This window comes from Odocoileus virginianus, chromosome 3, assembly GCF_023699985.2.
Source record: "Odocoileus virginianus isolate 20LAN1187 ecotype Illinois chromosome 3, Ovbor_1.2, whole genome shotgun sequence".
NCBI classification, from domain to species: Eukaryota; Metazoa; Chordata; class Mammalia; order Artiodactyla; family Cervidae; genus Odocoileus; species Odocoileus virginianus.
In genome coordinates this window covers 57,473,251-57,740,468 of record NC_069676.1, presented here as the reverse complement: position 1 = coordinate 57,740,468, position 267,218 = coordinate 57,473,251, and the positions used below count along the sequence as shown (strand labels likewise).

General features: G+C 43.6%; 4 protein-coding genes, 2 long non-coding RNA genes, 1 other non-coding gene and 3 pseudogenes across 11 annotated transcripts; 6 read left to right on the top strand and 4 right to left on the bottom strand.

Annotated features, from left to right (window-relative positions):
• Positions 1–42,855: 42,855 nt before the first annotated feature.
• Positions 42,856–75,869, top strand: CSF1R (colony stimulating factor 1 receptor). Its single transcript, XM_070465635.1, has 21 exons — positions 42,856–43,063; positions 47,915–48,172; positions 48,605–48,889; positions 50,889–51,025; positions 51,659–51,818; positions 57,386–57,572; positions 60,313–60,428; positions 60,561–60,681; positions 60,757–60,944; positions 62,540–62,655; positions 68,058–68,184; positions 68,315–68,419; positions 68,868–68,978; positions 69,666–69,828; positions 71,990–72,081; positions 72,197–72,294; positions 72,924–73,046; positions 73,125–73,236; positions 73,811–73,910; positions 74,754–74,862; positions 74,953–75,869. The coding sequence occupies exons 1-21, from the start codon at positions 43,015–43,017 to the stop codon at positions 75,088–75,090; spliced, it is 2,895 nt and encodes a 964-aa protein (XP_070321736.1). The 5' UTR covers positions 42,856–43,014; the 3' UTR covers positions 75,091–75,869.
• A 129-nt stretch (positions 75,870–75,998) lies between these two features.
• HMGXB3 (HMG-box containing 3) lies at positions 75,999–139,777 on the bottom strand. Of its 3 annotated transcripts, XM_070465634.1 has the most exons (21): positions 139,354–139,437; positions 135,894–136,032; positions 134,864–135,038; positions 130,073–130,570; positions 128,652–128,750; positions 123,327–123,458; positions 119,332–119,478; positions 119,072–119,235; positions 116,777–116,952; positions 116,542–116,639; positions 112,340–112,438; positions 110,643–110,792; positions 105,268–105,569; positions 104,378–104,505; positions 87,681–87,812; positions 86,588–86,772; positions 82,229–82,448; positions 80,894–81,027; positions 80,027–80,143; positions 78,212–78,421; positions 75,999–77,256 (listed from the first exon to the last, which is right to left on the bottom strand). In XM_070465634.1, the coding sequence occupies exons 2-21, from the start codon at positions 136,028–136,030 to the stop codon at positions 76,789–76,791; spliced, it is 3,771 nt and encodes a 1,256-aa protein (XP_070321735.1). In that variant the 5' UTR covers positions 136,031–136,032; positions 139,354–139,437; the 3' UTR covers positions 75,999–76,788. The 3 variants fall into 3 exon arrangements, with proteins under 3 accessions (XP_070321735.1, XP_020741025.2, XP_070321734.1); XM_020885366.2 differs by having other exon boundaries at positions 119,072–119,478; positions 139,354–139,777; XM_070465633.1 differs by having other exon boundaries at positions 110,649–110,792; positions 119,072–119,478.
• On the top strand, positions 113,156–114,221 carry LOC110132194 (mortality factor 4-like protein 1 pseudogene; annotated as a pseudogene).
• On the bottom strand, positions 133,060–134,675 carry LOC139034422 (NADH dehydrogenase [ubiquinone] flavoprotein 2, mitochondrial pseudogene; annotated as a pseudogene).
• LOC139034423 (uncharacterized) lies at positions 139,745–143,063 on the top strand. The gene is made up of 2 exons (XR_011486922.1): positions 139,745–140,066; positions 142,624–143,063. It is a non-coding gene; the product is annotated as an uncharacterized lncRNA (long non-coding RNA).
• LOC139034424 (uncharacterized) lies at positions 142,518–148,693 on the bottom strand. The gene is made up of 2 exons (XR_011486923.1): positions 148,059–148,693; positions 142,518–147,447 (listed from the first exon to the last, which is right to left on the bottom strand). It is a non-coding gene; the product is annotated as an uncharacterized lncRNA (long non-coding RNA).
• A 2,369-nt stretch (positions 148,694–151,062) lies between these two features.
• SLC26A2 (solute carrier family 26 member 2) lies at positions 151,063–172,901 on the bottom strand. 3 transcript variants are annotated; one of them, XR_011486921.1, is made up of 5 exons: positions 172,639–172,901; positions 161,939–162,118; positions 159,517–160,225; positions 152,738–158,039; positions 151,063–151,956 (listed from the first exon to the last, which is right to left on the bottom strand). XR_011486921.1 is itself a non-coding variant. In XM_020885375.2 (4 exons), the coding sequence occupies exons 3-4, from the start codon at positions 160,198–160,200 to the stop codon at positions 156,519–156,521; spliced, it is 2,205 nt and encodes a 734-aa protein (XP_020741034.2). In that variant the 5' UTR covers positions 160,201–160,225; positions 161,939–162,118; positions 172,639–172,901; the 3' UTR covers positions 151,063–156,518. The 3 variants fall into 3 exon arrangements, 1 of the variants encoding a protein (XP_020741034.2); XR_011486920.1 differs by having other exon boundaries at positions 151,063–152,998; positions 156,468–158,039; XM_020885375.2 differs by having other exon boundaries at positions 151,063–158,039.
• A 12,735-nt stretch (positions 172,902–185,636) lies between these two features.
• PDE6A (phosphodiesterase 6A) lies at positions 185,637–262,147 on the top strand. Its single transcript, XM_020885379.2, has 22 exons — positions 185,637–186,110; positions 197,880–198,032; positions 198,648–198,737; positions 199,291–199,431; positions 209,371–209,445; positions 217,692–217,756; positions 224,286–224,352; positions 228,227–228,274; positions 230,795–230,944; positions 231,498–231,641; positions 233,339–233,404; positions 233,627–233,773; positions 234,689–234,796; positions 236,457–236,566; positions 238,100–238,187; positions 238,392–238,492; positions 239,017–239,124; positions 256,955–257,018; positions 257,282–257,356; positions 258,036–258,119; positions 260,434–260,581; positions 260,980–262,147. The coding sequence occupies exons 1-22, from the start codon at positions 185,637–185,639 to the stop codon at positions 261,051–261,053; spliced, it is 2,580 nt and encodes an 859-aa protein (XP_020741038.2). The 3' UTR covers positions 261,054–262,147.
• On the top strand, positions 193,879–197,117 carry LOC139032585 (pre-mRNA-splicing factor SPF27 pseudogene; annotated as a pseudogene).
• On the top strand, positions 197,182–197,288 carry LOC139034500 (U6 spliceosomal RNA). The gene has a single exon (XR_011487046.1). It is a non-coding gene; the product is annotated as a U6 spliceosomal RNA (small nuclear RNA).
• Positions 262,148–267,218: the final 5,071 nt, after the last annotated feature.

Here is a 267,218-nt window from a genome sequence, read left to right as displayed (position 1 = left end):
TATAGAAGCAATTATATAATACATGCCTGCATTAAAAAGTATCCATTAGCAGATGTATAACACAGAAAGAGACCCAGGGGACCCTGGTTCTGTCTCGGTCCCTCATCATTTAGAGCTGGTTCTGCTCCGTAAGCCAATGTGATGTTCACAGTAAAGCTAGGCAACAAGCCAAGGGAAGACCCAGATGGAAAGCTAAGGCTCAGAGCCATGAAGTGCTGGTCTAAGCTCACATTGGGAGGCTCATTCCTGCCAGTCTGGTGTCTTTGCTACTGCCTTCCTCAGGGAGATTTGGAGTCCAGTTTCTGGATCCAGAGGGGATAGCAGGCTGAGAAGCCATTGAATCAGGTTGCCAGCCACCCCCTCAGGGTGAGGGTCTTGGAATTCCCTGAGTAGGCTCCTCCTTGGAGGGAGCTTCTGGGGCTTCTTCTGGGCTGTGATCAGTTCTCACAGCTCAGAATACCATTAGCCATGACTGCTTCGGAGCCTGATAAAGGGGCCTCAGCCTGGGGCAGGGGGCTGGGCCTTCTCAGGATCCAGCAGGGACTCGGGGACATCATAGAAACCAGACTATCTCCTTGTGGTCCCCTCCAACTGGCTCCGCCCCTGCCCTTCTCTGGACACCTGTGGCCTGTGTGTCGGCTCTTTCCAATGGCTTCTTTCCACCTGACAGGATTGGGGCAGTTCCAGTCTCTTTCTGGTTTAGGGTTTTGTGGGTAATCACTGCAAGGAACTAGAAAGTCACAAACACGGGGAAGTAACAAAGCTTCTGGAAAATCACAGAATTCTCAAGTGTGGTTGTTCCCCTTCTGAAGGGACAAGATGGCTACTTCCATGTCTGAAAATTTTTCTTCTCCGTTACCGATCTTCTTGAAGCATACAATGATCTTGTCTCTATTTGCTCAGATACCTCTGATGGCTCCCCATGGCCCAACAAAGTCCAGACATCCTTATGTGGTCATGAAGGTCCCTCCTGACCTGGCTTCAGCGTCTTTCGCCTCTCCCATGTCTGCGCTCCAAGGCCTGTCTACTACTGTGTGGACCACAAGCTGTCCAACCTTCCAACAGTGCACAAGGGTTCCCTTCTCTCCACATCCCACCAACACTTGCTATTGCTTGTCTTTCTGATAGTAGCCATTCTAACAGCTGAGAGGTGATTTCTCATTGTGGTTTTGATTTGATTTCCCTGATGATTAGTGAGGTTGTGCATCTTTTCATGGGCCTGTTGGTAATTTGCAAAAATATCCATTCACCTGTCTGTGTTTTAATTTGATTATTTTGCTGTTGAGTTGAATGAGTTCCTTATATTTTGATATTAACTCCTTAGCAGATACATATAATTTGCAGATTTTCTCCCACTTAATAGGTTGCCTATTCATCATGTTGGCTGTTTCTTGTGCTGTGCAGAAGCCCTGCCCCTGCACCTCTCTGGGTGCTGCCCTTACCACCTGGGACACTCAGCCCTCTATGACTGAAAGAATTCTTGCTCTAACTTCCAGCCCAGCTCAAAGCTGCCTCCTCCAAGAAGACTTCTTAAAACCCAGCTGGAAGTGGTTTCTTTGCCCGGTCCTTTGCTTGTGCCCCTGATGGGCCCTCATCAGTCCACTAATGTCCTATGTGCTCTCTCACCTCCAGGCCTTTATCATGCTATCTCTCCTCCTGGGAAATTCCCACTCCTCTCTGCATCTCTCCCCAGCTCCTTCTCAGTTCAGGCAGACTCTTTCTTGTCTCTCCTGCAGTGCTCCCAGGATGTCTTGCAATGCCACTGCTGTCCTGATTGGTCTTCACCAGCTGGCCATGAGCTCCAAAGAGGAGTGATGCCTGCCATGTTCAGCACTATTGCTAGGGCCAAGCAGAGAGTCGGTGCTTGATAAATATTTGTTGGATGCACTTCACCTGCCATTATTGTCTCACTGAATCTGAGTTAGTAACCCTTCCCCTGTTTTACAGACAAAAAAACAAAAACAAAACAAAACCTTAGAGGCCAGGACCTAGCTGTGATCACACAGCTATGAGTGGGGAATATGATTCCCAGTCTGTCTGGCTCCAAAAACCAGGACAGTCCCCCTCTACCCTTGACCTTTCTAAGAGCCCCAGCCATTACTGAAGCAGGTAGTTAAGCACATGGGCCCTGGGGCTGAGTTCCTCAGTTCAAATCCAACTCTGCCGTGTGTCAGCTGTGTGACGCTGAGCAGAACACTTGACATCTCTGAGCCTGTTTTTCCTTATCCATACCTATCCTCTAAAGCTGTCCCCTTAGACAATTATGAGAATCAGATGAGATGACTTGTACAGAGAGTTTAGTCTGAAGATTCTCACAGAGGAAGTGTCTAATGAAAAGGGGACTCAAGACAGCTCCTCTTTGTGTAATTGTTTTACTGCAATTGTCAATGGCACCCCTTTTGGTCTCAAAGGTTCACATTTGGATGACAAATCGAGCAAGAAAGATTGATGTCAGTGTTATCACTGCATTATAGTACCACTGCTAAGGACAAGGAGGGACCTGCAGGTAGGAAACAGCCCTGAGTCTCTCCTTCCTGGGCCCAGAACAGGGCATGGCTGGTTTCTGAGAGTGGAGGACTCCTTTCACTCTCTTTTCGTTTGTTTATGGGCTTCCCTGATAGCTTCCGCAGCTGGTAAAGAATCTGCTTGCAATTTGGGAGACCTGTGTTCGATCCCTAGGTTGGGAAGATCCCCTAGAGAAGGGAAAGGCTACCCACTCCAGTATTCTGGCCTGGAGAATTCTGTGGACTGTTATAGTCCATGGGGTCACAAAGAGTCAAACATGACTTAGTGACTTTCACTTCACTGCCTGCAGTGCAGGAGACCCCGGTTCAATTCCTGGGTTGGGAGGATCCCCTGGAGAAGGGAAAGGCTACACACTCCAGTATTCTGGCCTAGAGAATTCCATGGACTGTATAGGCCCAGACTGCTGGTTTCTGAGAGTGGAGGACTCCTTTCACTCTCTGTTCATTTGTTTATGTGTTTACTCACTTATTTGTGCATCCAGCACTGACTGAGCTGCCACCACCTGCCAGGCATGGGCCAAGAACAGAGGGTGTGGGGAAACCAGGAGAGGTGCAGGGCTGGCTGGGAAGCTGTGCTGGGGGTGCAGGGGGTCAGTCAGCAGGATGTTACATCAATAACGTTCCCCACTAAGAACAGCCCTTCACTGAGAAGTGCTGTGACCTCAGCGGGCCAGTGTACGGCAGACACTGGAGAAGGGGTGAGTACAGACCAGACAGAAGAAGGACCACACTGAGCAGTAAGAGAGCAGGGTGAGTTCAGGAGCTGGGAACTTGGGCTTCAATCCTGCAGGGAGAGCAGGTGGAAAGAGCAGAGGAGCTAAGGCCTGGTGTGGGCAGGTAGCAAAGGCCACTGTAAGCCCTGCTAGAGCATGGACCTGACCTACACCTCTGGGCTGGAAGAGTAGATGGGAACAAATACCCTTGTTAGCCTAAGGCAGACACTAGAACTCTTTCTAACCTCAGTCCTGATGGGAGTCAAGTGTCCTGATGATAGTCCCTGTGTCCTGGCTTGGGCCCCTCCTCTCCCTGGTGGGGAAACTGCCTGCATGGGCTGGGGATGGGGTTGAGTGGTTAGGAACATGGGGGCTGAGCTTTCCCTGCCATGGAGTCTAGAGGTGCCAGGACCCCAGAGCCAGGCAGGGAGATGAGGAGACACTCAGCATGTGCAGGAGTGTGACAGGCCCACACAGTTGCTTCAGGATTTCCTAACATTTGGGCTGACATGCAAATCCTTTGCAAAATTCCTCTGCCACAGGAAGCAGTGATGTCAGTCTAGAATCCCTGTTCATCACCCTCCTAGCAGCATCACTGCAGCTTCCCCAGCCAGGGGTCACCCCTACATCACCCCCACTGTGCCCTACAGTGAGCCCAGGGCACTTGCACCCACATTCATGGGTGGTCAGCACCCTCACAGTCGAGAAAGACCCAGGGTCACATTGTGCTTTGTGGGGGTCAATAGCAATGTCTCTTCAGCCAGCTTGGTCACTGCTGGCTCTGAGACCTGGGGCAAGTGCCAATCTTTCTAAGCTTTGCCCTCCTCATCTGCAAAATAGGGATAATTAATAGAACCAGCCTCCTGGTTGAGAGGATTAAATGGGATAAATATGCAAAAAGCCTGGCATGGCATGATACCTGGCATGTAAACAACACGTGAACAATGTTAGGCCTCCAAATGCCACATTTCTAGGAGGGCAGAGTGCCTTCTTACTCGTAGAGCTTTGGAACACAGCATTCATTCACAGATTCATACATCCCTCAAACATCTAAAGTCAGTGGATCAGAATGTTCAGGTATACCACAGGCTCAGGAGGCAGAAATACCCTAACCAGCTGTGTGATCTCAAGAAAGTGACTCAACTACTCTGAGTCTTGGGGTAAAAGCCACACCTACCTGTAAGTGTGGCCTGCAAGTGAGGCAAGAACTGAGACGGGGGTGAACCCAGAAGGCTTGGGATGCATAGGAAGGACAGGGAGGTCCCTTCAAGATAGTCCAAGCTGTTGGATTTTCCGGGTGGACAGAAGTAATAGGACAAGCAGCTGAGCAGCTTCCTCTGATCTCTGGGACAGAGACTCTCTGCTGAGGCCACCCCTCAGGTCCACTGTTGACTTCCACTACCCACCCGGGCTAGACCCATCTCTCCTCCACCGCTCCACCCTCCGCCAGGAACAGGTCTCTGCCAGCCCCATCCAGGGACTCTGAGAATCCCATGGAAGCTGAGCACCCTACCCCAAGACCAGAGACAAACTTCTCCTACATCTTAGAGATTCTCAGGTTTCCACAATGCCATTTGTGAGCTTTCAAGGGCAGTGGCCTCAGACATTAGTAAGCATCAGAATTCCTTAGAGAGTCTGTCTCCTGTGCAGGTTCCTCTCACTTCTAATTCTGCAGGCTTGGGATGGCTCTGGAATCTGCTTTTTAACAGGCCCCCTTGTGATTCTGAGGCTGGGGTTCCTGGACTGTAGTTGGAGGTGCTCTGTCTGCCGGCTCCCAGGAAGAACCGTGGCCTTTAGGATAAAGGCTAAGCTCCTGGCCATGTGGTCAGTGACTCTTTGCACTTGGATGTCACCCCTTCACCCCTTCCTACCTCTACCTCTGCACCCTTCCTCTGGCCTGCCTCTACCTCTGCACCCTTCCTCTGGGGAACTCTGACTTTTTGTCCCCTCCATCCTCATGCCAGTGAGTCTCCTGAATTTCCTTTCGACCTGGAATGACTCCTCTGAGGACCACCTCCAAAGCCACTGCTCATGAAGCCCTCAAATACTCTCCATCCTGTGCCCTCATGAAATCTGACTGCTCCTGTCACCATACAAAGGGGCTCCCTCCAACTGGGTGGAACGTGAAAAAGTTAATGTCACATTGGTGACCCTGCATATTGTTGAAGATCTGATGAGGGTGAGGCTGACCAGATGTGCTGGGAGACCAGGTCCCAGGAGGACCTCTAAGGGACCAAAGTGTTTGACTTGGAGACATGGTGCGTCCAGGGGCTCAGGGGAGGTCCCACATTCCTGGAGGCCTGTCAGGGGACAGGGAACAGAGGTACCTGGGGATCCTGAGTGCAGAACCAGGAGCAACAGGGGGTGCCCCAAGGAGACAGTTCTGTTTCCCGATAGGAAGCACATGCTGCAGCTTTCTAACTACTAGATGCTCGCAGGTGACCTGCCAGGAATGCTATGAGTGTATGGGGAGTGGTATGAGTGGATTAACTTGATAGCAGGGAGCCCAAGTCTGGGCCTGAGACTCTGAGAATCCCAATTCCCGCTCCAACTCTTTCCTAAAGTCCGTGTATCCTGAGATAAGTCACTTACCCTCTCTGACCCTTCTTCTTCTTATCTGGTGGAGATACTATGCAACACACTGAGTCCCTGTGGCCCAGGCGTGTATGAGAAAATGGAAATGAAAGTGCGCTGTAGACAATTAGTGGCTCAGCCTTCCTCAGCAAGGTACAAAACCCAGAAACCAGAAATGAAAACACCAACAAATTTGACAACATACGAAGCTTCTGTTGTAAACTTCTGTGTAAATAGAGAGCAACATAGAAAGCTGAAAGAGATGTGGTGGACTGGTAGAGAATATTTTCAACATATCTGATAATAGGGTTGATAGACATAATACAGAATATAAATAGTGGCAACAAATCAATAAATGATAAGAAACAGGAAATGGATCAAGGATATATGCAGAAGAAATCCCAAAAGCCAAAATACATGTCAAAAAAGTTCATTTCACAATCAATCATGGAAATGCATATTAAAATCTCAATGAAATACCGTTTTATTTTTCCGTTCATGTTGGGAACATTTTTAAAGATCAGTAATAGCCAACGTCAGCAAGAATGTAATGAAGCTGGGTTTCCCCACACACTTTTGGTGGGAATAAACATTTATACAGCCTTTTTTGGAGGGCAAGTGAACAGTAACTGCACATTTTACTGTACCTACTTTCAGACCCAACAATCCTTCCTCTAGGAATGGATTTCACTAAAGTGATGTCACACACACACAATGATTCACATGCTCAGATGATCACTGTGATGGAGAAAAATCAAGTAACTAAAGTGTCCATTCAGTAGAGGAATGGTAAAAAATTATGGGATATTCACATCATCAATACAAGAAAGCAATTTAAAAACCAAGGAGGTAGTTGTCTATGTACCCTGCATATAAGTTAAATAAGCAGGGTGACAATATACAGCCTTGACGTACTCCTTTCCCAATTTGGAACTAGTCTGTTGTTCCATGTCCAATTCTAACTGTTGCTTCTTGACCTGCATACAGATTTCTCAGGAGGCAGGTCAGGTGGTCTGGTATTCCCATCTCTTGAAGAATTTTCCATAATTTGTTGTGATCCACTCTGTCAAAGGCTTTGGCATAGTCAATAAAGCAGAAATAGATGTTTTTCTGGAATTCTCTTAATTTTTCTACGATCCAGCAGATGTTGGCAATTTGATCTCTGGTTCCTCTGCCTTTTCTAAAACCAGCTTGAACATCTGGAAGTTCACAGTTCACATATTGCTAAAGCCTGGCTTGGAGAATTTTGAGCATTACTTTACTAGCGTGTGAGATGAGTACAATTGTGTGGTAGTTTGAGCATTCTTTGGCATTGCCTTTCTTTGGGATTGGAATGAAAACTGACCTTTTCCAGTCCTGTGGCCACTGCTGAGTTTTCCAAGTTTGCTGGCATATTGAGTGCAGCACTTTCACAGCATCATCTTTTAGGGTTTGAAATAGCTCAATGGTGATGGAATTCCATCACCTCCACTACTTTTGTTCATAGTGATACTTCCTAAGGCCCACTTGACTTCACATTCCAGGCAGTCCGGCTCTAGGTGAGTGATCACACCATTGTGATTATCTGGGTCATGAAGATCTTTTTTGTACAGTTCTTCTGTGTATTCTTGCCACCTCTTAATATCTTCTGCTTCTGTTAGGTCCATACTATTTCTGTCCTTTATTGAGCCCATCTTTGCATGAAATGTTCCCTTGGTATCTCTAATTTTCTTGAAGAGACTCTTGTTTTTCCCATTCTATTGTTTTCCTCTATTTCTTTGCATTGATCACTGAGGAAGGCTTTCTATCTCTCTTTGCTATTCTTTGGAACTCTGCATTCAAATGGGTATATCTTTCCTTTTCTCCTTTGCCTTTAGCTTCTCTTCTTTTCTCAGCTATTTGTAAGGCCTCCTCAGACAGCCATTTTACTTTTATACATTTCTCTTTGGGGGGATGGTCTTGATCCCTGTCTCCTGTACAGTGTCATGAACCTCTATCCATAGTTCATCAGGCACTCTGTCTATCAGATCTAGTCCCTTAAATCTATTTTTCACTTCCACTGTATAAGGAACTTAATTTAGGCCATACCTGAATGGTCTAGTGGTTTTCCCTACTTTCTTCAATTTAAGTCTGAATTTGGCAATAAGGAGTTCATGATCTGAGCCACAGTCAGCTCCCGGTCTTGTGGTCTTGTTTTTGCTGACTGTATAGAGCTTCTCCATCTTTGGCTGCAAAGAATTAATCAATCTGAGTTCGGTGTTGACCATCTGGCGATGGTCATGTGTGGAGTCTTCTCTTGTATTGTTGGAAGAGGGTGTTTGCTATGACCAGTGTGTTCTCTTGGCAAAACTCTATTAGCCTTTGCCCTGCTTCATTCTGTATTCCAAGGCCAAATTTGCCTGTTTCTCCAGGTGTTTCTTGACTTCTTACTTTTGCATTCCAGTCCCCTATAATGAAAAGGACATCTTTTTTGGGTGTTAGTTCTAAAAGGTCTTGCAAGTCTTCATAGAACTGTTCACCTTCAGCTTCTTCAGCATTGCTAGTCAGGGCATAAACTTGGATTACTGTGATATTGAATGGTTTGCCTTGGAAACAACAGAGATCATTCTGTCGTTTTTGAGATGGCATCCAAGTATTGCATTTCGGACTCTTTTGTTGACTATGATGGCTACTCCATTTCTTCTAAGGGATTCTTGCCCACAATGGTAGATATAATGGTCATCTAAATTAAATTCACCCATTCCAGTCCATTTTAGTTTGCTGATTCCTAAAATGTCAATGCTCACTTTTGCCATGTCCTGTTTGACCACTTCCAATTTACCTTGATTCAAGGACCTAACATTCCAGATTCCTATGCAATATTGCTCTCTACAGCATCGAACCTTGCTTCCATCACCAGTCACATCCACAAATGAATGCTGTTTTTGCTTTGGCTCCATCTCTTCAGTCTTTCTGGAGTTATTTCTCCAATGATCTCCAGTAGCATATTGGGCACCTACTGACCTGGGGAGTTCATCTTTCAGTGTCCTATCTTTTTGCCTTTTCATACTCTTCATGGGGTTGTCAAGGCAAGAAAACTGAAGTGGTTTGCCATTCCCTTCTCCAGTTGACCTCATTTTGTCAGACCTGTCCACCATGACCAGTCCGTGTTGGGTGGCCCTACACGGCATGGCTCAGAGTTTCATTGAGTGAGACAAGGCTGTGGTCCATGTGATCAGATTGGTTGCTTTTGTGTGATTGTGGTTTCAGTCTGTCTGCCCTCTGATGCCCTCTCCCAGCACCTACTGTCTTGCTGTGGTTTCTCTGAGCTTGGACGTGGGGTATCTCCTCTCGGCCACTCTAGCACCACGCAGCCACCACTCGCCGCTACAGCCTTGTAATTCTTTAAGTGTCTGTAGGATTGGTGGTGATGTCCAGTCTTTGATTTTTGACATTTGTAGTTTATGTCTTTTTTTCTTGGATATTTTATCCTTTTTTTTTTTTTTTCCAAAGAAATAGCTTTTGGCTTTACTGGATTTTCTTTAACATTTTCTGGATTTCATTCATTTCTGTTGTTACCTTCCCTTCCTTATAGTTACTATGAATAAGTGCTCTTTCTCTAGTTTCCTATATAGAAACTCAGATCATTGATTATTTCTTCATTCCATTAAAACAGTTTTCTAATTTCCCATGTGATTTCTTCTTTGACTCAAGGGTTGCTTGTGTGTTGTTCAATTTCCACATATTTGAATTTTCCAGTTATCTTCCTGTTAATGATTTAAAGATTAAATTATTAAACCTGCACAAGAATTGTGTAAGTTATTGTGCAATATTTGTATGATTTAGATATTTAAACTTTGTATGCTTTTTAAATTTTTAATGGTTTTTCATATAGATAAGGTATGGTACATCTAGGTGAATGTTCCATGTGTCTGTAAGAATGTGTATTCTGCTGTTAAGTGGAGAATTCTATTAATATCAATTAGGTCAAGTTGGTGTATAGTTTGGGTCAGGTTTTCTGTATTCTTACTGACTTCCTATTAATACTTGTATGGTCTATTAGTGACAAAGAAATGTCACTACAGATTTTCTGTCTCTTCCAGTTCTATCAGTTTTGTTTCCTGTATTTTGAATATCTGTTCTAAGGTACCTATACCTTTAGAATTATTGTCTGCTTGAATAATTGACTCTTCATTTGTGATATTCTTCAGTATTCCTGGAAATATAACTTGTTCTGATGTCTATTTGTCTGATGTAATACAGCACTCCAGCTTTTTTTTTTTGACTACTGCTTACATGGAATATCTTTTTGCATTCTTTTACTTTTATCCTACCCTTGTCTTTCTATTTAAAGTGGTTTTCTTTTTTTAAATATTATTGATGTATAGTGGATTTACAGTGTTGTCTTAGTTTCAGGTGTTCAGCAAAGTGATTCAGATATATGTGTGTATGTATGCATATATATATTCTTTTTCAGATCCTTTTCATTATAGGTTATTATAAGATATTAAGTATAGTTCCCTGTGCTATACAGTAGGTCCTTTTTATTTGAATATTTTGTATATAGTAGTGGGTTTATGTTAATCCAAAATTCCTAATTTATCTCCCCCTTTCCCCTTTGGTAACCATAAATTTGCTTTCTGTGTCTATGAGTCTGTTTACTTTTATAATTAAGTTCATTTATATAGCTTTCCTAGATTTTATATATAAGTGATATCATGTGGTATTTGTCTTTCTCTTTCTGACGTCACATAGAATGATAATCCCTAGGGCCATTCATGTTGCTGCCAATGACATTATTTCATTCTTTTTTATGGCTGAGTTACATATATACATATACAGATAGATAGATAGATAGGTGTGTATTCTTAATGAAACCAGCCTTGATCACCTTGTTGGAACAGGTGGGTAAAGGAGAGACAAGGAAGTAGGAAACAGGAAACTTCACCCCAGAAGAACATCCCTGTGTCTGGCCTATAGGAAGTTTATACAGCTGGGCACATTTTGATTCTTCCTCACTGAGAATTTTAATCCTTTTTTGCAAGAGCCAAACAAGCAGGGTTTTACCATCAAATGGTTTTTAAGTGTGCCTGTGTCCAGAAAGGAAAGTTTGCCTTGAGGAACAAAGATTGTGGTGGTGCTAAGGCCACATGCCATGTGAGGTCTTGGACTGAATGTTTTCTACTTGGAAATTTCCCAGATGCCAGGATGAGCTTGTTTTTGATGTCTGCTGGGGAGGTAAAATGTTGTGGTCATCTACCAGTAAGATTAAGACCCTACATGCTCAGAAAGTGAGGGAGGTCTTGGGTATTTCAGCCTGTATGCTCCTGAAATCCCCTCTCAGAGTCAGCCTCACTGAATCTCAGACAGCCCCCTCCTCACTTTGGTTTCTTCAATGGCATAGAGCCAGCTCCTTCACCTGCCTCCTCATCGGACAAGTTTTCCAGATAGTGAGACAGAGTCTGGCCTCTCCTAGGCTCCCCTGCAGTGGGAAGCCTGCCCTCAGCACTCAGGGAAACTCTTAGGAGCCTCTGACCACACTGGCTACAGTCTCAGGACTGCCAGGACGGATTCCTGGGCAGCTGAGCAGCACCCATGACCTGTAGGTAAGTGGTCCCAGGTGCTGCCTATAAAGAAGCAAGTATGCTCAGAGCCTCAGTTGGCAAGTCCTGGGGCTTCCCTTCCCCTCCCATGAATGCTGGGGTTTCCTAGGTGCAGCCAACTTTGCAGGGTCTCGCAGCATCACGATGGGCCCGGTGAATAAACGCTGGGGAGAAGCAGCAGGCATTTGGTGAAGATAGTTGTTACAGGCTTTTCTGGGGTTTTGCTGGCCAAGAAGTAAATTATCTTGAGCACCACAGTGGAGGAAACCCAGTCAGCCAACTGCAGAGCCCAGTCTCTCTAAGGGTTTGGTTTTCTTCCGTGGATAAACTCCTGGCTGTTCCGTATCAGCTCAAGCATAGGTAGGTAAGTACAGGACTCTGCTTGGAGCTGAGGTGCTGACAGCGCGGGAGGTGGGGTTCTGGGGGGGCAGCGGGAGCGGTTGAGGGGAGGGAGATAAGCCCACAGTGCAGCCCTGGCTGGCAGTCGGAGAGCGGCTGAGGCCAGGCCAGGGCAGCACCAGGCGGCAGTCACGGAGTCCCCAGTGGCTGTGCCAAGTGCTTGGAGTGACTGGCAGAGCAAGGGAGTAGGCAGAAGGGAGGAAACTTTGCAAGTGTGACCCAACTGAATACTCAGAGTGGGAAAAAGAAATGGAGGAAGTAGGATGAAGGGCAGAGGGAAGGCTCCTGCCTACAAAGGGGATGACTCTTCGCCCTCTACCCCTTACCCTCCCTTTGGTTGTCTGATTTTCTTCTTTTGTTAAAGCAGTGCCTCCTTCAGGGCTGGCTGGGGGCTCGGCCCATACACTTCCTGGGGTGCATGCCTCTCCCTCTCCCTGGCGTCCCTTCCCCTCCCAGGTGCCTGCTGTTCAGTGGTGTAGATTTCTTCTCCCAGATGCAGGGCACATGCCCCAAGGGACAGGACCCTCTCCTTAGTCTTGGCTCCTGGAGCTCTTCATAAGCAGCTGGGGGAGGGGGAGGCACAGGAAATGGGAACTGAGCTGAAGCAGGGGCTGAAACTGGGCTGGGTGAGGGTGCTCCTGGCTCCCCAGCCTTCCTGTGGTTCTAGCTGCTGCTCCCAGGCAAAAGTATGGTCTCCCCTGCCCTGCTTGTGGGCCCCACGGTGTGATGCTCTATCTGTGTGTTCTACACAAAGGTACTTGCCCTTTCCCCTCGTAAACTATATTTGATGTGGATTAAACTAGTATAGGAGAAGAAAATGGCAACCCACTCCAGTGTTCTTGCCTGGAGAATCCCAGGGATGGGGGAGCATGGTGGGCTGCCGTCTATTGGGTCGCACAGAGTTGGACATAACTGAAGCGATTTAGCAGCAGCAGCAAACCAGTATAAGGGCTTCCCCCGTGGCTTCCTGCAATGCAGGACCTGTAGGAGACTTGTGTTCAATCCCTGTGTCAGGAAGATACCCTGGAGGAGGTCATGACAACCCACTCCAGTATTCTTGCCTGGAGAATCCCATTGGAAGAGGAGTCTGGAGGGCTACAGTCCATGGGCTCAAAAGAGTCAGACGTGATTGAAGCAACTTAGCACACACCCAGTTTGTCCCAGGGCCTACTGTGCCTCAGGCAAGGCAACATCCATTAAGACAAATTCCCTCAGGTCTAGAAGATCATGATCCACCCAGGGTGTTTGTGTGCCCTCCCTACGTTTCTACCTCTGATCTATATAACTGTAGGAAAAAACTCACACCTAAAGGGCAGCTCTCTCTGTATGCCTGTATATTCCCTTTTGGGGAAGAGATCTACTAAGAGAATTAAATGATCTTCTACTTTTCAGGAGAAAGTAGGCATTAAAAAACTTCCAGGTCCATGCTATATCCTGTACACCGTGCTGTTAGAATCAGGAGACAAGCCTCAACCAGAAGTCCCTGAACAAACTCTACAAAAGGTTAAGAGTGGATGAGGCTGACGGGAGGCCAGGATGGGCCAAGAGGCTGACCCAGGAGAAGTTAAACTCTGCAGATGCCAAGGCTCCAAATGTAAAGCAATACCTTTTGAACTGGCATGGGCAGGAAGATACAAAGCCTCTGATAACCACCTTTCTTAAATGCCTGTTAATATGACTCTGTGAATTCCCATAGAACACTCTAATTCAACTGATACAAAAACCTGGAGCCAGAAATTATTGTTTAGTACAGGATTGGAAACCGTAGAGGATGTGTATCTGGTTTGGTCAAATCCTTACACTTGCTTACAACTTTTGCTGGTTTATATTTCTGTCCTTGTTGAATTATAGGAGATATATCCACATAGATAGATATATTCTAGATGCTTAACACTCATATATATTTTGCAAATGATTTCTGCCATGTTATGTTTTCATTCTCTTGATGGTATTCTTTGTACCAAAATGTTTAATTTTTTATGAAGTCTAATTCATTTTTTGGTTGCTTGTGGTTTTGATTGCATAGCTATGAAATCACTTAAGTCATATGCTTTCTTCTAAGAGTTTTATAATTTTGCCTCTTATAGTTAGGCCTTCGATCCATTTTGAATTAATTTTTGTATATGGTATGACATAAGGATCTGACTGCATTCTTTTGTATGTGGATATCCAGTTCTCTTAACACCGTTTGTTGAAAAGACTGTTTTTCCCCATTGAATGGTCTTGACATCCTTGTTGATAATCAATTGGCTATAGATGTGAAGGTTTTTTTTTCTGAATTATAAAGTTTATTCTATTGATCTCTGAATCTGTTCTTATGCCATTCCACACTGTTTTCATTTCATTAGCTTTGTAGTAAGTTGTAAAATTTAAAATTGTGACTCCAATTTCATTTTTATTATTTTTTTCAAGATTGATTTGGCTATTCAGCATCCCTTGAGATTCCATATGAATTTGAGAATCTTTTCCACTTCTGTAATAAAGGACACCGGGGTTTTGATACTGAATTTATTTATCACTTGGAGGTATTGTTGTCTTAACAATATTAAATCTTCCATTATGTGAACCAGATGTCTTTAAATTCATTTAGTGTTCTTAATTTTTTTCATTAGTGTTATGTGGTTTTCAGTGTTTATGTCTTGCATCTCTTTGGTTAAATTAGTTCCCAAATATGTTACTCATTTTGATGTTATTGAAAAACAATTATTCTTAAAGTTTTCTTTTCAGGTTGTTCATTGCTTGTGTATAGAAATACACTTGAGTTTTGTATGTTGATATTGTATCCTGTGACTTTGCTGAATATATTTATTAGCTCTAATATATTTTGTGGGATAGTAGATTCTTTAGGGTTTTTCTACATATAGGATTATGTCATCTGTGAATAGAGAAAGTTTTCCTTCTTCCTTTTAATTTGGGCACCTTTTATTTCTTTTTCATGATCGCTCGACCCCTAATACAATGTTGAATAGAAGAGGTATGAGCCAGTGTCCTTGCCTTATTCCTGATGTAAGGCTGTGGTGGGGGAGGGAGGTTTTTTGTTTTTTTTTAATGCCCTAATTATGTATAGGATGTTCATTTTAATTTCCAGACTTTTGGATGTTTTATTATGAAAGCATGCTAGATTTGTTAAGGTCTTTTTTTCTGCATCATTTGAGTTAATCATGTGAGATTCTGTTGTTCTGTTGATGTGGCGTGATCAGTTGATTTTCATGTGTTAATCCATCTTTGAATTTCCGAGATAAAACCCACTTGGTCATAGTGTGGCTCTTTATTTTAATATGCTGTCAGATTTGGTTTGCTAGTGTTTTGTTGAGTATGTTTGCATCTCTTTTCTAAGGTATATTGGTCTGTAGTTTTCCTGTGATGTCCTTCTCTAATGTTGGTATCGAGTTAATGCTGGCCTCCTAGAATGAGTTAAGAAGTATTCCCTCATCTTTTTTTTTTTTAATGAGTTCAAGAAGGATCCAGGTTAATTCCTTAAATGTTTGATAGAACTCACCAGTGAAACCATCTGGTCCTGGCCTTGTCCTTGTTGGTAGGTTTTTGATGATTGATTCAATCTCTTTGCTAGTATGGTTCTGGTCAGAATTTCTAGTTCTTAATCAGTTTCAGTTGGTATCCATGATTGTGAAAGGTACAAAGCACTTTGCTAAAACATTAAGATTGGGTGAGTGAGTGATTGTCACTTAGTCATGTCCAACTTTTTGCAACCCCATAGACTGTAGCCTGCCAGGCTCCTTTGTCCATGGAATTGTCCAGGGAAGAATACTGGAGTGCCATTTCCTTCTCCAGGGGATCTTCCTGACCCAGGGATTGAACACAGGTCTCCTGCATTGCAGCCAGGTTATAAAATTTGTATATCTAGGTGGATGGAAAGAATGTCTGGGTAGACAGAAATAACAGGGCAAACAGCTTCCTCTGATCTCTGGGACAGGGACACATTCAGCTGAGGTGGCCTAAGCCACCCCTCAGGGCCACTGTGACCTCCAACTCCCTGACCAGCCACATCCCTTCTCTACCTCAACACCCTGGTGGGTGTTCAAAGTCAGGGACTTTGAATTACATGGAGCTGAGCACCCTGTCCTGAGACCAGACACAAACTTCTCCTACATCTTAGAGATTCTCAGGTTTCCTCAAGACCATCTGTAAGCCTTGGAGGGCAGTGGCCTCAGACATAAGTAAGCATCAGAATCTCCTAGAAAGCCTATTTCCTGTGCAAGCTTGTACTTTGGGTCTGGAATGGCCCTAATTTGCATTTCAACAAGGCGCCCTGTGATTCAGAGGCTGGGGTTCCTGGATCGTATGTAGTTGGAGGTACCCTGTTTGTTGGCTCCCAGGAAGAACTGTGGCCTGTAGGATAAAGCCTAAGCTCCTGGCCACCTGGTCAGGGACTCTTTGCTTTTGGACGTCATCCCTTCCTACCTCTACTTCTGCACCCCTCCTCTGGCCTGCCATGAGGAACTCTGACTTTTTGTCCCCTCTGTTCTCAAGCCAGTCAGTCTTCTGGATTTTCTTTCTTCCTGAATGACTCATCCAAGGACCACCTCCAAAGTCACTGCTCATGAAGCCCTCCAAGACTCTCCATCCTGCCCCCTCATGACATCTGACTGTGCCCCTGTCATCACATGAAGGGGCTCCCTCCAACTGGGTGGGATGTGAAAATATTAATGTCACACTGGTGACACTGCATATTATTGAAGATCTGATGAGGGTGAGGATGACCAGATGTGCCGGGAGACCAGGTCCCAGGAGAACCGCTAAGGGACTGAAGAGCCTGACCTGGAGACACTGTGCCTCTGGGGGCCCATGGGCGGTCCCACATCCCTGGAGGCCTGTCAGAGCACAGGGAACAGAGGTATCTGGGGGTTGTGACAGATGCTTGTCACGACTGATGGGTGCCCTGAGGGAAGCACGTGCTATAACTTTCCAACAATAGACATGCAGGTTACCTACCAAGAATGCTGGTCGTGTGGGGATGAGTGGGAATGAGTGTGTGGGGAGTGGTATTAGCCCATTGACCCCAGCTGTCAGGGATGGTAGCCTGGCCCTGACTGTGAGAATCCTAATTCCAGCTCTAAGTTTTCTCCAAAGTAGCTGTGTGACCTGAGATAAGTCACTTACCCTCTATGACCCTTCTTCTTCTTATCTCTGGTGGAGATACTAAGTATCACACTGAGTCCCTGTGGCCCAGGGCTGCATGAGAAAATAGAAATGAAAGTGCCCTGTACACAGCTAGTGGCTCAGCCTTCCTCAGCAAGATACAAAACCCAGAAACCAGAAATGAAAACACCAACACACTTGACAACATAAAGAGTAAAACATTGGTGTAAATAGAGATAGCAAAAAAGAAAGTTGAAAGAGACTTGGTGGACTGGTAGAGAATATTCAACATATCTGATAATAGGGTTAATATACATAATATAGAATATAAATAGTGTCAACAAGTCAATGAAAGACAAGTAACAAATGGGAAAATTGGCCAAGAATATCTATAGAAGAAATCCAAACAACCTATATACATGTAAAAAATTTTTTTTCTTGCTTCTCCATCAACCAAGAAACATATTAAAATCTCAATGAAATAACATTTTTCTGTTGGATTGGGAACATTTCTAAAGATCAGTAATAGCCAACGTCAGCAAGAAAGTAGTGAAGCTGGGTTTCCCCACACACTGTTGGCGGGAATGCACATTTACACAGCCTTTTCTGGAGGGCAGTTGAACACCATCTTCCCATTGTACTGTACTTAACCCTAGGACCCATCAATCCCACCTCTAGGAATGAATCCTGCTCAGATGATGTCACACGTGTATAGTGATTCAGGTACTCTGATGTTCACTGCAGCATTGTTTGGAGAAAAATCAGTTAACTAAAGTGTCCGTCCAGTAGAGGAATGGTGAGAAAAAGGAATATTCACACTGTGAATATGATAAGGTAATTAAAAAAACGAGATAGTTCTCTAGGTACTGACATGGAAAGACTTCTGAGATGTGTAAATAAGTGGTAAAACCCAAGCACCTAGCCTAATAAATAGCATATGAGGCTGTTTTTTTTAAAGCCACAAACTCTGGTTGAATGGATGGATGAATGGATACATGGATGAGCATGCAGACACACAGACCAACATCAGGAAGGGTGTATTGTGTGCATGATTCAAACAAGTGGCTGTTGCTGGGAAAGAGGCTTGGTTGGGAGAAGGGTGTGGAGGGACTTCCATTCTGGGGAGAGTAGATCCCTCTTTATGTGAGGCCATGTTACAGTGAGCGCTGTGGGAGCAGAGAGGACTATAGCACAGTGGTGGGAAGCGATTCCTGGCCCTGCTGCCCTCTGCCTGCTCCTGTAACTGCTGGTGGTTGACTAGCAGTTCTGCTAATTGCCTTTGCTGTTCATTTTCTAAATGCCCTTTTTTTTTCTTCCCTGCCTCTGCATGGCAAAACACAACCCTCCCCAGCTTTGGTACTTATCCCAGCTCAATACATTATTAGTTAGCTTTTCTTGTATCACAATCAAGCAAACAAACCCCCACATCTCACAATAAAAATTAAAAAAGAAAAAAAAAACATGTCCTTCTCTCTCATCTACACCTTGTGCAGCTGATCTCATGGCCTTAGTAGATTAGTAGGGAATCACTCAAGGATCTACAGGACAACTGGGGGTTCTGCTCCAGGCTGGGTTTAGAAGAGATACCTTAGGTGGTGCAGCCTTGCTTTACATGTTTTCCTTCCTCCTCTCAGGAGCAACAGGCCTGCTCAGTAATATTAGAAGCATCTTCTTATCTTTCCAGAGATTTGTCCATTTTATCTAGCTTGTTGAAGTTATGTGCCTAAAGTGTTTCATAGCATTCCCTTATTATTCTTTTACTGTCTAGTGACACTGTGGTACTCTGTTTAGAGGCACTGTAACCTCTGGCATAGTGTATCTAAAGGCACTGTAGCCCCTGGCATGGTGTAGGCCCTCCCCTCAGCTCCTGAGAAGCCACCCAAAGCATATTTGTGTAGACAGTCAGCTGTTGGGTTCCTATTCCCTGCTCTGGCCCTCCAGGCTCCTCAGTGCTCATTTTAATTTTGAGAGAAGAAATGGCTCCTACATCAGATGTCTTTGCAGTGAGTAACCTTGCTAAAATGTATCTGTGCCTACATTGCCTAATAACCCCACATTGTTGGTTAGAGTTCCACCCCAAGGGAGACAATATAGAAGGTTAAAGCCACTGACTTATGCAAAGTATCCATCAGTTTTGAGTTCCAGACCCTGGGTTGGATCCCCGCCTTTGCATTCGCCCCATCTGACTGTTTTCTTTGTTAGGACTGGCTAATTCAGATTGGTGTGTGAATGACTGTAGCAAATGGCAACCCACTCCAGTATTCTTGCCTAGAGAATCCTGTGGATGGAGGAGCGTGGTGGGCTGCTGTCCATAGCGTCACACAGAGTTGACACAACTGAAGTGACTTAGCATGCATGCATGCATGCATTGGAGAAGGAAATGGCAACCCACTCCAGTATTCTTGCCTGGAGAACCCCAGGAGCAGAGGAGCCTGGTGGGCTGCCTTTATGGGATCGCACAGAGTCGGACACGACTGAATTAACTTAGCAGCAGCAGCAAACTTTCTTAAACCTGATTTTAATGGGGGTCCTCTGATTTCAGGGGATAAACCTGTTGCTCTCTGGCTAAGCTTGCCTTACAGAGGTGTCGGGAGTTTTCACCTGTGTTTAATGTGATTGCTGGGAGGTATTGATATAGGTGTGTATTCTTAATGAAACCAGCCCTGATCACCTTATTCGGACAAGCGGGTAAAGTAGAAATGAGGGAGTAAAAACCAGGAAAATTCACCCCAGAAGAACATCCCTGTGTCTGGCCTATAGGAAATTTATACAGCTGGGCACATTTTGATTCTTCCTCACTGAGAATTTTAATCCTCTTTTGCATGAGCCAAACAAGCAGGGTTTTACCATCAAATGGTTTTTAAGTGTGCCAGTGTCCATAAAGGAAAGTTTGCCTTGAGGAACAAAGATTGTGGTGGTGCTAAGGCCACGTGCCATGTGAGGTCTTGGACTGAGTGTTTTCTACTTGGAAATTTCCCAGATGCCAGGATGAGCTTGTTTTTGATGTCTGCTGGGGAGGTAAAATGTTGTGGTCATCTACCAGGAAGATTAAGCCCCTATATGCTCAGAAAGTGAGGGAGGTCTTGGGTATTTCAGCCTGTATGCTCCTGAAATCCCCTCTCAGAGTCAGCCTCACTGAGTCTCAGCAAACCGCTTCCTCACTTTGGTTTCTTCAAGGGGATACAGCCACCTCCTTCACCTGCCTCCTCATGGGGGGAGTTTTCCAGGTAGTGAGACAGAGTCTGGCCTCTCCTAAGCTCCTCTGCGATGGGAAGCCTGCCCTCAGCACTCAGGGAAACTCTTAGGAGCCTCTGACCACACTGGCTACAGTCTCAGAACTGTTAGGACAGATTCCTTGGTGGCCAGGCAGCACCTATGATTTGAGACTACAGTTCTGACAGCCCTCCTCCTTAAGAGAACCTTCAAATGCAATCTGGTCATCTTTGAGACTGCCCATTCTCCCCTGTGGCTTCTCCAGGGAATTCTTACAGTCAAGTTGGACTTCCCTGGTGGCTTAGATGGTAAAGCGTCTGCCTACAGTGCAGGAGACCGGGGTTGAATCCCTGGGTCGGGAAGATCTCCTGGAGGAGATGGCAACCCACTCCAGTATTCTTGCCTGGAAAATCCCATGGATGGAGGAGCCTGGTAGGCTAGTTGATGGGGTCACAAAGAGTCGGACACGACTGAGTGACTTCACTTTCACTTTCTTTTCACTAGTACATTTGTTTGCTGCTTTCCAGAAAGCATGCTAGGAGATGAAACTGGATCTAAAATCCTCAAGTTCTTGCTTTCTCTCACACACTTCTTAAAGCTGTCCGAGTTCCCTCTGCTTTTATAAGGGAGTGAGGGAAGGCCATTTCCTAGAGACTTGAAACCCACAGACCGTTCTCAGCTCTCAGATTTGAAACCTGGGATATTGACTAAGCCTTTGACTTAGGGGTTGCTTGTTCTCACGCTGTCTGTAAACGTGCATTCTCAGGGGCCAGCTAACCCCTCAGAAGCAGCACTAAGGTGGAGAGCAGTTGAGGGGCAAGTGGCAAGCATGCCCAGGTGCTGCCTATAAAGGAACAGAGTGCTCAGAGCCACAGATGTGTCAAATCCTGGGGCTTCCCTTTCCCTCCCATGAACGCACAGGTTTCCCAGGTGTAGCCAACTTTGCAGAGTCTTGCAGACCTGCCTGCAGTCTCTGAGAACACCGCTGGTTGAGATAAGGTCTAATCAGTAAAGACTGGAGAGAAGCGGTAAGCATTTGATGAAGGTAGCTGTTCCAGGCTCTTCTAGGGTTTTGCTGGCCAAGGAGTAAACTCTCTCGAGCACTACAGCGGAGGAAACCCAGTCAGCCAACTGCAGAGCCCAGCCTCTGTAAGGGTTCAATTTTCTTCTGTGGATAAACTTCTGTCCTTCCTTTATCAGCTCAATAGTAGGTAGGTACAGGCCTATCCTTGGAGCTGAAGCGCTGATGCCAAGAGGGTGGGGTGGGGGTGGGGGTGGGGGTGGGGAGTGAGAAGGAGGTGAGCTTGGGGGAGGGGATCAGCCCACCACAGCCCTGGCTGGCAGCCAGAGCACCAGAGGCTAGGGCTGAGGCAGCACCAGGTAGGACCCCAGGGTCCCTCTAGAGCAGCTCCGAGTGGATGTGCCGAGAGCTTGCGGGGAGTGTCAGAGCAGGGGAGTAGGTGGAAGGGAGGAAACTGAATACTGAGACTGGGAAAAAGAAGTGGAGGAAGCAAGATGAAGGGCAGAGGGAAGGCTCCTGCCTACAAAGGGGATGACTCTTCGCCCTCTACCCCTTACCCTCCCTTTGGTTGTCTGATTTTCTTCTTTTGTTAAAGCAGTGCCTCCTTCAGGGCTGGCTGGGGGCTCGGCCCATCCACTTCCTGGGGTGCATGCTTCTCCCTCTCCCTGGCGTCCCTTCCCCTCCCAGGTGCCTGCTGTTCAGTGGTGTAGATTTCTTCTCCCAGATGCAGGGCACATGCCCCAAGGGACAGGACCCTCTCCTTAGTCTTGGCTCCTGGAGCTCTTCATAAGCAGCTGGGGGAGGGGGAGGCACAGGAAATGGGAACTGAGCTGAAGCAGCGGCTGAAACTGGGCTGGGTGAGGGTGCTCCAGGCTCCCCAGCCTTCCTGGGGTTCTAGCTGCTGCTCCCAGGCAAAAGTATGGTCTCCCCTGCCCTGCTTGTGAGCCCCACAGTGTGATGCTGTGTCTGTGTTCTACACAAAGGTACTGTCCTTTCCCTTTGTAAACTATATTTGATGTGGATTAAACTGGTGGCTCAGACGGTAAAGCGGGAGACCTAGGTTCGATCCCTGGGTCAGGAAGATCCCCTGGAGAAGGAAACTGCAACCTACTCCAGTACTCTTGCCTGGAAAATCCCATGGATGGAGGAGCCTGGTAGGCTACAGTCTATGGGGTCGCAAAGAGTCGGACACGACTGAGTGACTTCACTTCACTAAACCAGTATAAACAGAGTAGATAGGTACAATGTTTGAACAAGACTGGTTTTTCTAAGTTATTTTGCAAAATAAATTTGAAGAAGCGATGTAAAACTATACCCTATACCCAATTTGCCCCAGGGACTACTGTGCCTCAGGCAAGGCAACATCCACTGAGACAAGTTCCCGCAGGTCTAGAAGATCAAGACCCACCCAAGGTGTGTGTTTGTGTGCTCTTCCCACTTTCTACCTCTGATCTACATAATTGAGGGAAAAAATCCACACTTAAAGGGCAGGTCTCTCTATATGCCTGTATATGCCTGACTATTCCCTTTTGAGGAAGAGATCTATTAAGAGAATTAAATGAGTTTCTAACAGGAGAAAGTAGGCATTAGAGAACGCCCAGACCCGTGCTATGCCCTGTACTCTGTGCTATTAGAAACAGGAGACAAGCCACAACCAGAAGTCCATGAACAAATGCTACAAAAGGTAAGAGTGGATGTATGGGCTGATGGGAGGCCAGCAAGAGCCAAGAGGGCTGACCCAGGAGAAGTTAAACTCTGCAGATGCCAAGGCTCCAAATGTAAAGCAATACCTTTTGAACTGGCCTGGGCAGGAAGATACAAAGCCTCTGATAACCACCTTTCTTAAATGCCTGTTATATGACCCTGTGAATCCCCATATAACACTCCAATTCTACTGATACAAAAACCTGGAGCCAGAAATTATTGTTTTGTACAGTATTTGAGAGTCATTAACACAATCATAGAGGAAATGTATCTGGTCCTGCCAAATCCTTACACTTTGCTTTTAACTGGAGACTTCTGTGGGTTTATAGTTCTGTTCTTTTGTAATTAATGGAAAGAGAGAGAGAGAGAGATTCTAAATATTTAGCCCTTGTGTATATGGTTTGCAGATGTTTACTGCCATGTTGTGTTTTTAGTTTCTTGATGGGATTCTTCATACCAAAGTGTTTAATTTTGATGAAATCCAATTCATTTTTTAGTTGCTTGTGTTTTTGATGACATAGCTATGAAATCATTTACAAGTCCAGGTCATATGCTTTCTTCCAGGAGTTTTATAGTTTTACCCTTTATATTTAGGTCTTTGATCAGTTTGAGTCCATTTTTATTTATGTTATGAAGTATAGGTCTGACTTCATTCTTTTATATGTGGATATTTAGTTGTCTTAACAGCATTTGATGAAAAGGCCTTTTTTCTTTTTCTAAGTCTTGGCATTTTGTTGAAAATCACTTGACTGTTGAAGTGAAGGTTTCTTTGTAAACTCTCAAGTTAATTCCGTTGACCTCTGAATCTATTAGGCCGATACCACACTGTTTTCATTTCTTTAGCTCTGTAGTAAGTTGTGAAATTGAGAAGTGTGACTCCAGTTTCCTTTTTCTGTTTAGCTTTTTTTTCAAGATAGATTTGGATGTTCAGCATCTCTTGAAATTCCGTATGAATTTGAAAGTCATCTTTTCTATCATAAAGGCCATTGGGTTTTAATAGAGACTGAATTTATTGTTCACCTTGGGGTATTGTCATCTTAACAATATTAAATCTTCCAATCTGTGAACACAATGTCTTTAAATGTATTTAGTCTTCTCAAATACTTTCAGCAGTGTGTTGTGGTTTTCAGTGTTTACATCAGAATCTCCTTAAACTGGTTCTGAAATATTTTATTCATTTTAATGTTATGATAAATACAAAATTATTTTAACAATTTTCTTTTTAGGTTGTTCACTGCTCGTGTATAAAAATACACTTGAGTTTTGTATATTGCTCTTGTATCCTATGACTTTGCTGAATATATTTATTAGCTCTAATATATTGTGGGGGGTTATAGTCTTTTAGGAGTTTTTTGTATATTGGATTATGTCATTTGTGAATAGAGAAAGTTTTATTTCTTCCTTGCAGTTTGGGTGCTTTTTATTCCTTTTTCTTCATGATTGCTCTGACTGGAACCTCCAGTACAATATTGTAGAAGCTGTGAGAGCAGACATTATTGCCTTGTTCCTGATGTAAGGGTATAGTAAGGGAAGGAGTTTTCATTTTATCATTGAGTTAGCTGCGAGCTTTTTTATATATGCCCTTACTTATGTGGAGGATATTCATTTTAATTCCTAGTCTTTTGGATGTTTTATTACAAAAGGATGCTAGTTTGTTTTTTTTTTAATAAGTTTTATTCATTTACTTATTTTCATTTTCGGATGCACCCTGCAGTATGTGGGATCTTAGTTCCCTGACCAGGGATCAAACCCACACTCCCTGCATTGGAAGGCAGAGTCTTAACCACTAGACCACCAGGGAAGTCCCGGATGCTAGATTTTTTAAGGGCTTTTTTGGCATCAATTGAGTTAATCGTGTGAGATTCTATTGTTTTCTTGATGTGGTGTGGTCAGTTGATTTTCATGGGTTGAACCATCTTTGCATTTCTGACATAAAGCTCACTTGTTCATGGTGTATAATCATTTCAATGTGCTCTCAGATTTGGTTTGTTAGTGTTTTGTTGGGTATGTTTGTATCTCTGTTTCTAAGAGATATTGTTCTATAGTTTTCTTTTCTTGTGATGTCCTTATTTGATGTTGGTATTGAGATAATTGTGGCCTCTGAGAATGAGTTGAGAAATACCCCCTCATCTATTTTTTGAATGAATTCGAGATGGATCTGGGTTAATTCCTTAAATGTTTGATGGAACTCACCAGTGAAACTATCTGTTCCTGGGCTTTTCTTTGTTGGGAACTTCTTTATGATTGATTTTATCTCTGTTAGTTATGGCTCTGGTCAGTTTTTAATTCTTGATCAATTTTGGTTGGTATTCATGATTAGAAATGTTCAAAACACTTTGCTGAAACAAAGATTAAGGTTATAAAATTTGTATATCTAAGGAGATGGAAAGAATGTCCAGATAGACAGAAAATATCAGGGCAAACAGCTTCCTCTGATCTCTGGGACAGGGACAAGTTCTACTGAGGTGGCCGAGGCTACCCCATGGGACCACTGTGACCTCCACCTCCCTGACCAGCCACATCCCTTCTCCACCTCAACACCCTTCAGCAGGGAGGAGTCCCTGCCAACACAGGTCAGGGACTTTGAATTACATGGACCTGAGAACTCTGTCCTGAGACCAGACACAAATCTCTCCTACATCTTAAGAGAGTCTCAGGTTTCCTCAAGACTGTCTGAAAGCTTTAGAGGGCAGTGGCCTCAGACATAAGTAAGTGTTGAAATCCCCTAGAGACCCTGCTTCTTGTGTAGGCTCCAACTTTGAGCCTGGGATGGCCCTGATCTGCATTTCAACAGGTCCCCCTGTGATTCAGAGGCTGGGGCTCCTGGATTGTACTTGGAGGTCCCTGCCTCTGCCAGCTCCACGAGGAACTCTGACTGGTAGTATAAAGCATTAGCTTCCAGCCATGTGGTCAGAAACCTTTTGCAGTTGGATATTGCCGATTCCTCCCTCTGCCTCTACCCCTTTGCTCTGGCCAGCCACAGAGAACTCTGACTTTTCACCCTAGAAGGCATCTGATTGTGCCCCTGTCACCACATGAAGGGGCTCCCTCCAACTGGGTGGACTTGAGGAACGGTTAATGTCACATTGCTGACCCTGCATGTTGTTGAAGATCTGGTTGTATTGAGGGTGACCAGATGTGCTGGGAGACCAGGTCCCAGGAGGACTGCTAAGAGGCTATTTCACAGCACTGGAGGCCTGTCAGGGGACAGGGAACAAAGGTTCCTGAGGGTCCTGAGTGCAGTGACTGGTGTGTGCCCCAGGGAGGCAAATCTGTTCCCTGATAGTGAAGCATGGGCTACAACTTTCTAACAAAAGGCACACAGGTGAACTCCTAGGAAAACTCTGAGTGTGTGGAGAGTGATATTGGCAATTGAGCTGGGCAGCTGGTAGAGATAATCTGGGCCAGACCCCTGAAAACCCCAATTTTGGTTTCAAGTCTTCCCAAAGTTGCTGTGTGACCTGAGATAAGTCACTTACCCTCTCTGACCCTTCTTTTTCTTATCTCTGGTGGAGATCCTATGCACTTAACTGAGTCCCTGTGGCCCAGGCCTGCATGAGAAAACAGAAATGAAAGTGCCCTGTAGACAATACTGGCTCAGTCTTTCTCAGCAAGATATAAAACCCAGAAACCAGAAATGAAAGGACCAACAAATTTGACAACATATAAAGTAAAACTTTTGTGTAAATAGAGATAGCAAAAAAAAAGTTCAATGAGATGTCTTATAGGTTGGTCAATAATTTTTTCTTTTTTTTAATATTTATTTTTAATTGATTAATGATTGCTTTACAATACTGGTTTGATTTCATCATACATCAACATGAATTAACCATAAGTGTACATATATCCCCTCCCTCTTGAATCTCCCTCACACCTTTAGCCCATTCCCACCCCTCTAGGTTATTACAGAACCCCAGTTTGAGTTCCCTGAGTCATACAGTAAATTCCCATTGGCTATATATTTATGTATGTTAGTGTATATGCATCCATAATACTCTCTCCATTCATCTCACCCTCTCCCTCTTCTCCCCCACCCTTGTCCATAAATCTGTTCTCTATGTCAGCGTCTCCACTGCTGCTCTATGAAAGATTCATCGGTACCATTCCTTTAGACTTATATATATGTGCTAATGTACGATACTTGTTTTTCTCTTTCTGACTTCACTCTGAGGAATAGGCTCTAGGTTCATCCACCTCATTAGAACTGACTCAAACGTGTTCTTTTTTATGATTGAGTAGTATTCCATTGTATCCATGTACCACAGCTTCTTTATTCATTCATCTGTTGATGGACATCTAGGATGCTTCCATGTCTTGGCTATTGTAAATAGTGCTGCAGTGAACATTGGGGTACATGTATCTTTTTCAGTTCATGTCTGATACAGTTAACAGACATAATTCAGAATATAAATAGTACTGACAAATCAGTAAAAGACAAGCAACAGATGGGAAAATGGACAAATATAGAAGAAATCCATATAGCCAATTACATGTCAAAAATTTTTTTTTTACTCTTTTCACCATCAACCTCAGAAATGCACATTAAAACATCAATGAAATAACATTTTTCTTTCAGACTGGGAACATTTTTTAAAGATCAGTAATAGCCAACGTCAGCAAGAAAGTAATGAAGCTGGGTTTCCCCACACACTGTTGGCAGGAATGCACATTTACACCGCCTTTTTTGGAGGGCAGTTGAACACCACCTCCACATTTTACTGTACTTTACCCTAGGACCCAGCAATCCTGCCTCTAGGAAGGGATCCCGCTCAGATGATGTCACACAGGCACAGTGATTCAGGCACTCTGATATTCACCACAGCATTGTTTGGAGAAAAATCAGGTAACTAAAGTGTACATTCAGTAGAGGAATGGTGAAAAAAAAATAGAAAATATTCATCCCATGAGTATAATACAGCAATTTAAAAATTAAGGAAGTATAGATCTCTATGTACTGACATGGAAAGACTTCTGAGATGTGTGAATAAGTGGTAAAACCCAAGCCCCCAGCCTAATAAATAGCATATGAGACTATTTTTTTAAAACCACAAACTGGTTGAATGGATGGATGAATGGATACATGGATGAGCATGCAGACACACAGACCAACATCAGGAAGGGTGTATTGTGTGCATGATTCAAACAAGTGGCTGCTGCTGGGAAAGAGGCTTGGTTGGGAGAAGGGTGTGGAGGGACTTCCATTCTGGGGAGAGTAGATCCCTCTTTATGTGAGACCATGTTACAGTGAGCGCTGTGGGAGCAGAGAGGACTATAGCACAGTGGTGGGAAGCGATTCCTGGCTCTGCTGCCCTCTGCCTGCTCCTGTAACTGCTGGTGGTTGACTAGCAGGTCTGCTAATTGCCTTTGCTGTTCATTTCTTTCTAAAGGCCCTTTTTTTCTTCCCTGCCTCTGCCTGGCAAAACCCAACTCTCTCCAGCCTTGGCATTTATTCCAGCTCAGTAGGATATTAGCTTTTCTTACTTAGCATTCAAACAAACAATATCCCACCAATCCATAATAATAATAATACAGTTATTTCTCTCTCATCTACACCTTGTGCAGCTGATCTGGTGGTCTCAGTAGGGATCACTCATGCATCTACAGGACAACTGGGGGTTCTGCTCCAGGCTGGGCTTAGCAGAGATAGCTTAGGTGGTACAGCCCTGCTTTACATGTTTTATTCCTCCCCTAAGGAGCAACCAGTCAGCTCAGTGATGCTAGAAGCATCTTGTCTTGCCAGAGATTTGTCCATTTTATCTAGCTTGTTGAAATTACATGCCTAGAGTGCATTATAGTATTCCCTTATTATTCCTTTAGTGTTGATAGGGTTGATGGTGATGACCACTCTTTGATTCTTGACATTTTTAATTTGTATCTTTCTTGTTTTTTTTTTTTCTTGGATACTTTATCAATTTTTTTCAATGAAATAGCTTTGACTTTTACTGATCTTTAACATTTTCTGAATTTCATTCATTTCTGTTGTTATCCTCTTTCCTTCCTTATAGTTACTATGAATTTAATGTGTTCTTTCTTTAGTTTCTAGTTTCTTAAACTATAAGCTCAAATCATGATTATTTTTTCATTTCATTAAAAATAATTTCTAATTTCCCATGTGGTGATTTCTTCTTTGACTCATAGGTTGCTTATAAGTATGTTGTTCAATTTCCATATATTTCAATTTTCCAGTTGTCTTCCTGTTAATGATTTCAAGTTTAATTCTGTTATTGTGCAATAAATACTTTGTATGGTTTAAATATTTAAACTTTGTATGCTTTAAAAATTTTTTTAATGGTTTTTCATATAGATAAGGTATGATACATCTAGGTGAATGTTCCACGTGTCTCAAAAATGTGTATTCTGCTATTAAGTGGAGAATTCCATTAATATCAATTAGATCAAGTTGGTGTATAGTTTGGGTCTGATTTTCTGTATTCTTATTGACTTTCTACTTGTACTGCCAGTTACTGGGAGAGAATTGTCACCACAGATTTTTTTTTTTGTCTCTTCTTTCAGTTCTATCAGTTTTGTTTCATGTATTTTGAATGTTCTAAAGTGTGTATACATTTAGACTTATTGTCTGCTTGGATAATTGACTTTTTTGTCGGTATGTGATATCCTTCAGTATCCCCAGAAATATTCTTTGTTCTGATGTCTTTTTCTTATATTAATTCAGTACTCTAGCTTTTTTTTTAATTACTGTTTACATGAAATATGTTTTTCCATTTTTTTTACTTTTATCCTGGTGGTGGTATAGTCACTAAGTCTTGTCCAACTCTTGTGACCCCATGGAATGTAGCCTGCCAAGCTTTTCTGATCATGGGATTCTCCAGGCAAGAATACTGGAGTGGATTGCCATTTCATTCTCCAGGGCATCTTTCTGACCCAGGAATTGAACCTGGGTCTCCTGCATTGCAGGCAGATTCTATAAAGATAATGACTGAGCTATGAGGGAAGCCCCAAAATGGAAGTTTTAGGTGTTGGCTATTAATTCAGCCTTCTCCTAACACTTTTATCCTACCTATGTCTTTACATTTAAAGTGGATTTCTTTTTTAAATTATTATCTATTTTAAATTACTGATGTGTAGTTGATTTAAAATGTGTTAGTTTCCAGTGTACAGCAAAGTGAGTCAGATATGTGTATGTGTGTGTATATATATATATTTTTCATACTCTTTTCTATTATAGGTTATATAAGATATTAAATATAATTCCTGTGCTATAAAGTAGATCCTTTTTGTTTATATATTTTGTGTAGTGTGTTTGTTAATCCCAAGCTCATAATTTATGTCCCCCCTTCCCCCTTTGGTAACCATAAGTTTGTTATCTATGACTCTGATTCTGTTTATCTTTTGTAAATAAGTTCATTTATTTAATTTTTATATCTTTCACATAAAAGTGATATCATGTGGTATTTTTCTCTGTCTGACTAGACTTACTATGATAATCTGTAGGTCCATCCAGGTTGCTGCCAACGGGATTATTTTATTCTTTTTTATGGCTGAGTTATATATTCAAACACACACACATACATATACAGGTGTATTTAATGAAACCAACCCTGATTACCTTGTTGGGACAAGCAGGTAAAGGAGAAACGAGGGTGCATGAAGCAGGAAAACTCTCTACCCTAGAAGAACAGGCCTAAAGGAAGTTTATACAACTGGACACATTTTAGTTTTTCCTTACTGAGAATTTTAACCCTCTTTGGCATGTTTAGAGAAAAGGGGGGAATTGAAATATCACATTGATAAGCTGGTTTTGCCTCCTTAAATATGTTGTTGATGAATCAAACCTTTATTTTACGGAGACAACAGAGCTCTGCATGTGTGCAAGATGGGAACCCGTGCCTTCAGGGTAACCCCAGAACAAAGAGTATTTAGTCTGTTAAACTCAAAGAATAGAAATGTTGCCACCAACATGCTTTACAAAGTGAGAGTCCTTCATAAGTAAAATCTGGTTTCCAACAGCGTTGCAAGTAGCTTATATGGACTGATTTGAGACTAGCCAATCAGCTTCCAAGCTTGAAATTTCCCCGAACCCCTTAAGTGGAAGTGAGTGAAAGTTGCTCAGTCCTGTTGGACTCTTTGTGACCCCATGGACTATACAGTCCATGGAATTCTTCAGGGCAGAATACCAGAGTGAGTAGCCTTTTCCTTCTGTAGGGGATCTTCACAACTCAGGGATCAAACCCAGGTCTCCCGCATTGCAGGCAGATTCTTTACCAGCTGAGCCACAAGGGAAGCCCAAAAATACTGGAGTGGGTAGCCTATCCCTTCTCCAGAGCTGATCCAGGAGTTGAACTGGGGTCTCCTGCATTGCAAGTGAATTCTTTACCAACTGAGCTGTCAGAGAACCCCTTAAATTTCGCCCTAAATCCTGATGAAAAGAGATTTGAGAGCCTTACCTCTTCTCTCCTTGCCAGTTGACCTCACAATAAAACTTTGTTTTCTCAAAAGCTAATGCCATAATATTGGCTTCTCTGCATGTCTGGTGCTGAGTCCTTGCTGGGTAACACCCAGGAGTAAATTGCTGGGTCATGTGGTAATTCTCTGTGTAACTTTTTGAAGAACTCACAAATTGATGACTGCACCACTTTAAACTCTCTTGAGGGTTGTATAAGGGTTCCAATTTTTCCACATCCTTGCCAACACTTATTATTTTCTGATTTTTTTTTTAAATTGTGGGCAACCTAGTTGGTGTGAGGCAGTATCTCACTGTAGTGTTGATTTGAATTTTCCTAATGACTAATGATAGTAAGCATCATTTCATGTACTTGTTGGTCATTTGTATATCTTCTTTGGAGAAATATCTATTCAACTATTTTGATCACTTTTAAATTGAGTTGTCTTTGTTGAATTACAGATGATATATCTAGAGGAAAATATACATGATTCCTAACTCTTGAATAAGCAGTGTGCAAATATTTTCTGCCATTCTGTGTTGTGTTTTACTCTCTTGATATTCTTTTCACCAAAATGTTTAATTTTGATGAAGTCCAATTTATCTTTTTTTTTTTTTTTTTGTCTCTTACGGTTTTAGGAACATAGCAATGAAAACATTTTCAGGCCCAGGTAATGGATATTTACCCCCATGCTTTCTTCTAAGAGTTTAATAGTTTTAGCCACGTATTTACACTTTTGATTCAGTCTGAGTTAATTTTTGTATATGGTATGAAGTAAGGGTCTGACTTCATTCTTTTGAATGTGGATGTCCAGTTCAACAAAACACCATTTGTTGAAAAGGCTGTATTTTTCCCAATGATTGGTCTCGGCATCCTTGTTGATTATCAATTGGCCGTACATGTGAGGACTTCTTTCTGAACTCTCAAGTTTATTCTCTTGGTTTCTGAATCTATTCTTATGCCAGTACCACACTGTTTTGATTTCTCTAGCTTTGTAGTAAGTTGTAATATTGGGAAGTGTGAATCCAGCTTTGTTATTTTCAAGGTTTATTTGCTATTTGGCATCTCTTGAAATTTCATATGAATTTGAGAATCAGATTTTTCCATTTACGCATTAAAGGCTATGGGATTTTGACAGGGACAGTGTGGAATCTATGGATCACCTCAGGGAGTATTGTCATTTTCATTTTGTGTGTGATTGCTCAGTTGCTAAGTTTTGTTCTACTCTGCGACCTCATGGACTATAGCCTGCCAGGTTCCTCTGTCCATGGGATTTCCCAGAAAAGAATACTGGAGTGGGTTACCATGATCCAGGGACTGAACCCGCATTTCTTGCATTGACAGGTGGATTCTTTACTACCGAGACACCTGGGAAGTCCGTGTTAACAACGCTAAATCTTCCAATGTATGAATACAAATATCTCCCCATTTACTGAGCCTTCTCAGTTTCTTTCAGAGTGTGTTGTGTTTTTCAGTGTTTATGTCTTATATCTCTTTGGCTGCCAAGTATTTTATTCATTTTGATGCTATTGCAAATACAGTTGTTTTACTGGATTCAATGCTAGTGTATATAAATGTGCTTGAGTTTTGTTGATCTTGTATCCTGCAACTATGCTGAATACATTTATGAGCCCTAATAGATTGGGGAGGATTATAGATTCTTTAGAATTTTTCTGTGCATGGGTTTATGCCATCTGTGAATGAGATGGTTTTATTTCTTTTTATTTGGATGCTTATTCTTTTTCTTCATGATTGCTCTGACTAGAACCTCTAGTACAATGTTCAATAAAAGTGATAAGAGCCAGTGTCCTTGCCTTGCTCCTGATGTAAAGAGGTGGGGGAGGGACCTTTCAGCCTTTTATCATTGAGTAAGCTGTGACGTTTTTGTATATGCTCTTAACTGTGTTAAGGATTTTTTTTTTTAAAGCCATTCCTAGTGAAACATTTATTTTTTTCAAATAATTGTATTTGGATTTAGTTGATTTACAATGCTGTATTAGTTCTGCTATATAGCAAAATGAATCAGTTATACATATACATAAACCCACTCTTTTTTAGATTCTTTTCCCATATAGGTCATTACAGAGTATTGAGTAGAGTTCCCTGTGCTACACAGTAGCTTCTTATTAATTATCTATTTTACGTATAGTAATATATATACATAAATCTCAAACTCCCAATTAATCCCTACCTTCCCTTTCCCCCTTAGTAGCCATAGGTTTTTTTTTAATATAAATTTATTTATTTTAATTGGAGACTAATTACTTTACAACATTGTATTGGTTTTGCCATACATTGACATGAATCCACCACAGGTGTGCATGTGTTCCCCATCCTGAACACACCTCCCTCCCCATTCCCATCCCTCTGGGTCATCCCAGTGCACCAGCCCCGAGCACCCTGTATCATGCATTGAACCTGGACTGGTGACTCATTTCACATATGACAATATACATGTTTCAACGCCATTCTCCCAAGTCATCCCACCCTCGCCCTCTACCACAGAGTCCAAAAGACTGTTCTATACATCTATGTCTCTTTTGCTGTCTTGCATATGAGGTTATCATTACCATCTTTCTAACCTCCATATATATGTGTTAGTATACTGTATTGGTGTTTTTCTTTCTGGCCTACTTCACTCTGTATAATGGGCTCCAGTTTCATCCACCTCATTAGAACTGATTCAAATGTATTCTTTTTAATCACTCAGTAATATTCCATTGTGTATATGTACCACAGCTTTCTCATCCATTCGTCTGCTGATGGACATCTAGGTTGCTTCCATGTCCTGGCTATTATAAACAGTGCTGCGATGAACATTGGGGTACAAGTGTCTCTTTCAATTCTGGTTTCCTTGGTGTGTATGCCAAGTAGTGGGATTCCTGGGTCCTATGGCAGTTCTATTTCCAGTTTTTTAAGGAATCTCCACACTGTTCTCCATAGTGGCTGTACTAGTTTGCATTCCCACCAATAGTGTAAGAAGGTTCCCTTTTCTCCACACCCTCTCCAGCATTTATTGCTTGTAGACTTTTGGATAGCAGCCATTCTGACTGGTGTGAAGTGGTACCTTATTGTGGTTTTGATTTGCATTTCTCTGATAATGAGTAATGTTGAGCATCTTTTCATGTGTGTGTTGGCCATCTGTATGTCTTCTTTGGAGAAATATCTGTTTAATTCTTTGGCCCACTTTTTGATTGGGTCTTTTATTTTTCTGGAGTTGAGCTGCAGGAGTTGCTTGTATATTTTTGAGATTAATTCTTTGTCAGTTGCTTTGTTTGCTATTATTTTCTTCCATTCTGAAGGCTGTCTTTTCACCTTGCTTATTGTTTCCTTTGTTGTACAAAAGCTTTTAAGTTTAATTAGGTCCCATTTGCTTATTTTTGCTTTTATTTCCAATATTCTGGGAGGTGGGTCATAGAGGATCCTGCTGTGATTTATGTCGGAGAGTGTTTTGCCTATGTTCTCCCCTAGGAGTTTTATAGTTTCTGGTCTTACATTTAGGTCTTTAATCCATTTTGAGTTTATTTTTGTGTATGGTGTTATAAAGTGTTCTAGTTTCATTCTTTTCCAAGTGGTTGACCAGTTTTCCCAGCACCACTTGTTAAAGAGATTGTCTTTTCTCCATTTTATATTCTTGCCTCCTTTGTTGAAGATAAGGTGTCCATAGGTGCATGGATTTGTCTCTGAGCTTTCTATTTTGTTCCATTGATCTATATCTCTGTCTCTGTTGCAGTACCATACTGTCTTGATGACTGTGGCTATGTAGTAGAGCCTGAAGTCAGGCAGGTTGATTCCTCCAGTTCCATTCTTCTTTCTCAAGATTGCTTTGGCTATTTGAGGTTTTTTTTGTATTTCCATACAAATTGTGAAATTATTTGTTCTAGTTCTGTGAAAAATACCGTTGGTAACTTGATAGGGATTGCGTTCAATCTATATATTGCTTTGGGAAGTATACTCATTTTCACTATATTGATTCTTCCAATCCATGAACACGGTATATTTCTCCATCTATTTGTGTCCTCTTTGATTTCTTTCACCAGTGTTTTATAGTTTTCTATATATAGGTCTTTTGTTTCTTTAGGTAGATATATTCCTAAGTATTTTATTCTTTTCATTGCAATGGTGAATGGAACTGATTCCTTAATTTCTCTTTCTGTTTTCTCATTGTTAGTGTATAGGAATGCAAGGAATTTCTGTGTGTTCCCTTTCCCCCTTGGTAACCACAGGTTTGTTTTCTACATCTCTGACTCTATTTCTGTTTTGTAAATTAGTTCATTTGTACCATTTTTTTTTTAAGATTCCACGTATAAAAGATATCATATGATATTTGTCTTTCTCTGTCCTACCTCACTCAGTATGACAATCTCTAGGACCACTCATGTTGCTGCAAATGGCATTATTTCATTCTTTGTTTATGACAAGTAATATTCCATTGTATATATGTACCATAACTTCTTTATCTATTCATCCATCAGTGGACATTTAGGTTCCTTCCATGTCTTGGCTATTGTAAAAAAAAAAAAAAAAAAAAAAAACACTGCAATGACATTAGGGTGCATGCATCTTTTAGCATTGTGATTTTCTCTAAATAAATTCCCAGGATTGTGATTGCTGGATCATATGGTAGCTTCATCTTTAGTTTTTTAAGGAACCTCCATACTGTTCTCCATGGGGCTTCTGCGATAGCTCAGATAGTGAAGAAATCTGCCTGCAATGCAGGAGACCCAGGTTTGATCCCTGGATCAGGAGATACCCTGGAGATAGCTACCCACTCCAGTATTCTTGCCTGGAGAATTCCATGAACAGAGGAGCCTGGCGTGTTACATGTAGTCCATGGGTTCACAGAGAGGCAGACACGACTGAGCAAAGAACACTTTCACTTTGATTCTGACTGATGTGAGGTGATACCTCATTGTAGTTTTGATCTGCATTTCTCTAATAATTAGTGATGTTGAGCATCTTTTTAATATGCTTTTTGGCCATTTCTATGTCTTCTTTGGAGAAACAACTGTATTTAGATCTTCCACCCATTTTTTCATTGGGCTGTTTTTTGATATTGACCTTCATGAGCTGTTTGTACATTTTTAAAAGTAATCCCTTCTTGGTCACTTTGTTTGCAAATATTTTCTCCCATTCTGAGGGTGGTGTTTTCATGTTCTATATGGTTTCCTTTGCTGTGCAAAAGCTTTTGAGTTTAATTAGGTGTCATTTGTTTATCTTTGGTTTTATTTTCATTACTTATTTCATTTTCATACTTTATTTCATTACTTTCAGTAAGTGAACCAAAAAAGATCTTGCTGCAATTTATGTCAGCGAGTGTCCTGCCTGTGTTCTTCTATAAGAGTTTTATAGTGGGTAGTCTTAAATTTAGGTGTTTAACCCATTTTGAGTTTATTTTTGTGTATGGTATTAGAGAGTGTTCTAATTTCATTCTTTTACATGTAACTGTCAAGTTTTCTCAGCATCATTTATTGAAAAGACTGTTTTTTCTCTGTTGTATGTTCTTGCCTCCTTTGTCATAGATTAGGTGACCATTGGCATGTGGGTTTATCTCTGGATTTTCTATCCTGTTCATTGATCTATATTTCTGTTTTTGTTTCAGTACCCTACTATTAAGATGACTGTGTCTTTATAATGTAGTCTGAAGCCAGGGAACTGGATTTCTCCAGCTCTGTTTTTCTTTCTCAAGATTACTTTGGCCATTTAGGATCATTTCTGTTTCCATACAAATTGTAAAATTATTTATTCTAATTCTGTGAAAAATACTATTGGTAATTTTATAGGGATTGCATTGAATTTATAGATTATTTTGGGTAGTAGTGTCATTTTGACAATATTAATTCTTCCAATCTAAGAACATGGTATGTGTCTCCATCCATTTGTGTAATCTTTGATTTCTTTCACCAGTATCTTACAGTTTTCTGTGTTCAAGTCTTTTGCCTCCTTTGGTAGGTTTATTCCTAGGTATTTTATACTTTTTGAGGAGATGGTAGATGGGCTTCTTTCCTTAATTTCTCCTTTTTACCTTTCATTGTTAGTGTATAGGAATCCAAGAGATATCTGTGTATTAATTTTGTATCCTAGAATTTTTGTTTTAATTCATAGTTTTTTAGATGTGTTACCATGAAAGCATGTTAGATTTTGTTAAAGACTTTCATTCAATTGGTTCCCAAGTATTTTATTCATTTTGATACTATTGTAAATATTATTATTTTTAAATTTCCTTTTTGATTTTTCACTGGTAGTGTCTAGAAATACACTTGTGTTTTGTTTGTTGATCCTGTATCCTGTAACTTAGCTGAATACATTTATCATCTCTAATATTTTAGAGTGTTTTGTAGACTCTTTAGAGTTTTTCTGTATATAGAATTCTATTCTCTGTGAATAGAGAAAGGTTTTCTTCTTTTCATTTGGATGCATTTTATTTCTTTTTCTTTGTGATTGCACTGACTAGAGCCTCCAGTACAATGCTGAATAGAAATAGTGAGAGCTGGTATCTTTGCTTTGTTCCTGATATAAGGTGTGGGGTAGGAAGCTTTCAATCTTTTATCATTGAGTTAGCTGTGAGTTTTTTATACATGCTTTTGAGAATTTTTGAGGATTTTTAAAAAAAATTCCTAGTCTTTTTTGTGTGTTTCTCATGAAAGTACATTAGATTTTGTGAAAGACTTTTTTCTGTGTCATTTGAGATAACCATGTGAAATTCTGTTGTTCTATTAATGTAATGTTGATTCTCTTTTGTTTACCCACCTTTGTTTTTCTGCAAAGTGGGCTAAATCTCACTGGTAATGGTGTTATTTATTTTAACAGGCTGTCAGTCTTGGTTTGCTAGTATCTGGTTGAGTATGTTTGCACTTATGTTTATAAGGGATATAGGTCTGTAGTTTTCCCATGAAGTCCTTGTCTATTGATGGTGTCAAGGTAATGCTGTCCTCATAGAATGACTTGAGACGTGCTCAGTCATCTTGTAATTTTTAAATGAGTTTGAGACAAATCAGGGTTAATTCTTTAAATGTTTGGTAGAATTCAGCAGTGAAACTATTAGTATCTGGTCCTGGGTTTTTCCTTGTTGTGAGGTATTTGATGATTGATTCAATGTCTTTGTCATTTATAGGTCTGGTCAGAATTTCTAGTTCTTGACTGTTTTTGTTGGTATATATCATTAGTAAAGGTTTGAAACACTTCACTAAAACACAGATGTATCTATAAACTTTATATATCTAAGGAGATGGAAAGAATGGGCAGATAAACTAAATAACAGGGCAAACAGCTTCCTCTAATCGCCTGGACAGGGACAGGTTCTGCTGAGGTGGCCTAGGCCGCCCCTCAGGGCCACTGTGGCCTCCATCCCCCTGATTAGCCATCTTTTCCACCTCTATATCCTCCACCAAAAGGGTCCCCACCAGCCCGGGTGAGGGACTTTGTAACAGCTGTATCCCATCCTGAGACCAGACACAAACTTCTCCTGTATCTTAGAGATTCTCAGGTTTCCTCTATCTCCATCCATTGGCTTTTGAGGGCAGTGGGGCCAACATAAGTAAGCATCCAAATTCCCAAGACAGCCTGTTTCCTGTGCAATCCCCACCCCTAATTCAGCAGGCCCTGGCCCTGGAATCTACAGTTTCACAGGTCCCCCTGTGATTCTGAGGCTGGGGTTCCTGAATTGTACTTGGATGTACCCACCTTTGCCCACTCAGTGACCTTATAGAGTACACTCTAAGCTCCAGCCACCAAAATGCTTATTTTTTATGAAGTTCAGTTTATCTATTTTTCCCCCCTTTGGTTGCTTATGGCTTTGGTGGCGTAGCTATGAAAACATTTTCAATTCCAGGTTATGAATAATTACCCTGATGCTTTCTTCTAAGAGTTTTATACTTTAGGTCTTTATATTTTTTCTTTGATTAATATTGAGTTAATTTTTGTATGTAATATGAAGTCAGAGTCTGACTACATACAGAAGAATGTAGTCTTCTATATTGTGGATATCCAGTTCTCTTAACACCAGTTGTTGAAAAGACTTTTTCAACATTGAATGGTTTTGGCATCCTTGTTGAAAATCAGTTGACTGTGGAAGTGAAGGTTTCTTTCTGAACTCTCAAGTTTATTCTATAGATATCTACATCTATTCTATGTATTTCACCATGCTGTATCACTAAGAGAAACTGGAAATGTCCTTTGCCTTTTAGGTTAGGGTGTATGTTTAAGACTTATAGCCTAGAAATTCATTACACACTCCTCATAAAACCACCACTCTGGAATTCAATTTATTAAAAAACATACTCCAAAAATAAGAAATATCCACACTCCCAATTTTAAAATATTTACCCTCCTGATTGAAATATTTACTTAACCTGGAAAACCTTAACCATCAGAGGGCAGACAGAATGGAAACTACAATTACAGAAAAACTAACCAAACTGATCACATAGACCACAGCCTTTTCTAACTCAATGAAACTATGAGCCTTGCTGTGTAGGGCCACCCAAGATGGACGGGTCATGGTGGAGAGTTCTGACAAAACATAGTTCACTGGTGAAGGAAATGGCAAAACACTTCAGTATTCTTGCCTTGAGAACCACATTAACAGTCTGAAAAAACAAAAAGATATAACACTGAGAAATGAACTCCCCAGGTCGGTAGGTGCTCAATATGCTACCGGAGATCAATGGGAAAAATAGCTCCAGAAAGAATGAAGAGGCTGAGCCAAAGCAAAAACAATGCCCAGTTGTGGATGTGACTGGTGATGGAAGTAAAGTCCGATGCTGTAAAGAACAATATTGCATAGGAACCTGGAATGTTAGGTCCATGAATCAAGGTAAATTGGAAGTGGTCAAACAGGAGATGGCAAGAGCGAACATGGACATTTTAGGAGTCAGTCAACTAAAATGGACCCGAATGGGCAAATTTAATTCAGATGACCATTTTATCTACTACTGTGGGCAAGAATCCCTTAGAAGAAATGGAGTAGTCATCATAGTCAACAAAAGAGTCTGAAATGCAGTACTTGGATGCAATCTCAAAAACAACAGAATGATCTCTGTTTGTTTCCAAGGCAAACCATTCAATATCACAGTAATCCAAGTTTATGCCCTGACCAGTAATGCTGAAGAAGCTGAAGTTGAACAGTTCTATGAGGACCTACAACACCTTCTAGAACTAACACCCAAAAAAGATGTCCTTTTCATTATAGGGGACTAGAATGCAAAAGTAGGAAGTCAAGAGATACATGGAATAATAGGCAAGTTTGGCCTTAGAATACAAAATGAAGCAGGGCAAAGGTTAACAGTTTTGCCAAGAGAATGCACTGGTCATAGCACCCTCTTTCAACAACCCAAGAGAAGACTATGCATGTACATCACCAGATGGGCAATATCAAAATCAGATTGACTACATTCTTTGCAGCCAAAGATGGAGAAGCTCTATACAGTCAGCAAAACAAGACTGGGAGCTGACTGTGGCTCAGATCATGAACTCCTTATTCCAAAATTCAGACTTAAATTGAAGAAAGTAGGGAAAACAACTAGACCATTCAGGTATGGCCTAAATCAAATCCCTTACGGTTATACGGTAGAAGTGACAAATAGACTCAAAAATTAGATCTGTTAGAGTGCCTGAAGAACTATGGATTTATCACTTTATCACTTTAAATTAGTCATATCCATTCTTTACTGAACATCAATAAGGACATGGAATTTTTTTTTTAACTAGATGAAAGCAAAAGCACATTTTGTAGTGGTGTAATCAAAGTCAAAACTTCCCTGGTGGCTCAGTGGTCAAGAATCCGCCTGCAATACAGGAGACACAGGAGATGCAGGTTCCATCCCTGGGTCAGGAAGATCCTCTGGAGGAGGAAATGGCAACCCACTCCAGTATTCTTGCCTGGAAAATCCAAAGGCCAGAGGAGGATTTTCTGTATATAGGCTTATGTCATCTGTGAAGAGAGAAAGTTTTACTTCTTTTAATTTGGATGCATTTTATTTTTCTTTGTGATTGTTCTAACTCAGACCTCCAGTATAATGTTGAATAGAAATAGTGAGGGATGTTGTCTTTGCCTTGTTGCTGATGTAAAGTTGTGGTGGGAGGTGTGGGGGCAGGGAAGCTTTCAATCTTTTATCTTTGAGTTAGCTGTGGGTTTTTTAATATATGTTTTTAATAATTTTTAGGATGTTTGTTCTCATTTCTAGTCTTTGGGGGTTTTATCATGAAAGCATGTTAGATTTTGTTAAAGGCTTTTTTATGTGTCAGTTGAGATAATCATGTGAAACCCTCTCATTCTATCATTGTGATGTCAATTTTCTTGTACCGAGCCACCTCTTCATTTGTTGGATAAATCCCAGTTGATCATGGTGTATAATCATTTTAATATGCTGTCAGGTTTGGTTTGCTGAAATTTGGTTGAGTATGTTTGCAGTTAGGTTCATAAGAGAAATTCATCTATAGTTTTCTTATGATATCCTTCTTTGTTGATGGAATCAGTTGCTGCAGCCCTCATAGAATGAGTTGTGAATTGCCCAGTCATCTTCTATTGTTTTGAATGAGTTTGAGACAAATCAGGGTTAATTCTTTAAGTGCTTTTCTTTGTTGGGTGGTTTTTATTGATTGATTGAATCTCTTTGATATTTATAGGTCTGGTCAGAGTTTCTACATCTTTTAGTTTGTTTTCATGATTTGTAAAGGTTCAAAACACTTCGCTAAGACAGAAATGTATTTGTAATACTTATATTTCTAAGTCTATGGAAAGATTAATCATTTTCCTGGATCAATGTTTATTGAGTAGCTCTTTTTTCTTTTTTTTAGATTCTAGAATTAATTTTATAGCCATTTAAATAGAAATAAAAACACTGAAAAAATCAACTAAAAGTGGTAAATGCAATTGCATCCAGGAAAGGGGGCAGAGGAATGCTAATTTTCTTAGAAGTACAGCAGCACAGTTTAACCTTTTGTAAAAATTAGTCCAGAAGAAGGCAGTTCTATAGTCAGGTTGTTGTTGTTGAGTTGCTAAGTCATGTCCAGCTCTTTGGGACCTCATGGACTGCAGCACGCCAGGCTTTCCTGTCCTTTACTATCTCCCGAAGTTTGCTCGAATTTATATCCATCGAGTCAATGATGCTATTCAATCTTATCCTCTTCAGATTGTCTAGATCCAAATTCCACCTCCATTTGGTAGCTGTGTGACCTTGGGCAAGTTTACAGTGTTTGGTCTCTCTGAACCTCAATTTTCCTATTGTAAAATGGGAATGATAACAGTACCTACTGTATAAAATTTTTGTGGGAACAAAAGGTGACAGTGGTATGTAAAGGTTTGGCTGGTGAGTGTCCTGTAAATGGAAGCTTCTTGATACTATCTGTTATCAGGCTTGTCCAGACCAACCTAACTTCCTTTTCCACTTAGCAAGAGCCCCCTGCTGCTCTGGAGACCCCCGTGTGTACAATCAACTGCCTGTCTAACATTGGGCGTGTCTCTTCTCTCAGGGCCCCTTAGAGGTGGTTTCGGAAGGGCCCCAAACTTAGCCAGTCCTACCCTGACTCCAACCCCGCCCCCTGGGGGTCATGTCTTTATTTTGGTTTTTTTTTTTCTTTAACCAAGATTTCCAAACTCTGTGGTTGCCTTGCCTAGCTAAAAGAGGAAGAGGGGGATCAGCCCAAGGAGAAGAAGGAAGAGGAAAACAAGACAAACAGCCAGTGCCAGTGGAGAAGAACACATGTCTAGCGGGTCTGGTCCCGTCAGAGCTAGTGTCTGAGAATCCTGTTCTCTGCCCATCCGCAAGCCCTACATCAGACTGCCGCTTTCCTGCTGAGGCCATGGGCCCACGGACCCTGCTGATCCTGATGGTGGCCACTGCTTGGCATGGTAAGAGCAGAATCAGAGCCTTGGGGGGTAGTGGGGGTGAGAGGGTTGTGACAGGGTTCCTAGGGAAGGACTCTGTAAACCTCTGCCCCTCACTAGGGGTCCCCACTCTGTGTTTTCATCTCCCAGCCCTGGACTGCGGGTGTGTGGGTGTCTGCTTCGGAAAGGCAGTGGAGGGGAAAGAGGGTATGAATGGGGTGGAACCAGCCTGGCTAGGGCTGTGGATCTCACCCAGCTCAGATGGGTGACTGTCCATGTGTCCTGAACACATCCCTATGCCCTCAGGGCTCTTTAGTGCCTACTGAATGATCAGTGGCATGTTGTTGGGGGTGATGGACCAGTCAAAATGCTCCTCAAACCCCACTGTGCACACAGATCCCCCAGGGATCTTGTTACAGTGCAGACTCTGACTCGGTCGGTCTCAGGTGTGACCTGAGATTCTTCATGACCAGTGAGTTCCTAGGAGATGCCAGTGCCGCTGGTCCAGACCTACACTGAGCAGAGAGGCCCAGAAAGCCCCTCATGGCTCCACTGGCACTGCCAGCCTGGGACTCACGAGGCGAACTAGGCAGGATATGACTTGGAGGGATCTGAAGAAGCAATGGTCCTTCCTTGGGCAGCTTGGGCAAGAGGTCAGAAGGAGAGGTAAGAGGTTAGCCTCTGTGGCCCAGGGCTCAGGAGAGGTAAATTTTGGATGAGAGAGTACAGGACTAGCAGCTTGTCTCGGAGGAGGACAGTTGAGGGTCTGCTAGGCTGAAATCCTCCCAATCACAGGCTGCGGGGCCTCAGGACAGAGAGCTATGGAGCAGACCCCACCTGAATCCCATCCCTCCAACAGCATCAGTGATGCAGGATCTCCTGCTAGGAGGGTCCCTAACTGAAGCTGGGGGCTGTGTGCTGGACTCGTATCTACAGTAGGCCCAACAAACACATGTTAAGTTCTTTTGGCCACTCCGTGCAGCATATGGGATCAAACCCATGCCCCCTGCACTGGGAGTGTGGAGTCTTCACCATTGGATCACCAGTGAAGTCCCTAAATTTTATTGCATATCTGGAGGAACTCTAGGGAAGGATGGGGACTGTGGGTGGGGTAGGAAGGCAGCAGCATCTCCGGCCTTCCCACAGTCCTGTGGCTGCAAGACTCTGAGGAATAGGTGTGTCTGGTCCCTGAGGAGGAGCTGGCCCACTGAAGGGCTTTTTTGGGCCCAATCAGTTCCACTGGGCTTGCAAGTCTGTCCTCTTTTGTTGAGATGTAATTTACATGTAGTAGAAAGCACAGATTCTTAAGTGTCCCTGTGATGAGATTTGACAAGTATATAAGCTTGTGTCCCCACCATCTCAATTAAGATAGAGACTATTCCCCTCATCCTAGAAAGCTTTGTGGGTTTTATTTCACTCTTTTGTCCTATCTTCCTGCCCAGAAAATGCCTGTGGGAGACTGATGGGGGATGGAGGGGCTGTCCAGCATCTCGCCTGCAAGGAAAGAAGAAATGGGGACTGCAAGCTGGAAGCCTACGTTTTCAGTAGACCAGTGATGAGTGAGGGGCAGTGAAGACAAAGTTAAGGGACAGAATTAGTGTATCCTAGAGACCAAAAGAAACTTGCTAAGACTCTGGGCCAAGGAGTAGGCTGTGCCCCAAACCTTGGCATGCTGTGTGTGTGTATGTTTGTGTGTGTGTGTGTGTGTGTGTGTGTATTTTTTGTATGTGTATGTGTGTATATGTTTGTGTATGTATGTGTGTGTGTGTGTGTGGGGGAAAGGTGGGGGGTGTGGGGGCACACCCTGGCAGCTGATGATGAGGGGGGTCTCCCAAGCAAGTGGGAGGGGGTGAGAAGGTTTGGGGAGAGAGATGGCGGGGTGAAGGGGCAGAAGGGGTCCGGCCCCTACCCAGGGAGTAAAGGCCTGAGCAAGCTTTTTCCTTCCCTCCAGTCAAGCCAGCAGTGGGCAGCTGGAGCGGAAGCTGAGGGTGTCAGCCCTGTCCTGCATGAATGCTAGAGACAACAGGACAAAATAAGATAATGCCTCTCTGACTACACTTCCAGGAGGCCGAGGCTGGAGTTAGAGGACAGGGGAAGGGCGGGGGAGGGAGAAGGCACCTGTGAGACCCAGCAGGGGCAGAAGCGGAATATAAGTCACAGAATCTGAGACCGGGGGATATGACAGGCGTAGGCTGTGACCTTTGAAAGTTAGCACTTCAGCTGTGAGAGTGTCAGGATCTGAGAGGAGGTAAGGAGGGTAGTAGTTGAAGCAGTTATACAGGACAGGAGAGCTGACTCAGGCAGAGGTTGTTTATCACCTCCTTGAATCCTCCCAGGACCTTTCAGAGGTGGAAATTCAGATCAAAGGTTAAGGGTCAAAGGTTAAGCAGTCTACTTAGTTAGCAAGGGAAGAGCCAAGTTTTAGACCCAGGTTGGCATAGCCCAATGGTAAAGAATCCTCCTGCCAATGCAGGAGATGCAAGAGACTCAGGCTCCATCTCTGGGTCAGGAAGATCCCCTGGAGGAGGAAGTGGCAACCAACTCCAGTGTTCTTGCCTGGAAAATTCCATGGACAGGGGAGCCTGGCGGGCTACAGTCCATGGGATTGCAAAATGTCAAACATGACTGAGTGACAACTGGCTGACATGAGCCCACAGTCAAGCTCTTCCCTCCAGTACCCCACCCCCACCCCATGCCCTGCATGGCTGCAGCAGTAATAAGCCAGCACCTGCTCTGTTGGGACTTGCCAGCAGCCTGCCCAAAATGATGTTTGCCCCTCTCCCTGGTGGTCAGCAGCACAGGGAAGCCTGGCTACAACCCCCAGGTGTTGGTTTCCGCAGTATTTCTCTGGTCACTCCATCCTTTATGCGAATCAGAAGCTTGGGAAGAGAGCCTGCACATCTCTGATGTGTACAAAATCAAAACATAAATTAAGTCATCCTGAAATAATTTGACAGAGAGGATCTTTCTGATTCTGGGGTTTGTGGTGAGGGCAGGGTGCAGTGGGATGGAAAGGCCCATTTAAGAAGCTTTTGTGCAGTACTTACCTGGTGGTCCAGTGGTTAAGAATCCACCCTCCAATGCAGGGGATGTGGGTTCAATACCTGGTTGGGGACCTAAGATCCCACATGCCACATGGCAACTAAGCCCACACATCGCAACTTTAGAGCACTTATGCTGCAACAAAAGATCTCACGTGCTGAAACTAAGACCTGATGCAGCCAAATAAAAGATCTCACATGCTGAAACTAAGACCAGATGCAGCCAAATAAATAAATATACTTTTTTTTTTTTTTTTTTTTTAAGAAAAAGCTTTTGTGCAAGATGATGAAGAGTCCCTGAATTTCCCTAGTTCCCTCAGGGTTGGGATGTCTGTGACCCCATCACTGGGACAGATAGATTGGACTCAGTAGGGGGGTACCTCGTAGGTCAGTGGCAGATTTGGGTCCCACAGCCTGGGACATGCCTGTGCCCAGCAGGTGGTACTGCCTGTTTCAGGGGGTGAGGGGGTCTTTCCCCTAAAGGGGACAGTGGCCAGGAAGCAGAAGTGAGAGCCTCTCTGGGAGAAGGACTGCAGGCTGAGCGGAAACGGGGGCTAGGCCGGGTGCCAGCAATGTGTTTCCTCCTGCACAGGCTGGAGGGCGCCTGGCAGCCCCTCCAAGTCCTTGAATCGGCTCTCACTTCCCTCCTTTACCCCTATTTTAGGCCCTGGAAAAGTGCTGACACTGCAGAGACAACGGGCCTTCTTCCCGGAGGGCCTGAGATGAGTTTCAAGTTCTCTTTTCTCCTTCAAGAAAATTTTCCTTAAAAGAGACTGTCTCCCTAGTAAACACAGCAGGGCTGGGATGTTATGGTGGGCTTCTGGTGGTAGACTAGATAGTAAATAGAATGGCTAACCTTTGCTGAGTTATTTATATTTGGTGACAGGTGATGTTCTAAAGCTTTCTGTGCATTTAAATCTCCCAACATCCCAATAAATGGGAACAAATTTGGTCCCCATTTTTTAAGTGGGGAAACTGAGGCACAGAGCCTCTGAACCTCTCCACTGTGCTACAGACCAGATGTCCAGTGATGAGAGAAGGCACACCAGAAGACTCTGAACTCTGCTATGCTAAGATCCCGCACCCCTTTTCTTCTTCTTTTATTTCTTTAAAATATTTTTTTAAAGGTATATGCATTTTTATGTTTTTGGCCATATCATGTGGCATGTGGATCTTCCCCCACCAGGAGTCAAACCCATGCCCTCTGCAGTGGAAGCTCGGAGTCTTAATCACTGGACCATCAGGGAAGCCCCTTTTTCTTCTTCCTCATGTGAATCAATTCAGAGCACTTTGCCACAAACATTCTATTCATTTGTTTCTTCCTTGCCTGGAGAATCCCAAGGACAGAGGAGCCTGGTGGGCTATAGTCTACGGGGTTGCAGAGAGTCAGACACGCCTGAGTGACTTTCACTTTTGCTTGTTTGAAGCCCCTTCTTTGAGCTAGGTGCTGGACTTCGTAGCAGGAATGTAGGCCATTTATTACATCAGGCCGAAGGAGCCCACTCCTGGGGAGAATGACGCAGTCATGGCCAGGAAGGCCAAGGCCAGAGGCTGGGATAGCCCTCATGGGACAGTGGCTGGGTGGGAGGCCGAGAAAGCCCCTAGTCCCCTTCTCTCAGAGATATCAGAGACGTCAGTCCATCACAGAAGGTTTGGGGTAGGGCCTGAGTGAGTGACCGGGGAAGGGCAGGGACATGTTCGAGGTGATCCTGCAGGTCATAGCTGAACCCCAGAACCAGCAGCACCCTCCAGAGCAGCACCCATCTCAGAGGCAGGGTACAGCCCACGGGTGTCACCTCAGCCCTCATTTCTGTTTGCCACTTCCCATCACCAGGTCAGGGGGTCCCGGTGATAGAGCCCAGTGGCCCTGAGCTGGTGGTGGAGCCAGGCACAGCGGTGACCTTGCAATGTATGGGCAATGGCAGCGTAAAGTGGGATGGCCCCATTTCCCCCTACTGGACTCTGGACTCTGATGCCCCCAGAAGCATCCTCACCACGAAAAATGCCACCTTCATACACACGGGAACGTACCGCTGCACGGAGCCTGGAGACCCCTCGGCGGGCACTGCTACTATCCACCTCTACGTCAAAGGTGAGGACTATGAGTCCCCTCCTAAGAGGACGAGCCCAGCACAGCCCACCAGGAATGCCCAAGAGGGCTGGGCCCTGACGTGAACCATCATAAGCCAGCTCCAGGTTTTCTGAGAACCTGCCACAAACAAGGACCTGTGGCAGTGCTTCTAATTTCATTCCTCACAGCAACCCTGTGAGAAGGTTCTTGTTCCTCCCCATTTTCCAGACGCTCAGAGAGGTTGAGTCATTTGCCCAAGATCACACAGCATTAAATAGTGGGGCTGGACCTGGCCTCAGAGCCCCCAAGCATCAGCTGAGCTTCCTTGGTATTATGTGACCTCAGGCAAATGAAAAACATCTCTGAGCTTCACTGGCACCAATGTCCAGGGACCGGTTAGCCTGGCAGAGGTGGGGGGGGGCAGTTGTAACGCTGTATCTCCATGCTCCCCAGACCCTGCTCGGCCCTGGAGGGTCCTGGCCGAGGAAGTGACGGTGTTGGAGGGTAGGGACGCGCTGCTGCCCTGTCTGCTCACTGACCCGGCCCTGGAGGCGGGCGTCTCGCTGGTGCGGGTGCGCGGCCGGCCTGTCTTGCGCCAAACCAACTACTCCTTCTCGCCCTGGTACGGCTTCACCATCCACAAGGCCAAGTTCATTGAGAGCCAGGACTATGAGTGCAGCGTTCGGGTGGCTGGCAGGATGGTGAAGGCCCTCAGCATCCGGCTTAAAGTTCAGAAAGGTGCGTGGACAGGGTGGACCCAAGAGCTGGTGTCTGGCCGGAGGGGAAGTAAGGGTGGGTGCTTCGTTTCACCTCTTCTTTCCAGTCATGCCTGTGTCGTCCACGGGGCACCTGCTGGAGCGAGACTGAGAGGTGTCAGGTGCTGGGAAGCAGACCGCACGTACGCTGATAACTCAGCTGGCAAGGTAGTCTCAGGTCATGAAATAGGCTATGAAAAGCACTGAACAGGGTGGTGGAATAGAGTGTGTGGGGGGGCTCGTGGAGAGAGTGACATTTTATTTGAGCGGAAATGTGAATTATGAGAAGGGGGAAACAGCAGGTACACAGTCATGAGCTGGGAACAGGCTTCGGATGTTCCAGGAATGGAAGGCGGTCCTGAAGCTCTCCCACCCCTTCAGACTTGGATTCCTACCCAGGGCCCACCAGGTGCTGGGTGCTGAGCACAGGAGAGAGGGGCACCGTGAGCAACGCCATGGAGTGTCATGATGGCAGACGCATGGGATGCCTCTGACTGGGAGGCATCAAGGGTGGTGAAGTCTCTCTCCTGTCTGCTCCCACCTCATTTCTGCTGGGCTGGTAGATGGGATTCTGGCTTCTGGGAGGACTGGTGAGAGTCAGCAGGACCCCAGAGTCAGAATCTGAGCCTGAGACAGGAAGCAAGCACCTGTAATGAGGCCAGGGTCAGAGTGGCAGGGCTGGCCCAAGGCCCTGTGCCCTGAGCCCACGAAACCTGTCCAGGAAGCCAAGGGAACCCATTCTGTGTGCAGAGGAGCCAGGCAGGCCCTTTTCCTACAGCCCAGCTTGCAGAGGGATTCTAGGGCCCTCGTTTCGCCTTGACTCTGTGACATGAGTGAGCTCCTTAACTTCTGACCCTGAGAAACTGAGTCAGGTTATCTTTCAACAACAGCCACAGATGTTAATTCATCAGCTAGGGCTTCCCTCATAGTTCAGTCGGTTAAGAATCCGCCTGCAATGCTGGAGACCTGCGTTTGATTCCTTGGTCAAGAAGATCCCCTGAAGAAGTAAATGGCCCCTCACTCCAGTATTCTTGCCTGGAGAGTCCCATGGACAGAGGAGCCTGGTAGGCTACAGTCCACGGGGTCGCAAGAGTTGGACACAACTGAGCAATTAAACCACTACCAGTATGTTTTAGGCACTGGGTTAGCTGCTAGGGATACCACCTTCATTTACTGGGGATGATGGATGAGAGAGAAAGTAAGTAAATGTGGTGAACAAGAAACCAAGCTGAAGAGATTTGGTCAGGGGAATCCGTGGGATTCTCCAGGCAAGAATACTAGAGCAGGTTGCCATGCCCTCCTCCAGGGGATCTTCCCGACCCCAGGGGTCGAACCCAAGTCTCTTACGTCTCCTGTATTGGCAGGTGGGTTCTTTACCACTAGTGCCACCTGGGAAGTCCAAAGCTAATTCAGCTAACCTGTGACAGGAGGCCCCTCTGAGGAATGTTTGAGCTGAAGATGTGAAGATGAGGACAACCAGTCAAAGTGTGGTTGTTGCATGGATCCTGCATTCCCACAGGGAAGAGGAAGGGCACGTCTTAGGTGGGAGGGGCCGTGGCGGCTGCGGAGCAGTGAGGGGTGGCAAGTGCATACAGGTCGGGAGCAGGGTCTGGGGAGGCATGAGGGGCTGCAGCTTTTAGTCTGAGAGTGATGAGAAGCCGCTGAACATCATTAGCACAAGAGAGGAGCGTGATCCAATCTTCCTTGTAAGGAGCTCACGTTGGCTGCTATGAGGAAGCAGGGAGGCCTTCCAGGTGGCTGCGGGAGTCCAGAGCAGAGGGGAAGGATGTGATTGGGGAGAGGCACTGGTGATGGAGCCAAGGGGACTCTTCCAGGTCCATTTAGAAGATGGGACTTGTTGCAGGGAAAACTGAGGTGTCATGGCTGCCTCCCAGGATTTGGGAAGGGAGCTTGGGCCCATGTCAGGAAACAGAGTGACAGCTCTGGCCTGGGTGCTCATGGGTGCCTTCTCCTGACCTCAGTCATCCCAGGACCTCCGACCTTGACACTGGAGCCTGCAGAGCTGGTGCGGATTCAAGGAGAGACTGCCAAGATCATGTGCTCAGCCAGCGATGTTGATGTCAACTTTGACGTCTTCCTTCAACGTGGAGACACAAAAGTCAGTCCCTGGGGGCGGGCGTGGGGCAGGTGGGTCTGCCTGTCCTCCTGGCACTTGGAGCTGAGGGCATAGCTCAGGACCAGAGAGGGGAGTAACTCACCCAAGGTCTCATTGCTGGTCAGTAGATGATGCAGAAGCAAGTCTCAGGCTCCTGCATCTACACTTTGTGATGGGAGACGGAGGAGGCAGTATTCCACCCTCTTGACGCAAGTCCTTTGTCCTAGCCTGTAGACAAGAGGCATGTGTCAGCTCACTTCTGACTTTGCAAGGGGTTCCAAGGCCACCTCTGAGGCCCAGGAATGTAAAGATTACTTCAGAACAACTCTAGAGAGAGGAAGAGGGGGGTTTTCTCAGGAGGAAATGGCATTAGGCTGCTTCTAAGAACACAGTTCCTCCCCATACCTTCCACAGGCCAGGCCTAGTCCTATGCCATTTGCATGTTCCATCTCACTTACTTTTCACTACAACCCTAGGAGCATGGGCCAGTGTCAGTTTCAATTTGCAGTTGAAGAAACTAAGGCTCACAGCTCAGCCCAAAGAAAAGCAGATAGTAATCCTTAAAGACTGAGAATTAGAACCCAGCTCTTTGTAATTCCTAAACAACCTCAGCGTTTCTGTTCCTTCTGGCTGCAGCTCGCAATCTCTCAACAATCCGACTTCCGTGACAACCGTTACCAAAAAGTTCTGACCCTCGAACTCGATCATGTAGTCTTCCAAGATGCTGGCAACTACACCTGCGTGGCCACCAATGCCCGGGGCGTCCACTCCACCTCCATGGTCTTCCGGGTGGTAGGTGAGCATCGGAGTGGTGGGGGAGGGTCAGCATGGATCCTGGAGCAAGAGGGGGTGCATATGGGGATTGAGAAAGAAGGAGCTGATGTTTAAAAAAATGGAGCAGACACTGTTAGACTAGCTCACTAGAATCCCCCTTTTCTCAGCCTGGCTAAGAAGCCATGTCTGTGTCAGCCCTCTGATTCTTCCTCTCTCAGAATTCTCCCTTTCTCCCACCTTGGAGATCCCACAGTACACGGCTGCATCTCATTCCAGCATCATTTTGTTGTGTTTTGGGATTTATGTCCAGTAGCTCCCTCCTGAACTTTGCTCCCTTATGGACTTTGCTCCCTCCTGGACTCATTCATTCATTCCTTCATCCCTGGAACTCACATCACATGGGCATGTGAACAGACAGCAGTCACCCTGGGTGGGCATGGGAGAAGCCTGAAGTGTCCTGGGAACTCCAAGGGGGACTCCCCAACAAAGGCTTGGACTAAATGGAATCTAAGCTGGGACCAGAAGAATGGAGGTGGGTTAGCCAGGAAGAAGGAAGGGGAAGAAAAGGGAACAGCACTTTTGGCAGAGGGAACAGCATATGCAAGCCTCAAAGGCAAAGAGAACAAGAGCAACAGAGACATCCAGAGAAACCTACAACAGCAGGGACGTAAAGGAGTGGGGGTGGGGGGGGTGGTCACAAGAAAGCGGGGCTGAGGGTAGTATCTGAGAGCAAGTTGAACAGGTAGCTTGCATCATTTCTGGTGGGCGGGCGTCAAAGGTTTTAAGAGGAGAGTGATGAGATCAGATGGCACAGAAGCAGGAGTGGTAGTCAGGAGCCCGCAGTCCTGAGCCATATTCCAGCCTGCCTCCACCAGTGACTTAGGTAGGTTGCTTAAACTGTTTCCCCATCTGCAAAATGGGGATCCTAACAGTAACTGTCTCATAGGTTTGCTCTGAGAATTCACTGACTGTATCTGAACTAACTAGGGCAGGGCCTGGCACAGAGTAAATGCTCAGTGTGCCTGAGGAGATGTCATTTGAGAAAGCTCAGCCCTGTGTCATGTGGATTGCACAGGAAACTCGAGGCTGGAGACCCATCAGGGCAGTTAACACGGTGCTCCAGGCCAGAGATGGCGAAGGGTGCTGGATTATGGTGGCGACCCCGGAGAGTCTGTTATCCAAAACAATCTAGGAGGGGCAATGGCTGCTGGGACAAAGCAGAAAGGAGCCAAGGTGACCAGAGTGATTGGGGAGGAGGCAGTGACAGTCACTGGGCTGAGACTCCAGAGCAGAGGGCAGCTTCTTCAGGGTGGACAGGTTCAGAGTGCTTTCAGTTTGGCCATACCTCATGTATCAAGCTGGGAGCCCGAGGGGAGGTGGGAGGGCGAGCCTAAGAATCATTACCCTCACAGAATAAGTAATACATCAGGCTTGCAGGAGCACCTAAGCTCTGTTGTGGGCCCATCCTGGGCCGGCAGCTCTGAGGGCGAAGGCAGGAGAGGAGAACAGTGAACTGTCTCCCAGTTACGGAGTCTAATCCTACCCATTTTGTAGTGCAGACCTACAGTAATCACTTAGCAGATGTGTTTTCCTCCACTCTTCCCTCCAGATTGTTTTCAATGCTGGGGATCCAGTTACAAATGAGAGGGAAAATGCCCTGCCCACATGGAGTTTGTATTCTAGTTGGGAGAAGACAAGCCATAAACAAAGTAAATTATGAAAAAGATAATTTGATAGGGTTTTCAGTTTAAAATTGGGTGATCATCAAGGAAGACTTACTGGGAAACTGACATTTGAGCAAAGACTAGAAGTTGGTGGAGGACCAAGCCATGTAGAATCTTGGGGAAGAGACCCTCAGCCAGAGGGCAAGCAGTGTTCTTAAAGCAGGTCCGAGCTCACCACATGCAAGGAGTAAGTCAGCCAGTGTGGCTGGGTGGAGCTTGAGAGGAAGTGTAGTACATGATGATGTCAGAGGTGAAGGGGAAGGTCTGGGAGGCCAACATAAAGACCTGGGCTTTTCCTCTTGAGAAAGAGGGGATACCGTTGGAGGGTTTGAGCAAAGGAGTGACATGATCTGACTTGAGGGTATAAGACGTAATATGGCTTTCTGGTGCTTTGTTGAGGATTGTCTATTGGGAGATGAGGGTAGAAGCCAGGAAACTGTTAGGAAACTACTGCTAGTTTGAACCAGAAGTGATGGTGGCTTGATATAGGGAGGGATATGGTGGAGGTGATAGGAAGTGGTTGGAGTTTGGATGAATGAATGGCTGACTGGCTGACTAAGGGAGAAAGAGAGAAGAAAACAGCCTTGCCCTCAAAGCTCACAAGCTTGGAGAGAGAAGACAGCTACCAAGGGAGGCCCAGATGCATGAAGTAGTGTGGTGGTGGTGGTGGTTTAGTCACTAAGCCGTGTCCGACTCTTGCCATCCCATGGGCTGTAGCCCGCCAGGCTCCTCTGTCCATGGGATTCTCCAGGCAAGAATACTAGAGTGGGTTGCCATTTCCTGCTCCAGGGGATCTTCCCAACCCAGGAATTGAACCCAGGTTTCCTGCACTGCCGGCAGATTCTTTACCAACTGAACTACGAGGGAAGCCCGAAGTAGGTGTGGTGCCTAATGACTGTACAATCTCAAAGGGCCACAGTGGGTATCCTGCTAAGTGAAATAAGTCAGACAGAGAATGACAAGTACAGTATGATATTGCTTATATGTGGAATCTTAAAAATACCACAAAGGGACTTCCCTTCTGGTCCAGTGGTTAAGAGTCCACCTTCCAATGCAGGGGCTGTGGGTTCAATCCTTGGTTGGGGAACTAAGATCCCACACGCTGCAGGATGCGGCCAAAAAATTAAAATAAGTAAAACTTGGGGGAAAAGATCCTTTAAATATAAATAAATTTAAAAATTTAAAATACCACAAACTAATGAATATAACAAAAAAGGGGCTGACTCACAGAGAACAAACTAGCAGTTACCAGTGGGGAGGGGGAAGGTGGGAGGGGCCACATAGCAGTAGGGGATTAAGAGGTAGAAACTTTTATGTATAAAATAAATAAGCTACAAGGATGTGTTATACAACACAGGGAACATAGTTAATCATTTATAATAACTTTAAATGGAAAATAACTTTTAAAAATTGTGAATCACTTTGTTGGATAGCTGAAACTTATCAAATATTATGCATCAATTATACCTCAGTTTTTAAAAAAGCAAAACAAACCAAGAGGAGGGATTTAGCCTTTACTCCTTTAGCCTGGAGTGATGGGTGGAGTCTCCCTGATGGGGGAGTCTTAGAGAATGAGAAAGATCTAAATAGAAGAAAGGAAGAATATGGAGTTCCTGGTAGAGGAAAGGATTGAGCAAAGAGCCCAGGTTGGAACTACTGTGAGGTGTTCTGGGGCTATGAGGACACCAAGATGGGTGGAGAATTGTGTGTGTGTCTGTGTGTGCACATCTGTATAGGAAGAGCGGCCATGGCTAGATGGGCTTCAGTTCAGTCGCTCAGTTGTGTCCGACTCTTTGCAACCCCATGAACCGCAGCACGCCAGGCCTCCCTGTCCATCACCAACTCCTGGAGTTCACCCAAACCCATGTCCATTGAGTTGGTGATGCCATCCAACCATCTCATCCTCTGTCATCCCCTTCTCCTCCCACCCTCAATCTTTCCCAGCATCAGGGTATTTTCAAATGAGTCAGCTCTTCGCATCAGGTGGCCAAAGTATTGGAGTTTCAGCTACAATATCAGTCCTTCCAGTGAACACCCAGGACTGATCTCCCTTAGGATGGACTGGTTGGATCTCCTTGCAGCCCAAGGGTCTCTCAAGAGTCTTCTCCAACACCACAGTTCAAAAGAATCAATTCTTCAGTGCTCAGCTTTCTTTATAGGCCAACTCTCACATCCACACATGATGACTGGAAAAACAGTAGCCTGGACTAGGCGGACATTTGTTGACAAAGTAATGTCTCTGCTTTTTAATATGCTGTCTAGATTGGTCACAACTTTCCTTCCAAGGAGTAAGCATCTTTTAATTTCATGGCTGCAATCACCATCTGCAGTGATTTTGGAGCCCCAAAAAATAAAGTCAGCCATTGTTTCTACTGCTTCCCCATCTATTTGCCATGAAGTGATGGGACTGGATGCCATGATCTTAGTTTTCTGAATGTTGAGTTTTAAGCCAACTTTTTCACTCTCCTCTTTCACTTACATCATAGGGAGATCTCATTGAGAAGAGCCTTGAATGCCAGGCTGAATAGTGGAGGTAATGGGGAATCAGAGTTGGCTTTTTGAGCAGGAACGTCACAGAGTAGAAGAGTGAATTTTAGATTTCATAGACTTGAGTAAGAAAAGGAGTCCTGTGAGATGATCTAGTCCAGGGATTTTTACAAAGCCTTGGGATTTTAAGAAAGCATTTCAGAAGCATCCATGAGTGGCATGGAGAGTCTGTGGATGGGGGTACCTCTCTTTTGCCTGCAATTCAATCAGCGTAGCTTGATTTTAATTCATGCAACATTTAATTAGAAGGAACCAGTCAAGAATCTTTCAGGTATAGGTAGCAGAAATCAACTCAAACTGACCTCACCAAAAGAGGATCTTATTGGCCTTATAGCTAAAGCAAAACAAAACAAAACATGGGTATGAGCTTCTGGGACAGTTGGATTTTGATGTTCAGATGTGGACAAGGGTCTATTGCTTCCCAACCCTCGGCTCTATATTTTTCTTGTGGGGCAGCACCAAGCTTGGAAACCCCAGTGGAATGGAAGCTTCTCTTTTCCTCCAGTCCCAACAGGAATAATAGGAATGAGTGTCATGGACTCACTCATTCCTACCCCCAAACCAACCACAGTCCAAAGGGCACAGATTACCCTGATTGGCTGGCCTGGGTCACATGCCCACTTTAGTTATTTATTTTTTTAATCACCTTATTTCAAGTTTTTATTTTGAATTTTTTCAATTTACTTTTTTTGTTTTTAATTGGAGGCCAACCACTCCACAACACTGTAGTGGCTTCTGTCATACATTGACATGAATCAGCCATGGATATACATGTATTCCCCATCCCGATCCCCCCTCCCACCTCCCTCTCCACCCAATCCCTCTGGGTCTTCCCAGTGCACCAGGTCCGAGCACTTGTCTCATGACATGCCCACTTTAGAACTGGATATGGAAGTTGCATTGATTAAACTTCTACCAGAAAAAGGGGAACTATAAACTACTGCCAGAAAAGGGGACATTTTTAGCTGCTAGAAAACACTTTATACAGTTATAATGCGATAGATATATTCTATTAATCTCTTTATTATGTAAACAAAGAGGTAGAGGTGACAAGGAGGATAGAAATTTGCCCAGGTTCTTTCAGGAACTTGGAGAGAAGAAGAGTTTAAAGCCCTGGGCTTTTGAAAGGGGCAGGAGTGGCGGGAAAAATATGAGAGAGGGCAAGTTTTGGTTATAGGTCAGGTCTGTGTGACTGGCACATGCTAGGTACTCAGGGAGAGTCCAGCTGAAAGACTGGATCCACAGGCAGATCACCAAATGAACACACAGGCGGACATTTTCCCACTCATGCCAGATTTCTGTGCATTCTGCTTTCCAGACAGTGCCTACTTGAACTTAACCTCTGAGCAGAACCTCCTCCAAGAGGTGGCCGTTGGTGAGAAGCTCGAACTCAGAGTCAATGTGGAGGCCTACCCAAGCCTGCAAAGCTTCAACTGGACCTATGAGGGTCCCTTCTTTGGCTCCCAGCCCAAGCTCAACTTTGTAATCACCAAAGACACATACAGGTACCACCCACTAGCTCCCATCTGCAAGGCCCACAGCCAGACAGAGAACACTTTAACCGAGAGTCAGCACATTTGGGTCCTGTCAACCTTGACCAGTGGGTGGGTCCTTTCCCGTTTCTAGGTCTCAGTTTTCTTGACTATGTAGAGCCTCAACGTCAGTCATCTGTGTTTGAGATGTAGATGACACTAGTGTAGCCTCTGTGCTGTATCCTTGGGAAATTAAATGTCCTCCTCAAGAATTCTACCATTTTTTGGGTGTGTGCATTCTGACAGTCACCCAGGTTCTCCCGAGCTTATGCATTCTCCTCTTTTGTGACTAATCCAAATGCAGAAGACCATCCCCATGATTTCCACTTAGAGTCACACTCCTGATGGCAATTGCATGAGGTATCTGCCTCACACACAGGTTTGGGGGACTAGAGGGAATTAATATCTCAGTCACAGATACATCGAAAGTTCTTTAAAAGTCTGTGGCCATCCACCCTTGAGAATTTCTCACCAGCTACTCTTCTCCACTGGATCAAAACTCTCCTTATAAAGGTCTGTCTGCCTGTGCACGCCCCCACCCTCAACTCCCAGAGTCCTGCTTACTCTACATGCACAGCATCCTACTTAGAAATGTCTTTTTGTCTCCTGTGGACTCTCTCCTCAGGGTCTTTCTTTCCTGTCCAAAGTGACCTAACCAGGTGCTTTCTAAACAAGAGAGTTTCTTCCCTAGGGAGGAACACTGATAACAAGTGTGAAAATAATAATTTCTCTGCCCGGTTCTATTTCTAAAACTTTTCCTGGAGTAAGGAAACAGCAACCCACTCCAGTATTCTTGCCTGGAAAATCCTATGGGCAGAGGAGCCTGGCAGGCTCCAGTCCCTGGGGTCACAGAGCTGGACACAACTGAGCAGGTACACACTCCCATCTGTAGCTGCTTCACAGTGTTGCGTTAGTTTCTCCTGCACAACAAAGAGAATCATCTATTTGTATACACACATCCCCTCTTTCCTGTACTTCTTTCCCATTCATGTCAGGAGCACAGAGCATTGAGTAGCGTTCCGGGTGCTATACAGTCACTGTCATTAATTACCTATTTTATACATAGTATCAATAGTGCATATATGTCAATCCCAATCTCCCAGTTCATCCCATCTCCCTCTTCCCTCATTGATATCCATGTTTGTTCTCTATGTCTGTCGCTACTTCTGTTTTATAAATAAGGTCATCTATACCAATTTTTTCAGATCCCACATGTATGTGTTAATATACGATACTTATTTTTCTCTTTCTGACTAACTTCACTCTCTATGACAGTCTCTAAAAATGACCCAATTTCATTCCCTTTTATGGCTGAGTAATATTCCTTTGTATATACATACCACATTCTCTTTATCTATTCCTCTACCATTTGAATGAGGACAGCTCCCTTAAGGACAGCAAATATGTGGTGTACACGCAATCACGTCTCCTCCCACAGCTGTGATGAACAGCCCTAATTCAGTTTTGAACCATTTCCTGCAGTGTCTAAATGCAGCCTCAGAGTCCTCAATACAGTCTTCAGGCTATATTTCCATCATAACTGGCTCACTTAAGGAGACCTGCTTGCCACCTAGGGTAGATAATCCCTGGGCATCTTCCAACTCCCAAACTCTCTGGAGTTCTCTTTCTAGTTCTGGAAGCCCAAACCTCTTTGATTCCTGGACTCTTGTTTGTTGATCATCAGAATCAACAAAGATGTTCCCTTGTCCTCATTTTCCTCTTCCCAGTTCCTTTCTTGTCCTTTCCAGCCAGGATTTCTAGCTTCCTCTCTGCTAAAGCAGAAGTTCTGAACTGGAGTCTGCAGACCCCTGGAAGGAGGCTGATCCATGGATAGGTCTCAGGGGTCTGTAAGCAATAGGGACACTGTGGAAAGGAACCAGAGAGGTGTCCTTGAACTCGGTAATCTGGGGCCTTTCAGCACAGGGCACCAAACTGAGGCCATGTGATAGGTGTGTTCATCATGGTGATTTTGACTCATGCAGAAAGTTAAATTCTTTCAGTTTAAGAAGTAGGTATTAGTTATCTCAAGAATTGACACCTGTTAGAGGGGTTCTATATGCCAACGAACTGGCTGAGTAAATACCATGGGTTTTAATATAGTAATGGCTGCAGATATTTTCCAATAAAGGGGCAAATGTCTGCAATGAGTCAGGCTCTTAGAATACAGATCCCTCTAACCCTTAGGCTGAGTTGGTGAATTAATTACTGTAAGTGTCACGCTCACAGAAAAAGAAACAAAGGAACAGAAAGGTTAAGTATCCTTGCCTAAGGTCACACAGCTGGGAAATGCAATACTAGGACTTGAGCCCTGGTCTCTGGAGCCCCAGGGCTGCATCCTGCCTCCCTTCCCTCTCAAAGCCCCCTCCTGGCAGGGCTGGTGATTTGGGAATAGACGCTGACCAGGTACTGGCGTTTTCAGCAAGGACTGTTTAGCCCAGTGATGGTGGTGAAAGGAGATATATTCAGCGAGGCTAGAGAGGTGCCTCCCAGCATCGGCACTTTACAGACACCGCCTCTACTAAATCTCAGAACTGAAGTGCTTTGCGGATGAGAGAGGCAATTAAGAAAATCAGATTGGTGGTTTTTCCATGTCTCAGTGGACCCAGCCTGGGTACCTGGCTCAGCCAAGGCCTTCGTGCCCCAGACCCTTGACCAAAGATAAAGCCACCCCCTCTAAGGTGGTTGTTGGAACCCTCTGTCCTCACCCACACAGATACACCTCCAAGCTCACCCTGCCTCGCCTGAAGCCCTCCGAGGCTGGCCTCTACTCCTTCCAGGCTAGAAATGCCGGAGGCGAGGATAACCTGACCTTTGAACTCACCCTTCTATGTGAGTAGAAGGGCTTGGGGATACAGGGTTCCTGGGGTGGCCCAGATAGACGAGCTGGGGGAGGTTGGGCTGGGGCAGAGAAGGCTCAGGGTGGGCGGTCAGACGAGGAGACTCAGGCCCTCTCTACCTCAGACCCCCCAGAGGTAGAAGTCATGTGGACCTTTACCAATGGCTCTAAAGCCCTGCTCTGTGAAGCCTCGGGGTATCCCCGGCCCAATGTGACGTGGGTGCAGTGCAGCAGCCACACCAACAGGTAAGTGACCTCCCTCCTCACCTGGGCTCGGGGGCTGGGCACCCCAAAGCTCTGACCACATTCTGCGCTTCCCAGATGTGATAAGACCCACGTGCTGGTCCTGGAGGACCCGAACCCTGACGTCCTGCGCCAGGAGCCCTTCCACAAGGTGACCGTCCAGAGCCTGCTGACCCCGGGGACCTTGGAACACAACAGGACGTACGAGTGCAGGGCCCAGAACAGCATGGGGAACACCTTCGGGGCCTTGGGGCCCATCTCCATAGGTGAGCCTTGGACCCCTGCTCCAGGCTGCGACAGGAGGGGGGCGCCCAGGGAACTACCCCCACCCACTCATGGGAGCGAAGGGCCAGAGTTCCAGCACCTAGCGGATCCCAGCCATACCAAGTTCTAGCTCTCCGTGGGCGACTCTAGGTCCCTCGTGACCAAAGGCTGCAAGACAGGCAGTCTAGAACCCAGAGGGCTGGAGTAGTAGGGGGGAGAAGGGCAGAGGGGAAGCAGAGATCTCGAGAGAAAGCAGCGGCAGCCTAATTTGCTCCCTCCGCTCTTACTCCTGCACTTGAGCTGACTTGTTAGTTCACAGGTGTGCATTTGAGACTCACAGGGGAGCAGGGCCTCCCCTGGGCTTAGAGTCTGGAGACGGGGACAGGCGACTAACCCAGGGCCAGCCTCGCCCCCAACCCAGGGCCAGCCTCGCCGGCCTTTCCCATCCTTCCCGGACTCCCTTCCATCAGAGACACAAACGTATCCACCCGGGGCCACTGTGCGGTGGGGGTGGGGGGCAAATGCCGCAGCAGCATCGTCTGGAGGAAGACACATCCCTCTCTGCATTGCACAAAGGCTGCATGTGGGTGAGTTCTCTGATTCTGAAAGGCCCGAGACTGTACAGGGCCACAGCACCCTCAGGCCTCTGAAAAGCATGTTCGGCACCCACTGTGTGCCAGGCCCAGAGAGGACAGACTGGGCCTCTGCTTGGCTCCAAGGGGGCTCCTGGTGCACTAGCCTTGGAGTCCCAATTCCACATGCCCTGGTGGCTATGTCTCAAGCTGGTGGTCCTATATTACAAATAAGAAAGCCAACATTTTGCTGAAGGCTTACACTGTGCCAGGCATCGTGCTAAGCCCTTTGCAAACATTATTTTAGTGCCCTCGCCTAATCCTGGGAAGTTGCTTTAGTACAGTCTGCCTTCCCTCTTGGGGTATGATGAACCTGAGGCTTTGGGAGAAGTCACAGGTTTGCTCTCGCACCTCCTAAGGGGTAGAAGTGAGGCTGAGTCTCAGATTCATGCTGCTGATCTGGTCAGGAGGTGAAAATTAGGTCCTTCCCAACACATCAAGGGAACTGGGGCTACTGATGTGGGAAGAGAAGACCTGGGTCCATGAGTCTGGCTTTCAGACTCTCAGAGGGGTGTGTGGTCCCAGAGGGCACTCGGGGATGCCGCAGGGACCTCCTGGAGAGGCGGATTTCAGTCCAACCTCTAGAAGGTCTCTCCGTCCAAGCTGGCCAGAGGTGTAGGTAATGAGCCTCCACATTGGGGGGGGCACAAGTCACAGCTGAGCCCCAGAGGCTTCTTGCACAGGCGGGGGGTGGGTTGCATGACCTGAGGGGCTCCCCCGGCTGCAGAGGCTGTGAGTCTGGGCAGGGTTTAGAGCTGGGCTTGAGCAGGGCTGGAGGTGGGGGGTTCTCCCTGCCCCTGGCTGTGGGAGGTCTGCAGGCTTCCTGCTGAGAGGACACCTCGTTCAATCAACAAGAATTTGGGGGGCACCTACTGTGTTCCAGGCCAGTGGCCTGTTTCAGTGGGGCAGGCGGTCTCAAAGGCCCCTTTGGCCGGCTCACCCCCCTGCCCCGCCCCTTCATGCAGGAGCCTCCACGCAGCCCCGCGATGAGCCCCTCTTCACACCGGTGCTGGCGGCCTGCATGTCTATCATGGCCTTGCTGCTGCTGCTGCTGCTGCTGCTTTTCTACAAGTACAAGCAGGTGAGCCTGGGCGGGGCGGGGGACAGCCAGACCCTGGGGTAGCACCGCCAGGCTGTGCGGATCCGCCCGGCATGACCTCTCATCCGTCAGCCAGTCGTTCACCGACAAGAGCTCTCCAGTGGATGTTAGTGTGAGTGGCTGCGTGAGTCCAGACTTAAGCCTCTGGGGTTCTGCCCTCGTAGGCTTCACCGTCTAGCGCAGGAGGCGGCTGCTACCGTGAAAGTTGAGGGCGTGGATCACAGAGGAAAGATGCCGTGGGAGTCGGGGAGAGGGTGAAGGTGGGATCCTCTCCCAGCTGGGGCTTCCAGGGGCACAAGAGGGGCCCCAGGGGCCAGGCCTGTGTCTCTGTCAGGTGGCAGGTGAGTTAGTGGAGGGAAGGCCTGACCATCATCATCCTCTTCATTATTTTTTAAAAAAGTTTATTTGGCTGTTTCAGGCCTTAGTCATGGCACACCAGCTCTTGGTGGATACCCATAGGCTCTTCTAGTTGAGGTGCATGGGCTTATTAGTTTCATATGCACACTTAGCTGCTACGCAGCATGTGGGATCTTAGTTCCCCGTCTAGGGATCGAACCCATGTCCCCTGCATTGGAAAGTGCATCCTTATCCACTGGACCACCAGGGAAGTCCCTATCCTCTTCCTATCCACAAGCATGCCTTGTGCGTGCTAAGTTGCTTCAGTTGTATCTGACTCTGCGACCCTGTGGTCTATAGCTCGCCAGGCTCCTCTGTCCTTGGGATTCTCTAGGCAAGAATACTGGAGTGGGTTGCTATGCCCTCCTCCAGGGGATCTTCCCAACCTAGGGACCTGACCCAGGTCTCTTACGTCTCCTCCATTGGCAGGGTGGGAGTTGCTTATGTGCTTATGTCAGCACCCAGCATGAGGAGGCAGCTCTGAGTGCAGCCTCCAGAATCCAGGGCCCTAGGTCAAGTCTTCAGGGATCTTTACCACTAGCACCACCTGGGAAACCCCTCCCCTTCATTATTTAACATTATTGTGAATCAAGTCTGCTATTAATTGCACTTTGACATTTAGTACCCTGCCTGTCACTTTGAGTGCTCAATCAGTGATTGATTGAGCAATGATTTTAAGTGCATTTTTATGACATGTGTTACCTACATCCTCTCATTTACTGCCCTCAGCAACCATGGCATGTGGATAGTATCACTAACCCCATTTTACAGAGTTGGAAATTGAGGTTCCAAGAGATTGAGACAGATGACCTAGTCTACAGCTGGCCAATGGCAGAGGCTGGTTTTGAAAGAGTCATTTTCTAAACCATTTTGCAAAATATGAAGTCATCTTATTTTACCCTCACGGCAATCTGGAGGCAGGGACAAGAGCAGTCAGCATTCTACAATAAGGAAATGGGCTCAGCAAGGTTGAAGGACCTGCTCAAGAATCCCAGTTGCTTCCTACCCCAGAGCCCACGGTCTCCACCATTTAGCCTCACTGCCAGTCTATGTGAAAGACCATTTCTGGTGCGGTTGGGCACTGACAGGGCCAGGCCAGAATGCTGTGGGAGGCCAGAAGTGGAGGGACGGTTTCTGGCTGGCAGGGAAAGGAGTCTGCTTGGAGGAGGTAGCCTGGCGTGGGTGAGTCGGGCCATGGAGGATGGGGCAGGCAGCCAAGGGAAGAGGAGATTCAGGGCAAGGGTGGCTCTGGGGAGAGGGCAGTGTGCACAGAGTGGGGAAGACCATGGGGAGCACTGGAAATACTGATGCCTGGGAGAGGATGCAGGCGGGGGCACATTGGAGGTCTGGACCCCATCCTGAAGGTTCAGGAGATGTGAACAACAGGATGAAGGGAGTTACAAGTGAATAGCCCACCTCTGGGCCCCTTTGCTGCCTTTTCTTCCCCGCACCTGCCTTGAGGGTTTTAGTGTAAGTAGAGGACTTGGAGTAGACAGGTAGATACTGTGTCGGGGGGGTGCCCCAGAGGTGCACAGGGTGCTTGGGGCTTACTCAGCACCCAGCACGAGGCAGCTCTGAGTGCAGCCTCCAGAATCTAGGGCCCCAGGTCAAGTCTTCAGGGATCTGGGTCCACCTCTGACACTGGCCGTGTGACCTTGACTGGCAGACTGCAGACTACTCAGCAAGGTCCTGGGCTTGGACAGCGCTCAGACTGGACACTGAATATGCCAGGCCCAGGAGGAAGCTGACTGGGGAACCTGAGTTTGCTCACGCATTTTGGGATTGGAGGGCTGTCTGAGGTTGGGCATCTCCTTGACTACACGCCCAAAGTGGTTGTTGGGCACTGCTCGCCCACCTCCAGGGGGACAGGACTTCACTCTCGTGGCCTCCCGTTCCTTCTCTGAGCAGCTCTGTTGCAAAGTTCTTCCTTATATGGAACTGAAAGCTGCCTCCCTAGCCCAGCAGAAATTCCAAAGAAGGGCCCAGTTCCCCCTCCAGCCCTTTCTGCCTTGAACTGCCCGGACCCCTTGGTCAGTTGTTGTTTGGGAACACTCTACCTTCTCTTCAAGGGACCATTTTTGGAACGTGTATGCCCAGGCACCTCTTATCCTATTTAGGAAATTGAACTGGCCCCAGAGCCCACCCAAGGCCAAGAGGAGGAGGGTATCCCAGGAGTCAAGATGGCCATGCCCTAACATGATGGCCATGCCCGAGGGCTTACCGTCCAAGTATCCTTTGCTTTGCCCCTTGGGGTTCTGAGCCTCGCCCCTTCCCTGGGGAGCCAGCCTGGCTTGTCCTCACTACCCAGGCCTGAGGGGAGGGTGGCCCCAATTGGGGGAAGGGTTGCTTCTGTCCCGGGGCTGAGTCATCACCTTTCTGGCCCCCAGAAAGACAAGGGGGGCTGAGGGGGAAGAGAAAAGGGCAGGAGTCAGCAGGCTAGAAGCAGGAGGGACATGCAGAAGAAAGGATGACAGTGACGGGAAGGAGCAAAGGGGATGGTGGGAGGGGCAGTGGAGAGGCTAGCATTGTCGGGAATGGGGGGCATAGAGGGGATGCACAGGAGGGTCCCTAAGATTTCTGGTGAGAACTGTTCAGATCTTCCCCTTCCCAAGACAGAAAGCATCCTCCCACCCAGACAGCAGGCATACACAGGGAGTTGTGGGGACTTTGATTCCATGCCCACCTCGGTCAGCAAGGGGAAGTGGCCTGGGCCCGTTACAAGGAATAAGTGAGATGACGCACGTTGAGTGTGGAGCCCAGCGCCCACTCACAGGAAGTGCTCTGCCAGCACGCACTGACAGCATTCTATTCCAAGGCCACCCAGAGGAGAGGCCCCTCTGGGCAGGAGCTCCCAGGAAGAGCCACGTGTAGGCGTAGCGGAGGCTGGGCAGAACTGGAGGCCGCCTCCCAAGAAGAGGGGTGGGGGCGGCTGAGACAGGCGGGAGAGAGTGGTGTCTTCCTCCGGTGATCAGGTCTGGGATTCAGAGGCTGAAATTCCAGCCGGGCAACCTCGCTTGCCTTGATCACTCTCCCCTGCCCGGCTGGCTCGGGGTGAAGTGGGGAGGGGGCTGACTCAGGCCCAGCTGCAGGGCCAGAGGAAGGAGAAGTGGCAAGGAGGAAAAGATAGCCTTCACCGCAGTGGCTCCTGGAAATAGAAGTGGCCAGGAGAGGAAAAGGAATCCTTCCTGGTACTGTCTCTGTCCTTTGGGTTGGAAAGGCGGCCACAGGCAGGGTTTGAATCCTCTGACACTCAGGAAATCTTCCTGTCCCATTTCAGACTGTCTGTTATAACTCTAACATGGCTGTCCTGACATTTACCCATAGTCTCTTGTTATGAATCAGAACCTGGAAGTTCTTCCTTTTATGTCTAACTAGTCTTTCCCTCCAAACTACCATCTGGATATTCTTCCTGATGGCTACCTGGAGTCTTTTCTCTTAACCTGGGAGACTTCAGTCACAGGCCACGCTCCTCCCAGCACCCACTTGAGCTCCCCCCACCTCGAGGGGGGTGCCCCATGGAGGATCCCAGCTGCTAAACAACACAGCCCAGCTGGCCTCCAAGCCCCACGAGTGACCGGAAAGAGAGTTGGACTGCTGATCCGAGGCCTCGGTGTTCACCACCACCCCACCCCAGCTTCCACTTTCCACCTAAACTCTGTCTTCCATCAGCACTTCTCGTGGGCACCCTCTGGCATCATGCCCCCATGCAGCTGCCACCCTGGGCAGGAAAGAGCGGCAGCCACTTCCCGCTGTTCAGGCTCTGCCACCGGCCGGCTGGTTGGAGCTGCATGGAAAGCCTGAGTGGGTGCGCCAGCTGCTCACTGCTGTGTGCATGGGGTCTCTCTCCATCTGTCCTTTAACTTTGTCCGACGCATCACTCACCTGCATCAAGCCTAGGAGGTTTCTCCTGGCACTGAGAGAATTCACTCAGTGACTGGCAGCCCTCAAGACTTTCCTGCCTTCAGAACTGTGCCTGCTCGCCTCCAGCCACATGGCACCTCCAGGCCCTCGGCCTCTCCAGGACCTTTGCCACATCCACACCTCTGTTCCCCTGATGCTCCCCTGGCCAGCACCCTCTCACCTCCCGGGGACCCTTCCTAACCTGTCTTCCATTGTATTTGTAGTCCTTTATATGTTTTTATTTGAGTGGAATGCCTATCTTAACTACTAGAATGCAAACTCCAGGGGACAGGAACCTTGTTCTGTTCAACTCTCAGTCATTGATGCCTGAAACAAATAGGTGCTCAGTGGGATATTTAGATGGGAGTAATACTCAGCCTTAAAAGGGGAGGCAATATTGATATAGGCAACCACATAGGTGAACCTTGAAGACATCATGCTGAGACGAGACGGTCATACAAGGACAGATTCTGCATGATTCCAATTAAATCAGGTCCCTGGGATGGTCAAATGCATGAGATAAGTGGGAGATGGGAACAGGGAGCTGTTGTTTAGTGAGCACAGAATTTCAGTTTTTCAAGATGGAAAGAGTTCTGGAGATTGGTTGCACAACAGTGTGAATGTACGTACCACCACCAAGCAGTATACTGAGAAATGGTTGATTTGGGGAGTTTTGTTATATGTTTCTCACCACAAGTGAAAGTAAAACAGGTGATACTTGGATGGGAGGATGGACATGTGAATGCACCTATAGTTTCACTCTCCTTCCTAGCTCAGGAATTACCAAATTGTCAGAGTTGTCAAGACCCTCAGACATGGTCCTAAGGCTTTCAATATACAGTTAAGGAAACCGAGGCTTGGAGAATGGATGGTCCCTTGGTAAGGCCAAGCTGACAGGGACTGGGCTCTCGGTGCCATGGGCATGGGGTGACACGGCCCCTCTCACCAAATCGCAGGCCACACCCACCTCCTCCTGCTGTGCAGTGGGACTGCCCAGCCCTTGTCCTCCTGGGTCGGGATGATGTCCCAGACCCACCTGGCAGACCTGGCTGACCCTTCCCCGCCTTCCCCAACCCTCCCCCCAACAGAAGCCCAAGTACCAGGTGCGCTGGAAGATCATCGAGAGCTATGAAGGCAACAGCTACACCTTCATCGACCCCACCCAGCTGCCCTACAATGAGAAGTGGGAGTTCCCCCGGAACAACCTGCAGTTTGGTGAGCCGGGGTCTCTGCACCCACCATGCCCTCCTGTCACAGGGCCGGCGTGGGTGGCGGGGAGCCTGTGGGCACTTAGAGGCCCCTCTGGCACCCCAGGACCTGAGGAGGCTGTGTGTGTGTGTGGCAGGTAAGACCCTTGGAGCTGGCGCCTTTGGGAAGGTGGTAGAGGCCACGGCTTTTGGTCTGGGCAAGGAAGATGCCGTCCTGAAGGTGGCTGTGAAGATGCTGAAGTGTGAGTGCAGGAGGGGCTCGGGGGTGGGGGAGCGGGTAGAAGGTAGTAGATACCACCAGGATGGTCTGTCCTGTGGTCACGGGGCATTGCCCGCATTTTCAGCCTGTCAGAACCTGAGATCAGGGGTGAAGCCGCTGTTTCCTTTGTGAGTGCCAGGTTCCCTCTTACTCCTGGGTGTGGAAGGGCTTCTGACTGAATCCCAAAGGGGCTGGGACGAGAGGCCACCCTGGGGTCTGGCTTGGCCACAGCTTGGCCTGCCACCCAAACCAGTTCAGTGACGGACCACCTCTCCTCTCTCTCCCAACTCCCATCTGTATGTCCTCATCTATTCTGCCTCTCTTGGCTTCTGATGATCTTGGGCGCTCTGGGTGCCCCCTGCTTTGCTCCCCGGTGTCTCCTGTGTGTGGCTCTCCATGTCCTGTCCTTTCTCTGTGGCCCCACCTCCCAGCCACGGCGCACGCTGACGAGAAGGAAGCCCTCATGTCAGAGCTGAAGATCATGAGCCACCTGGGCCAGCATGAGAACATAGTCAACCTCCTGGGAGCCTGTACCCATGGAGGTGAGGGGCCCTGGCAGGCATGCGGGGCCATGGTCTTGGGCATCTGAGGGCCCCGGGGTGGCCTCACTCCATCCATCTTCCCCTTCCCATTCCCACAAAGTAAAGGTAGGATCCCTGTCTGGGCACCCCTTGAATTCCTAAGGCCAGACGCCTGGACTGGTCAGAAGCTGCTTGGGGATGACAGGCAGTTCTGGGAGCTCTGACCGGTGGCTCTCAGACATGCGTGGACATCAGAGTCACCTGGAAAAGGAGCAAAGAATGCAGATCTTCGGACCCTGCTCCAGGGAGTCTGATGCTGTGGGTCTAGTGAAGCCCTCCAAATCTAACTTTAAGCCCCCACTCAAAGAGGCTGGGCACTCACCACAGGGCCCATAGAAGTGTCCCAGGAACCAATGGGATTCAGTCTGCCCCATCCTATTCTCCTATAGCAGCTATGACTTATACGGAACTGCCTTAGTTTTCCTTGGAAGAAAGAATTCTTCAGCTAGTTTTTTGGGGGTCCCTCTGCTCTAGACAGATGTGGTCACCAAGGCCCAGAAAGCATGGAGGGCTGCTTACAGTCAGGCAGGATTAGAATCCGGGGCTTCAGAGTCACAGTCCAGGTTCTTATCGCCCTTTCCCCACATCCTTGTCCAGGTGGGGTGGTGGATTGAGGGCGCACTGACCCCACTCTCTTGGCTGCTCTAGGCCCTGTCCTGGTCATCACTGAGTACTGTTGCTATGGTGACCTGCTCAACTTTCTGCGAAGGAAGGCTGAGGCCATGCTGGGACCCAGCCTGAGTCCAGGCCAGGACCCCGAGGCAGGCACTGGCTACAAGAACATCCACTTGGAAAAGAAATACATCCGCAGGTAGTATCCTGGCAAAGGCCAGGACTGGGAGGTGGGGCCCCGTGTCTGTTCCCAAAGTCAGCTCAGGGTTTGGGTGGCTGTGTGGTCTTCACCTTCCCATTCGTGCTGTGGGGAGTAGCTACCCGTATTATATGGGCACTTTTGTTTGTTTCCTACTTATTCCCATCACCCAAGGAATATTTGAGCCCCTACTCAAATATTCTGGGAGTATAACGAGCAGAGATAGGCAGCTCACAGTCTGGTGGAGTCAGGCGTTAATGGATGATTTTATTGTGTGTATAAGATCCATTCGGGGCCCTAGCTAGACACAGGCAAGTCTTGGGGATAATGGCCCTATTTCTCCCATAGCATGTGCTATGAGGCCTGGAGGGCACCCATCCCAATTTTGAGCAGCCATGGGAAAGTGGGATGGAACCTGTTCCTTGTTGGATGACGGGGCAAAATAGCATAGCTGTGGCCAGGTCCTTGGTCCATTTGGGCCTCAGTTTCCCCAACAAGCCATCCAGGCAGAACCTCTCAGTCTTTCTGCTCTCACTGTAATGCTGTGATTCCTGGAAGCCACACAGAGGCAGATGGACAGGGCCACATGGGGAACCACAGAGAGGAAGTGGCCGGCTTCGTGTCATACACGAGGCAGAGGCAGAGGCGGGGCCTGGTTAGACCCTGCTGCTGCCTCCTTGCCCAGTGCTCACCTAAGCCATGCCGCTCTCCTCAAAGTGTTGGACTCAGGGCCTGTGAGGCCTCGGGGCCAGGCTACTGCGAGCTGCAGCAGGATCAGAAGGGTATACACTGGGCTCCTATCCTACCACTGTCAGCTACCCGGTCTGGAAGGCAGAAGGGGAAGGAGACCATGTCACTCTATCCAGTGACCTCAAGCAAGGGGGCTGGCAGGATATGCTTCCTCTTCGGAGTCTCTGACACCCTTTGGAGAGGGTGGCTCATACTGGGCCTCATGCTGGGAACTCAGGGCAGATCAACTCAAAATGAGAACAGAAATCAAGTGTTAGCTTCCATATTCACGATTTCAAGGGCAAATGGCATGTGACCCAATCTTGCTAATAGTATAGTTTCCAGACCAAGAGAGAGGATGGTTTTTCGATGGTCAGACTACAAATAAAACACTGGATTGTTTTCCTAGGAACACTAGAGTAAGGACATCATCACGGTATACACCTCTGTCACAGAAGGGGGCAGGAGGTGAGAGGTCCAGGCTCCTATCTGGTTGGAATATTAGAAGCAGTGGTGTTTCACAATCTTAGAAAGTGGAAAAAGTGTCACTCAGTCATGTCCGACTCTGCGACCCCATGGACCATAACCTACCAGGCTCCTCTGTCCATGGGATTTTCCAGGCAAGAGTACTGGGTTGCCATTTCCTTCTCCAGGGGATCTTCCCGACCCAGGGACTGAACCCAGGTCTTCTGCATTACAGGCAGACGCTTTACCGTCTGAGCCACCAGGGAAGCCTATCTCAACATTAACAGCTACCCAAAGCACAAGCTCATAGTCTTCTGAGAGCTGTTAGGAATGTACCAACTCAGGCACCTCCAGACTTGCAGAGTCAGAATCTGCATTCAAATAAGATTCTCCAGGTGATTCACATGCACATGAATTAGTTTAAGCAGCTCTAGATCAGGCCTCCACTCTGGCTGCACACCAGAATTGCCTAGAGAAACTGGTGAGTGGGAATGACTAAGTTTTGTCCCTAGTTTCCAAAGTCTTTAGTCTGTGTGTGGGGTGGGGGCGGGGGGGGGGGGGTGGTCTGAGTATCTGCAGCTTCCCAGGGTGAAGCCAGAAGGGAGAGGCACAGTGCAGACAAGTGGACTCAAAGAAGGGGCCCTGGCATAAGCTCAAATCCCCACTGGGGCGTTCCAAGGACGAGGGAGACACTTTTCGAGGGCAGAGTAAGGACCAGGAAGAGGAACAGCCCCAGGGCAGACTAGCATTAGGAACAGTGGAGAAACTTCTAACAGGCTGAGCTGTTGAAGATGGAATAGGCTGTAAGCGCCCTTGCTGGATGGCCAAGCACGGGTCACTGATCACTCAAGAGAGAGGGTGGTTCAGAAACTGAAGTCCAAGTTGACTCAGGTCCTTTCCTCTCTGCTGAGTGGCTGGGCGAGGCCTAAGCTGGGCAGTGGGAATGATAGGCCCCTCTCCTCTGCAGGGACAGCGGCTTCTCCAGCCAGGGCGTGGACACCTACGTGGAGATGAGACCTGTGTCCACTTCTTCGTCAAATGACTCATTCTCTGAGCAAGGTGCGAGGAGGTACCCAGGGCTGAGGGAGAGGAGAGGGGCTGCTGGGTTCGAGGTGGGGCCGGGGACCGGGGGTGGCAGTCAGCGGGGCCGCCCTGATGCCTCTCCCGACTCCAGACCTGGACAAGGAGGACGGGCGGCCGCTGGAGCTGCGTGACCTGCTCCACTTCTCGAGCCAGGTGGCCCAGGGCATGGCCTTCCTTGCTTCCAAGAATGTAAGTCTCAGAAAACAGGTCCCTCTGTGTGGTCACCCAGGGGGGTGGGGGCAGCTGAACCCATGAGGCTAGATGGGTGAGGACACGGGAAAGAAAATGGAGTTTGTGAAGGGGGCCATGCTCCTCACAGCATAGACTGGGGTCTCTAGAGCTCGAATGCTGGCTCCGCCACTTGCTGTGTGGCTTTGAGCAACCACTGAACCTCTCCAAGCCTAGGTTTCTACACCTATAAAGACAGATGCAATCGCAGGATGGCATGAGGGTAAGACAGGGTTACGATGTGCGCAGATACTTAGGGGAGGGCCAGCCCTGAGGGTGGCAGCCGCTGGTCCTGTTAGCAGCTCCAGAGCTGTTTCCAGGCCCGTGCAGAACACCAAGCTTCTGAGGCGGCTCCTGATGCTCTTAGCCAGAGGGCCAGTCATGGCGGTTTCTCAACACTGCCTGTCTAACCACATGACATTTTCTCAGACTTGGGTCATGGTAGAAGGCAGGGCCTGGAGCCAGGGTATGGGACCAAAAATGATGGCCATTGCCTCATCCCCCAAGCCCTCTGGGGCCCTGGCTGCTCCTCCTGAACCCTGGGCTCAGGCAGGGAGGGGCCAAGACTGACCCTCAGCGCCTTCCCTCAGTGCATCCATCGGGACGTGGCGGCCAGAAATGTGCTGCTGACCAGCGGCCACGTGGCCAAGATTGGGGACTTCGGTCTGGCTCGGGACATCATGAATGACTCCAACTACATTGTTAAGGGCAACGTGAGTGCTGGGAGGGCTGGGCCAGGCTGGGGAGGGGTGGTGACCTGGGCCCAAGGTGACCGGGGTCTGTTCTGCCAGGCTCGCCTGCCCGTGAAGTGGATGGCGCCGGAGAGCATCTTCGACTGCGTCTACACCGTTCAGAGCGACGTGTGGTCCTATGGCATCCTGCTCTGGGAGATCTTCTCACTCGGTGAGCCGGTGGCCCGGTCAGGCTCAGCGTGGGGCTGGCTGGTGCTTGGTGACCCATGGCACCTGCACCTCCTGGAGGATGCTGGCCCAGGATGCCTGGAGGTCAGCGCAGAGCAAGGGCTGCCGAGGGTGCAGGGGCGGGGGAAGCATCTTAAAACCAAGTGTCGCAGCTCCAACGTGGGCTGAGCCCCTCTACCCTGACAGCACTCCCTCCAGGCTGTTTCCTTGCATGCTGTTTCCTCTTGTCTGAGACGTGCATGTCCCTGAAGACCGAGCACCCGTTTCTGGGGCACTAAGACAAGTACCTGGGCTCAGCCCGTCCATGTGCTCCTCCACCGACCAAAGCCTGTGCTGGAATTCCGCGGGTGTAATGAGACCTGAGCAAAGGTTTTCTACATCCTCGAAGTCTATAATTAGCAGGACACCTTTTGCAGTGCCTGGCCCGTAGTAAGCCCTTGTTAAGGGGAGCTGCTGTTCGACTACCACGTCCAGCTGGGACCCGACACCCAGCCCCGCCAAGCTGCAAGGGGGAAGGGGACGGCGGGCACTGAGCATCGTGATCTTACCTTTTGCAGGGCTCAACCCCTACCCTGGCATCCTGGTGAACAGCAAGTTCTATAAGCTGGTGAAGGACGGATACCAAATGGCTCAGCCCGCGTTTGCCCCAAAGAACATGTAAGTGAAGCACCCCGGGGTTTGGTGGAAGTGGATGGAAAGGTGTGTGGCCCATCTTTCCAGTCCAGTGTTCTAGGGCCAGGTTTCCTCTTGCCCACAATGGACTAACGCGGACCCCTTTTACCAAGTTTAGGGTTTCCACGGGTTTTCCAGGTAGCATGGAGGACATTCTCAAAGAGGGATCTTAACAGGGGCTGGCCCCAAGACGGATGATGAATGTTTTATCTGGACTCTGCTATTATGAGCCCAAGAAGGCTTTTCTCTTTGCTTCTGTCCTGGGGCCGGCCTCTTGCTCAACACAGCCACCAGCCACTGCACTCTCGTAACCGCCTCCCGACAGCCGGCCCACCACAAGCTCCTCACTGGCTCCCTGCCCTCACCACAGCCCTTCCGCAGGCCTGCTGGCCCGTCTCGCCCACTGCGTCTTTCTCCAGCCACCGTCTGCCCACAGCTGCTCCCTGCGCCACCCAGGGGCTCCCTGCCAAGGTGGATGCACGCAGCCCGCTAACCAGCTCCTCACCCACTTTAGTACTACCACCAAGCAGCCGCTTAAACCTACCTGCAGGCAGCAAGGGTGCCCCTTTGTGCCAAGAGCTTGGGCAAAGTAGCATCCCTGAGCTTAATTTTCAGGTCCATTCTGACAAAAAGCCCCCTTCCCAGGGTTACCGGAAATATTAGATAAAGCACACCAAGGACTTCACACTGGTCTTGTGCTAAGCTCACTTCTGACTCGGTTTCAGGACCTCTGCCAGGCAGGAGTGTGTATGTGTGTGTACGTATGTGTGTGCACACGTACATGGTGACTCCCAGGCCCATAAGCGGCTGTTTCCTCTCCCGTCTCAGATACAGCATCATGCAGGCCTGCTGGGCCCTGGAGCCAACTTGCAGACCCACCTTCCAGCAGATCTGCTCCCTCCTCCAGGAGCAGGTTCAGGCAGACAGGAGAGAGCCGGTGAGTGGGGTCAGGCTCACGGTGAGCGGCTTGGTTAAAGCTGAGCCTGACCTTTCGGGACTGACAGTTCCCTGGCCTCTCTGCACCCAGGATTATAGCAATTTGCCGAGCAGTGGCGGCAGCAGCAGCGAGCCGGAGGAGGAGAGCTCCAGCGAGCACCTGACCTGCTGCGAGCAGGGTGACATCGCCCAGCCCCTGCTGCAACCCAACAACTACCAGTTCTGCTGAGGAGGGGACCATAGGGAAGTGCTGCCCTCCCCGCCTCCAAGCTCGCACCTCCTCCACGGATGGGGCACCATGGGAAGAACACACAGACTCTGCCCTCCGTCTTTTTCCTCAACAGCCCGGCCCAGCTCTGAAACTCAGGAACAGGGGCTCTATAGGAGGTTGGTGAGAACCCCACTCCCAGGGCCTGGGCCATCACTGCCAGTTGGGGACTGGGGCTGAGCCCCACCCCACCCCCCCCCCCAGTTCTCAAAGCTGTGGCCTCAGCTTCACTATGCCAACTGGGAGAACACCCAGCTCACTCTTAACCTGTTCCCACTTCTGGGAACCGCCTCCCGTCCATCCCTCCTGTTTCAATGGAAATGGACTGATTTGGCGACTGAAGTTCCCAACAGCTACCCAAACACTGAGAAAGCAAGGTTCCCTGGGCCTTGGCAGAATGGAAGGGACAGCCACTGAGTGGCTCGATGAGAGCAGACAGATGCTTAGGGCTGTGCTCAGGCCCTGTGGCTCCTCTGGAGGAACCTAATTGTCCCCCTCTGCCTCTAGGCCGTCTCTCCACAGCCCCACCCCGCCCTGGGTCTGGTCCTGCTGCAATGAGCCAGGTGGCAGCTAAAAGCTTGGAGTGTTCTGTCTGGCCCCCACCATACTGAGGTGGGAGGCAGGGGACCTGTGTGGCTGGCCACACCAAGCAAGCAGCACCCGCTCCAGGTTGACTCATCATAACTAACAGTCACACTGTGGAATGTCCCCGTCAGCATTAAACTAACCCCATTAACACAGCTGGCCTCTGTGTCTCTGTGCCCCGTGCCCCCAGGGACTGCCTCCGTCCTTCCACGGTGAGTGACCCTCCCCGGCACCTCTGAGGCCCAACCACACTCTACCCCACACAATGAGACTGGAACTGACTCTTGTTGCACCCAAACCATATAATTTAATAAACTTTATTCTGGTCAGGGGAAGGGAGAGGGGGGGGAAAAGCCATCTATCCCACTCCTCTCAATAAATTAAGTAACACGGCCAGTTCCCGTGCCCTAGGCAAACCATGGGCACTTGAGCCAGTCCCGCTGTTTCCTTACGACCCAGTCTGCTTCCCCTTCACAGAAGGGAGTTTTCCTGCTGCCGCCAGGTCATGCCATGCTCACGGGCCACTTCCTCTTTAGGGGAGGAAGGAAGCTGCAGCAGCAGTGGCCAGGAGGGGCCCTCACAGCTTGAGGGAGAGCAGAGTCCTGGAAGGGAGCAGTGGCTCGCCCCCTTCCACCCGCTCAGCTGCCCCCAGGTGTGGGTGCAGAAGAACAGGAGAGAGAGGGGCAAGCCTCCTCTGGGAGCCCACAGGACCTGCAGAGCTAAGGCAGGCCCCGAGGCAAAGGCAACGGGCTGCAGGGGAGGGAAACAGCATCCCCGGCCCAGCCAGGGCCTCCACCCTGGCCCACAGGCGCCCAGGGGGAGCAGCAGTCTCCCCAGCTTCTCTCAGCCTCCCTGTCTCTCTAGTGGACACATGGTGCCACCCACTCACGTGTGCCTCTGGGTCTAGTAAGGAGCGTCCTGGTGCCTCTCCCGACCTCTGAAAGGCTGAGAACCAAGGACCCCAGGCTCCACCGAGCTCAGGAAATGGAAGCTCTTTGGTCAGTCCCAGCCTCAGAGGCTGGTCCCTGGATGGATGTGCCTCGGGCAAGGGCCTTGCTATGGCTTGAGACGTGCTTACTCTGTGGCCGTGGCCCCGTCCTCTTCCTCACCATCCTCTTCCGCCTCCGTCTTGATCTGAGCAACCCCAAGGCGGTATAGGGTGTCACGGATGACCACCTCACCAGGCTGGCAGCTCTGCACAATGTCGTGGATCTGCCGGTTGACGATCTCGCGGCTGGTGAGGAAGTCCATGAGGCGGTTGTAGAGGTAATAGTGGGTGGCATTGTCAAAGGCAATGGGCTGCTGGCGGACGCTGTTTGGTTTGCTGTCTGCAAAGGAGGCCAGGATGGCTGCATAGGGTGCCAACTCAGGACACAGGTCCAGGGAGTGGTGTCCAGCACTGGGGTCGCCAGGACTGGGCTGTGTGCCTGCATGGACGATGCGCCGTGCAGCAGTCTTGGTGACTGGGTGCTGGACAGAGTGCTCAGCCTCTGTCATGTCCACTGTATAATGCTGGTCCAGGAGTTCTGGGCAGGACACACTCTAGAAAGGAGATGAGAGGGAAGGTTAAAGTCCAAGCTGTGTGAAGGATGGCGTGAAAACTGCGGGCTCAGTCAGCTCTGTTTCAATCCTCCATTGCCACAGGGCAGGCACATCTCCTGGGGTAATCCCCCGTTCCTTCTCCCCTGGGCCTCGTGTGATACAGGGGACAGTAACAGTGGCCACCACCCAGAGCAGACTCGGGATTACCGGAACTGCTCTTACTCTGTCCGTGTCTCATCAATTCTGCCCAGGGCTGCAGGGGAGGTTCCCCCAGAGGCTCTGATGTCCTGCAACGCCCCTCACAAACTGACAGGGTGAGCAATGCCCAGGGAGTAATAAGAAAAAGGCAAGTGATGACAATGATGTCCCCTTCCTCCTACCAGTCTAATGTCTCTTTCAGCAAAGGGCATGTGCCTGTGCTAAGAACCCAAGCTTGAGACAATGCACTAAGACACAGAGGCCAGAGCTCTGCTATTAATCTGCTGTGGAACTCTCAACCAGTCCATTTCCCCTTCGTGGCCTTACTTTCCCCTTTTAATTAGAGGAAAGAAGTTGATAAGGTCAGCATTTTCTAAGCCACTGTGCCTCTAGATGACAACACAAGGAATGCCAGGCAGCAGATCCAGGCAAAGCCAAAGTAGGGCTGCTCTGGGCCTTAGTATGTTAGTGCACAGTGTCTTCGAAGGTGCCAATCTTCTAGGTTCATCTGCAAGATAATCCCTTTGACCCCCACAATACCTGTGTTTTTCACCCTGGGTACACTAAATGACATGCTATGGCCTCACACACAAGGTCAGTAGAGATTTGTGGCATAAATGCTGGTTCCAGTGTACTGAGACAAAACACTGGTGGAGAAAAAAAGATGCTGGATGGGTCACAGAAGACCTGCCCGAAGAACCAGGGAGTAAGACACGGTCAGCCTCGTGGGATCCCAGTTTCTCAGAAGGGAACGTACCACTGGCGGCTCCGTGGGGCTAGAGAAACAGCCCTGATTCCTCCCCCACATCTGGTTGGTCAGCTCCGGGTAGCAGAGGTCAGCACACAGGGCCACAGGTGTGGCCATGTCAACCACGTACACAGGAGGCCAATGGCGGGAAGAGACAAGCAGATCCACGTGGTCGAGGGCACTCTCGCCCCGCACAAGATACTTGGAGCCGCAGACCACCTGGTGGCGACGGAGGATGTAGCACAGGGTGAGGAAGGCAATCTGCAGAGATGGGTCCACTCACTTCCTCCCAGGATGGTGAACAATCAGGTTTCATGACTGAAGTCCTGCTATCCTACAGGAGCCTCATGCTCCTGTCCCTAAGTGAGGTCGCCAGTTCACTCCCACATGGGAGAAGAGCACCCAAGCCTCAAATGAGGCTGAAACACACCCCCCACCTCCCCAAGGCACTGGCTCCAAGCCCCCCTCAACATCGCACCCCTAAACCCCATCTAGCCCGATGGTTCCCAAGCTGCATGGTGCCTGCAGCTCAGAGATGGTTAGAAGCCAAAGTCTCCCTCCGAATCCACAGAATCAGCCTCTGGGGGTGGAGTCTGAACACCTGCATTGCAAGCAGCCCCCTACCAGACCTTGAGGGAGCCGTCCAGATGGGAACCTCTGGTGAAGGCTACACCTCCCCCAGCAGGATTCCCCAAATGCCAGGCTACTGCGGGGCAGCTCTGTCTACTTTCTGTCCACCGTGTCCAATTCTGCCTCTACCTCCTTCCTCCACAGCAGTGCTGGCTATTGCCTCCAGGTACTATTGCTGCCCTCTCACAGCCCCAAAATCTATAGCGCTCACACCCCTCTGAGTCCTCCTCATGAGATGGATGCCAGTCACATAACACGATGCTCAGAGAAGGCTCTGACTTGTCAGGGGTTATAAAAAAGGGCTGATGACCTGACTCCCTTTTGGTGGCCAGTCCCCTGCCCACTCTGAGCTGAAGGCTTTGTGAAACTGTCTTCCCCATTTAGCACTTACTTTTTCAGGAGGTTTCCTATCCTGGCATCTCCTTGGTTTGGGATGAATGGCACAACCTTCCCAGAGCTATCCTGGCAGCCACATACCCTAGGCCCACTCTCTAAAGACCTAAGGAGTGATCTTCTGAGAACCCAAATCAGACCATTTCCCATTCAAACCATCCAAAGGGCCCCTCACCACTCTTGGAAGAAATCCAAACTGTTCCTCTGGCCCACAAAGTGCTACATGATCTGGCCTCCAGAGACCCCTCCCACCCCTCTCCGCCGCTCACTAGGCTCCCCTCTCAGGACAGTGGTCACACCCCTTCCCCAGATCACATGGGGCTCTCGGCCTCCTCTGGCTGCCCCGCATCTCTGATCCTTGTCTAGTTCCTGCAGAGCCGTTGCCACGAGCCATGAAAAAGTTGCTGAGTCGTGTCCAATTCTTTGCAACCCTATGGACTGTATAGTCCATGGGATTCTCTAGGCCAGAATACTGGAGTGGGTAGCCTTTCCCTTCTCCAGGGGATATTCCCAACCCAGAGACTGAACCCAGGCCTCCCGCATTGCAGGCAGATTCTTTACCAGCTGTTGACACAGTCATGGCGACTTTATTTCTCAATACGAGAGCACTGAGGAGTGATGTCTTTGCTGCTCACCCTCGTACTCTCCACCACTGATGCAGAGGCCAGCACACAAAGAGGCGTTTACTACTCACTGGTGATGACCGGAAGGAGCTGTTCCACAGTGGCCCAGCGACCTGAGTGCCAGCTCCTCTGTGTGGGTAAACTGATATTCACCCCGAGTTCCTCGTCATCCTCTTACCTGGTGGGGGCACACCTTGTAGACTTTGCCCCCTGTGAGATGAGGTGGGGGCTGTCGAGCTCTGGCTCCATTCTGAACAGATTCGTAGAGGGCCAACAAGGAGAAGCAGAGCTGCTCCTAAGCAGAAGGACAAGGTTAATTGGTGGTAAATGCTCAGGGGCCAGGATTGGTCCACAGCAACTAATGCTTGCTCGGGGCGAATGAATCAACTGGTAAGGCCAGAACAGGCCTTGAAGCCTCACCAGCCCAACGTCCTGTACCTAAAGGTATGGATAGGAACACCGAGGCCCTGAAAGGACCAGGTCACAGAGACAGCAACACTGCTCAAGCTGCCAGGCTCTGAGGCCTGGGTTCTCCTACTACTTTTAACATGGCAGAGAAGGGATCAAAGAGGAGCCAACATTTGGATCTGAACTTAGCACATAGGATTTTTAAGCGTGAAATACATAATATATGGGTACAATATGCATACACGCATACTCACTCTATGAATGCTACAGCACTTCTTTTCTAAGAGCCTAGAGAGGTGATAACCAGACACTGCAAACATCATGAGGCTGGTATTTTGGTTGTTGCCACTTTGCAAATGAGGAAAATGAGGCTCAGTTTATCCAAGGTCACACACAGTCAGCGGGAGAGCCTGGATTCTTGAATCCGAGTATGGACCCACTACCTTCAACAGAGGAACTGCCTGGATGCAAAGGCCTCACATCCAAGGCCTGACCTGGCTGCTGGCTATCTCCCAGGCTCCCCTGCCCGCCAGCACCCTCTGCCCCAAACAAGTACCCAGTCACGGGGATCTGTATCCCTGGCCAGAAAAATTGCCCACCAGAAAGTCCCTGTCCCCAGCACCGCCCTGAGACCCACCTTGGAGTCTTCTGCCCCAAAGGGGATGCCACACTGCCTCAGGAGGCACTGCAGCTCCTCCTCGCTGTAGGAGCCGATCTCCTCAAGCTTACACGCGCCCTCCTGGAGCAGGCGCACCAAGGCACTGCCGTTGCCTGCAAGAGATGACCAGCTGATGGGAGGCGCTGCCGCAGGCACCAAACACCCTAAGAAGTCCCTCACACGTGCGGATGGACAAGCGAGGGGCCCAGTTCACACTCCAGCAGGCTCTGCCCCAAGCAATGCCTGGCGGCTGAGAGAGGGGAACTCAAGGCAGGCCTTAGGGTGTTCTACAGACACATGAGGTCTCGGAACTGGCCTTCTGCTTGTGAAGGTCTAGGGGAGATACCCAGCAGAGCACTGGTGCAGAGAGCACCCAAAACGGGTTGGCTTTTAACCTTTTAAGGTTTTTCAAAACCATGATCGCAGATGCTTACCACACCGCAGCAGCTCTCATTTTAAAAATACTCTTGATATGCTACATTCCTGAACCTGCTGATCAACAGAACTATGTGGGGGCCTTACTTATAAAGTCAATTTAGCAGGCCATAGTAGAGTTGGACACGACTGAAGTGACTTAGCAGCAGCAGCAGCCAGGATTTAAAAAATGAAATAAAATAGCATTTGTTAAGGAGAAGGACAGTTTTATGAAAGTTGTTACTTACAGACACATACGCATGTGCTACTTAAATGAGCAGCACACTGGGTAACAATGTAGAACCTACTGCTTACTGTGAGTCGCAGTTAAACAAGAAATTCAGCTAACAGCTCACTTAACCATCACAACAACTTAGGTGGTGGGTAGCAGTGTCATGCCCCTCTGTAAACAACACAACAGAAGATAGGGCAATGAAGAGATGTGGCAGAGGCCACATGGCTACTAAGTGGCACAGCTAGGAATCAAACTCAGGTTGTCGGAAACCAACATTCTCAAAGGAGCACCTGAGGGCTTCTCAACATATAAGCACAGAGCACCTGCAAAACCACCTGAAAGACCTGCTGAGCAAGCCTGCCTGCCTTACATCTGTCTGTGAGAATCTCTGGGCTGGAGCCCTGTCACCAGCGTTTTTCACAGGGTTCCCACTGTTCAGTGCAGGGCATGCCAGAAGCCTGACAAGTTCTGTGGGTCGGTCCTAGACAATGTGGCTGACAGCTCTTCAAAACTCTGACTCTCCAGGGGATTTTGTCACAATCTTTCCAGAAAGCTCCCTGGGTGGCCTTGGCCCCCTCTTTACCACTCATGTTGTCTGGCTACAAACAATGTTCCAGACTCCACAGGACCGTGCCCTGACCCCAGTCATCAGCAGGTGGCCTCACCAGGTACTGGCTGCATGTCCAGGCTCTTGTCTTTCTCGGTGTTGACGACCACAGCTCCTCTCATGAGTGGTGGGAAGAAGGGGGCAATGACGGAGGCGTCAAACCTGGTGATGGGGATGCTGGCGGGGAAGGCCACTTGCTCAATCACCTCTGTCTCCATTGTGGCCCAGAAGTCCTCCACGTTGACCTCACTAGATGCCAGGAAGTCAGGCCAGGTGAACTAAAAGGTCAAACAGAAACAGTCAAAACACACGAGTCACAGAACATCAGCAACACAACACGTAACAGCCTACCATCTCAACATAGGCTGAGTAGGGGGAGGGAGATTGAGAGCTGTGTCTTGCTGGGATACCCCCAAATTTAACATCTCAGTGCCTCGCCTCACTGCTCCCTCCCACATCACTGTATTCCCCAAGACCTAAGTTCCTTCTGCATCTCTGTTTTTATTCCTGTCATTTTCACTGCCTCACCAGGAGAGGTCAGCTACCACAGCCTGTCATGTGCCAGACACTGGCTAATTAACTACTACTATACAAGCCAGAGGGGGCCTGAGTTAAGACCAGACCACCAGAGTGAGGGACAGAAGGAGAATGTGAACAAAGATCTAGTGCCAAACCCTTAATCCCTATGCCTGGCTTGCAGGAATCATGAGAGTAAAATTTAGCGGCACTCTGCCCACTTTAAAAGGCCCTGTTGTTTCCTCCCTCCTCACGACATGCAGTGATCTCTACGTGCAGCACATACCATCCACTGTAGACATCTAACCTTGTGCTATTCAATTCTCCTTGTGAGCCCTGTGATGCGACCCTCAAAGTAAGACCCTGATCCTAGTACCTCATCATATTCATTTGTGTTCCTCAGCAATGGTGATACCCAGGCTCCATCTCAACCTGGATGAACTAAATCCCTAAGTTTGCATTTTTAAAAGTGTCCCTAGGTGAGTGGTTCTTGAGGTGTGAGCCCTGGATCAGAGGCAGGAGTACCACATGGGAACTTGTTGAAAATGCAAATGCTTGGCCCACTCCCCATGCACTGAATCAAAAATCCTGGGGGTGGGACCAGCAAGCCTCACACCAGGAAGTTTGCAAATCGCTGTCCAATGTAATTCTTACGACCACGAAATCAGAACCACTGCTCCACATGTAGATGGTCCAGATGTTTTTCCTCTACACAGTCCCCGAGGGGAGGGGCCAACTCTACAAACTCCTCATGGACAACTGCGTATTTGTTTTATACCTTCCTGTTTTAGTTCACAGACTTTAGAACACCCCCATCCCATTCTCCTCATGTGCACTATCCAACTTTGCATCCCATACACAAAAGGGAGAAAACTAAGTCCTAGTCTCTAAACACCCAGAAACCCTGAAAAGAAGAGACATGCATATGGAAAGTGAAGTCAGCGCTACTCCATTCTATGAGGAAAGAGCTTTGATCAGGACAGGGCAGGTGCCAAGGAGGACTAGGACACATGAGCTTTGCAGGAAGCTGGGCTTCTCTCTATTCTGGAGAGCAAAAAGTCAAGCAGTCTGTCACCAGATGTGTTTCAGAAACTGGAGCTCAGGGTTCCAGGAGGTACTGGTGAATACGGCTATGCTTAAGACCTCAGACTCTACAGTTAAGGAGCAAGATCAAGGCCAGATCTCAGCACCACCCCTTCCCGGCTGGATGAGCTTGGAAGGGCTTCAGTCCCTTAATCTACAAAAATCTCACTGGGTTGAGAAGTCAGTCAGAAAGTAAAGCATTGAGTACAGTGTAAGAAACTGACATATGTAATAAAATGCTCAATAAATCGTAGCTGCATTACTATTAACATTTCCACAAGACAAGCAGATTTGAATGAGTCTGGAAAGAGCCTTTTTTGCGATAATAATACAAAAGCAGTTCATTTTACCCACAAGGGACACTCAGAAGGCTCCAGTGGTATTATGCCAATTTTCATACATCTCATTATGCACCACCCCCTTAAAAATAGAACTGTTTGATCAGTATACATACTTTTTTTTTTAATTGAGAAGAAAAAGAGGAATATGCATTAAATCACTAATACACTCAGCTGGTCAGGCCAAAACACACCAGAGCTTTTCTTGAGAGGTCCTGAACCATGCCCAGTGGAGTGAGCTACACATCTAGTGTGTAAAGACTCACATGGCAGAGTTCAGAGATGGCAAGTTTGCACCCCTGTGACTACTAGCACACTCACTGGGCACCCCAAACCTGTACAGGCAGACCAGCCCTCTCAGCATGATGACAGGGAAAGCATTCATCTGTGGGATTTTTAAAAAATATTCCCAACACTAGGTTAAAGAATTTTCTCTATCAGTCTCAATTTGCAGCAAGTTTTTATCATAAATGGGTGTTGAATAAAACTGAAAGCCTTTTTAAGACATCCAGTGAAATAATCATATGAGTTTTCTCCTCTAAACTGTTAAGTATTCAACTATATTAGTATATTTTCTAATGTTGACATAATCCTCCTTTCCTGGGATAAACTTAAGTCATGAGTTTACATGTTGTTAGATTTGTACTCATTACTAATTATTAGATTTGCTATTATCTTATTCAGGACTTTGGTATCGATATTCATGTGTACCATCAGCCCAAATTTTCATCTGATATTAAATATTTGGTTTTGTTTTCAGTTATATGGCCTTATGTCTTACCAAAGTAAATCTACTTTTGCAATTCTTCTATGACTAGAATCTTATTTCTTGGATATTTGTTAAAATTAATATATTAAGCCATTTGAATTTGTTGTTACCTCTGTGTGACATTTTTCAGTTAAGAACCTAAGTCAGGTCTTCCCTAGTGGCTCAGTGGTAAAAACTCTGCCTGCCTGCCAACGCAGGGGAGACAGGTTCGATCTATGATCTGGGAAGATTCCACAGGCTGCAGAGTAACTAAGCCCGTGTGCCACACTATGGAGCCCGTGCTCTCGAGCCCGGGAGCTGCAACCACTGAGCTCCCGTGCCTCAGAGGCTGTGCTCTGCAACAAGACGTGTGACCTGTCCTCAGTCACTCAGTCATGTCCGACTCATTGCAACCCCATGAGCTGTAGTCCATTAGGCTCCTCTGTCCATGGGACTGACTGGGCAAGAATACTGGAGTGGGTTGCCACTTCCTTCTCCACCCAGGAACTGAACTGGCATCTCCCAAGTCTCCTGCATTGCAGGTAGATTCTTTACCACTAGCCACCGGGGAAGCGCACAAGAGAAGTCCCTGCACCACAACCTAAACAGCAGCCCCTGCCACCGCAACCAGAGAAAGAGCCTGCACAGTAACAAAGACCTCGCACAGCCAACAACACACATACACAATTATGCATACATATATTCAGAGCAGGCCACTCCTTCTCAAAACCCTTCGCTGGCTCTCCATTTCACTCAGCAAAAGTCCTTACAACAGCCTGGGCTACCCAAAGCCTCTTAAATCTCACATATCCTACCACTCTCTCCCCTGCTCACAAAGAGCCAGCCACATCGGCCTCCTTCCTCAACCATGCCCAGCAAGCCCGCTTCCGACTCCACTCCTGCTGCTCCCTCTGCCTGGAAGTTTCCCCTGCTGAAATCTACATGGGCTTCAGAGCTCTATTCTGATGCCCCTCTGTCAGAGAGGACTTCCCCAACCACCCTCTATAAAGCAAGAATCCCTTCTTCCTGCCACACTGCTCTCACCTCCTACTGTGCCTTATTGTTACTGTGTTACTTTTAATGAATATGTATATTAATAATATATCAATATAATATATACAATTATTAATGTTTGTTTCCTATCTGTTTCCTCAAATCAGAAAGTGAGCTCCATAAGCACCGAAACGCCACGGGTTTAACTGCCATTTCCCAAATGTCTAAAAAGTGCACCTGCTGCTGCTGCTAAGTCGCTTCAGTCGTGTCCGGCTCTGTGTGACTCCATAGATGGCAGTCCCCAGGCTCCCCCCTCCCTGGGATTCTCCAGGCAAGAAACACTGAAGTGGGTTGCCATTTCCTTCTCCAATGCATGAAAGTGAAAAGTGAAAGTGAAGTTGCTCAGTTGTGTCCAAATTTCAGCAACCCCATGGACTGCAGCCCACCAGGCTCCTCCGTCCACGGGACTTTCCAGGCAAGAGTACTGGAGTGGGTTGCCAATGCCTTCTCCAAAAAAGTGCACCTAGCTCATGTTTAATAAATTAGTTGAATAAGTAACAAATGCCCCCATTTCCATCCAGCCTTCCTTAGATGAAAACCTGGGCAGTGGTGGGAAAAGGTTCCTCGCCTTACTCGGGAAAGAATCAGAGCCATCTGCTCCTGGGACCTCATGCAGGAAGGTGGCTGCCAGTGTGAGGAGACGTCTAAAAGTGACCTGTGGTGACCAAGAGGCACTTACCTCCACACTCTTTAGTGCCAGCACATTGTTTTCACTCCTCTGGGCAACTTCCACTTTGGGGGCCACCCCACAGATGCCACAGATCATGTCATTGTAGTCTCGGACAGTGAGGCACTCGAAAGCCCAGTAGCCATTGCACAGCAGCTCCTGCAACTGGCTCAGCTCCTCCGAGGTAAGAGTCTTCTCTGGAAGGAAAGCAAGAGCTCTGAGAAGTTCACAGAAAAAGATCTGGAGGCCACGGATGATGAACAATGGCCAGGAAGAATAACAATTCTGTAAGAATGCTTCCCTCCTAAGAACATCTAAGAGTTTTAACCACCGGAGGGTCAAGCACCTGGGCTTTTAGGTGTTCAGGTAGCAACTCAAAGGGCAACTGCCATCAGAGTACTGATGGGTGTACCCAGCAACCACTGGGACCCAGACGCTGTGCTGAGAGCTTTGAAAACATTCTCTCATTTAACTCACATCCTTAAGGAACCAAGAGCTGTTACTATCTTCACCGTGTAACTTAAAAAACTGAGATATAAAGAATAACTTACTGAAACCCACAATGCCACTAAGTAGCAGAGGCCAGAGTCAAACACAGACCCTAGGACCTTGGCTCTACTCCATCTGACCTCATAGCAAGGAAGGGACAGGGAGCTGGATTCTATAGGAATGAATGGAAAAGCGTAAATAGAAAGAAATAAGGGAAGCAAGGGGAAAAATCATTTCAATAATAAAGAGTATGGTGCCCATGCTTAGGTCTCAGTGTGAGCTTTGGAAATGGGGGAAGATCTCCAGAAGCTGTGTATTCAGAGTGAACTTGATTAGCATGTACTAAGGCCAAGTCTACCTATGACCAAAGAATGAGCTTCTATAAAGTCCATTCGATCTTGTGTTGAAGACTGCTGGACCCGTGGAAAGACTCAAGTTTTCCAAAGTTAGTTTAGCATTTGTAAAACTCAAAAGGAGGAGTGTGTTAGGAAGCCAATGTCTCCTTTTCAAAATATCAGACTCTCCTCCAGGTAATTTTTTCAACAAAAGTCCATCACTTAAAATCCCCAGGGAGCCTAGGACTAACCTTGGAAAAAGGGAGGAAGCCAACCTTTACCTGTCTGCTCCTGCACTGACTTCAGGAGAGTGCTGATGGACACTCTGGGGTCCTCCCCCAGCTTGATCTGGTTTCGGATTGCAAACAGCAAGTCCAGGCTCACTAGTAGCTTATTTCCCACATTAAAGAGACCTGCAGATTAAAAAGTGACAACAGAGAAATTCACTGTTAACAGCATCCATGATGGCAAAACACTGGATACTAACTAGGTGCCCATCAATGGGGAACATTAAAAAAATAAACCATGGTACATTCATATAATGCAAAACTAGAGGTCACCTGCAAGTTGGTAACCTACAAGCATCTGTGAAGGAAACTGTTTAACTGGATTCCATTGTACCCAGACCACAGAGCAGCCTTCGCAGCATGCAGGAGTTGCTCAAAAAAATTGTATGGAAGATGGCAGAGTAGAAGACGTGGGCTCACCTCTTCTTATGAAGACACCAAAATCCCAACTAACTGCCAAAAAAACATCAACAAAGAAATGTTGAAACCTACCAAAAAAGATATCCAACATCCAAAGACAAAGCAGACACAACAAGATGGCAGAGGGGAGCAACTACTATAAAATCAAATCCCAAACCCATCAGGTCGACCCACAAACTGGAAAATAACTGTATCACAGAGGTTCTCCCACAGGAATGAAAGTACTGAGCCCCACGTCAGGTTCCCCAGCCTGGAGGTCTGGCAATGGGAGGAGCAGCCCCAGGAGCACCTGGCTTTGAAGGTAGTGGGGACTGATGGCAGGAATTCCACAGGAGTGGGGCAACAGAAACTATTCTTATAGGGTTCACACGAGGTCCTGTGTGCATCAGGGCCAAGGGGAAAAGTAGTGACCTTGTCAGATCCTAGAGGGGCTTCCCTGGTGGCTCAGACAGTAAAGAATCTGACTGCAACGCTAGAGACCCAGGTTTGATCCCTGGGTCGGGAAGATCCCCTAGAGAAGGGAATGGCTACCCACTCCAATATTCTTACCTGACAAAATCCCCTGGACAGAGCCGCCTGGCGACCTACAGTCAAGGCTGTGTATTGTCACCCTGCTTATTTAACTTATACGCAGAGTGCATCATACGTATGTACTCTGCCCAGCCTGAAATGTTGGTCTGGATGAAGCACAGGCTGGAATCAAGCTTGCTGGGAGAAACATCAATAACCTCAGATATGTAGATGATACCACTCTTATGGCAGAAAGCGAAGAGGAACTAAAGAGTCTCTTGATGAAAGTGAAAGAGGAGAGTGAAAAAGCTGGCTTAAAACTCAACATTCAGAAACAAAGATCATGGCATCTGGGTCCATCATTTCATGGCAAACAGATGGGGAAAAGTAGAAACAGCAACATATTTCATTTTTGTGGGCTCCAGAATCACTGTGGATGGTGATGGCAGGCACAAAATTAAACGATGCTTGCTCCTTAGGAGAAAAGTGTCAAACCTAGACAGCATATTAAAAAGCAGACACATCACTTTGCCAACAAAGGTTCCTATAGTCAAAGCTATGGTTTTTCCAGTAGTCATGTATGGATGTGAGAGTTGGACTATAAAGAAAGCTGAGTGCTGAAGAACTGAAGCTTTCAAACTGTGGTGCTGGAGAAGACTCCTGAGAGAGTCCCCTGGACAGCAAGGAGATCAAACCAGTCAATCCTAAAGTCCTGATACTCACTGGAAGGACTAATGCTGAAGCTGAAGCTCCAATACTTTGGCCACCTGATGCAAAGAGCTGACACAATAGAGCTGACCCTGATGCTGGGAAAGATTGAGGGCAGGAGAAGGGTGTGACAGAGGATGAGATGGATGGATGGCATCACTGACTCAATGGACTTGAGTTTGAGCAAACTCAGGGAGATAGTGAAGGACACAGAAGTCTGTGGTGCTGCATTTCATGCAGGTCACAGAGAGTCAAGACAGAACTTAGCAACTAAACAACAACATGACCCAGCAGTCCCAGTCCCAGGCATGTTGTTGTAGCGAAGAGGCTCTTTAGTTCCTCTTCACTTTCTGCCATAAGGGTGGTGTCATTTGTGTATCTGACATTATTGCTATTTTTCCCATCAATCTTGATCCCAGCTTGTGATTCATCCAGCCCAGCATTTCACATAATATACTCTGCATGTAAGTTCAACAACAACAATATACCTAGGCACACACTTGGGAGAAAACCATGGTTCAAAAGGATATGTGCACTCCAACGTTCACTGCAGCACTGTTTACAACAGCCAAGACATGGAAGCAACCTAAATGTACATCAACAGATGAGTGAAGACGATGTGGTACATATATACAATGGAATACTACTAAGCCATTGAAAAGAATGAACTAGGACTTTCTTGGTGGTCCAGTGGGTGAAAATTTGCTTGTCAATACCGGAGACACAAGTTTAATCTCTGGTCTGAGAAGATTCCACATGCCACAGGGCAACTAAGCCCTCGTGCCACAACTACCGAAGCTTGCGTGCCCCAGAGCCCATGCCCCACAACAAGAGAAGCCACCATGAGGAGACGCCTGAGCACAACCAAGAGTGCCACCACTCACTGCAACTAGAGAAAGCCCACGTGCAGCGACAAAGACCAGTGTGGCCAAAAAAACCCAAAAAACCCCCCCAAAATATGCCATTTGCAGCAACATGGATGGACCTGAAGATTATCATGTGTGTGAAGGAAGCCAGACAAAAAAAGGTAAATGTCAAGATAGTGCTTATATGTGGAATAAAAAAAAAATGTTAAAAATGAACTTATTAATAATACAAAACAGAAACAGACTTGGAGACTTAGAAAACAAACTTATGGTTATTACCAAAGAGGAAAGAAGTGAGGGGAGGGATAAAGAGGGAATTTTGGATTGACAAATACACACCACTATATTTAAAATACATAACCGGGACTTCCCTGGTGGTCCAGTGGTTAAGAATCTGCCTTGCAGTGCTGGGGCCATGAGTTCAATCCCTGGTTGGGGAAGTAGGATCCAACATGGCATGTAATAACTAAGCCCACGTGCCACACTACAGAGAGCCCACATGCCACAACCACTGAACTCTGTGCCACGACTGGAGTCCACACACCACAGTGAAAGATCCCACCTACAACAATGAAGACGCCACAGGCCACAAGCAAGACTCAACGCAGCCAAGAAATAAACATTTTTGAAAAAAATACAATAGATAACCAATATGCACCTACTGACAGCACAGGGAACTCTGCTCAATATTCATGATAACCTAAATGGAAGAAGAACTGATACATGCATATGCGTAACTGAATCACGCTGCTGTACACCCGGGACTAACACAACATTTTAAATCACCTATTTGCTGCTGTTTAGTTGCTGAGCCAAGCCCGACTCTCCCGCCCCATAGTCCATAGCCTGCCAGGCTCCTCTGCCCATGGGATTTCCCAGGCGAGAATACTGGAGTGGGTTGCCATTTCCTTCTCCAGACAATCTTCCAGACCCAGGTATGGAACCTGTGCCCCCTGCATTGGCAAACTGTATTCCAATATAAAATAAAAATTAAAAATAAACAAACAAGAAATCTTTAAGAATAAAGTAAGTCTAAATGCTATGACATGAAGTTTTCCACAATACATTGTTATGTGAAAAGAACTAATAAAATACATATCACAGGGTTTTTTCCTTTTTAATAAAAAATGAAATATCACCTTACCACCCAATTCAGTCCTTATCACCAAAAGAATTACCATTCTTCCACCTCTCACAGTTATACCATGAGGAAAGGCCAGGAGCATCCTTTAGCCCAGGGATGTACAGGGAATATAAAAAAGCCTAATAACATCACCCCTATGTCAAATCCTGGGATCAAAGACCCAGAAGAATTTAAATGCAGCTAATTTAAAATGAATAAAAGAGGGTGGTTTTACATGTGCACAAAATGAACAAAAGCAAATTCTGGCATATGATTCCCAATAATGAACAGTATAGAGGAGTGGGGAAGACGTTTTTAAACATGATACCAAAGGCTGAGACCACAAATGAGACGGTCCAAGTTCTAATCACATAAAAATTTAAACAAGGGGAAAAAAAAAAAACACACACACACACAAAAACCCAACTCTCATGTCCAAAACAAAATCAAATTTAAAAGACAACTAATAAACTGGTGAAAAAACTCCATCAACAAAACAATCCCAAAGAATGAAAATGTTTACAAAAGAAATTCATGAAACAGACTGAAAAACACAGAAAACATAATCTTCCCAGATGTCAAAGAAATACAACAGGAGGAGAGTGACCAAGATGGTGGAACAGTAGGGCATGGAGCTCACCTCCTCCTACAAATAATCAAAAATACATCTAAAAATGGAACAATTCATGCAGAACATCTAAACACTGCAGAAGATCTGAGACTTCCAAAAGGGCAAGAAAATCTCCATATAACCAGGGAGAACAAAAGGGCGGGGGGTGGGGGGGTATGGGGGAAAGGAGGGCAATCAGGATGTGACCTGTGCCCCAGGGAGGGAAATGTGAGAGAGGAAAGGTTCCTGCCCCTTGTGAAGCCCCAGCACTGGTGGGGAAACCAGCCTGGAACCAGGAGGAGCTTAGATGCCTCGGGGGAAAGCGCAACAGTCAGTGTGAGGAAGGCAAATCGGAGACACTTTGCACAGGTGGTCAGTATGGCCTCCCTGCACTCTCCTGCCTGAGATGCTAACCCACCTGTGCAGGCAGCGGGTGCATGCTGAAGCTCAGACTTTGGAGATCACATCTGGCAAGAAGACCGGGGTTGGCTGCATAGAGACAGTCTGAAGGGGCTGTTGTATGGTGACTGACTGTGTACGCCAAAGAAGCCTGGGTCTCCCAGTGAGGTGAGAGACCACTGTTGGGGGGTATACAGGAAAGGGGCAGGAGACCACAGGGGTGCTTCTTTCCCCACACATGTTCTCAGTCAACAGGACACTACCTATACAAGCTCCAGGAGCCAACATGAGCTGCTGCTGCCATCACAAGCTCCAGAGGTATGCGCAGGCCACCCCTACTGCTAAGACATGCATGAGCAGGCACCAATCACTGCCCCCGCTGGCATACGGCCCCAGGAGCACAGGTATACCTTCATACTCCCTATCATAAGGATGACAGCGAGCATGGGCTAAGCAAAGAGGTAACAAGCATCCAAACTAAAAGCAACAAAAATATTAAACCCATATAAGCTTATACAAGGATGCTCCCACATATAGTGTTCCAAGACTATGGTAGATAATTGTTTCTCCTAAACTCATACAGTAAGAGAAATGTAAGTAAAATGAACAAGCATAGTAACCATTCCCAGTTAAAAGACCAAGAGAATTCCCTTGAAGGAACAAACAATAAAAGATGTGTTCAGTCTGAAATTGAGTTCAAAAAAGTAGTAATAAAAATTCTGAAGGAATTAACAGAAAGGCCATCGACAGAAACACAGATTACTGTAAAAAGGAACTAGAAACTATAAGGAGTAGCCAAGAAAAGTTAGAAAATTCATTTGCTGAGACAAAAGATGAGCTAAAGGCAATGAACAGCAGAATAATGCAGAAGAATGAGTAAGTGATCTGGAAGACAGAATAATGGAAATCATCCAATCAGAACAGGAGACAGAAGGTGAAATAAAAAAATGAAAGCAATATAAGAGACCTATGGGATAACCTAAAGCATGCTCGTCTATGCATAATAGGGATTGCAGAAGGAAAAAGATCAAAAATGTATTTGAAAAAATTATGGTTAAAAACCTTCCAAACCTAAAGAAAGAAACAGATAAACAGATACAAGAAGCAGAAGGTTCCAAACAAGATGAACCCAAACACACCTATGCCAAGACAATAAAAATGGCAGGGAGGGAAGGCACATGGGTGTGCCTATGGTTGATTCTTGTTGATGTTTGACAGAAAACAACAAAATTCTGTAAAGCAATTATCCTTCAATGGAAAAAGTAGCAAAAAAGGGGGGGGGGGGCAAAGGTTAGAGGACTCTAAAGGCAGCAAAAAAGCAACCAAGTTAATCCCAATGGACTCCTCTCCATAAGGCTACTCTGAAGGTCAGAAGGGAGTGGCAAAATACATTCAAAGCAACCTAGAATATTATACCCAGCAACATATTTCTTAGAATAGGAGAAGAAATAAAGAATTTCTCAGAGAAGCAAATACCAAAAGAATATAGCAATACTACACCTACCATAAAAGAAATATTGAAAGATCTTCTCTAAATAGAAAAGCAAGAAAGGTACACAAAAAAGGAAGTCACAATGGGAAAGTAAAGCACAAAAAAATCTTACTTGTGAAAGTGAAGATAAACACAAGGAACAGCAAAAGGATAAACAAGAAGATGTAAAATAAAATGTGGCGGAGAGGAGTAAAAACATTTAGATTCTTTTTTTAAAAAAAGAATGTGTTTGAGCCAATATGACTATCAGTCTAAAGCAAGTAGATATAGGAAAGGGGTTAACATACTTGAAAAACAGGGTAACCACAGATCAAAAGCATACAAAAGACTCATAAAAAACAGAGAACACAAGCATAACATAAAAGGAAATCATCAAGCCACAGAAAATATGATAAAAAGGAACAAAGAAGAAACATAGAGCCAATAGGAAAGCAAGGTTTAAAATGGCAATAAATAAATATTTTATCAATAATTACCTTAAGTATCAATGAACTAAATGCGCCAGTCAAAACACAAGGTGGTAGACTGGATTAAAAAACAAGAGCCTACAACATATTGCCTATAAGATTCACTTTAGGGCAAAGCACATACACAGAGTTAACGTTAAGGGATGGGAAAAGATATTTCACGCAAACAGAAATGACAAGAAAGCAGGGGGTTGCATACTCCTACCAGATAAAACAGGCTTTAAAACAAAGGCCATAAAGAAAGCTAGACCTTATATAATGATAAAAAGGGTCATACAAGAAGAGGATATTACATCCATTAACATATATGAACCCTCTATAGGAGCATCTAATTATATAAAGCAAACATTAACAGACATAAAAGGAGAAACTTACAGGAATACAATAGCAGGAAACTTTTAACACCTTATTCACATCAATGGACAGATCTTCTAGACAGAAAATCAGTAAGACAACAGCAACCCAAAATGACACAACAATTATGAGACTCAATTATTTCAGGATATTACATTAAAAAAATAATAATACACATTATTTTCCAGTGTACATGCAATATTGTCTAGGACTGACCACATACTAGGGCACAAAACCAACCTCAGGGAATTTAAGAGTATAAAAATCACTTCAAACAATCTTCTCTGATCTACAGTAGAATGAAACCAGAAAGCAACCACAGGAAAACAATTGAGAAAAAAATTACATGAAGAATGAAAGCATTTTACTAAAAAGGCAATGGATCAATATGTAAATCAAAAAGGGAAATTAAAAATACCTTGAGACAAGCAACAATGAAAACACAATCATACAAAATCTATACAAGGGAGCAAAAAAGTTCTTAAAGCTAGGAAAGCTCACAACTATACAGGCCTTCCTCAAAAAACAAAAATCTCAAATAAGCAACCTAAATTACCACCTAAAAGGCTGAGTAAAAGAAGAACAAGCAAAGCCTAAACTCAGCAGAAGGAAGGAAGTAATAAAGATGAGAGAAGAAATAAAACAAGATTAAATAATAGAATGAAATCAATAAAACCAAGTGCTGGTTCTTTGAAAAGGTAAACAAAATTGCCCAACTTCTGGCCAGGCTCACCAAGAAAAGAGGAAGAACCCAGATGAACAAAATAAGAAACGAAGAAGAAGAAATAGCAACTGATACTGCTGAAATACAAAAATCAGAACAGAATCCTACAAACAATTATTTACCAACAAGTTCGACAAACTAGAAGAAATGGACAAATTTCTAGAAACATACAGCTCACCAAAACTGAATCAAGAAGAAATCCATATTTGAACAGACTGATTACTAGAACTGAAATAGACTATGTAGGGGAAAAAAACAAAACCAAAAAACTATCTATAAACTAAAGTCCAGGATCAGATGGCTCCACAGGCAAACAATATCAAACATATAAAGAAGAACTTTTACTGACCCTTCTCAAACTCTTTCAAATTACCGAAGCAGAGGGAACACTCCCAAAGATATTATACAAAGCCACCACCACCCTGATACCAAAACCAAACAAAGGTAATGCCAAAAAAGGAAAACTGTAGGTCAATATCCGTGATGAATATAGATGTAAGAATTCTCAACCAAAACACTAACCAAATCCAACAATACATAAAAAAGATCATATACCATGACCAAGGGGGTTCATTTCAAATTCACAAGGATGGTTCAATATACACAAATCAATTAATAGGCTACACCACATCAACAGAAGAGAAAAAACACGTAATCATCTCAACAGATGCAGAAAACACACTTGACAAAATTCAACATCCATTCACGATAAAAAAAAAAAGACTTAACAAAATGCATATAAAGGGAACATATCTCAATATAATAAAAGCTATTTACGATAAACCCACAAATGATATAATACCCAACAATGAAAAGCTGGAAGCCTTCCCACTAAAATCTGGAACAAGACAAGGATGCCCACTCTCACCATTTCTATTCAACATAGTACTGGAAGTCCTAGCCACAGCAATCAGACAAGAAATAAAAATTGGAAGGGAAGAGGTAAAATTGTCACCACTATATGCAGATAACATGATGATATACACAGAAAACCCTGAAGACTTCAGAAAAAAAGTTAAAGTTGATAAATGAATTAAGCAAGGCAGCAGGATACAAGATTAACCCACAGAAATTGGTTGCAGTTCTTTACACTAACAGTGAAGTAGCAGAAAGGTAATGTAAAAAAATACCTTTAAAAACCACACTCCCCCAAAAATAGATAAATAAAATACTTAAGAATACTTTCACCTAAGGAGGTGAAAGACTTCTATACTGAGAATTAAGAAACTGAAGATGATTCAAAGAAATGGAATGATATCCCATGCTCTTGGTTGGAAGAATTAATATTATTAAAATGGCAACTATCCAAAGCAATCTACATATTTAATGTGATCACTATCAAATTACCCAGGATATTTTTCACGAGAACAAATAATCTTAAGATTTATATGGGACAATGAAAGACCCTGAGGGAAAAAAACAAAGCAGAAGGCACAACCCTTCCAGACTTCAGACAATACCCCAAAGCTACAGTAATCAAAACTGTGGTACTGGTACAAAAACAGACACACAGATCAATGGAACAGAATAGAGAGCCCAGAATAAACCCTCACACCTATGGTCAGAGGCGGCAAGAATATAAAATGGGAAAAAGACAGTCTCTTCAGCCAAGTGGTGCTGGGAAAGTTGGACAGCTGCATGTAAATCAATGAAGTGAGAACACACCCTCATACCATCCACAAAAATAAACTCAAAATGGCTTACAGAGTTAAATATAAGACATCATAAAACTCCTAGAAGAGACCACAGGCAAAACATTCTCTGGCAAAAATTTTAACAGAGTTTTCTTAGGTCAGTTGCCAGGTCAATAAAAATAAAAACAAAAGTAAACAAATGGGATTTAGTCAAATTTACAAGCTTTTGCAGAGTAAAGGAAACCACAAACAAAAGGAAAAGAGAACCTATGAAATGGGAAAAAATATCGGTGAACAATGTGACCAACAGGGCTTACTCTCAAAGACATACAAACAGCTCATGTAGCTTAACAACAACAAACTAAACCACCTAACTGAAAAATAAGCAGAAGACCTAAATAGACATTTACCAAAGGTGACATGCAGATGGCCAATAGGTACATGAAAATATGCTCAACATCATTATTAGAGAAATGCAGATCAAAACTACAATGAGGTACCACCTCACATCAGTCAGAATGGCCATCATTAAAAAGTCTACAGACACAGAATGAAAGATCAAAAAAAGAAAAAAAAAAGGGTTATATACAATAAAAGCTGGAGACAGTGTGGAGAAAAGGGAACTACCCCCTCCATTGGTGGAATGAAAACTGGTGTAGCCACTAAGAAAACTAAAAATAGAACTACCATATAATTCAGCAATCCCACTCCTGGGCATATATCCAGAGGAAAACATGGTGTGAAAGAATACACGTACCCCTGCAGCAGCAGTATTCACAACAGCCAAGACATGAAAAAAACCAAAATATCCACGAGAAGGATGAACAAAGAAGGATGGATGGATACATACACACACACACACACACACACACAGAATACTGCTGCTGCTGCTGCTAAGTCACTTCAGTCGTGTACGACTCTGTGTGATCCCACAGACGGCAGTCCATCAGGCTTCCCCGTCCCTGGGATTCTCCAGGCAAGAACACTGGAGTGGGTTGCCATTTCCTTCTCCAATGTGTGAAAGTGAAAAGTGAAAGTGAAGTCACTCAGTCGTGTCCAACTCTTAGCGACCCCATGGACTGCAGCCTACCAGGCTCCTCCATCCATGGGATTTTTCAGGCAAGACTACTGGAGTGGGGTGCCACTGCCTTCTCCACACACAGAATACTGCTGCTGCTGCTAAGTCACTTCAGTCGTGTCCAACTGTGTGTGACCCCATAGATGGTAGCCCACCAGGCCCCCCCCGCCCCCCGCCGTCCCTGGGATTCTCCAGGCAAGAACACTGGAGTGGGTTGCCATTTCCTTCTCTAATGCGTGAAAGTGCAAAGTGAAAGCAAAGTCGCTCAGTCGTGTCCGACTCTTAGTGACCCCATGGACCGCAGCCTACCAGGCTCCTCCATCCATGAGATTTTTCAGGCAAGACTACTGGAGTGGGGTGCCATTGCCTTCTCCACACACAGAATACTACCCAGCCATAAAAAAGAACAAAATAATGCCATTTGCAGCAATAAGGATGCAACTAGAGATCACCATACTAAGTGAAGTCAGAAAGAGAAAGACAAATACAATATCACTTATATGTGTAATCTAAAACAGCACAAATGAACCTATGTATGAAACAGAAACAGCCTCAGACACAGAGAACAGACTTGTGGGGGAGGGGGTTGGGGAGGGATGGACTGGGAATCTGGAGTTAGAAGATGCAAACTATTACATATAGACTGGATGAATAACAAGGTCCTACTATAAAGTACAGGAAACTATATTCAATATCCTGGGATAAACCATAATGAAAAAGAATATAAAAAAGGATATATATGTGTGTGTGTATAACTATGTCACTTTGCTGTAGAGCAGAAATTAAATTATAAATCAACTATGCTTTAATAAAAAATAAGTTTAAAGAAAAGCAGTGATGTAACAGTTTCTATGTATCAAATTGACAAAGCTGAAAAAATTATAACGATGAGGAAGGACTTATGGTTCAAGATGGCAGAGTAGAAGGTATGCGCTCATCTCCTGCAAGAACACCAAAATTGCAACTAGCTGTTAAACAACCATTGACAGGAAGAAGCTGGAACCCACCAAAATAAGATACCCCACATCCAAAGACAAAGAAGAAGCTGCAGTGAGATGGTAGGAGGGGTGCAAACACAATAAAATGAAATCCCATATCTGCTGGGTGGGTGACCCACAAACTGGAGCACAATAATACCAAACGAAGTTCTCCCACTGTTGTAAAGGTTCTGAATTCCATGTCAGGCTTCCCAGCCTGGGGGTTTGAAAAGGGCCTGGGAACCCCCTGCCAATCTGGCCTTTAAGGCCAGTGGGATTTGATTATAGGACTTCCACAACTGGGGGAACTACAGACTCTAGTCTTGGAGGGCACAAACAAAATCTTGCCCACACCAAGACCCAGAAGAAAGGAATAGTGACCCAACAGAAGACTGAACCAAAACTACTTGCTAGAGTTGGAGGGTCTCCTGTGGAGGCATGGGTTGGCAGGGGCTCACCACAGGGACAGGGGCACTGGCAACATCAGACCAGGAAGGTCCCCCTTAGCGTAAACCCTTTTGAAGTTCACCATTAACCCTACCATAGAGCCTGTAGACCCCAAGGTTGGGTCAAACAACTACCAGGGAGGGAGTGCAACCCCACCCATCAGCAGATGATTGGATTAAAGCTTTACTGAGCAAGGAAGGCCCTGCCCACCAAAGCAAGACCCAGTTTTTCCCATTGCCATTCCCTCCCTTGAGGAAGTTTATACAAGCCTCTTAGCCTCATCCACCAGAAGAGCAAAAAGAAGCACAGTCCCACAGCAGCTAAAACAAAAACCATATTACAGAAAGTTAATCACGATAAAAAGCAGAAAGTTATGTCCAAGATGAGGAGCTTCCCTTGTAGCTCAATCCATAAAGAATCTGCCAGCAATGCAGGAGACCTTGGTTCAATTCCTGGGTCGGGAAGATCCCCTGGATAAGGAAATGGCAACCCACTCCAGTATTCTTGCCTGGAGAATCCCTGGACAGAGGAGCCTGGCAGGCTACAGTCCATGAGGTCACGAGAGTCAGACATGACTTAGTGAGGCTTCACTGGTGGCTCAGATGGTTAAAGAATCTGCCTGTAATGCAGGAGACCTGGGTTCAACCCCTGGGTTGGGAAGATTCCCTGGAGAAGGGCACGGCAACCCACTCCAGTATTCTTGTCTGGAGAATCCCCATGGACAGAGAAGCCTGGTGGGCTACAGTCCATGAGGTCACAAAGAGTTGGACAGGACGGAGCGACTAAGCACATGTCGCAGATGAAGGGACAAGATAAAACTCCAGAAAAACAACTAAATGAAGTGGAGATAGGCAACCTTCCAGAAAGAGAGTTCAGAATAATGATAGTGAAGATGATCCAGGATCTTGGGAAAACAATGGAGAAGATGCAAGAAATGTTTACCAAAGATCTAGAAGAACTAAAGAACAAACAGAGATGAATAATATACTAGAAGGAATTAATAGCAGAATAACTGAGGCAAAATAGATAAATGAGCTGGAGGACAGAATGGTGGAAATCACTGCCACAGAACAGAATATAGAAAAAAAAAAGTGAAAAGCAATGAAGACAGCCTCAGAGACCTCTGGGACAACAATAAATGCACCAACACTCGCATTATAGGGGTCCCAGAAGGAGAGAGAGAGAAAGGACCCAAGAAAATATTTGAAGAAATAACAGCTGAAAACTTCCCAAACATGTCCAGGGCATGATAAACCCAAGAAGGAACACATCAAAACACATACTAATCAAACTGATAATAGTTGAAGACAAACATAAAATATTAAAAGCAAAAAGGGAAAAACGACAAATAACATACAAAGGAACTCCCATCAGGCTATCAGCTGATTTCTCAACAGAAACTCTACAAGCCAGAAGGGAATGGCATGATATATTTAAAGTGGTGAAAAGAAAGAACCTACAACCAAGACTACTCTACCCAGCAAGACTCTCCTTCAGATTTGATGGAGAAATCAAAAAGTTTTCCAGACAAAGCAAAAGTTAAGAGAAGTCAGCACCGCCAAACCAGTTCAGTTCCCTCACTCAGTCGTGTCCAACTCTGCAACACCTCGACTGCAGCACTCCAGGCTTCCCTGTCCATCACCAACTCCTGGAGCTTGCTCAGACTCACATCTATCGAGTTGGTGATACCATTCAACCATCTTATCCCCTGTTGTCCCCTTCTCCTCCTGCCTTCAATCTTTCTCATAAGTAAGCATAATGTATTTATTTTAGAAAACATGAATTTTTGCCTAACTATAAAATTTATGACATTTTGATTCCACTTGTTTGACTTAGCATGAATAGAATGCTATATGTAATTTAAAGGACTAAATGTGCAACAAACAATGAAGGTTTACTTTATAGCACAGGGAACTATAGTTAGTACTTTGTAATAACCTATAATGGAAAATAATTTCAAAAATATTATATGTGTATATGTATAACTGAATCACCTCGCTGTGTACCTGAAACACTGTAAGTCAACTATACTTCAATAAAATACATATATTAAGGAAAAAAAAACCATGCCAGGAAAGAAATTATAATGCTAATCTACTAAAGTTCTTAAAGTTAATAAGTGAGTTTTACAAGGTCACTGAATAAAGTTCAATAGATAAAACCCAACTATGTTTCTATACTAGCACTGAACAATTAGAAACTGAACCATGTCATTTAACACTGAACAAAATAAAATGCCTAGGTATAAATCTAACAAAATACCTACAGGACCTATATGCTAAAAACAATGAAACACTGATGAAAAAAAAAAAAAAACCACCTAATCAAACAGAAAGATAAGACTATGTCATGTATTAGAAAGACTCAATATTTTTAAGCATGTCAAACTTCCGCAAGCTGGTCTACAGATTTAACACAATTCCAATTAGAAATCTAGCAGGATTCTGTAAATACTAACAAGCTGATTCTAAAATTCATATGGGAATGCAAAGAAACAAAAAGAGTTAAAACAATTCAGGAAGAACAAGGTTGGAGAATTTACACTACCCAAAGGATAAGAGTCACTGCAAAGCAACAGTATTCAAGATACGTGGTACTGGCAAAAGAACAGACAACACAACCAATGAAACAGAGTGCGGAAACAGACCTACATACATATGACTAAGTGGTTTTTCAATTAAGTAGAAAAGGCAATTCAAAGCAGAAAGGACTACATTTTAACAAACAGTGGAATAAATGGATGCCCACATGGAAAAAATAAACCTCAATCTGGACCTCACACTTTATGTAAAAATGAATTCAAAATGGATTACAGACAAAAACCATAAATTATAAAGCTTTTACCAGAAAACATAGGAAAAATATTTATGATCGTCACCTAGATAAAGACAGCAATAACATCAAAACAATTGCTTAAACAAAATTTAATCAATTGGTCTTTATTATACTTGAAAATTTTTGCTCTGTGGAAGATTCTGTTAGGAGAATGAGAATATAAGCCACAAACATAATAAAATATCTGCAAACACTTACCTGACAAAGGATGTATATGAGAATATATAAAGAACATTCAAAACTCAACAGCAAGAAAACCACCCAGTTCAATGGGCCAAAGATGGAACAGGTACTTCACCAAAGACATATAGATGGCAAATAAACCCACAAAAAGATGCTGAGCTTCATTAGTCTTAAATACAAATTGAGACCACATTAAGTTATTACTACACACCTATTAGAATGGCTGAAACATACACACACAAAATAGATAATACCAAGTGCTGACATATGAAGCAAATTGGAATTCTCACCCATCATTAGAGGGAACACAAAATGGCACCAACATAAGTAATCGGTTTGATGATTTCTCATAAAACTAAACACACACTTACCACATGGCCCAGCAATGTGACTCCTAGGGTATTTACCCAAAATAAAATGAAAATTTAAGTTTACACAAAAGCCTATACATGAATGTTTACAGTTATGAATACAACTGTCAAAATTGGTAAAAATCCAAACATTCCTTAAGGAATGAACAGACAATCAAGTGTGGTGCTCTACACAATGGTGCTCTACACAATGCAAAACTACTCAACAATAAAAAGGAAAATCTATTGATATACACACGACATGGATGAACTTCAAAGACATATATATATATATATATATATAAAAAGAAGCCAGACTCAAAACACTATTCACTACAGATTTATATGACATTCTGGAAAGATAGAAATATATGGAATGAAGAAACTATCAAATGGATGCCAGAGGTTTGGGGTGAGGGGTCATTAAGAGAGAATGGGTTATTAAAAGGGACATTAAAAGAGAATGCTTTGGAGGTGATGAAACTGTTCTATATACTGACTGTGCTGGCAGTTACAAAACTCAGTGCATTTGTCAGAACTCAGAACTGCATAACAACAAAGTTTACTGCATGCACATATAAAACATAAAGTTATATATTAAAAAAAAAAAAGAGAGAGAGACTCCAAGTGCTATAGGCTGAGACAGACTGCAGGGAAATGGTACTCTCAATTAGTTGTTGAAGTAGTACAAGCTCAGTCTGGCAATACAAGACATTAAAAGCATGAATTCAAAATAAGGCACCATAAGGTTCTGAAGACAAGGAGAATAATAAATACTTCATCTTCAGTACTCGATTCTACATATAAAACTCAAGATTCAAATTCTCAAAATGGTTAGTACATGGTCAATGTTCAATGAATGATGCTGATGAATAGATGAAAAGGGTGAATATACAGCAATTCCACTTTTGAGCATCTGCCCAAAGGAAATAATTAAGGCTGTACACAAAGACTTAATTATAAAGAGAACTCTAAAATGGAACAGGGTCATATATTTCTCCTTAAAAATGGGATGCATTTTGTCACTTGCCAGCACAAGAAGATACCTATGATACATTGCGAAATTAAAAATACCACTCCAAAACAACATCCAGCACAATCCCATTTTTGTTCAAAGAAAAACTATTAAACCTATAAATCCTATACCTTCTTTTATTCTGTAAGGATGAAAAACACATCTGAAAGACTACAGAATAAAATGTTGAATATTAATCTCATGACAGTAGGATTACTACTGATTTTTAGTTTTTTCTTTTTACTTGTCAGCGTTTTGTTTTTTTCCACAACGAAGATCTGCTATTTTAAACTTAACTTTGTTTAAAAGAGCCCTAATAAGAAAGTCCTAACACTTCAGAGATAAACATAATCTTCTAGGGCTGGGCTATCCAGGAGCAAAGATGTCCTCCTCCTCAGAAGCCTCATCTGAGGGAAAATCCAATGCTTACAGGACCAGAGGTCTGACCCAGAGGCTGTCCTCAAACATGTCCTTTGAGGGTAAAAAGGCTGGCACCCACCTGTATAGATGTCCATGAAGCTGTGCAGGGCCAGACAATGGGGATTCAGACACATCTTCACCTGAGCAGTCACAACCTGCAGCCAACTGGCTGTCAGCAGCCAGCACTCCTGGGGCCCCGCCAGAGAGCTAGTACCAAGAATATTTTAAAAAAAAAGAAAAGAAAAGAAGGAAAATCAACCTTTTATTGCACTTCCTAGGCTCGGTGATCAACAGCAAACTCAAGACTTTAAATGTAGTAGGAAATGAAGGTGCTGGACCTTGTGCTCCAAGAATTTTCTTAGGTGGGTGTTCCCCCTTTGTTGGAATTGGGCTTATGGAATCACCCCTAAAGTTAACATAATTCTGAACTTATTATCCAATTTAACCAACCCTAATGAACTCCCACAGAGAAGGGAATGGCAATCCACTCCAGTATTCTTGCCTGGAGAATCCCATGAACAGAGAAGACTGTCAAGCTACAGTCTATGGGATCACAAAGAGTCGGATATGACTGAGCCACTGGCAACCCAATCCAGTACTCTTGCCTGGAAAATCCCATGGACAGAGGAGCCTGGTGGGCTACAGTCCATGGGGTCGCAGAGTCGGACACAACTGAGCGACTTCACTCACTCACTCAATTCCCAAATTCAAAGATTTTATGGGGTAGTCCAGAAGTAAACTAAATCCTAAGCTGGGGATAGTATCATTTCAATAGAAATAATAGATAATCACTATTATTATAATTTTATTTTTGGTGATTGCAAATGTAAAGGAAACCTAAGAAAAGCTGAAAAGAACATCTGCAAAGGTTATAGCCTTAGTGGTATTTGAAGAAAGGGGTTAAGGTTAAGTTACAGATTAAGTAAGATGGGGCAGCAAGGGGAGGGTAAATCTGAAAGGGGTGCTTACTTTTGTCCCCCTTTGAATAATGGGCTGCTACAGAGAAGGCACTGCGTGGATGGAGACTCGTAGTAATTCGACCAAGAGGTTTGCTCGATGGTGACAGTCTCCTCACTCACATTGGACAGGACGAGCCGAGAGCTATTGAGTTCATGAATCAAAGAGAAGACCTCGGCCAGTTCTGACTCATTCTCGGGAATCTGCAGGACTTTGCGCAGCAGCTGCAGTGTTGACTGGCGCTGGATCTCCCTCTGGGCTGCGCTCAGGGGCTCTGTGGCACTTAACACATCCGGGAGTGGTGAGCTTGCCTCCTGGAAGAGAGCAGATCCGTCACAAAACACCATCGAGGGCAAAAAAGAGGTGGCCACAGGCTAAAACCATGAGAGGGTGTGACTGGCAAAGGGAAGGGCCTACAACTGAGGTGGGAAACCTAGGTCCCTAAGCCACTCAGCTAATAACTCACTGTATGACTCACAGCAAGAGTTTTCTCTCCCTGGCAATATTTCTCTACCAGTAAAATAAGAGGATTATATACACCTCTTGGTAATGGTTTCAAGATTTTGCTCCCATTCACCACCTGTGAGGTTTGGAGGATAACAGACCAGGGGTTCAATTCTGGATATGTCACTGAAGAGCTGTAAATGGATAACCCCTGCAATACCTCCAAAAATGAAGGATCAAAATACTAATAATCTCCTAGAGTTGTTGCAGAGTAAATGAGATAGTGCAAGTAAAGTACTCAGCATGCAACAAAAACTCTTATGAATGGCGGCGACCATGGATTAAAAAAAAAAAAAAAAACTCTATGAATGGTAGTTTTGATATGTAAACAGGCACCTATAGAGCTTAAAGCATTTATTTTTAACACCGTGTGGCTTCTGAATACAAGGGAACTTTATACACCAGTCAGAGGCTTCCAGGAAACAAGGTTCTGAAACGCTCTCTGAAACAGGTCCTTCTTATACAGGTCCCTTTTCAATGGAGGTCCTTCCCTGATCTGTGCAAATGTAGCATCAATCACTCGCTCCTTCACGCTCCTATAGTGCACTCCTTCACTGCATTATTTCATTTTCTCATAGGCGGCAAGTCATTGTTCTCTCCCCTGCTTATTTACTGGATTTCTAATACCACCACTGAGGGCACACAAAAGATGCTAACTCATATTTGCTAGACATATTATATGTTGTTTCATGGAGGTTAACTGCATAACAACTTATTAACTCAGTATACTTGTGACAACTCTTATCTTGCTATCTGTAATAGTCTGGTTACCTATCTTCCCCCTAAGCTAGACTGTAAGCTCCTAAAAGGAAGTGGGCATGTCTTATTCATCTTTGTATCCCCCAAAGCTGACCCATAACAGGCTTTCAATACATGCTTGCTGAAAAAATGAATTTGAATGAATGGCTGTAGAAGAGCTGAGTGACACTAGAATGAGTTGCCCCAGGGCACTGTGTTTTCTCATTTACGACTGTGTTGAACCATGGGATGGTACTATCCTTTGGCTCTGAAACACAGATGAAAGATGGAAAGGAAAGACCATTCCAGCCCAGAGATACTGCAGTCTTAATTACAGCAACTGGTGACAAACTGCATAGGAAATGTATGGTCACCAGGGGGCTCCAAAGAGAAGGCACATAAACTTAAAGGTCCTTGGGTTTCTGAACAGTGTTTTGTGGAAAACAATTATTTTGTTTCTCTAAAATTTAGACAGTTAGAATGTGAGGGAATGTATGAAGATGAGGGTCATGGGGGTAGGCAGCTACCAGCTAACCAAAAAAAAAAAGAAAATAAAAAAGAGTGGGACTTGAAATCAACTGTCAAAAGGTCCCCAGATAATTCTTGCATGACCAAAAAAAGCTAAGTCACTTCACCAGTAGAGACTTTCACTTTCATAATGCAAGCCACATCGAAAGCTACAATGAAATAGGAAAAAGGAATTCAGAGCATCTACCTACACAGGACCTAATTCCATTCCATAATCACTGACACATTATATATGCAAGCTCCAGCATTAGAAATATGGGGCCTGGCAATTCCCTGGGACCAGTGGTTAGGACCCTGTGCTCTCACTGCCAAGGGCCTGGGTTCAACCTCTGGTTGGGGAACTAAGATCCCACAAGCCACATGGCCAGAAAGAAAAAGGAGTATGGGCCAACAGATTACACTTGCCTGACAAGTGATTGTGGTCTTACAGGGAACTAAAAGGGTGTCAAGACAGGGTGTCATCAACATTTTCTATTTGTTTACTTAGAATCTTTTTGTTTTAAACTTTTTTTATTTTGTATTGGGGTGCAATCGATTAACAATGTTGTAATAGTTTCAGGTGAACAGGGAAGAATGTTTATATCCACAGTTTTACAGAGTTCTAAGCAAAGTACTGATGTTGAAGCTGAAACTCCAATACTTTGGCCACCTGATGCGAAGAACTGACTCATCTGAAAAACTCTGATGCTGGGAAAGATTGAGGGCGGGAGGAGAAGGGGACGACAGAGGATGAGATGGTTGGATGGCATCACCAAGTCAATGAACATGAGTTTGGGTAAACTCTGGGAGTTGGTGGACAGGGAGGCCTGGTGTGCTGCAGTCCATGGGGTTGCAAAGAGTTGGACATTACTGAGCAACTGAACTGAAGCAAAGTACCCAGAACATCTGAATTTTTTACACTGATCAGAAATTATTTCCATTTTGTAGACTAATCTTAATCTTTTTATGCATTAATAATTTACTATTAATAATTAATATTTAATTATTGTTATTGTTCTGTCACTAAGTCGTGTTCGACTCTTTGTGACCTCATGAACTGCAGCACACCGGGCTTCCTGTCCTTCAATATTTCCCTGAGTTTGCTCAAACTCCTATCCCATTGAGTCAGTGATGTCATCCAAACATCTCATCCCTTGTCACCCACTTCTACTCTTGCTCTCAGTCTTTTCCAGCATCAGGGTCTTTCCCAATGAGTTGGCTTTTCACATCAGGTGGCCAAAGTACTGAAGCTTCAATACCAATGAAAATTCAGGACTGATTTTCTTTAGGATTGACTGGTTTGATCTCCTTGCTGTCCAAGGGACTCTTGAGAGTCTTCTCTAGCACCACAGTTCAAAAGCATCAATCCTTCAGCACTCAGTGTTCTTTATAGTCCAACTGTCACATCCAAACACGACTACTGGAAAAACCATGGCTTTGACTAACAAAGGTCTGCCAATAGACCGCTGGTGGCAAAGTGATGTCTCTGGCTTTTTAATACGCCATCTAGATTTGTCACAGCTTTTCTTCCAAGGAGCAAGCATCTTTTAATTTTGTGGCTGCAGTCACCATCTGCAGTGATTTTGGAGCCCAAGAAGATGAAATCTGATACTGTTTGCACCTTTTCCCCCATCTATTTGCCATGAAGTGATAGGACTGGATGCCATTATAATTTATTTCAATGGTAGACACAGGTTATCCCTAATTTTATCTGTTATAATTATAGAATGTGTGATGTTTCAGATAGACTTTATTTCAGATATTTTGTTTAATTCTGGGAATATGTATTCTCTTATTTGTCAAAAGTATCTGTTCTGAATTTGAGTCCCAACACTTGTCAAGAACCATGTAGATGTGTGTTTCTATGTGAGCACTGAAAGTTTTACTCTGGAAACTGACTTAAGGAAACAGTTCAAACAAACAAAAAGTTAATCTGGGGTATAAAATTTATACCCTGGGGTATAATCTGGGGTATACATTTATAGATCTAAATCAATTTTCTTTATATTGAACTGGAATTATCCCTGCTTACTAAATAACATTCACTTGCTTGAAGGAAAAAAAAAAGACATGGTGTGGCTGATGTGCAGTGAAGAGAAGCACATGAACCACATGGAGAAACCGGAAGGAAAGCTCACTGCCAGCAGAGGGCACCGTGTGTAACAGAATGTGACAGAAGGTACGGAAGCATCCCACAGGCAGTTTTGAGACTCCTCGAAGCTCAACTCGAGTTTTCTCTAGAGCTCATAGCCCCAAGAATAGAAGGCCCAGATCTAATCCACCTTGCCTGCTTTGTTTTACTGATGGGGAAACTAAAATTCAGGATAGGGAAAGCAAGTAACTTAGGGTCACTTCCAGGCAGGTCTCTCAACTCCTATTCTCAGTGTGTTTTCCTTTTAGTTCCACTTCTCTTTCTCACAATAACCTCAGAATACTAGCTCGAGCACAGAGAGAGATCTGAAGATTAGGGGTGAGATTCACTGCCGGAAAGCCCCCTCCCTCACATATATACAGAAAACAGCTTGAAGAAATCCTCCCTAACCTCTCTAGTTCTGTCCACTCACAAACCCCCTGACCTCCTGACATAACCTTCTGAGCCTCTCCATGGCTCAAGGACATTCAGTATGACCCCACTGCCTGAAAAACAAACTGCCTAGTCTTAGCATTAAAGATCCTCCATGATACATGGTCCCAATCTTTTAAGACATCTTTTCCATACTCCTCCCTATACACTCTCTCCTCTAACCCAATGGAACATCAGACTGCCTACCTCCTCATCTCTACTCATGCCTATCCTTGAGGATTTTGCACACCTTTCCCTCCCACCCACATCCTGCACATCGTGTGAGGTGTGGGTTAGATCTGGAGTGGCCAGGTTCCATTTTGGATCCTGACCTGTTCTGTGAGACATCCTCTTTCCCTCCAAAGCATATGAGTTAAGATCTCGCTTTATGTTCATCCCAGTCATTCTGTTCACTGCCGTGGGTAGGTACACTTTCTGTTCACTTAAAAAAAAATTACTACGTGGAAATTCAGAGATCCCCTGAAACTGCCCATTTTCCCTGGTTCTAGTAAACAAACAAGCAACAAAAACAAGCCCTAAGGAGCCAAGTGGAATGTGTTTTACTATCCAGCTGTTTGGTCCCACTTCAGAGAGCAGGCCTGCCAAGACAGCTAGAGGTAAAGCGCTATGGTTGGTCAAATGCTCTGCAAGGAACCTGAGTAGTAGCAATCTCATCTACAAAGTCCTGAGGCTGGCCACTCTGTATTTACCAAAATTCTATTTTACAGGTCCTTCAACAACTTCAGAGCTAAAACGATGTAACTTCTCTAACCCTTTCTTCTTAAGAATCCTCACTAAGGCCCGTGTTGGCTATTTTTTTCTCTGTGAATGAACTCTTGGTCCACTGAGCTAGAAGGTTCTTGGAGATCAAGGTATCTGATAAACTCCCTTATCTTAGCCAAGAGGATAAGGAAGCCCAGAAAGAAGGCACTGGCCAGGTTCAGAACCTAGAACCTGGCTCCAGTCCTGGTGCTAACTACAATATGTACCAAGAAATCCTTTTACTTCTCCTAAAGCTGAGCTGCTAACAGAGCCCTGTCCAAGACTGGGAGGTGTGTTTGGGGAAGGAACTCACGAGAACCTTGGTGGTTTTCTCAGTCCGGTCTTTGGCAAGGTTAAAACCACAGCTGGGACAAATCCGAGGTTTATGCCGGTTGGTGTAGACATAGCTACAAGAGGGATTCTTGCACTTTCCCCGACCTCGTGATGTAGCCAGGCCCAAATCCTAAAAAATAAGACCACATTTCAATTCTACAAGTCAATTTACACCTGTGCAGAGCCAAGAATCAGGATGACCTGCTATTGGGAAAAGAGGAGAGTGGCAATTACAAACCCAGATTTAGACCAGCTCTCAAAGAGCCTTGAAACAAGATACTTTTTCTGTGTTTATCCCCCTTCAGTCTTAATATAGCCTGAACAGTTCTGGCAAGTCCTCCTATCTGTGAAACAAATGAGTTGAATCTCAAAGGTCAGAAATTCAAATGCCTTCAGGGTCCAGACAATCAGCAGTGAAGCAGGTCTATTCTAACAAAGGGCCAGGGGGACCAAAGACTTCAAGCTCCATCTGAAGAAATATTGTGACCGGTGGCCTCCACAAGCTCACAGCTCTGGCACTGAGGCTCTTACAACAAGCTGCAGTCTAATCAGCTGAAGAGAGGGTCCTGGGCAGTCCCCACCAATTGATGCTCCCAGTGGCCTCCCATAGCCACAGGGGAGACAGTGAAGGGATGGATGGCACAAAGAAGGGAGTGATTAGGCCTATGGAAAATGAAGCCTGAGCAGTTCTCCAGGATGAGAGAGACCCTCTTCCCAAGATAGGGCCGGACAAGGCAATGACCCACCATACTATGTCGTCTTGTTCCTACTAAATGCCCAGAACAGGGCACGGCACAAAGAATGTGCTCAATAGAAGTTTTTGAATTTTTAAAAATCTTGAATTTTAAAAATCTAGCTGCTTTCTCAAAATCTGTGCATCTCACTCATCCAGGGAAACTGGCAAAGGTTACCTGACTGGTTGGTACCTTAAGATCAACAAAATTAGAGAGTACTGAGCAAGAGAAGCCCCAAAACATGCTTTCTAAGCCAACAGAGTATTTTACAGACAGTGAAAACTGAGGACCAGAGAAGGAAAGAGCCTCAAGGTCAGATGGCATGCCAGCAGTAGAGCCAGAACCACTCCTGCACTAGGTCTTCTGACATCTAGTGTTTATTTCACTGCTCCAGGCTGCTTAGGCTGCAAAAGGATGACCCCAGAGCCACACAGTCGTTTACTGGGAGTTAATATGTTATGTTAAAAATAAAAGCGGGGGAGGGAAAACCCTGGTGGGAAACACCAGGCTGAACAAAATAAGTTGCTTTTACTAAATCACTTCTCAAACCCTATCAGATACTAGTACCAAATGTGACTGTTTTAGGGAGAAAAAAATACATTTCTCAAACTTACATGTAGAGCACTAAAAGGTCTAAAGACGGCTGAATGCTGAAGCTTGACTGAATTCTCAGTGACTTTCCAAGAGAACTACTCTCAAGAGTAATACCTTGGTCAGCTGGCCTACACTTCATAGATCCCACTTGGGAAAAACAAGAAACCTAGCTGATTCACTCAGTAACTACTATGATTTGTTCCAGTGACGAGCTGTTTCTAATCAATGATCGAGCCTTCACCCTACCCTCACTCCCAAGTACTACCCCCCACGCCCCTCAGACTCCTACTCACCCTCCACCACACAACCAAACCACCCCTGTGTCCACCCATCACTTAGTTCCACTTACCAGTGTGACAGTGCAGCTGTACTTATATGGAGGAAACATATCAGGCTTGACCTCCACAACTTTCACCTGAGATGTCCTATTGGCTTGGCCATTTGATAGCTGCAGATCAAAACAAATTACTTAGTGCTTTTGAGCCTCAGTCAAGCTCCTGAGGTCCTATGTACTAAAACAGCTTGAGGAAACAGTTGCCCAGGAAGTTGTAGAGCTACGCTCCAAATGAGCCCTCTGGGATGCCAGTCAGCAGTAACCAGCCCACCAAAGGTTGAGTGTCACTTTCAACTCCCGAGGTTGCCACATTCCTTTGCACAGCTTCTAACATTGCATATTAGTAGCACTCTAAATCAGATTTACAACTACTATCAAGTGAGAAAAGCATATAATTGCTCTATACACAAATATGTGGTTGAATTATGCTGACATAAAGAAGTCTGTGGAATTCTCTGGCAGTCCAATGGTTAGGAATCTGCACTTCCATGGCCAGGGGCCTGTGTTTGATCCCTGATTGGGGAACTAAGACCCCATTTTTTTCAGAATGGCCAAAAAAAAAAAAAAAAGAAGTCTGGAGAGGCAGTTGCGCGGGTCGCGGTGCTGGGCGGTCTGCAGACACTGGCAAATCGGGCCCAGGATGTAGAGTTGGCGGTGCCTGACGGCACATCTGACGCGGAGCTGGGTGGGGTAGAGAGTAGGGGGCGGTAGTCAGGGGTGGTGGGAGAAGGAGGAGGCGGCGGCGGTGAGTGAATCTTTTATAAATGGCACCAAAGCAGGACCCGAAGCCTAAATTCCAGGAGGGTGAGAGAGTGCTGTGCTTTCATGGGCCTCTTCTGTATGAAGCAAAGTGTGTAAAAGTTGTCATAAAGGATAAACAGGTCAAATACTTCATCCATTACAGTGGTTGGAATAAAAACTGGGATGAATGGGTTCCAGAAAGCAGAGTACTCAAGTATGTGGATACCAATTTACAAAAACAGAGAGAACTTCAAAAAGCCAATCAGGAGCAGTATACAGAGGGGAAGATGCGAGGGGCTGCCCCTGGAAAGAAGACTGCTGGGCTACAACAAAAAAAAAACTGAAGTGAAAACGAAAAAGAACAAACAAAAGACACCTGGAAATGGAGATGGTGGCAGCACTAGTGAAACACCTCAGCCTCCTCGCAAGAAAAGGGCTCGAGTAGATCCTACTGTTGAAAATGAGGAAATATTTATGAGCAGAGTTGAAGTTAAAATCAAGATTCCTGAAGAACTGAAGCCATGGCTTGTTGATGACTGGGACTTAATTACCCGGAAAAACAGCTCTTCTATCTTCCCGCCAAGAAGAACGTGGATTCCACCCTAGAGGATTATACAAATTACAAGAAATCTCGAGGAGACACAGATAATAAGGAGTATGCAGTCAATGAGGTTGTGGCCGGGATAAAGGAATACTTCAATGTGATGTTGGGCACTCAACTGCTCTACAAATTTGAGAGGCCGCAGTACGCTGAGATCCTTGCAGACCACCCTGATGCACCCATGTCCCAGGTGTACAGGGCGCCACATCTCCTGAGACTGTTTGTACGAATTGGAGCAATGTTGGCCTATACACCTCTGGATGAGAAGAGCCTTGCTTTATTACTGAATTATCTTCACAATTTCCTAAAATACTTGGCAAAGAACTCTGCAACTTTGTTTAGTGCCAGTGATTATGAAGTGGCTCCCCCTGAGTGCCATCGGAAAGCCGTGTGAGGCGCATGCACCCACCTATGTTTGATCTCTGTAAACCCCTTTTTGTTTCTTAGTCCTTCTCTTGTACAAACAATGTACTTTGGAAATGTTCGTGTATAACAAAATTGATGTTTGTTTTCTGTTTGATTTTAAACAGAGAAAATAAAAGGAGTTACAGCTCCTTTTCTTTCCTTTTTTTCATTTCAAAGTTGCTACCAGTGTATTCAGTGATGGACAACAGAGAGACATACTGTAGAGTGTTTTATTCCTTCGTTGACAAAGCTGCTTTTGAATGCTGGTGGTTTCTATTCCTTTGACACTACGCACTTTTATAATATGTGTTAATGCTATATGACAGAATGCTCTGATTCCTAGTGCCAAAGGTTCGATTCAGTGTATATAACTGAACACTCATCCATTTGTGCTCCCCCCCTTTTTTTATGGTGCTTAAAGTAAAGAGCCCATCCTTTGCGAGTCATCCATCCATGCTGTTCCTTAGGCATTTTATCTTTGCTCAGATTGTTGAAGAATGGTGGCTTGTTTCATGGCTTTTTGTATTTGTGTCTAATGCACGTTTTAACATGATAGATGCAATGCATTGTGTAGCTACAGTTTTCTGGAAAAGTTAATCTTTTAGAAATTGTTTTTTCAGATCTTCAATAAATTTTTTCTTTAAATTTCAAAAAAAAAAAATGAAGTCTGAAAGATTAGTCACTAAAATGTCACAGGTTGAGGGGAAGATAATGGTTGTTTCCCATTTTACCAGTAGCTATAAAATTTTCAAATGTTCTACACAAAATGCAAAAAAGATGAAGAAAGCATTCTAAATTAAAAATTACTATTCTGTAATAATTTAATTTTCAGAATATAAGACCTCATGCAACTTAACTGGTTTAAGACTACTAGCAAGAGCACTTATGGCTTTTTACAAATACCGAATTTGCAAATTAGAAGGAAACTACAGAGGAGACTGGCAATTTATACACATAAAGGGATTCTTAGGCCTGGAGATCTAGGAAGTAGCTGAAGCAGACTCATTACCATTCTTCTATACTCAAAGATCACACATGCACCCAGAGGTGTCACCACTACTGGGTGAAAAAAGATCAACCTTCAAAGTAGAAGCTGGCTGATACCCTTGTTGGGACAAATTTAGAACTATCACAAAAAAGCAGTTACCTGACAGCACAGGGCAAGGGAGAAGGCAGGCTGATATTTCTATTCCAATTCGGTCCCTTTTGGGGTTTTCAATTTCAAACTGAGGGGTCATGAAATTAATTTAATGGGCTGAAATCAGGATTTTGAAAAAGAAATGGAAAAATGACTGCATTTAATATGGGCATAGCTTCATTAAGCTTTTAATGTGTAGCTGTATGTATATGCCTACTGATGTAGAAATGTGTTTGTTACTGACAGGCATGCTCAGAAAAGTGCTGATTTAAGGAATTTTGATCATATTCAGGTCACATATGGCAAAGAGAACTAAAACAAAAAAATCTAAAAAAAAATGTGCTTCAACACATGCAATTTTGACACCTGGTAATAAATCTTTAACAGCTTTATAATTAAATGGAATGAACTATACTGGTTACAAGCCAGTGGATGAGATGGTTGGATGGCATCACTGATTCAATGGACATGAACTTGGGCAAACTGGGAGACAGTCAGGGGCAAGGAAGCCTGGCGCGGTGCGGTCCATGGCATTGTGGAGAGCTGGACTTGACGTGGCGAATGAACAAGCAGCCAGTATATGGAGAAAGAGCCATTCTTTTAGGTTTAAAAGATTACATTTAAAACATAAACAGAAAAATGCAGGAAAGGACTTGAGGGCTGAAATAGTACACACCAGACTGTCAATAATTGTTATTTCTAGGTGACAGGATCTTAAGACTTATTTTCTTTCTGCCTTACCTGAATTTTCTATAGCAATCATGCATTCATTTTTTTCTAAAAAGATATGACAACTAAATGCAGTATCTAATCCTAGACCAGATCCTGTACTGAAGTAGAAAAGGCTATAATGGACTTAACTGGGTAAAACTGACAAAATTTGAATACAAATGAAAAAATATCAATGTTTCATTCAGTAACAAAATACCTCTATTTTTTAGGAAATGCACAATTAAGCATTAAAGAGTAAAAGGCCATGTTACCCTTAAATTATGCCTATTTTAAACACACACACACACAATGGGGAAGATACATGAGCACAAACAATAATGCAAAATGGGCTAATATGTTAACAGTAGGTGACGTTAGTGCATGGGTGCTCTTTGTACTACTTTTATTCTTACAACTTTTGTTTTAAATTGTTTCTAAATAAAAGTATATATAACAAGAAATTAAAAAATAGACATGTCATTCATGCTAAACCTACTCCCAGAGCTCTACCAGTGTAATAATGGGGGCTTTTTGCCTATGGCTTTGAGACACTCAATGGAAGCCCTGTACTCAGAGCAGCCAGCCCCCCCAGGGAGCTCCCCCTCTGGGGAATGGTCTTACCTTCACCTCACCAGTGCTAGATGGCTGTTGGATGGGCTGGCCCAGCTGCTTCAGCGTGCTTGGCTTCAGGCCACAAGTCCTCACAGAGGGAGTCTTATCTGAGACAACCAGGAGCCAAACTGGTGACTTAAGTGAATTCAGAGTCGCCCTAAGTCTCTCATCTCCATGCTCAACCCCCACTCCTGCCCCCTTCCCTTTCAACAGTCCCTCCTCCCAGGTCTGTCCCAGACCTTACCGCTCAGAGGAAAGGCCTGCCTGGCCCTGGGCAGTCCCATGCTGCTGCCTCGGCCCACATTAGCTGGGGCTGGAAGAATTGCTCTCATGGGTCTTGCTGCAGCCAGTAATGACGGCTTGCCCCGTGCTCTGCCTTTAAGCTCTGGGGCTCTGGGCATAGGAGTGAGCAGGTCAACTCTGAAAAAAGAGAAAAAAAGAAGGAAACTCTCCTAGAATTTCCAGACCAAAGGGAAGAAAATCAAAATGCTATCTCCAGATAGCACTTTATTAGAGGAATACCGTCCTGGTTAAAATGTCAGACTTTAGACATTAATTAAACCATTAAGTAGCTCTGTAACCCTAGGCAAGAAATCTCACTTCTGTTTACCTCAAATTTCTAATATGTAAAATGGGAAAGTAATTACAGGTACTTCATGAGTCATTATGAAGATTTTAAAAACATGCAAAACCGTGCCTACAGTGAGGAATTATCAACAGCCAATGTAGTTACAACATCTAATCCACCCCCAGTCAGCTCAAGTATTTAAAGTATATCAGTCCCCCACATGAGGACTGCTGAGAGACCCTGGAGAACAAGGTCCATGTTTCTTCATCTCTGTAGCTCCAATTTGAGCATAAAGCCTGTCCATAGGAGGCCTCAATACACCTTGGCTAAAGTGCTTCAGCTGCCCAAAGCAAAAGTGCACAGCATCCTTCTCTAAGGACACAGAACCATCTCAAAGTATTGATATATTGTTAAATTTTAAAAGGCAATGAGTCAAAGTATGTAGGTTATGCTGCCATTTGTGTAAAGAAAGGTGGGGGGGAAAATACACACACACACACACACACACACACACACACACAAACTGACCTTGAACAGCACGTATTAGGGGAACTGACCTACACGTACTCAAAAGCTCAGTGATAACTGCACAGCCCTTCCTCCACATCCAGAGTTCCCCATCTGGCAGATTCAACCCACTGCACACCACGTAGTACAATAGTATGTATGTACTGGAAAAAATCCTTATGTAAGTGGACCCACACCATGCAAGTCCATGTTTGTTCAAGAGTTAACTCTGTATGTACATACATCACATATATTTTTTCCACTTTCTTTACACAAATGTTAGCATAATATACATATTTTAATATCTTGACTTAAAAAACTTAATACTATTATAAATACACAAACACACTACTATCTGTTTATATATACAGATATACATATATCTGTTTATATATAATATAAAATTATCTCTAAAAACACAAAGTTGGGAATATTGTCTCTGGTAAATGGGAACAGAGCACTGAAGGATGAGACAGAAAGATTTTTTTTTCAGGATATATTTCTTACATCTTGGAGTTTGAACTAAGTATATTTTCTATTCAACAATAAAAAATTTCATCATAATAATATAAACCAGAATTTCTAAACCATGACACTACTAACATTTTGGGCCAAATAATTCTCCGGCACAAGAGGCTGTCCTGGGCAGTGCAGGATGTCTAGCAGCATCCTTGGCTTCTATCAGTAGATGCCAGTAGCACTCTCTCCCCAACTGTATCAACCAAAAATGTCCAAACATTGCCACAATGTCCCCTGGGGCACTGTGCCCCTTTGAGTACCACTGATATAAACAAATAAGGAATTTCCATTGTAAGATGATAGCTGCCTCTGGAAAGCAGCTACATAGAGCATCCAGTTAAACCTCTAAAAAAAGGGAGGAAAAACAGCCCATACTTACGGACTTCTCCTATCTGAAAGCTTTACATGTGATCTTTTTCAGGCAGTAAGGTCAGGCACTGAAGATATGATTTTTTTTTTTTTTTAAAGACGACCCAACTCAAAATTTTCCAGAGGGGGGAGAATCAGTATGAAGTGACTGTGCCCAGTCAAATAGAAGCCCAGGAAAGTCACAATCAGAATTTAGTTCTCTGACCACCAGGACAGGAATCTTTACATAAGATCCCTTAATAATGCCTCTCTTTCCAAATGTAGAAGCCAGGATTGGATACTAGGTCTGTAACACTGCCCACAGTCTGTACTAGCAAGACTTTACAATAAATGCTTTAGAGAGACTGACAAGAAGAGATGTATAAGGACCAAGATAGTAGTGAAAAGACAGCAGAGTATAGGAGAAAGGGCAAATCAATGTCTCTAGGCCTTGGTCTCTGTATCTAACATAGAAACCGTGAATTGGGCTCTGTTGCCTCTCTCAGAAATGCTATAAAGACATGGACAAAACAAAGACAGGGCACTTCACAAGCTGCTGTTCTAAATGCAATGCTATGTATAAACACACGGGGTTACCCTGTAGGCTTTTTAGGAGCAGGGAGTGAACCGGAGGTGCTGGTCCCCTCGGCTGGCGGTGGCACGTCTAGTCCAGGACTGTCATTTTCAGTTGTCCCCAGAGAGACCTCAGGCTTGACCACTGGCGTCTTACTGACTGCTGTACCATGATTCCCAGGAGTTTCCTTGACCAAAACATGGGCATCTGAGATGATCACTTCCTCCCACTCATTCTCCTCACCCACTTCTCTTGGAGGAGCTACACTGAGGAGCTGGCTTACAGCTTCTGAGTTCTCCAGAGTCAGTTTGGAAGCATTTTCCTTAGTGGAATTTTGCTCAGTGGTGACAGGCTGCTGATTTCTTTTAACCACAGAGCCTTTGGAGGAGACACCAGAAGTCAATTCCACTTTGACTTTGGCTGGCTTTTCCTAGAAAAAATAAGAAAACCTTTTATGCATGGCATTTTACAACTGACAACACTTTTACAAATATTCTCTCATTTGATCCTTATAACAATAATGTATAGGCAACAGATAAGAAGCTGAGGCTGAGAGGAAGAGGCTGACTTCAGGTCCCAAGTTTTATAAAACTGGCCTGAACCTAAGTCTTCTGATTCCGGTTTCCTTTCACCATAATATTCAAGGCTACAGTTAGGATAAACCTATTCTAATAAATTTCTTAATGACATGTTTCTTTAGGTTTCAGCAAACAAATGCTAGCATTTTTTATCTTGACCTCTGACTGTCCAAGGCCTACTCCTTAAAAAAATTTCTTAACAGTGGTTATGTCCAGATTGTGTCTCAGAGGTTTTTTCTTCCACATGAATAGTGAAAGGCACTATAAACTAGAAGACAAAACACAAGAGCTGGGTTCCGTCTAGGCTCTGCTTCCTTTTAACTGTTTATGTCACCTGAGGCAAGCTTCATCTGATTTCCCATTATGGAAAAAGAGAGCTCTTGGGTCAACCGCAGGAAGACAGCCTTTTGGGAGACTTGATTGTTCATGATGGAGGAGCAGGACCCCTCTGTGCATTTTTCAGGAAGCTCAGTACCCGTGGCCAATGCCATTAAATTTCAGTATTGTCTCCCAGTCAGTGACTACCAAGAACCCCTGACATTTCTAAAGTCCCTCTGGGCCACATGGTGCCTCTGGCTAAGAACCAACAGAGATGACCTTTAAGAAATCTCCAAAAATAAAGCATTCTTAGGTTCTAACACACAAGGACAAACCATGAGGACAAGAAACATTCTTAGTAAAGTGTACCTAGCTTCCTGACTGCTCAAGCGGGAAGTCAGCAGAAAAACAGGAGACATGTTAAACCAAATCCTTGAGATGAGATATTTGAGCAAAATGTTGCCCACTAAGTAGGCTATAGACAAAAACTCTTTGCAGGAAGACTGAGTAATTTAAGCAAACAGAGCAAAAAACCTTGAGCTAGTGATCTCACATTTCCTTCACTCAGCGTACCCTTTTTAGATGTCACTTTCTTTCAAGATGGAAGACAAATACTACCAGTTCCTCATGCAGAGACCTCAATTACTGCTATCGGAGTGAGGCCTTGAGCTAAAGAGCCTTATATACCATCTTTTGTTCCGTCCAACTCACTGGGAACTGTGCCACATGTTTCTTGGGCTAATTTTAGCCAGTATGAACTCCAGAACAATGTAAGAAAAGGTGAGTCATTTCCTGAATGGCATGGACATATTTGGAACTTTCAGAAACTATTTATACTTGCTCCTTCAAAAATCAGAACTCCAGAAATCTTAAGTTTCTGCAGCTTAACAGCACAGCAATGCCTGCAGTTTGGTTTAGTGGAAAAGGCAACAGCATAATTAACAATGTGAATGTAACAAGTCATTTCTCCTCAATCTATTTTTCCTCAGCTGGAAACTGGGAGTTGAACTAGATGATAACCAAAGTCACTTTTATCTCTAAAATTTTAAAGGCGTTTATGCTACAATGTTACCCTTCTTCTTCTCACACCTATTCTGTTTCAAGGAGACTTAGAAGTCAAAGTACATGCTCTTTACATAGTAATTCTTTTTAAAAAATATTTACTTATTATTTATTTGGTGGCATCAGCTGTTTGTTTTGGTGAATGGGCTTAGTTGCCCCCAAGGCATGTGGGATCTTAATTCCCCAACCAGGGACTGAACCTGTGTCTCCTGCATTAGAAGGTGGATTCTTAACCACTGGACCACTAGGGAAATCCCTACACAGTAATTCTTGGAAAAATCTTGGAGAAAAAAATTCTGGCTTAGCAAGTAAAGACAGGAGACAAGCAGCTAAGAAAAAAAATGTATGCATGTCATGAATTCGATCTCAGAAAGAGAATGGCTTAAAAATTATTTCAATAGAAGGGAGGGGAGAAGACAAAATGAAAAAGGAAAGAAAGCCAAAGTCAAAACAGAATCTGAAGCAGATTATGCACAGGATCGGTTAGACTATTTCACACAGGAAACAAGGTCATCTGACAGATCTGCTGTGCATCAGTGAAGAAGGGCCAAGGAGGAGTTCAATTACTACCCAATTCAATCTTCCTACCGCAGCTGTGGAAGTATATTTTGGGAGAATAATTAGGGTGGGAATAAATGAAATGGCTTCACAACAACACAAAAACTCCACAAAGTCCTAGGTATTTCCTGCCCCTTGAAGTGTTAATGTTCACAGCAATAACAGAGACAATTATACTACTGCCAACAATGGGAGCAATGCACCCTTACAATGATTGAATATATAATTACACTAGAAACAAACCATCCACTTTGCAAGGATAATTTCATCTGACCCCTCCAACAACCCTACTGACGTAGGTAATATTGTTAATTTCTATTTACAAATGAAAGGAAGCCTAAATCAAGAACAGAAACGTAGAATGACTTTCCCAAGGTTACAAAGTTAAATACCTGAGAAGGAGGGGTTTGAACTGAGGAAGCTGACTCTTCAGCTTCTTTTATATATTATATTATTATATAATTATATTTATATTATAAATTATATTATATATAATATATATTATATATTAATTATATTATTATTAACCTATTCTGTCTCCAAAACTGGTGCTATCCTGAACTTCAATACTTAGCCAGAGGGCAAAAGTCACTATCCTGATAATTTTCTGAGAAATGTTCTGTGGAAAATGCCCCAAAGGAACTTAGTAAGTATGACACTATGTAAGTTTTCTCTATAGAGAAAATAAGTTTGGACCATGAGTTGAAACACATGATGAACACAATCCTAGCCTAAACTATTTTCACAAAAACAATGCCTTTTCTTTCCTTTTCTATCTACCCAAATTCTATTGCTCTTTCCAAACTATCTCCTCTATAAAACCGCTTCTATTTTAGTCCTTTTGTCCCTAGATAATTTATAGTCTCATATCAAAAATGTGGCAAGTATGTATGATTTATAGTCAGTACTAAGCATACAACAGGTAACCAAAACGTGTTCTGAACTGAACATCACAGGGGCACAACTCTGAAGCTCACTTATTTACTGAGCACCATTTATTTGGAGACAGAAGTACATATTTGGCAAGTTAAACTATGGCAGAGCTTGAATATTGGGTTAAAGACCTCCACTTTTAATAGAAGCTATAGGAAACTAAGTAGGCTTCTATGGTGGCTCAGACGATAAAGAATCTGCCTGCAATGTGGGCAACCTGGGTTTGATCCCTGGGTCGGGAAGATTCCCTGGAGAAGGAAATGACAACCCACTCCAGTAGTCCTGCCTGGAAAATCCCATGAACAGAGGAGCCTGTTGGGCTACAGTCCATGGCATTGCAAAGTCAGACACTACTGAGCAACTAACACTTTCCACATGAAACTAAAAGGACTTGGAGCTAAGGAATGAGATGTGCCCTGTGTGTTTGGATAGCTAAGCAGTTAAGAGTGGAGGGTGGATTGCTAAAAATGTGACCCTAACAGGAAATGAATAATTTAACACAGTATAGTCACTCATGGAAAACTATGAACCAATTAAAGGTAACATTTTTGAAGAATATTTAATGATATGGTATGGTAAAAGAAAAAAAGATACAGAATATCCACAGATAAAGACTAGAAAAAATCTTAACAGACACGGAAATCTTAATAATGGCTTTTCTTTGCATGGAGGTTATAGATAACATTTTATTCTGTCTTCTTAAAAAGAAAGAAACTGACTTATTTGCAGCATCAGAAAAGTTAAACGAACATTAAGTCATCTGCTCCTAATGGGAACAGCCAGTTTACTTTGTTGGGTTTCTGAAGCAGTGATGGCCAACGGGCTTTACCTTTGGGACCCACTTCCCTCCAAGGAAGTTACCACAGTCCGGGCACTTGGGCGGTTTGTGCCTGGTGACGTACGTGAAGGAGCAGCCCGGGCTGGTGCACGCCCCATGGCCCCGTCGGGTGTATGTAGTAGTCTGTTAAAAAAAAAAAAAGAAAAGGTCAGGATGAATGGTACAATCTAATCTCTCTTAGATCCTGATGATTAGTATAACCCCAACAACGGCACAAGGATACCAGTTTCTAAAAAATCAGCCGGTTCATGGTCTTAAAAGGTCAGAGTTGGAAAGACCCTAAAACACAACTAATTAGTTCACTTTTCAGAAATGGAGAAAGTCAACGCAAATGAAGAAAGACAATTGCCCAGGGTTACAGAGTTAGGTACCAGAAGAATAAAGATTATGATAGTTACAACTAATTAATTAAGTGAAGTACCACACAGTGCTAAACACTCTATTGATATCTCATTTAAAGTTCTCAGCAGTACTATGAGGTAGGTATTACTACTACTGAGGTTCACAGTGGTTAAATGCTTTGTTTCAAATCATGAATCATGTGGTGACTCAAGGACAGAGCCACATCTAGAAGACAGATCTTTTTGATTCCTGGTCAAAACTCCTTCCATGCATCCTGCTGCACCCTACGGCTCTCCATACATCAAAGAACTTGCTTCATCTTCATTCTTATAAGTTAAGAATCAGAAAACCTAGAATCTAGGATTCAAAGGTATAAAAACAGTTCAGTCACTAAAAAAAAAAAAGAGGGAATTCCAGTTGAAACCAGGTCCTCTGATACTCAACAGAATTTGATTATTTGCATACATATATTCAATCACTGGCACACATAATCTCTGGTGATTTCACTTTGAACAGAATGTATTACATTTCAACTACAAATAGAAATTAGCCACGCTCCATTTCTTGATTAATGCAGGAAGGAAAACACTTCCCTGTCAGATCTGTTCGGTCACTTATAAATGGCTTACTCAGCTACTAATCCTTTCTCTCTAGCCTGGCCAGAAAGCAAAACCTCCCTTGGAAAACACCAAGCTGCCTCTAGGCTGCCTCTGGCCAGAACACCCGAGGAAAAAGGGATATGACAGTGGTAGCAAATCAAGGATGAGTGTGGAGTTGTGTGGCGCCAGGGAAAAGGATATGGGCTCCAGCTTCATCACTGATACACTGAATGAGCTGGAGGTACTATCTCTGCTCTTGGGCCCTGGTTTCCTCTTCTGTAAAACCACTTGCCCTTTCTGCTTAATGGGTATATCTTGAGGAATAGAGAGTTTGTGAGACTATTTTTAATGGAAAATAAAACATTTCTCTTTTCTCTGACTGTGGCCCCACACAGAATATTCATTCTGAATACATTCCCAGAGAAAAGTTAGTTCCATAAATAAATCACCACCAACTTGGAAATACTCCTAAACAGCAGCTTACAGAAATGACTTTAGAAAATAATGCCAGTGTTCAAGGCTGATGCTGCCTTAAGTAGTTCTAGAAGAGCCTGATTAACATTTATTAGACCATGAAAGAACATTAATTTCCTGAAGAGGAAAGGCTCAGGAAAAATAATTTACTACAACTTTCTTACCTAGTATTGTTTATCTGTAGCGAGAATTTTAAGAGGAAAAGGCAGACTATGACAAGTTAAATATATATACCTAAAAGAAACTATGTATCCTAAAAAAAACCAATACAGTAACGAAGACAAAGTTAATAGGCCATAGACCAATAAATGGATTCATTAAAAATATTCAATTTGGAGTTCCCTGGTGGTCCGGTGGTTAAGAATCCACCTGCCAATGCAGGGAACATGGGTTCAATCCCTGGTCCGGAAAGATTCCACATGCTTCAGGGCAACTAAGCACAATGTGCCACAACTACTGAGCCCAGGAACTGCAACAACTAAAGCCCGTACACTCTAGAGCCCTAGCTCTGCAAGAAGAGAATCCACTGCAAGGAGAAACCCGAGCACCACGCTACAGAGTAGCGCCCACCCACCACAACTAGTGAGAGCCCACATGCAGCAATGAAGACCCAGGGCAGCCAAAAGCAAATAAATAAATTTTAAAAAATATTCAAGCATTTCAAAAGAAAATATAACAAAACATAACCAAAATAATATAACAAGAAGTAAGAGGACATATTTAAACCAAACCATATTAATAATCACATTAAATATATAGTGTCTAAATACTAAATACCTAAATTACAAGGCAGAGAGAGTCAGATACGTCTACAGCCAAACTATATGTTGTCTACCGAAAAGGTACGTTAAATACAAAGCTACAAAAAGGTAGAAGGATGGAAAAAGATATAGTTTGTTAATAACAATAATCAAAAGAAAGCTTGATATCAGAACTAAGTAGATTTCACAGGCAATAGTGTGAGAGATGTCATTTCTTAATAAAGGAGCAATAAACTTATCCAGAGGATTTAACAATCCTAAACGTTTATGTACTTAGTAACAGTCAAAGTACATGACATATAAACTAACAGAACTGCAAAAAGAAATACATAAATCTACAATGACTGGTGGATGCTTTCTTAGTAGTTCAAAGAGTCGACAGAAAATCAGTAAGGAACATTATAAATCAACTCAACCTAATCTGAAATGTACAGAACACTCCATCCAACAGCAGACTACACACTCTTTTCAAATGCACTTAGACCATTTATTAAGAGAACCCATACTCTGAGCCATAAAATAAGCCACAATCAATTTAAAAGGATTCAAGTCTTACACAAACTACAAAGTTCTAATCACAATGGAATCAAATCAGAAATTGATACAGAAAGATATCAGGAAAATCCCAAATATCTGGAAAGTGATACACCTCTAAATAACTCATGGGTCAAATAAGTTAGAAAACATTTCAAACTGAATGAAAATGAAAACACACCCTACCAAAATTCATGGGATGCCACTAAAGTAGTGCTTGAAAGTGAAAAGTCCGACTCTTTGCAACCCCATGGACTACACAGTCCATGGAATTCTCCATATCAGAACACTGGAGTGGGTAGCCTTTCCCTTCTCCAGGGGATCTTCCCGACCCAGGGATTGAACCCAAGTCTCCGGCATTGTAGGCAGATTCTTTACCAGCTGAGCCACAAGAGAAGCCCGAAGTAGTGCTTAGAGGCAAATTAAGCGCTAAGCAGTTACATTAGAAAAGAAGGTCTCAAACCAACAACTTCAGCTTCTACCTTAAGAAACTAGGTAAGACTCAAATTAAACCCAAAGCAAGCAGAATGATGATAATAAAGATCATTGCAAAAATGAGTGAAACAGGAAGTAGAAAAACAATAGAGAGGATCAATGAAGCCAAACGTTCCCTCTCTGAAAGCAATAAAATCAATAACCTCTAGCCAAGTTTATCAGGAAAAAAGAAAGAAGACTCAAATTACCAGTGTCAGTAATGGAGAAGGAAAATCACTACATATTTTATAGACATTAAAAGGACACAGGTTCCTCCAAACTTTAAACACTGAATTATCACATAATTCAGCAATGCTACCCTCAGGGTATTACATCCAAAAGAACTGAAAACAGGGCTCAAACAGACATTTTTATACCAAAGTTCATATCACCACTATTCACAATAATCAAAAGGTAGAAATAAACCAAATATCCAACAATGTTTATGAATGGATAAACAAAATGTAGTATACACACACAATAGGATATATTTTAGCCATAAAAAGGAATGAAATTCTAAAAAAAAAAAAAAAAGGAATGAAATTCTGATACATGCCATAAGATAGATGAACCTTGAAAACATGTTAAATGAAAGAGTCAGATTAAAAAGGTAGTATTTGCATGATTCCACTTATTTGAGGTACCCAGAATACACAAATTCCGAGAAAGTAAAATAGCTATTACTAGGGCCTAGGGTAGAAAGCAGGGGCAGGGAACAGGGAGTAACTGTTTAATATACAGTTTCTGGTAGGAATGATGAAAAAGTTCCAGAAATGGATAGTGGTAATGACTGCATGACACTGTGAATATACTTAACATCAATAGCACTTGAATTGTACACTTAAAATTGACTAAAAGGGTAAATTTCATTATGTATATTTTACCAGGTTTTTAAAAAAAGAGTAAGGGAATGTTTTGAACAATTTTATGTCAATAAATTTGACAATTTAGATGAAATGGACAAATTCTGTGAAAGACAAACTTTCAAAGCTCACTCCAAAATAGATAATCTGAATAGTTCTATATATATTTTAAAAATTGGACTTGCCATTATAAACCTTTCCACAAAGAAATCTCCAGGTCCAGATGAGTTCATTGGTAATTCTAACCATTTAAGGAAGAAATAACACCAATACTATACAAAACTCTTCCAAAAAACAGAAGAGCGGAAAATATTTCATAGCTCATTCTGAGGTAGCATAACTTTGATACTAAAATAAGAAAAACACTGTATAAGAAAATTAAGAGACCAATAATATCCCTCATGACTATAGATATAGAAATACTGAACAAAATGTTATCAAATCCAACCCAATAATACATTAGAAGGATAATATATCATTGCTAAGTTATGTCTACCCTAGGAACACAGAGTTAACATTTGAAAAATACTATTAATCCTACTAACAAATCAAAAACAAAAACAAAAAAAATCCAATCATCTCTAAAGACACACAAAAATCCAATATCCAATCCTGTTAAAAACTTCCAGCAAGAATAACTTCCTAAACATGATAAGGGTATCTATGAAAAACCTACAGCTAATGATGAAAGACTAAATACTTTCACCCTAAGAAGACAGACAGACAAAGATGCTGGCTCACACCACTTCTGCTCAATAGTTTACTGGAGGCCCTACACAAAACCCTGAGACAAAGTCTCAGCCCACATGCTGCAGTGTGTGACAGAAATAACACTGAGAATCCAAAGGCCTGGGTCCTTGCTCTGCCTTGTTTCGCAGTTCAGTGACCCTGAATCACAGAACAAGTCCTTTCTCTTCTTTGGACCTTTTCCCTAACCTGCACAGTAACAGGACTGAATTATATCAGTGATCTCTGAAGTTTTCTACCTCTACACTTCAGAAAATATGATAAAAGCCATGGAACCTATCCCAGGAAATTACTTTCTCAAAAAGAAAAATTTGTATGTAACTTGAGGAGTTCAAGGATCCTGTGGAGCTCTATTCACAGACCCGCCCCCGCTCCCTCACCCCCAGTTAAGAATATCTGAACCAGAAAATCTCTGAGATCTCTGCCAGTCCCCGTGTCCTAAGTTCGTTAATAATTTTAGAAAACCACCTGAAAGAGAATTCTTACGGAGCCATAATCTCCATCAACTCCCCACATACTAACCAGTTTGATGGAGGTGGGGTTCTCCACAACCGAGTAGGCAGGAAGAGGCAACATGATGAACTGTGTGGCTGGCGCAGAGGAGCTACTCTCACCGGAATCCTGCGGGTACAGGAGAGAAGACAGTTTTATTGAGATGGAGTGAAGAACAGCCAGAGCACTCATAACACTGAAGACAATCAAGTACAATAACCAGAGACAACATGCTTATCCAGTGGACGCATCAAGAAAATGTATGAATCTACAATTATCTCAAAATAAAAGTTTAATTAAGGACAAAGAAAACCACTACCACAGGGAACGTGCTATCCTCATTTTACAAATGAGAAAACTGAGGTTAAGATACTTAAGACTCCTAAGATCACATAAACAGTCAAAGAAACCAATTCTTGTGACCCTGTCAAACGTTCTTAAGTGAAGTCGCTCAGTCATTCTGACTCTTTGCGACCCCATGGGCTGTAGCCTACCAGGCTCCTGGGTCCATGAGATTTTCCAGGCAAGAACACTGGAGCGGGTTGCCATTTCCTGCTCCAGGGGATCTTCCCGACCCAGGGATCGAACCTGGGTCTCCTGCATTGTAGGCAGACGCTTTTCCGTCTGAGCTACCAGGGAAGCCCTTAGCAACCTATTAATCTACCTTAACAAGGCCAATGGCATGCTTCATTACTGTATACAGCACTGTGGCAACAAATAATAAAATTTGCCTGGCAAGGAATCATTTGGAGGGCTATCTGCTCTCATCCATCCAGGCTGTAGGGGCCACTGCACACTGGTCCTCTTACATTGAGCAGGACAACTACCTCTCTGGGATGCCATCCTACCCAGGATGAGAGACAGGCTGGTGGCAGCTCCCCAACTCTTCACTTCCAGGGTCCACGCTGTGAAATGACTGAAATCACTGCTCTTTCCCCTCAACTGGGCATGACTGGAAAACCACTGGGAAGAGACCTCCCCCTTCTTTCTCGGCTATTAGTCTGATCAACCTGGCTGTGAAAAGAACTTCCTTCTTCTACTGTTTGCCCAAGAAGACCATTTACAATCCCTCCTAAACAGTTTTCAAGATGCCATTGTGTTTGCTGAAACAATCATAAGGGAACATAAAATCCTAACCAATGCTAACAGCCAAACAGATCCTGGCTTTGACTCATAAACAGGCCAAATATCATTCCCATCCCTCCTGCTAATGTACCTTATCTCGTGTGAAGAAAACACTGGCTAAACTGAGCAAGAGGAGATGTGAGTGCCTAAGAAACTGAAAAGGACTTTGGACCAAGCCTAGGGGCAAAAAGGTTCAAGAGGACTGCAGTCCAACTCAGAAGTGCCACACCAATTCCTAATTACCACTACTCCAGAATCAAACTGCATGGGTCTAGCTGCCTTTTTAACTCTCTCAGATAAGCAAAATCACAGTACCTGTCACTTACCCTCATGACTGTTACTACAGACATACTCTCTCCCACCTGGGGGTGGGGCACAGCCAGGCTTCCAGTGGTGAGGTCTGATGAGCCGTTCACTAAGGTCTCTTCAATAACCAGGCTTGTCTGATAAGGTTGATGGCTCTCCCCTACCTCCAGGGAAGCCTCATTTAGGAGCACATCCTGGCCGAGGATCTCTGAGGTGGCGATCTCCTGTACAGCACCAGGCTGGGCAAGGGCTCCCACATCCTCAGCTAAGGCCTCCACAGCCAGGCATTGTTCTGCCATGCCTGCATGGCCGGGCACTGTCTCCAGGGCAGTGTTGGATACAAGAGATGATCCTTTGGGGGATATCTGGTTCTGGGCCACACACAGCTCTAGCTGAGGGCAGCTCCGCTCCTCCTGCAGGCTGCTCTTGGGGATGATGATGTAATCTGAGCGAGGGAGAATCTTGCGGAAACCTGGGATGTCTGGAACCACAGCAGTCAGTCCAGAGAGCTTAGAGTTCTGACGATGAAGAAGCCAGGTCAGGGAGACAAGCAGAGATAAACAGAGTAAGACCACATGGATATACACATATAAGCTTTTTTTTCCCCACAAAAGAACCAGAAAGATTCCATTCTCTTGACCTATGACTTAGATAGGGTCAACCTCTGCCAACAGCAATGTCATCTTCATTTGAATCACACTTTAGCCAATGTAACTTACTCACTCAGTCACAAAGGAGACAGAAAGTGAATTAGATTCTATAAGGGGCACTGATCTTGGCATCATGCAACTGTGAGCTGAAATCCCAGATCTGGTGGAGTCTTGAACAAATTCTTTCCCCTTTTTAGGCTTTGCTGCCCTATCTGTAAAACAAGGGAACTGAATCTGGCTATTTATGAGTTCTTTTCCAGCTCTGACCCTTTAGGATTTCAAAGCAGCTTTAGATGCCAGGATGTATAATACTCAATGAAACATTTAAAGCATAAGATACAAACCCAATAGGCCACTCTGGATCTCAGGGAAGCAAGGAAGAATTCTGACATCAGAGCTTCTCCCAGACTTGCAAAGAAGGCTTCACAATAGAATGTGTATAGGGAAGTGGTTATATGATAAGGACATGAATATACTGGGGGAGGTGGGAGAATATAAACATTAACACTGACCTAGGAAGGTTTAGAAAATATTTCTTAAAAGCAATACTATTAAGTTAGGTACTATTATCATGCCCATTTCTCAAATGAGGGAACTGAAGGAGGGTAAACTTTCCCAAAACACACAATTAGTAAGTAGTAAGACTGAGACTCCAGGCCAGGTCTCCTAAGGAGCTAGAAGACCAGGTACTAGAACACTAGAAGCCAGAGCTCTGCATGGCTACCTGGAACCAAGAAAAGGGTGCTTGTGTTGTATTTTTTCAGTTTAAACTGAAAGTTACCCAACAAGGAAAATAGAAAATTTCAAAGTGAACAGATAAGTGAGAACAGAAATTAAATGGACCAAAAACTAATTTTAGAAGCATCATTTAAAAAGAACTAAATCAATTACAAAAGGATCTTTAAAAAAATCAAAAGAAGTGGATGAGACTCTTAGGCTACAAAGGAAGCACTCAGATGAAACTTGAAAGCAAACTGTCCAAACCCATTATGGAGCCTTTACTGGAGAGATAATGAAGAAATTATATTCTCAAGTCACCCTTTGAAACCAACAGGTCAAGAGAACAAAACTAAATGGTGGCAAATACAAAGGCTGGTCTGGACTTTATCAGCAAATCCAAGCCCAGAAAAACCAGGGCAGCCTGAATGACATTCATCTTACACAATGGAAGGAATGACACTGCAACCATGGGCCCCGCAACCTGGCAAGGGACCTAAGGAGCTGCAAGGGACACGGTCCACCACAAGATGTCCAACAGGTTCCCAAAGAATGCAGGCAGGAGGGTCCCACCTGCACATCAGGTAACTGGGGAGAGGTCCAACAGCATATAAAATCTCACCCGGTACTGGTACATCCCAGATGCTCATTAAATGTCACCTTTTCTTATTACATGGTCACTAGGCATTTAATCTATTAAAGAGTGATATTTACTGACCAAGTCAATATGTTCCAAGAACTCAGCCAGGTGTTTTACATTATCTATTCTAAACACTGCGAACAGATACTATTATCCCCATTTTACAAATAAGGAAAGCAGGACTAAAAGCTTAAATGATTCTTTCAAGATTACAACTAGTTAATATTAGAGCTAGTTTACTCATAATAATCTTGGGGATAGTGGTGGAGATGATGGTAGATACAAATTTACATATGGATAAAGAAAAATCATTATAGATGATCTACTTAAATTTTTTAAGTCCTAATAAGGACCTATAATAACAGCCAGTTTTAAAAGCCATGTCAGGGGACTTCCCTGGAGGCCCACTGGATGAGACTCTGTGCTTCTATAATAAAGGGGGCATGGATTCAATTCCTGGCCAGGCGAACTATGATCCCACATGGCCAAAAAATTGAAAAATTTTTAAAAATTAAAAACCGTTATCACTTCAGGATTAGGTAAAATTTTCTTGTATCATGGGCAAAAACTTTGTGACTTTACAATGGGGAAACCAAAGAAAATATGTGTACTTTTCCTAGACTCCACCTCTCCTTTTCCACAGGGCTTGTTTCCTAGACTCACAGTTTACAAACAAATCATCTAGAGGAGGAGTAGAGTGGCATCTCCCAGACGGTAGGTAACACAGAGCTCTTCTAAGAAGAGAAATGCCAAGCCAGCAAGGACAAACTAATTTAAACGGCAGTCAGTGGCAGATGGGCTCCACTAAAGGAAACATAACCTGTTTTGCTATAACACTGTCATTGCATTCCTGAAGAACCTTTGCTCTACACGATCAAAAAAGTCAGAGACTCTTGTTTCAATTGGAAAAAAACGAGTCACGGTGAAAAGGTTTCAGCTTACAATAACAAGGTTATTTTTCCTGCAGGAATTTTAGTTTTTTAAAAAAAAGCAGTATTAATAGTTGTCAGTACATTTTATTATTGTGAACAATAATAACAAAATGGCTGACAGACACAAACCAAAGAGCTTTCTTATTTTTTTTTTTTACTTGAAATTTGACAGAATTTTTATTTCACAGTACCCTAATATTGATAAGTGAACAGGCAGTTTAAAATGATGCTCTGAAGTTCTGACATGATACTTAACAGCTGTAAGTTGCTAGGTTATAAGCAAGATGTACACGGATGGAAATGAACAAGTAATATAAAAAGTTTAGGTAGATAGGAGATTCATATTTTATTTCTCCACTGACATATTTACAGCTGGATATAAATTAAAGACCTGCTTGCACACCAAACCCAGGTCCTTTCGGTGGTTCAGTCAAAGAGGTAAGACCTCCAGCTGGCTCACAGGAGAAGCGTCCACTCCTCGGCCCAGGTTTGGGGATTTTGCCAGCCTTGAGTTCATCAATAATTTCTTCAATATCTTTAGGTGTCAGATCCTCAGAGTAGTTGTCATTTATTTGAACTATTGGTGCATTTACACAGGCCCCTAAACATTCCACTTCTATAAGAGTGAAAAGTTTGTCAGGTGTAGTCTCTCCAACCTTTATTCCAAGTTTTTTTCTGAATGACTTTCAGTATGCTGTCTGAGTTTCGGAGCATGCAAGGTGTAGTAGTGCAGACTTGAATGTGATACTTTCCAACAGGCTTTCGATTATACATTGTATAAAAAGTTGCTACTTCATACACTCTCATTGGAGGTACTTGTAAAACTTCTGCAACCTTGTTCATAGCAGAGATGGGCAGCCATCCATTCTGTCTCTGGGCTAAATCCAGAACTGGAAGCACAGCTGCTGCTTTATGCCCTTCCAGGTAGTTTTTCACAATGGCCTCTATCCTCTTATAGTTTTCTGGTATGAAATCAAATGGAGTTTCTGGGTTATTCTCAGGAGTATCTCTGTGCACAAATAAGGCTCCTCCAGCTCCATTCTGAACAGCTGTCTTATGCAGATTTCTTACATGTTTTCCCCAGTGGGCGGCGAGGCCGGCCACGCGGGCCTGTAGCACCGCGGAGAGGAACATGGCTGGCCAAACTGCAGGGCTTCGGGCCTCGCCAGGCACGGTCCTGCTTATTCTTAAATGCAAACGTTCAAAGGCTTGGTCTCCTCCATGAACTTCAGCTTTAGCCTTACACTTTTCATTCAATAGTTCAATACCAGTGCTAGAACATGGTCTTATATAAAGCAGCTGTGTCTACCTCTAAACTCACAAGCCTGATTGCTGATTATGGGATAACTGACAGTGGTCAACACAACACAAATTAATAATATTCACACTCAACTGATAACATGAAAATCCATGGTGTAGAGAAAATGTCTGTAGAAGCTACTTGATGAAGGAAAAGGAACACTAACTACTCACAAGGACGAGAGGCTCCAAGTTTTGCCAAAATTCAGAAAAGGAACCTAAGGCTCATAGGAGATAATGTACTGCCGCAAGCAAAGAGTACAAGAGAGTGTGGGGCATCATTGAAATGGAAACAAGAGAGGGAGTTCCCTGGCAGTCCAGTGTTTGGGATTCAGTGCTTTCAATGCCATGGCCCAGGTTCAAGCCCTGGTTGGCTTGAGATCCTGCAAGCCATGCGGCACAGCCAAAAAAAAAAAAAGAAAGAGACAATATCAGACTCAAGAAAGGTAAAACTGATTCAACTTAAAAGTTTTCACAAGAGAAGAAAACAGGAGAACAAGAGGTTGGATTGCCCAAGTCTCACCACTAGAGCAATGGAAATATTAGTTGAAGGGGAAAAAAAAAATTACTTACAGGATCCAGACCTTCTTTCTCTAGTTTGGCTTTCTCCAAGTAGTAACTCCTCTCAGCCACACTGAGAAGCCTCCAACTCTCACTAATCTTCTTATTGATCTCAGACTGAGGGAGGTGGGGGAGCTCCTGCTGCACTTTCAGGTAGATGTCGTAATAGTACAGAAGGTAAGCAGACCTGAGGAAGCAAGGACTTCATAAGGTTTCCCCTCCCTCAATCAGTAAATTCTACAATATTTGAGTAGTGAAGAGTTAAATACAAAACCCAACTTTTCATTTCAAAAGCATTTCTGTAAACAGAGACTGAAGCAAAGAAGCATTTAAATAATACCCCCAGAAGGTAAATGATGGGAGGTTTCTCCCTCCAGAAACCTGGAAGCAAAGGCTTGCCCGGTTTACTTCACCACCACCACTTTTTCTGCAGGGATGACTGACTTTAAATCCCAATATGGGCAAAAACAGATACAAATGTTCTGTCATTCCACTTTCAGGAAAAGGTTAGAGGACTGATTACCACTCACATCCTCCTACACAGCCTTTGGTGATCTGACTGGTAAAGAGCACGTAGCTGAGGCCAAGAGGGAAGCAAGCAGACCTATCGAAGTGATCCAGGGCTGGGAGCCTCAGCAAGACGTCTGGGGAGTTCACAGTTAAGAAGGAGATTAGAGCTACAATCTGGATATTCTTTATAGGTATCATTGGTGCTACTTATAATTCCATATTTTTATTGATGCCCTAATTAAAAATTTAGACAACAGTGGTATTAATAATGCAGGATGTGGTTCTCTTGTACAAAACTTCCCACCATTAAACAGGACCAAAATTTGGAAAGGAATGACAACTGCTAACATCAACTGGCCACTTTCTACTCCCCAACTCCCTCTCCCCCCAACCCCACTACCCATCAGGAGACTTCAAGAACTGACAAGGCACCCTCAATGAATCTGGACACAGTCTAAAGTCTTCTTGTTCAACAGAGCTCTCCAAGCAGATTCTGTTTATAAATGCCAGCTACCAAAATGTGTTGGCTAACCTGGGTTTCTTGGCCTTTTCTCCATGTATTTTATACTTTTTCTTCTTCTTGGGTGGCCCAGGGGAGGTGTAACAGTAGGCTTCCTCAATTTCCTCCATCACGACAGTTACCTCAGTACCATCATATGATGCATCCATGGCTAGAGGAAAGTCAAACACAAACAAGTGTCAAGACTCTACCTGAAAGGGGACAGCAGCCTCCCAATCCAATGATCCCTTATCTCTGCCAGGGCCTTAAGACTCAGTCACTTCCCAAACTCAGTGGATGGATCTTCAGCACCACCTGGGGGACTTACTAAATATACAGATTTTAGGATTCCACCTTAGCCTTCTAATCTGAATCTCTAAAGGGTATGGCAATCTGTATCCTTAACAAGATTTCTGTGCCATGTGCTTAGTTGCTCAGGCATATCTGACTCTTTCTGACCCTTTGGGCTGTAGCCTGCCACAGCTCCTCTGTCTGCGGGATTTTTTCAGGCAACAATATTGGAGTGGGTTGCCATTTTCCTCCTCCAGGGGATCTTCCTGACCCAGGAATTAAACTCTCGTCTTTTGTGTCTCCCGCACTGCAGGCAGATTCTTAACCTGCTGAGCCACTGGAAGCCCTTCATGCTGAAGCTCCAAGACTTTGGCCACCTGACGCAAAGAGCCGACTCACTGGAAAAGACCTGATGCTGGGAAAGATTGAGGGCAGGAGGAGAAGGGGGCAACAGAGGATGAGATGGTTGGATGGCACCACTGACTCAATGGACATAAGTCTGAGCAAACTCCAGGAGACAGCGAAGGACAGGGAAGCCTGGCGTGCTGCAGTCCATGGAATCACAAAGAGTCGGACATGACTCAGTGACTCAACAACAACATCCTTAACAAGGGCCCCAGGTGATTCCCCTGACTAGGCAAATCTGGGATCACTAGCTTAGCCCTTTCACTTATATTCACTCATGAGACACTCAGTAATCCTTCAACTCAAAGATTTGTTAGCCCCATGTTATAAGAATTCCATATGGTAACAGGGCTGATTCCCTGGTGGCTCAGATGGTAAAGTATCTGTCCGCAATGCAGGAGACCTGGGTTCGATTCCCGGGTCGGGAAGATCCCCTGGAGAAGGAAATGGCAACCCACTCCAGTACTCCTACCTAGAAAATTCCATGGATGGAGGAGCCTGGTCGGCTACAGTGCACAGAGTCGCAAAGAGTCAGACACGACTGAGCGACTTCACTTTCACTTTCTATGGTAACAGGTGAATACTTGGCCAGGAGTTATTTCTGGACGCTCCCTCATGTTTTATGCCTTAAGTAAAATGCTTCATTGATTTTCATTCATTCAAATGTGTAATAAGTGCCAATATATAGGAAGTTTCTTTACACTCTGCCAGCTTGTGTGACTTTGGATAGGTCCTTAAGCTGCTTTATGTTCAATTCTCTTTTTAAATAATAAAAAGCAATGTCTCACCCACCTTACCACAGATTTACAGTTATAAGGCTCAAGGAACAGCAAAGTGCTATACAAAAAGGGTTCATTATTAAAGATGAATAGGCTGTGACAGAGACGCTTAATGACCTGCCCAAAGGGACACCACATCCAGGGACTTGAAAAGGAGATTTTTTTTAACTCAAAAATTCAACTGTGAGCCTTCTTCCATTACATTACACTGCTCCCATCTCCATTAGCAGCATTCTAAATCAGCACTGTTCTATTAACATTTTGAAATGATCGAAATGTTCTTCATCTGTGCTCCTCCAATATGGTAGCTACTTATAGATACTGAGCACCTGAAATACAGATTGTGTGACTGAAGAATTTATTTCATTTTATTTAATTGTAATTAGTTTAAATAGCCACATATGGTTAGTGACTAAGGTATTTAACCACTCAGGTGTAAACAGTAATCTGACAGACATTAACTCTCCAGAACTGGTCTAAGAAACAGATAATCTACTAGCAGCCTTTCCTAGGGAAAGGAAGGCATTACAAAACATTTCAATGACTAGTTCAAGAAGAGTTAGTTTATTTGTGGCCACATTCTAAGCTGGAGTTTTACCCACAGACTCAATCCTTGGACGCAGAAAGGTTCCCAGAAACTTCATTTTACAAGAAATAATACAGTTGCTCCAGAGAATCTGTGAGAAGATAATTTAGGATTCTGGGAAGAAGGAGCTGTGTAAGTAAACACAGAACTGCTATGTGTATTACAAGGTCCACTCACATTTCAATTTAGAACTCACTCCACAAATGATGAAGTATCTGATAAGTTATAATGAGAAAAAGAGCACTGCATGTTGAGTCAGGAGACCTGGATCCAAGTCTAAATTCTAACCATGCGATCTCAGGTAAGTCTATTCCCACCCTAAAATTCTGCTGTTCCTCAAGTTAAGACTGGAGACGCTGAAATCTGTGGCTCCTAACCTTGAGAGGCAAGAATACCTTTGAGAATGCTGTGAAAGTGGAAATACTCTCTCCCCAAAAATGCAGATAAATATTTCACTTTCAATTTTTAAAGATATACTGAAGGCTAAGAACACACTATTCCTAAAGTTCTTTCTACTTCTGTGCCACCTCTAAATTATTTTACTTACCACTAGAAAACATAACAACCCCCCACCCCCCAAAAAAAACCCCAGCCTTCTGTTACAGCACAACTCTAGAGGAGAACATAATCCACATTCAACTGGGTCAGAAATAGGCCAGTGTCTTCACTGAGTAAGGGACCCAAGGGTTCAAATCAAAGCTATGTGAGGATGTGCTTTTTTTTTTTTTGCCTTCAATAATTGACTCCTCAGCCCTTGAGTCTTACAGAGAAAAGCAATCACTGCAGGAGAGCTTCTGTAAAGAATGACATAAAGGGTTTTAGCACGCAGAGCAAAACAAGTTAAAAAACAAAGTCAAAAAAAAAAAAAAAAAAAGTCATACAAACACATTGAGGATTAGGGGCAGGAAGAGACTACCCTGGGTTTTGGCTTGTTTGACTAGCCTGGCTTAAGCCTGGGTTCAAGAGTGTTTTCAGATCCTAGTCCTCAGTACAGCAATGCAAAAAAAAAAAAAAAAAAAAAAGCCAAGATAATATAAAGGGTAAAAACCAAGGGCTCTGGAGGACAGCAGATCAGGGTACTAATTCAATTCACGCACTTTAACAGCACGCGCACAAAGTTCTATGACCTTGAGCAATGTACTCTCACTGTCGAAGCCTCAGTTTTCTCCTCTTGTAAAAGAAAAGTAAGGTAATACTTGAAATATGTGACATACTTTCACTATCCCATCAGATACCCCTCGGACCCTCATTAAATGGCCTTTGACAGCACAGCTGTGGGCCACGGATGGCCTATGGGCCTTAGACGAATGCGGGAGGAGACTAAGGCACACTGCTCCTAAACTGAGGAAGAGGCAACAGCGTTCGGAGAGCCGCAGCTCCCAGCTCGTGGGCGCCCAGCTCCTGCAGCGCGGCGCTCAAGGGTGGGACTTACCTGGAGAAGCGTGCAAGCCGCGCGACTCACATTCCCGGAGGCGCCCGGCCAGGGGGCTCGACGAGGGGGCTGGCCGGCGCACTCGCGCTCTCCGCTGTCGGCGAGAGGCGGCTCCAGTCGTGGCAGTGGCAGCAAGGAAGTGGAGACGAGGACTCGCGCGCGCATCCCGGGGGCTAGAGGAGCCCCGGCCCCGCGGCCCCGCGGCCCCGCCCGGCGACACACGGCGCGGAGTCGCGACAGCCCCTCTCGCTCCCCTTCCTCGGAGTCGCGATATGGGGTCGTGGAGGGAGGGTGTGGAAGCACACGTTCGCCCCGCAGGCTCTTCAATGACGCCTGCCGAGGGCCCCGGGGGTCAAGCCCCGGGAATCCAGAGGAAGAAAGCAGGGACACGGGCGTCACCGCGGCACCGGCTCAGCCGCAGCAGTGGCGGCAGCACCAACAGCACACCTCGAATCGCCAGGGAGACCTGTCCCGGCGGTCCTCGCGGCACACCGGAAGAGGCCAGCGACGCGTGACTGCTTGCGACCCCTCGCGCAAGCGCAGTAGTCCCGTCTCAGACTGAGGGGCGGGCCCATAGAAACTGCTTAGACACTTAGAAGGGGGCTGCTAAGGAAGACGGACTGCTTCCTGCTAGAGGTTCCGGGAGACGGAGGAAGCTGCGGCCGTCCGCGCTGGACGCCCTCAGCCCCTCGGGTGTTGCCGTGGGCGTTCAGGTAAATGGGGCGGGGCTATGCCGAGGGCGGGGATCGAGGCCCCGCCTCTCCTGTCAAAGCTAAGTCGGGCCAGAGGAGCCTCAGCACGATCCCCCAACACGGGATGCCAACAAGGCATGACCCCATTCCTGCTCTGTCACCGCTTGTTCAAGATAGGGTTGTTACTTTTTAGCGTGTCATCAAGCCGTCCTCCTCACCCAGTGATCTGCCTGCAATCCGTCTCTCCCACCGTCCCACGCACAGTAATGGTTGTGACTGATTCAAATGGAACTGAATGACATGTGCAATCAGATAAGAATTGTCCCTTCCTGCCGATGTTACAGATCGTCCTACATTGGTACAAGTCCCTGCACTCTTACTACTATGCAAATCTGCTTATTTTCTCCTTATACCACTATCACCTTTCTCCATCTACCACTATCACCAGCCTTCTCCTAGTCACCTGCCTGGACTGATGCAGTTTCTTCCAATCTCCTCTCTTTTCCCTCTACAATCTATTCTCCACACAACACGCAAACATATCTTCTTGTATTGTAAATCTGATTAGGTCACTCTCTGCTTAAGACCTTCCAGTGTCCTCTTGTTTACTTAGAATAAAATTCAAATTTATCTTGACCTCCAAGGTCTTGATTTGGCTCTGAGTCATTCTTCCACATCCCTTCTCAGTACTGGTATTGTTCCCAGAACAAGCTATATCGCACTCTGTAGTATGCAGAATGCTAGCTTTGTGCTGAGCTTCCTTGGGTTTGAATTCCAGTCCCATCATATATAAGCTGTATTAAGCATGTAAAGTATTAATAGCAAGTTATGTTTACAAAGAACCAATAATTGGTACTCATTTCAGTAAATGACATCACCATTCACTCGATTGATAAGTGCTCAAGCCAGAAATCTGGGAGTTATCCTTGACTTCTCTTGCACCTCACATCCAATCCATCAGGAAGCTCTGAAAGAACATAGTCCCAAACCAACCACTTCTTACCATCTCCATTATTACTCTAAAACAAGCCACCATTATCTCACATCAGGACTCCTACAACAGCCTCCTAGCCTCCTCCTTTTTCTCTGACACCCTTCCATTCAATTCTTCACACAGCAGTCATCTTTCTTTTTGCTTAAAATCCTTCAGGAGTTTCTTGTTGCACTCAAATTAACATATCCCAACTATATATGGCCTACTAGGCTAGCCTGCATTTATCTTCAGATTTAGGGCCACCTCTTAGGAAAATGGACTTTACCCATTAGGTACTCCACCTTGCAACCAAAAGACTTTCTAAAGTGCAAATCTGATCATGTCATTCCAAAAACAAACAAATGAAAAAACAAAACTCTAAAGGCCTCTTACTATCCCAAGATCCTTGTTTTCTTCTCCAAAGACACTTCCCCCCCTGACAATGCCTTTTTATTTTCTACAGTACTTCATTGCCTTTACACAGTTTCTTCTAACTCATGAATTCCTATTTGTTTATACTTTAACTCTTAACATCAATCTTGTTTCCTCTTAGAAGTACACTGCCCATCTCTGTCCCACCCAGTTGATCATCCCACTTCTGTGTTCTTCCACAGTACACTGTAGCCTCTATTAAAGTACTCCATACACTCTATAGTTTTGTCTTCCCTGCTTCCCTAGTAATGTCCTCAGTGGTAGGCACTATGCTGTATTCATCTTTGTATGGCTGACATCAAGTACAGTGCTTAGCACAGAGAGGATGTCATGAATGCATGTGTGGAGGTAGTGGCAGACATCTCACAGCCTAAAGTACAGCAGCTTCTCTTGTTCTCAGAGGATTCTCATGATAAAAGGTTTAAGCAGGCAGTTACCAAAACTGCTACCGCTGGATTATTTCCTTCATAGCACATATCACACTCTGGATTAACAAATTTTTCTGTTCAATTATTGTTTATCTCCCTACATCACATTGTATATTTCATAAGGGCAGGAACCTTGACAATGTTGTTCATCACTGTATCCTCACCACTAGGCACCTGTAATTATTTATTAAATGAATGTGTGGCTACCAGAAACATCTTCCCACAGTGAAAAATCCTTCCAAGCCATGGTGACAGAGCTATAAAGATTTCACTGTGGTGGGATTTCAAGCAGGACTATAGATTGGCAGAAATAGCACTAATCTGAGTCAAGAAATCTGTGCTATATGAACCTGGGTGGGTCCCTTCCCTGGGCCTCAGTTTCTGCATCTATGAAATGAGCCTGATAATAATTCCTTGAATTTATATAATGCATTGCTATTTGCAGAGATTTTACCATCTATTACTTCAGTGTAGCCTCATAGCAGACAGAGCAGACACAGTTATTATTTTTATGAAGGCTCAGAAAATCTGAGGAAACTTGACTAGGTCTCTTCTATTTCAAACATTCTATTAATATGATGAATCTGAATAAGTAATCTCTACAATAAGTCAGTAACATGAATCCCATCTTCTCTTGACTTTGGCCTTATCATTTTTTAATATGATTTTAAAAAATCTGAGCCCATCTTTTAGGGGGAATCAATTATCGTTGGTTCCTGATAGGCACTCCATTTTGTCTTCTCAGTTTTCCACACTTGTAGCAAAACAAGCCAAGAAGAGGAACAGACACAGCCTTGGTAGTAGTGGCCTGGCTCTCATTCTACAGATATGGCAAACAAGGGGAACAAGAAGCATCCGCAGTCCACCCTGGAGGAGAAAATGAGTTGTGGAAGCTGCAGACTCAGGCAAGAGGAAAGGCAATGTGGCAAAAGAATTTGGCATCACTCCTTCTACTCTGTCTACATTGATAAAGTGAAAGTCACTCAGCGTGTCTGACTCTTTGTGACCCCCATGGACTATATAGTCCATGAAATTCTCTAGGCCAGAATACTGAGGGATCGTGCCAAATTTGAAGAAAAGATGCAGGAGGCATGTATGGGACCTGGCAGAAAAGAATAAGGAATGTTTTTATGATGACATTGATAAGGCTGTTTTTGCCTGGTTTCAAGAAATCCATGCCAAAAACGTTCTTGTGACTGGTTCTGTCATTTGGAAAAAAGCACTAAACTTGGCCAATATGCTTGGCTATGACAATTTTCAAGCAAGTGTGGGCTGGCTGAACAGACTTCAGGATGGCCACTAAATTTCTTTGAAAGCAGTCTGTAGAGGGGAGAGTGAGAGATTAATGAACAGTTAATAAGTGGCATGCAGAGGAAATTATAAAACTAGTTGCTGACTTCAGCCCAGATGATATCTTTAATGCTGATGAGACAGGAATGTTTTTCCAGTTGCTTCCCCAGCACACACTTGCTGCTAAAGGGGACCATTGTCGAAGGGACAAGAAAGCAAGGCAGCAATTGACAGCACTCTTTTGTTGCAGCGCTTTAGGAACTGAAAAAATGAGACCGTTGATTGTTGGTAGGTCAGCCAACCCACGCTGCCTCAAGAATGTCCATTCCCTCCCCTGTGACTACTGAGCCAACCAGCAGGCATGGATGACACAGGATATGTTTAATGAGTGGCTGATGCAAGTGGATGCCAGGATGAAGCAGGTGGAATGCTGGATCCTCCTGCTGATCTACAAGTGCTCTGCTCACAGCATGCTTCTTCCACCCTTGAAAGCAGTCAGGTGTGGTTTCTGCCCTCAAACTGTACTGCCGTCCTGCAGCCACTGAACCTTGGCATAATTCATACCATGAAAGTGCTGCACAGGAGGCACCTTCTACAACTGATCCTCCTCAAGTTCAACAGCAGTGAGGATAAAAAAAAAGTGGACATCAAGCAGGCTGATGACATGATTGCTGCAGCACGGTGGTCAGTCAAGCGGTCCACAGTGGTGAAATGCTGGCAGAAGGCAGGCATCGTCCCTGTGGAGCTGACAGATTCTGACACAGAAACAGTCACCAGTGAACCAGGTATTGCCACTGAAAAGTTGTGGCACTTGGTGGCTTTTGCCACCTGTGTCCCAAATGAGATAAATTTCCAAGACTTTTGTCACTGCAGACGATGACCTCGTCATCTCTCAGGAGCTGTTGGACACAGAGGTAATCCAGGACATGGGAGCCAGCGAAAGTACTGATGAAGGTGGAAGTGAAGATAAGGGGGAGGCATCTTTACCACAGCAGCCAAAAATCACCGTCACAGAGGCCATCTCAAGTGCACAGAAACTTAGACAGTCCCTTTCCACTTGTGCCGGTGTTCCTGATGCCATTTTTGGACAGCCAAATGGCATAGATGAATATTTAATGAGAAGAGTGATGCAAACTCTTGTTGATTCCAAAATTACAGATTTCCTCCAAACAAAATAATGTAGAAATTAATTGCCTCTTTTAATTCAGAGGATGTGGTTTATGAGAATAAGTTTCTTTAGATAGGATATTGAACTTAAATTTTGAGCAATATTATGACAATATTCCAGTTTTCTGAAATAATCAAGAAACTTTCTTGAATGGAATTTGGGACCCAAGGCTTTTCATTTCTAATAAGTTCCCAGGCGATGCCAATGCTGATGTGGTCCAAGGTCCATGCCTGAGAACCACTGGTCCTGCTGGGTTCTACCATTTCTCTTTTTAACTAGCCATCTAAATACTCCCAATCACTAACTGTCAAAAAAAGAAAAAAGCATCAGCTGTTCTTACTCTAGAGCTGTAACTCCTTCCTGCTGATATAGTAACTCCAGAACCTTCTTAGCTATTCTCCTGAATGCCCTACCAAGTATTCAGTAGAGGTACATCTATGTCAAAAGAATCACCAAGAGCCATCTAGCCTATCAAAGCATCTTTTAGTACTTCAGGATTATTATCAGCAGGGTGCCAGAGTATGGGGAAATAAAGTGCCTGAAAGAGGAGACATGCTACAACCTGGAAAGCATGGTAATACCAGTGTATCTCTCAAACCCAGGCAAGGCATGAGGAACATTTATAAGAGAAATGACCTGTGTGAGAATGTTTGGATTATTCAGATAATCCACAGTGGTCCTCTGCACACCAGTGGATAACCCAGCCTGGACCATGTCATTAATACAAGGGCACATTGTTTGCCTTCACTACAATTACTTCATTGCTGTTGTTCAGTCGCTAAGTCATGTCTAACTTTTTGCGACCCCATGGACTGTAGCCCACCAGGCTCCTCTGACCGTGGGCTTTCCCAGGCAAGAATACTGGAGTGGACTGCCATTTCCTTCTCCAAGGGATCCTTCCAGGTCAGGGATCAAATCTGCATCTCCCACACTGGCAGGTGAATTCTTTACCACTAAACTACCAGGGAAGCCCATAAATCACCCTTATTCATTTGTATTTATTTTTCAAAGAGTCTGTGAGAGCAGAGTTATTTAAAGCTGTATAAATTTATCATCAAATTTATATTAAACACAACACTGTAAAGCAATTATCCTCCAATTAAAAATAAAAAAATAAACTTAAAAATTATATTAAAAGTTTTTCTCCTATAAAAAGGCATGCTTAATGTCCTTTGAAACCCTAGTATCTATTCGTCATGCATCAGATAAGTGTCAGGTTCATTTTTAGAAGTTATACACAATACCTGTTACTGTTATAGTGTAGTTCCCTGCCATAGGTTAATTTTATGGCTATTTCAGAAATCCATAGCAATTTAGTGACTTTTATTCCTGTAGTTACTTAATTGAAACAGATGTATAAAGCAGATTAATCATAGAAAATACCACTTCCATGTTGAACAAAAGAACAAACACACAGCAGATGCTTAAATAGATGTGTTTTTTAAAAAAACCTTATTATGGATATTTTTTCCTTTTAACAAACTGATATAATTTGAATTAAAGTTACTATACATATTTAAAATTATTAACACATAGGAGAGGAAAACAGTATCTTCTGGCTAAGTCCTGTGGTTCTGTCTCACTGTCAGCACCTTAATTGCTCTCATCATGTGTCAGGATTACTGACGAAATTTCTAATTTCTTCCCTCATCTTTCTCCTCAAGTCCATTTTGCACATGATATTAGAACTCTCCCCTCCCCAATTATCTGTGGTGGCTCCCAAAAGCCTACAAAAGCAAGACTATTTAGCTGAGTTCTAGCACCCTCTGAAGTTGACTACAACCTGCATTTCCAGCTTGGTTGCTCAGCAGTTTAGTGTGTGTGGCCCCCACCATGGGCCATTGTCTTCACTCCATACCCATGTCTGCCAGTGTGCTTTGGCCTGAATGTCTCACCCTGTTCTCTACCAAACTGGGCCTCACATATTCCTCAAGGACTAACCAGAGTCCTCTTTCTTTCAGCCCTTCTTGAAGACTCCAGCACCTGTTCCACCTTTCTCTCCCTCAACTCCTCAGCACTACTGTCCCTATCATTCAGTTAAGCCCTTAAACGTTTTGTCAACACTCTGTAGCCAGACTGTAAGCTCCATGACAGCAGGAGCCACTCTGCCTTTGTAACCGTAAAGGTGCCTAGCACTGTGCTGGGAACATCAGTAAACATCAGTAGGCACATTAGTAAACACTGGTGTATAAATTAACGTCAAGTAATGTCAAAGCCACCTTATTTTTAAAGCTGCCAGAAGCACTGATCCTACTAGAAAATGATTTGGAGATAAGATAGGGCTGCCCTCTATTTTAAAAGGACTTGCAAAATTTTCCCATGAATCATTGCTCAAATGTTATTCCAGTCCAGGTTACAATCTATTCTTTGATAATGAAGAATTCTAATACAGAGTTAAACCTATTTCCTTGCACAGAAAGTCACTGCGGGAATCTCCATTTCTGTAAGAGAAGACTTAGGTGTGAAGGGCTTTGTCTCAGTGCTTTGTATATAGTAATACTCAGTAAGTATGTGCTTAAATGTGCTCTTAAAAAAAAGAAATCTCAAAAAAAAAAAAACAAACCTCACATTCTTGTCTCATTTAACATATCATATGAATTATATCCAAGTAGATGGAAATGAGATCCAGGAGAGCTTTTGCAGTCTGGTTTATGTCAGGTGAAACTTTGCTCCTCTTGGATATTGGATTTTTTTGTTGTTGCTGCTGCTTTTTTGCCTTCTGGAATGTGGGATCTTAGTTCCCTCAGCAGGGATGAAACCTGTACCCCCTTCAGTGAAAGCACAGAGTTTTAACCACTGGACCACCTGTAAAGTCCCCAAATTAGAGGGTTTTAACACTGTTTTTTTTTTAACTAAAAAAGGTTGATACTATCCCTCCTTAGTCTACTGTCTTCATCAGGCCCTCTCTGGCTTCTCTCTGACTTTCTGTTCCCTCCAACCCCACTTGAGGATATAGTTTTGTTCCATCTGACCAATCCATTTTGTAAGCCACCATTCTGGGATTATAGACCTACCTCAATTGTGCTGTCATAAGGATAAAAAAAGTGTACCTGTAAATGCTGTCTGTTGTCATCACTTGCTTCCCAAGTAGCACAGTGGTAAAGAATCCACCTGCCAATACAGGAGGCACAAGAGATGCAGGTTCGATCCTTGGGTCGGGAAGATCCCCTGGAGTAGGAAATGGCAACCTGCTCCAGTGTTCTTCCCTGGAAAATTCCATGGACAGAGCCTAGCAGGCTACAGTCCACGGGATCACAGAGTTGGACACAACTGAGCACACACACACACATTGTCATTACTATCCACCCAATTTGGAACCTAACCATCTAGAGGCAAGGACCTGCCTTACCACTAAAATATCTTGGGATTCAGTGTTCCAGAACCACCCAACCTGAGAAATAGATAAAACTCAAGGAGTTGTCTTTGCCCTATTCCTATGAAGGGCTCTTTCATTAAAAAGGAAGAAAGCTAAGGAACTTCCCTGGTGGTCCAGTGGCTAAGACTCCATGCTCCCAATGTAGGGGGCCAGGGTTCAGTCCCTGATAGGAGAACTAGATCTCTCATGCCACAACTAAGACCTCAAGCAGCCAAATAAATGTTTTAAAAATTGATGTGTAAAAGAAGAAAGCTAAGACTTATTGACTGCATATTTATGTCAAGCATTGTCTCACTTCTTATCATTTAATCTTTCCAACAAATAATACCAAAGGATAGATAGTTACCTTCGAATTGGGATATGGTATAGGGCTTCCTTGGTGGCTCAGTTGGTAAAGAATCCTCCTGCAATGCAGGAGGCCCCGGTTCGAATCCTGGGCCAGGAAGATCCTCTGGAGAAGGGATCGTCTACCCACTCCAGTATTCTTGGGCTTCCCTTGTGGCTCAGCTGGTGAAGAATCTTCCTGCAATGCGGAAGACCTGAATTCGATCCCGGAGTTGGGAAGATCCCCTGGAGAAGGAAAAGGCTACCCACCCCAGTATTCTGGCCTGGAGAATTCCATGAGCTGTATAGTCAATGGGGTCACAATGAGTCCGACACAAATGAGTGACTTCACTCACTCAGAGCATATTCCTGCCACCAGAGGGCAGAGGTGGGCTACATAAGGGAGACAGTACAGCCAACTGAAGAAATTAGGAGCAGCCACTTGGAATTTCTGACATAGCAGAGACTGAGAAAGTAAACGAGGAAGGGGAGAGGAGACACGGGATGTGGGACTTGTTCAAGCAACTGATTTAGAAATAACTGTACCTTGAGCTTCCCTGGTAGCTCAGTGATAGAGTCTGCCTGCCAATGCAGAAGACACGGATTCGATCCCTGGTCCAGGAACATCCCACATGCCAAGGAGCTACTGCTCAGCCCATGTGCCACACAACTATTGAGCCTGTGCTACAGAGCCCTTGCACTGCAACTACTGAAGCCTGTGTGTCCTAAAGCCCGTGCTCCATGACAAGAGAAGCCACAGCGATGAGGCCTGCATACCGCAACTAGAGTAGCCCCCAATGTCCACAACTAGATAAAAATCTGTGCAGCAATGAAGACTCACCACAGCCAAAAATAAAATTATTTTTAAAAAAGAAATAACTGTACTTCAGACTACCCAGTCCACCCCGTTATACACACTTATCCCTTCAACTATTGATAACCACATGCTACATAATTGACTCTGGGCAATAATTGACAGGCTCTGCAAATAAGCCAGTGTTAAGAGAAATAGTCACCCATCATTATATCCATGCTTCCAATAATCACTGAAATGTTGGACCTTATAAAATACCCACTGCTGACCTGAGAGGCAGAAAGAATGAATTAAGTTCATGACCCTCCCCTCAAGCAGTTTAGGAAGCAGAGATCAATGAGAGGGGAAAAAATAATAATAAAGTTGTAAATGCCATTTTAGAGAATAATCAGAGAATTTACAGAAGTACAGAGATAGAGCCCAAAGGAGCCCCTGCATGAGAACAGGAATTCAATAGGAATTGTTGCTAAGAGCCAGGGACATTTAATATGAAGTGTCTGAAGGAAGAGTAGGGAGTTATGTATATGGGGCTGGGAAGCAATCCCTGGCAGAAGGAACAGCTTTCTATAAAAAGGCCTGAGTATTTAAAAAAAAAAATGGCCCATTTGGGAAAAGCTAAGGTTAGAGGTAGGGATGTCAAGCAAAGGATGTGTGGCAGGACAAGTGACTGGAGATGCAAGCAAGAACATAGTTTTTAAGGTCCTGTTGGCTACAGCATTAATCTTGAACTTAACCTAAAAACACTGGAGAACCACTTGTGTGTCAAACTTCATTTTTGTAGAAATTGAGAACTAATGTAGAGGCTGAGCTGCAGAGATACAGGTAAACTAGTTAGGCTGTGACATCATCCCGAAGAGAAACGATACACATTGATGGCAAGGAAGAGGTGTTGGACTTCAGATTTGTCAGGTAGATGGCTTTGGTGTGAGAGATGAAGAGGAATGTTCTAGAATTTCCCAGGATTCTGGCTTGAGTAGCTAGCTCATGCCATAATCAAGAGAGGTTAAACAGGAGGCGCTTGGAGATATGTTGCTTATGAGATGCCCATGGGATCCAGGTTGAACTGTCCAGTAACAGCTGTGGAGATTTATACACGGACAGACATGCTAGTTAGTGTTTAGAAATGTCAGGCTGGAAATTACGTTTGGCTGGCGTTAGCATACATATAATAAGGGAATTAAAGCCATAAATGTGGATGCAGTCATCTGAGGAGAGCTTAAAATGCAAGGTGTTTATGATATGAGGGTCCATGAACCAGCCTTTTTTTTTACAATCAAGTGTCTGTACATACATGCACATGTGGCTGTTTCTCCAAGAAGAGCCATACTTTGATCAGTTACAGTGGATCTGGAAATTCAGACGTTAAGCAGTAGTGCTCTATGAGGAGAAACAAGGCCAAGGGCACACGCACTGAAAGGACCGATAGGACAGCACAGCCCTCCAAGCTGGTTAGAGGAGATGCTAGAGAAGGAGTGTGTGAGGCGCTGCAGGGGCTCTGGATCCTAGATGCTGCGTGCAGACAGTCACACACTCCTTCACCCTGTGGAGTAGGTATGAGTTTAGGAGCAGAATGCCCAGGGTTACCAAAGTACTGCCAAAGGAAGACTGAAAACTGTCCTTAACCCTATACACACACACCCACTTCTCCACAGCTGAGAGGCGGATGAGGGGGGATATTCCGAGAGGCTCTCGGCAGGGATGGGGAGGGGTTGGTGGTACAGAGTCGTCCTTACAAAGTGGAACATGCTCCAGTCAGGAACGGCACTCCCACTTCTCTCACTTAGCTGGTATAAGGTGTTAGCTGCAATTTGATGAGGAAAATGTACTTCAAAATTCAGTGTTCTTCAAAATACAGTAGTAAAACATAAGCCAGGTTTGAGTTTTCTGATTTCAACACAGTAACGAACAGGAGTCATGCACCATAAGAACTGGCAGACTCTTTGAGCAATCCAGTCCTCTTCCCCTATTTCACTGACAGAAAAATTGAGTCCCTAAAGGGGACTCAGGACCCCAAAGCAAAGAGGAAAGAACTAGGCTTTTTTATGCTTTAAGACTTTCTGTAAGGACAAATACTTTTGTCTGGTGGGAAAAATGAATGACTAAATCACCCTCCAAATGTAAAGAGATGGTATTTTAAAATTCACTGGTGACCTAAATGTGCTTAGTTAGAAACACTTCCCTCTTGCACTTGAATAATTTATACACAGTAATATTTTATTAGCATAACAATTTATTAGCAGACAAATGAAATGACACCTTGAGATCTCAACATATACAGGATCTTATTAATAAACATCACAAACAGATCCCAGAAGTAAAGGAGCTGCTATTAACCAATTGCCCCCTCTCTTGAAATAGGCTGTGATCCATCAATAACTCATCCTCAATCCATGGAGGATTAAGCATGACTTATGTAGAGTAGCATCAAGGCACTTGTTTTAATTTAAACAGATATACATACATGGTATAAAACACATTCCCAAAAGTCATTAGTCTTGAATAAACTGGAAAAAAAAAAAGCAGTATACTTTTTTTAGTGAATAGACAAGACTGAGAATTTAAGTTCATTCAGCTCTAATCCTAATATTGACTTGACTTGTATATAAAACTGAAAAGGAGACCAAAAAAGATAGCATTTTATATAGATTGGTTTGTTCACACTAATCTGAGGAATCATGGCAGCATCAGAACTCAAACAGTAACTCCCAAACTGATTTGAATTGAAAAGGCAAGAGCAAAAAAAAGAAAGAAAAGAAAAGTCAAGAGCAATTTCATTCCAAGTAATTTATTATCTTAGGGATGGGGATTGGGGTGTGGGAAGAGAACTTCCCTAAAATAAGTTTCTTTAAACTGCAGTTAGAGATCCTTTGTGACTAAGGATGCTTGTCTGTTTACCTAGTAAAAACCCTTTGTTAGAAATTCTGTCACTGGTATTTTTAGTAAGATTACAATTATTTGGCCAATTTCAGAGTCATAATTCAAGTCCAAGAAAGTTTATTCAAAGTTCCAATGTAGATTTATAAATGTGGTGGCTCCAATATAGGCATCTAGTGTCCTTCATTATTCCAGTTTTCATTTTTCAATATCTCCTTCCTATTTTACATCACTAGGAGAAAAATATACACAAGAAAAAAGTCTACTATTTGGTATATGCTTATTTTACTTTCCTAACTGTATTAACATGTTTACTTTAAAATTTCAGGTGCAAAACACTTGCTTAAAAAATAGTCCTTGTCAAGATAAAAACTACCTTATAGAAATAAATTTCCCCCACTTCTATGTTTAAATTCTCCATTTCTAAAGTTACTAACATCTTTTTTAAAAACCTAAAATTGTATATAGTATTTCAAAAGTATTTTACTTTAATAATGATAATAGGCTATAATAATAAACTAGTTGGTATAATATTTTGGCCTACTGCATTATAATTTTCATTCTTGTTATTAGCACTTGAATGATTCCATTCATGATTTCTAAAATCCTTACTCCACAAGAAAAAAAAAAGCCTAATTAGTTCATAGCCTAAAAGCTTTCTAGATCTAATTTCTTCCTTTTGCAGTTCTTAAAGCCGTTTCAAATAAGGCATCACTAGAACAGATAAACGGAGAAGGCAATGGCACCCCACTCCAGTACTCTTGCCTGGAAAATCCCATGGACGTAGGAGCCTGGTAGGCTGCAGTCCATGGAGTTGCGAAGAGTCGGACATAACTGAGCGACTTCACTTTCACTTTTATGCATTGGAGAAGGAAATGGCAACCCACTCCAGTGTTCCTGCCTGGAGAATCCCAGGGATGGGGTCGCAGAACAGATAAAATAGTAGTGGAAAAAAAGAGAAACATCAAAGAACAGAAAAATTAAAGTCTGAATCCTATCGACTGGATTCTTACCTTGTCACTGTGCAATCATTCCTTGAGCAGAACAGGGGCATCCTTGTTTGCCTCAGTTGCCTGCCTTCCATTCAGACATCAGTCCAGGTTCAGCTTAGGCCCTCCATAAAGCAACTCCAAGTGCTGCCATGTGTTACTAGAAAAGTTAGCATATAGCCCACCTACTGGATTTAAGTTCCAGCATCTGGCCAGGGCCCTGGACTCCTGCTTAGGTCCTCAGGATGTATTTGAGGTACTGTCTACATTGATGTTATGGCTCATCTATAGGAATACATAGAGGAAAACAATTAAGAACATAAATAAGGAGCACAGAGCTTGAATTTATCATAACTTCTAGGTTTGACTTAAGTTTCCCCAAAATTCACTACAATCCTAGTCTTTTATATTAGGCTCAGGGCTAACACCTCGTGTTCTTAAGTGACTAATTATTAACAGAATACCCCTGCAGGGAATTACTTTTCTTGTTAAAATGTGGTCATGAGCATTAGGATAGTCTGATGAACTCATCTAATATATTGACACAGTTTAAAGATCACTGCTTACCATGCTATAAATTTACCAATAAATTTTGGTTTCAGTGTCTACTGATGTTTAAAAGCTATGTCAGTTTATCCAAATTTTGCTCCTTAAAAAAGTCAATTAGACATCTGTCAGTTTTACTGCTATCAGAGGCTACAGTCACTCAATCGAGAGCTCTGCAGTAGGTCAACCCCAGCTTTGGCCTCAACCTTGGCTACCGGCTCTTTCACTTTAGTGAATCTGTGCACTCCCCTTCTAGAAGCAGAATCCAGTTCTGAGTCTGCTCTCACAGTAAGCTGTGCTCTAAATCCTGGTCTCCCTGCTTATGGACAGTCATGTATGATGCTAACCAGGGCTGAATCCTATTCATCTGAGGCCCTCTTCTTTTCTCCCTTGCTTGGTCAGAGATCACCTTTTTAAGTCCATTCCCTTCACCTCTCTCTTGAATATTACCCTTTGATTCTAGGTGAACTCTACCTCACCCTGGCTGTATGAGTTTTAACCATCAAGAGTGTACATATATTTCAATTAAATGACCATTGTAAGATATTCAGAACTTTGTACATTCATCAATAAGCAATACAGATACGCCTCAGTTAGACTGTAAAGTTCAGAGTAAGCAAGACATTTTTGTGTCAATGAAGTGTGTAAAATATCACCTAATCAACTAAATCAACCAAACCTTTGAACAAGAAAGCAAATTCCTTTGGCTATGGTTTCAGGCTTGATTCCTTTAAATACCATCAAAAAATCTTAACATGAAAGTACAAGCAGATTTCAAACCAAGCAGACAAGGTAAGAATTAAATTCTAGTGTATCTTCAGTATTTTTACAAATGGCTTTCAAAAGCAGATCTCTTACTTGTTCAGGTAGGTAGGAGAAAAACCAGAACACAATTCAAGAATCTGCTAATTGCATAAAGTTCCATAATTGTTTATATCTACATTTTGGACAGAAATGGGAGGTAAAGGTCAAAGCCTGTTATTCTGTCCTTTTAAGAGATTTTCTAAATTCTTCAGACTCTGTTCTTTTTTAATTTCCCCATGGCAGGGTTTGCTAAAATTATAAAGTCATCTTGAACATGTACTCATTACATGTACTCTGAACATGGCATTAGAGAACATGAACATGTACTCTGTCACATGGCATTAGGTATTTACCATGATCTGGATTCAAACGTGGCTCGGATGAGGTACAAGACCGGGTTGAAAACAAATGACAACCAAGATACTTTGAATTTACTATTCCTATTTGTAAGATTGGAGAGACAGAGCAAATATTTGCTACAAACAATAAACAAAAGAGACACAAATACAAACAGCAGTTAACATTTCTGCAATTCAAGACTTAAGTTCTAAAAGGATGTCAAAACTCTAAAGACACTATTACATTTAATCGTGATGTCAATCACCTCAAGGAGAGAAACCTAGCTCCTGAGAAACTGCTTTGTTTTAATGATAGAAAGGCATTTTTCATGTAAACTGATGGGCAGAGCTCTATCAAAAGAAAACCAACACTGCAGCTTTTGGAGCCAACAAGAAAGATGTTTAAAAGTCTCCCACTTCAGTAGATGCGTTATACATAGGGTTTGTTTCTCATAAACATACTGTTTAGAATGTAGGAGAATGGGTTAAAAATGATTTTGCACTTTTGTAGTTTTTATCTTGTTTGTTTAAAATGGTGTGCTAAATGTTTCAGTCTCATATAAACTAGTCTCCTAATCCTAAATTTGGAAAATCTGTTTTTTTCCCTCACCCATAAAGGTCCAGATACAGAACTATAAGCTTTCAATGTCAGACATACTTTTCCAAAGGAAATATTTTTGTACCATACTAGTGACCAGATATGATAAATAGTACATCTCCAGAACCTGGGTTATATGAACGTGATGCTTCTAAATCCTTTTACACAATAGTTTTAGGTGGCCCAAAGAGCGAAAAGTAGTCACTGTCATCAGTATTTATTATACATCAACAGGGTGCATAGCAGTAAGATTAGCTTTGTTTTCACTAAAACATCTACAATTATTGATGTTCTTTTGGAAGCATTCTGTCACTTCTGTGCATTTTTCTCCATTGGTCACAATAAATTTTTTTCTTACAGAGTAAAAATGAATAGCAGCTTCTTAAATATGAGAAAGACAGTCAATTCCCAGCTGACTCTCACTAAACAAGGGAAGGAAAGAAAAATTCACTACTAAATAAACAAATTCTTAAGGGAAGAATTTGTTTAAACAACTTAAGGGAAGTTGTCAGTCATTCCTTTTTTTGCAATCTGTCCAGAACAGTTTGTCAACGTCACTTAAAAGGCTACATGAAATTGCTAAGTCAGCACCATGCCTTCTGTCTGGCAAACTTGTCACTCACTGGCAATCAGACATAGCGGTTTAGAACAGATTCCATGGGAAACACACTAAGTGAAAGTTAAAACAGAGCTTAATGGCAGATTAACACTCAGAAACAAGGACAGACAGGAATCACAGAAGAGATAGGAAGGATTCTCACTATGTTGACTGGCATGAAGAGCTCTTTTCTCACCTACTTACCCTAACCAAAAAGGCTGACTAAAAATATCAAATGTATCACACCAAGAGCATTCTGTATAATGTGGGACTGGCTGGTAGGGTTTCACAAACCTGCTCTGCCATCAGACTCCTGATAAGACTGTGCCAGAGAGGAATGATACTTCCCTGTAAAAAGCCAGAGATCTGACTGTCATCTGGAGAACAAAGACAGGGGCTAGAGAAGCTCAAGCGAGAACAAGCTTGTCTAATTACTACCCTACGCTCCAGAAGCCTCTTGACTTGCTGTTACAAGAGAAGACATAAATTCTTTCCCTACTTCCTTTCTCCTCTCTCTCCAAAGAGCCATGCCAAACAGGCTCCAGCACCTCTTATGTACATGTCAGCTTTACCCCTTTACCTTCTGGAGAAGCAAGAGTCCAGATGCGTATCTCCTAAAACAGGATGGTAATTAAGTTTGGGGGCTACTTTACAGTTCAACAGATATTTATTTAATTCCAAGAATATCTCATATTTACAAGAAAACTTAAAACCACATTTTCTTATTTTGATTCTGCTTAACTAAAAGCTCTGCTGCATTTGTGTATCTACAAAGGCCATCAACTTCAAAGGAAGAATTCTGCCTAGCCAAAAGGTTAAAATTTCTAGTGTGCAACAATTTCCAGTTCCACAGTATAAAATGCTACACACCTGAAATTTTAACCTATTGGCCAGATGGGATTCTTCCTTCCATCTACCTTCTCAGTCACTGGAAAAACTTGGACCATTGGGAACATATCTCTCTTTTTGATTCTGAGAGTCTTCTGCAAAATTCATTGCTTCATACACACTATAAAAAAGAAGGTTTTCTTCATCCTTTTTGCAGTACTCTCCCTGGGCCAGGGAGTCCCTCACAGAGGGATTGCATTGAGCCAGCAGAACCTGGATGCCAATAGCTTCATAATCTCTGCGAACTTCTTTCAGTGTATGGATCCCTGCTGTATCTAAAAACTGTATTGCACTACAGTCAATCACTATTGTATGGAACTCTAAGGGATCATGGGAAAGTTGCACTGAAACTTCATCCTGGATTCCACTGAATGTTACTGTTTCCCTTTTGATCTTTTTCTTTGCTGCCTTCCTCTGAGCTGCTTTTACTAAGACTGGGTTGAGAGTTTTTTTGTATAAAGCAGATTTAAAATATTCTTTGTTTACATAGTAGAGTGGGGCCACAAAGCGGAAAATCTTGATGCCTGACTTGGTCTGAAGGTTCTTGTAGGCAGACATGGATTCAAAGACTTCAGAATCTTCCACCAGGCCAAGCAATGAAGTCCTTGGCTTCTGAGTGCGGAGGATGACACAAAACATAGAAAAACAAACCCCAGTAAGCAGGCCTATTTCAGTACTGATCAGTGCAGAGGACAGCATGGTAACAAACCAGATAACTGTGTCCATTCTGCTAATCCTCCACATCTGGGGCAGATCCTTAAATTTACGTAGGGCTCCCCGGAGATTTACGATAGTTATCACACCAAGGACACTTTTCTGCAGGGAGAAGAACAAAGGAGCTATGACCAAGAGTACCAACAGAAGAACCAGAGCTGTCACCACACCAGAAACCTGAGTTTGACAGCCTGTTGATTCCTTCACCAGTGTCTTTGCAAGAGCTGCACTAGTAGTGAAGCAGTGGAAGAAGGAAGGGATGATATTGCAAAAGCCGATAGCGTACATTTCCTGATTAGCTTTGACTGTGTAGTCATGTTTCTTGGCAAACATCTCAGAAAGTGATACAGTGATAGCAAACCCAATGATAGCAATAGCTATTGCATCTACAGCCACTCTAGGAATTAAGTTCCAGTCAGGTGCTTTGGGTGGCATAAACCCAGTGGGAATATACCCAGCAATACTGGTGCCGTATTTCTCATTCAGTTTTCCAAAATGAGAGGCTAATGTGGCTGCCACAACAACAAAGAGTTCAACAGGAATCGGTGCCTTAAGCTTGGACTTGAAGCGCTCATTGAGTTCTTTGGTTGGCAGAAGAACCAGAAGGCACAAAAGGCTGGTGACGAGATCACAGATATTGGTCTTATGAATGTTTCTGAATACATGTATCCAAGTAGTGATGAGTGATCCCACTCCACCACTCCGAGGAAGGCTGAGTCCAAGGAGGTACTTGACTTGAGATGTAAGAATAGTGAAGGAGGCACCAGTGACAAATCCACTCAGCAAGGCATCAGAGAGGTAGACTGAAACAAAGCCCACTTGAAAGAAGCCCATCGCTACCTGGAAGAAAGGATATACAAGTGTTAAATATAAATGGAGAAGACCTTATAAATCCTATATTCCCCTAGCATTTCTTTGTGTGGGGACACACTATCAGAGCACCACAGAATGTCAAAGCTAGAAACAAAAACACAATCATTTATCAATCCCCTCATTTTACAAACAGAGGGCTCATTTTACTGATACTCAGAGGCCTGAACAAGTTGCCCAAGGTCACACAGTGTTACTAACTAACCCAGACAAGAAGTCAGGATGCCTACTTTCTTGTTCAATATTTCTTAAACTTGAATAAGGTTCAGATTGCTTTGAAAAAGAAAAAGTTTCCCAAGGATCTATGAGAAATCCTAAAGATGCAAACTGGAAAAATTCTAACTTAAAAAACATTTATTTTTCTTTAAATCACATGTCATTACTGTAAAAGTAAAGTTTTAACTGATAAAAAACTAGATTCACATCAAAATGGAATCACACTTTAAAAAATTATTATAGAGCTCTCTTTAATCTAACTTCAAACTGAAAAACGATTTTCAGCCAGTGTACATGTGCTTATGCCATACTGCCTCCCATGTTAATTCTACATCCTCAGAGATACAATATTTTATTTCTTTTTCTTCGTCCCAATTAATTCTTCCTCAAAATTCTAGTGTACCCTTTCTCATTCTTGGTGAGCCATACTAATGAAAAAGCAAAAATGAACTCTGAGGACACAACTCTTCTGTTAACCAGCCTCTTCTCCCTTCCCTCCTACCCAGGCACCTAATAGAGTGAGCTACTCTTCTGCATCCCATGTTGGTTCTAAATGTCTCTAACAGAGAAGAGGGTTAATGCTGGCACTGACTCCTGAATGCCAAAAGGCACAGCCATGATGATAATGGCAGACCAGTGGACTCTGTGGAGACCCAAGAACTTCATTTCTAATTCTTTTCCTGGCTGATAGTATGAAATAGAGGTCCCCAACTTGTTTCCTCCCCAACAGTCCGAGAAAACTACAAACTTTAGTGAGAGTCACTGACTAGAGGAGCAATTCTAAAAGAAAGGGGGAAGTCACCTACAGTTTAAAAAACTTGCACTCTTCCTCTCTCAACCCCCAGTCACCCTCTTGCCTGTTAGTGCTGACTCTGCCAGTAACCAACCACAAGTAACTTCAAGCAAATCTGATAGTTCTTGATATATAAAATTAAGAAGTTGAACTAGGTGGTCTGAGGTCCCTTTCTGGTCTAAATTTTTACAACCAAATAATTAAATTCTGGCTGGCTGACATTCACTAGTTAAAAGGCAGCCTAAAGTTGAGAAAATAGAAGCGGCCTGATCTTACTTGTGGAGTCAAACCAGGGTTCAAATTTTGGCGCTACCTGTTCCATATCCTGGGTACTCAATGATAGCTTTATTATGATTGCTAAGATCCCTGACAGAACTGAGACTTCATGTATAGTGATTTCTTTTGCCAGAAAGAGTCGCTTATTCCATCGTTTCTTACCTGATAAACTCCAGCCACAAAGGTTACAGTGCTGCCAACTATAATTGCATAGCAACTTCTGTCACATGTCTTGTCTGACATCTGGTTTACTAATGAGCTGTCATTTGAAGCAGCATGGACAGTATCATAGCCAGCTATGTATAGTTCTCGGTCAACTACTTCACCAATCATAAGGCACAGTACTCCAAAAATGCCTACAGAAATGTGACGGGAGGTACCCAAAATGAAATAAATGAGGCTGGCAAAAAAAGATGTGTACAGACCATAGATAGGTTCTTGGCCAGCCAAGAGAGAATAAGCAATGGATTGGGGCACCAATAAGATGCCCACAATCAAGCCAGACATCACATCTCCTAAAATGTTTTTCTTCAGATCATATTTTGGGAGCCACTGCAAAACAGGAAGGAAACCAAAAATGATATTTTTGGCTTTGGTTGAATTGCACTGGCAACTCTTCTCTAGTTTTTTGATAACAAACTTCTTGAAGTTATTATCTGATTTCTCTTGAGGCTCTAAATAGATCCTACGGTGTCTAAAAAGATCACTGGACTCAAACTGCCGGAAGTCATTACGTGATTCCTCTTCATGCTCCAGGTGGATCCCAGATGGAGCTCTGTACTGGTCATTTCCTTTAACTGAGTCCTTGGGTGAAAGGTCATTTTGCTCTTCATTTTTCAAAGACATTTCTGGAGATAGATGTTTCAACCTCCTATCCCAGAGAAAACAGCAGGGTTAACTTATGTAATTCTCAGTACTCACATATTTTAACAGTCCTACTTGTCATGCATGAGAGTTAAGACGAGTTCAATTTAGGGGTAGGTATCTTTCGTTCACTTTCCTTAGTTGAGCCTCATTTGTCTTGACCCAGGAAAAAAGAATCAGACCGTAAACAACCAAGTTAAAGCAAACAATTTATGGAGTACAGGGCTTTCCAGAAGTATAAACTATCAAGGATTCTTCTCCACCTCTGCTGGTACCTTACGCAGTTTTTTTCCTTCAGAAACAGTATCAGGGTAGCCTGTCTCCTCCTTTCTACCTGCTATTAACTATCCTACTTTCAGGTTTTTTACTCTAAGGAATTCTGAAAAGAGGTTCTGGTCTCAAACCTTGACATCTACCTTACCTGCAACAGTCCCTGAAACAAGGAAGATGACTGATTTTTTTTTTAAAGAGGCGGGCCCTTTTAAAATAACCTAACTGTTGAAAATAAACAGAAAGGAAATGTGAGTGACACAGTAAACTTAAATATTTTGGGAAATTAAAAAAAAAAAAGGACAGGATGCATTTGGATCTTTGAATATATTCTAGTTTGGTAGAAAAGAAGAGAGTTAAGGTGATAAGGGACCGTTGAAGGAAACAAACCACCAGCATGGGGCGGACTGACGGGGCAAGTGTCTGATACATGCTCTGAAAGGTTCTGGTCTATTCATTCTACTTTGTTTTGGTATAGTCACACCTGTCCTGTGTGCAGGATCTATATACATGCAAAGACAGCTTTGCTTTACTATTCCAAGTACACACTGTGAAACATAAGCTGAATGGAGTAATGATGGTGCCAACATGTCAACTTGGAGGGCGATCCAGGTGACCCCGCATCTCTGGGTCCTAAAGCACAAAACCAATGCCACATGACCTGTCACTAAGGACTACAGGAAAACAAAGAAGGTAGAAACAAGTAAACAGAGAGGCGGGACAACAACAACAAAAAATAAGTCTTGTAGTAAAAGAGAAGGAAAAAGAAACAGGGCTTCAGAGGAACAGAGTGTCAACTGGCAAATACCTCACCAATCAGTGTCTTTGTGTTAGCTGTTTGCTTAGCTTAGAATGGCCATCCAACTCTCGCCTATCAAGATCCTAAACATTAAAAAAACCCAGTTAAAAATTCCTTCTCTTCTTCAAAGCACTGACCAATCTTCCTCAGTTCAAATGAATCTTAATCAACTGGCACTTCACACCTGCACTACAGTACTAACCACACTCATATTAAGAGTCTCCCCAGCTCCTGGGGAAAGGATATCTTGTTCATATTTGTAATCATCAACAATGTACAGTATCTGTGAGACAGCAGGCTTACAAAATGTTTGAATGAAGGAAAGAATAAATGAATAAACAAGTTTATGAGTGTGGCCAATAAGAGGTGAAATAATATTAAATAAAGGACTCAGGGAGTTTCCCATTTCAGAACTGACAGAAAGATAGGCCCTTGTGAGGTGCCATAAGCCTAATATTGCCAAGAAGTCATAATCCAGGACCCATGACCCATTCAAGCACATAGTATTTGTAAAAGCAACCCACATTAATTTTGTTTAGGATAAAAGGACTGTAGCTGGTCATCCCACTGAACAAGAGTAAAATAACAGTTACATTGATGGTCTTGTTAAATAAACAAGGAAGGAAAGAACACAATTAGATGACTACTTACCCTGAGCAAGTCAATCAGACTGATGAAAACACACAGCAGCTCTTCATTCCTCAATGCAACTGGTCCATGACTTTCTTCTCACCTTCTACTTTCAGGCCAAGCTTGCTTGAGTGCATTCTTTATGTCATTCTATTTTGGAATAGCTCTTAGTGATTTCTGAGTCAAAAGGCTTTTTCAAACCTAAGGTATGCAAAAGAGGCATAAGAAAAACTAATAAAATTCAAATCTTGCCCTATATGACAGCTAGCTGGAAAGGAAAAGGTAAAAATTAATACTAGAAAGTATGACAGAGTGATGGAAACTGTAAGGAAGAACTGAGATGAAATACAAAAAGTGAGAAACACAGTAACAGAGATAATGAATGCCTCTGACAGGACCATCCGACCTGACAAAGCTAAAGAAAGAATTGATGAAATTGAAGATAGGTCGATAGAAATTACCCAAGCTAAACAGAGAAAAACAGAATTTAAAAAAAATCAAAAACAATAAGAGAACATTCAAGAGCGGTGGGGTGTATTAGATAATCAAATTTATGCATAATTAGAATCTCAAAAGGGGAAGACATAGAGTGGGTAGAAGGAATATTTGAAGACATAATAGTCAAGAATTTTCCAAAATTAGTGACAGACACCAAACTATAGATTCAAGAATCTCAGACGATACTAAGAAGGACAAATATAAAATGAAACCAAACAACATAGCACCACACACCTACACAGATTGTATTCAAACTGCTGAAAACAAAGATAAAGATAAAATTCTGAAGACAGCCAAAGGAAGGGGGGAAAAAAACATGCTAAATATATAGGAACAAAGATATGAGTTATAGCAGGCTTCTTTTTGGAAACCATATAAGCCAGAAGATGGAGTGATACTTTTATCACAGAAAGATAACTGTTAACCCAGAAAAAAAAGTTTTTTGAAGGATGAAGAAGAAATAAAAACTTTCTCAGACACACACACAGAGAATTTATTGCCAGCAGACCAGCACTACCACTACTACTGCACACACATACACCAGACAAAAACTCAGGTATGCACAATACACAGCAAAGAAATAAAGTCTGGGAAATGGAACAAATGAAAATAAAATTTATTTTTTAATTAAAACTCTTTAATTGCTCTAAAAGATAACTGCCTAAAGCAAAAATAGAAATGCATTTTATTTACAGCACATGCAAAATAAAAAGCGTAACAGTACAAATTACAGTAGGCAGAATTAAGGATTCTAAGATCTTGTACTATATATGAAGTAGTACAGTACTATGAAAGATGTATACTGTAAACTCAAGGGTACCCACTAAATTTTTTAAGATATAAATAATAAGCTACTTGTGGAGATAACATAGAATTGTAAAAAATTCTCAATTAACCCAAATGAAAAATGAGACCCAAAACAGATAGAACACATTGAAAATAGCTAGCAAGATGGTAGGATTTTATTCAGACATATAAAAAATCAAATTAAGTGTGATTTAGTGTGAATAGTCTAAACATACCAATTAAACAGATTGCCAGATAAGATTTTAAAAGACCCAATTATATGCTGTCTATAAGAAACCCACTTTAAATATAAAGATACAGATTATAATAAAGTGAAATGACTTACTGAATTTAGTAATTCATGTAACTTGTAAGTAACTTAGCCAGATAATAAAATCCAGATTTTAAGACTCTAAGAATAGCTCTTTTTTGAACATATTACTACCCATATCACTAATTAGCTTTCTTTAACTTCACTTATCTCTAAACACTTTGAAATTCAGGTACCCTATAGATCCCAGTTTCACCTACCTGTTACCCAAAATGACCTAGCACTGACAACAACAAACTGGTGTCCAACTCTCCTTTCTCTATGTTCATGGCTTTGGTCCTTTTCCATCTCCAGCTCTCAAAAACTTAGGTGGAGATAAAACAGGTATTCACTCACAAGCACTAGAAGTGGAACTGATTTAGCCATCAGTTTAAATCCAAAAACTATCTATAGTCTTTTACTGATCCTAGTCACCCACTAGAACGCTTCTCAAAAACTATGTTTTTCCCTTTTTCAAGCCTATTTTAAAAACCCCAAAACAAAGCTACATTAAAAATTATCTTAAACTAAATTCTAAGTATGACCTCCGTAGGAATTAAGCTCCTTAAGAGCAAGTTCCATTCTGGTTCATCTCTGTATCCCCTACTGTGTCCAAGTATATGCTTTCCAAAACAGGAATGAAAATATTTGCTAAATAAATAACTGAAATACAGAAAAGGTAGGATGCAAAGCAGTATTTATTTTCAGGTGGGAATATCTACTTTGGAACACATTTTTCAAGTATCCTTTTTTTTGCACAAAAATCCTCTCATTCCCTCAAGCCTGTTACCGCTTAATTATAGTATTCACCAACTGCTTCATGAAAATTAAGAAGTTATAGTATTTATCCTTGAAATATAGTTGATAGCCAGACCCCCATTTTTAAAAAGTTGAAATACCTACTATGTATTCCATGAAATTCAATAAAATAGAATTCTCCTGTATCATACAGGGTAGTCTCTCCCTTTATCAACATTGATGTTTGAGAGTGAGAGATAAAAAAGGCTCAGGAGGAAAACGCTGAACCTTTCACATTATCTTGCAGGGGCTGGAGAAAAATAACCAACAAAATATTTGAAAAATACATTTACACATTCATATATTAAAGTATAATGGCAGTTCAGGCAACACAGAAAGAACATTTCTGTACTTTCTTCTTTGATCAGGCACATGAAGTTGTGACCACTTAGTTCTCTTTTCCTGGTGATGAAACAGCAGCACTGGCACTGTGAATTACCATGTGAATTACTGATTCTGGGAAAGATTGAGGACAGGAGGAGGAGGAGGCAACAGAGGATGAGACAGCTGGATGGCATCACAGACTCAATGGACATGAATCTGAGCAAACTCTGGGAGACAGTGGAGGACAGGCAAGCCTGGTGTGCTGCAGGCCATGGGCTCGCACAGAGTCAGACACGACTGAACAACTGAACAAAGAGCGCTGAACTAAAAGAGAGGGACATCCCTTCTATGTAAGCCTGACAGCAGTCGGCCAACTTCTTTCTGGAATTTTGCAGATATAAGAGAAACAATGTCTACTTTTTGGTTAGTAATTATAGCATATTTTAACCAATAGTGTATATAAGACAGTTTTGCAATTTGTGAAACTGAAATGCCTTTTGGGAAGGCAACAGTCTTCAGAGATTGGTAAAGTCTCCCTCTGAAGCATAATGGTTCCACATTCATGCTTTGCTCTACTGTACTTTAGACTCCAACTGTATATTAGACAACTCACTGTTAAATAAACTCGACGCTGCCAACTACTATAATCAGAGCATCTAAGCAGGGAAGAAATCTGCAAGAGGTGAACAGTTTAGCAAGGCTTCAACAAGGGAACAACGTACCTACCTGGGCTCTGAAGTCTGGGTCAGAGATGAAAGAAGGAAGACTTGGAAAATGGATGAGGGAGAAGAAAACACAAACAGCAATAGTTCTGGGGTTGGAGGGAAAGAATGAGAAATTAGTATGAACTGTTTAAAGCACCAGGTGCACATGGAAGATCAGTGAAAGAGAAAGCGGCAAAGGTGCTATGCGGCCTTGGAACGCCAGGCTTCGAAGAGAGGGAGACTTTCCCGTGCAGGTAGCACGCGAGCCCTGAAGGTTTTTGAGAAAATCACTTACTGTATCATTCATTTGATAATCATTATCTATTATCTCATTACATCTTCTGGTCTGTTATGTTATTTAATTCTTTTTCAACTAAGTAATTAGTATTTTACTTTTCTGCCCTTTATGAATAAAAATTAGTTTTAAGATTATTTAAAAACAAAAAAACTAAACCATAAACAGGTAAAACCAAGACAGAGTCTCCATTTACACAGTTCCATCTGATCCTCTAGCTCACTGTTGTCAGATAAGTTCAGGGAAGATCATGACGTTGTACAGCCCGGGAAGCTAAAAGGATGAGCTAAAACTTCTGTATCCAGCTCCATCCCATCCACAGGTGCCTGCAAGATGGCTCAGCCCAGGCCACTGATCCAGGACACAGACTAAGAAGTTCAAACACTATGAGATGAAAATTTAGACCTATCTTTGTTCTGTGGGCCTGCAACCTCTGCTTACTCCACAAACATTCCTAAGTGTCAACAAGCCTTCCAAGGATGGACTGGTTAACTTTCTATGTGAGCTCCTAGAGACTGAGTACTGGTCTCCCCATCTACTCTCAGCTAACCACTGTGCTAGACACAGTGCATCAGAACCTAGACTACAAATCTAAGGGTCAATTTTGCTTTTGCTTAACCCCCCCACATACCCCTCCCCACACCCCCATCTGCTCTACCTTAAGTATATCCATCCTCTCCCCACTGTCCAAAGTATCTGGAATCCAGTCACTTCTTACTTCCCTCCACCATCAGATCTCAACTGGGCTACTCCAACAGCTAATAATATCTAAACCCTGTCCAAGTCTCCACCCTCATTTCCTACTGGTCTTCTTGCTGTTACTGGAACATGCCAAATACATGTTAAGTGGATTCCCTTCTTAAGGTCTCTGCACTTGCTCAACTTCTCTGCCTGGAACAAACACACACTCAGATCTGGCAGGCCTTTTCTCATTCTTCAAGCCTCAGCTTATATATCATTTCCATACAATGGCCTTCCTTGACCATAACAAATAATATTGCCACTCCTCTCAAAAATCCTTATCTGGTTTTATTTTCTTCACAGCACTTTCATAGACTTTTGAAATTATATTGTGCATTTATACTTTTAAAAAATATTATTTATAGTCTTTCTCATATCTACTATATCCCCAGTAAGCACAATGCTTAGCACATAGTAGGAGATCAGTAAATTCATATGAAAATGAATAAGAAACCCAGTTTCCACCCACAATCAGTGGGTTAAGACAGATTTATAAACAGATAAACTATAACACTCTAAGTGCCATAACAGAGGTTTGCCATACTCTGAGAGTAGAGGGCTTATAGGCCAGTGTGAGGAAGTTGCAAAGCAGGTAAGAAAAGAAAAGAAACTCAGGCAAGTGGGAAGTCCCAGAAAAATCCAAGACCCAGGAAAAAGTCACCTAGATTGCCAGATTTCTGGAGTGAAACTGCAGAAGGTAAGACTGGAGTGCAAGACAGATCCTTACATAATCCCAAGAAGCCTGGACTTCATCCTGTAAGCTATGATGGACAAAGACATAAACTCCAAGACAGTGCAGGGAAGGAGGTTTGATATTTCAGAGGTGCAGCTAGACAAAAGATGATGCGAAATGGACACATCTAAGATGAATTCTAAGGGGGACTACATGAAAGGATAGTGCACGGGACTATGGAGGAGAGAATGGAAAGATAGGAAGCAACAAATTTTGCCTTGTATTTCATAGGTTTGAGATTTTTAGATATCCAAATAAGAATATCCAGTAAGCAATTAGGAATGGGCATTTTGGGGACTTTCCTGGTTGTTCAGTGGTTAGGACTCCGGCCTTCCACTACAGGGGTCATGCATTTGATTCCTGGTCAGGGAACTAAGATCATGCATGCTGCATGGTGTGGCAAAAAAAAAGAAAAAAGAAATTGGGGGGTGTCAAGCATAGGAGAGAAGCCAAAATTGAAAAAAATAAATGAGGAGGGGAAGAGAACATAGATCATCAGCACATAAACAGAATCTCATTTTTCTCTGAATTCTCATTGTTCGGATGTTCAATAAATGTCTGCTGAATATACATTTTATCTTTTCAATTAGATTAAAAATTATTCAAAGAGCTACTTTATGCATTTTGTGAACTCTCACAATACCTTGCATAGAACTGGGCACCCAAGAGGCATGTACTAAGTTTTCTGTTGATGGATAGATTGGTTTTTATTTTTAAAAGTTATTTTAACAACAAAGTTTTTTTCAAAAATAAATTTTAACTTTGAAACATAATTGATGCACTGCATTAGGAATGTAAAATGGTAAAAACACTGCAAAAAAAGTTTGGTAGTTCCTCAAACAGTTACACAGAACTACTATATAACCCAACAATTCCACTCCTAGGTATATCCCCCAAAGAACTAAAAACAGGGACCAAACATCTGTACACAAATGTTCACAACAGTGTTAGTCACAATAGTCAAAAGGCAGAAATAACCCAAGTATCTGTCAACAGATGAATGGAAAAAAAACTATGGTCTAGGCCACACAACATTACTTAACCAATTAAAAGAAATAAGGTTCAGATACTCTTCATCTACAGCACAGATGAGTGAAAGAAGCCAGACACAAAAGGACAAACATATAATTCCACTTATATACTTAATGCTACTGAACATTTAAAATGGTTAATATGGCCAATGTTATGCTATATATATTTTAATATACACAAAACCAGGAGCGAGCATAGAATTGCATCTTACACTATACATGAAATGATATAATATCACTTGAAGGCAAACTGTAATAGTTACAGATGCTATAAACTCTAAAGCAATCCCATTAGTAACAAAAAGTTTTGTGTTTTTTTTTAATAACAAACAGTTAAGGCTAATAAACAATGGAGATAAAATGGAATCACAGAAAATACTAAATAATCCAAAGAAGACAGAGGAGGGTGGACTTCTCTGGTGGTCCAGCAGTTAAAACTCCATGCATCCAGGCTGATTCATGTTAATGTACGGCAAAAACCACAACAATATTGTAACTAGCCTCCAACTAATAAAAATAAATGGAAATAAATAAATAAAAGCCTAAAAAAAAAAAAAGACTCCATGCATCCAGTGCAGGGGATGTGGGTTTAATCCCTGGTCCCACATGCCATGTCGTCACAAGCAAAAAAAGAAAGAAAACAAAGACAGAGAAAGGGATATAAACAGTTACTATATAAAATAACCTCAATCTAAAGTTTGTGGAAAACTTGAGAAGTCTTAACATTAACCTAATATTAATGTGAACAAAAAGTCTCTTTTCCTAAGTGGAAAATCTCAGTTAAACTGGGCTGGAATAGGTGTGGACTGTGTTGTTTGGAAATAATTTTCCAGTACTCACACAGATTTTAAGCAGTAGAATCATGATGAGAATCAAGACCTGTCTGATTCAAACCTACTCTCTGTCTCTGAACGGCTTATTTTGAAACCTTTCGAATATTCAGAGAAGTTGAAAGAATGATACATGGAACACTGGTTATTCATAACTCACCCATTTAACAATTTACCAATTGTTAATGTTTTGCTATATCTGTACTACTTTTGCACTCTTTACACATACCAGTTGGTTTGTTTGGTGATTTTTTTCTCTAAACTATTTGAAAGTTGCAGACACATTTCAGCCTTAAACACTGAATAGAACCAATGTTTTTAACCACCATCCCATGCTGCCTCTTCTTCAAAAGGAGTATTCATTAACAACATGACATCAAATCATTTGAATACACTCTTCAAAAATCTGCAGTAACTCTCTACCTCCTTGAATATAGTCAAATAACTTTAGTCTTCTGTGAATAAGCCTGCAGCTCCCTTTCTCTTGCTTCTTTTCATGCACCAGTGTTCCAATCACCAGTCCATGAAAATACTAAGCAGTCTTTGTCCTTTGGGGCCCTTGCTCATGTCATTCCTTAGTCTGGGATGCCTTTCCCTTCTCTCTCCATCTGTCTTGGTCCTTTTTCTAATCTTTTAAGTCCCACCTCAAATGCCATAGAAGAAGGGGGCTGAAATTTCACAGGCTATGTTTCTCCAACAAATGACATGACATTTAGCACTCAAGTTGCTCCAGTCTACATGTCTCTCAAACATGAGTACCATTTCAGGACAGACACCAAGTCATCCTAGTGTCTACATACCCAGAATCTAACACAATGCCTCCAACTTGCTATGTATGGCTATAGATTTATGTTTATTGAAATGAAGAAACAGGTGAAGTTCCAAGTTAATATAGTAAAGACAAAAAGAAAAAATTCCTGGACTTCCTTGATGGCACAGTGGATAAGAATTTGCCTGCTAATACAGGGAAGATGGGTTTGATCCCTGGTCTGGGAAGATTCCACATATGGAGGGGAAAGTAACCCCGTGTGCCACAACTAATGAAGCCCATGTGCCTAGAGCCTGTGCTCCCCAAGAAGAAAAGCCACTGCAATGAGTAGCCTCCGCTTACTGTAACTAAAGAAAGCCAGTGCAAAGCAACCAAGACCCAGAGCAGTCAAAAATTTTAAAAAAATAAATAATTTTAAAAAACCCTCCTGGGGCTTCCCTGATGGCTCAGTGGTAAAGATTTTTGCCTGCCAATGCAGGAGATGTGGGTTTGATCCCTGATCCAGGAAGATCCCACATGCCTCCAAGCAACTAAGCCTGTGTGCCCCACCTATTAAGCCTGTGCTTAGAGTCCGTGCTCCTTAATAAGAGAAATCACTGCAATGAGAAGCCCAAGCACCACAACTAGAGAAAAGCCCCTGCTCGCCACAACTAGAGAAAAGCCTGAGCAGCAACGAAGACCCAGCACAGCCAAACTTCAATAAATAAATAATTTTTAAATATTCCCTACTTCTCAGTTATCACAAATGATTGACAATGTCCATTAATGTCTGTGATGCAAAAACAACCACCACCACAGGGCTTGTATCAGTAGGATAAGCACTATGATATATTGTTTCTCTTATAAAGTCCAGTGTAAGACAAAATAATAAAATACCCAAGAGGGAAATAACTTACTGTAAAACCTTGGTAAAATAATTAAATAGTTCCTTGCACAGCACTTCACTGCTTTCAAAAAATTTTCACCTAAGAAAAAAAATTTTTTAATAAAAATTTAGTAAGATTTCATCAACATCTTCCACTTGCCTCCTCAGTAAATCTGAAAATAGAGTACGAATTCCTATTCTCCAGTATGAGAAAAATCAAAGTTTAGTCACTTGTTCAACTGGTAGAACCAGATTCTCAATCCTCATTTTCCAATTTCCAAGCTTAGCTCTCTTCCAAAATACCACACGGCCCCCAAATTTGTTTCCTTGCTCAGAGGTCTTAAAAGCTAGTTCAAAGCAGTAATTTTGTGGCCAACTACTCAAACTCATTTCTGAGTCTATTATTAATTTTAATAATTAATGCAGTTTGCAACTGTATCCCCTGTACCTTGAAACATGTACAGCACCTAATAAGAGCTTAACAAATTGTTAAGCAAATGGATGAATAACAGTTTAAGAGCTATGTTGGTGGAGAAAAGGGAATTACTCTTCCCCCTCCACCCTCATACACCATAACCAAGTTTGTGTCAAGAAATTAGTTTGGCAAACATCTATCTGACAGTTTATACCCATTAAAAGTAACATCAATGCTCAAAACGACCCCTAGTGAATCTAATTTAGATCTTGTCAAATCCCAATACATCATCTCTAGATTTTCCTCCAGGAGGCAGCAAATTATATTACAATGATACCCAACATGGAGATCTGTTAAGATGCAGATTCTCAGACAAACCCAGGGATGAGATTCAAGACAGCCCCTTGGGTGATTGAGCCAGCAAGTAGACTGTGGGCCATATCGGAAGAATCACTAGGTATGTTCTGAAGTCAAAAAGAACTCTAATCAGATCCCAGCCTCACTGTTCAACATCTGTATGGCATCAAGTGAAAAACTTCATTTCACTCAGCAGTAATTTCTCACCTGTAAAATGGAGATAACATTACCTAACTTAAAGTGTTTGTTTTAAAACGAAGCCAAGTAAAGTACCTAGCACAGTGCCTGGCACATAGCATTTGCTTAAAAAATGACAGCTACTAGTCTTCATCCTTTGAGATTACTGAAGAGAAAAAAAAAAAAGGACTTATTTCTCGCCAGCAGCTTTAGCTCTCCATTTCTCATTCACTCAACTTTTGAAGAGAAGAACTTCTGTTTAATCCACTATTTGCTATCACATTAGTTCTGGATTTCACATAAAGAGCCCTAGGAAAGAGGAAAAAAGGTTCTAGAATGACTGCCAGAAAGGAGTTTTAAGTCTTGAATGCTTCTAACTCATCGTGGCCCAACAATCTGCGCAAAGAAGGGGCCTAGTCTAATAGCCTATGAGTCTGGAAGAGCTGGGTACAAGTCCTAGCTCTGCAAATGACTTGCTGTGTGACTTTCAGCAAGGCTCTGTCCCTTTCTGTGTCCTTTCAGTGTCTCCGTCTCACCAGCGAAAGGATTTCAACTTCAGTCTATGAGTCTCAAAGAAGTAGAGGTCTGATTTGTACTTAACCTGGTGTGTAGTTTTTAAAACCAAGGTAATCAAGTCCTCTCTCCTGCCCAAGGCTCAGTTTACCCATCTAAAGTGGTGAAGGTGGCCCTCATCTCCTCGGTCCTGCTCCCAGATATCTGGGTTCCAGGCGGCACGAGGACTTCGGCGGAAGAGCCGCACCTTTACCTACGAGCTGAGGGCCACCCAGCGCGTTCGATGGGGTGAAGGACAAACAGACATCAAGCGCAGAAGCTGGGTCGGGTTCACTGGGTGGGGATGTGGGGCTTCGATGCTGGCCCTGCCTCCGCCCCTGCCGACAGAGGAAATAACCCCGAGGCACGCCCACCTCTCACGGCCCATCCACGACTGCCGGCAGCGACAGTCGGCGAGGGTGTCCTCCCACCACAGGTGAGACACAGGCGAAGACGACTCCAAGAGGAGCCAGCTGACTGCGCGGAGGCCAGAACATCTCACTCTCCCCGGTCTCCAGTCCCTCCCTTCGCCTCACCTCTCGAGTCTCGGCCGCACCGTGCGACCCGGCTCCAAGGCACGTCCTCCGCTGTGGCGGGACCGAGGCGGTAGCGTAGCGCGAGCGGAGGCAGCCCACTCCCGGGCCGGCCTCTCTTTAACCCGCCAGTCACCTTGCCCGCCCACTGCCCAGCCCCAGGAGGAGGTGTGGTCCAGCTGGGCGGGACTGAGGCGAGCGGTGAGCCGGAACCCGCCGGGAGGTGCGGAAGACGACTATAGAGCGAAAATTCAGCTTGCGCAGTCACGTGGCACTGCGAGAGAGCGACGCGGCTATCAGCCAATGACGCGGCCAGAATCGGCAAGAGTGCCGCCCCCAAGCCGCTTTCCTCCTCGCGATTGGCTGTCCAGTACAGACGATGCCACGCGTTCCTGATTCTAAAAGAGATTTAGTGTGTTGAAATTGAGCAGATCAGGGGTCCTCCGACTTACGGTTGGGGTGATGCGAGGACTCACCCTCGGAAGAGACGTGGAAATGCTCTAAGGAGAGCTTAAACTGTTCTTCCTTTAAGAGGGGTATCGTTTTCATCTTCGACTTTTTGGCGCACCCTCCCCCCCCTTTTACTGATAGAGAAAAAAAGTGCTAGGCGCTCAGTGTCGTATCCGACTCTTGGAGACCCCATGGACTATTGCCCGCCAGGCACTTCTGTCCGTGGGATTTCCCAGGCAAGAATAAGGGAATGGGTGGCCATTTCCTTCTTCAGGTGAGCTTCCCGACTCAGGGATTGAACCCAGGTCTCTCACATTGCTGGAAGATTCTTTACCGTCTGAGCCACCAAGGAAGCCCATTGATAGAAAAATGGAGGCCCTAAGTGAGAAAAGGTCTGCTACAAAGTAAGAGGGCCTCTTGCCGCAGTTTAACTTCCTCTCCACCGAAGGTACCAATACCCAAAGGTTCTTTTAAAGATGTAAATGAGTATATAAAAATAAACATGAAATGTAATTCCAGTCCTCGTTTAAAATCCTCCGCGGCTTTCCTTGACATTCATAGATAAAGTCAAATTTCTCCCTATGCCCCCAAAGTCCTGAATGTCCTGGGCCCCGGCCCCTTCCTTCTAACGTCGCAACTCTCCTTCCTTCAGCCGTCTCCACCCATCCTAGCCTCCTTTGACAAGCTTGTTCTCTTTCTCGACCTAGACACTGGTTCCAGTACCTGGTTTCTACTTATTTCTCCAGTGTCAACCTAAAGACCTGCCTGCCCTTTCCTTGGCGACTGTCCTGCTAGTCACTTTCTACATGTAGTCTTCATTTAATTATGTGCCACAAACCAGGCACTATCCGATATAGATTTTATGTTCATTTGTTCATTTTCCATTTTATATTGCCTGTAGGGGGGTTCACAGATGATGATTGCATAGAATGATAGGATAGATGGGAGTGAAAGAAAACCAGTGAAGGAAGCAAAATGGTTAACTTCCTTTTCTTCCCTTTTCAAGAACGCATTCAAGGAACTCCCTTTCTTATCCTGAGATGAGCCTCAGGTTTCTATCACCCACCAAATTCAGAACTTCCAGAGTCACAAGCCGTATCAGGATCAGAACACCTGGGTTCTGCTCCTGGTGCGATCTCTTAGCAATGAGGACAAATCACATAATCTCACCTTTCCAGGGGTAATTAATGGCCCCACACTCAAGAGTCCTGGAGAGGGTCAAGTAAGACAATGGGTATTAATGTATTTTGTCTACTCCTTATAAGTTGCAAAACAAACAGAAGGCAACAGTTAACAATTTCTGGTTATTTATTTCTGGATGCACACAACTTCACATTTATTATCTTATTTAGGCCTCATAGAAGCTTTTGTGGAGAAGAGAATTGCAACCCACTCCAGTATTCTTACCTAGAGAATCCTGTGGATAGAGCAGCCTGGTGAGCTGTCTATGGGGTCTTACAGAGTTGGACATGACTGAAGCAATTTAGCAGCAGCAGCAGAAGCTTTTGAGGGGGTGTTATGTCATGATTCTCCCTTTTTAGGTGAAGAAATGAGACTCAGAGATGTTAGGTGACTTGTCCACAGTCCCACGGTTATTAATAAATGACAACAGCATGATTTCAACCCAATTACAGCTGCCTGAAAAGCCCACTCTTAACCACTACACTCACTGTGTTAGTCAAATGTAAGACTCTATCCCCATCCTTGTGTGTAATAGATACCACTAAAGACTGGTTTAATATAATAACGGCTATAATTTTCTCTCTTATTCCATACGTTCTCGTCAACTTTGGTTGTTTTTGAGTTGCTAAGTCCCGTCTCATGGACTGTAGGAGTCCTCCTCCTACAGGCTCCTCTGTCCACGGGATTTCTCAGGAAAGAATATTGGAGCAGGTTGCCATTTCCTTCTCCAGGGCATCTTCCCTATCCAGGAATAGAACCTGCATCTCCTACATTGGCAGGCAGATTCTCTACCACTGAGCCACCATGGAAGCCTCTCGTCCACTTTGCAGATGAAGAAATTGCAGCTTGGAATACTGTTACTTAACAGAGTCACTCAACTGACAAGTAGTGGATTCTGAGGTGAGACAGGGAGGGGTTTTCTTTGTTATAGCTGTCTCTCTCCCAAGCTTCTCATTGGTGCCTCTCACCCCCCTAATTCAGCATCCAGGCTGCTATTTAATGTTGTGGTCCTGTCACCTACCCATATACAAATCCCCAGGGGCCTCATACAGCTAGGCTTTGGTCCACCGTTCCTTCCGTGCCTTCATCATGCTCCAGTTCTCTGCAGCAGGAATCTTAAGGTGTGAAACAGATAACCAAATCCCTGCTAAAGGAGAGCTGGCTAAGTAATAATCAGCTTTTCCTCAATAACAGCATGTCAGCAGCCCAGCCAGCCAGAACCCAGATCCCTTCACCCCTCCCATCAAGCCTAAGTGTTTTCCATCCTATTGGTCTCAGGGTGCACAGAGGTGACTGGCCCCCAGAGGGTTGCACATTATAGTCATTACTCTGTCCCAAACTATTTTCCAAAGAGTAACTAATGATGTGTTAACTGGGGATGTTATGGGCCAGCAAAGAAGTCATCTCAGGTTAGGGATTATTTCAGGATTCAATTCCTCAGCCCTTCCTGACTACCCACTCTTCCAGGAAGGATAGGTCACTTCCTCTGAGACCCCACTATTGAGTGACTGTTACTGATTTGCTATTTGGGATTAATTTCTGCTGATATAGCTATTTTGCTTTTTTCATTTTCTTTTTTTTTCTTTTTAATTTAACTTGATTGTTCTTAGGCAGAACTCACTGGTAGCTCAACTGGTAAAGAATCTGCATGCAATTCAGGAGGCTCCAGTTCAATTCTTGGGTCAGGAAGATCCCCTGGAGAAGGGATAGGCTACCCATTCCAGTATTCTTGCCTGGAGAATCCCATGGACAGAGGAGCCTGGTGGGCTCCAGTCCATGGGGTCGCAAAGAGTCGGAGACGACTGAACAACTAGCACTGATTATTCTTAGAAATAGGTAACATGTACAAGTAAACAAATTCAAAATATCAAAGAGTTTACAATGAAAAGTAGATCTCTCTCCTACACTATCCATTCTTACCCCAGCATCCTTTTCTGGAGGCAAACACAGCACCACCTTCCTGTGCTGCCTTCCAAGTTAGTCTATACCAGAAGTTCTCTACTCTGGCTACACATCAGAATCTCTTGGGAAACTTTTAGAAAATAAAAATACTTTGGTCTCATCCTCCGATATTATGATTGAGTTGGGAAAGAGTGGGCTCAGGCATTGAGGCTTTTTAAAAGCCCACCAGAAGATTCTAATGTACACCTAGGGTTCACAAGCCAGTGATCTATGCATGTACAAGAGTCCCCCAATCAACCAATCAATTAGTCACTCTCATATATACTTAAAAAAAAAAAACACAAAATGGGCTGGGACTTCCCTGGTGGTCCAGTGGTTTGGAATCCATCTTGCAATGCAGAGGACAGACATGGGTTCAATCCCTGGTCAGGGAACTAAGATCCCATATGCCTTGGAGCAACTAAATCCACCTGCTGCAATACTGAGCCTGCACACTCTGGAGCTTGTGTGCCACAACTGGAGAGTCCATGCACTGCAGTGAAAGATCCCGCATGACAATGAAGATCCTGCATGCTGCCGCTAAGACCTGACACAGCCAAATAAATAAATAAATAATTTTTTAAAAAAAAGAAATGGGCATACAATATATTATTATTCTATACTCTTAGAAATTAATAATACTAAACTTTGAAGATTGTTCCATCTCAGTGCATAAAGAGCTCCTTTATGACTATCTATTGCTAAGTAACAAATCACTCCAAAACTTAGTGGCTTAAAATACCAATAGTCATTTTGTTATTTCTCATGGTTTCTGTGGGTCAGAGGTTTGCTGAGAGTTTCTATGGGTGGTTCTGGCTTGGGTCTCTCATAGAGTGATATAGTCAGATAGTGGCTAGAGTGGAGACAGAGAATGAAGAACCTGAAGGCTGAACATCTCTCTTCATGCACTCAGGGCCTCACCCTGTGTCTCTCTGTATGGGCTAGTTTAGGCTTCCTCACATCATGGCAGTTTCAGGGCAGTCTGTGCTTAAATGACCTCTGAAGACTTCAAGGGTTCCAGTAATAGGAGGATGCTGTATAGCCTTTTAGGATCTAGCCTCAAAAGTCACATAGTTGCAAGTCTCAATAAGAGACGTATCAAAGTCACATTGTAAGAAGGACATGTGGGGTGGGGAAGGAATATTGCTGTGGCTATCTTTGGCCATAGCAGCTGCATGGTATCCCACTCTTCAGGGGGACCATCATTCATGTAAGCATTGATGGACATTTATATTATTTCCATTCTTTTTAACTAATTAACTAACTTGACCATGCTGGGTCTTAGTTCTGGCATGCAAGCTCTTAGTTGTAGGATCTAGTTCCCTGACCAGGGACTGAACCTGGGCCCCCTTCATTGGTAACAAGGAGTCTTAGCCACAGACCACCAGGGAAGTCCTCTCCACTTTTCCTCATCTCCCTCTCCCCCAGTTCTTAGAGGGAGCTTGGCCCTTCTTGATCACTTGCCTCTCAAGGATGCTGTGTGGCAGGATAGGAAGTAACTATTCTCAGACTCAAGGAGAGATCCTCTCTTCTTTTTGGCCTTTGAGGGAAATTAGACTGAATCGTCCCAGAGAGGGAAAGAATGGAGGAGGAAAGGAGATTTTTGAAAGCCCCTGCCCAGAGGGCTAGGCTTGGCAGGATCTACGAGTGACAAGGACCTGGGCCTCGTCCTGCCCTGGGGAGGTGGGAAGGTTTGCCACGTGGGTGCCTTTTGGTAGCTCTGGGAGCCTGAAGCCATAGCAAGAATCCCAGAACCCTGGCCAGGAACAGCACTGTTTCAGGGACATTATCAGTTTGGAGAAGGGGCACATGTGTGGACGCAGAATCGACCAAATAAGGTTACAGGGCTTTTCTCCAGCTAAACTGAGACCAGCAGGCCTTCACATGACCCTGGGGTGGAACGATGGTCACAGTAATTATTGAGATTGGATATATTGCCAGCACTGTGGGGTGGGGGCTTGGAACATATACAACTTGATTTGGAGGAAGAAAAGAAATGTGACTCTTACATTGGGGGTGAAGCAGTACAAGTCACCCTTGCTATAATATTTAGGTACAGAAAGTGATCTGTTACTTGGCGTTTCATAGTGATAACAAGCCCCAGCATTCCAGATTTGTTCTTTCAGGATTCTGGGCCAGGTGCTGTGGGAAATGGTCATTCAAGATGGAACATGATCTCTGCACTAAAATATTGACTTTCTCAACATTTCTTTACTTAAATACTTTTGGTTTTGGATAGCCAGGATAACATCTTAAAAGATTAGTAGTTGAAATTGTTCTTTCTGTTCATATTTTTATTAAAAGGTGACAACAATAAGAAAGTGCACAAAGATTTAGCAAATGTTCTTTAAGAATACCAAAGAAAAGAAAAAAGAAGGAAAAAATCAGCCTAAATAACCAATAGTCAGAAATATGTTAAATTATGGTACAGCCACCCAGTGGAACTCTGTGAGGCCATTAAAAGTCATGTGGTAATGGAATATTTAATAGCACAGAAAGATGTTTACATACATGTTAAACAAACAAAATATCTAGGGACTTCCCTGGTGGTCCAGTGGTTAAGACTCCATACCTCCAATATAAGGAGCAGGGGTTTGATCCCTCGTCGGGGAACTAAGCTCCCACATGCTCTGTGGTGCAGCCCAAAAAGTATTAAACTACCTTTATAGGCGTCCCTGGTAGTTCAGGTGGTAAAGAATCTGCCTGCAACGCAGGAGATCTGGTTTGATCCCTGGGTCAGAAGATCCCCTGCGGAAGAGAATGGCAACCCACTCCAATATCCTTGCCTGGAGAATCCCATGGGCAGCAGAATCTGATGGGCTACAGTTCATAGGGTCACAGAGAGTCAAACATGATTGAATGACTAACATACACTTTTTATTGAGAACTAGCCACAAAGAAAGTTCTATACATACTCTGCCACTAAGCCTCACCACAGTTCTATAAAATAAGCATCATCATTATCCACAACTTACAAATGAGAAAATTGAGACCAGATTTTAGGAAATTGACCCCTGTTCAGGGAACTAGATCCCACAGGCCTCAGATAAGAGCTCACATGCAGCAACTGAAGATCCCAGCACAGACAAATAAATAAAAACGAATATTAAAAAAAGAAGAGAAAATATAAATGACGTAAAGGTTAAAACGCATCTAAGGAGAAAATTTTGCATGGCTCATCCATCACCCAGGTTAGATCCTCAAAGTAAAACAAAGACAACTTCACAGACTAGCCATGCTCTGGAGGCAGACTCAACAGGAAACCCAAGTTGCTGAATAAAGGCGTTAAGTCAACGTCAGGAGGCAGGACAGTGAGGAACTGACATCAACTCTAGGTCAAGGATAAGAACAAATGAAATATCCAGACAGCCAAGATTAAGAATAAAATGAGGGTGTTTGTGTGTGTGTTCGGTCGCTCAGTCGAGTCTGACTCTTTGTGGCCCCGTGGACAGTAGACCATCAGGTTCCTCTGTCCGTGGAATTTTCCAGGCAAGAATACTGGAGCAAGTTGCCATTTCCAACTCCAGGGGACCTTCCTGACCCAGGAATAGAACCCAGTCTAGTGTGTCTCCTGCATTGGCAAGTGGATTCTTTGCCATTGTGACACCTGAGAAGCCATAAAATGAAGGTGGAGCCCAATAAAATGAGGCTGGAGGCCATTCCAGCAGTTCCAAGGTGGGGCCAGGAAAACTTCCCTTCTATGGCTTCACAGAGGTTGTGTGGTTTGGCAAGCCAGAGGTGAAAGTCCTCCAATCAGGAAATGGAGGCTAAATCAACATTTAATGGGAGCAAAATGTCCTGAAGGGGGACACTCAATGCCCAGTGACGTAAATTACCCAGGCTGGCAGCACTGTTTCTCAGGCTCTGTCTCTCAGTCAACCAATGTGTCTTCCACACCTTTTTCTTGCTTCTGTACCCACTTCCTTCTCTCCAGTCTCTCAATCCTCATTCTAGGCCAATTCCTCATTCCTCTGGGAAAATTGCAAATCAACTATACTCCAATAAAAATTATTTTAAACATATTTGCAACTACTTCCTTACTGATTAACGGGAATCATCTTCCTAGTTAAATGCTGATATTCAAATCCTCTGCCTTGTCCTGGGCTTACCTACCTTCAATGACAAGGACTTGACTACTTTTAAGGTAATCTGGTTAATCTTCAATAGTTGTGATAACTAATAATGATTGGATGACTACTATTAAATTGAGCAGTCTGAAACTGCTGTCCCTGAAGGACAAAAATAGTCAAAGAGGAGCAATTTTATATGGTTCAACTTAACATGCACTGGGTACATAGCTGCACATTACACAATATATTATTTCATCTCCACAACCACCATGTTAAAGAATTCTAATTTTATAGCTAAGCAAAGTGAGGTCCAGGGATATTAAATAATTTACACACCACCTCTTAAGCACTATGGGTATTGCTTTTTTCTTTTTCCCTCATTGCAAGGCTTGGGCTATCTTAGTTCCACAACCAGCGATTGAACCTAGGGCCCTGGCAGTAAGAGCGCTAAGTCCTAACCACTGGAATGCCAGGGAATTCCTTGGTGTTGCCTTAGTATAATAACTTTTGCCTCTGACCTACTGGCTTGTCTGGCTCTCTGGTTCCTCACTGAACAAGCTGGCACACTCCACTCCCAATAATCTTTCAGAGCCTCTTCCTAGTCGAACATCCTCAGTTCCCTCATCATTGCTATTAACACAAGTGATGAACAGTGGGGGCCTGTGGACACCACTTCACCTAACACTAGGATTTGTGGTGGCCACTGACATATGATACAACCCATTCACATTCTAGCAGGTCCTGAATTTCAGGCTCCTCTTCTTTCCAAAAAGGTGCCTCACAAAATACCTTTCCACACATACCTCTCCTTCACCCAGTTGATTCCTTGCTGGGCCCTATTTCTTTCCTTTATTCCCTCCTCTTTACCTCCAAACTCAGTGTCTTAAAACCACCTATGGACCCAGCAGTTCCACTCCTGGGTATATACCTAAGAGAACCAAAAACACATGTCTACACAAAGACTTGCATAGCTAAAAAGTGAGAATAACCTACATGTCCACTAACTAATAAATGGATAAATGAAATGTGGTATCTATATCCATCATAACAGAACATTATTAAGTCATAAAAAAGAATGAAGCTCTTTGGATGGATAAACCTTGAAAATATTATGCTAAATGAGACCAGTCAGACACAAAAGCCACACACATATTGTATAATTCTATTTATATGAAATGTCCAGAATAGATAAATCCACAGAGAAAGGAGATTAGTAGTTACCAGAGGATGAGAAAATAGATTAGTGGGGGCACAACAGAAGAAATACACTAAAAGCCCCTGAATTATACCCTTTAAAAAGATGTTTTTATGTAATGTGAATTTTATCTCAATCAACACATATTTTAAAATCACCTATGATTTGAGTCACCTAAATTTTCAAAGCTTTTCAGTGAAATATAGATCTTGGGGTAGAGATTATGTTAAATAAGTAGTTCCAGCTTTCCTTCCGGGAGGATCCTTTGGCAAGGCTTGTGGTCAGAAACAGAGAGGTCAGCCATTCCTGGTCAGTCTTGTCTCATCCCAGCCCATTTGGAGTCATGGAACCAGGAGTGCTAGAGATAATGTTATTCAACTCTTTTGTTTTGTTCTTAGGAAAATCAACAGAGCCTTGAGAGAAAACAGAACATTGTCAAGGTCACAGAATGAGTTAGTGGCATTGTTGGGCCTACAATCCTGTTTTCTTCTTTCAAGTAGAACATGTTCGTGTTTAAACTGGACTACAGAAAGCATTCTCTCCCATGCATACTGGTAGCCCCTGTTTCCAATGAAAGAAGCTTCAAGTTTCCTTCGCTGACATCTGAAATCAGGCCCATTGAACAGGCTTATAGGAGGTGACCTGATGCAGATACTAGCTTATCCCTACCTAGCCAACAACTAGCACTAAAGTTTGTTAGCAGATTTAACTGTCTCATTCTGGCATATTGAAAAATAAGGTAAAAATAGATTTCTTGCAAAAGAGTTGCTTATATTCCCAGCCAGAATTAAGCCTGGTGGGCATATGACAGGAAAAGGACCTGGGCTGGGCTGTTTTAGAGACTTTTTAAAAGGGGTAACGCTTTACTCCTATCCTCAAAGACTTTGAGTTTGATGAGAGTACAAACGTATAGAAATAACACAGCCTAGAATGTAGAAACTCCTATTGACATGGAAGCAAACCAATAGTTTGGAGTTCAAAGTAGAAAAAGTCTAACTGGAGCATAAAAAATCCATGGTGGGAACAGCATTTGGACTGGGTGGTATGGGACAGGCCAAGAGCTCAACAAGAATAAAGAGGCAAAGTCAGAGAGAATGGAAAACACTAGGGTGGAGCTTAGAGCATGTGTAGAGAAACTGTACAAAATAAAGTAAAAAAGAATATTGGGGCCAAATTTCGGAGTGCTATTAATGTCAGGATTAAGAAAGATTGCTCAATTTTTTGAGGGATGCAGTAGGGGTTAGAACAGCCTCACACACTCTGATAGAGCCTTGTAGAGCAAAATTCGCATTATTTATTCAAACCCTTAGATAGCTCCAAGCTCTTTGGGCCTGGGATTTCACTTCTAGATATTTCCACTAAGAAATATAAGTGTTCATTAGAGCATAATTTATGCTATTAGAAGATTAGAAACAACAGAGGAGTGGAGCAGTTGTTCTCAATAGGAATAATTTGATCTCAGGGGACATTAGGAAATGTCTGGAAATATTCTTTATTTCCACAACTTAAAGGGGAGGGAGTGCTATTGGCATCTAGTGGGTAGAGGCCAGGAATGTTGCTAAGCACCTTTATAGTGAACAGGACAGCTTCCCACAACAAAGAATTACTGAGCCCAAAATGCCAAGGTTTAGAATATATGTATCAATATAGATAGCTATGGAAGGATGAAAAAATATACAAGACTATCGGTGACGATAAAATCTGGGATTATGTTCTATTTCAGTTTTTTTCCTTTGTAACTTCCTATACTTTCTAAATTTTAATCAAGAATATATAGGATTTTGTGGGACTTCCCTGGTGGCCCAGTAGTTACTTAGGAATCTGCCTTTCAATGCAGGGGATGGGGGTTCAACCCCTGGTCAGGGAACTAAGATTCCAGATGCTGCAGGACAACTAAGCCCACATGCCACAACTAGAGAGAAGTCCATACACCTCAGGGAAGACCCAGTGCAGCCAAAAAAAGAAATATAGGACTTTGTATTAGTCAGAGTAATATAATTCACTGTGAGTCCAAGGGACGAAGGTTTAAGTCCTAGTCTGAGTCCAAGAATCAGGAGTGCCGACATATGAGGGCAGGAGAAGATAGATGTCCCTGCTCAAGCAGAGGGCCAATTCACTCTCCCCTCACCATTTTTCCCCCCTATTCAATCTCCTGATGGATTGGGGGATGCTCACCTGTGTTGGGGAGGGTAAAATTCATTACTTTGTCTACTGACTCAAATCCTTATCTCTTCTCAAACACCCTTAATGACAAACCCAGAAATAATGTTTTACTAGCTACCTGGGCATCCTTTAGCCCAACTAACACACAAAACGAACCACCACTAACATCTTTTAAAAACAACATTACTGAGCATCAAGGATTATGCTAGGCAGCCTTGCAAAGGCTCAGGAATCAGTCCTGACAGGTGCCTGGCCTCACTGGAGCTCACAGTATAGAGAAGAAGACAGAGTAGACAAACATAAAACAAGAAAACACATTTTAATAGTAATAGAGGAATTAAATGGATGATATGCAGGCAGGAATTGGGGAGAGAGTAATTGGGGCTCCTTGAGATAAGACAATTAGGGGTGACTAGCATGAGGTGAGATCTTGAGGCTGAGGAGCTGGCGAGCCAGGGATTCATTCCAGACAGAGGGCTCATGTTAGTTTCGGTGGATGTATTTGGAAAAGTTTTTGCAGGGTCCACCAGACCAAGGGTCATCCATATACACAGTGTTGAACAGGTACAGTATCCCGGGAATTAATTAATTACACTCTACAATAAAGCAAGTGATCTAGTAATACTTTCCATTAAAGTTCACTTACACAGCTCAAAGTGCCAAGCACAGTCTATGGTCCTACATTCCACAGTGTTTATAACACAGGTGTGCCAGGCTCTCACATATATATATCCATAGTCACTACAGTGTATTTCATCCAGAAAGAATGCACTCTTCCTGCCCTAGTGGGTTAGGAGAGACAACCTGATGAGGATTCTGGTATTTTGAGCCTCACTGGAGCTGATAAAATCCACACTATTGTGTGTGCTTCTGACTGACAACCCAAGAAGATACTGACTGAAGCCAGCAAAAGCACCCTAAAATGCCAAACCAAAGATCAGGGACTGAGGACAATAGAAAGTTAAGCCTCTACGTAAAGCACAGAAACAAAAATGTTAACTAAAGGTTACCTCTGAATGGCAGGATTATGGGTGATTTTAAGGGTCTTCTTTGTGTATTTTCTATAGTAAACATGTGTATTGTAATAGAAAAAAAAAAAACTATGAAAGGTGTTGTTTTTATAAAGTGAAAAGTGAAAGTCACTCAGTCGTGTTCAACTCTTTGCAACCCCATGGACTATACTGTCCATGGAATTCTCCAGGCCAGAATACTGGAGTGAGTAGTCTTTCCCTTCTCCAGGGGATCTTCCCAACCCAGGGATCAAACCCAGGTTCCCCTCATTGCAGGTGGATTCTTTCCCAGCTGAGCCACCAGGGAAACCCTGTTTTTATAAAGGTCCTTCAAATTCAGAGATGTAATGTGGAGATTTGGCCCATAATGTACACAAGGTCAGTGTACAGGTCAGTGGCGAGTGTGCAGAGGGAAGCTGTATGTTAGGGAGATCCTGGGGACAGGGGTGCAGAAGAGTGGGGTGAGGGGCGAGGGGCAGGAGGTGGATGCCCAGTTCCTCTCAGCTCTAGCCATTTCTGCTGCAGAGGAACTGGATATGGAGTTGTTAGATCCTCTGATTCTCTGAGAGAAGCTAAATGAACCTCTTAAACAGTAAACATGGGCTTCCATGTTAAATGTTAAAGAAAAATACCATACAGGGCAGAGAAAGCATGTTTATAACAGCATGATGTCTTGTGTTAGCAGTTTGCAGCCTCTGTTTTTGGTGTTTTCTTTTACTTGATCTCAATGCCAGCTCTGTGCCAAATTTTCTTCTCCTATTAGCGGACCAAGGTGAAAAGAGAACTCTCACCTCTCCCATCTGGGGCCCAGGAGCATCCGGAACACCCTGATCCTCATAATCCTTGTTCTGGGGAAATATTAATGATTTAATCTCCCGAGCTCACTCACTCTGCCCTGCAGCCACACCAGCGAGGTTCACAGACAAGACTCAGGGAAGTCTAGGCCAGGCTCACCCTCATCCACAGAAATAGACAGTGCAATTCCCAGTCATGGGCGAGGTGACGGCAGAGGAGGTAGAGAAGTTTCTGGATTCGAATGTTGGCTTTGCCAAACAGTACTACAACCTGCGCTACCGGGCCAAGGTCATCTCAGACCTGCTGGGACCCAGGGAGGCAGCCGTGGACTTCAGCAACTACCACCCGCTGAGCAGCGTGGAAGAGAGTGAAATTATCTTCGACCTCCTTCGGGACTTTCAGGACAACCTGCAGGCCGAGAAGTGCGTCTTCAATGTCATGAAGAAGCTGTGCTTCCTGCTGCAGGCCGACCGCATGAGCCTGTTCATGTACAGGGCCCGGAATGGCATCGCGGAGCTGGCCACCCGGCTCTTCAACGTCCACAAGGATGCTGTGCTCGAGGAGTGCCTGGTGGTGCCTGACTCGGAGATCGTGTTCCCCCTGGACATGGGAGTTGTGGGCCATGTCGCGCTCTCTAAAAAGATCGTCAATGTCCCCAACACAGAGGAGGTATCCTCTTCCCCGTGGGAGTGGGGGGCAGGGAGGCATTATTCCATGGGGTTAGGAGGGGAGGGTATATGGGATGGGGAGCTGTCGGCCACCAAGACGAGGCTGGTGACCACTTGGCACTTTTCTGTCTTTTTTTACTTGTCTATTTTTTTTAATTAATCTATTTTTTGCTGCTCTGGGTCTTCGTTGTTCTGTGAGGGCTTTCTTTAGTTGCTGTGAGTGAAGGGCTACTCTTCCTTGCAGCATGTCATGGCTTCTCTTGTTGCGGAGCTTGGGCTCTAGGTCCTTGGGCTCAGTAGTTGCCACATAGTGGGATCCTCTCGGACCAGGGATCGAACCTGTGTCCCCTGCATTGCCAGGCAGATTCTTAACCACTAGATCATCAGGGAATTCTCGCTATTTGTTTATTGATAACTTTTTATTTTGAAAAAAAAATCAGAAGAGTTTAAAATACAGTACCAAGAACTGTATATTGTTCATCCCAATTCATCAACTGTTTACACCTTACCAGGTTTCCCTGATGGCTCAGCTGGGAAACAATCCACCTGCAACGCAGGAGACCTGGGTTCAATCCCTGGGTTGGGAAGATCCTCTGGAGAAGGGAAGGAGGATTCCATGGACTGTATAGTCCATGGGGTCTCAAAGAGTTGGACACAACTGAGCAACTTTCACTTTCACTTACACCTTACCACATTTGCTTTATGTCTCCATTTTTTCTGAGGCATTTGGGAGACAAACACAGACAACATGTCCTTTTAACCCCAGGAATTTTTCTGTGTATTTTCAGAACAAGGACATTTCTTACATAGCCAAAGTGCAATGATCAAACTCAGGAAATGTGACAGTGGTCACAATACTCTTATCTAATGAACAGTCCATATTCAGTTATTTGCGAATCGTCTCAATGATGCCCATTTAGCACTGTCTCTTTAGTCTCTGATCTGAAACAGTTTCTCAATCTATCTTTGTTTTCCATGATGCTGTTTTTGAAGGATACAAGCCAACTTGTTCTGCAGAAATGGCCCTCCATTTGGGCTTGTCTGATGTGACTTCACATTTAGATTCAGGCTACGCATTTCTGGCAGGACTATCACAGAGGTGATATTATTTTTACTTTGTGCTTTGCGTCAGGAGACATAGGCTGACAGTCATTACGGAAATGTTAAATTGACCACATGGTTAAGCACTTGGCTCTGTCTTCTAAGAGTTTAGGGTTCTGTGGGATTCTCCTGGCAGCCCTGACAAAGACTTCTTTGCTCACCTACAGCAAATCATTTAATGCAGTTCTCCCCATAACCATCAGTCAGGGTCCACTCCTACTCATCCTTCAGATCTTAGCTTAAAGTTCACTTCCTCAGGGAAACCCTCCCAGATCCTTCTCTAAGTTTCCTCCCTAAAACCATTTACCACAATAAGCCCTGGAAGCCAGGGACTATGCCTGCCTTGTTGTCCACTTTATACCAAATGTTTGTCCACTTTATAGCAATTGTCCACTTTATAGCAAAGGTTTGGCACAAAGAAGATGCTCAACAAACACATAGCAAAAAGACTCACACTCAGGTAATTTTGCAATAATCCCTTTAACACCCGTCTCACCCCAGTATTCGCCCTATGCTGGCAAGGCCCATGTGGGTCTCATTTATTGCTGCACTGGCCTAACCAGGAGCCTGTGTTCAGTCATTCCCAAGATCCAGCCTGGACATTTTGTGACTTTGTGTTCCCCTTATCTCTGACCTAATTTCAGATTAAAAGTCTTAAAATTAAAAGCTGGGGAGGTATGGGGCTTCAGAGATTGTCTCATCCAGCTGACTTGTTTAATGGATGAGAAGTCTGGAGTCGGAAGATCTTGAGAAGGGGCTTGCCCAAAGTCACCAAGGCATCAGAGCAGAGCTTCCTGGACTTCACATACACAGATGTAAGAATTCCAGTGGATTATCCTTTTGACTTGGGTTCCTTTTTTGAAAAAAATTAATTCATTCATTATTTGACTGTACCAGGTCTTAGTGATGGCATGAAGGATCCTCTAGTTATGGCATGGGGAAATCTTTAGTTGGGGCTGGCGAACTCTTAGCTGCAGTACATGGGATTTAGTTTCCTGACCAGGGATTGAGCCCTGGCCCCCTGCACTGGGAGGGCAGAGTCTTAGCTACTGGACCACTAGAAAGTCCCTTGAGTTTCTTGGCAAGATGAAAGGCACAGACTTGGGTCTTTGTGGAACCTGGTTTTCTTTGAAGTATGCTAGGCTAGATCTTCTATGGGGTTCCTCTCTCCTTGCCCCTCCTAGGGTAAGGGTAATTCTGCACCCTGGGAACTTTCCTGAGGACTCATCCATCTGGACTAGAGTCTGTTCTCCCTTCAGCTCTCTCTAGACTTCAACTGTAGCCAACATGGGTTGTCACAGTCTTATAACTGATTATCCCTGTTTCACAGATGATGAAATTGAAATCTTTTCTGAGTCACACAGAAAGTGGCAGAGCAGGGATTTGAATTCAGGCACTCTGACTGGTGCCACGCCCATCACTGCTCTGCTATTCTCTACTTCTTCCTGGCCTATAAAACGAGTGCATTAAACTAAGTGCAGTGTACAAAAAACATACCACATGGCAGAAAATTGAGATGTTAAGCTTTGAGGGCAGATCTGGGTGTGAATCAAGACTCCCTTTCTAATAACATGGCCTTAGCAAACTGTTTAGCTTGTTTGGGCTCACTTCCTGATTTGTAAAGTAGAGGGAGAAAACCTAGCTTCTCTAAGTGTTGTTGTAGGATAAAATGAGATAATTCTTTCTCCTCTAGCATAGTTCTTAGTGCATAGTTTAGGCTCTTACTGGCAGCTTCTCCTCCTTGTTAATATTACTACTACTTTGTTGTTGCTATTAAGGAATTTATTCTATGGAATAGATGCTGGATCACGTCTGTGTGGGTCTTGGAGAGGAATCCAGTCTTGCCTTTCTGGAGCTTTCAGTTTAGATTCTGTTTGTGGGAAAAACAGAGAACAGAGGTGCTGAAAGCTTCTGTGGACCCTGGTGTTGAAGGACTCAGGATTTAAGTAGACTCTCTGATCCTAAAATATCCCTAAGAGTTTGCTGAGCCCCTGCGCTAAAGGACAGCCTGCTGTTTCCTTGTCAGCCCCAAAGTTCACCCTGGACGGGATGGCTGTGTTCCCGGGAAGCTTTCGGGCCAGGCAGCCCCATTGGTGTGTGCCTCAGGCCTGGAGTGATGTCAGTTCAGGTCAGCAAGCCTGTGTCCTTCAGTTGTACATATCTTCCTCCTTGAGATATCATACTTTATTGGGGTCTGTGGACAGACACTGGGAGCTGGATGGAGAAGAAGCAGGGATATGGTGTAGACTGGGGGGTGGATGGTCCCTGAACCACTAATAAGTGATACTCTTAGCCTTTAGCACACTTCCCAGCGGCCCCCACCAAAACCTGAAAGTGGTTGTAATTACTGCATTGAAAAATGTGAAACCATGAATGGGGTTTCCCGTGGTTGTAATGTGGCTCCTGTGCTCTGACACATTCTTACTTATCCTTGGGATCTTCTCGGGGGCAGCTTGTCATTAGTGCTCCTAGATGTAATGTAAGCTGCCCAGTTGAATTTGAATCTTAGATAAACAAAGAGTACTTTTTTTTTTTTTTGGTTGAGCTGCACAGCATGTGGGATCCTAGTTCCCCAAGCAGGGATTGAATCCATGCCTCCTGTGATGGAAGTGTGAGTATTAACCACGGGACCACCAGGGAGGCCCCAGAGAACTATTTTAGTATGTGTTATATGCCAATAACTGTTAAACTATCAATAATCAATGCTGTGACTGGACAAGCCCTTGTGGTTCTAATGATGAATGCAAGATACCCCTTAGCACTAGTGATCAGGAAACTGAAAAAACAAAGGCTTATTACTTATAAGACCTGGAAATTACATTGCATACCTGGGGCTGCACAAGGAGGTCTCAGGTTAGAGAGGGAGAGTGTGGGCTCTGGCCTAGGACCGTCATGAGGGTCGAGGGTTTCACAGGCTCACTTTTTATTAGCGAATTTAAAACATAAGAGCAGAAATTGAAATCTTGGTAAGAGAAAATAGAAAGCAAAAAGTGGCTCCAAATGATCAGTTATCAAGATCAACCAGGATCTTTAAAACAAAGGAACCTCAGTGTGAGGAAGTAGCATGGTTCTTTATCTAGTGTGTGGCTGACAATGTGTCTACTTGAGATAGCCAGATAGCCATCTTTGAGATGGATGTCAGCAATCAAAGCCTCAGTCATACACTTACATTACAAAAATGAAAACAAACAACTACCAAGAGTGTCCAGCTCACACTATAGTATACTGTATGCAATATATGATATACTAAAAAAATTGTTTACCTGAAATTCAAATTTAATTAATCCCTATGTTTATTTGCTAAATCTGGCAATCCTACTTGACATTCAGTGTATGTCTGTGTATTTATTCTTTACCCTTTCTCGTTGGGAAAGCCCACAAGGCTTGTCTATTCCTGCGTATCTTATTCACCATTACTGGTCCCCAGACCTAGCCCAGGGCCTGGGACAGAGTGGGTCCTCATTACAGTTTATTGAGTGAATTAATAAGTGATGGCCCTTTCCCAATGGGCTGTGATATTGTGATTTATAAAAAGAAATATTTATTTGGTCTTTGTCCTGGTTCCTGACACAGAACTGACCCTTGTAATTTCCTGAGTGATAGAACCATCTGACACAGAGCTCCTAAGTCCCTTGGAGTTTCCTGGGTGGTAGGTGGTCTTTTGTTCTAATGAGAGGACTCTTGGTGGACTCCTGGATGGGGACCAGAAAGATAAAGCCTTGATTAGACACCTGAAACCTTCAGCCCATCCCCTATTCTCTTAAGAGGATTTCCCAGGTGGTGCTAGTGGTAAAGAACTTGCCTGCCAATGCAGGAGGACATAAGAGATAGAGGTTCAGTCCCTAGGTTGGGAAGATCTCCTGGAGGAGGACACGGCAATCCACTCCAGTACTGTTGCCTGGAGAATCCCATGGACAGAGGAGCCTGGCAGGCTATGGTCCATAGGGTTGCAAAGAGTTGGACATGACCAAAGCGACTTAGCACACACCCAGCAATGCGAGAGACTCAGGTTCGATCCCTGGGTCAGCAAGATCTCCTGGAGAAGGAAATGGCAACCTACTCCAGTATTCTTACCTGGGAAATCCCATGGATAGAGGAGCCTGGCGGGCTACAGTCCAGGCGGTTGCAAAAGAGGTGGACTCGACTTAGCAACTAAACAACAACATTCTCGTAAGAGGGGAGAGGGGCTGGAAATGGGGTTAATAATTGATTATGCCTTTGTGATTAAACTGTCATAAAAAACCTCTAAAGTACAGGGTTCTGAGACCTTCTGGGCTGGTGAACACATGCATGTGCTGGGAGGGTAGTGTACACCCCAACTCCAGGGGACAGAATCTTTGGCACACAGGACCTTTCTGGATCTCACCTTATATATCTCTTTATCTGACAATTCATCCATCAGTACCCTTATTCTATTCTAAGACTGTAAATGTAAATACTTCCCTGAGTTCTATGAGCTTTTCTGGCAAATAATCAAACCCAAGGAGTGAGCCACTGGAACCTCGATTTACAGTCAGTCAGGCAGAAGTACAGATGACAATCTATGACTTGACATTAGCCTCTGAAGCAGGGGCAGTCTTGAAGGGCTGAGCCCTTCAGCTGTAGGTTCCTGTTCTCCAGGTAAACAGTGTCAGAACTGAACTGAATTGTTGGATACACAGCTCGTGTCAGAGAACTGGTCAGTGTGGGGGGAAAAAATCTACATATCTGGTTTGCAAAGTGTTGTGAATATGGTAGTTATGTGAGAGTAAAGGAAAACAGTGAGTTTCTTTTAGACAGTGATAATCCCATTTCTGAAGACTGAACCTGAAAGCATTGTCATTTCCAGAGGCTCTTACACTGGTTGTCCTGCTCTCCTTCCCGCTCTATGACACCTGGAACCCAGCATGCCAGGCCAGAAAGAAACCTCAGAGAGGACCTGGTCTGACACTGTGATTTTACCAAAGAGGAAACTGAGGCTCGGAGAGGTTTCAACTGTTGACAGGCTCATGAAGCCACTCAGAGAACAAGTCACTGCCTCCTGGGGCCCCAGGATACCATCAGTCCTCTGGGGGCTTTCTTCACATTATGGCTTGAATTGTGAGTTCATACTTTACATGATGTCCCCACTGCACAGTGACAACCCACTGAGGACAACCTCACCTTTCTTACTGGTCTTGGCAGACCCAGTGCCTCTCACAGAGCCAGTGCTCGGTAAATACAAGTGGATGAATGAATCAATCTGTCAATGAGCTGATCAGTGTATCAGTGAATGAATGAATGAATGCAGTGGCTGTGCCATTTATGAGCAGGAGAATTGTCTATAAAACAGGGAAGGAGAGAGTTCTATGTGACAGGGAAGATGTGAGTGTTAATGAATTGTCTGGCTCTGGGCCTAGTACATCACTGAAAGTGAAAGTTATTCAATAAATAGATCTCATCATGGGACACACTGGAGCTTGGCACAGAGGATGTTTGAAAAGAGAAACTGGGTTTCCAGGAATGAGAAGCAGTCTTGAATTACATTGGAATAAAATCTAAGCTCTTCTAGTTGCCTTCAAGGCCCTGTCACATAAGGCCTCTGCCTACCCTTCTGAGGGGCTTCCCTGGTGGCTCAGATGGTAAAGAATCTTCCTTCAATGCAGGAGACCTGGGTTCGATCCCTGAGTTGGGAAGATTCCCTGGAGAAGGAAATGGTTACCCACTCCAGTATTCTTGCCTGGAGAATCCCTTGAACAGAGGAGCCTGGCTGGCTACAGCCCATAGAGTCACAAAGACTCAGACACGACTGAAGCAGCTTAGCATGCACATAAGCACGCATGTCACCTCTCTGACTTCTTTGCCCTCCAATCTCCCTCACTAAGCAGGTCTTCTTCCTGTTTTTCGGATCAGTCAATTCATTGCCCACTGCTCCTTGGCATCCTCTGTGCCCTCTGCTTGGAATACACTTCTGTCTGGCCGGCTCCTCTGAGCCTTCACTCTCTGCATTACCTCTTAGAGAAAACTCCCTACCCGCCAGGACTGACCAGAGCAGGTTCAACCTACCCCTGCTTCCATCACTTTCTATAGCATCACCCAATTTATCTTCTTCAAAGCAGCTGTTTATTTGCTTTTTGTCTGTCCACACCATTTGAGTGGAAGCTTTACTAGGGAAAGATATTACCTGTCTTGTTCACTGCCTAAACTACCTAGCATACATTAAAGGCTCTCTGTTAATGCCAACTGAATGAATGAACGACTTTGGGCTTTTCTCCACTTTCTGATTCCTGGGCTTTAAAACAGATAGGTTAGTGACTTCCCTGGTGGTCTAATGGTTAAGAAAGTGTTGAATCTGGGCAGGGGGCCCAGATTCAATCCTTGATCAGGGAACTAGATCCAACATGCTGCAATTAAGAGCTCAAATGCCACAACTAAAGAAAAAGATCCCTCATGCAGCAACTAAGACCAGACACAGCCAAATAAAAAAGAAATAAAATAGTTTTAGCAAAGTGGCCTTTAAGGCCCCTCCGTCACTGATAAATTGAGGTTCTATGACACAGTTGAGAACTCTGTATATGCTGAAAATATAAGGATGCCAATGATTATACAGACACCAGTCAATTGGCAGCTGTGCTATTTGTGAGAAAGTTCTAGGGCTGAGAACTCAGTGGGAGAGAAGGTACTGGTGGCTTTAGTAACATTTGCCTCAGATGCAGGTAAGGCCCAAGTACTGCTTTCCTTGACAGAAGTGAATACTGAAAGACTGAACTGACTTGGTGCAATGAATCTGGGCATGTCCCACCCAGGCTTGTATTTAGGAATTCATCAGTTGTCCTTAGAGAGTGACATGGAAAACTCTTGCGGTTAATACCTCTTTAGAGATTTTGCTTAATCCTCCAACACTAATTCAAGTTGAGCACTACAGGCTTCTCTTAATTCCTTTACCCTTCACCTGGTTTGAGACAGCTTCATCGACAACCGGGCCTGTTTATTTAATCCCACTCCAACTGGAAGAACCCACAGATGCAGAGCACCACACTCTGAACTTGTGCAGTGTGAGAAAGTTCTAGTTCTAGCACAGCTCCGTGAATTGGCTCCGCAAAATACATTTCCTTCCCAGAACAGCATGAACTGTACACATCTCAGCTGGCTTGTGTTCCCAGCAACGCTGACTGTTGGTCACAGTGAGACCAGGAAACAGAAATGTGGATTCTTTTGGATTTAAGACAACAATTCAGCCTCTGTCCCCACTTTCTGACCACCCAGACTGTACCGCCCTATACTGGCCTCTAAGTTTGCCTTCAGGGTGGGGTGTAGGGGTATGTGCTCCTCTGCACTCCCACTGCTTTGAGCCAACCTTTATGTCCTGTTACGATTAACACAGGACATCTGTGTTAATTCTGTGTGAATTCTGTTAATTCTGTGTGGTTCATCTGTGTGCTGGCCTGAATTTTAGTCTTCCCTCTATCCCCAGTGCTTAGCATAAGGCCTGACACAGAGTGGGGCTTCCGTTAAGATTTATGGAATGGGGATATTCATTGGACTGGCTGTGTGGTGCTAGAGCTGGATCGCAAACAAAGTTGAAAGTGGACTTCCCTGGTGGTACAGTGGATAAGAACCTGCCTGCCAATGCAGGGGATACAGGTTCAGTCCTGGTCCGGGAAGATTCCACATGTCTCAGAGCAGTTAAGCCTATGAGCCAGAGCTACTGAGCCCAGGCTCTAAAATTCACGAACCACAATTACTGAGACCGTGTGCTGCAACTACTGAAGCCTGAATGCCTACAGCCTGTGCTTCACAAGAGAAACCACCACAGTGAGAAGCCCATGAACCGCAATGAAGAGTAACCCCCAGAGCCACAACTAGAGAAAGCCCGCATGCAGCAACAAAGGCCCAATGCAGCCAATAAATAAATAAATAAAAGCTGGAAGTAACAAATTCTTTGGTTCAATGACCCAGACCCAGGTCTACCCTTATCCAGGCTTCCCTGAAATGAAGCTTCCCTGGATGAAGCAGCAGAGCTGAGAGCAGTTTCTCGAGTCACATGCACACACAAGTAATAAGTAATGTTAATCTTGAGTTTCAGTTTCCCCCTTCATAAGATGAACTACTAATGGTCCCATCTCTTGGGTCATTGGGAAGAATACAGTGAGCGCCACACACAATACCTGCTAGCAACTGCAATGGTTATATTCACTAAGGTCTTTTCCTCACTCGTTTCTGTTTTATGCTTAACTGTCATCAGTGGAAGAGAGCCTTCTCAAAGTCTTCCTCCACAGACAAAGCCAACCCTCCACCTCCACACTTGGGTCCCTCCAATGCTTTGCTCACATCTCCATAACCCTTAGTGTATTTCGGACTTTCTTCTACTGGATTTTGGAGGCTTCCAGGGCAGAAACCATCTCTAATTGCCTTGTCCCTGATGAAGGGGAGTAGATGGAACTGGTTTCATTCTTTTGTCAACAAGAGAATGGGGAGCCTCTTTACCCCAACTCTACAACAAACTGTGGAAAATTCTTAAAGAGATGGGAATACCAGACCACCTTACCTGTCTCCCGGGGAATGTGTATGCAGGTCAAAAAGCAACAGTTAGAACTGGACATGGAACAACAGACTGGTTCCAAATTGGGAAAGGAATACATCAAGGCTGTATGTTGTTGCCCTGCTTATTCAACTCCTTTGCAGAGTACATCATGAGAAAGGCTGGGCTGGATGAAGCACAGGCTGTAATCAAGATTGCCAGGAGAAATATCAATAAACTCAGATATGCAGATGACACCACCCTAATGGCAGAAAGCAAAGAGAAACTAAAGAGTCTCTTGATGAAAGTGAAAGAGGAGAGTGAAAAAGGTGGCTTAAAACTCAACATTCAAAAAATGAAGATCATGGCATCTGGTCCCATCACGTCATGGCAAATAGATGAGGAAACAATAGAAACAGTGAAATTTTATTTTCTTGGGCTCAAAAATCACTGCAAATGGAGACTGTAGCCATGAGATTAAAAGATGCTTGCTCGACTGGAGCATTGAAGTGAGCCTGAACCGCAGACTTAGAAAACTCCAGTGAACCTAAGGGTGGCGGGCACTGGTTTGGTAGCCGGGGAGGTTGTGGTGGATGCGCTGCCGTATTTTGATCAGGGTTATGAAGCGCCTGGTGTTCGCGAAGCGGCTGCGGCGTTGGTGGAGGAGGAAACTCGAAGGTACCGACCTACGAAGAACTATCTAAGCTACCTGACGGCCCCGGATTATTCTGCTTTTGAGACAGACATAATGAGAAATGAATTTGAAAGACTGGCTGCTCGACAACCAATTGAATTGCTCAGTATGAAAAGATATGAACTTCCAGCCCCTTCCTCCGGTCAGAAAAATGACATCACTGCATGGCAAGAGTGCGTAAACAATTCTATGGCGCAGTTAGAGCATCAGGCAGTTCGAATTGAGAATCTGGAACTAATGTCCCAGCATGGATGCAATGCCTGGAAAGTGTATAATGAAAATCTAGTTCATATGATTGAGCACGCACAGAAAGAGCTTCAGAAGTTAAGGAAACATATTCAAGACTTAAACTGGCAACGAAAGAACATGCAACTCACAGCTGGATCTAAATTAAGAGAAATGGAGTCAACCTGGGTATCCCTGGTCAGTAAGAACTATGAGATTGAAAGGACTATTGTACAGTTAGAAAATGAGCTCTTCCAGATGAAGCAGCAACACGGAGAGGCAAACAAAGAAAACGTACGGCAGGACTTCTGAGGTAGACGGGCCTGGTGGGCAGCGTGGGAGGGACGTTGGGCTTTCACAGAGCATCAGGCATCTTAACTGTGGAGAACATCAGCATCGTTTGGAAGGCATCAGTGGTTTTATGTTTAGAAACCATAAAATGTGGGTAGCTGTATTCTGTTTGTACATTTTTGCAAAATAAAAAACTTCAACATGGAAAAAAAAAAAAAGATGCTTGCTCCTTGGAAGAAAAGCTGTGACCAACCTGGATAGCATATTAAAAAGCAGAGACATGTGCTCGCTTTGGCAGCACATATACTAAAATTGGAATGATACAGAGAAGATTAGCATGGCCCCTGCACAAGGATAACATGCAAATTCGTGAAGCGTTCCATATTTAAAAATAAATAAATAAATAAATAAAAAGCAGAGACATTACTTTGCTGACAAAGGTCCATCTAGTCAAAGCTATGGTTTTTCCAGTAGTCATGTATGGATGTGAGAGTTGGACCATAAAGAAGGCTGAGTGCAGAAGAATTGATGCTTTCGAACTGTGGTGTTGGAGAAGACTCTTGAGAGTCCCTTGGACTACAAGGAGATCAAACCAGTCAATCCTAAAGGAAATCAACCCTGAATATTTATTGGAAGGACTGATGCTGAAGCTGAAACTCCAATATTTTGGCCACCTGATGTGAAGAGCCAACTCATTAGAAAAGACCCCGATGCTGGGAAAGATTGAAGGGAGGAGAAGAGCACAACAGAGACAAGATGGTTGGATGGCATCACTGACTCAATGGACATGAATTTGAGCAAGCTCCAGAAGACAGTGAAGGTCAGGGTTGCGTGGTGTGCTGTGTCCATGGGGTTGCAAAGAGTCAGACATGACTGAGCGACTGAATAACAATGGTAACCATGGGCACCTGGGGCTCTGGGTTGCTTTCCTGTCTTTGCTCTTCCTCTACCCACTCACGCTTGTCTTTGTCTTCCTTCAGGATGAGCATTTCTGTGACTTCGTGGACACCCTCACAGAGTACCAGACTAAGAACATCTTGGCTTCTCCCATAATGAATGGGAAGGACGTGGTGGCCATAATCATGGCTGTGAATAAAGTGGATGGGCCCCACTTCACCGAGAATGATGAAGAGGTAAGAGTGCTTAGAAACTGTTGGGCGGGCCATGCCAGCACATTCTCCCAGCTCACAAATCCTCTGACCCTTGCTATTGTCCTGACCTTGGCTTTCCCCTCTGTAAGACAAGGAAGTTAGTGGTCTGATGATCTGTGGGGGAGGCAGGACAGGATAGTCATTAAGATGTTGGGCTCTGGAGATAAGAATGTAGGGATAATGGTTCTGGTTCTGCTAATATCTGTTTGACTTAGGCACGTTTTTCTGAACCTCAGATTTCTTATCTGTAAAATGGGGATGATTTTATAGTATCTTTTATAGAGAGTATCTATAATATCTCTTGAGGTCATTTGTGGCCATCAAGATAACATACATATATGACTTATCATGGGGCCTGCAAACTCAATGAACAGTAGCAACTTCTTGTGAATACACTTCTATTAACATTGACATTCTACATTCTGTGAGTTTTACCTTCACATAATGCAACATTTTATGAGTCAGCTTTCCATGATCCATCTGCTCAAACTGTCTCAGATGAAGCTTTGAAAATGTTCAAACTTAGTGGCTGATGGTAGAAGTGGCCAGAAGAGGAATTTCTTCTTCCTGTTTCTCCTCATGCTGTTTGATTTTCAGATTCTTCTCAAGTACCTCAATTTTGCAAATCTAATCATGAAGGTGTTCCACCTGAGTTACCTGCACAACTGTGAGACTCGACGTGGCCAGGTAAAGGGCTTGACTTGAGGGAGTGAACTGGACCGAAGGTGTCCTCTTCCTTAAGCAATTATGTGCTCAACTAGAAGGCAGTAGTAACAGAAGTGCCTGGGAAGTATCGTACAGTCTCTCCCAGCATCCCTGGGGTGCATGAGTCATGGATGTCTGTAAAGCTGTAACCCAGGGTGACTGCACGTATATGCTTTCATGTCAGCCAGCTTGTATTTGAATCCTTGCTAAGCCATTTACCAGTTCTAAGACCTTGAGAAAATCACTTAACCTCTCCAAGCTTCAGCCTCCTCTTTTGAAAAATGGGGATAATTATGGGATATGGGATAAAGTATGTAGGGTACTTAGGCTATGTCAATGTTTGTTATCATCATTGTTATTAACAACCTAGGAGATAAAAGAATTGGAAAGAGTTGGACCCAACAGAAGCTGCACCATTATTCACCTCTCTGAACCCCAGTTTCTCCATCTACAAAACAGGGACAGTTATTCTTGGTTATTGTGAGCTGCTGTTCTGTGCCTCAGGAACACTAACTATGTTTTTGTATTTCTTCAGATACTGTTGTGGTCTGGTAGCAAAGTCTTTGAAGAGCTTACAGACATTGAGAGGCAGTTCCACAAAGCCCTGTATACAGTCCGCGCCTTCCTCAACTGTGACAGATACTCCGTGGGGCTCTTAGACATGACCAAGCAGAAGGTGAGAACACTTAAGAGCAGACATTTCCAAGGACAGGTTAAATATATACCAGCTATATACCAGGTGGAACCCAGCCTTGTGTCATGAATTCGATTGCACAGGGAAATAGCTGGCAGGAGGTGGATGGTTATGAAAGGTTTTTCATAGGTCTTTTACACTGAAGAGAGGAGTACCAGCCTTTACAGAGGAAAAGTCATTCCAGGGCACAGGGGAGGAAAAATAACTTCTATCTTCCCCAGTCTATAGGGAAAAAATGAGCATGTGAGAAGAAGGCATGTTGAGGTGGTAAGGTGAGTGATAAAGAAGTTTCCGTGTAGGGTGAAAGAGCAGCAAGAAGAAAGCTGCCAACTTCAGAAACTACACTCAAAGGTGGGCAGAAACCTTTCCTATGGTGTGTGGAGACCAGAGGTCATCCAGGCCGTGAAAGTGGGGGTACATACTTAGATCTGGTCCCTCAGAATGCTCTGAGGCCATGTTGGCTAAGGAGGCAGAGAGACTCAATGGCCTGCAGTCAGGTTCTTCAGCTAGTTTTCACCAAACTGACACTCCCGTTGTTCTTTCTCTGCCTATCTTTGCAGCTAATCATTTTATGCCTTGGCACAGAGTTCCAGAATTATCTAGATACACTTCCTCTACCAAAATCCTAAGACCAAACTGTCAGTTTCCTTCTGTGCCCTTTGTCACATTGCATGCGGTACACAGCCCAGTGGAGACCCTCCAAATATTTGGTTGAATGAATAAATGAATTACAGAATCTGGGGTTGGAAAAGACCTTAGGTCTAGTCCTGAGGCTCCCAAAAGTGACAGTAAATTAGAATCTTCCGAGGAACAGTTTCAAAATTGCTGAGCTAATCATCAAAAAGTCTTCAAATAATAAATGCTGGAGAGGGTGTGGAGAAAAGGGAACATTTTCTACCTCCTACTCTGTTGGTGGGAATGTAAAGTGGTACAGTCACTATGGAGAATAGTATAGAGGTTCCTCAGAAAACTAAAAATAGAATTACGATATGATCCAGTAATCTTATCCCTGGATATATATCCAGACAAAACTGTAATTCAAAAAGATACATGTATCCCTATGTTCATAGCAGCACTATTCACAATAGCCAAGACATGGAAAGAAGATGTTATGGAAAAACTCAAATGAACTTTTTGGCCAACCCTATATATATAATGGAATATTACTCAGCCAGAAAAAGAATGCAAAAATGCCATATGCAACAACATGGAGGGACCTAAAGATTATCATACTGAGGGAAGTAACTCAGACAGACAAAGGCAAATATCTTATGATATCACTTTTATGTGGAATCTACAAAAAATGATAAACTTATACACAAAACAGAAACAGACTCACAGATTTTGAAAACAAATTTATGATTACTTGAGGGGAAATATGAAGGGGAGGGATAAATTAGGAGTTTGGGATTAACTTATACACACTAATAAATATATGAAATAATCAAGGATCTACTGTATAGCACAGGGAAATCTACTCAGGGGAAAGAATCTAAAAAAAGAATGGATAATGTATTTATATAACTGAATCACTTAGCTGTACACCTGAAAATATCATAGCATTGTAAATCAACTATACTCCATTAGGAAATAAAATTTAGGACTTCCATGGTGGTCCAGTGGTTAAGACACTGTGCTTCCACTACAGGGGGCATGTGTTTGATCCCTGGTCAGGGAACTAAGAGCCCACATGCTGCATGGTACAGCCAAAGTAATAATTATTGTAGAAAAGAAAAAGAAAAAGAAAAAATAAAATAAAATAAAAATTAAATTAAAAAGAGTAAATAGAAAATCTGACTAGATCTATAACAAATAAAGAGATAGAGTTGGTAATTAAAAAAAGAAAAACTTCCTACAAAGAAAAGCCCACAGATATTTTCACTGATAAATTCCACCAAGTGTTTAAAGAAAAAATAATACAAATACTTCACAAACTCTTACAAAAATAGAAGAGGATGAAACATTTCCCTACTCATTCTGTGAGGCCAGTATTACCCTGATACCAAACATATCACAAGAAGAAATCCTACCGATCAATATATTGTCTGAATACAGAGGCAAATTATCTTCAACAAAATACTAGCAAACCACATATAAAAAATTGTGGTCACATATAAAAACCATGGCCAATTGATTTTCAACTAGGGTGCCAAGACCATTCGAAGGCAAAAGAATAGTCCTTTTAATACATGGTGCTGAAACAACTGGATAGCCACATGCAAAAGAATGAATTTGGGGCCCTATTTCACATCATATACAAAAATTAACTCAAAATGGACCACAGACCTTAAACTATAAAAACTCTTAAAAGAAAATATAGATGTAAAACAAGTAGTACCTAATTAAATTTTTAAAAGCTTTTGCATAGCAAAGGAAACTATAAATAAGGTAAAGAGACAACCCTCAGAATGGGAGAAAATTATAGCAAATGAAACAACTGACAAAGGATTAATTTCCAAAATATACAAGCTGCTCATAGAAGTCAATATCAGAAAAACAAACAACCCAATCAAAAAGTTGGAAAAAAACCTAAACAGACATGTCTCCAAAGAAGACATACAGATGACTAACAAACACATGGAAAAGATGCTCAACATCACTCATTATTAAAGAAATGCAAATCAAAACTCCAATGAGATACCATCTCACACTGATCAGAATGGCCATCATCAAGAGGTCCACAAACACTAAATGCTGGAGAGGGTGTGGAGAAAAGGGAAGCTTCTTGCACTGTTGGTGGGAATATTGATACAACCACTATGGAAGATGGTATGAAGATTCCTTAAAAAACTAGAAATAAAACCACCGTATGACCCAGCAATCCCATTCCTAGGCATATACCCTGAGGAAACCAAAATGGAAAAAGATATATGTACCCCAAGGTTCATTGCAACACTATTTACAATAGCTAGAACATGTAAGCAACCTAGATGTCCACTGACAGATGAATGGATAAAGAAGCTGTGGTACATGTATATATAATGGAATATTACTCAGCTGTTAAAAGGAATGCATTTGAGTCAGTTCTAATGAGGTGGACAAACTTAGAGTCTATTATACAGAGTGAAGTATGTCAGAAAAAGAAAGATAAATACTGTGTACTACTGTAATATTGTCCATCCCTGGTAGTCCATTGGGTAGAACTTGGAGCTTTCATTGCCCAGGGCCTAGGTTCAATCCCTGGTCGGGGAACTAAGAGCCTGCAAGCCATGTGATGCAGCCAAACAAACAAACAAGGAATCTAGAAATATGGTACATATGAATTTATCTGCAGGGCAGCAATGGAGAGGACACAGGGTGGTGGGTGGAGAAGAGAGGGTGAGATGTATGGAGAGAGTAACATGGACACTTACATTACCATATGTAAAATATATAGCCAGTAGGAATCTGCTGTATGTCTCAGGGAACTCAAACAGGGGCTCTGTGTCAACCTAGAGGGGTGGGATGGGGAGGGAGATGGGAAGGGGGTTCATGAGTGTGGGGACATAGGTATACCTATGACTGGTTCATGTTGATGCTTGACAGAAAACAACAAAATTCTGTAAAGCAATTATCCTTCAATTAAAAATAAGTAAATTTAAAAAAAAGAAAATATAGATGTAAATATCTGTGGCCCTGGATAAGGCAATGGTTTCTTGAATATGACATCAAAATCATAAGTAACAAAGGAAAAACAGATAAATTGGACTTCATAAAAATTTAAAACTTTTGTGCTTGAAAGGACAGTAATGAAGAAAGCTTTTGAAAAGACAAGTGTGTAAAATATAAGAAGAGTTCCTAAAATTAGAAGTATAGGACTAACAGATACAAAGTTATATATAAAATAGACAAGCAACAAGAATTTATTGTATAGCACAGGGAACTATACTCAGTATCTTATAATAACCTACAATGGAAGGTGGTCCACTGGCTAGGACTCTGCGGTCCCAATGCAGGGGCCCAGGTTTGATCTTTGGTTGGGAACTAGATCCCATGTACTGCAACTAAAAGTTTGCATAATCACCAGCCCAGGTTGGATGCATGAGACAAGTGCTCGGGCCTGGTACACTGGGAAGACCCAGAGGGATCAGGTAGAGAGGCAGGTGGGAGGGGGGATCAGGATGGGGAATATGTAACTCCATGGCTGATTCATGTCAATGTATGACAAAAACCACTGCAATGATGTAAAGTAATTAGCCTCCAACTAATGAAAATAAATGAAAAAAATAAATAAAAATAAAAGTTTGCATACCACAGCAAAAGATCGAAGATCCTGTGCACTGCAATGAAGACCAGGTGCAGTCAAATAAATAAATAAATGTAAATAAATAAATAAATAGTTATGATGCATTTGTTAGTTTAAAAAATAATGGAAATATATATATATATATATAATCACTTTGCTGTACAGCTAAAACTAACACAATATTGTAAATCAACTATACTTCCATCTTTTTTTTAAGTTTGATGTTTGCTCATGAAGGGGAAAACAAAAATCTCTTACTACTCAACAATAAAAAGATAACCCAATTTAAAAAATAAAATAAATTGCTGGGCAACACAATAATCTGTCTTTTTTACATAATGCTCTACAAACATAATTCCATAGTGGTACATGCGGATTTTAAAATAATATACGTACATATAACAAACACACAGAGAAAAGCACTATTACAGGAAAATGGTTCAGTGAATTACCGCAAAGTGAACATCCTACATAACTACCATCAAGATTAGGAAATAGAACATTACTGGCCCCTCAGAAGTCCCTTTCTTACATCTCTCCAGTAACTCCCATTCCTTCTTCCCAAAAGGTAACCACTCTCTGACCTTTAAAGCCATGTTAGTTTTTCCTAATTTTGAAATTCATATAAATGGAATTATACTCTTTTGTGTCTGACTTCTTTTGATCAACATTTGGGTTGTAAGATTCAATCTTATTGCTCATCATAGTCATCAATTTTCATTAATTAGTTCATTAATTTTCATTCTTGTAGAATATTCCATTATATGAGTAATCCACAAAGTATTTATTTATTCTACCATCAATAGACATTTGAATTTTCCAGTTTGGACTTTCATGAATGTTGCTATCATGAACACTCTAGTACATATTTTTTGGTACACATATATATTCTATGGTTCCTCTTTCTATAATCTGCTTTATTTCTTGATTTTTCAGTTAATCCTTATCTTGTACATGCCCATTTATTTTTGTTTGAACACTAGAAATCTGTATAAAATGTTTTAGAGATGATTTGAAACTCTTGGCAATGTTATATTCCTCCAAAGGGGATTTATGTTACTTCTGGTTATAAGTTGAGACAAAGGCAGAGTACCTGAATCTAATCAAGGATGGAGCCAATTTGAAGCTTCTTCAGTTTTTCTGAGGGTTATTCTGTTTCTGATTTACTTTTACTCCTAGAGCATAAATCTTTAGGAAGGACCAGCTAAAAACCTGGGTTGTTTTCAAGGATCCCTCCTTTTTGACAGGCCCTGAATTTCAACCTAGTCCTACAAGTCATGTAGGTCTACTGAAAGCTTTGCACACCTTTCCAGTTGCTTCACAACATCTTTGGTATCAGTAAGAGGAAAAGTTGAATCAGACATCAGGCTCATATCTCTGGGCTTCCCTTGTCTATGAGATCTTGGCCCATCAAACTATTGCTGCCTTACTAGCGCTATGATTCCTTCACATAAATGTTTATATACACATACACACATACATATACACAGTCCAGATTTCATGATAATTCTCAGTTGGGGGATTGGTTTGAAACAGACTGGCTACCATTGATAGTAGTAGAAATCCTCTTTCTTTGTTCTTTAGTCCACATAGATTTACCTCGTTTTTAAAAATAGTATAGGTATACCATAATTAATTTATCCTTTCCCCTATTTCTGGGCATTTAAATCTTTTCTAGAGAGTCTTGCAATTAAAGGCAATGCTGTAGTGGACAACCTTGGAGTTAAAGTCCTGTGCACTAGACAGAGACTATCTATAGGACAAAGGTGTGGAAGTAGATTACTAAGAAAAAATTTTTATTTCACTTTCTCCAAATTTTCCCTCTAAAGGCTAACTCATTTTATACTCCTACTTGCACTGCATGAGGGTTCCCTTTCTCCAAACTCCAGCCCCCAATTCTGTGTATCTAAATCTTTTTTATTTTTCCTACTTAAATGGGCAAAAAATGTTGTCATTCTTTTTTCTAATTGTTTTTTCACTGATTATCATAGAAAGGTAAATACATTTTATATATTTATTTGTAATTTAAATTTTCTTTTTACATATATTACCTAAGTTTTTCTGTGCAATATATTACCCATTTTTCCACTGTTAAAATTGAATTATTTGTCTATTTCTTTTTAAAATATAAAAGTGCTTTATATTATATAGACTATATATCTGTTACCTAGCTGCAACCAATATTTTCCCTTTCTGTGGATTATATTTTAACTTTGTCTATGGCATCTTTCATCATACAGAAGATTTAAATTTTATGACTTCTGTGTTTTGAATTTTGTTTAAGAAAGACTTCCTCAACCTTAATATTATAGTCTGAAATAACCTGATGTGTTTTGATTGATATATTTTCATCTTTTACTCATCTTGAAATTATTAGTGTGTTATTAGGTAGGGATAAATTTTGTGAACCCCTCATAATTGCCCATTTAAGTAATAGTCTACCCTTTCTCTACTGTTTTGAAATGCCACCATTTTGATATGCCATTTTACAATATACCAGATTTTCATATATTCACGGGTTTATTATTCTGATTTTTTACTTTAAAATATCTCCCTAAGTGACTCTGGTGCAGTTGAGTCATATACTGATTTCAGGGAACTTCTGGTTTTAGTGCAGCCATCCATTTGATTTTGGTAAATTCCTGAAACAAATATTTTGCCAAACATGGCTAAATCCAGCAATAACACTCTGATACTCCTTCAGAAAGCACTAAATGAATTCATATAAATGAATGGTTCTTTTTTATTATTATTAATCTTTCATTGAAGGATAATTGCTTTACAGAATTTTGTTGTTTTCTGTCAAATCAGGCCATAGGTACACATATATTCCCTCCCTTTTGAGCCTCCCTCCCATCTCCTGTCCCATCCCACCCCCCTAGATTGATACAGAGCCCCTGTTTGAGTTTCCTGAGCCATACAGCAAATTCCAGTTGGTTATCTATTTTACATATGGTAATGTAAGCTTCCATGTTACTCTTTCCATATATCTCACCCTCTCCTCCCCTCTCCCCATGTCCATAAGTCTATTCTCTATGTCTGTTTCTCCAATTGCTGCCCTGTAAATAAATAAATTCTTCAGTACCATTTTTCTAGATTCCATATTTATGTGTTAGAAAACAATATTTATCTTTCTCTTTCTAATTCACTTCACCCTGTATAATAGGTTCTAGGTTCATCCATCTCATCAGAACTGACTCAAATGCATTCTTTTTATGGCTAAGTAATATTCCATTGTGTATATATACCACCACTTCTTTATCCATTCATTTGTCGATGGACATCTAGGTTGCTTCCATGTTTTAGCTATTGTAAATAGTGCTGTAATGAACAATGGGATACATGTGTCTTTTTCCATTTTGGTCTCCTCAGGGTATATGCCTAGGAATGGGATTGTCGGGTCATATGGTGGTTTTATTCCTAGTTTTTTAAGGAATCTCCCTACATCTTCCATAGTGGGAATGGTTCTTTTTTAATCAGAATTTCTGAGTAGTTGAATTCAAGAGTCCATTTTAAGGTGCTCAGTTTGTATCTTAAAAGATCAAAACACAGCTTTGAGCTGCAGTTCTGCCCTCTGTTTCTTTTGAACTCTCCCTCAAAAGGGAAAGTCACATTTAAGTGAGAATATCCTGATTTAGTCATCCCCAATAGATGGAACAATCTAGCAATTAGAAGTGGGCTGGGTTGCCTATAATCACTCTAAGAACCAGTTCACTTCCCCCTCCCCTGCCCTCTTGCCCTACCCCGGATAGCTAAATTCTTAACTGAAGTATTGACATTATGAAAAATGTCAATAAAGGCCACTGAATTGTACACTTAAACAGGGCGAATCACATGGTGTATGAATTATATCTCAGGAAGGCTGTTTAGAAATAAGAGAGACGGAGACAGAGGAAGGCAGGCACAAACATGCCCCACATTCCAGCCCACCCTTTGTTGACATCTGCTCCTCCTCAGGACAATCCTCAAAACCATGCAGTGTTTGACCTTGACAGTGTCAGCCTGATATCCTTCCTCTGGTCTCCTCTAACATTTGTGTTCTCTTTTCATTACTGTTTTGATTCTTACCCTGGCTACCTTACTAAAGTCACTCAAGGGCTAAGTTGTCTCCTCCAGGAGATAGTAGATTCCTCTGGGCATGAACTGTACCTTGTCTCTAGCCAGCACCAAGCATGTTGTGGAGCTTAGGTAGGTCCCCAGTTCTCATTTTCACCCAGAACTGAATTGCTTCCTGTTGTCAATAGTCAAGAGGAAGAGTTCAACAGGGCAGAAGGGTGAGGACATGAAATGTGAATGTCATGTGATCATCACTTCCCATCTGCTTGCCCTCTGGATGATGTAAGAGCAGACAAACCACCACAACAGATATGTTCAATGAGAGAGAGAGAGAGGTCAAGAAGCAGAGGGGCTTGACATCCTGCCCATGATAGCCCAGAGTGAGTGGATCACTGTCTCTAAACACAGCAGATAAGTGAACAGAGAGGCACTGGAGGACAGAGGCCTCCTCCTCAGGCCCGGATTTGGCCCAACCCAAGTGTGCAGCAGCATGCGCTGTAGACAAACCGGTGGAGAAGCAGCAAGGAAGCCTGTGTGGCATCCTAGTCAGTTTCTTCTCCTGGGGCTGCATGACCATGCAGAGCCTTTGCTGACCCTTTTCTCTCCTCTCTCTGCCCCTGTCTTTGCCAGTTATCTTACAGGTGTCATCCTTTCCTGTTGGAGCTCAGATAAAGGTCTATCTGTCCATATTTGGCACCATTGCTTCTCCTCCCTTGTTTGGGAAAAAAAGTTTTTATTATGAAAGCCATACATTTTATTAAGGAAGAATTGCTAAATAATCTCATTCACATCCCCCGAGAAAATCAATTGTTAATGCTTTGTTGTGAATTCTTTGAGAGCATTTTCTATATAGAGTTAAACCATTGGGGTCACATGATCTATGTATCTTTATCACTTCACATTTTTTACTCATTGATGTATCATGGACATCTCTTTAATCAATACATACACATCTGTAATATGCTTGTTACTAGATGTACCATAATTGATTTAATAAGTCTCCTCCTTTTGGATCCTTCCTGCTCAGTCACTAAGTCATATCCAACTCTTTGTGAGCCCATGGACTGTAGCCCTCTGTCCAGGCTCCTCTGTCCATGGGGCTCTCCAGGCAAGAATACTGGAGTGGGTTGCCATTTCCTATTCCATGGGACTCTTCCTGACCTAGGGATCAAACCCATGTCTCCTGCATTGTAGGCAGATTCTTTACCACTGTGCCATTGTAGGTTTTTTCTAATTTTTCACTGCTATAAATGATACTGCAAGAAACATTGTTCTAGCTAAACATTTGATCACATGTTTAGCAGGTATGTAAGGTAAATTTCTTGGCCATTGAGTCCTCTTTTTCCTTCTCATGTCCCACAGCAGAGGAAGTATGCGGTTGCTCTTGCTTAGCTCCCACTTCTTGGTTATTGATTAAACAGATCCAGTTCTGATGATACTGATATATTTTGAAGCACAGACATAATTGACTTTTTCCAAGTCTAGAGAATCTTGCAGCCCTGCCAAGCTTAGGTTCTACTGAGTTCTTCCCATCTTCCAAATTTCAGTGATAGATGAGTCATCCAGGTGAGTCTTCTTTTCTTAATCTCCTTTTTCAATCTGCTTTCAAGACACATAATTATTGTTTTTCTCAATCCTAGGAATTTTTTGATGTGTGGCCAGTCCTGATGGGTGAGGCTCCACCCTACGCTGGTCCCAGGACTCCGGATGGAAGGGTAGGTCTCTCTCTGGCCTGTTCAGTATGAATAAATGTTTAATGAAATATAATGTAAGGCACTATAGGCCCTGCTGAAGTTTTTCTACCACTTAGGTATTTATCTCTTCTGGGTTGCGTCGTCGCCTTTGAAATTATGGTAATTCCTCATGATTGCTCAAGCCCTGTAATTTGTAAGGTGTTTTAATATCTCACTGGAGTTTCACAACAACCTGGTGGGACTGACAGAAGAGGAAAAATATTCTTATTCCATAGATGAGGAAAGAACTCCAGAAAGATCAAGCAACCTGCTTAACGATTCACTCAGCAGAACTGTAGACTTAAGCTGTAAAGAATCTCAAAATCTAATCTAGATGTACACATTAATAGCCGGGAGGTCATTTCCAGTCAATAGATAAATATGTTTAGCTATGAACGTTTTTCAGTTATTTATTTCCAATAAATGTCTAGATTCTCAGATCCTTTTGAAAAGGTGGCAGGTCATTCAAAAACGCACAGTCCCCCCACCCCCATCCCACAGGGTAAATTTGATTGGACCTGAGTAGCAGCTGCCTCCTTGCAGCCTGGCCTGAGTTCCCTAGTTTGCCACAGTCCCCCTGACTCCCTCTTGTGTAGCCCTGGCTGCCTCCTCTCTTTTGTTTCTATTAGGTCTCCCTTGGCATTTCACTCTGTGACCTCTGGCCTCCTACTATTGCTACATTTTAAAGATGGGACATAAACACTTTAGAGAAGCTGTAATGAAATATGTGGGGATGCAAAGATGAAGCAGGATAAACAGACCTGGCACTCAAATGGCCTACAGAACCTGTAAAATGTCTTTAGCTGAGGCCACATAGAATAAGTAAGCAGCATAGCTATGTGCTGAATTGAGCTTTAGTCCAGTAATAGTCTCACAAAACCTTCCAGGCTGTCTGAAATGGTATATCATTTCTGCTAAGAGGCCTGATTCCCCCCAGCCAACACTGCTGATGCTGCTAAGTCGCTTCAGTCGTGTCCGACTCTGTGCGACCACATAGACGGCAGACCACCAGGCTCCCCCGTCCCTGGGATTCTCCAGGCAAGAACACTGGAGTGGGTCCAGCCAACACTAACCCTATCCAAAATAAAGGACAGTGTGTGTGTGTGTGTGTGTGTGTGTGTGTGTGTGTGTGTGACAGACTTTGCTGCTGCTGCTAAGTCACTTCAGTCGTGTCCGACTCTGTGCAACCCCATAGAGGGCAGCCTACCAGGCTCCCCTGTCCCTGAGATTCTCCAGGCAGTAATACTGGCGAGGGTTGCCATTTCCTTCTCCAATGCATGAAAGTGAAAAATGAAAGTGAAGTCGCTCAGTCGTGTCTGACTCTTAGCGACCCCATGGACTGCAGCCCACCAGGCTCCTCTGTCCATGGGATTTTCCAGGCAAGAGTACTGGAGTGAGTTGCCATTGCCTTCTCCATGACAGACCTTATTTAACCTTAATTCAAACTCTAGGTATTCAGAATTAACACCCTGGCTGTGAGCTTCATATACACATCAGAAAAGATTTCAACCTTGGAATCAACAATGTCTGCTGAGCTGTATCCAAAATGACCTTTATAATCTGCCGCTGTCCAGTTTCAAACTACTATTTTGCCCATACAATTTCATGTTTTCATTTTGGAGGACTAACTCTGCAAGGCTAACATCATGTACTGCTGTCAGAAAACTGTTTGCGGACATTTTTTTCTTTTTAAGTACAGCTTGCTGTATTGGCATAGTTGAGATGTTACTACTGAGTTTTCATCGAATTCACATATGAGTTGGTTTTGTTTCTTCCAGAAATTTAGAATTTTCGAAACTAGGGTAGAGACCACTCTAGCTTTCAGACTCCACCAACTTCAATTAATTTCAATTTTCTGGGCTGCTTTAATATTTAGCTCTCTGAGCTGAGCCCTGTGGTCAGAGGTCATCTCCAACTCCAGAAGGCCTAGAGAAATATCAGGCCCTATCTAACTTATCTGGTTCTTCAGTCTTGAGGATCCTTATCTTCAAGATTGAACTGAAGATGGGGGAGAAGACACATTTATATGTATCGCTGAGGCCCTTTGCTGTCCAGTTGAAACTATCACAACATTGTTAATTGGCTGTACTTCAATATAAAATAAAAGGTTTTTTTTTTTAAAAAAAAGATTGAACTGAAAAGGACATTTTCTCACTAAGCTCCAGCCTAAAAGGGATGCTCATCATCTGATCATTTCAGAAGCTTTAGTTTCACTGAGGTGACCAGCACACTCATGGGTAAAACTTTTCTTCCTCAAACCCTCCTCCAGCTCATGCAGCGATGACTCAGTCTTGGTAAGAGTGTGACATGCTATGTTGCAATGGAAAAGGCCAGGAGACAAAGAGCTTTGGTCTTAGTGGGTTGCTGGCCTGTAGGGCAAGCTTGGTCAAATAACCCCTTCGGGTCTGCATTTTCTCTTCTGTGGAATGCTGTCACCGAATTTATCTCCAAAGGCAGTTTGATGTTTAGGACACAGTTGGTGAGGAAAACACAGAGAGGCCTGAGCCGGGGCCCAGACACAGCAGGACAGGACTGGACAAAAGCAGATCTTCTGGAAAGAGCATAGGTTGAAGGGAGGAAGACTAAATTCAGGTCCCTGCTCCAGCAGCTGGCTGTGTGGCCTTGGACGCCTCTCGGAGCCTCCCCTTCCTCATGTGGAACACCCAGGTAATCAAGCTGACCTAGGCAGGCCATGGTGGCTAAAGCGAATCACACTGACTTGGTAGGCACTCCGACAACCATGGCAACATAAGTCTCACTCTCTGCCGGTCACTTCACCTGGAGTCTGCGAATATACTCTTCTCGTCAGTCTATGGAGGAGGTATCCAGGTAGGTCAACAGAAGAGAATCTGCCTGATAAGCAGGAGACATGGGTTCAATCCCTGGGTCAGGAAGATCCCCTGGAAAAGAAAATGGCAACCTACTCTAGTATTCTTGCCTGAGAAATCCCATGGACAGAGGAGCCTGGCTGGCTATAGTCCATGGGGTTGCAAGAGTTGGATACAATTGAGCAACTAAATAAAAACAACATTCTCTTTATGTCTATTGGATAGTAGAGACATTAAAGGCTTGAAGGGGAAAAATCATTTACACAGTTTCAAACTCTGGATGCTTTTCTTTCGGGTAACTATCATTGCAATCATGCTGCTTAACATCCCCTGTTGCCTTCTAACATCACTCTTACAATTGATCTGCCATGTTCACGCTAGAAACACAGTTTCTGTCTGGCTTTTGACCAATTAAGCTCCCCGAATCTTGGGTCTGAAGCTCTCCCAAAGCAGCTCTACCTCACTTCATCTCCTTTTAAAAATAAAGCATTGTATGTGTGTGTGCTTTCATTATGAAAAACAGCTATGTAGGCTTCATGAAAAAAACAAAAATGGCACTTCTTTTAAAACTGGTATATTTCCATTCATGATGATCTGGCTCTGGCTATATCTGGCTCTTTCAAAGACCCTGTGTTACTGTGTCAGCTGCTTAGGTGCAAGGTGACAAAGGCACTCATTGATGGCTTGGTTTTGATTTTCCAAAAGCGGGTGGACTCCTACATGAATATGGCCTTGAAAGTAACTTGGCTGAGCTACAGCATGTGGAAAAAGTTCTATTTATCTAGAGAACACTGATTTTTCTGTTGCTCTCTGTGAAGGTAAAACTGAGTCTCATGTTAAGTTTAAAAGAAAAAAGTCCATCTCTCATCTTTCTAAAGGAATCTGGCAGAGACCTCTGGGTAGGGCAGTCTACCAGGCGCAGAGAGCCAGCAGGTTGCCTAGGGGAGCAGCGAACAGCCCAGGTTCAAGGACAGATGACCCTGAAGCAAGAAAGCCATCTCCCCGGCCAGGAGGAAACAGCTCTGCCAAAGGCCCAGCAGATTTCTAGAACTGCCCATAGGATATGACTTCATAGTTTTAAAATGTTCTTAGCACAATTGTTTATATTTCCTGAAAAAGTAATACATGACAACAGAGAAGAGCTCACACCATATGAAAGAGTACAGTACAGAAATCTAGCCTGCCTTGAGGCAGCTAGGCAGCCACTATGAGTGGTCTATCTTTCTCAAATGCCTATGGATATTTCTGTATGTACATATACAAGCTGGGTTTATTTTTTTATTTTTTTATTTTTGAAGTTACCCACATCTTACTTTATTTTTTTTTCCATTTATTTTTATTAGTTGGAGGCTAATTACTTTACAACATTGCAGTGGTTTTTGTCATACATTGAAATGAATTAGCCATGGATTTACATGTATTCCCCATCCCGGTCCCCCCTCCCACCTCCCTCTCCATCCCATCCCTCTGGGTCTTCCCAGTGCACCAGACCTGAGCACTTGTCTCATGCATCCAACCTGGGCTGGTGATCTGTTTCACCCTAGATATACATGTTTTGATGCTGTTCTCTTGAAACATCCCACCCTCACCTTCTCCCACAGAGTCCACAAGTCTGTTCTATACATCTGAGTCTCTTTTTCTTTTTTTGCATATAGGGTTATCGTTACCATCTTTCTAAATTCCATATATATGTGTTAGTATACTGTAATGGTCTTTATCTTTCTGGCTTACTTCGCTCTGTATAATGGGCTCCAGTTTCACCCATCTCATTAGAACTGATTCAAATGAATTCTTTTTAATGGCTGAGTAATATTCCATGGTGTATATGTACCACAGCTTCCTCATCCATTCGTTTTAGGAAAGGCAGAGGAACCAGTGATCAAATTGCCAGCATTCATTGGATAATAGGGATTCCCAGGTGGCGCTAGGTGAAGAACCTGCTTGCCAATGCAGGAGACATAAGAGACAAGGGTTTGATCCCTGTGTCGGGAAGATCCCCTGAGGGAGGGCATGGCAACCCACTCCAGTATTCTTGCCTGAAGAATCCCGTGGACAGATGAGCCTGAAGGGCTATAGTCCATAGGACTGCAAAGAATTGGATGTGACTGAGGCGACTTAGCACTGGATCATACAGAAAGCAAGGGAATTCCAAAAAAACATCTACTTCTGCTTCATTGACTACACTTATGCCTTTTACTATGTGGATTACAACTAACTGTGGAAAATTCTTAAAGAGATGGGAATACCAGACCACCTTACCTGCCTCCTGAGAAACCTGTATGCAGGTCAAGAAGAAACAGTTAAAAGTGGACATGGAACAATGGACTGGTTAAAAATTGGGAAAGGAGTACATCAAGGCTGTACACTGTTACCCTGCTTATTTAACTTTTAGGCAGAGTAATCCTGGGCTGGATGAATCACAAGCTGGAATCAAGATTGCTAGGAGGAATATCAACAACCTTAAATATGTAGATGATACCACTCTAATGGCAGAAAGTGATGAGGAACTGAAGAGCCTCTTGATAAGGGTAATAGAGGAGAGTGAAAAAGCTGGCTTAAAACTCAACATATAAAAAACTAAGATCATGGCATCTGGTCCCATCATTTCATGGCAAGTAGAAGGGGAAAAAGTAGAAGCAGTGACAAATTTTATTTTCTTGGGCTCCAAAATCCAAAACTTCAGATGACTGCAGCCATGAAATTAAAAGATGCTTGCTCCTTAGAAGAAAAGTTATAACAAACCTAGACAGCATATTAAAAAGCAGAGACATTACTTTGCTGACAAAGGTTCATATAGTCAAAGCTATGGTTTTTCCAGTAGTCAGGTATGGGTGTGAGACTTGGACCATAAAGAAGGTTGAACACCAAAGAACTGATGCTTTCAAATTGTGGTGCTGGAGAAGACTCTTGACAGTCCCTTGGACTGCAAGGAGATAATTCTGGTCAATCCTAAAGGAAATCAACCTTGAATATTCATTGGAAGGACTCATGCTGAAGCTGAAGCCCCAGTACTTTGGCCACCTGATACAAAAAGTCAACTTATTGGAAAAGACCCTGAGCTAAGAAAGACTGAAGGCAAAAAGAGAAGAGGGCAACAGTGCATGAGATGGTTAGATAGCATCACTGACTCAATGGTCATGAATTTGAGCAAAATCCAGGAGATAGTGAAGGACAGGGAAGCCTGGTATGCTGTAGTCCATGGGGTCTCAAAGAGTTGGACATAACTTAGTGACTGAACAACAACAAATGAATGAATTCCTCCACCACTCACCTTGACAAATGTGATAATTCTATTCTGTGCCTTACTTTCCCACCTGAGAATATTTGGCATCTTTCCCTATCAACACAGATACAACTCTGAAGACAAGCACCCACTATGTGCAGGCACTGTTTTTCAATCATCTCCAAGGGATGGACATCAACTATCTCTAGGCTTTTTAAAGCAGTCTGGCTGAGAGCCCTAGGTGGGGAAAACAATGGTTTTACCTACATTTGGGTATATATCTATAGGATTTATTAGCATATGTAGAATTACTGAGTCAAAGAATATGTGCATTTTAATCTATAAAAGGCTGTTCATGCTTACTATCCACCTACAATCTTAGACTCAAAGCTGGAATGGGCTTTACAGATTCTCCAGTTCAGTGTTTTAAATTCCCGGATTATCTTTAGAATCCTAGGTTTCCACAGTGGCTGCCTCAGCCAGGGGTGAATGGGGCAGTAGAGGATAGGACAGGGAGTGAGGGAGAACCCAGAGATGCAGGATCTCGAGGTACCAGACTCTGCTCCCATCAGGGTGGCGTTACTTTCCTCTGCTTTCTAGGAGTAAGGCCTATGCTTTGTGAGGAGAAAGAGTTCTGCTACTTGATACTGACAACAAACAAGCACCACCCATCTTACCGCTGGGGCCCAGAGAGGACACCAAGTGGAACCAAGACCAGAGCCTGAGCCTTTGCACTATGGATCTATCCCTGACTCCATTTCATCGTGCTGCAGGGGGCACCTGGCCTCCCCTTGCATGCTTCCTGCTGCAGGTAGCTCTTACCTACCCTGGAGCAGCCATGGGTGCTCTGAAAGGGCTCAGTCACTGTAGCTGCTTCAAACTGAGCACTGAGGGGCAGAGTGTCTCCTTCTCCTTCATGATCCTGCAGGTCACAATTACCTCTCAGCTAGGCACCTTGACTAGATAAGGAATTTCTATTTGTGGAGGTTCTGGGTCAGGTGGCCTGGGTGGGCTCAGATATCTACATTTTAAACTCTAGGGTGATACTTCTCAAAATGCCTGTGTTAAGGAATAATTTTTTAAAATTTCCAATTCATTCTGGACTAATACTTTTAAAGATATGATAAAGGTCTATATTTGAAAAAATTGTCTTCTAAAAATTTTAGAAGACATATAAAATGTTAAGTCTTTTAAAAATTATTAGTTTCAGCAGACATAACCTAACTCAGTCAAATTCCTATAAAAGTTTCTAAACACTGACTGCCAATTTCTGTTTTTATCTCATCATGGAATAGTAATAAATAGTGTACAGACTGGTACCAATCCAGGGACCACACTTTGAGTAACCCTGTTCTAGGTGAGGGTGATACAGAGAGGAACACACTATTTAAGCCGATGAACCTTAAGTGACACAGCACAAAGAGCTCTCAGACTGGAGTCAAGGGCCTAGGTTCTGATCCTGGTTCACTGTCTTATAATAAATGTGTCCTTTCTCCTTTCTGGGTCTCAGTTTTCATATTTGTAAAATGCTAACATTCCTATCACATGTAGGTGTTTAGACATTTTAATAAGGTAATGGATTTTCCCCCAATTACATTTTTCACGTAATTGAACAGATCTACTGTAAGAGAATGGGGGTTTTAATGGTGCAAGGAGGTAGGAGGGATGGAGGAGGTGGAAAGTGAATGGGATGCATGGGGCATGATTGGGAAGCCAAGTCTGAAAGAGCTGATGAAGCAGAGAGAGGAGCTGAGTGAAGGAGGAAGGGGCTGTGACCATGAAGCTGACTCTGCATGGAGGATGGCTGGGTTGACGATGATGCTAATGGGACAGGAGCCCCCTTCCATCTTCCTCTCTCACTAGACTCCAGTAGTAATCTTTTCTCCTTGTACCGAACCCCTAGGCCCCCTCAGAACACTTCCTACTCCTTTTGAAGCCCCAGATCCCATCCCCTGCCTGGCCACTGTGAGCTGGCTCCAAGGAAGAGCAGGATGAATCTTGAGACTCAGCTGGCAGTGAGCTCCAGGGGCACTGGGACACACCCTCAGAGGGTCAGGCCAGTGCTTCTGGAAAACCCCAGGGCACAGGGGAAAGAACAAAGCCTGTCTCAAGGACACACTCCTGCTGCAGTTCTGTCTCAGACTCTGAAAGTATATATTTCTCTCTCTTCTGCCTAGGAAATCAACTTTTACAAGGTCATTGACTACATCCTGCATGGCAAAGAAGACATTAAAGTCATCCCGTAAGTCTCTTCTCCAAACGTGCAGAATTGCAGGTGCATTGGTGTCCATAACACACTCATTCAAAAATCAACACTAACCAAACCCAAGAAGGCCACCCACTCAGGCAGAGCAACAAAGAGACCATGCAGAAGGGTGGGAAAGATCATGCAGGCTGGAAAATGAGGCTGGATTCTTAGTCAGCTGCTGTGAGTTCAAGTCCCAAGTCCAGTTTAGTAAGTGGCCTCTCTATGGAATGAGACCATGGATCTGATCAGGGCTTTTCAATGGTTTTCTGTGGAGGCACATCTGGGGCCTAAGGCAGAGGGTGAGGGAAAGGAAGGAAGTTAGCAAAGGAAGTGACTCAGACCCCAAAGAAAGCTTACTCTCTAGTGTCTTTTTTTTTTCTGGTTGCACCATGTGGGATCTTAGTTCCCCAGAGATTGATTCTGCGCCCTCAGCAGGGACAGCTCAGAGTCCTAACCACTAGACCACCAGGGAAGTCCCCTCTAATGTCTTAGGTGATCAAGGAGGGTAACAAAAAGGCTAAAATCCCAGAGGGTGAGGCCTACCTGCAGGTGGTGGGGCCTCAAAGGCCATTTTAAGATTCCAACAGTCAAGAATGTTTTGCATATAAGCATGAACTTTTTGGTCAGGAGACCATGTCCCAAAACTCAGTTGTCTTTTTATCTATTCGAATCCTCTATGGGTGCCAGGATCCATGCCCACAGTTCTGTCTGAGGCTTGGCTGTTTCCCAAGTGAACTTCAGACTCCTTGAGGCCAGAATCAGCCTCTGTGGAGAGCCTCACCTTTCCTCTCATTTCTGGTTCACATGAGGAGATTTATTGCAGGTTACCTCAATCCTTAAACAGTGCGTGTGGGAGGCCTCAACTGTTGCCAGAGAATTTTGATAGTGCAGTCACTCAGATAACCCAGTTCTCTGGTTTATCTTTTCCTGATGAGGGATGAGAGATTGCTTTACGTTCCTGAGTTTCTGGGTTTTCTCTGTTCAGTCCTGTTTATACAATGACTGAGTCTTTTCTAAATTCATTTCTTTTCTTTTTTTTTTTCTTGTGAACGGCATACTCTGCCCCCGTCCTGTTCTCTGACCACTTCTCTAGAGGTGCCAGTTTATCAGACTCATTGTCTGTGTTCAGAGTTATCACAGCTCACAGCGTTCCCCATCTCACCACTTCTCACCAAGCATCACATCCTCTAGTCTCTGATAACATCCACCTTGCTGCATTCTACAATGGGGCTATATCCACACTGAACTTAATATAAATTCCCAGAAGTAACTTCAAGAGATTATACTATGATGCAACACCAAAACAAAAAGCAGCTTTGAATGGCGCAAAGAGACAGGAGAAAGATGTGAGATATGATAAAAACCTAAATCTAAATGCTAAACGAGCTCTGTTGATATTCATAAATAATTTTAAGTTCAAAAGCCTTGTATTACAGATTAACTGGCAGAATATTATCTTTCTCAGGTGTGTATAAGAAATGGTTCTTGGGAATTTCCTGGGAGTCCAGTGGTTAGGACTGCACTTGCACTGCAGGGGTCAGGCAGTTAAGATCAAACAGGCTGGGTTCTCCTAAGAACTGATGAGTTTCAAGATATACTGATATATGAAGAAATACCATATATCCTGTTTACAAGAGACCTATCTAAAAGATCATACAGAAAAAATGAAAGAATGAACAAAAGATATGCCTCGCAAATGATAATCAAAAGAAAACTGATGTAACTATGTTACTATTAGATAAAAATAGGTGTCAAGGTGCACATTAGTAAAAATAATCACTTCTTAATGCCACAGGACTGGAAAAGGTCAGTTTTCATCCCAATCCCAAAGAAAGGCAATGCCAAAGAATGCTCAAACTACCGCACAATTGCACTCATCTCACAGGCTAGTAAAGTAATGCTTAAAATTCTCCAAGCTAGGCTTCAGCAATACACGAACTGTGAACTTCCAGATGTTCAAGCTGGTTTTAGAAAAGGCAGAGGAACCAGAGATCAAATTGCCAACATCCACTGGATCATCAAAAAAGCAAGAAACTTCCAGAAAAGCATCTATTTCTGCTTTATTGACTATGCCAAAGCCTTTGACTGTGTGGATCACAATAAACTGCAGAAAATTCTGAAAGAGATGGGCATACCAGAGCACCTGACCTGCCTCTTGAGAAACCTGTATGCAGGTCAGGAAGCAACAGTTAGAACTGGACATGGAACAACAGACTGGTTCCAAATATGAAAAGGAGTACGTCAAGGCTGTATATTGTCACCCTGTTTATTTAACTTATATGCAGAGTACATCATCAGAAACGCTGGGCTGGAGGAAGCACAAGCTGGAATCAAGATTGCCAGGAGAAACATCAATAACCTCAGATATGCAGATGACACCACTCTTACGGCAGAAAGTGAAGAACTAAAGAGCCTCTTGATGAAAGTAAAAGAGGAGGGTGAAAAAATTGACTTAAAACTCAACATTCAGAAAACTAAGACCATGGCATCCGGTCCCATCACTTCATGGCAGATAGATGGGGAAACAGTGGCTGACTTTATTTTTCTGGGCTCCAAAATCACTGCAGATGGTGATTGCAGCCATGAAATTAAAAGATGCTTACTCCTTGGAAGGAAAGTTATGACCAACCTAGACAGCATAGACATTACTTTGCAGACAAAGCAGAGACATTACTTTGCCAACAAAGGTCCATCTAGTCAAGGCTATGGTTTTTCCAGTGGTCATGTATGAATGTGAGAATTGGACTATAAAGAAAGCTGAGTGCCAAAGAATTGATGCTTTTGAACTGTGGTGTTGGAGAAGACTCTGAAGAGTCCCTTGGACTGCAAGGAGATCCAACCAGTCCATCCTAAAGGAGATCAGTCCTGGGTGTTCATTGGAAGGACTGATGATGAAGCTGAAACTCCAATACTTTGGCCACCTGATGTGAAGAGTTGACTCATTGGAAAAGACCCTGATGCTGGGAAAGACTGAGGGCAGGAAGAGAAGGGGACAACAGAGGTTGAGATGGTTGGATGGCATCATCGACTCAATGGACATGGGTTTGGGTGGACTCCGGGAGTTGGTGATGGACAGGGAGGCTTGGCGTGCTGTGGTTCATGGGGTTGCAAAGAGTTGGACATGACTGAGCAACTGAACTGAACTGAATTGAATAATAAAGGGGTCAATTTAACTTGACTTTCTAGGAAGAATTTACAAATGTGTGTATGCTTAACAATGTGGCCTCCAAAAGAAAGCAAAAACTGGCAGAAACTTAAGAATGTGTAGACAAATTCATGTTTGCTAATTGCTACAGTAGACTAAAATAAACAGAATAGAGAATATTTAAATAAGATAATTACCAAACAATCTAATGGATACATACATTAATAAAACATGACATCTCACACCCAAACTACAGAACTCTCAGTCTTTTCAAGAATACCTGTGCATTTATGATAACTGATGATATAACAGACCATAAAACAAACCTCAAATGATTGAAATCATACAGAGATGTCTTCTAGTCACAATGAAAATATGCTAGAAACTAATAACAAAGAGTTAATTAGAAAAAAATCTCCATGTGCTTGGAAACTAGAAACTACTTTTATGGGGAAAAAAAGGAATACACTTCCATATGATCCATGGGTAAAAGAAGAACTCAGTGGAAATTATTATATTTTCTGAACTGAAGAGAACGACAATATCACATGATATGTGATAAAACCAATGTGATGCAGTGATATCATACCTAAGGTGAAATTTACAGTATTATACTTTCATACTAGAAAATAATAAAAAATAAAGTAATAAACTATGTACCAAAATTATATCAGCCAGGGCCCCAACAGATACTAGGTGTCACATTTAAATTAGGGTATTTGGGGGCTTCCCTGGTGGTCCAGTGGCTCAGGCTCTCCGCCCCCAGTGCAGGGAGCCTGGGTTTGATCCTAGTCAGGGGACTAGATCCCACATTCCGCAACTAAGAGTCTGAATGCTGCAGCTAAAGATTCCATGTACCATCACTAAGACCCAGAGCAGTCAAAGAAATATTTTTTTAAAAATCGGGGTAAATCAAGGAGGGTTTATTTCCAAAGGGATGAATTACAGAGGTGCGTGTGTGGATGGAATGAAGGAAACCAACCACAAGAGAATATTTTAGTAGTAAAGTTGTAAGCACTTCTGGGCCCTAAGGAAATTTCTAGAATGTGGTGAGGAGAAACAGTAATGTAGAGCAGGCCATCCTTAGAGAAGTGCAGACAAAACAAACTCAGAGCAACGCTGCCAGGAGGAACCCAGGGAAATAAATAGCCTGACCTTCCTGTTCTACCGCCCTGTAGTTTTGGCTAGGTCTTCTCTTCAGTCTAAACTCAGTCAGAAGCTAGAAGGCCAGACACCCCGTTGATGGAATCCACACAGACTGGCCTCCCGTGACGCCTCCCGTGACAGGGAGGAGCAGGTTGGAAGTGACTCTGGAGGGGCAGAGTTATCCATCACATTATCTCAAGAAACTAACAACAAACAAGCATACCCTTTCAAAATAATAAAGATAAGCCCAGAAATTAATTAAATATTAACAAAATATTGAACAAATGCCAAAAGTTGGTTTCTTGGACAGATTAATCAAATTGATGAATTTCTGGCAAGACTGAGCAAGAAAAATAGGAACTCGAATGAACTGTATCAGGAAGGAAAAGAGGAATAACCACAATCATATAGACACTAACAGGATACAATAAGAAGATATTATGCCCAGAATATTTTAAATCTAGATGAAAGAGGCAAATTTCTATAAAAATAAAACCTACTAAATATAAATCACAGAGAAATAGAAAATCACAATAGTCTTATAACAGTAAAATACATTAAAACCCTTCCATAAAGACATTTCAGGCTCAGATGCCTTCAGAGATGAGTTTTACTAAATATTTAAGGAAGAAATAACACAATTCTCATACAAATTATCCAAGAGAATAGAGGGGGAAAAAATGACTAGTATAAACTTGACACCAAAACCCAACAAAGTCTGTATGAAAAAGGAAAATTCATACCAAGCTTACTTGTGAACCTAGATGCAAAGATCCTAAATAAAATTTTATCAGATAATAATTAAAAAGGGTTATACATCATGACCCAATTGAGTTTAGTCCAGGAATGCAAGGCTAACATTAGAACAATCAATCTATAAAGTCTGTCACATTAACAGAAACATGTTACAATTATTTCCATAGAGAACTTTATTAATCTAAAAATACTTTTTTTAATGTCAGAAAATACTAAAGCATTGACAGAGACATGGAGCAAAGGCAACTCTGATATACCACTTATGGTAGTGCAAATTGGGTTTTAGAAAACAGTTTGGCTTTCTCGAGTAAAGTTGAAGATATGCACATCTTATGACCCAGTATTTCTACTCCAGAAATACCACATGGAACTGAGAGCATGCATACACCAGAGTGTTGGAAGCAGCAATACTCATGTTAGCCTCACACTAAGGGGATGTCCATCAACATAATGCATAAATTATATGCAATCTTACAAGGAAAAATAGTTTAAGTCTATCAAACAAATGAATTACAGTGACATGAAAAAGAAGTCCAACAAAATAATGCATGTTCATTGAATGATTCCACCTGAATGAAGTTGAAAAATATGTGAAACAGGGTACAGGAAATCAGGTGGTAAAACTCCACAGAAAAGCAGGAATCATAAAGTTGGGACAACCATTCCCTTTGGGGTTCAGGAGAAGGTTGTGAGTGGGAGGGGCAGGTTAGGGATTTCCAAGGTGTCAACAGGTTGTTAGAGTTTCATAGATGTGGTTCCATAGGTGTTCACTTTCAAACAACTGAAGTTCTTAATACATTTTTCTGTGTATTTTTAGCAATAAACAAGTAAAAATATACCATATAAAATAAATATATAAATCTAAATTGTGATATTGCTGTGTATGTTAGTCACTCAGTCATATCTGACTCTTTGCAATCCCATGGACTATAGCCTGCCGGGTTCCTCTGTCCATGGAATTGTCCAGGCAAGAATACTGGAATGGGTTGCCATTCCCCTCTCCATGGGATTTTTCTGGCCCAGGAATCTAACCCGGGTCTCCTGCAATACAGGCAGATGCTTTACCATCTGAGTCACTTGGGAATGAGGGATAAATAAGTATGTAAAGCGCCTAGCTTAGTGCTTGGCATGTGGTAGGAGCTCATCCTAGGTGGGTTTCCCTCACACTACATGGTATTGAGCAACTCACTCTCCATAAGGACTGGTGGAGGGAAATGATGGCATCTGGTTTTGCTAGGCAGCCAGTAACCATCTGTTGGATCAATTTTGTCTCTTGGCATGAAATCCATAAAACTGATTTATGACTTTTTTCTCAGTGTCTACATCTGGACACTAAGATGCTTAGCCAAGATTTGGGGCTTGATCTTGGGGGGTACTTGAAGCCACCAGAGAGAAGAGGGAGGGTAAGATCCAGTTTCAAGTTTTTAGCCCATCTGTCCCCACCTCAAAAGTCACCACTGTCTTTGGTCTTGACAGGAACCCACCTCCAGACCACTGGGCTTTGGTGAGCGGTCTCCCCACTTATGTTGCCCAAAATGGCCTGGTAAGTAATATAACATTCAAGGGGGAGAGTTTTGAATCAGGTGGAAGAGTAAAGGGATTTCAGATCAAGAGAGTGGGAAAAACTATGGCAAGTATGGATCTCTCAAAGCCTGGTTCTCTCGTTTCTCAACTCGCTTGATGGCTGGTCCAAGGGGATGTGCACAAAATTGACATTTGAAGAAACATGAGACAGAGAAGTGTAAGTCTCCCTGACAACCAAAGATACTTATGCAAATATCAGGGATAATGTCATGACTTGCTGGTCCATGAGGCTCACCACAGAGCAAGACCCAGCCTCTTATCCCAGAGACCTGGTTGCCCCTCCCAAGCCCCCATCCCTGCCACATTTCTAACCTCACAGTGGAGCTCAGATGCTCTGCCTCCCACATGCCCTACCCACAGGGTCCAGAGTAAAGTGACAGCATCCCCTGCCCTCAAGAAAAGGGCCATGGGTATTAGCAGAACGTCACCCCTGAATCTGAGGCCACTCATCTCTGTATCCTTTCCCAGGCACACACTACACAGTACTGTTCATGTATCAGGGTGTTTATTTATTGGGCATTCTCTATGTGCCAGGTGCTGTAGCTGGCTGTGGGGATACAAAGATAGATGAGTCAAATAATTTCTGTCCTGAAGCTCATCATCAAATGGAAGGTATCTTTATGAACAGATACTTATATTATAATGCAATAGGGTCACAATAGAGATGTACATGGTATATTCTAGGAACACAAAGTAGGCGGGGTGAGGGGACATCTAAACAAGCCTTTACTTTCCAGGGTGTTTTGGTATGAGTTGAATTTTAAAATAAATAGGGGTAAGGCAGGTAGGGACCAGGAAGCAACATGGTGGAGAAAACAACACAGGCCAACAACTCTAGCTTGGAGATTGGGAGCAACACGGTGTGTGCAGTTTGGAGTAGCTGGAGTGTTAGGTTTGAGACAGGAAGATGGCAAGAGATGAGGCTTGAGAGGGAAAAAGGGAGGGGCCAGATCATAGCAGCTTTGGATGGTAGATCAAGAGGGTGGAACTTCAATCCACAGGTGACAGGTTTTTAAGTAAGAGGTTGACACGATAAATTTCATTTTAGAAAGAAAATCCTGAAAGCTCCCTGGAAAATAGATCTGAAGAGACTTAAGATTGGAAGCAGAGAGAAAAGTATGTCATCATAAACAAGAGGTGATGAACATCTCAACAAAGGCAGAGGCAGTAAAGAACACTAAACAGCCACTGAGTGCTTATGATATGCCAGGCAGTAAATACATTTGGTCATTTAATACTCACAGCTCAAACAAAGAGGAGGTGGAGAGAGGAAGATCAGAACTCAGATCTAACAGTGAGAGGGCTTTGTGACTGATTGTGAGCAGAGAGACAGGGAGAGAAGAGTCAAAGCCAATTTCAGATTTCTAGACTGGATGGATAATGCTGCCACCAGGTTTGGATGTTACCTGCTGAGATCAGTTTCAGATAAGGTGCGACAGAGACTTTTCAGGAGTAGGTGTCCAGCAAGTAGCTAAAGAGATGACTCTGCCACTGTGGAGTTAGATAAGGGATGGAGATGGAGATTTGTGTCAACAAAAGGTAGAGATTCATACTGACTACAATGCAGAAGATATTATAGCATAGAAAATATTATAATCCTTGACCATTTTGCTCCTAGTAGCAGATGGTACTTGAAACCATGAGTGTGGATAAAGTCACCAGGGAGAGTGAGGGGTACTCAAGTAGGATATTGGAGGATGCCAACATTTAAAGATTGAGTGGCAGAAGAAGAGTGTGTGAAGGAAAATTGGTAGAAGGGTTCAGAAGCGTCTGGAGACCCAGGGGTGGGTAGTGTCATGGAAACCAAGGAAGTGGAAGATTTCAATAAAGATAGAGAATACCAAATGCAACAAAAGTGATCCAGTGAGATAAGAACTGAAAGTCCCCATTGGGTTTGGCAACTAGGAGGTCACTGATGTCCCTAATGAGAACAGGCTTGGTGTTAAGGTGATGGGATAGGGGAGTGGGTACAGAAACCAGCAGGTGGTCTTCTGAGGTGTGAGTGGGTAATGAGAAGGTAGAGAATGCAAGAGAAGAAAGAGAAAACCTGGATGGTTACTACTGGGTAGGCCAAAAAGTTCATTTGGGTTTTCTGCAACATCTTATGGAAAAATCTGAACATTGGCCCCATGGGCAGGGCTCTGGAGGGATCAGATAAGTATCACTGGCGCAGTAGAGTAAACTGGCCTAGTTGTCAGGAGAGAAATTTTGCAACATCCTACCAGAGCTACAGCACTTTTTATTTCTTCATCTGCTGTGACATTTATCCCACAAGGAAAAACTCTTGCCCGGCAAAACAAATATAATCATTTCAGAAATGTTTACGGTAGCATTATTTATATTAATTAAAAAAAAAACTGGACATAATCCATTCCTGAACAAAAGGGGGAAAGAAAATGGGACACCTTACTATAAAGCTACAGTAACCAAAACAGTATGGTGTCAGTACAAAGACAGACTTATAGATCAATGGAATAGGATAAAAAGTTCAGAAATACACCCATAAGCTATGGCCGATTAATTCTATGACAAAAGAGGCAAAAATATACAATGGAGAAAAGACAGCCTCTTCAATAAGTGGTGCTGGGAAACTGGACAGCTATGTGTAAAAGAGTGAAATTAAAACATTCTCTAATACCACGTACAAAAATAAACTCAAAATGAATTAAAGACCTAAATGTAGGACCAGAATCTATAAAACTCCTAGAGGAAAGCAGAGGCAGAACACTCTCTGAAATAAATCACACCAATATCTTTTTAGATCCACCTCCTAGAGAAATGCAAATAAAAGCAAAAATAAACAAATGAGACCTAATTAAACTTAAAAGTTTTGTGTAGCTAAGGTAACCACAAGCAGAACAAAAAGACAACCTATAGAATGGAGAAAATATTTGCAAAGTAACCAACAAAAGATTAATCTCCAAAATTTACAAAAAGTTCATACAGATCTATATCCCCCAAAAAAGGACAACCCAATCAAAAACTAGGCAGAAGATTCTAAATAGGTATTTCTCCAAAGAAAGCATACAGATGGCCAAAAACACATGCTCAACATGACTAATTATTAGATAAATGCAAATCAAAATGACAATGAAGTTATCACCTTACACTGATCAGAACGGCCATCATCAAAAAGTCTACAAACAATAAGCTAGATTCCACATATAAGTGATTGTATGTGATATCTACAAAGCACATGCTATCAGGTATGTATGGAATCTAAAGAAAAAGACACAAATGAACTTACATACAAAACAGAAACAGACTCACAAGCTTAGAAAATAAACTTACTGTTACCTAAAGGGGAAAGGTAGCGGGGGTGGGGGGAGAGGAGGGATAAATTCAGAGATTCAGATTAATATGTATACTCTGCTATATATAAAATAGATAATCAACAATGATCTACTGTATAGCACAGGGAACTCTACATATACTCTGTAATAACCTATATGGGAAAAGCATCTGAAAAAGAATAGGTGTATGGATATGTATAACTAAAAAAATGAAATATGAAAAAAAAAGCTAATGTAAAAAAAGAAAATAGGACACTATACAGCTATTAAAAATGACAAATTATAGCCTTAACTTTCTCAAAGCTTAGAAATGACTCAGAAGTAAAGCAAATGGTAAGAAGTCATGTTTATAAGGCACCTTTCCTGTTTGGTAACCTCAGTTAATAATTCAAAACCATCTTGAGCACGTCTACCTAATGAAAAGAATGTGAATGCCGTGGGCAAGGATGTGGTAATTTTGAAAATAGCATGCCCAGTGCCCTCGATGTGTACTCTATCAAGTCTAATCAAAACTCCATTATTCCTCTCCATGGCTTTCAGATTTGCAACATCATGAATGCGCCTGCGGAGGACTTTTTTGCATTCCAGGTAAGTCATTTTTCATTTGCTCTCTTAGTTTTATGGTATTTTTCCCCCCCAAGGAGGATTAGAACACATTAGAATCCATCTACTTTATTGGGAAGCAATCTCAATAAAGTGAAAATGTGAGTGGGAAAAAGTCATGTGCCAGTGGAAGTGGGGAGAGAATTAATTTGGTAAATGCCAAGGTTCCATTTGGTTTTAAGGTTTATAGCCTTTGCTTTCTGGCCTCGGGACCTTTGCTTACGCAGTTCTCTCCCTCACCACCATCTCTTTCCCAGATGCCCTCTGCCCTTCAATGACAGACTCAATGCTATGAAACTTTTATGAACTTTTATTCTGCTTCCCCTGGCTGAGTATCGTTTCTGTCTCCTTAAGATGATCACAGAATCTTGTTTAGTATTCCATTTGATGTTGTCTGTGTGTCTTTTTTTAAAAAATGTTTGTGGAGGGCACGGTCTGGGCCAGGCATTGGCCCAATGCTACACTGGCTACAGAGGTGGACCAGACAGGCATGGTCTATGTTTGCCAGGAGCTCATGATCTCATGGGGAGAGAGACATATGGAGCGCTGGCCAGGAGAAGGGTAGAGGAGGGAATCTCAGGGGGGCCTGAGTTCATCTGGAAGGAATCACGTAATGTGTCCTTGAGAAATTACGTTTGGGCAGTAAAAAATGCAGAGAGGATTGCAGGAAAGAGCAGGCTTGTGGAAGGAACCAGAGTAGATCACTGAGCCTGAGGGGAGAGTGGCAGGAGGAAATTCTAGAGAGGGAGACAGGCCAGCTAACACAGAGCTTGGAAGGCCGTGCCAAGGAGTTTGTCTTCGTCACTCCATTTCCCTTACCTCATATTTTATGTTCCTTCCTTGCCTTTTAGACTAATTCTTCTTGGTAAAATATTGGCTTTCTTAGGTCAAAGGTTTGTGGCTTATCTTTCTTAACATCTTCAGCTGCAGGTGCCCTGTCAATATTTTGAGTTTAGCATGCTAGGTATACGGAAAACAAATCATAAGCGGTCAGAAAATAATGAAGAAGGAAATAAAAATGACTCATAAAAATCAGTGGCTTATGTGTTTACTCCTTAAAGAGTATTATGAAAGACCTTAGAGAGACTATCCTTCCAAGGTTAAAACTGTGTGTCTGGTGTTGTGATGTTGACCATATCAGTATGACAAGGCAGATTGTTGCTGAGAGTTGCTACCATGATTATAACCAAAAGAGAACTTGGTCTTTACCCAAGTCATCTGATTATAGTCTACTCATATTCATGAACCAAATCTGACCTTGTTTTTAGATCATAGTCTTCTATCTCCACAAAGAAGCCCAAGTGATGTTTTAAAAAAACATAGGTTGTCTCAAATAACTTCTCTCCTTAAAAATTTTTAATGCTTTCCCATTTCACTCTTGATAAAATCTGCCTCCTTATCAGGGCCTTCAGAGGGAAGGGACTCCCCCAAGGTGAGGAAGAGAGTGGGGAGGAAGGCAGGCCGTAAACTCAAGTTTCCTGACTGACAGCCTGGCGCCCTTTGGACTATGTTCTGCATCCCTCTGGGGTCACTTTCCTTCCACGTGCTAAGTTCCAGTGTTACAGAAATAATAATAACCATCATCTTGCCACCTTCAAAACCTTGGAACAACTGAGCTGGAAGACTCTCCGACTCCAGGAAAACTTTCTTGACTTCCTTCCCTTCCCTGGCTCCCACAGTACCTTAGAGAACTTCCTGCATGCCATCTGATGGCCTCCTCCTTAACTTCCAGATGGTGGGCAGCTTGAGAACAACAGCTGTGCCTTACTTGCCTTGGTTTCCTCAGATTCTAGCTCTTGCACATTGTAAAACCCTTGATAAATCTTTAATGAATCAGTGGGAAAGGCCTAGAAAGTATCTAGTCTAGTTAGTCCTATTTTTATAGATGATGGAAGTGAGGCTCAAATAGGAAATGACTCACAAAGAGCACCTTCTAATTGACTAAGAAATTTCACCTCTATCTTCTCATTTGTCCCATGAGGCACATACTCTTACTACCATCCCCATGTATAGATGAGAAAATTGAGGTCCATGGAGATAAAATGACGTGCCAAAAGGAACACAGACAGGCAGATCAGCAGTCAAAAGGTGCAGGTTATATCTACTTGATGAGTTCAAAGTTACAAGTATCACCGGGGCCACTGCTAAGCCAGTCCTTCACAGTCAGCTCCTGTATCTGAAAGGGAAACACTGCCTCCCTGTACTGTTTGTGGGCATCCTTAGAGCCAGCAACACACAACTCACTGCCTGGCACATAACAGCCCTGATACCTTAGGAATGTAAACAGTATAGCTATTTGGCTTATGGAGCTCCCACCAGATGGGCAAACGGCTTGTGGCATTTGGTGACTAAAACCAAGCATAATCCAACAAGGTCTAACCTCCTGCCACCCCCTCAGCCAAGCAAGGTCACAACACAGCATGACATCCGTCATGCAGAAACATCCGTAGTGGATGTTTCTGTAGCCTGGTACCCGGGAAACTTTTTCTGGCTCTTCTCTTGCAGAAAGAGCCTCTGGATGAGTCTGGATGGACGATTAAAAACGTCCTTTCTATGCCAATTGTGAACAAGAAGGAAGAAATTGTTGGGGTGGCCACGTTTTACAATCGCAAAGATGGGAAACCCTTTGATGAAATGGATGAGACTCTCATGGAGGTATGGTTTTTAAGGAGGCCTCTGGATGTGGGATTCAGAGGTGACTCTGAATATGGGACTTCCAGAGCCATGTGGTAGGGACCTAGCATGCTGCTGCCCCAGCCCAGGAGGGATAGGGGCTCACCTTGTAGATTCTTTCCTGATTCAACATTTATGTTTGACTCTCCTCCTGCACTGCCTCGGTTGCCAAAGAAATCTATATTCCCTTCTTTAAAAATTAACAAACTTTACCTTTTAGAGAAGCTTTAGATTCACAGCAAAGTTGAGCAAAAAGCACAGAGTTCATTTATATCCTCGGTCCCCACATAGGGACAACACATTCCCTTTTTGTGAAGTTGTTATGCATGAGGATGACACTTCATGCTAGAGTTTTACTCTAAGTGTATTCTCAGCCACCATTTCATCTTATCCTCACAGCATCCCTTTGAGGAGGCCAGCACACAGCTAACCACACCTGTTTTATAGCTGAGAAGATGGAGGCTAAGGCCCAAGTTACAGAGAAAGGACCAGACCAGAATATTATCCCTCTGATTCTTCCTTTCTTTCCTTTCAGTCTTTGGCTCAGTTCCTGGGCTGGTCTGTCTTAAATCCTGACACTTATGAGTCAATGAACAAACTTGAAAACAGGAAGGATATTTTCCAAGACATGGTAAAATACCATGTGAAGTGTGACAATGAAGAAATCCAGACAATCTTGGTGGGTAGTGGTTTTTCCCTGTTTCTCCTCAAGGAAAGGCTGTTCTGGGAACAGCTGTCCCTCTCAGGGTTACCTCAGTCTTAAACCCATGTTGTGGCTTAACAGCTCTAGAAACTCCATTTTCCGCTGTGTTCAGGGCTGACTTGGTTGGTACTAGAGATGGAGTCACCAACCACAATTCCCACTCTGAGAGGAAGCTCTATCTGTCAGACCAATGGACAATGGTCAGTTGCTCAGAGTCTCCCTCCATGAGGTCAGCTAACCACACCTATTTTACAGCTGAGAAGATGGAGGCTCAGAGAGTCTTGCTCTAAATTACAGAGGCAGGATCAGACTTGACTTAGAAGGTCAAACTTTCTGAGCAAAGAAATAGTTCAGAGGGTAGGGTCAGATGTTGGCAGGAAGCCATCACATAGCTTCATCGTTAGAGAGTATATCCGGTATTTCATACCTATGATGCCCAGTAAGATAGGCAGGGTAAGGATTTTCACCCTATTGTAGACATGAAGAAACTGAGGCCCAGAAGGGGGAAGGAAGTTATCCCCAAATCACACAACTCACTAAATAATTTTCATTTAACATTTATCAGGATAATGAACAAATTATCACCGTTATGAAAGGGCTTCCTTGGAAGGTAGTGAGCACTCTGTCATGGGAAATATTGCAACACAGACTAGATGAGCACATATCAAGGATGCTATAGAGGAGAGTCCCACGTGGGTGGGAAATAGGATGACAGGCTTTCCAAGATATGTGAGAATCAGCAATCCACCATTCCTGAAATTTTGGACTCAAAAAGATGAAGGTTTTAGAAGCAAACTGAATAAACCAAAGAGCATTAGATATGATGCCCAGCTGAGCTTCCAAGACTTGTTGGGTTTATGCACTGTACAAGTTGAAAAACTATAAGCCAATGTGTTCAGAGGGCATTTCTTAAGCTGGAAAGATATCACAACAAATCGGATCATTTTGATCCCAATAACTGAGAAATTCAAAGAAGAAAATATCTAGTTTGGATGAACTGGTTAATGGTTTGCTTGTCTCAGTCCACAATTTTAAGGAACATGATGGATAGGTAGACCCTATGGAGGCATAGTGAACCAGTTAAAAGTAGGTAGACTCTGCTCTAGATCAAGAAATCTGGAACAAGTTATCGGGTCCAAGTTCCTCTCCCCCTGTAACCCAGGGGGAATAGGACCAGAGGGGAAGGAACTTGGCTCAAGTCACATAGTAAGAGGAAAAGCCAGGGCCATGAGCAAGACCTCCAGACTCCCAGTTAGTAATAAAAACAGTAAGAATATCAACAGCATTATTTAATCCTAGCACTCACTATAGACCAAGCACTGCTGTCAGCGATTTACATGCATTATTTTAATTTCATATGCATTTTTTTAAATGACTTTGGATAATCTAATTTTAATCTGCCAGTTAAGTACTTTTAGTATCCTCATTTTTCAGATGAGGAATGAGGGATCCAATTGATAGAGCCTGAATTTGCACGCAGGACTCCATGACTCCAAATCCCATGACCGTGAATTTACTTGTCAATAAACGTTGAATGGCAGCCTCTCTGACTTGGCAGCTCTGTTGCGAGAACTTTGGAGGAAGAAGAAAAAAGGAAATGGAAAAGTAGAGACATACTTTGACCTCAGATGTAGTAAACTAATGTTTTTCTCTGCTCTTTCGGGCCCTGGCAGAAAACCAGAGAGGTGTATGGGAAGGAGCCGTGGGAATGCGAGGAAGAAGAACTGGCTGAGATCCTGGTGAGTTGGGCAGCATCATTGGTCCTGACCTGTTACAAGCGCAGGGCGTGCGTGCCCCCAAGCATGTTGTGGGGAGCATCTCTGCCAAGTGTGACCCTTGCCACTCTGCTCTGATCCTTCCAGCAAACTCAGATCAGGGACAGGGCTGGTGGGGGGTGGGGTGAGGGAGGGACCAAGGAATTCCTCATGTGCCCCAGTGACTTGACTCCATGTTTCATACAGCAAGGAGAGCTGCCAGATGCAGACAAATATGAAATTAATAAATTCCACTTCAGCGATCTGCCCCTGACGGAACTTGAGCTGGTGAAATGTGGAATACAGATGTACTATGAGCTCAAAGTGGTGGATAAATTTCACATTCCTCAGGAGGTGAGGTTGAAACAAACCTTTGGTTTCCCTTTTTCCCCCCTTCCTTTCTTGCTTGCTTAAACAAACAAACAAAAACCTCAATCTGTAAACTGCCTTAGAAAAAGTGTACTCTCAGCTTTTAAGATTTAAAGCATTAGTCATATTACACAGATGAGTCATTTACCAGAAAAGAAACACATGGTTCCTCTGAACCATGATGTTTCTCAAGGTAGGTTCTGAGGTACTGAGTTTTGAAGGTTGTGGATAAAAGCAATGCAAAAAAAAAAAAAAAGTTCCTACAGTTCAACAGGGTGGGAAATGTGTGTTAAATCCATTTAGACAGGGCTTTTTCCTCTGCAGGATTCTTTAGGTGTGCTGTGCATCTAGAGGCATGGGGATGAACAGAAAAGGTTGAGCTGGGGACGTATTGTGTGCAGAATTTCCCAGACTTCTTTGATTAAAGCAGCAGTCCTAACTGTGCTTTAAACCACATTAGTATCACCTGAAAAAGGATCAATGCCGGAACGGGTCCACCAACACCCACACAGACACTCTCTTTTCTCCCCCTCCTCTCTCCACTGGCTGTGAGGAACCAGAAATTGTTTTAACAAGACCTTCCCACACCCCGCAGCGATGCAGACATGCACTCAAGTTTGAGAACCACTGATTTCAACATGCCTTTGGTTTTCTCTCGTACAGTTCCTGCAAGCTTCTCCCAGGACCTTGTTTCATAACCACGTCCATTGTCATAGTATCCAGCCGTTTGAAAGTGCTCTCACAGCCTTAGTGCATCTATTGCTAGCGCTCACTTGTGGTCCAGTGTGGGAGTTGGAACATGGGGGTCTCAGCCAGGCAGGAGCACCCCCACCCCCACCCCCCCATGCCCACCCCAGCGCGGTGCTGCTGCCTCACAATGTGCTGTGTGTGTGTTCGCAGGCCCTGGTGCGCTTCATGTATTCCCTGAGTAAGGGCTACCGCAGGATCACCTACCACAACTGGCGGCACGGCTTCAACGTGGGGCAGACCATGTTCTCCTTGCTGGTGGTAGGAGAACAGTGGGACGCAGCGGCGTGTTGGGAGGGACCTCGGGCTGCTAGGGGCTCCCGCTACCCTGGACACCTCAGTGCAGCTCCCCAGGCAGCAGCGGCATCATTCTTCTATTTATTGCCTTTTTAAAAAATAGACAACAAGAGTACATGCTTAGCATAAATGAATTCGAAGAAGAGAGAAGTATGTAAAATAAAAAGTGAAAGAAAGCCTGTATTCTACTCCCACCCCCAAGCTAGTATTTGGAGAAAACTATGGCACAGCTCCTTCCAGATTTCCTTCTAGAAGCATCGAGATAGATTTGTTCACACACACATACACAAAATTTATTTTAGTTATAACCAATTAAATAATATGATTCTATAATATGCTTTTTTATTTGAAAATATATAAATATATCAATGACATTTTTCTATATATATTTTTTATTGTGGTAAAACATATATAACCCAAAATTTACCATTTAAGCCATTTTTAGGTACACAATTCAGTGGCATCAAGTATGTTCACAGTATTGTGCAACCATCACTACTCTTCATCTCTAGAACTTTTTCAACTTCCCAGACACCCTGTCTCCATTAAACAACGACATTAATACAACTCCCCATTTCCTCAGTCTCCAGCCCCTAGGGACCAGCATTCTACTTTTTCAGTCTCTGTGAATTTCCTTTCTTATAAGTACCTCACCTAAGTAGAATCATACAGTATTTGTCCTTTTGTGTCTGATTAATTTCACTTAGCATAATATCTTCAAGGCTTATCCATGATCTAATTTTATGACTTCATAGTATTTTGCATTAAGTAGACAACACTTTCTTTACCTAGCTCCCTTATTGTTGACATGAGGATTGCTTTTGATCTTTCTCTATTACAAACAACGCTATTATGTCCTTGGTTGGACACACCTATGTGTATATGTGTGAGTCATTTTGTCTCAGAAGGCTTGGAGTTTTTATATTTCACTTAAAAGTGTTTTCCCATCCAGGTTATGACACAAATCTTTGCCCTTGCCCTGTGTCCCCATCCTCATTCCTTTCCCTCGTGGCTGGAATGGTCAGGTCAGAGAAAGCACAGGGGCCTGGGGGCAGGAATTCTAGTCAGGCTGCCTCCAAAGGTGAAAAACACACTGCTTAGATGTGATTTACTTCTTAGAGTCACGAGTCAGCGGCACCTCCTCCGGGCTCTTTCCACCCTAGACTCCAACACCCGGCCCAAACAAGTGAGGACACCCAGGGAAAAATTCTTCTGAGCTGTGTTTGAACCAGTAGACCAGGTTTGGAAGGTTTGTTTTACCAGTCTGGACATGTTCCAACACCGTCTAAATCCTCAAAGTCCAGGGCTGTCTGTTTCTCAGCAATCATGCAGTCTGACGCCCTCCACTTTAAGGCACAGAGGGAGGTGGGACCAGATAAGGTGACTCGGGAGTAAAACGACCCACCGTCACCTTGGCCTGGACTGCCCCAGTGTTCTAGCAGAGAGAGTCCCACATCCACACCTCAGTCCTGGCAAACGTCTGGCCATCCTGTGGCCCAGGGGTCCAGCCAAGACCAGCCCTGAGTTTCTGAGCTCCAGGCCCTCCCCCTTACTCCTGCTCTCTCAGTCCTGCTTCCAAGCCCCACACAAAAGGAGTGAGTAGCATCTCTGACTGCCCTTCCAGACCGGAAAGCTGAAGCGATACTTCACAGACCTGGAGGCCTTGGCCATGGTCACCGCCGCCTTCTGCCATGACATTGACCACAGAGGCACTAACAATCTCTACCAGATGAAGTGAGTCAGCCCTTACTGGCCCTTCTCTCTACCTCCTGCCTCTGGGATTGATTACCTAGATCTGAATGGGTCTTAGACAGACTCATTTGCCATGGGGAATTCCCACAGTCCACAGCTTCCCACTTCCTCCTACCCTTTGGTTCTGGGTAAACTCCTGTGATAGAATAATGGAGCTTAAATATGTCCACACCCCAGTGCCTGGGGCCAGAGGATATGTTGCCTTACATTCAAAAGAAACTTCATAAACATGATTAAGGATGTTGAAATATAGGGATTATCTTGGGTTATCCAAGTGGACCCCAAATAGTTAGTTAGGAGGGTCCCTGTAAGAAGGAGGTAGGAACTCAGGGAGGACAGAAGATGCTACACTGCTGGCTTTAAGGATGGAGGATGGGTCACAAGCCAAGGAATTAGGGGCCTCTAGAGGCTAGAAAAGGCAAGGAAACGTTCTCCTCTAGAACCTCCAGAAGGGAAGCAGCTCTTCAGACCATTTTAGACTTCTGAACTCCAGAGCCGGAAGACACTAAATTTTTATTGTTTTAAGCCATTTAAGTTTGTGGCGATTTTTTAGAGCAGCAACAGGAAACTAATATATTAAGCTTTCTCACTCTGCTCCTTCCTCTCCTACCTACTGAACTAATTTAAGCCAAGGTGTTAGTAACTGCTAATGATTCATTTATTCACCTTGGGTTTATAATGCGCAAAAGGCCAGTGTAGTAGGCCCTATGTTAGGCCAAGATGGTTCCATGGTGAACAAACCAGACACAGTCCCTGACCTCACAGAGCTTATATTCTAGATAGTCTCTGAAGTAGGGGCCATGAACCATGGTCTTGGCGGACCCTCATGACCACCATGTGGACTGGGCAGAGCAGGGACTAGTGTCATACCCAGGCTCTGCCCAGGGCCCACAGACTGTAAGTCATGCTTCTGTGAGTCTTCTCACTTTTTGCCTGCTGCTCCAAGGTTAGAGATTATGTTTACATTTTACCTTGTAGAAGGCAAAGTACTGATCTCAGTGCTTGGCACACAACAAGGGCTTAGCAAATGTTTATTGAATAAAGATGTGAATAAATATGTTGCTTGTGGGAATCCAGTGAATTCTCAGAATCAGGCTTGGAAGATCTGGGGCTTAGCAATCTTTAAAGTACTGGCTTTGGGGGAAAAAAAAAAAAAGTAAAGTACTGGCCAAGTGCCAGGGTCCATGGATGGCTATGGGGATGGGTTTGTAAAACTGCATGTGGTATTGTGTTTGTGTCTTTTTCTGGGGATAAGGGTCCACACTTCTAGGGAGGGCATGTCCCCAAAGAGGCCTAGAGTTAGTTATAAAGAAAGTTAAAGTATGAGAGCCAGGACACCTGCTATCTAGTCCTATTTCTCACTGTTGTACTGTGTGACAAGTCCCTTCTTATTCCTGCACGTCAACATCTCTACCTGCTGAATTAAGAGGTGACAGGAATGGATGATGTCTTTAACCTTCATCTCAGCTATTCCATGTTAATCCTTTCTCTGTGTGTCTCTTTCTCCTCTTTCAGATCCCAGAACCCATTGGCCAAGCTCCATGGGTCCTCCATCTTGGAAAGACACCACTTGGAGTTTGGTAAAACGCTGTTGAGAGATGAGGTAGGATGAGGGCCCCCTGCATTGGCTTTGGGGCCTGAGAAGGAGTCCCCATCTCACAAGAAGCCTGAGCGTAGCCAGGCATTGGCCTGGGCTGTCTCTCTGGTCACCTGGGGCAGCCATCGGGAATTGAATGACTTTACTGCCAGCATCACTTCTCCCTTCTCTCCTTCTCACATCACTTTTTCCCCTCCATTTTCTCTTTAGAGCCTAAATATCTTTCAGAACCTCAATCGCAGGCAGCACGAGCATGCAATCCACATGATGGACATCGCGATCATTGCTACAGACCTTGCTTTGTATTTCAAGTTGGTGTTTCTTCTCATTTTAAGAATAAATGTGATTAGGGAATTCCCTCCCAGTTTCCAGTGGTTAAGACTTGGAGATTTTACTGCCATGGGCCCAGGTTCTGTCCCTAGTAGGGGAAATAAGATCCTGCAAGCTGGAAGGCACGGACAAACAAAAAAGAATACTGATGATTATAAAAATAATGAACACCACAGTTCTAATTGATTTAGTGAGTGTTCTGTGCCAGGTACCACACTTGCGCTATGGATACATCCATTCTCACTACAGCTCTGAGTTTGATAGTCTTACCCTGTTATACAGATGGGGAAACTGAGATTGGGGGAAGATTAGTTAAGATCAGATAATAAACCCATGGTAGAGTCTGAGTTAGAACCTAGGTCTTCACTCCCAGGCATTAGTTCTTCTCACCTTTCTTTTTAAAAATTACATTGCTGTAATTAGCCTCTGAAACACCCAACATTAGAAGGCCAGGGGTTGCCTTACTCTAATATGTGCTCCTTTAACAAACTGGTGTTTTTTGTAGGAAAAGGACAATGTTCCAAAAGATCGTGGATCAGTCTAAGACATACGAGACTCAACAGGAGTGGACACAGTACATGATGCTGGATCAGACACGGAAGGAAATTGTTATGTGAGTTGAGACAAGACTTAAACCCTGATTCCCTTAAGCCTAGGGTCAAAAGGCAAGATGCTAATACTGACAGGCCTCTCTGTCTTCAAGAGAGCCCTGCAAAACTTTTCATTCTGGAGGCCTCTGACACACGAAACAAAGAAGTTATACCAAAACAGCACTGCAGAAATGATATGTTTACTCTTCATTCTAGCACAAAAATACAAGACAGTACCTGTGGCTCAGTAAGTAAAGAATCTGTCTCCAATACAGGGTACCACCTGTAACACAGGAGACATGGGTTAAATCCCTGGGTGGGGAAGGTACCGTGGGGAGGAAGATGGCAGCCCACTCCAGTATTCTTGCCTGAAAAATCCCATGAGCAGAGGAGCCCAGTGGGCTACAGTCCATGGGGTTGCAAAGGGTCAGACATGAGTGAGTAACTGAGAATGCATGCATGCATGCATACCTCTCTGTATACAAAAAATACAAGATTTGAAGTAGTTCTATGCTAAAATGCAGAATTTTGGTGGTAAAGTGATGTAACTTTTGGTGATAAAGTTTTTGATAAAACACAGAGCATTAAACCAATTATGGTTTGAATGATAGCTAAGTGTCACTCAGAATATATGGCCTTAATCTCTTTAGCGTTCCTTTATACATGGCAAAGGCAGGCATGCAATTCACAAGTCAGTACCCTGGTTTCTGTGACATTCATAGTGTTTCGTTGGCACGAGGTCTAATAATGCGACTCAAAGTTTTCTGGTGAATATCTTCTTTTAGTTTCTCAGTATGCTTCCATGATTCACCTCAGTTGATGATGGGGTGAGAAATGCTGATTTGAGTCCTTTCATGACTATGTGGCCCAAGCCAATGGGTCCCCTGGCTTCCCTGTGACAGGTCTTGGGTGATATTAAAGGAGACAATGCCCGACCCAGGACCCAGAGAACTGTTGTTTGTTTATCCCCAGATGCTTCTGCAGAGGTGAGGTTTAATCAAGTCATGAATGTCCCAAGTCCAGAGAAGGGACAGCTGCTGGGACAAGCTCAGAGAAGATGGGTCAAGTGGCCAGTTGTCCTTTCCTCAGCTGTGAAATTGCCCAACCAGGCCTCCCCAAAGTTCCTCCCAGCCTGGGGAGCAGTGTGACCTGCGCCCAATGAACAATGAGGCATGCTCTAGCTATAGCTGCTCCCAGGCAAACCAGGAGCTGTTCCATGACATTTCAAAATGGTGCTGCAGAAGGACTGAATGAGTGGAAAGAACCCTAAGTTCTTGGACAGGGGGACTTATATTACAAAGCTGTCTGTTCTCCCTATTTAGTTAGTTATTTAAAGTGATTCCAAAGAAAATATCAACTTTATTTTGTAGAGAATTAGGAAGCCAATTCCAAAATCCTTACGAGAATTAAGTATGCAAAAAGAGCCAGAAAATTCTGAGAAATAAAGGAAATAATAGGGGCCAGCAGAACTGAAGATACCTCAGTCCTAGGTATAAGTAGGAGAGGTCAGTAGACAGACTCAAAAGACAACACCTGTGCTAAAAGTGGATTTTCTGCCAGTGGAGAAGGATAATTTCATAAATGGTGTTAGGACCATGAGGTGATCTGATGGATCTTTTTTTCCCCCAAGACCAGTAAACAGTTCTCCAGTGCTCCGTGAACACTGACAGGCTGTCCTACAAATTTAACTCAAATCTCACACTATCTACCTGGAGATAGCATCAGACCCCACAGACTAAGGGCTCAGCCTCACAAGACTGGCTTCTTTTCAGATGAAGCAGTCCAGCTTGCCCATGCTTCTGATTGCCCAGCTATAAACTGGAAGTTGCTGTGTACTCCTCCTTGGGTTTGATTAATTTGTTAGCATGGCCCACAGAACTCAGAGAAGCATTTACTTACATTACTAGTTTAGTATAAGGATTATTACAAAAAATACAGAAGAATAGCCAAAGAGGTACATAAGGTAAGGCCAGAGGGTCCTGAATGCAGAGGCTTCCATTACTACCAAACTGGGGTGTGTTCATCAATGCTAATGCTTATTAAATCTTTGTTCAAGAATTTTTACAAAGCTTAATCTGCAGCTCCCCCCAACTCTTTCCCAGAGGCCCGCGGGTGGGGCTGAAAGTCCATCCCTCTATTCCCTTGGTCTTTCAGGTAGGCCTGACCCCATCTAGGGACCCTACCCTCAGTCACTCTAAGTCACTTCATTAGCATAAACCCAAAGGGGTCTTCTTGGGAAGGACAAGACACTTGTATCACTAGGGAAATCCCAAGGGTTTTAGGAGCTCTGTGTGAGGAACCAGAAGAAATATATTTCAGATTCTGCCATTGGTTGTCATAGAGGCAGACCCCTATTTCACTCCTATAACAAACAAATTCAAGATGAATCAAGGATTTAAAAATAATGAGAAAATAAACTAAGAATGTGGAGAGAGGAAAAAAGCTTGGAAGAATTAAAAAGAGTAAACTTTTCTAAGTGTGACATAAAATTCAAAAGTAAATAGATTGATAAATTTGACTACCTGAAACTTTAGAGATTTCTGGACAACACCCACAAGAACTCAGAGCTGAAATCAGAATTTAAATGATACACTGGGGGGAAATATGTGCAATGCTTCTGACAGAAAAAGAGCTAGTTTCCTCAGTAGTGTTAATATAATTTAAGAAAAAGACTAATCCCACAGAAAAATGAGCAAAAAGTGTGAGCAAACATTCCCCAGAAAAGGAATTACAGTGGGATATAAACACGTGCAAAGATGATGACCTTAGCCATAGTGAGACAAATGAAAAAAAGAACTATTTGGGATATAACTGTTCATCCCTCCTATTGGCAAAGATGAAACGTTTGCTAACATGTGGTATTGGACCGAGTGAGGGGCAACAGGCAATCCTATTCACTGTGGTGGGAATGTAAACAAGTGCAGTTTTTGTTTCTTTGTTTTTCAATGTTGGCTTATACTTATTTTGGCCACAAGATTTTAATACCCTGACCACCTGGGGCCGTGGCAGTGAAAGCCTGAGTCCTAACCTCCGGATGGCCAGGTAACTCTCCAATAGGTGCAGTTTTAGGAAGGGCAATGCCTATCAAAATGGAAACTAGCCATACCCTTTGACCCAGCAAATCCCAGGTCCAGGATTTACCCTACAGAATTTCTCCTACAAGAAGTATGCATAGAGTTACTCATTGCAACATTACTTGTAATCACAAAAAAATATTGAAAAAAACTGAAAAGACCATCAGGGGGGACCAGGTTAAATACATTATATTATTTTCACACAGTGTGGTGCCATGCATTTGACAAAGATATGACATGAAAGGTTTCACAAAAGAAAATAAAGCCAGAGGCAAGACTTCTTGAATCATTGTAAAAGCCAAGGTAGTCTTAAGCAGAAGTCTTCAGACCCCACACATAGCCCTTGCAAAGACTTCTAAGACAAACACAGGCCTCATGGCCTCAAGGGAATCCGTATGTTCTCTCTTTACATCATCTTCCGGAGAAAGCACAGTAGTTGAGGCATGGTCAGTTTCTCACTCTTATCCCATGTGACAAAATAAAGGCAAACTTGCCCTTTCTTGAAGTCTATAGTGTGAAGACCCCTGGGGCATCAAACAGAGGGACAATAAATACTGGTGTTTTCAAAGCTCCTTTTAATCATGGTGTTATAAACCCAAGGGAGGGCTTTGGACCTTCCCTGTCTTATATATTTATTTTGCTAGGGCGTTAGAAGTGGAGAGCTTTGTCCTTTGATTGTACAGTGGGGCAGCAGGAGCTGAGCATCCTCTTCCTTCAGAGAATGACCACATTCTCTGCTGTCAGGGATGTGGGATGGCCCCCTGCTATCAGGGCCATCAAAAAGGTAGCAGTACTTGATTTCATCCATGCTTCTGTCTGTCTGTCCATCAATCTATCTAGTCTACCTACATACCCATCCATCTATCTATGAATACCTCTGCCTTTTTTAGAATTAAGAATAAAAAATTAGGTGGGTGTCAGCAGAATGCATTCTAAAAACATGCTTATATGAAATGAAAAATAAGGTTCAGATTCTTTCTGAAACAAGTCTTATTTGCAGGCTTTTGTTGACAATAAAAGACTGGAATTTCCAATTATGTTACATGGCAGACATTTCCAGAAATAAACGAATCAAACTTGAAGGTTCAAAGTTATGATGAAAGTATAGCTAAATGTTGTGATAAGATAAAAGCACTTTATAAAAAATACAGCACTGGGAGGGGGAGGGATAAATTGAGAGTTTGGGATGACATATATACACTACTATATTTAAAATAGATAACCAACAAGGACATACTGTACCGCACAAGGAACTCTGCTCACTATTCTGTAATAACCTAAATGGGAAAAGAATTTGAAAAAAGAATAGATACATACATACGTATAACTGAATCACTTGCTGTACACTTGAAGCTAATGCAACATTGTTAATTAAATTGCTCCAATATAAAAAAAAGTCAAAAAATATAAAACTGGAAGATATATTAAAATGAGTAGTGTTTTAATTGACCTAACATATTCTGAGTATCTTGGGTTAACCAAAGTGCCACACAGAAAGTGCCTGGGGTACAATTAATAGTCATATGAGGAATCTTAGTCAAATCTTTATGGCACATTTCCCAGAAACTGAGGAAGTGAATGACTCTAATGTTTGCTTTAGACAAATTTAAAGGAGAATCTGATTAAACTGTCAACTGATAATGTGGAAGAATTTAAAGAATGGAATGATGTTGTAACAAAACTTTTTCCATTCCCAGGGTTTCTGATTGTTGCATCTAATTTGTCTTACAGTATGAAATATTCACTAACTCATTTTTGGCCATGTCACATGGCTTAGTTCCCCGACCAGGGATTGAACTCTCGCCTTGCCAGTGAAAGCTCAGAGTTCTAACCACTAGACTGCCAGGGAATTCCCCATGCATTAACTGATTTAAAAAAAAAGTCCCCCCCAAAAAATTAAAATAAATTAAAAAAAAGTCCCATCCTCTCTATCAATAGATGAACTTCCAAAAATATTTGCATTTTTAATAATTTATAAAAAGTAGATAATATATTTTATTGTATTGGTTAATCATGTAATAACAGTAATTCAATCCAGAAGAAACATTTTCTATACTTGGAGATCTATGGTCAAAGACAACAATATTTAGTTACATATTTCAATTAATAGATGTATTCGGTTAAAAATCAGTATTAAAAAGTGATCAACACATTCCATATATATATTTGAATACCTGTGATATATATACAGTTATACACATATATAGATACACATACACACACACACACACACACACACACACATATGTAAAACCTTAGGATACACTCTGTAGGGGAAGTTAACTGGAAATACATGTTTATGGAGAAAAAAAGAATGCAAAGTTCCATACTTTTTTTTAAATTGAAGCATAGTTGATGTACAATATTATGTAACTTTTAGATGTGTAATGTGGTGATTCACAATTTTTAAAGGTTATACTCCATTTATAGTTATTATAAAATATTGGCTATATTCTGTGTTGTACAATACATCCATGTAGCTTGTTTTATACATAGTAGTTTGTATCTCTTGATTTCTTATATCGTTATTCCCCACTTCCCTCTCCCTACTGGTAACCACTGTATCTCCAGTTTGTCCTTCTTATCTGTGAGTCTGCTGCTGCTTCTTTTATCATGTTCACTAGTTTGTTGTATTTTTTAGGTTCCATGTTTAAATGACATCATATTGTATTTGCCTTTCTCTGACTGATTTCACTTAGCGTAATAACATCCAAGTCAATCTATGTTGCTGCAAATACAAAATTTCATTCTTTTTTATAACTGGATATTACTCCATTGGATGGATGTATGTGTGTGTGTATACATATACACACATATATATACATATATGTATATGTGTATGCACACACACATATACACATACACACCACATCTTTATCCATTCATCTGTTGACAGACACTTAGGTTGCTTCAATATCTTGACAACTGTAAACAGTATTGCCAAGAACATTGGGATGCATGTATCTTTTTGAATTAGTGTTTTTTTTCCCCAGATATATAACCAGGAGTGGAATTTCTGGGTCATATGGTAGTTCTGTTTTTAGTTTTATGAGAAACTGTCATACTGTTTTCCACAATGGCTGAACCAATTTACATTCCCACCAACAGTGTATAAGAGTTCCTTTTTCTCCACATTTTCATCAGCATTTATTTATTTTTTTTTATGATGATGGTCTTTCTGACAAGTGTGAGGTGATCTCTCATTGTGATTTTGATTTGCATTTCCCTGATGATTAGCAATGCTAAGCATCCATGTTCCTATTGGTAATCTGCATTTCCTCTTTGGAAAAATGTCTATTCAGTTCTTCTGTCCATCTTTTATTCAAATTGTTTGCCTTTTTGTTTTTAGGCTGTTTTTTTGAAATTGTAGGAGTAGTTTATATTTTTGGATATTAAACTCCTTATTGGACATATCAATTGCAAATATTTTTTCTCATTCTATGGGTTGAATCTTTGGTTTGTCAATGGTTTCCTTTGCTGTGAAAAAGCTTTTCAGTTTAATTAGGTCCCATTTGTTTATTTTTGCTTTTACTTCCTTTGCTTCAGAAGACAGATTCAAAACAATATTGGAACAATTTATGTCAAAGAGTGTTCTGCCTACCTTGTCCTCTAGAAGATTTATGGTTTCTGGTCTTAGGTTTGTGTGTGCACGCTAAGTCGCTTCAGTAGTGTCTGACTCTTTGTGACTCTGTGGATTGTAGCCCACCAGGCTCCCTTGTCCATGGGATTCTCTAGGCAATGTCTCTTATATCTCCTGCATTGGCAGGCAGGTTCTTTACCACTAGCACCACCTGGGAAGCCTTTAAAACTCCAGAATCTTAAAGAAAAGCTGGTTCATTTGTTTTTAAATGGATGGTATGCTGATGGTTGATATGAAAATGCTATGCTATTTAGATTTCTTTATATTTAAAGAATAATGCAACCATTTTAATAGTCAAGATGTCAACTTAAAAATGTACAAGAGGGTAAACATTTTTCAGAATTCTTCTGGTAGGCACTCAGTGAAAAATGTTTGAAGATCTATAAAGTAGAGTTCTCGGTCTTAACACTATTGACATTTGGGAGCAATAACTATAATAGGGGCTGTCCTGTGCTTTTTAAGATGTTTAACATCATCCCTGGTTTCTACTCAGTAGATCCCAGTAGCAGCCCTTCCTCCCCAGTCGTGACAAGCAGAACTATCTCTAGACATGGCCAAATATCCCCTGGGAGCAAAAGTGGCACCTGGTTGAAAAGCACTGTTGTGAAGCAGTCTTGGGGCTGGTCCATCTACTAGGTGATTAGACACATAATTAGAGCTACTACACACCCGGGTATAGTGTACCTGTTACACACTTAGGGCTTCAGCTCCAGAGGGTCTGGTCTCATCTCTCTCGCTTATTGGTGGTTGACCTTGAGCAAGTAACTTCACTTCTCTGTGCCTGTTTCCTCATCTGCTCAAGGAGAGTAATGGTAGTATCTACCTTATGGATTATCACAGGGGCTGAGCTGGGACACATGGAGGGCTGTGATGCATTACTCATGGCAGGCGTGGTGTCAGGCTCTTCCTGTGATATAGAGATGTATGTATTTTGGCCTTTGTCCCCATTTCCCAACACAGAGCTCTAAAACCCTTGATAGCGATATGAGTCATAGACTTGATAGGAGTGTCTTTGGTTCTAAGGGTTTCCCTGGTAGCTCAGCTGGTAAAGAATCCACCTGCAGTGCAGGAGACCTCGGTTCAATCCCTGGGTTGGGAAGATCCACTGGTGAAGGAATAGGCCACCCACTCCAGTATTCTTGGGCTTCCCTGGTGGCACAGCTGGTAAAGAATCTGCCTGTAATGCGGGAGATTTGGGCTCAATCCTGGGTTGGGAAAATCCTCTGGAGAAGGGAAAGGCTACCCACTCAAGTATTCTGGCCTGGAGAATTCCATGGACTATACAGTCCATGGGGTCACAAAGAGTCAGACACAACTGGGCCACTTTCACTTTCTTTTGGCTCTAATGAGGTAACTCTTGGTGGAACCCTAGAGGGCTTCAGGGTGGGTGCTGATCACTAGAAAGACAAAGATTTCATGAGAAGCTTGGAAATTTCAGCTCCAGCCCAACCTCTGGGGAGGGGAAGAGGACTGAAGACTGAATCAGTCAGTGGCCAGTGATTTAATAAATCATGTTAATGGGGCAAAATCTCCATAAAAACCTCTGAAAAACAGTTCAAAGAGCCACTAGGTCAGTGATCACATCGACATGCTGGGAGGGTGACGTGTCTGAAAAGAGCGTGGAAGCTCTGTAGGCACCCCCAACCCCATTCGTTGTCCTATGCATCTCTTCCATTTGGCTACTCCTAAGCTACATCCTATATGGTAAACTGGCAAACAGAAGAGTTTTCCCAAGTTTTATGAGTTGTCCTAACAAGTTTTTGAACGAACCTCTTGCCTCTATAGTCAAGTCAGAGGTGTGGTAGCCTGAGGCTCTGATACTTGCAACTGACTTCCATGGTGAGGGCAGTCTTGTTGGACTGAGACCTCCAACCTGCAAAGTCTGATGCTAGTCAAGTGTTCAAAGTGAATTGTATTGAATTGAATTGAATCAGAGGACACCCAGTTGGTGACAGAATTGGTTGTTTTGAGGAAAAAACCCAACACTTGCCTCCTCTGCTCTGATTATCTTGGAGTGCTCCGGTCAGTAAGCTTCACCTTGTTTGAGGTCCACACCTCAACCCTTGAGTTATCTTTTTTTTTTTTTTTTTCTCCTCATCCTGAGGTATGTGGGATCTTAGTTCCCTGATCAGGGATCAAACCCATGCCGTTTGCAGGGGAAGTCCCTGTGGAGTCCTAAGCACTGGAACACTAGGGAAGTCCCAACCACATTTGCGAGTCTTCTGCTTTGCTATCTCTTGGGTCACCCTAATTCAGTGTGCTTACTGTAGGACCAGGATGTTACAGTACCTTCAGAATCAGGGTGTGACTTCCACTTGTCATTAAATCCTTTTGGTCTCCACCTAATTGCGGGTTTCACACCTGGTAATATGACAGACCACGCCCTGGATGGCTTAGAGATCCTCCATGGCTAGAGCGTGAGGCCGGCCACCAGCCATGAGCTAAGAATGGCAATTACCTTTTTAATGGCTGAGGGAAAAAAAATCAAAAGAATAATCAGTTCAGTTCAGTCTCTCAGTTGTGTCCAACTCTTTGTGACCCCATGGACTGCAGCATGCTAGGCCTTCCTCTCCATCACCAACCACTGGAGTTTACTCAAACTCATATCCATTGAGTTGGTGATGCCATCCAACCATCTCGTCCTCTGTCATCCCCTTCTCCTCCCTCCTTCAATCTTTCCCAGCATCAGGGTCTTTCCGAATGAGTCAGTTCTTCGCATGAGGTGGCCAAAGTATTGGAGTTTCAGCTTCAGCATCAGTCCTTCCAGTGAATATTCAAGACTGATTTCCTTTAGGATGGACTGGTTGGATCTCCTTGCAGTCCAAGGGACTCTCAAGAGTCTTCTCCAACACCACAGTTCAAAAGTATCAATTCTTCGGCGCTCAGTTTTCTTTATAGCCCAACACTCACATCCATACATGACCAATGGAAAAACAATAGCCTTAACTAGACAGACTTTTGCTGGCAAAGTAATGTCTCTGCTTTTTAATATGCTGTCTAGGTTGGTCATAACTTTTCTTCCAAGGAGTAAGTGTCTTTTAATTTCATGGCTGCAGTCACTGTCGGCACTGATTTTGCAGCCCCCAAAAATAAACTCTGTCACTGTCTCCCCATCTATTTGCCATGAAGTGATGGGACCAGATGCCATGATCTTAGTTTTCTGAATGTTGAGCTTTAAGCCAACTTTTTCACTCTCCTCTTTCACTTTCATCAAGAGGCTCTTAAGTTCTTCACTTTCTGCTATAAGGGTGGTGTCATCTGCATATCTGAGGTTATTGATATTTCTCCTGGCAATCTTGATTCCAGCTTGTGCTTCATGCAGCCCAGGATTTCTCATGATGTACTCTTTAAATAAGCAGGGTGAAAATATACAGCCTTGATGTACTCCTTTCCCCATTTGGAACCAGTCTGCAGTTCCAAGTCCAGTTCTAACTATTGCTTCCTGACCTGCATACAGATATCTCAAGAGGCAGGTCAGCTTCAGGCAGGTCTGGTATTCTCATCTCTTGAAGAACTTTCCACAATTTGTGGTGATCCACACAGTTAAAGGCTTTGGCATAGTCAATAAAGCAGAAATAGATGTTTTTCTGGAATTCTCTTGCTTTTTTGATGATCTGTCGGATGTTGGCAATTTGATCTCTGGTTCCTCTGCCTTTTCTAAAACCAGCTTGAATATCTGGAAGTTCACAGTTCACATACTATTGAAGCCTGGCTTGAAGAATTTTTTTTTTTTTTTCTGGCTTGGAGAATTTTAAGCATTACTTTACTACTGTGTGAGATGAGTGCAATTGTGCAGTAGTTTGATCATTCTTTGGCATTGCCTTTCTTTGGGATTGGAATGAAAACTGACCTTTTCCAGTCCTGTGGCCACTGCTGAGTTTTCCAAATTTGCTGGCATATTGAGTGCAGCACTTTCACAGCATCATCTTTTAGGATTTGAAATAACTGGAATTCCATCACCTCCACTAGCTTTGTTCGTAGTGATGCTTCCTAAGGCCCACTTGACTTCACATTCCAGGATGTCTGGCTCTAGGTGAGTGATCATACCATCGTGATTATCTGGGTCATGAAGATCTTTTTTGTACAGTTTTTCTCTGTATTCTTGCCACCTCTTTCTTAATATCTTCTGCTTCTGTTAGGTCCCTACCATTTTTGTCCTTTATTGAGCCCATCTTTGCATGAAATGTTCCCTTGGTATCTCTAATTTTCTTGAAGAGATCTCTAGTCTTTCCCATTCTATTGTTTTCCTCTATTTCTTTGCACTGATCACTGAGGAAGGCTTTCTTATCTCTCCTTGCTATTCTTTGGAACTCTGCATTCAAATGGGAATATCTTTCCTTTTCTCCTTTGCTTTACGCTTCTCTTCTTTTCACAACTATTTGTAAGGCCTCCTCAGACAGCCATTTTGCCTGTTTGCATTTCTTTTTCTTGGGGATGGTCTTGATCCCTGTCTCCTGTACAATGTCATGAGCTTCCATCCATAGTTCATCAGGCACTCTATCAGATCTAATCCCTTGAATCTATTTCTCACTTTCACTGTATAATCATAAGGGATTTGATTTAGGTCATACCTGAATGGTCTAATGGTTTTCCCTACTTTCTTCAATTTAAGTCTGAATTTGGCAATAAGGAGTTCAAGGTCTGAGCCATAGTCAGCTCCTGGTCTTGTTTTTGCTGACTGTATAGAGCTTCTCCATCTTTGGCTGCAAAAAATTAATCAATCTGATTTCGGTATTGACCATCTGGTGATGTCCATATGTAGAGTCTTCTCTTGTGTTGTTGGAAGAGGGTGTTTGCTATGACCAGTGTGTTCTCTTGGCAAAACTCAGTTAGCCTTTGTCCTGCTTCATTCTGTACTCCAAGGCCAAATTTGCCTGTTACTCCAAGTGTTTCTTGACTTCCTACTTTTGCATTCCAGTCCCCTATAATGAAAAGGACATCTTTTTGGGGTGTTAGTTCTATAAGGTCTTGTAGGTCTTCATAGAACCATTCAACTTCAGCTTCTTCAGCATTACCGGTCAGGGCATAGACTTGGATTACCATGATATTGAATGATTTGCCTTGGAAACGAACAGAGATCATTCTGTCATTTTTGAGATTGCATCCAAGTACTGCATTTCAGACTCTTTTGTTGACTATGATGCTACTCCATTTCTTCTAAGGAATTCTTGCCCACAGTAGTAGATATAATGGTCATCTGAGTTAAATTTACCCATTCCAGTTCATTTTAGTTCGCTCATTCCTAAAATGTCGATGTTCACTCTTGCCATCTCCTGTTTGACCAGTTCCAATTTGCCTTGATTCATGGACCTAACATTCCAAGGTTCCTATGCAATATTTCTCTTTACAGCATTGGACTTTACTTCCATCACCAGTCACATCCACAACTGGGTGTTGTTTTTGCTTTGGCCTCGTCTCTTCTTTCTTTCTGGAGTTATTTCTCCAATGATCTCCAGGAGCATATTGCACACCTAACGACCTGGGGAGTTCATCTTTCAGTGTCCTATCTTTTTGCCTTTTCATACTGTTCATGGGGTTCTCAAGGCAAGAATAATACAGTGGTTTGCATTCCCGTCTCCAGTGGATCACATTTTGTCAGAACCCTCCACCATGACCCATCCATCTTGGGTGGCCCTACATGGCATGGCTCATAGTTTCATTGAGTTAGACAAGGCTGTGGTCCATGTGATCAGATTGGTTAGTTTTCTGTGATTGTGGTTTTCATGCTGTCTGCCCTCTGATAGAGAAGGATAAGAGCTTATGGAAGCTTCCTGATGGTAGAGACTGACTGAGGGGGAAACTGGGTCTTGTTCTGATGGGCATGGCCATGCTCGGTAAATCTTTAATCCAATTTTCTGTTCATGGGTGGAGTTGTGTTCCCTCACTGCTATTTACCTGGGTCCAAACTATGGTGGCATCTAGTCAAGGCTATGGTTTTTCCAGTGGTCGTGTATGGATGTGAGAGTTGGACTGTGAAGAAAGCTGAATGCTGAAAAATTGATGCTTTTTAACTGTGGTGTTGGAGAAGACTCTTGAGAGTCCCTTGGACTGCAAGGAGATCCAACCAGTCCATCCTAAAGGAGATTAGTCCTGGGTGTTCATTGGAAGGACTGATGCTGAAGCTGTAACTCTAGTACTTTGGCCACCTCATGAGAAGAGTTGACTCATTGGAAAAGACCCCGATGCTGGGAGGGATTGGGGACAGGAGGAGAAGGGGACAACAGAGGATGAGATGGCTGGATGGCATCACCGACTCGATGGACATGAGTTTGAGTAAACTCCGGGAGTTGGTGATGGACAGGGAGGCCTGGCATGCTGTGATTCATGGGGTCACAAAGAGTCAGACACAACTGAGTGACTGAACTGAACTGACTGAACTGAAACTATGGTGGAGGTAATGAAGATAATGGCAAATAATATTTCCTGATAAATAGAAATTATATGAATTCCAATTTTAGTACCCATAGATTGATTTTAATAAAGGGCCACATTATGACATTTGTGGGTGGGTCATAGGTACTTTTGCTTTAATGGCTTCTTCCTCCATTTAAATAAATAAAAATCATATTTCATGACTGTTAATATAAATGCAAATATAATCCAGGCTTAACTCATTATTTATATATTCACTATTACTATTTTTTTTAAAAGAAACTAAAATTTAAATATTTTCACAAATTCCTAAAAGTATCCTGAACCCTACTTAGGCACTGCCTTAGAGATAAGTGACCCTGTCATTTCTTTCTTTATTTTTTTTTACTCAGCAGCTCATCCTCCCCTTCCCCATTCATCCAACCATCTAGAAATGAATGTTAAGAATTTAGAATCTGCCCACACTCTGTCTGTGGAGTGTTTTCCTCCCATGGCCACTCTTGCCTTTTGAGACAGACCACATTCTGTCAATGGAATGTGTACCTCAGTCCTAAGTCCTCAGCAATCTGTCTGGGGCCTGGCATGCAGTGAGCACTCAGCAAAGGTGTTCTGGGTAAGTTAACAATCTCCAACTCACCTCAAGCCCCAGTCCACGAAGCCCAGGCCTCAGCAGCACCTTTCTGGTGCACCAACTGATCTTATCTGTGGCTGCTTTCCCATTGCGATGATGAAGCTGAGTAATGCAATCGAGTCCACATGCTCTGCAAAACCTAAAATATTTGCTATCTGGCCCTTTACAGAAAAATTTGGTGCCTCCTGGTCTAATGTTTTACAGATGAAAAAAATGAGGCTAAGAGAGACAAAGTGACTTGCCGAGTGTTGCATGGGCATTCGTGGAACATCAACCAGGTCACCCTATCCCCCTCCCATACACCCATAGCTTTTCTTGGCTCCCTTCAAACTTCCCCTGCAGGCTACCCACTTCAGACCAAGGGTAATTCCAGGAAGAGTCTGAATGCCTCACAAGGGTGCCTGGGATGCTTCCACAGTCAAGCTTCGAGCCAAGGGTCGAGAAGAAGCACTGCTGAGCATCCCAGCTGAGCCGAAATAATGTTTGCTTTGGGCCTGGTGGGCAGGAGCCCAGCCTGGTGATTAATATGATGCAGATGATAGTGATGAAGATAAGATGATTTTATAAGTGCTACCATGGTCCTTATGTGTTGGTCACAGTAACCCCTGGGACAGATATATTGCATTAAGCTCATGAAATTGCTGACTTTCAACTGTTTTTTGTTTTTTTAAACTTTTTATATATAGCTGAAGAAAAATGGTGTAATAGTTTCAGGTGAACTGCAAAGGGACTCAGCCATACATATACATGTATCCATTCTCCCTCAAACTCCCATCCAGGCTGCCACATAACATTGAGCAGAGTTCCATGTGGTATATATTAATAGTAGGTCCTTGTTGGTTATCCGTTTTAAATACAGCAGGATGTACATATCCATCCCAAACTCCTTAACTATCCTGCTCCCCATCCTTCCCCCTGGCAACCATATGTTTGCTAAGTCTACTAGTCTCTGTTTTTTAAGTTTATTTGTATCATTTCTGTTTAGATTACACATACAAGGAATGCCATGATATTTCTCCTTCTCTGACTTACTTTCCTCAGTATGACAGTCTCTAGGTCATCCATGTTGCTGTAATTGACTGTTTCTGACCCACAAAATCAGAATTTTGTACGACCAAACCTAATGTGACTATCTCATTTCACCAATGATCAGAGAGAGCCTCAAAGACCTAAGTCACTTGTCCTGGACATGACAACTAAGGACAAGAGTGAGGATCTAATTTCTCAGTCTGACTCCAAAGCCTTGCACTGAATTTCATACTATTCAACTTCACCCCTTCCGACTGATGACTTCCACCCACCTTGAGGATAAGGTTCAGATTTCTCCACAAGTCTTCAGGACTTTTGCTCTCTTCTCTGTAATAACCACGATGTCCTCTTTCATCCTGACACTACCGTCTTCCTCACTCTGCATGTCGAATCTATCCCCAAGCGTGCTGAGTTTATTTTTAAATGCCTTGTCTGTCTGGACACTTCATTTTATTGCCACATCCATCTCTTGTCTGGACCCTTCAATGGCTTCCTAACTGGGCTCCTGGGACCTCATTACCGAAGCCACTGTGGTGTTCTCTGCAAAATGCAAATATGACCCCTCCCCTACTCTTCAGTGACTCTTCCTGTTGCTCTTAGTATGAAAATGTCCCCTCCCCTGGGCTCTGGGTCTACCCTGCTCATCTCGGGTCCCCTCTCAATATCTCTTCCATCTACTCCCTGAGCCCCTGCTTGCTTCCAGGCTTCCTTCCACCAAGGCCTTTGCACTAGATCTTCTCTCTGCGTAGAATGTATTTCCCCTCTGCTCCTTACATGACTCCCCGCAGTCCTCTCTGGGTTCCTAATGCCTACATAGCATCTTGGTCAAGGAACACCTAAGGCCACGGTGCTGAGGTGAATGTAATGCCTTGTCTTTAGGACACGAAGCTTGGGATTGCCTTTCTGGTGTCTAAGTGTCCCCCACCCCCAGCGCCCATCCCATGCACATACCAAATATCTATCTATAAAACACTTAGGTGTTTCCCTAATTGCTGGGAGTAATTGTCACACACTTTTCTTCAGCCAGGGAAAGTAAACATCCAGAACTCTCCTGAGTCCACTCACAATGTGGACACTGACAGGTAACAAGGAATCAGTGACTCCTGGATGCGCAACCAAGTGTTCATTTGCTTAATGTGTTTGATAGTAAATGTAGCATGTTGACAACACTTAACATTAAGCATCAGGCATGTGTTTTGATGTTATTACAAGGAATAAATGTTTTTCTATGGGACTTCTTTGTAGCTCATATGGTAAAAAATCTGCCTGTAATGCAGGAGACCCAGGTTCGATCACTGGGTCGGGAAGATCCCCTAAAGAAGGGAATGGCAACCCACTCCAGTATTCTTGCCTGGAGAATCCCATGAACAGAGGAATCTGGTGGGCTACAGTCCATGGGGTCGCAAAGAGCCGGACACAATTGCACGACTAACACTACCACTAAATGTGTTTTTAAGAAGATATAGGCATTCCTGAAAGCTTATTTACTTAAAGAATTTTTTGAGTTTTTGAGGGTTTACTTAAGGATAGTTAAACTTGTTAATATTTCATAACTCTTAAGGCCTCCCAGACCAGCTTATGTAACCTATGCCAGATATAGCTGGTTAACTGTAAAATCATCCAAATGCTAGTTAGGTCCAGAGCCCCAAGCTTCTCCAACTATCCCCCACAGTCCCTGCCCGTCCTCTCACCAAGTGGGGTTGACTCGACCACATGGGGCTGATCCCATGCTCTCCCAGCCAGGAAGTTCAGGCCCTCCTGCAGTCCTTCCTAAGCTGCTGCAGCATCTCTCCTTCCTTCCTTCCTCCCTTCTTCTCTCTGCTCTATCCTGAAGGTGCTACCAAGCAGCTCTGGTGAGGTCATGATCTGACCCTGAAATGTCAATGCACTGCCTGCTTAATGGATGGGATTAGCACCCACAGCACATGACCCTGGATTCCCATCCCAGACTTCATGCCACTGTGCCCCATCTGTGAAACACCTTATTAAATTCCCTCCTCTTGCTCCAATTCTTTTCACATGTCCCTTCCCTTTCTGTCTTATGTCATACCTACCTATGTAACAATACCTGTCTTACCTTCCTTTTACTGTGAAAGTCCTTTAAGAGTTTACCTTTTAATCCTTTCTTTCTTGCCTCAGTCTGTTCCTTTACTTCTTAACATATGGCTTCTTCACAATGACCAGGGTCGTCCTCCTTTCATCATGCATTACCTGATGGGGCAAAAATTAGTTCTCAGGAGAGAAGCAAAAAGATCTCTCATAATACTGTGATCTGTGGCCCTCCAGAGGTACAGTATGTCTGTGTTATTAAAATTTCATGGTGAGGTGGTTATAAGAAAGATGTATAAAAAGGTTCTTTGACAATAGATCAGGGAGGATGAAGAGAAAAAAGGTTGAGAAATACTGTTCCATTCTAGTCAGAAAGAACTCTGAGGATGTGATGAGATTTAAATGAAATTGATATTTATAAAATGCCTAGAACAGTGTGGGGCACATAATGTATAGAAACCCAATATACGTTCCTGGTAATTGCCAGTTTATTGTGCACGTGGGCTTCTCTGGTGGCTCAGACAGTAAAGAATCTGCCTGCAATGCAGGAAACTCCAGTTTGATCCCTGGATTGGGAAGATCCCCTGGAGAAGGGAATGTCAACCCACTCCAGTATTCTTGCCTGGAAAATTCCATGGACAGAGGAGCCTGGCAGGCTACAGTCCATGGGGTCACAAACAGACACGACTGACTAACACACACAAATTGTGCACGTAATATATATAGGCACCATGCTAAGATTTTTACACACATTATCTCATTGAATCTTGCACCCACTCCATGAAGAAAGTACCAGTATTACTACAGACAAGGAAACTGCGGCACGGAGAACTTAGTTTAATTGCTTAATGCCAAACTCCTAATAACTGACAAAGGCAGGATTTAAATTTGTTTGACTTCAAAACCTGACCCTCAGATGCAGTTGGGCATTGACACCTCTGCTCACAATGGGATGAGGCCACCTACTAGTAGGGGCAGAAAAAGGAGAGATAGATGGAATCAACCAGATATACAGCACTCCCTGCCTCCAGACTGATGGATGGTATCCTTGTGTGCAGGGCCATGATGATGACCGCCTGTGATCTCTCAGCCATCACCAAGCCTTGGGAGGTGCAGAGCAAGGTACGCACTCCTCCAGTCCTGAGAGAGGAGAATCCCAGTCCTGGTGACAGCAGCTAATGCAGCTTGGATTCTCTAGCTGTTGAGGCAGCCCACTGCTCCATCATCCTCTGGCAAGATGTGGCAATCCCTTGTGATGACAAAGTGGGATGGTAGGGCAGGAGTGGGGTGTTATTTGCTGAGCTGGAAAGCTGAGTGGGATGGGAGCAGGGGTAGGAGGACTGGGGCTGGGACCTGACTCCATGGAGGGTATCTGCCTGCTGCAGGTGGCTCTGCTGGTTGCTGCTGAATTCTGGGAACAAGGTGACCTGGAGCGCACGGTGCTGCAACAGAATCCCATTGTGAGTAGAGAAGGGACCTCAGCCTGATACTGGGCGTGTGATCTTATTTTGGTGGACAGCAATGATCTGGCCATGATGGAGAGATGTGCCCCTTTATCCCTGACACACAGATGTGTGACCTTACCACAGAGATGACCTTCCCCTAACGCAGTGGTTCTCAAAGTGTGTTCCCTGGAGACCACCATCAACCTTGTTACCTGGGTACACATTAGAGATGCAAATCCACAGAACACTCCACCCTCTCACCCACCGCCCCCAACCCGTGCACACCCTGGACCTACCTGGACAGAAACTCTGGGGGTAGGCCCAGCAACATGCTCCCTTCTAAAGTTTGGAGACCCTGTTCTAAGGTGTATCCTTGGCTCAGTCAGCTCAGTAGAGATTGACAAGTGGCCAAAACTTAGATTTCCCTTTCCGTTCCGACAGTCTAGGAGTCTACCTCCCATAGCTCTGTGCTAACAGCACAGACCAGGCAAGGGGAAGACCTGTCCAGCTGTGAATCTATCAGTGTTGAAAGGAAACTTGGCTGGAATGGTCCACTGGCTCCCCACCAGCCTCAGAGAGACCAGTGAAAGGGTTTTTGTTTTGGAAGAATGTTTCACTTCATAGGTAGGATGGGCCCCCTGCTGCATCAGCCCAGGAGAGGCCCAGTGCAGTTAACTCTCTCTCCCCCTGACAGCCCATGATGGACAGAAACAAGGCGGATGAACTTCCTAAGCTTCAGGTCGGCTTCATCGACTTTGTTTGCACCTTTGTCTACAAGGTAGGTCCTTCGCTTTCTCACGCCCAACAAAATGTCTCTGATGAGCCTGGGATTCCCAAATTATATCAGGAATAAAAAGCCCTGGCAAGTGACCTATGAGTGCTACTTTACAAAGTGCATCTCACCTCCAGTGGCATTTGGTTGTCAGGACAGCCCTGAAAGAGCTTCTGTGACTTTTCACCCAGGCCAGAGCCTGGAAATTCATACATCCTAAGTGAAAGTTTCTCAGTCGTGTCAGACCCTTTGCAACCCCATGGACTATATAGTCCATGGAATTCTCCAGGCCAGAATACTCAAGTGGGTAGCCTTTCGCTTCTCCAGGGGATCTTACCAACCCAGGGATCTAGGTCTCCCACATTGCAGGCAGATTCTTTACCAGATGAGCCACAAGGGAAACCCAAGAATACTGGAGTGGGTAGTCTATCCCTTCTCCAGTGGATCTTCCTGACCCAGAAATCGAACTGGGGTCTCCTGCATTGCAGGTGGATTCTTTACCAATTGAGCTATCAGGGAAGCCCAGAGTTGCTCAGTAAATAATTGTGGGTCAAATGACATATCATGTTTTCAGGCAGAGAAATGGGGAGCATAGCAGGTACGTGTCCAGTTAACTTCCCCAGCTGGCGGGAATATGACAGGTCACAGTTACTCAATTGTCGAAAGATACTCTGAATTTTCTCTTTGAGTTCTGGCTCAATATTAAAGCCTCCCTCTTGAGAAACCCGTCATGCCCCATCCATATTATCTGTGCCACCATCCACCTCCCATTGGCTATTTTTATTTTGGCTATGTTGTAAGAGGAGACAGATGTCAGAGAGGAGAAATGACAGGGCCAGGACACAGCATCAGAGCAGGGAGCCTGACCCTGTATTTGAGGGCTCTTTCTGCTACGTGAGGGCTTTCCTGATAAACTGATTGGTAAAGAATCCACCTGCAATATAGGAGACCCCGGTTTGATTCCTGGGTCAGGAAGATCCACTGGAGAAGGGATAGGCTACCACTCCAGTGTTCTTGGGCTTCCCTTGTGGCTCAGCTGGCAAAGAATCCACCTGCAATGCTGGAGACCTGGGTCTGATCTCTGGGTTGGGAAGATCCCCTGGAGAGGGGAAAGGCTACCCACTAAAGTATTCTGGCCTGGAGAATTCCATGGGCTTCATAGGCCATGGGGGTCACAAAGAGTCAGACAAGACTAAGCGACTTTCACTTTCACTTGAGCTGCAGCCCTTCTGCCTGCAGGGGGCGCACTAGTGCATCTCTGATATAACGCAGACTAACCAGGATCCTCCAAGCAAGAGGGCAGGGTAGCTGATGCTCTCTGTGATCATCAGTAATATACAAAACAATGGGGACTGGTCTAAGAGCTTTATGTGCTTTATCACAGCAACTCCATGAGGTACCGTCCCAATTTCAAGGGGACCTGCCCAGGGTCACACGGCTGGTGGCACAATTGATCTAAGCACAGCTAGCTCTAGCTGAACTCTGCAGTGGACCCTGGATGTGCCATTCTGACCTTATGCAAATCTCTGCCCATCTGCATCTCCATTTCTTCCCCTAAAAATCTAGGAGTGAGGAGTCTCATTGTCCTACCTGGCAGGAGTTTTCTGAGGACCAAAGGAGACACAGTGCATCGTAACCTGTCATTTGCTGTGCTCAAAGGCATTATTTTTATTCTAGGGCTAAGAGCCCTTCAGAATCCTCTTTGCATCCCGATATCCTTCAGCAAATACTGAGTGTCTTTGTGCCCCAAACCCTGTACTGGGCCAAGGTCACCCCAGTGAACGAGCAGAGATGTGCCTCCTTCCCAGTGCACAGCTCTGGAGGCAGACTGGCAGAGGGAGTCACTACAGTGAAATTCGATGTGGGAATGAACGGTTTGGGGAGCTGCTAATAGAGGACTCAACTTACCTTGGGGATCAGAAGGGGCTTCCCTGGGGAAGTGATGTCTGAGTAGAGCCCTCAAGGGAAAAGAGGGGGAAGTTAGTTCCAGCAAAGCGACGAGCTAGTGCGAGGCCCAGACAGAGATCTGGAATGTCCGGAGGGTTCCAGTTGGTGACGAGGAAGCCCACTGGGTCTGGGAGCCTTGTGAAGGAGTTTGTGCTCCATCCTGAAAACCAGGTGGTGGCACAGGAGGGTATTACGCAAGCGAGATATGGGACCTTGTGACTGAGGGCCCTGTACTGTCGTCTGAAACACCACTGGGTGACAGAAGCTGTCGCCCACCTGGGGAAGCTCACTCCAGTGAGGACCTGACAGACTGCTCTGCCTGGAGCCCGATCCCAGGGCTCCGCACCTGTGCCAGAGGCTCTGTCTGTTGCAGGAATTCTCCCGTTTCCACGAGGAGATCACTCCCATGCTGGATGGGATTACCAACAACCGCAAGGAGTGGAAAGCGCTTGCTGATGAGTATGACACCAAGGTGAAGGGGCTGGAGGAGGAGAAGCAGAAACAGCAGGCAGCCAACCAAGGTTTGTGGAAGGGGGAGGATGGGGGGTCCCAACCCCACACACACTGGGTGCTGGTGACCTTACACATGTGGGCCCATTCAGGCCACTCCACAACCCAATTGCCCCCATTCTACATATGAGAGCACAGAGGCTCGCAGAGGTGAAGTGTCGTGGTCAAATCACACCATCAGCAGTGGCCCAGCTTGGTTCCCAAGATTGAGGCTCCCAGCAAAGGAGCCTCCCCTCTACTCCTCCCCGACTGCCCCTGACCAGAGTAGGATAAACTCCAGTAGTAAAGTGGTGGATGTAAGGCCTCCAAAAGCCCTTGAGTTTGCAACTCTTGGTCCAAACAAGGTCAGAGGGAAAGCCCACTGCAGCCTCCTCTCACCTGGTGTGTTCTCTTTCCTGTCTGATTGCAGTAGCCGCAGGAAGTCAACCTGGTGGAAAGCAACCTGGGGGCGGGCCTGCATCCAAGTCTTGCTGTGTCCAATAGCAGAGCGAGGATCCAGGGCCCAGGCCGGTCCCACCCTTCACGGACGAGAGGACCCGGGCCGGTGGGAAACCACACACCACCTGCTCAAGAAGTCAGAGTTGTGGGGTTTGAAAACTGAAAGAGAATTTAGTTTACATCTTTCCTAGTGGCTTTCAAGCCTCTTTTCCAGCTGTGAGAACTTTTTATTGAGTGACAACTGACATTTTAGCTTTCACAGACTCAAACATTAGTGTCAGACCCACCTGCTTACCTAGAATCTTTTGCGTTCTTATACTTTCATTTAATAGTACACAAATATGCAATCATTCACCAAAGTAGAGAATTACACAATGAACTGCCACCTACCCATCACGCAGATTCTAACATCAGGATTTTTGCCGCATTTGCTTCATCTGTCCTTTTAGAGTTTTCATTTTTTTCTTAGCTGAAATATTTAGAAGCAAATTCCAGGCATATCATTGACTTGTCTATTATGCAACTTTAAAGATGAATGGGTGCTTTCAAACATAAGCACATCATGATCTCATGCCACACATGAACCCCTAGTATCCAGTTGTGGCGGATGCTGCGATGAGCTGCCCAGACCCTGTCCTGAAGACCGTGGTCTCAACAGTGATGAGCCCTGTCAACAGACAGCCCTCGGTCTCAGTCCCTTCGGGATTACCTCATCCACAGGGAGACAGTTTGCCTGAGGGTGGTGGCCTGCAGCCAATGACAGATCCATGCCAGGTGTTAAGCCCTGTCCATCTTGGCTTAACCCAGGACAACTTCGCAGCAATAACACACACATCCAAGATGAAAGGTCCTGGAAGATGCCACTCTTCACTGCTCTCACTGGGAGTAAGCAAGCAAAGGAAAATGTTTCAAGTTCACCCAAATATGGTACACAATTCAAGTCTCTTTTCCATATTCTCTGTCCAGAGATTGTTTCACAGTTGTCAACTGGCAAGTGTCTTTGCTTGAAACCATAATGTCAAAATACCTCTTTTAGCACATATATGTAGTGTGTTTGTGTGGAAAAGTGGATATACTGAAACAAGGGAGTCCTTGTTCAGAAGGTGGTACAGCTTTATTAAAAGTCATACTGGCAAAAACCTGGGAATGGAGGGATGTTATGGGAAGCAAGTCTGAATGGTTCCTTGTGATCCATGAAAAGTGCTATGGAGAAAGGACAAGTAAACTTGGAAAATTTTAGAGAGGCACCCTGGGCTGAGGTCTTCTCTGAGAGATGACCCTGAAACTAGAAGCATTTTTCTAGTTAGTAACCGGAGCAACCCTCAACAAGCACATAGGACCCAATAAAGAAAGACACACCTGAGCAGAGCTGCGGGTGATATTTCCTTTTTAATCTCCATAGTGTATTTGTTAAGTTTATTTATAAGCAGATCACTTCACTATTTACAGTACATGAGCATAGAGATTCTACAGTTTTTGTGATGTAAACAATAACTCCACAGTGGGAGTTTGAGAAAAGAAGCCAGTTCTTAAGTATTTACAGACGTTAAAATAGAACTTTATACTCACAGGATAATAATACATAGAGCAATTTGGTTAAATTATCTATGAAACTATAGAATCTGACAATGTACAAATACAGGAAAACATTTTCTCATTTAGAAGGTAAGACAGATAAATCACATCAGAAATAAAATAGGGACAATGACAACCACAATAATTAAAAGCAAAGAAGTTTTCTTCCTTGCCTCTCACAGATAAAGTATTTATATAAATAAGGACACAACCCAACAAAATGGAAAAAATATATAAAAAATCCTCTACCAATTAAAAAAAATAGCAAAACTAAAAACTCGATTCTCAATCATTAGCAGTGTCCTTTAAAAAATTAAAATTTAGCTTTCTATTATAAATAACAAAGCAGATGTGTCCCTCTGTGTAGGTGAAATTCTTGCACCTTTCTCAAGAAATGCATCAATGTAATTCCACACACACACAAACATAGGCGTGCAGACACACACACACACACACACACACACACACACAGCCTTGCACTCACGCACCCCAGGCTGTAGTTACCTTGTTGAGCTTCCTAATAAATAATGCCCCCTGTGGTAGTACCCCTGGGGATACCCAAACCTCACAAGGTGAGCCATTCGCTGGTTTGACCCTGTTACAGAGCCGGGGAAAGCCCTGGCTTCCTATTGCTCAGAATTCTCTAGGCTGCATGGTCACACCAAGAGAAAAGAATTTGAGTCCAAGATTTGGAAATGCTGGAAGGACCATAGGGACCACCTTGCCCTGTCAATTAAGGCTAGCTACAGACACCATCTCTTTAGAAACCTGGGGTGGGTGGGGGGAGGAATCTTGGGTTGGTTTCAACATTAGCAGCCACCTCTGGAAGAAGCAGATGCTCCAAGCCAATGCTAATGCTAATATCGCAGCACAAGGAAGTGAAGGGGGTGGGTGGGTGCGAATTTCCGGAGCAGACTGCCCCAAGTTGGACTTCTGGATGGTCATCTTCCACTGAAACCATTTGGAAATCCAAGCGGTCCACTTCCCTGGTCCACTGACCATCCTGACCACACACCCCTTGAGATTTCCAACCTCTTTCTGTTGGAATCAGAACATTCCTCAAGAAACAAAGTTGGGAGTAGTTTATGACTTTTTATTCCTAACACAAAAACATTTGACAAGATTTTTAAATACAAAATACAAAACAAGCAAATAAAAGCTGTTTGGCTATTCGGTAGACCATATCAAAGGCCACGGCCAGGCCCCCACAAAATCCTCACGCACAACCTCTCTGCTTGTCCTGAGGGTCCAGTGGGGGCCACCGAGCAGAGGTTCACTTAACAAGGTCAGCAGCTGGGCTGCCAGTATTGCAGTTACAGTAAACCCCTCCTGGGCACCTGGGCCAGGTCCACTCGTGTTTCCGCTGCCCTCAGGAGAACTAGTGTATTTTTCTGTCTGAGTGGTTGCTTCTGGGGCTTCTGACTGGTGTTACACTGGGCTCTAAACACATAGACAGTTCGCTCATGTCCTTGCATTTCATTCCCAACATTGGTGTTGGACTGCAAGGTGGTTGAAAGGCTTTATTTGCCTTCTATCTGGGTAGCTGGTGGATACAGTCTTTGGCCACTAGATGGCGACTAGACATTGATAAGGCAAAGTGCGGAGGTGGAAGCTGACCAATCCCTTCAAAAGTCACCCGTGAGCGAGGCTGGCAAAGTGGAGGTCTGGAGGATCCTTTGACAAAACATACAGCACAGAGGGGGTCCTAGCTATAAAACACCTCTCGGAGGTGTTGCACAGCCCAGGGACTGACCACCTACAAAACCCTATTCTCCGAGCCCCCAGTTTGGGCAGTTGGATTTCTGTGCTGCTTCTGAATGTGCAAGGCATTCAGATGAACTGGAGTTTTCTGAAAATCTGCCCCACAAAATCTCAGAGCCTCAGCTACCACTGCTATACCATTAAAGAAACAAAAAACAAAAGCTGCCCTAAACATATGCAGTGTGATCCATGCCTCCTGTTGCCCCGTATGTTTTACAATCATTTGAAACAAATGTGTGAAAAGTGCCTAAGTTAAGCTGTTTTGCAAAAACAAGTGTATTGCTAGTATTGTCTGAGAGCAAGAGAGAAACAGCCAAGTGGTCACAACATTCGGATTGAAAGCTGTTTGGTGGGGACGATGACAAAGCTAATGTGAGATCTGACATCACCATCCAGCCAAGCTGGGGTTTAACTTCTCACCATCCCCACCAGAAACTATGGCTTAGATCTGTCCTGGGGAGCTGGCCTCCTCATATAAGGTAACTCGGCCAGGACCATGTGGATTTGAATTCCCTGCTAGTTGGTTACCTTGCAGAGAACTCTCACCCTGAACATAAGCTGGGCACAGCCAGAGAATGGAATTGGTTTCATGAGTTAATGATGGTTTCCCGATGCTCCAGGATGGGAATCTTAGCCCATCAGAGGTGAAAGGGACTTTAGCGCTCAGCCCATCCAATATTCATTCCCATCTGTAAATGAGGAAACAGAGGCCCAAGATCACATAGAAAGTAAGAAACATTGGGTTTCTCACTTTAAGATGGCTTATAGGTAAGTGACTTACTCTGCAAACCCATTTCAATTGGCTGTGCTGTCTTCGTTTTTTTTTTTTTACAAAAATAGGTACCAGATCAAAAAGCATCGCTCCATTTTCAGGACTGGCCCTAGGATGGGTTCTCCCTTGGCTGATATCTATGAAGGCATCTCTGCCTTCCTCCCTCACCAGCCCCTTTGCTGGCCCCCTGTCCCAATGCCTAGGAGAGGACCTCACATAGCCCAGGGAGATCCATGTTTGCCAGTATAGAAACATGGAGCCAGGCTTAGTGTCATGGTTTTCTCAAAGTGCTTTTATTGGCTTAATGCAAAGTCAGCCTCTGCCTGCTTCCTGGGCGTTCTACAGCCGGCTCCAGGGGCCCTCCGCTCTATGTCTGTTTTGAGCCAAGGGCATCTCTATGCATGAAGGTTTCCCAGTTCCTGAGCTCTCCCTCCATTTACCCTGTACCCCTGGACTCAGCAGACAGTCCTGGAGCCCATCTATGTGTGCAAACGTCTCAGGGACTTGGGGCCCAGCTTAAACATATTGCACATAAGCATCAACTGGTTTCCTTCTGCCCCAATGGGAAGGATCCCTCTTCTTTGGCCATTGAAACCATTAGGTTCGCTTTATTTGCTACTATACATTCAACTTCTTTCCTTGGTCATGTCTGAGGACAATTGCTAAGTCACAAACGGTAAGAAAAGACTGCAGTTTCAACATGAGTGAGTCAGATCAACAAATCCTTTGGGGTTGATTCTGCTTCACAGCTGGGACATCCCATCACTCAAGCTGGGGGCTCAGCTGTCATTTCAACTGAACCCCAGGCCTGGAATAGGGTTTCAAGCTGTCCATGCAGAAGGGCTGCACTGTCATGCCGTCCCTGTCCCCTCAGCGTGCATGTTGCACACGCCTAGAATTGCTCTCCGAACATCAACACACACAGGCTTTAGGCGAGAAAGATTTCTTACTGCATCTCTTCCCACATAAGGACCTGAGTACCGAGTCTTTGCAGTTCAGAGCATCCCCCCCTCCCCCACCTTCCTCCTCCCACCCTGGAGCTCCCAAAGCCTCGCCTCTCTCCTGAGCACATTCCACACACAGGGCTATGAGAGCCCACAGCAGCTGTAGACACCTGACTGGTGCTTTGTATTGATACCTCAAAGCAGTGTTCTGATTGGGGGGCAAGGTGTGATGGGGAGAAGAGGGTCAGGGCCTTAGCTGCACTCCATCCACTCATATTCTTTACCTCTTTGATGCATTTTCCTTCATTAACCAGAGCCCCCGAGAGTGAGGATTCTGATTCAGCCTTGTACCGACTGAGGAAGGAGATGGAAGAATTCCACTTAGCATTTAGATGGAACATATTTGGAAAACACCAGCACGGCACAGAGATGGACAGTACAACCTGCCTTGTGTGGGTGGCTACCAACACAGTCTACTGTAAGCTTGTATGGCAATCACATGTAAACATGACGGAGAGCAAATACTAGGACAGAGCTACAATGAGATGGTTGCCAATGGCAGCTGCTCCCTCTGGGTGACTCCTTAATTTGGTAGGAAAGAGACCAAGGTTGACTGGTTTTCCTGGAGAGACCTTGGAGTCTCCTTGGTAAATAATACACAGCACCGAATAAGTCTTCGGATGGAGGTTGTCTGCAGGGTTGGTCAATTTTAGAACTTGTATCCTTTTACGTATGGGATGGTGAGAAGAAACTGCTCAATGCCCTCGGCAGGCACCATCTCCCATCCGCAGGCCCCAGCCCCAACCTTAAGCATATCACCAGGATTAAACTCAAATCTCTGATCAAAAGCCAGCATCTGAAAACCTTCAAGTGCCTTGTATTAATCTGAAGTGAAAGGGCGGCTTCAGCTGACCCCGTAGAGGGAAGAGACTTGTCCTTCACTAAAAATCTGCATTTCTTCACCCTAAAGTACCACCTGCCCATGGGAGAACCTCTGGTCTAGTGCAATCAAGGAAGAAGCAAACAGGAGAGGCTTAGAGATCTTCTAGTCCACCCCCTCCTGAGACTTAGGGAGACTTAGGAAGAGGAAGGGACTCTGACTTACTGAAGTCACAGAGTTAGTTCTTGGCAAAGCCAGTACTCAACGCAGCTTTCTCC

Excerpts from the sequence above, each read along its gene's own strand:
- PDE6A (XM_020885379.2), top strand. The coding sequence starts at position 185,637 with ATGGGCGAGGTGACGGCAGAGGAGGTAGAGAAGTTTCTGGATTCGAAT. Across the intron at positions 230,945-231,497 it reads TGGATGAGACTCTCATGGAG|TCTTTGGCTCAGTTCCTGGG; the intron begins GTATGGTTTTTA and ends CTTTCCTTTCAG. Across the intron at positions 257,357-258,035 it reads TGCTGCAACAGAATCCCATT|CCCATGATGGACAGAAACAA; the intron begins GTGAGTAGAGAA and ends TCCCCCTGACAG.
- SLC26A2 (XM_020885375.2), bottom strand. The coding sequence starts at position 160,200 with ATGTCTTTGAAAAATGAAGAGCAAAATGACCTTTCACCCAAGGACTCA. Across the intron at positions 158,040-159,516 it reads TTGTGGCTGGAGTTTATCAG|GTAGCGATGGGCTTCTTTCA; the intron begins GTAAGAAACGAT and ends CCTTTCTTCCAG.
- HMGXB3 (XM_020885366.2), bottom strand. The coding sequence starts at position 136,030 with ATGGATGCATCATATGATGGTACTGAGGTAACTGTCGTGATGGAGGAA. Across the intron at positions 135,039-135,893 it reads GAAAAGGCCAAGAAACCCAG|GTCTGCTTACCTTCTGTACT; the intron begins GTTAGCCAACAC and ends TTGCTTCCTCAG. Across the intron at positions 112,439-116,541 it reads CTAGCACTGGTGAGGTGAAG|CTATCAAATGGCCAAGCCAA; the intron begins GTAAGACCATTC and ends TTTGATCTGCAG.
- CSF1R (XM_070465635.1), top strand. The coding sequence starts at position 43,015 with ATGGGCCCACGGACCCTGCTGATCCTGATGGTGGCCACTGCTTGGCAT. Across the intron at positions 68,185-68,314 it reads CCGGAACAACCTGCAGTTTG|GTAAGACCCTTGGAGCTGGC; the intron begins GTGAGCCGGGGT and ends TGTGTGTGGCAG. Across the intron at positions 72,295-72,923 it reads CCTTCCTTGCTTCCAAGAAT|TGCATCCATCGGGACGTGGC; the intron begins GTAAGTCTCAGA and ends GCCTTCCCTCAG.